The sequence below is a fragment of the Epargyreus clarus genome, unplaced genomic scaffold, assembly GCF_041222505.1.
Source record: "Epargyreus clarus isolate Ecla_fem2 unplaced genomic scaffold, WU_Ecla_fem_2.2 ptg000021l, whole genome shotgun sequence".
Taxonomy (NCBI): domain Eukaryota; kingdom Metazoa; phylum Arthropoda; class Insecta; order Lepidoptera; family Hesperiidae; genus Epargyreus; species Epargyreus clarus.
Window position 1 is genome coordinate 10,568,817 of NW_027332228.1, and position 237,249 is coordinate 10,806,065.

General features: G+C 34.8%; 8 protein-coding genes across 10 annotated transcripts; 5 read left to right on the top strand and 3 right to left on the bottom strand.

Annotated features, from left to right (window-relative positions):
- Nucleotides 1-99,030: 99,030 nt before the first annotated feature.
- On the bottom strand, nucleotides 99,031-103,054 carry LOC140750973 (GTPase Era, mitochondrial). Its single transcript, XM_073084744.1, has 5 exons — nucleotides 102,747-103,054; nucleotides 102,114-102,238; nucleotides 101,584-101,758; nucleotides 100,449-100,637; nucleotides 99,031-99,485 (listed from the first exon to the last, which is right to left on the bottom strand). Exons 1-5 carry the CDS (start codon nucleotides 102,942-102,944, stop codon nucleotides 99,114-99,116), a joined length of 1,059 nt encoding a protein of 352 aa, XP_072940845.1. The 5' UTR covers nucleotides 102,945-103,054; the 3' UTR covers nucleotides 99,031-99,113.
- An 837-nt stretch (nucleotides 103,055-103,891) lies between these two features.
- Nucleotides 103,892-124,447, top strand: LOC140750991 (uncharacterized). Its single transcript, XM_083059014.1, is given in 26 exon segments — nucleotides 103,892-104,222; nucleotides 104,294-104,536; nucleotides 105,380-105,678; nucleotides 105,886-106,437; nucleotides 106,654-107,010; nucleotides 107,334-107,475; nucleotides 110,500-110,610; nucleotides 110,613-110,812; nucleotides 111,143-111,265; nucleotides 111,816-111,993; nucleotides 112,239-112,393; nucleotides 112,895-113,050; nucleotides 113,400-113,620; nucleotides 114,194-114,365; nucleotides 117,019-117,188; nucleotides 117,392-117,674; nucleotides 117,771-117,854; nucleotides 118,002-118,091; nucleotides 118,408-118,608; nucleotides 119,437-119,633; nucleotides 120,708-120,792; nucleotides 120,897-121,079; nucleotides 121,539-121,781; nucleotides 122,582-122,666; nucleotides 122,838-123,046; nucleotides 123,276-124,447. Coding segments are annotated over 25 exon segments (5,646 nt in total). The 5' UTR covers nucleotides 103,892-104,222; nucleotides 104,294-104,295; the 3' UTR covers nucleotides 124,185-124,447.
- On the bottom strand, nucleotides 108,660-110,041 carry LOC140750990 (mpv17-like protein 2). The gene is made up of 4 exons (XM_073084772.1): nucleotides 109,885-110,041; nucleotides 109,394-109,630; nucleotides 109,071-109,309; nucleotides 108,660-108,917 (listed from the first exon to the last, which is right to left on the bottom strand). The coding sequence occupies exons 2-4, from the start codon at nucleotides 109,620-109,622 to the stop codon at nucleotides 108,771-108,773; spliced, it is 615 nt and encodes a 204-aa protein (XP_072940873.1). The 5' UTR covers nucleotides 109,623-109,630; nucleotides 109,885-110,041; the 3' UTR covers nucleotides 108,660-108,770.
- A 2,142-nt stretch (nucleotides 124,448-126,589) lies between the features above and the next one.
- On the bottom strand, nucleotides 126,590-134,513 carry DLDH (dihydrolipoamide dehydrogenase). Its single transcript, XM_073084771.1, has 12 exons — nucleotides 134,381-134,513; nucleotides 133,529-133,651; nucleotides 132,826-133,062; nucleotides 132,331-132,471; nucleotides 131,780-131,945; nucleotides 131,036-131,193; nucleotides 129,853-129,989; nucleotides 129,055-129,142; nucleotides 128,782-128,883; nucleotides 128,247-128,384; nucleotides 127,512-127,601; nucleotides 126,590-127,113 (listed from the first exon to the last, which is right to left on the bottom strand). Exons 1-12 carry the CDS (start codon nucleotides 134,420-134,422, stop codon nucleotides 127,048-127,050), a joined length of 1,488 nt encoding a protein of 495 aa, XP_072940872.1. The 5' UTR covers nucleotides 134,423-134,513; the 3' UTR covers nucleotides 126,590-127,047.
- Nucleotides 134,514-134,923: 410 nt separating this feature from the next.
- LOC140750557 (actin-associated protein FAM107A) lies at nucleotides 134,924-186,199 on the top strand. 3 transcript variants are annotated; one of them, XM_073084167.1, is made up of 4 exons: nucleotides 134,924-135,143; nucleotides 167,490-167,691; nucleotides 175,010-175,113; nucleotides 183,721-186,199. In XM_073084167.1, the coding sequence occupies exons 2-4, from the start codon at nucleotides 167,567-167,569 to the stop codon at nucleotides 183,867-183,869; spliced, it is 378 nt and encodes a 125-aa protein (XP_072940268.1). In that variant the 5' UTR covers nucleotides 134,924-135,143; nucleotides 167,490-167,566; the 3' UTR covers nucleotides 183,870-186,199. The 3 variants fall into 3 exon arrangements, with proteins under 3 accessions (XP_072940268.1, XP_072940267.1, XP_072940266.1); XM_073084166.1 differs by having other exon boundaries at nucleotides 134,925-135,143; nucleotides 167,493-167,691; XM_073084165.1 differs by lacking the exon at nucleotides 134,924-135,143 and adding an exon at nucleotides 142,009-142,137 and having other exon boundaries at nucleotides 167,493-167,691.
- A 2,556-nt stretch (nucleotides 186,200-188,755) lies between these two features.
- On the top strand, nucleotides 188,756-213,645 carry LOC140751119 (uncharacterized). Its single transcript, XM_073084982.1, has 12 exons — nucleotides 188,756-190,879; nucleotides 192,318-192,509; nucleotides 192,862-193,034; nucleotides 194,208-194,419; nucleotides 202,988-202,999; nucleotides 205,965-206,405; nucleotides 207,907-208,028; nucleotides 209,108-209,334; nucleotides 210,212-210,326; nucleotides 211,484-211,564; nucleotides 212,410-212,520; nucleotides 213,205-213,645. The coding sequence occupies exons 1-12, from the start codon at nucleotides 188,858-188,860 to the stop codon at nucleotides 213,343-213,345; spliced, it is 3,849 nt and encodes a 1,282-aa protein (XP_072941083.1). The 5' UTR covers nucleotides 188,756-188,857; the 3' UTR covers nucleotides 213,346-213,645.
- Nucleotides 213,646-215,851: 2,206 nt separating this feature from the next.
- Nucleotides 215,852-221,112, top strand: Had1 (beta Hydroxy acid dehydrogenase 1). The gene is made up of 6 exons (XM_073084539.1): nucleotides 215,852-216,003; nucleotides 217,644-217,831; nucleotides 219,098-219,288; nucleotides 219,598-219,773; nucleotides 220,212-220,376; nucleotides 220,824-221,112. The coding sequence occupies exons 1-6, from the start codon at nucleotides 215,960-215,962 to the stop codon at nucleotides 221,026-221,028; spliced, it is 969 nt and encodes a 322-aa protein (XP_072940640.1). The 5' UTR covers nucleotides 215,852-215,959; the 3' UTR covers nucleotides 221,029-221,112.
- Nucleotides 221,113-221,960: 848 nt separating this feature from the next.
- Lkb1 (Lkb1/serine/threonine kinase 11) lies at nucleotides 221,961-236,738 on the top strand. The gene is made up of 6 exons (XM_073085046.1): nucleotides 221,961-222,750; nucleotides 223,043-223,228; nucleotides 225,391-225,527; nucleotides 227,742-227,930; nucleotides 230,656-230,816; nucleotides 233,790-236,738. The coding sequence occupies exons 1-6, from the start codon at nucleotides 222,208-222,210 to the stop codon at nucleotides 233,909-233,911; spliced, it is 1,338 nt and encodes a 445-aa protein (XP_072941147.1). The 5' UTR covers nucleotides 221,961-222,207; the 3' UTR covers nucleotides 233,912-236,738.
- The last annotated feature ends 511 nt before the right edge of the window (nucleotides 236,739-237,249 follow it).

The window sequence follows — 237,249 nt, forward strand, 5'->3', positions numbered from 1 at the left end:
GCTAGCACGATGGACAATGAATAGAGCACAGTAATTAGTGGATGGTGATGATGATGAATAGGCTCATCGATTATTTGTCACTACAAATTTATTACTCATCGCGTTACAAGGTAACTAATCAAAAACTTGTAAGGAGGTTTCATTAAGGTTTTTAAAGCTTTTCTTACAAAAACAAGCATCGTTATCCACAAGCCCAATGATTTACAGGAGTATAATTAGAAAAGAGCCTCACATTGCACGCTTCTCACTATGGTATTGAAGTCAAAATATTTAATGAGTGCAGTACTAAGAACAAAGGATGTTTACCGCCACACGACTATCGCCAAAAGCGCTTTGAAACCGCCCCTTTTCGAGGTCTTACTTCGTTAGGTGCAGAACTTTTAATTAGGCAATCTGATACGACTTTAATACGATTGCAAATAAAAAGAAACTAGGGAGATAATTAAATTAATTAATCCAAAACTTTCCACACTGCCAAATATCAAAAAGAAAATATTTTTTGTAAAGTTTTAATGTACGAGTATATATTGGGCACTGGTATAATAACTTGTAGAGACGAGATTTTTTATAATAATTACTACATAAGAAGTAGAAGGCGGTAAAACCTTTTGTGGTTAAACTCCAAAGGCACAGCAGCGTTTAACACTAACACATTTCAAGTTAGTCGTCAGAGGTAGCGACGCACCCTGGCACTACTTGTCATTAGAAGGACTGCTTTTTTTATAATATAGGAGTAGCAGACGAGCATACAGTCCACCTGATGGTAAGTGGCTACTGCCGCCCATGGACATCTGTTATCAACCCCAGATAGGATTAGATATTCCTACCTGACTTCGGCCACAGATGCGCCGCTACCCTTGAGGACTAAGCTGGAATGCCTCGGAAAAGTATATCTCCCTTACCACACCCTTCAAAACGGAACACAGCAGCGCCAGATACTGCTCTTATTAGGCAGAAATAGGTGGTGGTGAACCACCGGAGTCGAACCACAAAGGGTTCTACCACCTGCTCTTTTGCTACTCCGATAAAAAAAATGAAAAGGAGCTCCAATTTAAAAATAAATAATTATGTAAGTTTTCGTTACATTCAATATGAAAATAATATTTAACGTTGGTTAACCCCACTTCATGTATAATTCACACACCACGTATACATTCTGAGATAATGAGGCTGACCCAAATACCCAAAAATATTCCAAATGCAAGAAGTGCTGCAAAAAAGGAACCTAATTAAGCCTGAAGTCGAGCATTCAAAAGATACTAGAAAGTATTTTGGCATCACGTTGCGACCGAAATGAGAGCTCTAAATACTTGCACCTACTGAATAGTTACATGTATCTAGGAAAAGACATTCCGTGGAGATCCCATTTGAATTTGTGCTATTTTCTTATTTGTTCAAATTAATTTATGATTTTTTTTTAAATCGTGCTAGAGAGGAAGTTCTTACAATTTGGGAGCGCCAAATTTCAATTTTATAGTTTTAGAACGAAAAGCCTTTCATGTAACAATGAAAAGAAATAGTGTCGTAGAGATCCTATTTCAATTTGTAGCATTTTATTCGTTGTATAAATAATCAATGTAATTTCCCCTGTAATGTAATGTAAGAATGTCTTTCAATCTGACAGCCCCGAATTTTAATTTAAAAGTTTTAATTGCAGTATCATACGTAAATAAAAGGGTATTTAAAAATATTAAAAAAAAACTATTTTTAAATGGTACGTACTAGGAATCTGTAATCTTTAAGTGTTAATTACTTCACACTTCAAACTTGAACTCAGGTCTACACTATTACCACCAATGGCGAATTATATTGAGTTCTATCACCTTTACGGTACACGAGGTTTTGCCGACTTAGTTCTATTACGTGGAATCGCTTTTAATTAAATGAACAGACATAAACCTGAATATAAATTCTAATAAAATTAATAGTGACAAAATATCATTTAACTTAAAATCACCATCATAGAAATGATATGTTAAACACATGATTGTTAACACGGAATTCATAAAATAGTTGTAAAAAACCTAGGACCTCGATTTCAATGTCCCTGTAGTTCCGGGACCAGAATAGGGCTACGGTATCCCCTGCCTGTCGTAAGAGGCGACTAAAAGGGGCTTTCGGGGTTACGGGCGGCAAGAGTGGGAGCTCGAACCGCCCGGCTAGCGACCCCGGGAAGGACGACGGTATGTGTGGTCGCATTCCGTCGTATACACCAGACGGTGTGGTGACACAAAGACACCTGGGCGGAGCCCGACGGGGCAGTGCGCCGAGAGGACTCCGGTCGCGTTCCTTTGGAGATCCCGGAGTCCTCTACGCAGCGCCGAGGACGGCCACCGGGGGGGTTTTAGTGCGGTAAAAGTCCCACATAACCCCGTGTCGCTCCCACGGCACCGGGTACCTTTTGAAGGTTTCCCCCTCGAAAAGAAAAAAAAAAAAAAAAAAAAAAAAAAGGACCTCGATTTCAAAAGATTTCTGGATTATAAAAATTACACCAAAGTACTTCCAAGTTAACTTTGGCGGACATTGCCTGTATAATATTTTTCATATTTTGTAGATCACAGAAACACTGTAAACTACATATTTAATTAACCATAAACGTAAATTTACTATAAATTAACGTAAATCTAAATATATATAACTCAAAAGTGACTGACTGACATAGTGATATATCAACGCACAGCCCAAACCACTGGACGGATCGGGCTGAAATTTGGCATGCAGGTAGATGTTATGACGTAGGCATCCGCTAAGAAAGGATTTTGATCAATTCTACCCCCAAGGGGATAAAATAGGGGATGAAAAGGTTCGTAACGCAAGCGAAGCCGCGGGCAAAAGCTCGCTTACTATAAATGACATATACTATTACCCATTGCGAACTTAAGCTATTTGACCTGTCAAATCAATTCTTGATTAAGTTTAGTTGTTACTCAGTCTATTATCTCATTATAGACCGACATCACGATCCCGAATGTGCTCTACATTTATAATGACGTTGCGGCCAATCATATCAGCATCAGTCGATAATATAATAAGGCCTTCAATTATCCCTATAGTTTAACTTAATGGACATTAAATGACAAATTACGAATTTCATTAAAATATTGATGGCCTTTTTACTACAGTGTATTGCAAATTATATGCTAGGACGAATGACGAATCAAATCATAATATGTATAGGTACGAATTTTAAAATCATATTATGAATTAAATGTTTATTGTTATTGTTATACTTGTAATAATTGTTAAACTAAGGATCTTCTCAAAGGATCACAAATTATTTTAGAAGTTGCATTAAATTAGGGATAAAAATAATTTTTGCACTTATTCCGAATATTTTTATTTACTTCCACATTTAGTAAGACTTATATAACATCAACGATGACACATTATGCTATTTTATTTGAATTAAGGCCCTGTACATTTATAATTTAATCATCGCCAGAGGTAGAGATACTAAGTGGAGTTTATTCTCATAACACGAAGGAAGTTTAAGGCATAGCCCAGCAGTATCGATGGCCAAAGAGTTCTTTTAGTTTGCAACTTTTTTGCAAACTGAAAGCATAACTTTTGCACTTCTTGACTGGCTCCAGTTAACATCACTGCACAAATATTGCTTCAAGAGACTAAGTAGGTATTATTTTCACCGTTTCATTCTTATGAAAGTTTTGTTTCTGATATAACATGAGTAGTTTTTCCAACGCTTTCTTCTTTCACGATCTAATACCGCGTTTCCCAACCTGTGGTCCGCGGACCCCTGGGGACCCGCGAGTATATGTATGGGGGTCCGCAGTGTCATTTATATGAAAAGGCATTATCTGCTCTTGTTTATACAAAAAAACAAATATAAAAACAGATCACAAGTAGAATCTGATTTGAGATTACAGCTTAGTAGCAACATCAACCCGAATATCCCTGATTTAGTTGCAAAAAAGCAAGACCAACCTTCACAAATATTTTTTAATTCATATTTTTCATAATAACCAGTTATTACCTTCAGTATTTTTTTTTTGCATCTTTTATAACTAAAATAAATATCTAATCCGTTTTTTGCTGTATATTTTATTAAGGGGGTCCGTGAAAACTGTGCTTGATTTCCTAAGGGTCCGTGGACTGAAAAGGTTGGGAAACGCTGATCTAATACAATAATTTATTTCTGTCTTACTGCTCTACTTAAAGAGTTGTAACTTTAAATTACAGAACTAGAATAAGTAAATAAACGATGAACGAATCCAATAAAACACAATAAGTTAAAATCCAAAGAATTAGATACATAAACTCATATAAGTAGCCATATACATGCATACATGCAAGTATACAAACATACATATACATACACACGCACATACGTTCAAAAAACTTTACCCACCACAGTCGGGTAAAAATATATCGCGTCCAAGCAACTCGTGACTCATAACTCTTCCCTAGTAGCGTCTAACGACCCACGGCCGGAGACAAGTTCCCCCGATTCCTGGCGTAATTTCAAAGCTTTCATATACTTTGTTCACAATTTAGACGAATCCAACTACAAGTCATATCTTAAAATATTGAAAGCTGTTTGGACTATAGTGCGTGCCAAAAATAAGGCATACATACACAAATATATATACACACACACACACACACACACACATACACAGACACACGCTCCAAAAACTTTACCCATCACAGTCGGGTAAAAATATATCGCGTCCAAAGCAACTCGTGACTCATAACTCTTCCCTAGTAGCGTCTAACGACCCACGGCCGGAGACAAGTGCCGTCGATTCCTAGCGTCTATAATTTCAAAGCTTTCAAAGACCTTGTTGCACCGAACTCAACCGCTCTAAAGTATGGAATTTAGTACGCTGCCACACTTATAAACAAAGCTTAGCTGTCATGGATTAAACGCCAGCTAAAGGAAAGATTTCGTTATTTTTATTACTAAATAATCTCGTATGGAAATGTTATAAATTTGTTTTATAGTCATTATATATCTATTTCCTACACTTTAATTTGATACTTATACAAATACTGAAAAAAGTATTTATTATAGCCATTATACTAGTATGTCTTGAAGGTGGTAGAACCCTTTGTGGTTCGACACCGGCGGCACCACCGCCACACCTATTTCTGCCTCATAACAGCAGTGTTGAGCGCTGCTGTGTTCTGGTTTTAATGGTGTGGTAAAGGAGACATACTTTACCGAGGCATTCCAGCTTAGTCCTCAGGGGAAGCGGCCCACCTGTGACTCCAAGTAGGAATACCTAATACTATCTGGGGTTGATTACGGATGTCCACGAGCGGCAGTAGCCACTTACCATATTGTGGACGGCATGCTCGTCTTCTACTCCCATATTATGAAAAAACGTTAAATACGTTAATGTTTTTTCCCATCATGGTTTAATCCAGTGTGCGGATCTGGTTCACATTCGTACCGCTTAAATTTTATGATTTAGTAGATATTTTTCCTGGCAGGTGCGCCACACGTATGCGGGTCCCTAAGGGACTGCAGTGACATGATTCATGCAAATGAGGATTCATGCATGTACTTACGCGGACACGTCGTTATACAAATAAAGCAACGGGTTGCACTCCGGAAGTACCGGCAGAAGTGACAACTTTCGTAACCTAACCTGAGTAATAAAATATAATAAATTAAAAATGAAACTGACACCCATTATCATATTTTTTCTATGCTGACCCTAGATGCTATCTTGACTTCTGCAGTTTTCTTTACCGTCTTACGAATTTTCGATCAGGTCACGTGTTACACCTGACGCGAGTTTAACATTTTTTACCCATCACAAAAAGTGCACAACGCCGCTACAGAAGTTTTCACTTCAAGAATTAAAATGTTAAACACAACTTAGATACTCGCAAACTATCCGCGAAGTAACTCGCCAAACAATGACGACTATGTCAACGATAGGCGCGTAATACTTTGATTTCCACTGAAAAACCTACATTCTGCGGAGAACAGCCGAGCGTCTTCGCGAATACACCCAACTAGGTTATACATACTCGTATACCATACTCGAGTCTATTTGTTTGCACTCGGCGAGTATCTAAGCCGTATTACATTACATGTATTACAGATATTAACATTAACTTCGACAGCTATTTCAATAAAACATCTTAATTAAAAAGTCTTTCACTTCCTGGTTATATACTGAATGCCCACGAACCAGTAGGAATCCACCGCACACTAAATATCTTTTGATTGCGCCTTCATTTTACGACGGAATGAAAAGTAAATGAGCGTTAAATCATCACGTAATATTCCATACAGTTTTTAATGAGCATCGAATTCAATAAAAGACAGAACAATGCAGTATGTGAGTGCATATTGTGACCCTTTTGTTTGTGGGACGCCGTCATTATAATTTTTACGGTAACAATGTCTAATGAGTGGAACCTATCCATACGGTATACTCAATACTGGTCAGCTTGTGTCAATGTATTGTATTATAAAGGCACTCTGCTATTATTATACAATAGCTTGACATTGTTTTATTATAAAACATCGCATTACGTATTGAGTGATGCCATAATTTTTAGAGAACATTTGACTGTCAATTTGTTTTTTCTTCTATTAAAAATATTTAAATATTTTTTATGTAAAGTGCCAGTATTAAATTGGGAGGTACTAAGTTTTGTAATCAATCCACATTTATTTTTCATTCAGACTTAAGATAAATTTCACTACTATTTCCGTATTCAAAAATCGAGTTGAAGAGTACTATAGTTCCTTATCTAAGTAGTTTATATATATAATATATGTGTATTTATATATCTATGTATAATATGTAATGTTATTTTTACATCTTTATATAAGTACACACTGTTTCTACCATTCTGCACCCCCTATCCACTCACAGATCTGCTGGAAGAAATTTCTTACAGATATAAGCAGTGCCTTTGTATATACTATTTCTTTATATCTGTTTTTTTTTCTTGTATCTGTATTGTGTGTGCATGAATAATAAATAAATCTGTCCTACACGTAGTAAAGTAATTTTAGCCCAGAGACCCGTAGACTTCACCCAGTATTATTGTACCTACTACTCACAAGGAAGTGTGGTTTACCACAATCTTGAAGCTCTGACATAACAGTACATAGAGTTTGTACTGGGTATAGCTATTACTCCTGTAAAGCACGTAATATATAGGATTAAAAGACTTAAACATACATTTTATTACGTCACACTGAATACTTATACAGTAGTATTAAGCGTTGATGTATTCTGGTTTGGAGGATGTGGTAAGGGAAAGAGACTGTTACATTTCAATTAGGGTTTTAGTGGTAATAACGCACTTAAGGGCAATCCCATTTAGTAAGTAATCTTATACTTTCTGAGGTTGATTATAGATGGCCATGGACAGCCGTGGCCACTAAACATTAGGTGGAATGCATTCATCTGCTTTGGTTTCATAAAATAAAATATTACAAAAAAACATTTGTTTGAAATTAAAAGAAAGCTTGCAGTAGTAGTAGTAGCGCTATATGTTTATAAATAAACTGACTTATGTACATACCTACATAAAAATGTAACCAGACACGTATAAACAGAATTGCTTGTGGGTAAACATCACGATATGTTCACATGGTTCGTTAAGCAACAAACACGTTTTCGTATGCACTCGTAGGAATCTGCAAAAATTTCAATTTTATACGCATACAATAACATGAGGGTTAAATGATGCTTGCAAGTAAATATACTCAGTAAGATTAGATGTATAACAATAAATATAGGGTAAATATAAGTAAAAAAGTAAGTAACCATTCTAACTTTGATTCATGATCAATTCTACGTTTTATTTGTATTTTGTTGAAGATCGTTAATCATTATGTGTGTACACCCAGTAAGTAAGGACAAAAAACATGCCCCTTCCTTAGCAGTCTGGTAAAAAAGCGCCTAGTAAGTATTGTAAAGTAGGTCTATTTGTACGCTTCAATTAAAAACCATTAAGATCTACCCTTTTGTCTGATCATAAAACTTCTACACACGCGAGCTGAAAAAGAGCTTAACAAACAGTCTACAAATATACCAACATTATTCTCTTAGTAAACTCTAAGAAAAAAGATAAAAACACACTACAAATTCTAGCGTACACACTCGGAAATAAGTTGAAGTAACGGGCGGTCCATATAGTTGAATTTGGGAGGCAGTGAGTGCCGTGCCGGCATCTCGGCCGGCGGAAATAATGACTACCGTTCTGTAATTGGAAGGGGCCGGCACATCGCAGGTATGGGGTTATTCAGTATGATGTGGACGGTTAGGTAAATATGGGTCATGCGGTATTTTATTTATCATTTAGATAAATGTATTTTGGCTAAACTTTTAAGTGCCACAATCTACTATTAGCTAAAAATCTACTATAAGGTAAAAAGGCGCCCAATAAATATTGTAAATTTGGTTTATTATTACGTTTCGATTAAAAATCATTACGTTCCCTTATCCTTTCGTCAGATCATAAAACTTCCACACACGTAAGCTGAAAAAGAGCTTAGCAAACAGTCTACAAATGTACCAACATTATCCTCTTGGTAAACTCTAAGAAAAAAGATAAAAACACTACAAATTATAGCGTACACACTCGGAAATAAGTTGAAGTAACGGGCGGTCCATATAGTTGAATTTGGGAGGCAGTGAGTGCCGCGCCGGCATCTCGGCCGGCGGAAATAATGACTACCGTCCTGTAATTGGAAAGGGGCGGCACATCGCAGGTATGGGGTTATTCAATATGTTTTGGACAGTTAGGTAAATATGGGTCATGCGGTATTTTATTTATCATTTAGATAAATATATTTTGGCTAAACTTTTAAGTGTCACAATCTACTATTAGCTTAAAATCTACTATAAGGTAAAAAGACGCCCAATAAATATTGTAAATTTGGTTTATTTGTTTCGATTAAAAATCATTACATTCCCTTATCCTTGTGTCAAATCATAAAACTTCTACACACGCTAGCTGAGAAAGAGCTTAGCAAACAGTCTACAAATGTAACATTATTCTCTTGGTAAACTCTAAGAAAAAAGATAACAAACCACACTACAAATTATAGCGTACACACTCGGAAATAAGTTGAAGTAACGGGCGGTCCATATAGTTGAATTTGGGAGGCAGTGAGTGCCGCGCCGGCATCCCGGCCGGCGGAAATAATGACTACCGTCCTGTAATTGGTAGGGGCCGGCACATCGCAGGTATGGGGTTATTCAGTATGATGTGGACGGTTAGGTAAATATGGGTCATGCGGTATTTTATTTATCATTTAGATAAATGTATTTTGGCTAAACTTTTAAGTGCCACAATCTACTATTAGCTAAAAATCTACTATAAGGTAAAAAGACGCCAAATAAATATTGTAATTTGTTTTATTCATGTTTCGATCAAAAGACATTACGTTCCCTTATCCTTTCGTCAGATCATAAAACTTTTACACACACAAGCTGAAAAAGAGCTTAGCAAATAGTCTACAAATGTACCAACATTATTCTCTTAGTAAACTCTAAGAAAAAAGATAAAAACACACTACAAATTCTAGCGTACACACTCGGAAATAAGTTGAAGTAACGGGCGGTCCATATAGTTGAATTTGGGAGGCAGTGAGTGCCGCGCCGGCATCCCGGCCGGCGGAAATAATGATTACCGTTCTGTAATTGGTAGGAGCCGGCACATCGCAGGTATGGGGTTATACACGTATGATGTGGATAGGTAAATATGGGTCATGCGGTATTTTATTTATCATTTATATTTTGATTAAAGATTTAAAAGCTAGGAAATCAACTATCAGTTAAAGAATCTACATAAGATAATTTTAGAATAGCAGCTCAACTATACCTATGGGCATATGTAAGAGTTGGGGGTTTTTAAGACCTATATTTGCCATTAAAATTAGTGATGAGTGTCCTCAGTCTTTTAAATTTGTAGCGGAGACCCATAGCCAGTACCGGGACACATGGATTTATAAAAGCTCTGTTGTTTCTATTTTGAAGAGCGTGGTAAAGTATCTAATTAAGTCGGAACACCTCTTGTAAGTATTAATACCCTTGCTCGAGACATTTCAACCGAAGAGGTAGCCACGAGTCTGCGGCCGGCCTAAAGTAGAACTCCAATATTGTTTGTCACTAATTACAGGTGTCTATGAACAACAGTAACTACTCACCCTTATATGAACTGAGCATTTATAATTTCATTTACTGTTTTATAAAAAATATCTCTACGTAACATTGTTTTATAATAATACATTTATAATCAATTAAGTGTGCATTCCGTCATATTAGTTTAAAACACTAATTTTAAATAATAGCATGGATATCCGCAAGGTAACGCCTGATACAATTAATTAAAACATTAAAGTAAATAGGTATACAAGTCAGAAATATGAAGCTGAAACTTCAGGTCCAAATTAGCACTGAACTTTTAATTATAGTTTATTTATATTAAAGTTAATTAACCCTCAGTGGAGATATGTGGCTGAAAACTCCTGCTTCGAGGAGGATCCCAAACGGAATTATTAACGACTTCGAATCTGTTACACGTGTTCGATGTTCACCACTAAAGCTGCTAAAGTATTAATATTTCACCCATTTTGTGTTCCGTAAAGACCTAATTATTTTTACAAACTATTTTAATTATATTCATAACAAATTAAACATGAAGAGTAATACTTATGAACATAAGCTAATTATATTAATTATGGTGGAGGGAATTAATTTATTTTGATAATTCGTATTAATTTTACACTAAACATTTCTTTTATAGATCCAGATTTATAACTCCAGATAAATATCAACAATTCTATAAAGTTGCATTTTTTTTACTTTACAAACTAACTTCAAAATGGGTTCTGCATTTAACAGCTATATATCGCTAGAAAACCTGCATACCTGATAGATCTTAAAAAAATGTTCTCAAAGGTATGTGACGTCTACTAAAGCGCACTTAGCCAGCGAGGTGGACTATACCTAATCCTTCGCTTTCTAAGAGGAGACCTGTGTCCGGCATTGGGACAGTGATGGTTTAACTACAACAACGACCCTCAGCATAACATTATATAGACATTTCCGTTTCTTATACCATTAGCGAAATCCTTTGAAGACCCCGCCTACAGTTACACGCTGAAATCGGCGAGGAAACGCCCGCTAAAAGATTGCACAGCACCGTCCAGCGTGTACAGGAAATAATGACGTCCGGCGAGCTGCCTCCGTAATTGAAACATACCGACCGGCACAAGTAAATTACAGCCCGGAAATGTACGTATGAAGGGTGGATTTTGCTAGGTATGTAATAGGGACAATTTTAACTAAAACTTTAAACGTTTAAAGGTTTTGAAAATACTCTAGGGTTTAACATGGCAACACTGCTACGCAAATTTCTTTTTTGTAGCAACTGTACTTACGCTGTTGTTTTGTTTTGAATAGTTTTATTGAATAAGATTACGTTCATTAAAAATCAAGTATATGAATGCATCTGCGATTGGTATGCAGTTTTGTCCTATTCGAAGTTGGTTACAACAAGGCTTAATTACGTGTGCAAAACGCGGCTTTAATTACGAGTATATTCACTATTTAATTGTTCCTAAATTTCACCATAATGCCTATAAACAGAAGCATAGGCACAACTCTCGTGCCTATATTGTCCAAGCAACGTGTAAACCAGGCGGAAAAGCGTTCCGCATACAATATCCTCCGTAGAAACAGACCGTAAATAACGCGCATATCTTCTTTGCGCCACTTAAACTTGCTCAAGTTATACCCTGAAAAATATTGCGCTTTGTTATTTCAATGCAATTTGTCAGTTGGAAAATAAACTGATTTTGTTGCAAACTGAAATTGAGAAAATGCTTGGATACTGCCATCGAAGTTTTGAGCTTGAACTGAAATAGTTTTTTGAGTGAAACGTTGCAGACAATAAAAGTTTAGATGGATATCTCAGGTATCTCCAGTATTCCACGGAACACACGGATTCTGAAGAATGTATCTCTAGGAAAGTTAAATTGTAAAAATGCGGCTTTGAAACGAAGGTTACTAAAGAATCGGTGGAATTTCGGTTCAAAATGGTAAATTTAATGACGGGAGTGATATATAAATATATATTAAAACGCCTTGTTTCATTTATGATTCCAATTTACATTAAATGAAAATAATATTTGTCATGAATTGTTGGGCAATTTTTTTAATAAATTTTCAAAGTATTACAAACCGTTTAAGACCTTATAAAATTCATAGTGACCAAATGGGCTTCAATAAACGTTACTTATGTACGTGCAATGTTGTTACACTTCAGTACTTACACTTCGTTTCATGCATGAGGTTAACGTAATATGTATGAAAACGATTCAGTTGTATGCTGTGTTTTGGTCCCAAAAGTGTACTACGGTAACATTTATACATGAGTCGTCCCAACTTACTCTTCAGTTAGAAATTCAGTCTTATTTGCGATTTTCCTAACACTTCTTAATTTGAAAATTATTTAAAAGTGCTTGTAAGCTTGACTGCGGAAGGTAATGTATATTGACCGTACATGTGTTTCATTGTCTGGCACGCCCTGCAGCTCAAATGGTTTAACGGCTTTAAACATAACATGCACTGTCTATGCTTATTCAGCATATACTGAGCTCGTCTAAATTGTAAAAATGACATGGGCTATTTTTTAACTGATAATTTTCAATTTATTACAGAAATCGGTTTTACCTTTTGCTAAAAGTTTTAAAGGTACTTGTTTCACCAAAATTTCAAATTTGCTAATAAAACACTTCTACGTTATAACGTAGTTACATAAATCGCCCCGTCTTTGACGACAAGGTTTACAGGAGTATTTCAAATAACACGGACCACAAAACCTTCAACTTAATCAATTTTCACTTAAAGGAAAAGGGAGCAAAATTCACGAAAGCTTTAAAGGCTCTCGGGGGAGAAATTGTCGATATAATTATGATAAACAATCTCGCAAAACTGTGGAAGCGAGTGAGCATGACCGCTTTTCTGAAGCAGTTAAGAAATATCATAAACGACGCTTATTATACCGTTTAATTTGAATCTTTCAAAATATAATCGAAATACTTTCAAAATAACTTTTTAAGATTTTATTTTTAGTGGGCTGCCATCGATTTAGTATAGATTAATAAAATAAAATAAAATAAAAAAAAATAAAAAAGCCTATTTATTCCGTTAATATACATATCAGTCTGTTTACATTTATAAATTGTCATTTTACATTATATATTATTGTTAGTATCAGTTATGTCACAGTCATCGATTAACTATGATATTTTTTTTTTTTTTTTTTTTTTTTTTTTTTTATACAATTTTAATATGTTATTGCTAATGTCATTTAATATTATATATATATTTTCATATTGTGTGGGTCATGTATGTTTGTTTATATTAAGGACCTCTAAATGAGTATAGGCCTCCTCCATTTTTCTCCATGTGTCTCTGTTTTTAGCTTTTTCTAACCAGTCTCTACCTGCTATTTTAAGTATTTCGTCTAACCATCGTTCTATTGGTCTTCCTCTACTTCTTTTACCCATTGGTCCAGTCCAATTGGTAATCTTTTTCGTCCATCTGTCATCATTCATACGCGCAATATGGCCAGCCCATTTCCATTTAAGTTTTCTGCAATGATCCAAAGCATCTATAACTCTTGTAGTGTTTCGTATTTCAGAGTTTCTTTTTTTGTCTGTTCTTTTTAAGTTTAAAATACTACGTTCTATGGCTCTTTGACATGTTTGTATTTTTTGTTTACTGTACTTATTAAATATCCATGTTTGAGAGGCGTATGATAGACACGGTAAAATACACGAATCCAGAACTTTTTTCTTTAGTTTTATGGAGAGATTTGATTTTAATATTTCCTTATTTGTCCAAAATTTATTCCAAGTAATATTTATACGTCGGTTTAGTTCATCGCGATGTCTGGATTTCTCAAAGGATATCTGTTTTCCTAAGTATATGTATTGTTGTACGTATTCTATGGAATTATTATTAGAATTTATAGGTATTTTCGTACTGTTGGTCATAACCTTTGTTTTTTTGGTATTTATCTGCAAGCCTACTTTGCCACTAACAATTTGTAGCTCATTTATCATGGTTTCTAACTCTGAAGCTGATCTAGAGAATAATATAATGTCGTCAGCAAACCTAAGGTTGTTTAGGAACATTCCGTTGATGTTTATACCTCTTTTTTCCCATTTTAATTTTTTCATGATGCTTTGGAGAACTGCTATAAATATCAATGCTGATAAGGGGTCACCTTGCCTTACGCCTCTACATATACTAATCTCTACCCCAGTTTTGTCTATTTTTACTTGACTTGTACTTTTGATATATATGTCTTTAATGAGTTTGATTGCTTCTGATGGTATGTTGCATTCGTTTAAAGCTGTCCATATGCTATCATGGTGGATAGAGTCGAAAGCCTTCGCGTAATCAATGAACGCTAGGTAGAGCGGTTGTCTTTGTTCTTCATATTTTTCTATAATTAAATTCAAAGTATGGATATGATCTATGGTTGAGAAGTTTCTTCTAAATCCTGCTTGCTCTACTGTTTGCTGAGATTCGATGTAAGTTGTAAGGCGATCTTTAATACATGAAGCGAATAATTTATATATATTTTGTTGAAGACTAATCGGTCGATAATTTCCAATATCCGATGGATCCCCTTTTTTATATAGTAAAATTATGTATGATTTTCCCCACTTTGTAGGGATTTTTCCTTCATCAACACACTTATTAAAAAGAGTCGTCAGATATGGGACCAGAATAGAGCTTCCTGCTTTTATTGCCTCGTTTGGTATACCATCTGGGCCAGAGCTTCTGTCATTTTTTAAGGCTGAAATTTTTTCTTCGATTTCCTGCACGGAGAATCTGTCTAACGTTTCAGAATTAGAGAGCAGAGGTGCTTCAGTCTCTCGTTGTGTTAAGATTGGCGCAGCGTAGAGATTTTTGAAGAAAGTCGTAGCAATATCTATTATATCTGATCTATTAAAACTCTTCTTATTTGTTGTAAGTTCTTTAAGGCAGGGGATCCAATGCTTATTTCTTGTTAACTCTTTTATACCTTTTTTTATGCTTCCTGATATATGTAAATGTTTTTCTAAAACTCTTATTTTATGTTTTTCATGCTCTTTTTTAATTAGCTTATGTACATTTTTATATAAATAGCAACGCTCGGCCTTTTCTTCGCTTGTCAAATGTTTTTTGTTGGTTAACTCAGATCTTCTGTTTATTAAAGTTTTTATGTATTTTGTAATAATGGTCGCCTTCTCGGTTTTGTTATTTATGATGAAGTCGAGACTTTTAATTATTACTTTTTCTAATTTGTTGTAGTAATACTCTACATTTTTGTTCGCCTCTATTTGAAAAGAATTCATATTTCTTTGTAAAGCTTCCAAAAATATTTCCTGCTGTTCTGCTGTTTGTAGTTTACTTTTATTGTTATTTTTATATTTTGCTCTACTTTTTTTAACATTCTTTAGTTGCAGTGTGCTTCTTAAAAGTCTGTGGTCACTGGGGTAGGATAATCTATTTATTATTTCGAAGTTTGTTATTTTTTCTGAAATGTTTGATAATATATAGTCTATCTGACTCTTTTTATTCTTAGGTGATTTCCAGGTCCATTGATTGTTAATTTTCTTTTTAAAAATACTATTTATTATGCGCAAATTATTTTCCCAGCAAAATTGAAGTAATCTTTTGCCCCTTTTATCTCTATTACCATAGCAATAAGTCCCTAGGATTCTTTCTTCACCATTAAGGCGTTGTCCAACTCTGGCATTGAAGTCGCCCAAAACAATAAGATGTTTGTTGCACTGCGTCAGGCATTGTTGTATTTGGTTGTAAAATTCATTGATCTCTGATTCATTTGCTTCGATAGTAGGGGCATGAACTTGAACAACAGAGATAGACGTGGTGTCCAACTTAAGGTTTAGTATACAAATTCGGTCTGATATTGCAATGAAGCTCTCTATATTTGATTTAAATTCCTTTTTTATAAGAAAACCTATACCATAATGACCTTTTATTTCCCCATAATAGCAAAATATATGCGTATTGTCCTCTGTAACATTGTAACCGGTGCGTCTTATTTCGGCTAGTCCAATAATATCATAATTAATTTTTGATATTGCTTCCTTAAATTCAAGTAACTTTTCATTTGTTGAAAGAGATCTTGCGTTGTATGTGCATATGTAGAGTTTTTGGAGTGGAGGGTTGTAGTCTTTTGCCCCCGCGGTGACCAGCCGTCTTGGGGGACATTGTTGAGAGGTCGCAGCTTTTTGTCAATATGTTTTATTCTTGTGTTGTTGCGTGAGAGTCGTGTTTGTTGTAACATCCAAAGTATCTTGGGAAGTCCGAGGATCGTTATTTGAATTTCTGATAATATATTGATGAATATTTGCATTTCTCTTTTTTGTAGGTTTTTTGTTACCGTGTTTTTTGAAGTTTAAGCTATTATTATCCACGTTAATTTCCGGTGATTCCGATAAATTTCGTTTATTGCTGTTTTGATTTTGTGTTGAATAATTCTGTTCTTTTTGTACTTCTTGCGTATTCTCTGGTAAGATTACAATTTTATTATACTTTAAATAAGCTGTCTTTCCTTTGTTTCTTTCTTCGAGTAGTTGGCCTCTTAGTTTTTTACGTTGCTCTAAAATTTCTGGCGGAAAATCTTCTTTAATATAATAAGACGTTTCGGACAAATTTCTTTTGTTTTTTAAAAGCTCGATTTTCATTCCTAATGTGTTCAGTGTTACAACCACCGGTCTTAATTTATTGGATTCTTGTTTTTTCCCTAAACGCCTTACTTCTTCTATATTTTCTTTATTGCAACTTATTTTCATTTTTTCGTTTATAATATGTAATATAGTATTCTGTAGGCTATAGTAACTTGTCTCTGTTTCTTCTATTCCGAAAAAAATTACATTCTTCTTCCTAATTGTTTTTTCAAATTGTTGTATACGTCGGCCTTGGTCTTCAACTGTTTTTTGTAATAGTCTGTATTTGTTTTCTATGGTTTCAAATTTTTGGTTTATATTATCATTTATAATTTGCGGTATGATTTGTTTCATATCTTGTATTTCGATTGCTTGTTCATCAAATTTTCTTTGTAGTATTCGAAACATCTCTGTGACTTCCTCCATTTCTTTAGATATTTCTCTGGCTATTATAATCACGACGTGTAGTTTATCGTTTTGTTAGCCCTCTAGCGGCGAACTGATAAATCACTATGTACGCTAGTTAGTGCGCACGAGTTTAATTTGCTGCAAGGATTTGATTCAAACTCGTATACAATGTAGTTCACCAGTTGTTCGCTAGATGGCGCTATTTTCAAGCAATTGTGGTTCGGTGCTTCTTTTTGAAACGCAAAGTAGACGTTTGTTGTTATAGGTTATGAAGATTTCTATAATGACTGTTAGCTCACTTGATTGGTTGTAGCACAGGTATTTTATTGCTCTCACGTTACTTTCCACTTTTCTGTAGTATCTGGACACTTATTTCCAGGTATATCACTATATTTTTTCTTTGTTGTCACTGTTTTGTTAACGTTATTGTTCTTCTTGTTCACTCGATATTTTAGCACTTTTTATAGTTTTAGGCAGTCTGTTCATAATTCACTGGATTGTTCTTATCGTATTCTTGATTTTCACATAAACTTTAGCCCACTATTCGTAATATTTCTATTTTTAAACTTATATTTTATACGGACGTGATCAGTAACGTGACACGACAGCGCCCTCTCATCAAAATAATTTCATAATTTCAATAGATTAATACTATTTGATTAATAAGAAAAAAATAACGGAAAAAAAAATTCAGCCATGAATGAATCTCAGTACTCGGCACAGACTTCCTCTCAGAATGAGAAAATTTGCGCAATAGTCAAGTGCAAATTGGTAAACCTCGTGCATCTTTGAAAATAAAATATCTATTAAAATGAATCTACTGTAATCTACTGTGTGTGTAATCTAATTCAGTCAACTTGGTAAAAATGGTGGAAGTCAGATCTCGTATTTCGTAGATAGATATCGACGAGGATTAAATTCAGGAGATGGGCAGTGTAGACTTCCTGCGAAGTCATTCACCTTCTGCGGTCAACTACGCACAGCCAAGCGCAATGATTACGGCAAGACCCCTTTTCTGCTATCCACTCCTTCCTTCTTCCACTCCACCTTCTTATAACTCCGTACCCTTACCAGGAGCTTTTACGTTTCGACAAATATGACTGTTTTGGTATTTGTTTACGTATTTGCCCATACAAATTCCATTCAGCGCCAGAACAGAACTAGGAAATCGTGTGGGCCAATACGTAAACAAATACCAAAACTGTCATATTTGTCGAAACGTAAAAACTCCTGGTAAGGGTACAATACGGACTTGAAAATTGTGAAACAATCGAATTTCAATGTGCAAAACAATAACATAACACCTCAACCACAGACAGCTAAGCGACTTGTGGCACAATCAACAATTATTCACGAATATAAACGTCATGTGAGTCATGTCACAATGGAATTAACTCTGTTGGCTCGTAAACATGTTCTGACATTGATTTATAGCATTAATTCCTGTATTCCATAATCGTTAAACAACTTTAATAAATACCCCCACGTTACAAGTCGTGTGGAGTAATCGGGTAATCCATTCTAAACTTTGTCTTGCGCTTCGAGGACTGAACCTGCAACAGCGATTACGTAACAAAATTTATATAAACAACTTCGAACAACCAAGTGTGGTAGATTTCTGGAAACGTGATTTAGACGTGTAAGAAACTGGAATCGAACTTGTGTTACCTCGTTCAATATCTAGTTTTCTATCTCGTAGCTAAGCGTAGGCGGAACTCGGGATAGCTCACCTAGGGATGCGATTCATTTCCGAAAGGATCAATTCTTGAATCGATTTGAATCGAAGTGTCATATATGAAGATATATCGGTTTACAAAAAAATCGAGGCCCACAGAATCGATTCTCCAAAAATCTATATCACATATGTTAATGTTCAATCAACTTCAAAAAGATCGACTTTCGATTTTCTAGGATAAAAAATCCGTTTATTACTGTCTCTCTTCGATCCGTTTTCCTCACTACTGAGGGTCGTGACCGCCATGATTCGTGTTGAGCACAGTTTGGATAATATCGCGCCATTAGCTGCGGTTCTCGGCTGTTTGCATAGCATCATGAACTGAGGTGTGGAGAGATGTCCGAACTTGATCGGACCAACGTATCGGGCTTCGTCCCCGAGGTCTCTTTCCTTCGATCTTACCGGTGACCATAAGTTTTTCGAGATTGTCACCGGATTTTCTGGCTATGTGACCGAAGTACTCGAGGATCCTCTGAAGGCAGATAGTAGAGAGCCTTGTTCTAATGGATAGTTGTTTAAGTATTGATACATTGGTCCTGTGCGCGTCCTGTAGATCGATTAAAATAATCATTTTTTTTTTTATTGATAAGATCGATTCTCCGATTAATCAATCTCAGATCGCAATCCCTAGTCTCACCGAGAATTTCTTTCAGTACGTTTGAGTTGTTATCTAACTTCAACGCCCCAGAGGTTGAAATTCTCCGATATTGGCACTGCGATGTTGACAACGCACCTGTCGCTAGGTCCCGAACTATTAGGATTTAGAGATTTTGTGTGCCCATGACGCACGTGCTGCATGTTCTGTGAACCGAATTTGTCATGGAATTTCATAGGTATATTTTTATGTCATTTACTGTGTGTGTTCATGTCACATGAATTCACATGTTACTTGCTCTCTGTGATAATGCTTAGTACGAGTACTTGTCAATTCAAAGAGAACAATTAAAATTCGTCATATTATTATTATAATATTATAATATGTGACAATCCGTGTGACAAAGCGGTCATCATACCCGTCTGGCACGCAATGCATTCCAGGTCCGATCCCCGGTCGAATCGATATCTAAATAATAATTTAAGACTTTTATTTAGGATTTCGGTATAAGTGTATTCGTTATTGTGCCTATAACGCTATGAAAATTAAAGTCTTCACTAAGACTTAAAAGGTGTAAAAGGTGGTAGAACCCTTTGTGGTTCGACTCCGGCGGCGCCACCGCCACACCTATTTCTGCCTAATAACAGCAGTGTTAGGCGCTGCTGTGTTCCGTTTTGAAGGATGTGGTAAGGGAGACAGACTTTTCCGAGGCGTTCCAGCTTAGTCCTCAGGGGTAGCGGCGCATTTGTGGCCGACCTCAGGTAGAAATATCAAATCCTATCTGGGGTTGATTACAGATGTCCATGGGCGGCAGTAGCCACTTACCATCAGGTGGACTGCATGCTCGTCTGCTACTTCTATATTATAAAAAAAGGTGTATCCTTCAAATCAAAACAAAAATATGAATAGCCTAAACCATACATCCTCAATATCATAGCGATATTACGTAGGCGCGTATATCACCCAAATGTTCTATTTAAAGCAGATATGAGTAGAAGCAAGGTAGAGCGCCATACATCAGTGTCGAACCGCGTCGACACCGACCCGATTTCTAATGCATCGCGTGTTGATCGATTCTAAAAGATAGATCACCGACCGACTGGTTAATATTATAAAATGATGCAATTACTTAGTATAAGTCAGTAGCGTATATAAAATCTTGTAAAGCGGTTAGAGCTTGATAGCGTTTAAAATACTGTCACAGATAAAGTATTACCTTAAAATTACTAGACAGCGATTGATTTTAAGAACGGGTAAGTAAAGTATGCAGTACAAATTTACTTATTGTACATATATACAATTATTATTATTATATAATACCATGCAATTGTACATCGCTCCGCAGATATATTTAACGAGAGATTATTTCGCTCGTATAACGTCATGAAATACTATCGTAGTTAGACTTTGATACAATTAATAATCATTGGTACTTATAGAATAATATTCAAGCCAGGCCGCATGTTAAGTTACAGCACTTGCTCAAATTCAACTAATCGGCAATTGCAGATACCAATACGGCACATCATATACACATTGGTGAATGTGAGTTAAATACAGTGATTTTTAATAAATACATTTATTTAACAAAATATTAAAATTATTTACAATATTATAATAACTTAAACTAAATTAATAAAACAAATAAAAATATTTACAGTAATCAAAAAATAACTAAAAAATTATAATAAATAGAATAAATGAGCCAGATCGCTGCCCCGCGGTAATGTACCCAAGACACTAGCAGCATTACCTCGTTGTATTGCCAAACTTATTTGTTGACCGAGGTAAGCTCCAGCTCTTGGGTCGCCAGAGGTCACCAATACAGTGATTAAATAAATAATCTTCAGTTTTAGTATTCTTACATGTAAACTAAACTACTTAATTAACAGGAAAGCAGATAGCACATCGTAACCAACATTCATCCGTTGAAGTAGATCAACATCAATTCGATTTTTAAGCATGCCCGCGTTGAAGTGTTGAACGATTTTAGAAGATAGATCGCTTCTAAATCTTACGTACATTTTATCGCGTGATGTTTTAAAAGTATTTATTCGAATCCATTAAAATAAACTGCACTATCAAAGATTCTACTGTAGTTTAATTTGGTGTACAATAAAGAGTTTTGTATTGTATTGTAGCCACAAATAATATCTATGGTGTCTATGGTACATTATGTACGGACAAATACAACGTAATATTAGTAAAATTCATAATAAAAATTGTAATCTACGATTATCATATAAAATCATTACGTTGAGAGTATTAGAGAAAGGAATAAGCTGAAAAATAAATATAATACCCGAACGTTTCGAATCCAAACAATACATATGAGAGCTAAGTAAACGACCAACCCAACAATTACAGGTTACTAAACAAACACGTAGATAATATTACTTATTACATAAAGCTATAATATTCCCCGGCTTAATTCTCGAAGACCGAAACAATCAGTAAAACAGAAAAGATAAAAGCATTGTCGCCTTGGAACGTTCACGTTTTTGCCAAGGGTCCGTCGTAAAACTTTATTAGGCGCATTAAGGTCGTGGTTGAATCCTGTTTATGTAATCGCCCCCGGGGATCTTTACCAGGAAAAATATTAAGTGAAAATAGAACATACAATGTCACCCTTACTAGGATTATTCTTGCTATAACCTACACCTTACGCGCCTATGCACAGTAATTCCGCCGGTTTTCCTGTTTGTTATACGGCATTCTACTCGTATGTGACAGTGATGACTTTCAAGCAAACTTGGATTCTAAATGTATTTCACAAGCTTTTCAACTTACCTTGTTAGTTCGTATGTATGTGACGATCAAATCTTGAATTTGATTGAGCAAACATTTTTGCATAAACGTTTGTTTTCGATGTAAATGTACGGTAATGTATGATCCAATATGGCGAACCAATTTTTTTATGCACGCCCATGATATGGATGTCAAATTTAAAAAGGGTTTTCCGAAAAAATACGAAAAACGAATACGAATGTTGTTTTAAAAACATTTTAATAGGTTTTATTATTTTCTGTTAAAAGTTAAAAATTGTTACTCCAGTTCTAAGAATTCTCTTACAATATTGTAAACAAAAATATTTATACTATTTTCTAATCACTAATACATTATGTCCAAAACGATAGAACGATTTTAAACGTTCTTCATAAACAAATTCTCCATTGGGCAAGCTTTTTCTAAATTCTTTACTAAATACTCAAGTAATTAACTTCAAATTAAAATTAGTGTCACATAAATGTGAATGCGGTCGTAAAATGTTGAGAAGAAAAGAAAGCTTTGAAACAAAAACTCAATCTTGGCAAATTAAATGTTCAAAGTGAATTTTGTCTTGAGCGGAAATTACGTTTGGAATAACAATTGAGAAACTGTCAGAGTTATATCGTCATTCCTAAACATGACATAGATACACAATTACACATACAAAGCGGGAGTTCCGAAGACGTGACTCCTTGAACGTAATTAACATAAATGAGTAAATAATATAACTAAATAGGGTTCGTTTACATCTATTTACATTGAGCGTGTCAGATGCTTTCCGTCAGATATGTGGTTGAAATTGGTAGATCCCTTTGTTGTTAGAGCCCCCGCCGTCCCTATTTCTACCTCATAACAGCGGTGTTAAACGCTGCTGTGTTCTAGTCTGAAGGGTGTGGTAAGGGAGACATAATTCTCCGAGGTGTTCCAGCTTAGTCCTCAGATGTAGCAGCGCATCTGTAGCCAATCTCAGGTAGGAATATCTAATCCTGCCTGGGGTTGATTACAGATGTCCATGGGCAGCAGTAGTCACTTACCATCAGGTGGATTGCATGCTCGTCTGCTACTCATCCTTACTAATATTATAAATCCAAAAGTAACTCTGTCTGTCTGTCTGTCTGTCTGGTTGTCTCTTCTTCACGCCTAAACAACTGAACCGATTTTAATGAAATTTTGTACAAAGATAGTCTAAAACGCGAGACAGGACATAGGATAGTTTTTATCCCGGAAATCCCACGGGAACTAAGAAGATCGATTAATCGGAGAATCGATCTTTTGGACCAAAAAGTCGATTATTTTAATCGATATTAGGATTTAATCGTAAACTATGCATTTGATCAAGTGATGATCTTTAGCAAAGTTGTTGTCTAAGAGCCCAAGAAGGTTTGGGAGTTGGTAAGACCAATTTTCGACAGATGGCGCCACTGTCATTCCAATGAAGGTACAAATTTTCTGTTTTATGTATGTCATATTAATTCTTTAAAATGCGGGCGAAGCCGCGGGCACCACTAGTATATTATAAAAATAAAATCAGACGCGGGCCGTTGTAGACAAAATAATATTTTCCTATTCAAAGTGTTAATGTATTTATGACTTGGACGCGCCTGTCCAATATATACCTATGAAAAATATGACTTTGTCTGCCACGGTCCGTGTCTGACACGTTCAATGGCTGTAACTATAAACGAGGTCTAAAACGTAGACATTTTGGAACCGGATTCGGAACTAAAATATTTATTCAAAATATAATACGTAACATCATCTTGGTGATCAAAAATGTTAAGTAGACGCAGTATATAAAACTACATGTACACAATTACACATATAAATGAAACCGAACTGTCTAGAAACTTATTTTTCTATGCAGTGCCTTTAAACTTCAAATCAAATCAAATCAAATTTTTTTATTCAAAATAGGTTCTTTACAGATAACTTTTGGAATATCAAAGCAACTACCACCACTTCACAAGGTATTTCGTTATGGAGAAGAAGCGAAGAAGAAGAAACTCCATAACACACATCATTAAAAAAAAATGTTTTTGACAATGTTAACTTAACGTAATGGTACATGTGGAGCTGGAGCTAATTCAAACCACACCGTTTTGTCAGTCAAATAATCACTTACTTTATAGTACACTAAATTTTAAATATAAGCTCTCTTTTGTATTAATTATAAACTAATACAAAAGAGAGCTTATATTAAATATAATAAGAGTAATATTTTTGTGTGCATAAATAAATAAATCTGCAATCAATACTAAAGTAAGCATTTTATCTATGACGGCGTCGCTCTTGATGACATTAGCGTGTTTACTAAGTGTGAAGCGTAGAATTAAGTACATAGATAAGCCATGTTACCCAGTACACAGTTTTCCACTAAATTTACAAATTAAATTACGTGCATGATACATATATGTGTACGCATAATGATTTATTTTGTTTACTCGAATCGTGTACAAATATTGTAAGTAAACACAGAATAATAATGAAGAAGTAAATGTAAAGTTTACTCACTCATGTTATCTCATGCAGAAATTTTGACAGCTTTTAGTTTTCGCTGGTTATTTTTTATAGAAGAAAGAATAATAAAACGTTAAGCAGTATATGAATCTGTGGTTTGAGTGGAAGTAATTAAACAGGCATATTCAAATCAAATTGGAGTAGGAAAGCAAACTTGGTAAGTGGTTACTTCAACGGGCACTTGCGCACAGATGCGATTTTATTTCAAAAACACCTGAGGACTATTGTTCACCTCACAGACCTGTATTGGGTTGGTTCCTCCATAGGAAAATCAGGCAGCCACACCCTTACACCGAAACGCATTAGTACTTTATAATATAAATGTGTGTAGCGTGAGACCACCCCAATGAAACCATTGATATAATAACAGTTTTAATATATCTTTGAGTCAAACAGTACTGGCTCTACCATCATTATTTACTAGCTGACCCGGCAAACTTTGTACCGCCTCAAAATCTATTTATTAAATATATTTCATATAAAATATAGCCTATGTTACTCGGAGATAATGTAGCTTTCGAATGGTGAAAGAATTTTAAAATCGGTCCAGTAGTTTTTGAGCCTATTCATTACAATCAAACAAACAAAGTTTTCCTCTTTATAATATTAGTGTAGATTATAAATATTCAATGCAATGGCATATCTAGAATTTAAGTGTACGGTATGAAATCTTGCGTCGGATGCAACTAGCCGAGCGTAAATTGAAAACGATGTTAAAATCACTTTTATTTGCGTAGCGTACTATTTATTTCAGTCCATTAAACTGGCGCGCCGTGATAATATAACAATCGTAAATTTTACTTAAGAACTCGATGTGATTTCTAAATGTTCGACGTAAATTGAATCTATGTTTTTTTTTATATGGGTCGATGAAATAAAAAGCGTCTCTAAAACACTATAATGGGGCTATGATTGTAAGATTTATTGTAAGTTAGTATCTACCTGCTTTTTTGTTGACGAGGGGGAAACTTTCAAAAGGTACCCGAAGCCATGGGAGTGACGCCGGGTTATGTGGGATTTTTACCGCACTAAAACCCCCCCGGTGGCCATCCTCAGCGTTTGGTGGAGAACTCCGGGATCTCCAATGGAACACAACCGGAGTCCTCCTAACGCGATGCCCTTCTATCGGGCTCTGCCCTGAAGGTAGCAATTTACGCTCCTCTCACATCCCCTAGTGATTACAGCGATATGCGACCACACAAACCGCTGTCCTTCCCGGGGTCGCTTGCTGGACGGTTTGAGCTCCCACTCTTGCCGCCCGCAACCCCGAAAGCCCCTTTTAGTCGCCTCTTACGACAGGCATGGGATACCGTAGCCCTATTCTGGTCCCGGTACTACAGGGACACCACCCATACTCACCTGTAATCAACTTTAGATAAGATTAGGACCATGAGGAAACACAGAACTGCTCCACACCAAAATAGGTCTGGCGGTGGTACCACCCCCGTCGAATTCTGTCAGTGTTTTCAATTGTGAATCACCCTTTTTCCTTTTAGTCGTTTGATCCATTCTGGAACGTAAAACGCATTGTGTTCGTGACGACCAAACATACAATTTTAACAGCGGGAAAGGATTTTGATATACGGTCAAAAAAGGTCGTTGGATTTTAGAGCAAAAAGATCGTTGTGATATCAGTGTGGTTTTCTGGTGAAAGGAGAAAAAAATCGATAAAAATTGTTCAAAAATTTCGATGTTAGATTTCAAGTGGAAAATAAATACTCGCGTTTTAAAAATCAAACATAAAGCCATAAAGGTACACTTTATGGCTTTATGTTTGATAACTATATCAAAATCCTTTCCCGCTGTTACACTTTATGTACACTTTATGGCTTTATGTTTGATTTTTAAAACGCAAATATTTATTTTCCACTTGAAATCTAACATCGAAATTTTCATAGAAATAGACGTCAGACGTAGACGTAGAATAGTCCTCATAATGTAAAATTAGTAAGTATGTTAAATTAATTTTTTGATTTTTCAGTATTTTTTTATAAACGCATTATTCTTTGTGACATTTACAAACATTTTAACAAATAGCTTATTAAGTAATAAGCTATTTGTCCCAAATTGCTTCCCTGTTTAAGTAAACAGGGAAGCAATTTGGGACCCTCCATGACATATCCATGTGACATGACATGACTTTAAGGGACCAATGTAACATGTCATTCCAACAAAACTATTAGATTAGAACCATTTCCTTAGTATGTAAACTTTGATACTTGGATGTTCATATGAATAATTTTGCGAATGTGCCTCTGTAGAATCATTCTCGTTCCCCAGTTCGTGACTTCAATAATATGAAGAGATGCAAATTTCATGCAACTGTTTAATTAGGTACAGCATGAACATTACCAGGGAATCGAGTAAGCTTTTGTTTAGGTAATGGTAACAGTTTTAATATAGCCTGCGTGCTCTTTAAATATAAATCTGTCATTGATAGTGTTATCATAATATTTACGAACGTCGAGTGCAAATGTTACTTAAAACCTTCCCTCAGTATGAATCTACGTAAAATAGGATCTTAAATGTTACTTGCATTAATTTAATTGTGAAAACATGTGATTTCACGTATATGTTTATATTATATCACTATCTCTCCAAAAGTATGTACCTTGCTGCTATTTAATGTCTTAAGTATAATCAAAAGTGAAACATGTTCAAAGTTCTACATATTCAAACATACATCCATAATAATTGTTGTATCAAAATAAGTACAAAGCGACATTGACAAGTGAGTTGTCTGAAGCCGTCTCCGCGGGCGGGACGTTGGCTTACACGGATTTGAAGAGCCGTCTCCGTCATCCCCCTTGACTGATTGTCTTGCCCAAACCCGGTTCTTTCGGGTTAGACATTATTAACAAGCATTACCGCTCGGCCTAGGACCAGCGATATGCGATAGCTAGAACGATGTGACATGTTCAAAGAACAAATATATAGAAGTGTATAATTAACATCAATTTTTCTGCACATCCCTAAGGTTCACTGGGAGAAAATGCTATTTAGCATTAAGTCCGCCTTTTGCACCACACTGTTGTTAACGTGGTCAATAAAGAGTAAATAAATAAATAAATAAATAAATCATGCCACGAGCACGAGCGAAAGGTGACAGCGGTGCGCGGTCCGAAACAAAAGAAGGGCGGCCAAAAATAGCGCCGCTTGTCGCTAAGTCCATGTCCATGGCCGAGCGATGAGTGTACACTATCGTGGAATAATTACGCAATAGCTCTTTTTTTAATTTCGAAGCTGGAAACGCTTCTTGCGTTTATCATAAAGCAGAACAAAAAATCACTACACATATTTAAACATCTATCCGTTATAAAGGTTGTCTCAAAATAAGTACAAAGCGACATTGACAAGTGAGTTGTCTGAAGCCGTCTCCGCGGGCGGGACGTTGGCTTACACGGATTTGAAGAGCCGTCTCCTTCATCCCCCTTGACTGATTGTCTTGCCCAAACACGGTTCTTTCGGGTTAGGAATTATTAACAAGCATTACCGCTCGGCTTAGGACCAGCGATAGTTAAAACGATGTGATAAGTTTAAAGAACAAATATATGAAACATACCACGCGGACAAGTGACAGGCGACAGCGGTGCGTGGTCCGAATTAAAAGAAAGGTGGCCAAAATCGGTTCTATTACAACACCGCAGTACAATGGCGCTTGCCCAAGGACTTGCCGCGACAAGCGACATCTAGAGCAACGCATCAAGTTTAAGGATAAGGATAAATATTTGAAACATGCCACAAGGACACGCGAAAGACAATAGCGAAGCGTGATCCAAAACGAAAGAAAGACGGCAAAAAATCGCGCCGCTTGTCGCATGGCTTGTCACTAAGCCATGTCCATAACAGAGCGGTTAGTGTACAGTATTACTTTACAACGGCGCTATGAGTTTTTATTAATGTGTATAAAATGCTTGATACAGTTGTTATAAGGCAGATAGGCGGTGCCTACAAAGCTGCACCGTGAAGGGCTCTACTGCGTTTTAAATGTTACACATTCAAAGTTACATAAACTTGCAAACCTTGCAAACCTTTTTATTTTCCACTTCTAGATCCATATCACTCTCTCTACTCACAACTAAGCGAGCTTTTGTACATATTTTTCCAAGTAATGTTAACATAATAATGTAGGTATACAACTAAGTAACATTGAAATTAAATTGTCTAGAATTTTCGTAATACTTTGGGCGTGCTCGGATTTGGCCGCCTGTCATCTTCCTTGATTGATTGTTATGTCCTACGTAATTATTAACGATGAGGATGTATACAGTTCGGGGACAACATTGCTCCTCTCATAAATAACGTTCGCCACCTGAGATAATAACTTTCATGGCTTTTATACTGTTACTGTGGTTTAAAATCATAATATAGTGCATATTACTACGCACTTTTACATACAAAACCATTTTGCAAATTTTTGTCTTTCAGATATGTCAACACCGAAATAATATTTTTTGTAAACTAATATTTAAAAAAAACGAAAAAATGAAAACATGATAAAATAAAATATTTTGTCTTTGGTGAGCTGAAAAGCGATAGATTGATTGTTAATTAGACATTAGTAATAATATTTGCCTAACAATTTCTATTTGTTTTAAATATTTTCATTTTTACAAACCTAACTTGTTTATTATGGAGTAGGCAACTGGTACATATATGGAGATCAACTTTCTCCACAGGATTTTAAATCAGAAAACGATCGGGTGTTGCATACATTATTTTACTAATAACGCAATAATCTCTAATGTACCACCAACTACTTAGAAATTCTACTTACAATTTCTGACACAAATGAAAGCTTCACGATACATGCTCGTAGCGACAAGAAGCTATTTTGCTAGAAACTCAATTATAAGGTTGGTAGCAAGCCAGATGTATGGCCACTGTTGGCTTGTCACCAAAATAGAATTTCGTTGACGCACAATTTTTATTTTATAATATAGGAGTAGCAGACGAGCATGCAGTCCACCTGATGCTAAGTGGCTACTGCCGCCCATGGACATCTGTAATCAACCCCAGATAGGATTAGATATTCCTACCTGAGGTCGGTCACAGATGCGCCGCTACCCCTGAGGACTAAGCTGGAACGCCTCGGAAAACTCTGTCTCCCTTACCACACCCTTCAAAACGGAACACAGCAACGCCTAACACTGCTGTTATTAGGTAGAAATAGGTGTGGCGGTGGTGCCGCCGGAGACGAACCACAAAGGGTTCTAGCACCTTCAACCCTTGGTTGGTGTTTAGTCTCTAATTTGGACTACCTATTTTATTCAATAGCTTTAGATTTAGAATTACTATAAATTATTATGTATTTAAGTCTATTTATTTTTGTATAATATGAGAGTAGCAAACCAGATGGTAAGTGGTATCCATGTATACCAGTAATCGACCTCAGATAAGATTAGAGTCCTATCCCGAGATCCACTCATGCGTGCTACTCCTGAGTGCTAAACACAGCAGTGTTTAAAACTGCTATATAAGGTAGAAATAGGTGTGGTGGTGAAGCCTCTGTAGTCGACACACAAATAGTTCTACCACCTTCAACGCGCAGCTTTACGCAATATATGTTTTATCATTTAGATAAAATAATACTTGACGTTAAGTTTCATGTTAGATTACATTATACATAGTAATTTAATGTAATTCTATTTTCTTGTATCAACGAATAAATATATTTCTTTTTTCATTTACATTGGTTTAGACGAGAACTACACATGATTATACTGCTAAAGTATTGAGTACGTTATTGCATTGCTCTGTTCTGAGTCATGAGAAGAATAAATACCGTCCTAATAATATTACAACTAGTTCGTGCAGTTTGATAGCCGTTGTTCAGAGCACGTGCCCGCCTCGGGGCACCATCGGGGCGTTAACGAACTGGGCATACAAATCGAATATAGGTAACGTAGCGTACCAGTCTATACAACTGTAATAAATAAAATTGAGGAGCGCTATTTTAGCTGAGCTAAGAGGGTTGAATGGTTACTGTAGATGCATATAAGCAGCTAGGAGAAAGTCTAATTGCAATATCATACGCTTCGCTGCCAATCAGTTCCATGCAAATGCCCAGAGGTACGAATTTGACCCCTTACAAGGATCTAGAGTTCAAACCCCAAGTAAGTTGATTTTAGGAATTTATGCACATATTGTAAGTTAATTACGTCTTACACCTACTTTAATAGTGAAGGAAAATATTGATATAACACTTACCTGAGCGTTTCTTAAAACTGATTTCGTTCATTCCGTAATAAGTCTACCATTCCTCACTTAACCAGCGTGTTTCACCATAGAATATTTTCTTTTCATTCTGAGAGGATCTGTAAAGCGGTAAATTAGAAAGTTGATGATGAGGAGTTCGCATCCAACGATGCCTATGCCAAAAATACCGAAATGCTAAATTATATTGAGATAAATATCAACTTTATGTTTGGGTTTTATGTACCTACCTGTCTTTGGGTAGGGATAGTCAGCCTCTGTACATTAATCATTATTAATTGGAAATAACTAACTTTATGACTAGCGCGATTTGAAATCCAATGTGCGAACGAGGCCGTGCTCGCCTCAGGGCGTATTACCAACTCTAGTAGGTATACCATACTTACACTGACCATTTCTATTTTATTTTTAAACGGGACAGTTTTTCTATGTGGAAATTTGGGTAAGACATAAAATTTATGTAACATTTTGTATTTCGAGTATAAGGAATTAGTTAGCAAAATAATAAAATAGAGATCATGTCTTCATGATCGCTATTTAACTAACGTCTGTTATAATAATACATTTATGTCATTTTTTCAATAATTAAATTCGACTATTTCTAGTAGGCAGAAATTGCCAAATTTCGATCTTTACTAGGCAATACATTGGATTAATTAATATTAATGGGCGTCTCTGAAATGTTTATCTCTCCAATTTGTCGACGGAAAAGTGGTTTACTGTATGTACCTACTTTTGAGTGAACTTTGGCAAAGGTAGATCTCCCGCCGGGCTAGGTGATCATGCCCGGGGAGGGGCCGTGCTCAGTCTCAGTTCGGAGCTTGTATATATGCCAGATATTTAGAAAACTTCGATAGCGTGATTCAGAATACTCGTCGCGCCATCTCTTGACGAGTAGCGGGAGGTCGCCACATCACCCCCTGCTCAGACCGGAGGTCGATATCCGATGATTGTGGTCCGTGAAATCTTCGTCCAGGATTGCAAGCGCCTCGGAACGCCCTCGTAAGTCTGCGGTGAGTCGAGATGTGAGGACGAACCGAGGCCTCGAAGTTGGGGCGAAAGGAGACGGCGAGCTGGGCTACTCGAGCCGTCTGGGCATTCGCGGAGAGCAACTGGACCAGGCACAGGAAGTGTTTTCACCATGCACTGCGATGCACCTGATGAGCTGCTGAACGGATGCTGAGGAGGTTGCAGTCCATCCAGGGAGTGAGGTTGCCACCATCGATGAGGGTCAGAACGGACGTATTTCTGTCTGGGGTCACCACTTTGGCAAAGGTAGATCTCCCGCCGTTCTAGGTGATCATGCCCGGGGAGGGGCCGTGCTCCAACAGTCTCAGTTCGGAGCTTGTATATATGCCAGATATTTAGAAAACTTCGATAACGTGATTCAGAATACTCGTGGCGCCATCTCTTGACGAGTCGCCACAGAACAATTTGGCTGAGTAATCATCGAAAACGTCAATTTTTTCCCAAAACTGTTAATTTTCCCATCCACGATTTGTTCTTCGGAACACCGGCACAGTCCCATTCTACACAGGACTTCTGGTCACGTTAACCATAGGCATATCTGCTGTACGGTTACTGTTTTCTGGTTTGACGGGCATGGATAGTGATGGCCACCTGCATACAGATTTGCAACAATTTCTTATTAATGTACGAAGTATTTTTTAAATAATGCCTTCAATTTTCGTACACATGGTAGTACAAGTATACATGGGCGTAAATTTAAATCCCTATATTTTGGGTGCTATCCATGTCAAGGTGAATAATAAAACGGCTAAAATTAGGTATCTACCTAACCAGACATCGAACCCAGAAACCTCTGTGTATCAAACCAACATCATTCCCGTGTCAGTAAATTGCCATAAAATATCAGCAATCATCAAAATCAAAATGAAAACCGTACTCAACAAAGGTACAATGTAAACTCATGCAAAAATAAAATATTGAAAGTAAACCGCAGCTCCCTGGAAATGCCGTTCAGTGGCAATTAAAACTTTAACGCTGATCAAACTTTAACAGTTACAATTTCACTGAAACTACTTTTCCAAGGGACTACGTAACGAAACGAGATCATTAAGTATACTTCAGAATTAATTATAAATCTACAAAAATAAATTTACCTGGAAATATGTCTATTTTTTGTATGAACCACGCACGAATAAATGAATGTAGGTGTGGCTTAAAATATAGTCAATTATAAAATATCAAACTATTGATGTGAAACATCTATAGCCGCACGTAAAACCGATTTCTGGCTATACGATGGTATATATATACAGTCTATATGCAGTAGTGTGTACGGTGTGGCGACGCGTCGCCATGCGCAAAAATCAATTTATCATTATGACATATTTAGTTCCTATCACAATATGTTCTTTTCTGCATATTACTTTTACAAAATAATGTCGATGTTTCACATCTGCCAGGCGTCCCGTGACGGCTCACATTGTTTTTTTTTTAAACATTTTTACTTATGAAGGTAAATCAGGAGCGTTGCGCGTCGTCCCGCGCCGACAACAACTACCGACAACAACACCTAGCGTCGACAAGTGACAACAATCTGCGACGGTCGACAACAATCCCTGACGACAGTCGCCGCCTGTGTCCGTGATAGGTTGTCGATTGTCGACATCTAGCACCAAAGTGACCGATTAGAACTGCTCTTGTATTTATAACAAAAGTATTTTAATTGAGTAAAAATAAATAAGTATTTAAAGGCAATTAAACCTTACTAATAAATAATCGATAAGTAAACCCAAAAAATGGGAAGATTTTTATTCTGAGTCTGGATGTATATATCTTTTTATGTGTCCATGGCACCCACGACACAGGGAATCCTAGTTTGGGGCTATAGCCCCACTCACAAGTGTAGAAAGTATCTAAAACAAATAATTATTGATGTAAGGTCAGATACTGTATAATTTGTAAATATAACAAACCAATATTTAGATACTTGAAAGATAAAAACTATTCATACATATATTGCACGAGGAACAATAAATCAGGTTTATTCGTACTCATTATATTTCATTTCACAATTAATATATCACAAGGGTACAACTCCTTTTCCTTGCCAGTGGCATCATGAAAATTACATTAACGTAATAAGGGAAACTTCATCCCTCATACTATCCCAAATCCTAGTGGGATGTTAAGTATACACGGGTAAATTGGGGAAAACCCTGCTCGGAATGATAAAAAGTGATTAATTGAGGTTCGTATCTCGAAATTGTAATGAAAGGGCCAACTTATACGGGCATTATTAGTTTAATGATGTTGGATTATTGCTACCTAATATTTAGTTTAACATAACGTTTGTATTTTCCGCTACTTTGGCAAGGAGAGCAGATCTTACGGACGTGTAAGATGTGGAATGAGCTTCCTCCCGAGATATTCATGGGGCTCTTCAAAAAAGGTGCAAAAAGAGCAGCCTTCAAAGCCGGCGATGCATTGGCGACTCATCTGGTGTTGCAAATGTCCATAGGCGACGTTAACTACTTTCCATCAGGTAGCACGTCTGCTTTATCGTCAGGTACAAATATAAAACATATATATATGTATATATATATATATATATATATATACCTCATACTATGAAAAATTAGAGGTTAAGTTTGTAATCCTCTCTTTCCGTTAAAAAAATTAGTTCTCACTTATTAAGTCAATAAGCTAAAATATTTTCTCATATAATAATACCCTTGAGGTGTTTATGAGTACAACCTACGTTGAGACGACAGACGATTAGTTTACGAAAGTTGAGATGAATTCCCAGATTATTTCGAATATTTTTTTAGGCCGCAAATTTATTTTAAGTATAATTATTTACGGCCTAAAAACTAACGGTCTTATTCATAAAAAATGCTTATAGAAGGTTTTAAGCACTCATTAGTTAAAGTGTTCAATAAGCTTATAAAACGTTCTATAAAATTGCTTATTCATAAACGTTCCATAAACCTTCTATAACTAATGTGTCGCTAAAGTCAACTATAAATGAAAATGTTGCCATTATAGTGAAGTTCGGCGAACAAATTGACGAATATCCATAGATAAACATCATTAAATGACATTATTTCGTACTAAAAAATATTCTGTCTTGACATTCTTGTCAATGGGTTGTCGATAAAACCAAATCACATGTCAGTGTCATTGTATTTGTAAATACCGCGAATTTAAAAATATTTTATTTGTTAAAATGGGATGTGAAGCAAAAGTTGTTAAAAGATAAAGGAGTGAAAATTGGTTGAATATTAATGTTTTATGTAATATTGATATAATTATATAAAGTTAAATTCAATTAAGTTTCGTTTTGTAAACATTCGCAATATCTTATGGCAGTAAACCCTGTATTTCAGAAGGTGTACCAGGACCTCTGCGATCTAATTTACGATCATTACGTACGAGATCAATTATAAAATTTACTGTCGATTTATTAAAGCGAAAACGCTTCCTATAGTCTAATGAAAACAGATCACTCTTTGGTGCAATGTTCTTCGAAGTGGACGGTTTTCTAGATTTTTAATAATGTAAGCTTTGTAAAATTTGCATTGTAATTTAAAATAGTGATATAATAATGTTATTTATCGGATATTAAAATAAATTATTTCAAGTTTGTATACAATGGACATTGACATAATTTATTAAAAACGTATTGTCAAATTAGGTTAGTAATCACGAATCAGCTGTTGAGAGTCGGCCATCTTTGCCTTATAGCACTGTTATAGTAGGGTTCTGGCCTCTATAAGTTATAGAAGGTTTATAGAACGGTTTAGTGCCTAAAATGCGTTTATGAATAACACTTTTTGACAATCGTACTATAGCAACGTTATAAGTGTGCTATAACTTTTTATGAATAAGACCGTAAATCGTTTCGTTTCTAATATAATTGAATATATAAATTCTTATAGTGTTTTTATTTCATAATAGGTAACATTAGTACCTACAGCTGCATTCAGTGAAATGATATCATGTCTTTATCCGTCAAACGCAATATTCGCGTTCAGTTAGAACCGTTTCGGAGAAAATCTCTTAGCTCACGTGTTAAATGGATTTTCATTTGTATTTCACCGAATTTCACGTTGCACCAAATCTGTGGGTGCAAATATTTCAATAATACGGTCCTAATATTGTTTTCGCAGAACATTTCAGGTACAGTGCAGTATTTAAATTATTCTTAATGTAAGTACGTAACTATCGTTGTAATCGTCAAGCCCTTACAAACTATCTACTGGGTCTCCTATCAAAGTAGGAGAGGTTTAGGTCGTGGACCACCGAGCTAGCCAAGTGCTAATTGGTAGACTTTAAGAAATATGTTTTTTTAAAGTCACAGATTTCCTTCACTATTTTGTTTCACCGTTATTGCATGAGATAATTAAATTGTAATAGGCATATAACTTTCGAAAATCAGAGGCGTACCTGTGATCCGAAACTTAGACCCCGATTGAGAGGCCGAGTTTCAACTACTAAGCTTTTTTTATAATATAGGAGCAGCAGGCGGGCATGCAGTCCACCTGATGGTAAGTGGCTACTGCCGCCCATGGACATCTGTAATCAACCCCAGAAAGGATTAGATATTCCTACCTGAAGTCGGCCACAGATGCGCCGCTACCCCTGAGGACTAAGCTGGAACGTCTCGCAAAAGTCTGTCTACCTTACCACATCCTTCAAACCGGAACACAGCAGCGCCTAACACTGCTGTTATTAGGTAGAAATAGGTGTGGCGGTAAGTTCTAATACTATTACTGTTTTTAAACTCCATGATTAGCATAGCTATGATTTAACTATCGTCTATAATGTATTGTAATAAGATATAGTGTTACTTGCAAAATGTATACATTGGTAAAGGACGTCTGTTAAGTGAACCCTACCGTCTTCATAAACCGTAGAGACCAGTCGTAAACGACCGAATCATACTCACGATATCAACACGACTCACGATACGATCAAACCGGAAAGCTACCAGGAGTACCCTTACCAGGAGTTTTTACGTTTAGACAAATATGACTGTTTTGGTATTTGTTTACGTATTTGCCCATACAAATTCCAATCAGCGCCCCTAGCGGATTGTGTCAGAACTAGGAAATCGTATGGGCCAATACGTAAACAAATACCAAAACAGTCATATTTGTCGAAACGTAAAATCTCCTGGTAAGGGTACTGAATCGTACAACCGCCAAATAATAATTTAATAATTAACATTTACTATTTTCTATCAAGTCCCTCTATTGTAGCAAATTCGTATGTAATAAAGTGAAAATCAAATATAACCGTAGGTTATTAAGCTAGCGTAGGATTTTGCGTAATAGGGCAGTCGGCAACCTCATTTAATTATATTAAAATATATTTTCATAGATCATTAAAAGTTTAGCAACGTTACATAATAAACTTAAGGACGTAATTACAACGATTCAATTTCAATTTATCTTACGAATATACATGTATATAGATACAAAACTATTGCTTCTTATTTATTAAACATTCAACAACAGCCAACTTAATTTAATTATGTTAAAAAACAATATAGAACATTTTAGTTACTTCTCACTACTGCTGGTCGCAAAAATCGTATTTTTTATTTCTCTTAAAATTTAGAACGTCAAGAGCAACTTTATTTACTTTTCCTAAGGCGATCATGAAGTTGACACGATTTTTAATCATACAAGTCTCGGTCGTACAACCAAGTCCGCGCGGGTCTCATAATGTCGTTTCTTCTGAAGTTTTGACCAGTCCATAGACAAGTCTTGTGAGACGTCCTTTTCAAGATTATGTTATTGGTTGTACGTCTATGTATTCTTGGCTTCCATTTGTCGCTTTTATATAAATTCATTTAGATTATAATTATAATCACTGGAAAGGCTAAAAGACTAACACGCAAAAGGGTCACTCTGTGTGATAGACTTTTAGCCTTCCCATGAAGATATATAGAGTTTTTTTGATATATAGAGTTTTTTTTGTTTTGTTTACGAGGGGAAACCTTCAAAAGGTACCCAGCGCCGTGGGAGCGACGCAGGGTTATGTAGGATCTATACCGCACTAAAACCCCCCCGGTGGCCGTCCTCGGCGCTGCGTAGAGGGCTGCGGGATATCCAAAGGAACGGAGTCCTCTTAGCGCGTTGCCCCGTCGGGCTCTGCCCAGGTGAGGTTGACGCTCTCCACACCGTCTGGTGCGTACGACTCTATGCGACTACACATACCGCCGCCCTTCCCGGGGCCGCTGGCCGGGCGGTTCGAGACCCCATTCGTGCCGCCCGTCTACCAATACAACTGTGTAGTCTACCAATACGCACTTGGCCAGCGCGGTGAACTATGGCCTACTCATTCTGAGAGGGGACCCGTGCCCAGCAGTGAGATAGTAATGGGCTGACGACGATACAGAAATAATTTTCATTACATAAGGCACTATTTACAACTATAGTGTATATTTACTGGAAATGTCGACAAGAGCTATAATTCTCATACGGAGAGTTCGTAAAATTTTATAGGCGGCTCGGTACAGTACCCTTACCATTATTGTTTACGTTTTGACAAATATGACTGTTTTGGTATTCGTTTAAGTATTGGCCGTTCGTTCAGGTATCGTATTAAGCCGCTATAAGACATTGCCTATGATAAATTTGGTTTATTTGCCAAACACCACGTGCATCAACGATTAATTTCTACAAACACGTCCTTACAATGTGTACTGTAGATGTTTGGGTAATTAGTCATGTGCTTACGTCACGCATGCATATGTATGCATATGCAAAGCCATTCAGGAATGAGATCTATGTACGACTTAATGGATGTAAAAACGTATAACTACCATTGACAGATTAGCTAAGTAAATTATATGTATGAAAATGTAATTCCATTCAATTAATTAATCTTAATGTATAATATTATAAGACTCATTTTTTTATCATATCATTTACGAGCTTTTGCACGCGGCTTCGCTCGCGTTACAATGTTATATTATTAACCAAGAACATTTATACAAACTTTCATCCCCTATTATAAAATAGGATCAATTCTACCCCTAGGATCAATTCTACCCCCAAGGGTTTATTCAAAATCCTTTCTTAGCGGATGCCTACGTCATTACACCTGCATGCCAAATTTCAGCCCGATCCGTCCAGTGGTTTGGGCTGTGGGTTGATAGATCACTATGTCAGTCAGTCACCTTTCAGTTATATATATTTAGATTGACTATGATGCTTTACTTACGAGTACAACATTGATATGTTATTACGAGACTAACGTGACCAATTATTTTTGTTACATACCAAATGTATTAAACGCGATAAATATAGACTTTTATCAGAACGAAAACAACATAAAACAACTTTTACAAATTCACTCAATGCGTAGGCAAACAGAAGATTTGGCGTGCCTATTTATATCTACAGTCTACACACCTACACATATAAGGAAACAAATATTATGTCCGTTGATACTTTATATCTCATCTTAACGGATGTCATTAACAAATACAGACAAACGGACTAAAGACAGATTTAAATTCACAAATATATCTAGTTATCACGGGTAACCATTTTTTTTGTTGACGAGGGAGAAACCTGCAAAAGGTACCCGACGCCATGCGAGTGACGCCGGGTTATGTAGGATTTTACCGCACTAAAACCCCCCCGGTGGCCGTTTTCGGCGTTTGGTGGAGAACTCCGGGATCTCCAACGGAACACAACCGGAGTCCTCCTAACGCGATTCCCTTCTATCGGGCTCTGCCCTGGGGGGAGCAATTTACGCTCCTCTCACATCCCATTACAGAGATATGCGACCATACATACCGCTGTCTTTCTCGGGGTCGCTTGCTGGACGGTTAGAGCTCCCACTCTTGCCGCCCGCAACCCACAAAGCCCCTTTTAGTCGCCTCTTATGACAGGCAGGGGATACCGTAGCCCTATTCTGATCCCGGTTCTACAGGGACAAATCACGGGTAACCAAGAAAACCAATCACTCAACCATGTAAACACGAATAAAACTTAAACCTAAACAAAATTTGTATTTTTCCTGCCAGTAACCCCAACTTAAGTTTGCTATGGCATTTTTTGCAAAATAGAACGAAACTCCCAACGTTTGTGAGAAAATTAAGGGGTTTAACCAATAAACCGCCAAGTAAATTTCATCCGCTTCGGACTTTAGTGGCTTAGCCTGGTCTTTAACTTAGGTCTACATCTGGTAATTGCTTCCCAACTTGTTTTTGAGTATAATTTTGGCTAATTGCAGCGCACTCGGCGCCGTGCCAGATATAAGCAGAAAGGCTTCCTCGATCACGCGCTGAGAGTTTTCAAAGATAATTGACAGTTCAGCTGTATGTGAACAGACTGCATAGTAAATACCAATGTGCAGACCGAGTGCAGACGAATAGCCGCGAGTAGGAGTGTGTGTATTACGTGTGGTACTTGCCACGATGCTCGTCCCTTCTTCGCAGTAGTCATCATCATCATCATCATCTTCAGCCCACGTTAGTCCACTGCTGGACATAGGCCTCTCCCAAGGTACGCCACTGAGCCCGGTCTTCGGCTCTTCTCATCCACCTAGCTCCCGCCGCCCGGCGCAGATCGTCGCGCCACCTTGCAGGAGGGCGTCCCACACTACGTTTGCCTAGACGCGGTCTCCACTCCAAGAGCCGTCTACTCCAGCGGTTGTCGGCTCTTCGACAGATGTGGCCAGCCCATTGCCACTTCAACTTGCTAGCCTTCAGAGCTATGTCGGTGACTTTGGTCCTCATGCGAATTTCATCGTTACGGATCTTGTCTCTCAAAGATACACCGAGCATAGCTCTCTCCATAGCACGTTGAGCGACTTTTAACTTATGGACTAGCCCTACTGTAAGTGTCCACGTCTCGGCTCCGTAGGTCATCACCGGTAGGACGCACTGGTCAAAGACCAGACATTGTCGAGATTTGCATACAAATTTTCATGTCGGGATGATTGACATTTGAAATATATTTAACTTATTACCAGTTATTAATTAACATTAACCGATTTCCTCCCCATATTCAGCTGTATACTCCGTACCTACCTACATAATCATTTTTGATTACTATTTATATTACGATTTCTATCCTTGTAATATCTTATATTTAAAACCTTACTATGCTTTTTAAACCAGATAAAAGTTACATTTGGGATTGCTGTTATGAGGTAGATATAGGTATAGCGAAGGTGTCTTTGGTGTCACAAAGGACTAAATTAGTAATTTAAAGTTAAATAACATTAAGATTTTAAAACATTATGCAGTTTGCGTAACGGAAAAGTTTACTTCCCGTATTCTAATTAAAAACATCCAAAGCAAACTCGTGGTGGCAGTTTCTTGCTAAATGGCTCTTAATTAATTAAGGTGCATCTGTGCTTGTTATGAGTAGGAGTAATTAAAAAAATACTCAGCGATACCTTGAGTTCTGTGGTTCAGTTTACTTTTAAAAGTCCTTCGACTTCAGTTCCGATGGAAAGGTAACGGGTGAAGTTTGATCAATGCGAAAGTTTTAATTGCCAGTAAAAGGTGTTTCCAGCCAGCCACAAGTTGTTCGGTTTTATTATTCAAAATATTATATAAAGGTAGGTTGCGAACAAATGTTAAAAATGTTGGTTTTTAAATGATGTGTTTTATAAGGTTGAAGTAGTAGGCGTAGTAACGTAATATTGTGGTAAGTGGTCACTGCCGCCCATGGATTTTTGTGACCAGTTGTTCTACCTGAAGCTGATCAAAGATACGTTGGTAACGTATCTTATATATATATATATATTTCGTATATATATATATATATATATATATATATATATATATATATATATATATATACGCGTATTCGCGTATCGCGTGCCTATCAAATCAAATTAATAAAATATAAATGTGGGAAGTGTGTAGATTACACTTCCCACGTTTATATTTAAAAATTAAATCGTTACTTGTTTAGCTATTCATGTAACTAACCCAACCTAAACTAACCTACATAATATAGAAAATAATGCAAAATATAAATATGCTCGTCGCCTACTTCAATATAAAACTTGGTACTCCCAGATGAATCATACTCTAAGATCTTACGGTGAGATAAAACGAATATTTTGCATGAATGCGCGATTTTATTCCAGTTACAAACTACGGCAGATCTAACCCACATCGACAAGAAGTCATAATGCTCATACGGCAAGCTCATAAAGTTTTATAGGCGGCTCGGTACAGTGTGTCCCGGGGGAGACACTCCGTATTAAGCCTCCTTGAGACATACTTACCTAACCGTGATTAATTTGTTTTATCTGCTATAAACGCCGCAGGCCTCAGCGATTTATTTCGCACGAACACACCCTGATGAGACAATGAGTAGGTGTTCGTGTTACTCATGCTTGTACTGTTTATGTGTGTAACGACGGCTGAATACGATTAAATACTGCCAGAAAATTTTATGGAATACGTTGTGACGAAACCTCGTTTTATATGTGAAATGTAATTGAATAGTGACATTTATGTACCTATAAGTAATTCATATAACAATGAAAATATCCTTAAAAATGTAACAAAAGTAAGTGACTTTAATAGTATTTTCATAAACTATTAGTATGAATTTTAAGCTCCTCACGATAGATGTAAACGATCCGAGTCCGCACGTGCTTATAATTTAACAATTTTAACTTTTAATCTAACTATGAGAGAAAACATCGCCTTTTATAAACATTACCTAAGAAAATTTCGTAACGTTTTCAAGATTACAACGAATACCTAATTTCAGGTAGAAGTTATTCTTTGTCAGGTTAATCTCCAAAACCGCTGAAATCATTTTGACAAGATTTTCGCGGGAAGATAGAGGCTCTGAGAGAACCTTTTGTAGGGAATAATTTAGGTTATTTTTATACGAAGGTAAGAGATGAAGCTCATCAAAATGTACCTATGAATAATTAATGATAGGATCTCATACTAAATCCCTCTCCGTGCTTGGGTATTGAAATTGGATGAATGTTGGTTTACGTGTTACGATCTAAACAGACATGCTACTTTTGGCGTCGGCGATTCGCTTTTTTGCGATTGCATCAGGCATCAATGTTGCATCACATTTTGTGGCCAACCTTCCTAAACTCTAAATTGCGACAGATGCTGAAACGTGAGCGGTATGACGCGTTTGATCGCTACATCTAACTTTTGAAAAGCAGCTAAATCATTAGTCATCATCATCATCATCATCAGCCCACAACTGTCCCACTGCTAGGCACGGGTCTCGTCTCCAAATGAGAAACCGCAATGACCCAATACGAATTCTTAAACTTTACATACATTTGAAAAAATATTTTTTTAAACTTTCTCAGGTATGCAGGTTTCCTCACGATGTTTTCCTTCACCGTTTAAGCAAGTGATAATTAAATTCTAATACGCGCATAACTTCAAAATCAGAGGTGCTTACCTGGGATTTGAATTTCGAACCGCTCGATCAAGGGGCCAAGTTTCATATCCACGGCTATCGTTGCTTTTATCGTGAATCGCTGAAGCTAAAAGTAGCAAGTCTGCTGCAAACATAGGACTTGCACGTACCCATATCTTGCAGATTGCGGCCAAACTTCCTGAACTCTAAATAGATTTCGGTCAAACTTTGTATTCATGTTTATGGTGTTAGGATATAGATCAAACAACAACAGATCAAACTGTTGAAAGCAATGCACAATGTGAATTGAATATGGTGCTGGCCAAGCTTCAACTTTACCAATATTTTATTATATACGTTACACCGACTTTTATACTAAATAAAAAATCAATGGGTTGCACTCCGGGAGCGCCAGCAGAAGTGATAACTTTCGAAACCTAACCTGAATAATAAATAAAAAATGAAACCGACAGACACCCATTGACTTTTTTTTGCAGTTTGCATTGCCATCTTACGAATTTTCGATCAGGCCATGTATCCTGACGCGAGTTTTTACTCATCAAAAAAGTACACAATGACGCTAAGGAGTTTTCACTTCAAAAATACATCTAAAAATAAATAAAATAAAAGAATCGTACAACTTAACAAGACTTACATAAATATAATAATTACAATATATGAAGCTTCAGCCGAATCACTATAATTATTGCGCGTAAGTCCCAATGGTAATAATTTCTCTAATTATACAAGTATTCTTGTAGATAAATTCATCAACCTCCCACGTAAGAGAAAACCCTACTTAGGTACTACTAGAATATACGTTAATTGGTCTGAACGAGCACACTACATCATGTGAAAAATAGAAGTAATAAATATAGTTTTCGCCATCAACCCATTATTGTTCCAGCAGAGTTCAGGTCGCCTTTCAGAGGTTTTAGGCCATAGTCCGCCGCGCTGACGATGTGCGGATTGTTTGACTTCACACACCCTTAAGATCTTTTTAAGAACTCTTAGGTATTTCTTCAGATGAACTTTCAGCAGATTTCCGCATGATCTTTTACTTATCACTGTTTAAGCAATTGACAATAAATTTCTGATACGTGCATAACGTTTAAATTATCAGAAATGCTTGCCTGCAAACCACGGAACCCTCAATCAAGAGGCCGAGTTTTAAACTGACTATCACAGCTACATATTTTTAACAAAAATCTCTTTTTTTACAATGAAAAAATTAAACAAAAAGCTAAAACCGACACCACTACACTATTTGATGTTTTACAAATCGGACTTCAACGTGGGTTAGCGTGGTCTTAAACTGTCTACATCTGCTAATTGCTCCCGAACTTGTTTTCAGCATAATTTTAGCTAATTGCACCATGTACGTCCTCGGAGCGGCGCCAAATAAGTAACAAGTATCTCAGGAAAAGGTTTCCTAAATCACGAGCTGGAAGTATTCCGAAGTAATTGGCACTTTAGCTGTGTCAAACGTGAAGTTACTATACAGCCAAGTAAGTTTAAAACTCTGGAATTCTAACACTTATTTTTAAGCAGTTAATTCCGCTGTGACGCAAAATATGAGTTACATGTTAACTTGTTGTTTGTGTAACTAAATAAAGTTGTTAGTTTGTGGAATTTAATAAAGTTGAAATTAAAAGTAGGGAAATATTTTTAATACTTACATGCTCTTTATAACATATTTTATTTAGGTCCGGAATTAAATTATTCAAAGCTCCGTTGATAGATGGTGATAAATTAATATGTATCAAGCAATTATCGGCTTAGACAAGTCAATTAATGTGACCTTATTTCAAATTTTTTGTCTAGATTAACTTGTCACCACAAAGTCTCAGAACATAAATCTAATTTGCTCCGTTTTAAGAAACTAACGATTAACTTAGCAACAGCATAAAAATAGACTAACCCAGCCCAATGATATGTAAATAAATTATAATGAAGCATGAAATCACCGAAAAGTATTTACTCATAGTTATTCCTTCAAGGAAATTACTCCGGAAAGTGATTTTCTCCTAAGCTTTGGGGCAATCAATTTGTCCACAAAATATCAAATATACACGTATTTTATGGTAAATTGGAATGGCAGATACAAAAATAATTAATAACCGAAGCTATAAGTTCTGAATCAAAAATTATTCAATAAAAAGACTAATAAAAAATGAGGTGGGAATTTTAAATAGCCTATATTTGTGTGTATTTTTACATTGATAAAAATATCAATATTTAGGTCAATTATATCTGAATTATTTGCTTAATCACTTCAACTTTTAATACATTTTTATTGATGTTTATAATTTCACTTTACTACTAAATTTATAATTATAAATCATACTAAGATACCATAAGCATAATGTTACTAACCTTTCTTGTATGACTCCGGTATAATTCAGATTACATGCGCGTAGTTCATAATCTGCTTAACATGACATTATTACCTTTAGCTGTCTCTGCAACAATAAATAACAAGGTATCCCACGATAACGCCCGCACGGGCAGACGGAAACAATATGAACACGAAACTATAGACACATTAGAACTTCGTAGAGTAACAAATGGAACGATATATTTCGGAAAGGCGAACTTTTTCATTGTGTTAACTTTTTGCCGGGGAATGCGCGGCAAAACATTGTGATCGTTTCACGGCTCATGTTTTGATAACGCTGTGACATTGTTATCTCATTTGATGAATGGACTTTTTGTTACAAATGGACGTTGTTATTTCGCTAGTGAACTCGCCGTCCTGAGTGTTTTTCGAAAGGCGTACGTTGACGAATGGAATGTTTTTGTCGTGTTCGAGCACGAAATTCTTTTCGCATTTCGTGAAACTCGCAGAAATATCTTGTTCGCAAACGGTAAGCGTGTAGCTTTGAATTTGTTCAACGAGTAAACGGTTCTAATAAAATACCTTGAATGTCGGATGGCAGAGCTTACGGGATTAGGAATGATATTGGCATGCAGAGGACTTAAGTTCAGGCAAGGATTTATACTGAGGAAATGAAAATTGTTCAGAAAGTCACAGTTACAAAGAACTCATTTAAGACAAAGTGTCAGATTCCGTTCCTTGATATCGCCTAAGAGATTCTTGATTTATAAAGAAGATGCCTGAGATATTCCTTCATCGACTTATTACATTGACTTAAGAATGTGCATTTAGCGTAAATGCTGTAATGAATATTTATGACATGCTTTGTTCTTAGGACTAATCACAACAATATTACATTGTGTGACACGTAAATGTTCCATAGTTCATAAGGATGAAACCATAACCTTCTTTTAAATGATACTATAACATCGGGTTCGATCCCCGGCAAAACAGATCCCTAAATATCGTTAGTATTCCATTCGGGATCTGGGTGCTTGTATTGTTTTTGTGTGTCACAAAAATAATGTTAGTATTACACTATTAGTGTTAGACACCACGAGTATAAAAAACATTATTTTATTATTTAACTATAAATGCAAATTCAAAAACGATTTTTGAACTTTATAAACCACATAAAGTGTCTTGATACTTGTCGCTCGGCGAATTATTCACCGCTGTAGGTAGCTACAGACCGCCGCCAGCATTCAATTCCGCATGACAAATCGCACCGTACGGCCGCTCCAATTTCCGACGACAAGACCTACATTAACCTTAAGAGCCCTCTGTCATCAACTTCCAACACAGAATAAATCCGATTCAAGAATAAATTAAGGTCTTTGTGCCCCAGAATTGTCCCCAGTTTTCAATACGGCGATCCGGCCGCGGTTTTGCCAGGTACCGCCTTTCACGTACAAATAAACATGTGATTTACGGATATGTTTGTCGATTCAAACGACATCGACAACGGTAAGATTTAGGGATAAAACATACACGCGACACGACGTCGTATCGTGCCACGTGAACCGTCGTTTCACGGCACGACGCCGTATCTTGATTTTTTTGTGATGAACGTACTTGATAATAAAATATTTCATATTTTAACGGTTCTGTCTATTTTAAGCATTACAAGCAAACAAAAGGGCATCGTTTGGAGCAGTCAATACCCCCGAATCTCTTTATGATATTAAAAAAATGTTTAAAAGAAGAACAAATATCCAAAAATACCGAATACATTATTTTAACACACGCAATCACTTAAAAAGAAAGTAACGTAAAATTGCATTACCAATTACAATCGTAAACAATCACGACACGACGTACTGTCACGGCACGACGCGAAGTCGTGAGCATGTTTTGGCCCTTACCCCTGCGTGTTAAGGGCAGGTTACGTAATTACGACTATACCTTCCATCTTACAAAAACCTTTCGAGCTCAACCCCTGTAATGGATTTCAGTATCCAATCCCTCCTACCCTTGCAATACAAATTGGGTTTTAAGAATAAAATATTATCCAAGATATGTTATAACAACCCTTGTGGCTTACACGTTACGAAGGTAGAACTCAGGTAAAGTATTGATGACTGAAGGAATATTGTTTTATATTGAAGGCTTGTAACAATTTTTATCACTTGGTTTTTGATACAGCATAATAAAGTAAGCGATTTGATCCCATTATTATTTTATAGTCATGCGACACATTAAGTAGATATTGCAATATTTCGTGGCATGAACTTTTCCATAACTGATTATTGGGAACCCACTGTTTCTGTACTGGGAACGTGTAAACTCTCAATAAAGACAAAAATCTGTAGAACTTTTATTGTTTAATAATACAATATTTCTGGACAATAGAACTCCTTACAATCTCTATAATTTAATTTTAAAGTGTTACTTATTTCATTAATTCGATAATAGACGACAAATAACACAGGATTTTGTAATTTTATCATGTGTGTATGTATACCTTACCTTATTAAATATTTGATTCCAATATAGTTTTATTTAAGTTTGTCCCTCTCTCGATATTTAAGTGTGAAACACGGAAAAGTCATTTTGGAATACAATCTTTATTGGACCGAGTTATTTATAACCTTTTACGTCATAAGTTACTACATATGTTCGGAAGAGAATGATTGCAGCTATTTCACATTTCGGTGAGATCCATATGACGATTTGCTTAGGAGGCATTTTATCCAATCATTTCATGTTCCTTCACGCTTTATGAACGCTACGTCGTAAAATTTTCGGCGCCGAGATTTTATGCCAATTTTTATAGCATTGTCTTCGTAAATGTTGTCCGAGTTTTATTAACCACTAAAAAAGAAGCGGATTCGTGTTATGATCGCGCTGTAAGGATATTCCGTAGGCCCGTTACCGGTGTACCTTGTAATTAAATACCTAACAATTAACATTATATCGTAAGGCGTCGTAATAAACAAGTTCATATTTAATACAGTTATTTTATTACTTAAATAGTGTAAAGTGTTGAGTCTGAACACAATGAAGCAATGTTGTCAACCCATTACTGTCCCATTGCTGGGCATAGGTCCTTTCAAAGTGAAAGTTGTTTAGGTCATAGGGCTCGTACACAAAACTGCGATGCGACGTCGCATCGTGAAAATCTGCGAGCTCCCTCGACGCATCGCAAGAACTTGCGAATTAATTCGCATCGCACATTTCTGCGATGTTCTGTCACACTTGTTGACGCCATTTTTAGTTCGTTCTGAGACAGCGTGTGGGGAAGACGGACAGATGTATTTGTTGGGTGGAAAGACGTATACTTTAATGTAAAAAAATGATAAAGCACGTCGTTGACTTTTTTATATTACTGATTGAGGAGCGCCCTGTACTTTGGGAAACTAAATATAAAATAACTGATATATGATAAATGGGTGAACCCAAAATTTTCTTTGTTACTCTTTCCTGTATCTCTTAAGCAATAACAAAAGTGCACACTTCTTTTTACGATCCATGTCAAGACCTAATTTTCAAAATACGATCCGTACGGTTGACGGTTGTTGAAAGAATGGTCACCCTGGGAGATGCTATGCCGCACGATATCGCATCGCAGCAATTCGTGTCGCAATTTTCTGCGTTGCGAATTAGCATCGCGTCGCGTCGCAGGCTTAACACACCTTCATATGTATAGATTTGCTCACTACATTCTCCTTTAGCATTATTTAGACTTACAATAAAACAATACTTATGACATATTTTATCACGTTTAAGCAACTCATAATGTTAAATAATTCTGTGAAATATATAAAAAAAATAGCTAGAAACAGGTCAATTTAGTTTAAAAGTATTGAAACTCAAATGAATTTTATTATTACTCGTAGTTATTATAATACGTTATTTTCTAGTACAAAAGTATTCACCAAGTTTTATCATATAAAAGAGTTCACCAATAACCACATTGTTAAATATTCCGGAAGTTGACCCGTACGACCTCAGTGAATAGAAACACGACAAAGGAGAGATATTGCTGACAAAAGGTCGTTGAAGGCGGTCGTGCCTTATTATTGATCACGGGAGACGTACTGCGGACAAAGTTACACCGAGCAACGCAATTATACTGGGACATACTCGTGATAAGTAAAATTACTAATAGTTACAACACAAATATTAGGGTGGTCGTGACTTATTGATCACAGGGGACGTGCTGCGGACAAAGTTACACTGAGCAACGCAATTATACTGGGACATACTCGTGGTAAGTAAAATTTTTAATAGTTGCAACACTAATTAGGGTTGTCGTGGCTTATTAATGATCACGAGAGACGTGCTGCGGACAAAGTTACACTGAGCAACGCAATTATACTGGGACATACTCGTGATAAGTAAAATTACTAATAGTTACAACACAAATATTAGGGTGGTCGTGACTTATTGATCACAGAAGACGTGCTGCAGATAAAGTTACATTGAGCAACGCAATTATACTGGGACATACTCGTTGTAAGTAAAATTATTAATAGTTTCAACACAAATATTAGGGTGGTCGTGACTTATTGATCACAGGGGACGTGCTGCGGACAAAGTTACACTGAGCAACGCAATTATACTGGGACATACTCGTGGTAAGTAAAATTTTTAATAGTTGCAACACTAATTAGGGTTGTCGTGGCTTATTAATGATCACGAGAGACGTGCTGCGGACAAAGTTACACTGAGCAACGCAATTATACTGGGACATACTCGTGATAAGTAAAATTACTAATAGTTACAACACAAATATTAGGGTGGTCGTAACTTATTGATCACAGGAGACGTGCTGCGGACAAAGTTACACCGAGCAACGCAATTATACTGGGACATACTCGTTGTAAGTAAAATTATTAATAGTTTCAACACAAATATTAGGGTGGTCGTGACTTATTGATCACAGGGGACGTGCTGCGGACAAAGTTACACTGAGCAACGCAATTATACTGGGACATACTCGTGGTAAGTAAAATTTTTAATAGTTGCAACACTAATTAGGGTTGTCGTGGCTTATTAATGATCACGAGAGACGTGCGGCGGACAAAGTTACACTGAGCAACGCAATTATACTGGGACATACTCGTGATAAGTAAAATTACTAATAGTTACAACACAAATATTAGGGTGGTCGTAACTTATTGATCACAGGAGACGTGCTGCGGACAAAGTTACACCGAGCAACGCAATTATACTGGGACATACTCGTGGTAAGTAAAATTATTAACAGTTGCAACACAAATATTAGGGCTGTCGTGGCTTATTAATGATCACAAGAGACGTGCTTCGGACAAAGTTACACTGAGCAACGCAATTATACTGGGACATACTCGTTGTAAGTAAAATTATTAATAGTTTCAACACAAATATTAGGGCTGTCGTGACTTATTAATGATCACGAGAGACGTGCTGCGGACAAAGTTACACCGAGTAACGCAATTATACTGGGACATATGCGTGGTAAGTAAAATGTTAATTTTATTAGTAGTTACAACACAAATATTGTTACAAAAATTACCAACATACTTAAGTTCTATAATATTAAAGTGTCGTTTGAAATACATAAATTTTCACACGCCGAGGTCGGTATAGAGTTAGTTTGAAAATTTTTAATTTAAAATTATACATATACAAATGAAAAAATATATCATAATCCACTTTATTTTACTCAACAAAGTTATTTACTGCCCATGCCAATAGGAGTAAGTGTAAAAACCTGAAAAACATCCGCTCTTTCAGGAGGTTGTCGGCGCCAATGTTTACTCAGTTTCAATATTTAACAATAACAATAACAGACTATTATGTAAGTAAGTGACTATTGAAACTATTTTATATCCAAGCGGGATTAAATGACGATAATTTGAAATATCACATTATAAATGAAAAACGTCAATTTCCAGAGAGTATTAATAAGAAGGGATGAAAACTTGCAAAATGAGATTGCATTGTAATTGTTGCGGACTATTGCAAAGGAAACTTTACGTAGTCGGTTAAAAATATCTTTTAACTATTATAATAGTAACGTAATGCCGCCGCGTGTGTCGCTAACAAGCGAATCAACTTCGAAAGCAAACACAACAAAGTTGCAACTTTGTTCCGCGCTGGACCATTCACAACACTTACTGGTAGGGCTATCAATCATTGTATAGTATTTGTATTTTATTTCGGGTCCTTGCACTAAAAAGGTCTTTTTGACGTGACAACGTCTTATAATTCGATGGAGCCGGCTGCACGCACCAAAAAACATGACTCATGCGGCGTTACCTCGCTCTGAGGCGTTCCATTTAAAGCTTGAAGTGCAAGCGATAGCGCGGAACGAGCGACAAAGATCCACAATCGGCCTCCGCGTATTTACCTCCTTCTATTTTTTTATCCATACAAAATATGTATCAAACAAATAAAATTAAAATTTTCTAAAGAAAAATGCAACCATTCCATCAGTATTTTCTTATGAGGTTGGCACGTTCAACTATCGTCAGTAAACTGACTTTATAGACAACCGATTTTTTTAATAACGTATTGTAAAACGTGTGTTTTACCCAGTGTGACGTGCACCTATTTGAGTCATGCAGCTCTTAGAAGGTTTCATGAGACGTAGGTACCGGCTAACTTACCTAAAAATCAGGAGACCATCTAACTCCTCAGGAATGGTAACGCATCTGTGATCATACATAAAATCCTATGTGGACCTGGTTACAGATTTAACGGCAGCGACCATTTATGCTTACATTATTATTTTTATTGTATAAGTACAGTAATACCCCGGACTTACACGATTGGTGGGTCCGAGTGATAACCGCGTAGGTCGAATTCGCGTAAGTCGGAGTATGCATGTACATACGAGTAACAAATACAAATGTTTATATGAATAATTATGGGGTCAGTAAGGGTTACTATGGCTCGGTTATGGATAAAAATCCATCGGTATTGTATGGATAATAATCCACAATCGAGAGTTGCGGGACGCTCAAACCAAAGAAGAATCGAGAACGAGATCGATTTGAAAATAATGTAACTCCGAATTCGCATAAGTCGGGGTAGCGTAAGTCGAGGTATTACTGTATATAAAAAGTAATACACGAATACAAAAATATAGTAAATAAAAAATAAGGAAGTAAAATAAGTTCGTTACTTTATAGTGGTTGCCCATAAAGTATTCTATTTTTAGTGCGTACTGTGTTTTGTAGCATGTTCTGAAAAATACTATAATTATCCAAAAAATACTGGCAACCCGACTTAACAGGTGCATTGTTCAACGTTTTTTGAGGCTCGCGTGCCTATATTTTTACAACAGTCGCACATTCATAGGAGCCGCTTTTTCAACATTGTTGAGCGTTCAAAATGAAAAAGTTCCACAATTTTTTTCCGTTCGTATTTTAACACTTTACTTGTTATGGCGTTTTGAACGAACAAGTACGTCTGTGAAAAACATAGTTCATCTACGATTGGTGTTCAGGTGCACACATAGGAATATTACATAGGTTCTCTTTAAACCACTACAGTAAATAACAGCTCCGTATACCAATTATTTATTTTTGTTATAATTATGGCACCAGTATTATCACCAATTTTAGCATATTTGACATTCATCTCGTTTTGAGACAATTTTTCATTTCTTAGTTCTGACGCTAAATAAGTTTAGAGATTTTGGGTATATGAACGATCATCGATATTGGGCGGCAGTAGTATTAGCTAATATTTGGTGCTCTCAAAAGTCACAAAGTGCTTTAGAAACACTTCACTGCCACACTATTTTGACGCAAATTACGATCATTAGTATTGAATGTCCGATTTTGTACATCTACTTTTGTCGTTGACTGTACACGAACAAACTCTTAAATTTTGTTCCAATTGTTATTATAGTTTTGTTAATGCAACATTGTACTGTTGCACATAACATATTGGTCATTGTAATTATACCGATTTTAGACGAAAGCATATAATAATACGTAGAACAGAGGCCAAGTTCGGTACAAACAACGTTAAAAGTTCAACGTAGCTAATAAAATAGTTGAGATTTTAACGCGTGCCAAGTTCCATAGCTGTTCCTTAAATCATAGCTATAGAAAGGAACAACGTTCTCGAATTGAAGTTAAGGAAAATTTGTTTCGTTCTTTGATATTAAATTTATAACTTGGCAACATATTTTATAATTACTTAAACGACAACAGCAACAACAACAAGTAAGTGAGTGAATCTGATGATAGGTGGTCACTGCTGCTCATGGGTATCTGTGACCAACTCTTTATCATGGTTCCATCTAAGGCCAATAACAGATATGTTGGCACTCCTGAGGACTAAGATGTTTACCTCAAATGTACCTTAGCCGACATGAGACTGCCGCAAAAACTACTTCACGCTAGAAATACGTGTGACGGTGGTACCTATTATTATAGTATTGTTTCTACCATTTTTCCAAAATATATCACCAAAATGATTCAGATCAGCCTAATTGGCTATAATGAAGAAGATCAGATATTTTAATTCTCTACAGACATACATTAGTTATGAACCATAGCAGAAAGTCTAGCCGGCGTTGATGAATGACTGTACATTAACACGGGATTAATATTACCGCCCGGGATATGAAATATGTTTTTGTACCAGACATCTCGTCTTCACTTTTATGATAGTTATCTAGTATCTAATAAATATAATTACTTATTTTTATAAGGCACAAGTAGAAAACTACCCTGCAGTCATGCCGGTAAGTGGTTACTATAAACTAATACATATAGAATAGGGGTCTAACTAAAGCCATATAATTCAGAAATGAGGACTAGGACTGAGAGACTGGTCGTGTCATTTGTAAGGTTTTCAACAAAAATATATATCCACCGAAATGCTAACAGTTTCGCACGAGAAATTAGTTTAGCGGTGGTACCTTTCAGTACATAGTGCTAATGCCAAATATATGTTTAAAGTATTAAAGCTCTGCAAAATTTCCTAAACTGATAATGATACATTTTTAAGTAAAGTCTCTACATTCACATTAATCGTGAAACCTAAAACATAGCAGGAATTCTGTCGGGCGTTGATGAACGACCTTACGGCGTACATTAACACGGGATTAATATTACCGTCCGGGATAGAAATATATTTTTATGCCAGACATCTCTCTTACCTTATGTAATAAGTAACCAATTATCGTGTATTGTCTATTAGCAAGGAATCGTTTGATACAATCATTAGTTAGTAATTGCTTATATCTATTAATATGATGATATCAGGATATCTTACGCACATTTATTAATAAATGCGTAGGTTGAATAAACATGGCTCCCCCAAAATAATTAGGATAAAATTTGAAGCACAATTCTATTCACCTGTTTGATATGACTCGAATTAATTCACAAGTTTGTTTTATTTAGTCTTTTTGTTTGTTGTTTGATTGAGGAGATGGTATTATTCTCTACATTGGTATGATTAAAGAATCATTGATCCGCAATACAGTATCTAGGTACTGCACCACTATATCACGTGACATACGAGAGTAAAAGCAAAATTCTGATATACCTCCTCCGTCCAATTGGTAAATTTGTAACAGCTCAGCATCATTTTAAACTTGTATGCAATTTAAGTTTCTTCAATACATCCATAGATTAGTGAAGATTACTCACTCCTAACAAGAAAATGTACCCAGTTTTGAGAATTGAAATAGTTGCGTAAAAAAGTTTTGCCACGTCTCCGTGCTAAAATATCTCTAAAATATTTGAAATTATTTATTTATTATGTAAATTCATGTAAATTACGCTGTACTAGTTATTTATTCGTAAATTTTATCTAAAAATGTTTTTATTTGTCAAGAATTAAAAAAAAGAACTTACGATAATAAGCCGTTTGTGGCTTCACTCAATTTCAAGGCAGCGAAGTATCTTTACTAATCTATGAATACATCATAATTTGGACACATATAATATCGTACTGGAAGCAAACAGTTCGAGCATTGTAACCCATCAACAAGAGCAGGTGATTATTAAACCGAGCAGTTGTGTAATTGCAGGCGTTTGCGTGACAAGATTATGTTCAATACAATATATAGCAATAGCATTCACAAGTAGCTATTAAGGGCACGGAGATCGATACGACAGTGTGTAGGTACGAGCATCTTGTCTGGGACAAGACAAGGCTATTTGATTTTATGTTATTTCCGTGCTATTTAACGAAATGTTAAACCAGTGTGATGTCCTGTATACCAGGAGACAATAAACGTGTCAGATATAGGCACGGCAGACAAAATCGCACTTTTCGGTACAATAATTTTATTTAACTGTGTCTGCGCTGTATTACGGTAGATATAAATACATTAATATTTATTGTACAGAAGAAAACATTTACTACTAGTGTAGTACGATAGTAAGTGGGTAGCAGCAACAGCATTGCTGGCCCTAGCGAGAGGAGAATCGCTCTAGGTTCTAGGTGCCCGTGGCAAGGGATTCCAATAAGCCAATTACCAAAAACAATTTCCAGCTATAATATTATGATTTCATAAAACCATCATACAATTTACATTATACATTTAACTACCTGGGATTTTGTTGTTTATTAGATTTTTGTGTCGTGTCGTGTCAGCATCCTAATAATAATAGCTGCCGGTGTGGTGTTCCCGCACCGGTGTCGTGCCGTGTCGTTCTCCCAATAAAAAAGCTTTTATAGCATGTTTCAAAATGAAAATGGTCAAACATTTGTATGCCGTACCGTGTATAATTCATACCAAGGTACACAGGTACAATTCGCGTGCAGTAAGCGTTTACAGCGCTTACGTAATTGCATAAATGCGCTTATGTTGCGGTGCATCCTCAATAATTCAGACTCTGTTGCCGTATTGTGCCAGATCAGAAATTACATGCCGTTCTCATGTGTGCTAACAATTCTACGAACATCATGAAATTATTTTTATTTATTTGAAGAAATATTCTTCTTTTTAGTAATGAAGTACAATCCATTGAGCCACAAAGAGGTAATTTGTAGGTGGTGAAACTTTCTTGGATAGACATCGGAGAAGCTATTGCCAAACCTATTTCTATCCGAACACAGTATTAACATGTCTAACTCGCACACTAAGGGTTCTGTATCACCAAATATAGTTTTAGTATTTATTATTATAGCGGCCATCGTTACATACTCTGTAAAAATTTGAAGTGTCTATCTATTACGGTTCAGGAGAAAGAGCCCTGTGACAGATGGAGAGACGAACAAACGGACAGACAGCGGAGGCTTTGTTACAGGGTTCCTTACACTTTGGGTACGGAACCCTAATATAGCTTCCGGTGTCGTGTTCCCGCACCGGTGTCGTGCCGTGTCGTTCTCCCAATGAAAAAGCACTGCAGTATGTTCTTGCAAAATGAAAATGGTCAAGCATTTGTATGCTGTGCCGTGTATAATTTATACCAAGGTACACAGGTACAATTCGCGTGCAGTAAGCGTTTACAGCGCTTACGTAATTGCATAAGTGCGCTTATGTTGCGGTGCATCCTCAATAATTCAGACTCTGCTGTCGTAATCTATACGAATGAGACTAAATGTGCCAGGTCAGAAATTACATGTTGTTTTCATGTGCCAACAATTCAACGGAAATTAATTTCTTTTTACTTGGGCGAAATCTCTGTTAAAGGAGTAGATCACACTTTGTAACAAGGTGGCTGTTTGAAAATTAAACGCCGGAGTCGTCAATGACACAACTGTTTTTACCCAATAACAGTGTCAAGATGCCACGTTCAGTACCCTTAGTATGAGTTCTTACATTTTTACAAAAATGACTGTTTTGTTTTTTTTTTACGTATTTGCCCATACATTTCCAATCAGCGCCCCTAGCGGACTGTATCAGAACTGATTGGAAATGTATGGGAAATACGTAAACAAATAAAAAAACTGTCATTTTTGTAAAAACTCATACTAAGAATACTGATTTGAAAGGTATGGTAAGGAAGCGACACTTGTATGAAACGTTCCAGATTAGTCCTCAGAATAGTGTCGTATTGTAACTGTATGTCAACGTGTTATAAAACTTCAACCCCACTTTAGGTTGATCGAATATCCCTAAACTCCAGGGCCAGTTGCCATTATAGCATATGCATGCTAGTGAGCTACTTTTATTTCATGGAAAAGACACGTAATCTTACCTTGCTGAATCAAATCAACAGTACTGTCTTCGTCGTACCGCATTGTAAGCGTTTTATCGCGTACCACATGCATGTGGTATGGTGGTAGCGATATCTCGTAGAAAATATGTTTTTAATATATTCACGAATTCATTCCGTCTAACCCAGAATTTCTTAGAAACCGTCTGTTAGTATATACTTTCCACTGCTTCATTGTAGTTAATAAGGATTTTGTCACTTTTCAGTTACCAATATTGTACGGTAGTATCTATCGTAGTTACTGTTTTCTATTTGTATAATAATATCGATGGATATTATTATCCATTATCAACCCCATATAAGACAAGATTCCTACCTGAGGCCGGCTACTGATACGCCGCTATCCCTGAGGACTAAGCTGGAATGTCTCAGAAAAGTATATCTCCCTCACACCCTTTAAGCTGCTGTTGCTAGGCAGAAATAAGTGTTGCGGTGGTGCTGCCGCATCGAACATCAGAGGGTTCTACCATTTTCATACAATATCATATCTCCAAAAACAATACAATAATATCTCCATAAGTATGTACATTTACTATATACCTGTCTTCGTCGTAACGTCACGTCGCCCGAATACGTTTACTATATACCTGTCTTCGTCGTCACATCACGTCGAATTGAATCTAGAACTTCATGTCTATACCTACTAATATATGAACGTGAATCCGAATTGCCTCACGTGACAACCAACGTATCTTTGTCGGACTCGACTTGGCTTAATCCCAAACTACGAAGGAAAGGTAACATATCTCTTTATTTACGTTATATTTACCGTGACAGTAACAAATGTTCCATTCACACAAACAAGGCCCCGTTCCCGCGATTCATATTGCAATGAAGAAGGAATTACGTAAGAATTGGTTGTTCTTCACGTAACTTATTGCGGGATGGGGAACATACATCTTTTTTTTATAAAAGTAATAACATTGCATGCAGCCTTTTGACTTAAATTGAATACTATAGCTTGTAGACATTTTTAATGTGACAAGAGTTCTACACGAAACCATTAAAATATCCTATTGCTAAAGATCAACGCCCGTTATTAATAATCAATCTACACAATGTTTTGCCACCCAAAGATTGATATTTGATATTTTATCTTCGGTGAGAAAACATTGGATTATTGTTTATGTTATTGATACGAGTATATCTGGCGTAAGTCAGATCACCATTTTATTTGTAAATTTAATAATCCTTACCACACTATTGGGGTTACTAAAATTTAATACATTGCAATGGACTATTAATAAAAATAAATAATATTCTCATAGCTTACAAAACATTTACAAGTTTTTTTTTAACACGCTTTTATTATTAGCTTCAGACGTATGTATGTTGGTATGTTGGTATGTTAGTATGTAACGGAATCTTTGAACATGATTTTAACCCCCTTCAAAACGTCGGATTAACTCGAAATTTGGCATACTTATTAAGGACCGATGACAATTCAATATTTTAAACATTAATAGTTTTGTACCATTGTCCTTATCAACATCCTCTGGATGAACGATTTTCGAGGCGAGATTTTTCAAACACCTTCAGCAAAGTTCATCGCAACTTTAGATTGCAAATAATAATTATTGCTATTTAGTTTCAATAGGCGTAACTTTTATAACGTGATTTTTAGTTTAGAAAATAATAATGTTATTTCCCTATAACTCAAATGTTCTGAAACATATCTATAATGCGCTCTTGTAGAATGATTTTTAGGATTCCGTACTCAAAGGTTAAAACGAAACCCTCTGCGGTCTGTTCGTCTGTCGTTGGGCTTTATCTCTTAAATCGTACTAGATAGACACTTGATTTTTTTACAAACGATGAATAATGGTGGTCGCTATAACGAGAAATACTAAAAATTAATAAATAATTATAGTTCAAAAAACTAAAAAACACGCTTTTATGATAAAATCAACTAAAAAGTAGAAAATAATTTTCAATCTAAGAATCAATTAAGGAACAGTAAATAGTATAATTGTGGAAACTTTTCGGGTGCTTTTCGAACCTGATAAATGGAGCACCCCACACTTTTTCCACAATTATACTATTTACTGTTCCTTAATTGATTCTTAGATTGAAAATTATTTTCTACTTTTTAGTTGATTTTATCATAAAAGCGTGTTTTTTAGTTTTTTGAACTATAATTATTTATAATATAGGAGTAGCAGACGAGCATGATGATAAGTGGTTACTGCCGCCCATGGACATCTGTAATCAACCCCAGATAGGATTAGATATTCTTACCTGAGGTCGGCCACAGATGCGCCGCTACCCTTGGAATGCCTCGGAAAAGTATGTCTCCCTTACCACACCCTTCAAAACGGAACACAGCGGCGCTTAACACTGCTGTTATTAGGCAGAAATATATATTTACAAGTGTGGTGGTAGAACCGCTACAGTCTAAGTAATAATATATTACTTATATTATATTTTTTCTATATCTCTACCGTATCATGTTGAAAATAAACGGAAAACCTTTTTCACTCAACATGTTAATCAATTACCAGCTAGTTAAATAAAACCGGGTTTTTGCAGCAGGTAGTCCTTTTTTACAAGACAAATTATAGCAACTTCGCGCAGAGGCAGTTCCCCTTAATTGGTGTCTAGATGACAGATTAAGGGCGGCATAGCCGTGACGTAATTGACAGCCCTATCTGAGCGCCGGTGGTTTGGTTGATGGATTCCGGCACCCAAAACACCATTGTCCATTTATTTGATGTTTTTCCCCACTACTGATTTTTTGTATTAACCTCACACTCTAATTTACAAGGAATTTGGAAGCTTTACCATTTAGGAGTGTCAGGAAAATTGAATTTATGTAATATCAAGATCATCAGTAAATAGCAAAAAGAGACATGAAGGGACAAAATTCGAATCTTCGATTTATGAGCAAGTGGTAAGTTGTTCGGAATTATATACCAAACATCAAAAAATTTCAAATTGTTATGCCCATTATTAATAACCAATCAATCAATTCATCATCATCATGAACCATCATCACTGCTGGGCACGGGTCTCCTCTCAGAATGAGAAGGATTAGGCCATAGTCCACCGCGCTCGCCAAGTCCGTATTGGTAAACTTCGCATACCTTTGAATTTTTTTTTAAGATTTCTCAGGTATTCAGGTTTCCTCACGATGTTTTCCTTCACCGTTTAAGCAAGTGAAATTGATTTCTAATACGCACATAACTTTGAAAAATCAGACGTGCGTGGCCGGGGATTTGAACCTCGGACCCCTCGATCGAGAGTCCGAATTTCTTAACCACTAGGCTATTACTGCATCAATTGTCATTCTATTGTCATTTAACAATTTTATTAGCTCATATAATTTTATGAACTTTGGTAGGCAAAAATTTAATACGTTAATTATTAATAATGCACTTTAATTTCTGATGTGGATTATTATGGAGTTACACTGTTAAAAATAGTTCCTATAAATTTATTTCTTTGTCGGAGTTAATACACTGATACATTTACAAAACCAAAAAGATTAATACAATTTTTAAAACAAAGGCCATAATCACATGTGATTATAGAAAAGTCGACCTAAAAGAAAAGAGTGCCCGTGTGACAATATACGGCTTCCTATTGTATCGTCTGTGTATATTTTCGCAGTATACGATCTGGCCGTTTACTTTTCTTGTGAAAACTACTCAAGGAGAGTTATTGCTTTAGGTATGGCGGAGTAAAGTGCGCAGTAAGTCTCTATTATCTACGCCGTTAGAGTCGCGTGAATGAAGGCGAACGAACGTGGCAAGAATCTACAAGCTAACTCAATTTTCACCGTTCTACTAATACTTTTATTAAGACGCTGTGCGATGCTTTGTGATACCTAGTGGAATGTAGTAATGGCGCTTCTTATGCTCATAGATACCAAGATGTTTGACGCGTTGAGAGTACCTTGGATGCACAAGAAAGAATGCACAAACGATTAGACTCAGAACAGAAACTTGAGCTTAGAGTGGAACTGAATCCGTTGCGTATCAAATCAATATGACACCCGCTGTGCCAAGCAGAGAGTTTCAGAATCTGTGGACCACCAGCGGTCTGCTAACTACCCAAACTAATTACTGTAATTAGTACTGTAATTTCATATATGTACTATTAATTACTTGGTGAGGTATCTCCAGAAAGTGTCCGTTACGAAAAGGTTAGGACCCCTGAATCTATAGGTTTCAAAAAATGGGTGCACAATGATCACTATTTTTTTAAATTTGAAACGAAGTTTTCGCGGTAGTCTAACACATAATTTATTTGTAGTATTTATTTTTTTATTAGTCACATGTTTTTAAAAAATGTTTCAGTGCATAAAAATATATGACGCCAAAGAACTATTAATTTTTTTATATATCTTTTGTAACGATGTAATATAAAGGTTTAGTCACAATTAATAAATCATTTACAGAATCTATATTAAACATTGATTACTCTTAGGGACTGACCAAGGACTACCAATTATATCAGCCGGAAAACAAAATACCCTTGAGACGACAATCTGATTCGACCAGTCCCTTCCTATCTTTAGTTAAGCACGTTTGAATAGAGTTTAATTTGTTCAGTCAAGGAAGAACCCCTTTGGTTAGGGTTACCAGGTAATATAAAAAACCGGATATAGTTATAATTTTTTTTCGGATGAAAGTTCATCGGAAAGTCGACCAGGACTTAGAAAAATTAATTAGCTAATTAAAAAATATAGAATTTTAACTGGAATAATTCTACATAATTTTAATTGGTTCTGGAGCTGGGCACGTATATTGTACACGAAATCTTTAAATAATTGTGTAACACATAAAATATGTCCGACTAAATTCTACACATGGCAACCCTACCTGCGAGCGCGCCAGTCACCCGTTATAACGGATTTCGCTGGACCTATTCATACCAGACATTTGATTATTATTATCTAAATTTGAAGATCTCGAGCTTACTGTAGGTACAGATTAGTAGTGGGAAACGATCACAATTATAATAGGATAATTTATGGACTTTCTGTCCCGTTTCATCTCTATGGTCTATATTCTATGGTCTGGTATGTATTCTTACCCCTTAAATATTTAATACTGAAAGGTTGTATTTGAATTTAATTTCATTTGTGTCGAAAAAAAAAAGAAATATTATACGCACACACGTTAGTACAATTTCATTGCCTATCTCATTGTGAACCCATTAATGTCCCAATGCTGGGCACAGGTCTCCTCGCAGAATAAAAGCCCTATTACACCGCATTTATTAAAAATAATGATAAATAATTTCTAATACGTACACCACTTTCAAGTGTTCTTGGGTTTCAAATCTCTGACAGTTTATCACTACTTGTTTTTATAATATAGGAGTAGCAGACGAGCATGCAGTCCACCTGATAGTAAGTGGCTACTGCCGCCCATGGACATCTGTAATCAACCCCAGATAGGATCAGATATACTCGTACCTACCTGAGGTCGGCCACAGATGCGCCGCTACACCTGAGGACTAAGCTGGAACGCTTTGGAAAAGTCTGTCTCCCTTACCACACCCTTCAAAGCGGAACACAGCAGCGTCTAACACTGCTGTTATTAGGTAGAAATAGGTGTGGCGGTGGTGCCGCCGGAGTCGAACCACAAAGGGTTCTACCACCTTCTACTACCTACTACCTTCTACTATCACTACTTACCTACCATTACCCATCTAGAAACAAATTATTATGACCACTTTGAGTTTAAACTATTTGCATCTCTATAATCGAACCTTTTCTATTTCCTTTCCGCATCATTAACAACTCTGATATCTAGAACTCTATAGTCGTACCTATTCCCACGTTTCATTCCCCAGTCGTTTGCTACTTACTGTGAAATATTACCAAGTTGCTTGGTCGAGTCGTACATTATCGATATGCCATTTCATAGTTATTTCATTTTCACGGTACGCGTTACGATTTTTAACGACTAAGCCTCTTGTTCTATCGCCATATGAATGAATAAAGTAATAAAATATTATGAAGATATGTAGAAGACGAAATTGTTTTGTCTTATTTTACACTAACTTATCATAATTATTTTAAAAAATGTTAAATTTTATGTAAAAAAATCTCTTTATTAGGATAGATAGCTATTTACAAACGATCACGGAGTAAAATCATTGACAGGAGTACTATTTATTCGATAAAAAAATCTATATATTAAAAAAAATGTTTTTTCTCAGTTATAAAAATACATTTTATACATTACTTAAAAACAAAAGACTTCCGTAAAATTACATTAAACCACAACATTTCAATATAACAGTGACAGAATAGTGGTTTGAAATTCATAATATGAACAAGCATGAAGCACGTATTTAAGAATTCACCATGTGCTATTAAAAGAATAAAAGGTAGGCAATCTTGTCCCTGTAGTACCGGGACCAGAATAGGGCTACGGTATCCCCTGCCTGTCGTAAGAGGCGACTAAAAGGGGCTTCCGGGGTTGCGGGCGGCAAGAGTGGGAGCTCAAGCCGTCCAGCAAGCGACCCCGGGAAGGACAGCGGTTTGTGTGGTCGCATATCGCTGTAATCACCAGGGGATGTGAGAGAAGCGTAAATTGCTCCCCCCACGGCAGAGCCCGATAGAAAGGCATCGCGTTAGGAGGACTCCGGTTGTGTTCCGTTGGAGATCCCGGAGTTCTCCACCAAACCCCACATAACCCGGCGTCACTCCCATGGCGTCCGGTACCTTTTGAAGGACTCCCCCTCGTCAACAAAAAAAAAAAGGTTCCAGACAATCTATATTACATAGTACCTATCAATGACACGCAAAATATTTCTCAAAGTTCTCTCATTTTGCTTTCAAAACCGTTATTTCTGTATACTGTTATGAATTACAAATACGCTTTGTTATGATAGGTTCCGTCGAGTTTAATCCTCCACCTTAATGTGATCGTAAAATTTTACGAGGAATCTTCCTGAAACGATAGAAGTGGAGAGACGTTCATGTATCGAGCCCTACGTATACACGCTATGAAAACAAAATGTATTTTTATTTTCTTAGCAACAAATCGGAATCGAAATTCTATTCTAAAATGAAGTTATATTTACAGTTGCTTTAAATATATGAAATATTCTCGTTTAAAACAAGGACTTAAACATATTAAAACATATCTAAGTACTCGTAATTTCAGCAAAAATAAATTATCATATCACTAAAATCAATTCATACATGCTTCTTTTTGTAACATATTATGCGTAATAAATGTTTATAAATTTAATATGCTTTGATCGGATAATTAGAAAATATATCGGCCGATATTTATGATCATGAGGCGAACATCTTAGTACACAAGAGTGGCAACGCATCTGGGATCGGTTCAGTGCCCTTACCACGAGTTTTTACGTTTCGACAAATATGACTGTTTTGGTGTTTGTTTACGTATTTGCCCATACAAATTCCAATCAGTGCCCCTAGCGGACTGTGTCCGAACTAGAAAATCTTATGGGCCAATACGTAAACAAATACCAAAACAGTCATATTTGTCGAAACGTAAAAACTCCTGGTAAGGGTACAGGTAGAACCTTGTTTGATATGAAATTAAGTTTACAGGTACAATTTACCATCAAATATTCGTTTTCTACCTTAATTATATAGAAACGTATTAATTTACAACCGCATTAAACATTGTCAGTAACATTTAGTAACACGTAAAGCCTACATTACGAACGTACGAGTACGTAATACAACTAAAATATGTATTTACTCCAACAATATAAAGTTCAAGAGAAGCGCGGGTAAGGAATAAATGAAACGGATTCACAAATAAAATGCTTATTAGAATGAGCGTTGTTGTAAAAGAATTTTACGGGTTATTTTCCCTCTCGCGAGTAAACAGTCTCAATAAATTCTTCACGCTGATCCTCGGATGAACCCTCGCGACGTATGAATATAGAGGATTCAGTACGTGGCATTCGAGAAAGATCCGTGATTCATTGTAACCCACGACGGCTACCGCTGCATTGCTCACTGCTACATCATAAATCACTCTCTACAGCCAATTAATGGAATAGCCAGCCCAGTTATGTAGCTTCCACTGCTAGTCTGGTTGCTATGTAAGTACTATTTGCTCGTGTTATTATTAATCAAGTAATGCAATTACTGTATCATCTTGCTGATGATCGATCAGCGATTACATTATGATATAAAAGAAGTATACACTATACATACAATCATGTATTATGCAGCATATTAAATTAACTATAACAGTAGTAGTTTCAGGCGAAATTAGCCCATATTCATTATAGAAAACTTCATGATTTTACAAGCTGTTATTTTATTTATAGTACCAACCTCGACGGTAGCTAACAAAAATAGAATTAGCAAACTAAAGTTTGTAAAAGATTGTGACCTAACGCAATGTTTTTGCATTTCTCGCTGCTACATCATAAATCACTCTCTACAGCCAATTAATGGAATAGCCAGCCAAGTTATGTAGCTTCTACCATTAGTCTTGCTACGCTTGTACTGTTTGCTCTTATTATTATTAATCAAGCAATGCAATTACTGTATCATCTTACTGAAGATCGATCGTGCATCGTGCTATTACGTAGATTAGAAACGAACAATGAAGGTACTGTCGATTAGCGATTACAATATGATGTATAGGTACATGAAGTCATGTATACCGCTACTCGGCATTTTAAGTTAAGTTATGTTCGTTTTAATCGAAATTAAGCCATAATAATTATGGAATCTTGAGGATTTTGCAAGCTTTTATTTCATTGATGGCAATAAGCTTGACGATAGCTACCCCTGAGGACTGAGCTGGAACGCCTCAGAAAAGTCTGTCTCCCTTACCACACCCTTCAAACTGGAACACAGCAGCGCCTAATACTGCTGTTATAGGTTTGGTGGTGGTGCCACCGGAGTCGAACCACAAAGGGTTCTACCACCTTCAAATAAAAAAAGGAAATCAATTGGCAATAAAAAGAAAAAAAGATTATTGATTTTTGCGTATTTATTTTCGCCTGTTAATAAGTCAGTCGTCAAATTTAACCAAAGTTCGCCAATTGATATTTTTTCTAGGCAATAATATATATATTTTCAATTTTGATAGGCAAAAATTGATGATGACTTATATTACCAACGGGCGTAAGATGAGGAAGTAAGACCCGTATGAATTGCGAATTAGCAAAATATAATACGCTTTAACATCAAATCGACTGTGATCAAACTCAACGATTTTAAGTTTATTTATACTTGTTGGTATACTTAAGTGGACTGGAAAACCTTAAGCTTTAATACAAAACATTGAACAAAGATCGAAGCGCCGTAATTTTGACTCAATGTACGAAGTTTCGAAGTTTCTGTGCATTGTTCCTTTAAAACGGTAAGTCTCTTCGTGCGACTTACTCGTAGCTCGACATTTTTATACTTATTCGAGTAAATCGAACGTTTAAATTAGTAAACTTTACAATTCTGATTGAAATAAAATGTTTGCTTGATGTTGGTATATATCGATTCCGATATCATAACCCCTGGGTTTTGAGATTCAATCTACAAAATGTTAAGCCAGCAACTGTAATTTCCAAATATCCAGAATCACAATTCTTCCCCCTCGAAATTTACATTAACATTTTTTTTATTATAATCTTACGACCCCTAACGGAATTCCTAAGTTATAAGTTTCGGGCCGGAAATCCTAACTGATAATAAACTGTTTTCTTACTATCGAAATACAGCAATAGGTCAATAACATACATATATGAATTGCATGGAAATTTATTTTCAAAAAAAATATCCTTTGAACTTGAATTTAATTTAGTTGTGTTTCTTAATGTAACAAATATTGTTCAAGTGTAAAGTAAACATAACGTCTATTATATAATATTTGCTAAAACTAACAAACATATGTCTACATGTGTATGTGCCCTAAGGTTTTGCATTAAGTCTCAAAGCAAGACTAAGATTTTATTATGTACCCGACAAGAAAGGGGAAACAAACACAGTTTTGACGAAATTCATCAAAACTTTTGATTATATTACGTACATTCCGACATAACGCTTGTTAATATTTCAACCCGTACTTTTGTTGTACAGCATAAATTGTCACAATATCTTTTGTTATTTTCATTTTTGTTATTTAATAAATTCGTTTCAGTTTTTATTTTATTTATCTAATAAATAAAACAGAGTCATTCGCTTTTATTCGTGCGGTTTCACCTGTACGAACGCTCAATTTAATTTATGAAATTTTAACCATTCCCACACGGCAACAAACAACAAAAACTGAATTTTACGATAACCGAGTAACATAAAATAGCAATCACGTTTATTTAGTAATCCATTTTATAATTAAACATTCATAATATATTAATATCGTATTAGTACATATTATTAAGTATGTCATAATGAGTTGGAGATTATAAATTGGATATAAGTCCCTTTACAAAATAAACCATAATATGTACGGGATTAAAAATAAATCCATATTAAACATACTTCACAAAAGTTCACCAATAATAAAGTATTACTTAATAATTAAGTGTACAATATCTGTGTCGTGATGAATTTTGAATTCTCAACCCGGAATCGGATTATGACGGAAAATACATAATCTGACAATATTACTTTATTATTTAAAAAAAATCTTATGAGGAAACATTCACATCTGAGAATAATATAATGTTCTGAACTCTACAAAACCTCCACATAACTAGGATTATTATATTACAAAAGCTGTGACTAGCAACATTTATCCAAATAGAAACTTTTTCACAAATTAAAAAAATCAGGGAATAATAATTGAATATAAACATTGATTAGGCTTCAACAACGACACAAGAAGTTTGTTAAAGGCTAACATGAGTACATGTGTGCGACCCGGCTGGGTGGCGGTCGGCCCAGTTTAATTAATCTGGATTTGATGAGGGATTAAGTTTGTGCGACGCGTGACGGATCGAGAGCTTACGCGTCCTGCACGGAGGCTGCGGTTTAAAACGGATTTACCTCTCATTTCGTCTCCGCGCAATTTGTACACACGTTCAAGAAATGTAATTTAACTCCGACCAACTAAATTGGTTGAGTCTATGTAAAGTTTTTGATACGCTGCGGTCTGTCTTGGTGTTCAGTTTATCAAAACAATGTATTAAACTTCGGTGTAATATGATTTTGATTGTTGAAGTTATGTTGTATATTAGAAACTGGTGTTAGTGTGTATGTGTGAGAATTAATAAATTGAATATTAAAACTTGAAATAAATTTTGAACTTGATAAGTTGCTTGTTAAAATGTTCGCATTGTTATTGACTCTACGATATATAGACGCTATGCTATATAACTTGCATTTTGGCCTAGTTATCTACGAATATTCTAAATCCGATATAAACAACCATGATTTTGATTAATTTATAAACTATAGTAACTTTTAATTATTCAAATAATTCAGTAACGTATCAAAAACCGTAATTAATTAATATTAACCACGAAAAATTTCATAATAAAAATAGTGCAATAATATTTTCAGTTATAAGGGATGTTTATTAAATATTTTCTACATTCTTGACGTTCATTACGCTCGTTATTCATGTTTTGCAGGTAAATTCCTTACGTGTACGCTTCATTTAGTATCGTAGCGGTATTGGAAATTGTATTGGAAAATAATTACATAACAGGTGTTTTTTTCGAAAAAAATGGACTCTATGTCCTTTTATGAATCCCTGACGTGTGTACAACATTTGATGACAATCGGCTGAGTTAAGACATGAAAATGTTATAACACACATTTCCATTTATAATATTAGTGAGGATACATATATAGTAACAAATCAGGCTACTACAGGTATAGTACTAATACAGCTTAGTATTTATCGTTCACCATGGATATATGCAATACGAAAAGATTTGTCTGTAAGCAAGTGAATTTACATGTATTTTTAAACTAAGTACTGGTCCGTCGATTATACTTTCACATTACATTAGTTTATTAACCATAATTTGTAAATATACCAAGCACTACACTATTTATGAAGAATTTCAGACGATATGGCGTTAGCAAACACATTCAACATTTATAGTTCTAAGAATATTCCGTTGCCAGATTCTAGATTGCTGGTTTAGCTTTCGCTTGAACACAAAATAAAAGACTTAAAATGTATGTAGATCAAGTAACAAATACGTATTTTATGTGTGTGCCAATATACTATTGGCACAATGTTGAAGTGACTTCTCAGTTGTTTTTAGGTGATGTTGTAGAGGTATAAAATTATTTGTAATGTGAAAGTTTGGAAGTTTGTTATTCAAACACAAAATCAGCTAAACGGATATGTATGTAATTTGTTCGATAAATAGTTTAAGTCCTGGATTAAGACATAGTCTTATTAGTATTATCTCTAAGTACCTATACTGTTAAAATCCACATGAACTAAAGCAGCGGGTATTCACTAGTATTGTCTAAAATTAACGGTTTTTTAACTTTTCACGCTGCCTTCTTATTCCTTATCCTTATTTCTTATCATACTACATGTTCGTCAAAAACTTACATCCCTGTTGATTTCTTAAGCAATGCGCGATTTTAGGTATTTTTTTTTATAAGAAGTTAAGAGATTTATAACTGTACATAATATACATTAAGCTGTCAATACCTTAATCGAATACCAGCGTAATATCAAGAAACATAACATTGTTGTTTAACTCATTAATTTAGCCACGTCTAATTATTTTTGAAGTAAATTACCTTACATTCACGCGGAATCCGTTATAATTGCGGCTAATTGAGAAAATTAAATTAAACGGATGAAAATTCCATGGATGGAGGGAGTCTGCGGCTCTGTGCAATACATCTCGTGAAATATGCGATAACTTCCGGAACATGAAACAAAATCCATTACGTTAATGTTAAAGAAGAGCGACAATACGTCACTGTCACGAGGGAGCGGGAAGTGATTTCGGCGGAATGCCCGCGACGTGACGCGACTGCCGATGTCGTCACGTCAACTACATTCATATTTGGAACAATTAGGACACGTGACTTTTTTATTGTCGCAAATGACCGTTGGAGTTCATGCCACTGCGGACTGACCGTAAAAGTTAAGAGCGACGGTACTTGACTATTTCTACGCTCGTAACGTGAACTACAATTCCTAACGTGAACTAGAATAGAAGTGCAATGGACACGTACAACGATGAGAACCCAAAGAACTCAAAACAATTTTTAACTGAAATTTAAATTTAGATATTTCAGATCTCTACCTAACCGGCGATCGAACCCGAAGCCTATCGCTTATTCTAACGATAATGTCATTACACTATTTTTTAATATAAGAGTAGCAGACGAGCATGCAGCACCTGATGATAAGTGGCTACTGCTGCCCATGGACATCTGTAATCAACCCCAGATAGGATTAGATATTCTTACCTGAGGTCGGCCACATATGCGCCACTACCCCTAAGGAGTAAGCTGAAACCCCTCGGATAAGTATGTCTCCCTTACGACCCTTCAAACCAGAACACAGTATCACTTAACACTGTTGTTATGAGGCAGAAATAGGTGTAGCGGTGGTGCCGCTTCAAAACTTTACACTGATACAGGTCCCAAAATTGAGAGTGCTGTAGTTAATAAAATAGGCCAACAGTAAATTTCTTAGGTACACAACTACATACGTTTGTCTACCTTCCTCCTGGGTTTTCGCAAACATAAAATTCATATATTTTCTCTACATGGCAGACCAATGCTAGCTACCCACTACCACTTCCAGTAACTATTATAGATAACTCAACAACTGGACTGGTTTATTACTCGAGCTCTCTTCGTGCACCTCAGGTCAGACTTCTCTATGTAATCATTAGGGAAATCCAGTGCTTTCTGCCGGCAGCGTAATACATTAACCTAGGATTGTTTTCCGTCGTATATAAAATGTTTAAAAATAAAGTTTATTCGTTCACAATCTATTTGTACAATAACATAACTTTTAGACTTTCACACTTTCGTTTAAAAAAATCTCATCTCAATATGATGTGATATTTTATAACGCAAAATAAGACTGATTATTCCAAAAAAATAAAAGTAGAAAAAGTATAATAAACTTCGATCACTAATAGGAACATAATAAGCGATGTAAATGATCTATATTTGGCGAATTATATGATAGGTATAATGATGTGACGTAATCAAACACGCACTTCAATATATTTCCAAGATAACTGATTAAAACACATTTAAAGAAAGAAGAAAAATAAATAATTTATTCACAATGTATATGACACTCATGCTTTATAACATTAAGTCCAGCTGCTTAAATAATATGAGCAACCCATTACGTTAAATATATAAATAAAAATCTTCTTGCAAAGAAAACACACTTTTATTAATATTAAATGCGTAACATTCATAAAAACATTCTAAATACAAACACGAATTCTAAAATTAAGCTTTATTCAAAATCTAATATATTAGTAAGATACGCTATAATGAACTGCAAATTTGAGCTTCGCAGGGCCTTAGTGTTAATGAGACCTTTGCACTGGTTGGGAATAACGACTGTCACCTTCATAGTCACCTTTTTTGACATCAATTTTCATCAATTTTCACAAATTTATTACCATCGAAAATTGGCAATGTGCACAGAAAAAAATATAATGGCAATTGTTCGAAATTTGTCAATTGTTGCATACAGATATCCATAAATTTCGACCTTTAGTAAGCATAAAAGTAAATTGAAATATTCAAATTGTTTAATATTTTTGAAATTGTGCTTTCTGGTTTTATAAGAAACCTGCTGAACATTTCATGGAAATGGAACCACTTCAGAAATTAGCCGCATACGAGCCTTTAAAATCATCTCAATCGGTTAAACATCGTGATCGGTTAAAAATCAGTGAACATAAATAAAAATACGAGTACATTACCCGAAGTTAAGATTGATTTATTAATTAAGGACGTGTGCTATATTTTTTGTGAACCAATAACTAGTTAGTATAGTTCTAATTGTAAGAGTACGGTCTTGTGCAAAACGATACTAGTCGATGAAGCTTGGCGCAAAATATGATCTTAGGATAAAGTCGAAACTCATAGAAAATCCTTTTTCGTTGCGATTTCTTGCATTTAGAGACGCGGAGTAAGTGGAATAACAAACACATTACGTATAGCCTGCTTATACGAACCTCCTGCATTATAGCATACCAATTTCCTAATTCATGACCTATTTCAACAATCCCCAATTCCATATTGAGTGTAATAATTCTTGACAATATGGAAAATAAAAATAAATCTATAGTATCTGATACCAGAAGAAATTATATCCTGTACCGTTACCAGGAGTTTTTACGTTTCGATAGATATGACTGTTTTGGTATTTGTTTACGTATTGGCCCATACAATTTCCAAGTTCTGATATAATCCGCTAGGGGCGCTGATTGGAAATAGTATGGGCAAATACGTAAAACAATACCAAAACAGTCATATTTGTCAAAACGTAAAAACTCATGGTAAGGGTACTGTACGGCGTCTCTATGTTACCTTGGTCGGTAAAATTTGGCAAGGATAAAATTAGCTCAACGAAAGAAAAAATCGATTATACGTTTATTTATTACTTCATACCTCAGCAGATGGTATACGATTGACATGAAATTTCCCGTAGCAGCGCGGGAAGTTGGTCGCATTACGCGCTAAGTTATTCCGCGGCACGTGCACGAGATCGCGCAGTTCACGCAAAGTGGCCGTTTCGTTTCACGCGACTGGGTACGTGTAGTAAGTCACGAGTGCACGTCAATTTCATTCGTCGTGAGTTATAGATATACATGTGGAGGTTTGCTACGTTATGCAATAATGCTCACGCAAGCGTTTAAACTTGTAAAGCTTTGTTTCCAATCACGTTACATCTGTTTAGTCACATAAGTAGGACGCGCCCTCGACGAATGGAACTTATTTATTTATTTAAGAAGGCATACCAACTAAGTACATAAAATGAATCTAATATTAATATGACAATAAGAAGTTTTAAAACGTTTTAAAATATGCACTTAAATTACAGGTTTGCACAACATTACAATTAAGTTAATTCTGTTGTAAAACTTAATGTATGATTATTAAACGAATTATTTATTTTTTTATTAATTCTGTTTAAAATTGTTCACGGAATATTTATTTATAATTTTAATAAGCTTTCGTAACGGTATATACGACTTAAAGCAGATTACCTATAACATGTACACATCGCTGCTTTGCAAGAATAATGACACAAGTAAAAAAGGTAATTTTCCAGGAGAGCCAGTTTAAAATTAAATAATGTTTTTGTTTCGAAATCTTTTATTTAAATGAGAATTAAAATAATGATAAATACAATTATAAGTAGTTATCTATATAACCACAGTACTGTTAGGACACATTAAAATAGGAAATATTTGTGATTAAATTGTATCTTTAACGTTACATATACACTTACAGGACTAAAAACTTTGAAAAAACAAATCAAATGAGGTATCAGCTAACACAGAATACGTATTTTGGATGTGAGTAGTTATTATACGCGACAGAAAAATCTTGTACAAGTAACACTCGGAAATTCATTACATTACTCTCTGAGTTACTCCGTTACACGTTCACGGGATCGTGCGCAGTGCGATGAAAGAAATCGTGTTGCCGCACGCAACCGAATGACTGCACCATCGCCACCAACTCAGGCAACGTGTCAGTACCCATACCATGAGTTTTTACGTTTTGACAAATATGACTGTTTTGGTATTTGTTTACGTATTGGCCCGTACATATTTCCAAGTGCTGATATAATCCGCTAGGGGCGCTGATTGGAAATTGTATGGACAAATACGTAAACAAATACCAAGGCAGTCATATTTGTCAAAACGTAAAAACTCATGGTACGGGTATTTTACACTAGTTTTTCACATATTAATAAGTGTTATTCTTTTATTATGCATCTGTATTAGAAATAAGAAATGAGATTAAAGATGGGGCACGATTTTAGAATATTTATTTCATCTTACATTTAATATTACTGTATGAAACAGATAATTGTTTTAAAATAATGAAACTGGAGACAAGAACGTGCAAAAACTAAGTGGTGTTAAAGTCGTTTGATGATATTATAAAAATACAATATTATCGCACTTCAAAGTTCGATCATCTTTGAAAGATTACATTACGTGTAATCCCATTGATAGCATTGTTAGGATAATTGCATTAATTAATTTTTAATGTTATTTTTTACGCATTCATTAATTTTATTTGGGGTAACCCACTAGAGTCGTGAATCAAGATGATTACGATAAAAATACCTTAAATATATTCCTTACATTAGAATCAATATAATAAAACTAAGACTCGACTATTCTAGAAATGCTTTTAAAAAAATTGTGAATACAAATATATTTACGCAAATACATTAAATGGGTAAGAGTCATATATCACAAAACATCAATAACTTTAATAGGTTCAATAACAATGTACGAGCATTATGCCTCAGAGTTTCTATAGTACTTTGCAGTTTATTATAACTCACCTTTGCTACGTCTCTGCTACACGATGCTACGGCAGTGCTACGCAGGCATTTCCCTGTGAAATGTTATACCTTTGACTTCGGAATAAAACAAACATATTGTTATATAACTTTGTAATGATCACATAAAATTTGCTACAGCTACATGTAATTAAATTTTATAGCAAACGAGTTGATGATAAGTTACTACCGACGCCCGTGCACATGAGTGATCAATATGTTTATATGTTTTGGTTATATATTTTAGTCTGTTCAGTAAATTGTTGTCGCAACCGAGTTTTTTTTTTGTTTTTGTAAACCTTTATTATTATGTGTATTAACTGTAATTATTATACAGTTACCTAATAATACTAAATCAATGTGAGCTACATAAGAACGCAATTCAATCAAGATGCCGCCCCAGGACCGTCTACTTCCTGACGTGTCCCGGACAATGACATATGGCATTCCACTACGCTTCCGTGCTTTGCTTGGAAATTATATGCAGCTGAAAAATATTTATTGTATGTAAGCTGGTTTATCTCGTTATTATATATTAAATTAGCTTCTGTGCGCGATTTCTTAATAAATCCTTAATAATAATACTTTTACCCCCTTAGGAGTTATTTCCCAAAAATAATGAAATTGTTTTACCCTTTTTCTAGCAAGAGACAAGATCGCTAAGTAAAATAATTTATTTACAAATTTTATTTATTGAAGTAGTGATGTGTACTAATTAAAGAAATTTTCTAACATACTTAAACACACGAACACTCCTCTTTAATAAATCAGAATAAATAAGAAACTTCATTAACTCATTTTTTATAAAACAGTATAAGGTCACGTACTATTATAGTACTTATTGGATGCCACAGATACACAGCAATAATAATAATTAGATTAAAATCTAAGCCAGTGTGAGAGCATTAATATTCAAAACACGATTCCACCACCAGCTGTTTGATTATCTCCGATGGAGCGCACGAGAAAAATTTAAATTCACCCGGCGTCGCTGCAAAATGACAGCTAAAACTAGAAATACGGGGCGGCCTTTGATTATAGAAATGTCGATACTAGTTCCTTCTGTGACATGACAAGGGTAAATTCAAAAATCTCAATTACATCTCTTCAGAGTGTATTTTTGAAGTCAATACTGTAATGCCGTCAGGGAAAAATGTTGATGAAACTATTTATGTTACGGGAAAGGTTAATATTAAATTACCACGTTGTCATATTAGTCATTTAATTACGCCAAAGAAACGTGACTTTTTACGCACACAAAATAACTTCACACTCGCTTTAAGTTAGGTTAAATATTACGAATTTTTCAGCTTTAAGATTTCTTACCAGAAATCTACATACATGACAATGTTAAAATGACAATTTTACCTACGTCTTAAGAATATTCCTACATCACTTAAGAATAAAGCCCGATCGAAGCACTTAGCCTACTTAACTTAAAGGAATGTCAAAAATGTATATGCAATATGCAAATTGGAACGGTAAACAAGATGCGGTAAATATGAGCGCGGGCCTGTTTGTGGCACCGACATAAATATTCGGCGTTACTTATGCGCTGTCCCGTGCCGTTCCCGGGACAAAAACCTCCGTAACCGGGCTGCTTTGATTTTAAATTCTAATTTTATGATTCATCTTGTTTGCATATCACAATCACTATATTTGGCGGCTACTAGAGTATTCGGTTACCGGCGTTGTCAAGATTTACCTATTTAAAATTTATTTTGCCACACACACTTAAAATGATAAAAATATAAGTAAATTGTGTTGTGTAAATGAGAGGTTCAGTGGCTACTGCAGCTCATGGTCGTCTTTAACTAAGAAATCACTCAGTTAGGATAGAAACCCTTCCTACTCGTAACAAACGCAAAACTACAAAAAGTTTAACCAAGCTGTAGACATTTTTTAATACTTTGGTTTACCTATATACAAATACGAAATTATACACTTTATATTCCAGAAACTATTTATATACTACTTCTACTCCAATAAGCCGTTTTATTACTTTTTAACGAATATAGCCTACGTTTCTAGAAATCAGTGAAGAAAAGGACATTTTGATTTTTTTTAATAATTACTATTAAACCCAAAGTCTCCAAGTTAGCCTCCGTATTCAAATTTTATAAAAATATTCAAGAAATCAACTCAAGTAAATAAAAAAGCAAAATAAGTAAATGAAGTTTCGCAAGTCTGCAAAATTCTATTTCATTTTAGGGACAAAAAAGTGAGAACGTCACAATAATTTTAGTAATTCTTGTCGTACAAAACGTAATTCTCGAAGATTACTTTTAGCAAGTTGCGTAACTAATGAAGCAACTTGTGACACGGGTCGGCCTGGGATCGACGTAATCAAATTAATGAGAAAACTTCACTTCAATTTAGGCTTTCCTGCTCAATCTTTAGCTTATTTGGCAGCGGTCAAGTCTGTGAGCAATGTTATTGTGGTTTAAATTGGAACAATCACATCAACAACATTGTTGTAACGTACATTTTGGTTGTATTTTAAAATATTTCATTCTAATAATATGATAATACATTTCTGGATGGGTGTTGTTCAGAAATTAGATGTATTTATTGAATAAACTTCTTTATATTTTTATTAAACAGTTAAGTTCAAACAATAATACAAATATTAAAAATAATAAATAATTTATTTAATAATCTAATCTATCTATTCTAATGTGATATTATATGTTAATTCATATTTATCTAAAATATTCGTCTTAAAAATATATAGTGTATTTTTTTAATAATTTTTAATGGCAATAAGTAAGTATATTATTATTTAAAATTACAAGTTTGAAACAGAAAATTTAAAATTTATGACACAATGATATGCTGTTCTATAATGCTAAACACATTTATGTTCCTTACGACACTTGCTTACACAATTGAGCGCCCCCCGTTTGAAGTAGTGAAGTGTAAAATTCAAAAATCAACTACCATTTTCTAGCCCAGTGAGTGACTCACCCCTGTAATCTTGCCGAGCCGTGTTCGTATCCTCCAAAAGATCCCTTCAGATAATCTCAGCATGATAATTCAACATTGTTTACACTGGAATCCTTTTAGGTGCGTTTGAAGTTTTATTTGTGCTATTTCTTTTTGCATTTAATTTACGGTTTCATAGCCTGGGGTAACGCAATGTAGATACATAACTCCGTTTAAAAATTCTAATTATGAAATATTTTACGCCGCGGTCTTCGTATTATATTACGGTATAAGAATCGTTAAAATGTTTAATACGTTGAAGGTATTTGTGAATTTTTAACTAAATTTGAATTGTCAAACATTGCGCATAATTATGTAAACCGAATTGTTGATATTACCACCATAATTGTAATATATTTGTACGTTACTAATAATTAAGTTACTTTAATTAACTAATAATTTAATCATAACGAATTGATTAAAAGGAATAGGTGGCATAAGTGCCAGTTTTAAGTCCATAAAAATCTTAAAATTTCACGTCCAATTACCGTATAATTATATTTGATTACTGTAATATATGTTTTATTAATTTATAGTTAATTAATAAAAAGAAAACTTTTTAACTATTCAATCAATATATAGAATATTCAAACCTATATAATAATACTAATTATTCCATATTAATATTTAAGTAATAATCTACCAATTTTGACATTGTATTCTTTATTATTTTATTGCTTTTGACATTGTATTCTTTATGACTTTAATGCATTTGAAATTGTAACTAAAACCAGGTATCATCATACGAAAATGTAAACTGACTGACTGACTGATTAACGGATCCTAATTGAAAATTTTAAATTATTGTTACATTAGCTTAGTATGTTTACTCATAATTAATTTAAATTGCTACACCCTTACAGGGTTTCATGCCACTGTATCGAAATTCGTATGTGATAACTGCCTAATACCTTTATATGTATGTGATAACTGCATGATGCAATAAAGATTATGATTATGATTATTTAATAGCTAATGAAATATTGATGTTCATGCGAGAAGAATGAGCCATATGGCTATGGTATCTCTTCCATTATTATTATTTATGGTCATGAATATTGACATCCACAGACCTATATCTAAATAGATCCCGCATGTGTACGTATTAGCGTGGTTAAAATTCGGGTTAAAGGAGGTGGATTCAACTCACTTCGATGAAATGTCATTTAGTCCGAAAGTAACATTTGTTGTCATCGGATGTCAATTGACAGCAATAAACATGCCGAATTGCGCTATAGTAAATTGTGTAAATTCTACAAGTAAAAGTAGCCGCGATAAAGAAAATATTTCCTTTCATACGTAAGTAACGTTTTTCTTAAAATATGTATTATTTATTTTATAATTAATTATTTAAAATTTGTTGTGGTTTCACAATGACAATTAGTTACTGAGTGTGTTTTATCAAATTTTTAATCCATTGCAAATTTTGGTTACAAAGTTGTAAAGCTTCTGTATTAAAACACGCAATGAAAAGTAAAACGATCGATATTTCATCTTGTTGCTTAAAGATGATTGTCATTGGTTATTTCAAAATCAGTACCTGGGGTTGTACATGCCAGTTTCTTGTTCTCGATTATTTAATCGATTTTTGAAATGGATGAATAATAATGTTGTCTTAATAATTATTTTGTAACATATTTTTTTTATTCTAATCATGTTAATGTTTTTTGTTCTTTTTTTAATATTTACCATTAAATTTACAGGTTTCCATTGCGATTGCGAGTGCGCCTACGCACCATCGCCATAATCAAATAACGATATGTTTACAACTTTCTATGAGAACTATGTATATAAAACAGTGTAAGCTACCTTAATGTAGCAAGTGTTTTTATTTATCATTTTATGTATTTGTTCTTATGTTAAAAAATGAAGCAATATAAGTTTTTCTAGGTCTTTTATCCATTTAAAATACGGCATATACATGGGGTCTACTGAAGTCGAAGGACTTCAGTTGGCCCCATGCTGAGACTATTTTAACACCAGAATTTAATAAATGTTTAAGCAATATTTATTTTGTATTAAATCTTTTTTCCGTAGACATCTTGTTTTATTTTGTTGACTAAATTTATGGACCACACGGTAGATTTTGATAATGATGATTCGGCGACTTTTTTACCAAAACATTCGCAGAGCACTAGTAAAATAAATCTAGACGATCGATTTCTCGAAAATCTATCTTCGATTTTTCGATTTCAAAATCGATTTTTATAGCAGAACCGAATCGACTTTTGAAACGATTTTCTCTCTGACGGAGAATTAACAATGCACATCTCTAAATCTTTCTTGACAAGTGTCAGTCGATCGGATAAAAGTGGCACGCTTGGTTTTCATACAAATGAAGGTACATGTGTCATCTATTTAGATATAGGTCTGTGTTGACATCACTTGGCATATAAATTCATGGGTAAACTATTTGTCAAATTATCACTGATAATGCGATGAAAACAAATTTCTTGAAATACATTTTATTATAAAATAAAAACTTGCCGGTAGACAAGTGGATAAATATAAATTATGTGAAATATCTAGTACAAGTTTTTTCACCATTTCTCTTATAAATTGTGTAAGAGTTTCCTAGCAAATACTTAATACATGTATATACCTACCTTATGGTATGGCCATCAATCCTAATTTATAAATATTAATTTCGCCTTTTGTACTATTTACTTCATTACCTTACTAAACGTAGCTCACAACACGTGTACATAAACAATGACTGTAATCGTACCACTCATTAATCGCTTTACACCCCTTCTCCTCAAGTGCGGAGTGAAACACAAGACGCCTTACTATAAACCGCCTTAGTATAAGTACATTATACCGGCATAAACGATATGGATTTTGAGTAACTACATGCAGTATGTAAAACTAAGTGAAATTCGGGCACATGTGCGGAGGCACGCTTGTCAACTTAGGCTCTACTTAAGGAGGTGTTTAAGCGCTCATATCGCTCCTAAATAGATGAATCCTTGAGAGTATGTGTACAACTAGGTATACTTTGCAAGCTTGTACACAATCTACTCTTGTGCCTATGACTTAGTTCACATCGGCAGTTATTTAACTTATGATATAAGAACTCCTACATTTTATGTCTGAAGGTAGATTGTAGAATAATTAAATAAAAAATACCCCTAAATACTTCCGCGATAAGTGCACCTTCATAGCTATAACTTTATAAATAAACCACCTGCCTTATTATGCCTCGTGTCATCATGCAATCTTTCATTTTGATATAAAAACGAGCTTTCGCCCGCGACTTTGCTCGCGTTACGAAGTAATATTTTCAACCCCTATTTTATCCCCTTGTGGGTTGAATTGATCAAAATCCTTTTTTAGCGGATGCCTACGTAATAACATCTACCTGCATGCTAAATTTCAGCCCGATCCGTCCAGTGGTTTGGGCTGTGCGTTGATAGATCACTATGTCAGTCAGTCACATTTGAGTTATATATATTTAGAATATTAGAATATAAGATATGTTACAAAAGCTGTTAGTTGAACGTTCTGTAATTACTCAAAAGAACTTTAAGGCGTGTAGTTTTCCTCGTGATGTTATTTTCTTCCTTAATACTAGGGATAATCAGAGTTGCATCCCTGGGGTTTGAACCTGGGATCCCTGACTGAGAGGCCGAATTTTAAACCACTAGGATATCATTAGTTTTTACTTTTGAAGGTGGTAGAACCATTTGTGGTTCGACTCCGGCGGCACCACCACACTTATTTCTGCCTTATAAAAGCAGTGTTAGGCGCTGCTGTGTTCCGGTTTGAAGGATGTGGTAAGGGAGACATACTTTTCCTAGGCGTTCCAGCTTAGTCCTAAGATGTAGCGGCGCAACTGTGGCTGACCTCAGGTAGGAATATCCAATCCTGTCTGGGGTTGATTACAGACGTCCAAGGGCGGCAGTAGTTACTTACTATCAGGTGGATTGCATGCTCGTCTGCTACTCCTATATTATAAAAAAAAAATACCCTAAGACAATTATAAATATCATCTACATATACGTGAATAGCGTTCCCATAACTACATAGTGAAACTTTATCCAACTTACCTCAAATTCGGTGGTGTAACTTTTGAGATTCGCAAATAAATTGCAACTGAAGAGCTTAAAAGCTTTACTTTGGAACGGTTTTAACGTATCCAGAATACCGGAAGAACAAAGACACTTGAACACCCAATTAAAACCTGAAAGGTATTTAACCATCTTTCTAGTAAAACATATTGAAAGTAGAGCATACAACAATTGTATAGAGCTTTGTAAACCGATTTGATACATTGATATATTGCTTTATATAATTAAAATTGTGAGCGTGTTAGAAGATTATTCGATTTAAAGGCGGTAGAACCAACTACTGGTTCGTCTCCAGGATCACTACCACCAAACCTTTTCGTGTCTAATAACAGCAGCTTTCAGTTGAAGTTACCACTTTCGACTACTAACGAGCATTCAATCCACCTAAAGGTAAATCGTTAACCGCCATGATCACCAGCAAACAATTTCATATGAAACAGAGGTTCTATTTGACGCCCCGCGTGGCGGAGCGGTCACCATACCGGTCTGACGCGCAAACGGTCCCGGGTTCGATTCCCGGCCAGACGGATATCTAAATGATGAATTTAGATTTCTGTTTCTGGGTCTGGGTGTTTTTATATTTGTCTATGTGTGTGTCCATGGCACCCACAACACAGGGAATCCTAGTGTGGGGCTGTGAGTGTGGAATGCGTTTTTTTTTATTCTACCTGAAATTGATCACCAATGCGTTGTCACTTCTGAAGACTAAGATTTTCGCCAAATATTTAAGTTAGCCGTCATAGATTAGTAAAGATTACTCACTCCTAACAAGAAAATGTACCCAGTTTTGAGAATTGAAATAGTTGCGTAAAAAGTTTTGCCACGTCTCCGTGCTAAAATGTCCCTAAAATATTTGAAGTTATTATTATAAATTGTTTATTTAGTATGTAAATTACGCAGTATTAGTTATTTATTTGTAAATTTTGTCTAAAAATGTTTTTATTTGTCAAGAATTCAAAAAAAGAACTTACTATAATAAGCCATTTGCGGCTTCATTCAATTTCAAGGCGGCGAAGTATCTTTACTAATCTATGTTAGCCGTATTATATACGTATTTAGATTTGTATCTTTCTTAAATCAAAAAGTAAAACACTTGGATGTAAATGTAAGTTATTACATTTGAATAGTCTTAATCAAAATAACTATCTTAACAAGTTCTTCAGTAAGTCTTCAGTTCTTAACTTCCAAATAAACTGAGACTAACAATTCCTAAATTGTGTGGTTAAGTTGTGCCCTGAGTGCGCCTTTAAACTTGTTCAATACTAGTTGTATTTCAGCTACCAATTCAAATTATATTAATGCACCTTTCTCATATTATATTCTCAATTTTTTGCTCTAATGTTTGATATTCTCTAGTTAGAATGAACGAGTTATTATATTCAATATATAGATTTAAATATATAATATATATTTAGTAGTTCCATATAATCTTTGGAATAAAAGTAAATTATACAGATGTCTTTCCGGAGGCACCACGGCCAAACCTACTTCGGCCTTGTAACAGTGTTCAGCGCTGTTGTGTTCGGGTTTGAAGGGAGTACACGAAAAGTTGTAAGGGGATACTTAAACGGGGAGTTCAAAGTTTGTCTTTAAAGGGAAACAACGCATCTGTGGCCGACCTTAAGTAAAACTCTAATGAACTGCATGCCCTCATAATATAAAAAGTACACGAGTTTGACATCCCGTCATTTGCCAGAACTCTAATCCTATCTGGGTTAGGTTATAGATATGCGGCAGTTGCCACTTTGCTCCATAACTGCATGTCCGCTTACTACCTCCGTAATATAAGAAAATATACCCGTTTTACAGCCCGTCATTTGCCGTAATGATCATAAATTACGTATACAGTCTATTTCCAATCCCGATTGTACAGGCCATTCATAATTCAAATCTGATTTCAGATTAATTAATATTAAATCAATGAGGGTTTATCATGCTGGCAGATCAACATTACGTTACCTGTAACAATTGCCAATCGAAATTAGCTGACTATAATTGGACAACCATTTGAATCATAGATGGCGTACTAATCGGGCCGAAAATCGGTATTATCTTCTATTCATATAATGATTTATGCATTTTCTAGCGATAAATATTTCTAATTTAAAAAGTGCCTTTTGTTAATATTTGTTGAACATAAAATTAGACAACTCATTGCATTTTTGACGCCAGAACATATTCAAAAGTATTTTATGAGTGTTGTAAGATTGTAAAAGCGACGTGCGCTAATTTATGACAATGTAAAGTAAAACTTGCATTACCTATTTATCAACTAACCCTAACAAAATTACCTCCACAAGTTTATAGTTAGGTGCTTAATACTTACTTACCGCAAAATGAATTTCCGCAAGATGTTTATAATTTATATTTCCACGGGGAACTGCAAAGAGATTTAAATTCCAGACTTATTTTTGTGCTAAAATTATACACTGCACTTGGTAAGTAAGTTTTAAAACTTTCTAAGTATGAAGTTCCGTTAAAACTCAGTGTAATAAAACTACTCGCGTTAACATTTTGGTTAAAGATTTGGTCTCTACATTAGGTATATTCCGAGTAAAACTGCTAGTCCGCTTTAAGTATAGAAATGAATTGCGTCGCCATAGCAAATTGTATGACTACACCTGGGGGCCTACCACCATCTTTTAAAAACAATCATAGTTCAGGAAAGTTTTATTTTCTCCTTAAAACAGTAAAATATAGTTATACAAACTTATAGTTTTTTCGCTTATCCATTGTTTAAAACCAACTGAAATTGTCATATTTTGCTTAAAAAGTTAAATTTCCCGCAAAAAAAGTAAAAGTATGATTAAAATAATATTGTGTTAAGAGATGGTAGTAACCCCCCTGCTCGCAACAACTTCAGAGCGGACTAGCAATTTGGTTCAAAGACCTTAAAGAGATTAACGAGAGGACGAAGTAAGGTAAGCGTTGATTCATTTAAAGGTGGTAGAAACCCTCGTGGTTCGAATCTGGAAGCACCACCGCCACACCTACATCAGGCTTTTAACAACAGCGTGTAGCGCTGCTGTGTTTTAGCTTGAAGGGTAAGGGATAAACACTTTTACGACGCCTCCTAACTTAGTCCTCAGGCGAAGCACCACATTTTTTTTTTATAATATAGGAGTAGCAGACGAGCATGCAGTCCACCTGATGGTAAGTGGCTACTGCCGCCCATGGACATTTGTAATCAAACCCAGATAGGATTAGAAATTCCTACCTGAGGTCGGCCACAGATGCGCCGCTACCCCTGAGGACTAAGCTGGAACGCCTCCGACAAGTCTGTCTCCCTTACAACCGGAACACAGCAGAGCCTAACACTGCTGTTATTAGGTAGAAATAGGTGTGGCGGTGGTGCCGCCGGAGTCGAACCGCAAAGGGTTCTACCACCTTTAAATGTACCTATGACCGAAAGCATATGGAACCCTAATGACTAATGTATTTTTTATACATTTGTAAATAATGTGCTATTGATGCAGTTTTCTTAGTATATTGTTATTAGGTATAATATCGACAGATTTTTTAAACATTGCTAAATGAATATTATATAAAAGAAATATTTCAAACTTTTCTCATTGCGAGATAAAAATACGCAATACCTACGCATTATATGTAGGAAAGAAATCTCCTGTGAAATCTATCTCAGTTTATCTGTTTCTCATCTGTCGGAATCAATACGTACTAATCTCGTGAAACCAAACAGAAAGTAATTAGATTTTCAACAGTACGAAGGGATTCATTCTAATTACAAGTCGGTTATTTATCTCTTTAAGATAACATAAAACCATGTAGTGAAGTAAATTATCGCAGATATAGATATTCTACGCATCCAAAGTCGCGGGAATAAGCTAGTACACATTTTCGTTATTTATTTATTTAAAATTGTATTATACCATAGAAATATACAAAAGGCGGACTACTCGTAAATGCTAGAAGCATTCTCTACCCGTCTACCTTTGGGTTAAGCAGAAAAATATGCAAGGCGGCATTCATATGTGTTCAGAAACGATAATACTGGCGCCATCTAGTGAGTGTCAGCCTACATAATGAAAGATGCCTTGAAAGAAGTCGATGCGCGCGCCGTTGTCACTTTAAATTATTTTCTTCGCTACCGACAGTACCGATTCGATTTTATAGTAGTAATACATGCAGAAAAGTCGAAAATTCGTTTCTATTGAGTTACCTGAAGATCCGCGTACTGAACAATATGTAAAATAATAATTAAGCCGAGCCTGTAATGAACTTAAAAGGCTTATGTACGATCGACCCTGTATATGTAAAGTGAGAATATTTAATGGCTGAAGTGTGTCTGCAAGACAATATACGTCAAATATGTACACACACGACACATTATGATGTAGATGCTTAGTAAAGTGTTAAGACATTTATGTCGCTATAAAATGAGATAATTTTGTGAGTAAACAGCTATGCACGCCAGCTATGTCGCAGCCAACTTAGAAAATACAAAATGTACTCGCATATGCGAAAAGCTTTTTGGAGCATTCAAGTACACATTTTGGTTTAAAACATGGTAAAATAATTTTAAGTAGGTATAGGCCTGTGGCAAAGGTAAATCTAAATATTATGAACTTATACAGGTAAATTTATACATTAGTCTTATTTTAAAATATTATATTTTTAGTGACTTGTACATTTTCCTAAAATATGACGTAGGTAAGTAATATTTCGAAAGAATAAAAATACGCTTTAAACATTAATTTTTTTTATATATATAGTATGAAAAGTATATATATTATATTATATGTATTTTATAGTATAAAACATCATATTATGATATTCTTAATCAAAGCATATGAATATCTGCCCATTGATTGTAATAAATTCTCAGTACTTGTACAAATAGTTCCAATAAACAAATAAAATATAAGGTATATTGACAACCCTGGATAAATTGAACTGAATTCGACAAACGTGATTAAATAGCGATCATATTTTGCATCCTTCATTTCTGCGTACTGCATTTTGTGTAATGGGTAAATATTCTGATTTATTTTCCAAGAACTGATGACTGATCGAAAACAAGACGGGACGCGAATAAAATTAATTATATTTTCTGTAAATGTCGCATGATGTTTGTCCAAAAAATAAGTATTATTTTAAAATATATTTATAGCACAAAAAACTTACGATTTATTTTATGTAGGCCATGCGATGCATCCCATCTAGCCATAGTACGAGTAGATATTTTTAAAACGTTTTTCGACCGTATAGTTGTTTGGGACGCAGTTGAGGGGCGCTGGTATGAACGTGATTGAATTGCAATTGCACTATGCTCCTGTAGCGCTGCATGATAGCCTGTTCGAGTAATGGGGACGTAGCGGGACAAAGAGCTCTTTTGAGTAACTTAGCCATTCACTTAGGGCTTATTGTAAATAAAAAACCCATAAATGCTCTTCTTAGAGAGTCCTATTACGTCTGTTTTAGACCTCGCATTGATTTTGGGAAGCAGTTACCTGGTCTAGTATGCAACATAATCGAATTGCGACATCAATGTATTCCCGTGTAGCGTGTCGCATGATAGCCTTTTACTTCATCGTAGATAAAAGGAATTATTTTCGTAAAGTACCATTTTGTCTGTTTTCGATCACACACCGTTATTTGTACGTAACTGTTCTTGTATGGAATTGCGTCATCAATGTATTGCGGTGCAGTGCGCTGCATGATAGCCTATTCGAATAATACTTTGAATTCATCGTAAATAAAACATAACAAGAATTATTTCCGTAAAGTGCCATTTTGTCTATTTTCGTTCACGCACGGTTATTTGGAACGCAGTTGAGAGGCGCTGGTATGAAGTTGAACGTGATTGAATTGCAATTGCACTATGCTCCTGTAGCGCTGCATGATAGCCTGTTCGCGTAATAGGGCCGTAGCAGACAAAGAGCTCTTTTGAGTAACTTAGCTAGTCACTTAGGATTTATCGTGAATAAAAAACCCATAAATGCTCTTCTTAGAGAGTCCTATTACGTCTGTTTTAGACCTCGCATTGCTTTTGGGATGCAGTTATCTGCTCTAGTATGCAACATGATCGAATTGTGACATCAATGTATTACTATATATAGATAGCCTTTAACTTCATCGTAAATAAAAGGAATTATTTTTGTAAACTGTCATTTTGCCTGTTTTCGATCACGCACCGTTATTTGTACCTGTTCTATGTATGTAATGCGTATCTGTATGGAATTGCGACATCAATGTATTACGGTGCAGTGCGCTGCATGATAGCCTATTCGAATAATACTTTGAATTCATCGGAAATAAAACATAACAGGAACTATTTCCGTAAAGTGCCATTTTGTCTATTTTCGTTCACGCACGGTTATTTGGAACGCAGTTGAGAGGCGCTGGCATGAACATGATTGAATTGCGATTGCACTATGCTCCTGTAGCGCTGCATGATAGCCTGTTGGTATAATAGGGCCGTAGCGGGACAAAGATCTTAAGGTGGTAGAACCCTTTGTGGTTCGACTCTGGCGGCACCACCGCCACACCTATTTCTACCTAATAACAGCAGTGTTAGGCGCTGCTGTGTTCCGGTTTGAAGGGTGTGGTAAGGGAGACAGACTTTTCCGAGGCGTTCCAGCTTAGTCCTCAGGGGTAGCGGCGCATCTGTGGCCGACCTCAGGTAGGAATTTCTAATCCTATCTGGGTTTGATTACAAATGTCCATGGGCGGCAGTAGCCACTTACCATCAGGTGGACTGCATGCTCGTCTGCTACTCTAAAAAAAAGAGCACTTTTGAGTAACTTAGCCATGCACTTAGGGCTTATCGTGAATAAAACCACCCAAACCCATAAATGCTCTTCTTAGAGAGTCCTATTACGTCTGTGTTCGACCTCGCATTGCTTTTGGAATTCAGTTACCTGTTCTTGTAGGGAACATTATAGAATTGCGACATCAATGTATTCCCGTGTAGCGCGTCGTGTGATAGCCTATTTGAATAAAACTTTTGCTTCATCGTAAATAAACCATACCACGAATTATTTTCGTAAAATGCCATTTGCCTGTTTGGAAACACGCACTATCGTTTAGAATGTAGCTGGGAGGCGCTGGCATGAAAGTGATTGAATTCCAATTGCACTATGCTCCTGTAGCGCTGCATGATAGCCTGTTCGCGTAATAGGTTCATAGCGGGACAAAGAGCTCTTTAGAGTAGCTTAGCCAGTCACAGGGTTTATCGTAAATAAAACAACCCATAAATGCTCTTCATAAAGAGTCCTATTACGGCTATTTTAGACCATGCATTTGGAATGCAGTTACATGCTCTTGTATAAGACATGATCGAATCCGGCAGCTCGCTTTATGATAGTCATAGGGTTTGCTGTGATTAAAAAACCCTCAATGATTTTCATAAAGAGTTCGTTAGACTACGTATTGTATTTAGAATCCAGTTATCTGCTGTAGTACGGAACATGATTGAATTGGGATGTCACTGTATTCCTGTGTAGCGCGTTGCAATAAGGTCATAACGGGACAAAGGGCTCTTTTGAGTAACTAAGCCAGTTACTTAGGGTTTATCGCGAATAAAACAACCCGTAAATGCTTATCATAAAGAATCCTCTAGACCATGCGTTGTATTTGGAATCCAGTTATCTGATCTAGTATGGAACATGATTGAATTGCGATGTCACTGTATTCCTGTGTAGCGCGCTGCATGATAGCCTATTCCAATAATAAGGTCATAACAGGACAGAGCTCTTTTGAGCAACTACACCAGTCACTTTGACTTCATCATAAATAAAACATGTCAGGAATTATTTTCTTTAAGATTTATCGCAAATAAGACAATGCATAAACGCATTTTTTATAATATAGGAGTAGCAGACGAGCATGCAGTCCACCTGACGGTAAGTGGCTACTGCCGCTTATGGAAATCTGTAATCGACCCCAGATAGGATTAGATATTTCTACCTGAGGTCGGCCGCAGATGCGCCATTACCCTGAGGGTTAATCTGGAACGCCTCGGAAAATTATGTCTCCTGAGGTGTGGTAAGCCTCAATATCAAACCAGCAATCAGCCCTAATGTTCAAACCTGAACACAGCAGCGCTAGACGCTGCTGTTATGGAGCAGAAACAGGTGGTGGTGGTGCCGGAGTCGAACTACAAAAGCCTCTACCACCTTCTCATTTCATAAAGAGTAATTTTCAGCCTATTCTAGACTTCTTGTTGTTATTGGAAATACAATTATCAAGAAGCCCAAGCATGAACGTGAATAAATTTCGATTGCAGTATGCTCCCGTAAGTTGCATGATAACTTGTTAGCGTAATGAGTTAATAGCTGTATAAACAGATTATTTGGGTAACTTCGCCAGCTATTAAAGATTTATCGTAAGTGAAATAATCTATAAATGTATTTCATAAAGTTCTTGTTAGCCTATTCTAGATTTCTCGTTGTTATTGGAAATACAATTACCTAGAAGCCCTAGCTTGAACGTGATTGAATTGCGATTGCAGCGTGCTCCCGTACGCTGCATGATAGTTTATTTACTTTTAGTAACTATGCCAGTCATTTAAAATTTACCGTAAGTAAAATAATCCAAAAAAATATTTTATACGGCTCTTTTTAGCCTATTCTAGATTTCTAGTTGTTATTGGAAATACAATTACCTAGAAACCCTAGCTTGAACGTGATTGAATTGCTATTGCAGAGTATCCCCGTGTACCCTGCATGATAGCTTGTCTTCTCAATAAGGTCATAGACAAATAACTCTTTTTAGTAACTACACCAGTTACTTCATATCTATAATTATGTATATCTTAAAAAATGGTCACTAGAGCAAAAAATATTTTATCATCAAAATGTATTATCACTCCTTATGATCCCTAAATATCCTGCGTTATAATTAAGTTTTAGAAGGTGGTAGAACCCTGTGTTATTCGACTTCGAAAACACCATCGCCACACCTGCTTGTGACTAATCAGGCTTCTGTATTCTGGTTGAAGGGATGCGGTAACGAAGACATACTTATTCGAAGCGTATCAACTTTGTGATGACAGATGTCCATGGGCGGTGGCAGCCACTTACCATGAAGTTACTATGATACCATGACTTCTATATTATCAAAAAAATATACATATCCAAAAAACAAACCAAGAACATTCTCAACAGAATTTAGTCAAACTTAAATATTTACAACGAAATTTTAATTAGCTCCGACCATGGTGGAATTCCGTCGATTTTGTTATGTTTATAGTCGCTAATTAAGTCGCAACAACGACACAACTCCCGTGGCTTAAAAGCCTACAAAACACAAAGTATTACACAACGCCATGGATAATATCCTGCTATGTAATATAGCTTTTTAGTTGATGATGATCCGCGCACGAAGTTTATTATCCTGGATCATCCATATTCCCAGGTTCGATTCTCAGCTTGACAAATCATGTTGATCTATTTAAATGCAATTTTCGAGTCAGAGTGTTTTTGTATTGATAGTCAATCTGTCGATCGGAGCGATCAGGTAATAGCGGCATGGCAATGACAAAATTGGCGACCTCTTCCTTCCTTGTCAACAGCCAGAGATACAATTAAAAGAGGCGACCGACCGAAAATCCTAGCAAAATTTGCAATTGGTAGATCGCACTAGTATATAATAGTACCTACTGTTATAAGTCTCGCTGTACAATTCAATTCGTAATATAATTATTGTTTATCTTACATAGAAATAAATAAACAAGTCAATAAATTTCAACATTTTTCATATGATATTTGATTATGCACGGTAAAATGCCTATAAAACCGGGTAAATGATCAATAGGGCGCTTCTTCATCCGGACAGTTTTTCCGGGCGGCGAGACTGATCCTGACAACTGCTTTATTTGATGGATGAGAAGACGACAGAGAGGAATACCTGGGTCCATAGTGTGTAGGATAACTAATAAGAAATATATAATAAAAAAAATAAAACCTCTATGAAAACTATTTCGCCAATTTTTAACCAGGCTTTCAGTAACGTGCTTAGCTGGGTATTTAACGGAAACTTTGAACTCGATTTTCTCTTCATCAGTACTTTTACTGTAATTTAATATATTCGATCTGATAGTTAATGTTCACTTCTTATAGTCACCTGTAACCAACGCCAGATAAGATAGTACTTCTACCTGAGGTCGCTTACAAATCCGTCCCTACCTCTCATGGTACAAGTATTAGGCAGAAATAGAATTAATCTCCTTCTGAAATAATTAAACCTATTAAAATGGAATCATACGTATTTTTGTCTTTAAATACTTAAGATAGATAAGATAGTTATTTATTTAATAAAAGTTTTAATTTAAGCTGCATATAATAGAATACACTATCTGCCTGTTAACAAAATAACTGCCAGTATCTAATCTCGGAAAAAAAGTAATACGATTATTTTCAGCGCAAAATTGAAAAATCTACATGATAAATTCATGTACGAGCACCTTACTATGAGTTACAACTGTCGGAGCCATTCTGGGCTCCACGCCATTTAGAATCACTAAAGCAAAGCTGATAGAAAAGGCAAAAAATATAAAAAAACTCTGTAACAGAACAGCGATTTTCTGTTTACGTCGAGAGGTGTCTCCGGCGCTGTTACGATCATTATACCGCTCAAATCAATTAAGCGCTAGTGAGGCCACTTCTGGAACAAAATCTGTCTCAGTTTTACGCTGGAATCTGAACAATGGGGATTTTTAAATTTTTGTTCCAAATACTGCGGCTTTTGACCTACTTTAGTGCGATAATTCCGGCTGCAAATACCTACAATTTTAAAATAGTACCTTTATAATGTCACTAATTATTAAGAACATAATCTTAATAAATTTCTATTCTTGACATAATCTCTTTATAATTTAGTTCCCTTCAATAACAAGTCAGATATAAATTGAGAAAACGTTTGAACGTAATCGCCAATACTAATGTAATCATATTTACCTTTATTACAGATTTAACTTTCTATTACACAGTAAAAGTCTTTATTGATATAGATTTCTTACGTCTTTACGGCTTAAAGATTCAATATTAGCATGTGTAGAACAGTGACGTCACTCCACTAATAATATATTACGTACCTACTTAGGTGCCAATCACTCAACCTGTAAATCCTTACAAACAATATGAATGATACGAAACGTATGGAAATGAGTAGTTTCGTAAACAAGATGGTAAATATGAGCCTGTGGGTGGCACCGACATAAATATTCGCCGTTACTTATGCGCTGTCCCGTCCGCGAGGTTACAAAAACACCTCTGAAACCGAGCTGCTTTAATTTCAAATGCTAATTTTATGATTCACCTTGTTTGCATATCACAACCACTCTATTTGGTCCCGGATTGAGCTAGCACTAAAACTGAGGAGTGGCAAGAGCAGTAATAAAGTAGTCGCGAACTTATAACTAAGTAATATTTTGATGTTAAGAGAGTAAGCACTATAATTATAACGCTTCCTACACTTACAGCCCCACACTGGCATCTTTTTGTGTTGTGGGTAGTATGCAAGCACCCAAGCCTGGGACAGATTTCTAAATTTATTATTTAGATATCGGTCTGAACGGAGATCGAACACCGAACCCACTCAGTCTCACCAACTCTTCTATTTCTTCGATTTCTAATGACTACAGTTATTGCTTATTACTAACAAATAAAAGAAAGCAGTTTAAATTTGATTTTATTTATTTGTAGAGTTAAAACCTTGATAACTTAAAAAATAGCTATTCCGAAAGAATAAAAGCTGCTCCATGAATTCTCACTCTAATACCTACAGACTGCGCAGTTTTTAACATAAAAACGTCAATTACATCCAAATTAAAATACGTAAGAAACGTTACAATGATTTCCGTAATTCGTGTCGTACATCGCGTAATTTCCGAAGATTACGCAAGTTGAGTAACTAATGAAGCAACTTGTGACACGGGTCGGTCTGGGATAGACGTACCTAATCAAATTAATGAGAAAACTTCACTTCAATTCAGGCTTTCCCGCCTCAATCTTTACCTTATTTGGCAGTCAAGATTATATATTATGAAGCCACAATTGATGGTATTAAAATGAAGCTATTGGCTTCGCCCGCGGCTTCGTACGTATCGTATTCGTTTGAATTGATCTATGTAGGTACTCGTAGTATCCGTAAAACATCTTATTAGATAAATCGCCTACGTGATTTTTTCTTAGACTGTAATCAAAATAATCTTATCTCCATTACAAGAACATTTACGCAATTATATAGATTTTTTTATATGCCTACGCGTTCCAGCTAGACATCAGAGGTAGCGGCACATCCGTGGCCGACTTCTGGTAGGTTGATTACAGGTGTCCTTAGGTGGCAGTAGCGGCTTACCATCCTATTAAAAAAAGCTTACAAACAATTAAAAATGTTCGATCTTTGGTAGACAAAAATTGGATATAAAGATTTTATAAGTAACGCGTGTAATTAATTTTATTTTACATTATATGTTGGGATCAACATGGCTTGTTTACAATTTTAGTAACATAAGTAAACCTTGTTTACGGTCAGAGCTATCGGTTCTTATTATTCAGTAACTTGTAGAAAGCTACATTATCCCAAGCAAACATTGTATGTATTTTGTTTCCAATGTAGGGAAGTTTAACTATAAAATTAAATGTCACAGTTTATCAATCACTTAGGGTACGTAGGGTGACATGGGGTCGTACTGATCTAAGTTTAATCAATTAACAACATGATATTCTAACGAGATATGATCCATTGACAGCCCTATTATACCCATTAGATACCTACATAGATTAATTAATTGGGAAATAACTACCTATGTATGTTATCAATGTTTCTGTGTTATACGAGTAACAGTGTTTAATGTTGATGTTTAGGTAGGAGTACAAAAGGTGTAGTAGAAAGAAAACGTAGCTCATTCCAATGTGGTCCCTGTCTTTACCCTAACCTTCCAACCGTCCCTATCTTCCCTCAAACCGACTTGACGGCAGTAGAATCATCTGTTTCGACTCAACCAGACCTATTTCTACCACATAACAACAGTGTAGCGTAACTGTTTTCTAGTTCGAAAGATGTGGTAATGAAAACGTACCTATCCGAGGCGTTACACCTTAGCCCTCAAGGTTAACAACACACCTGTGGCCGTCAACCAGATGTCTTTATCACCATCAGATACCATCATGTGGCTACATGCGTATTTGCTATTAGAACACTATAAAATAAAAACCCCTTTGGTAGAGTAGACTTCAGGTAGACAATATTATTCCGTTATTTTAGATATCTAGAGACGAAACTGACTATTTACCAATAGAAAAACTGTTGTCCCACCACGAATGGTTCCACCAATTTATTTAAGAAACGCCTTCAAATATTATGTACAGCTCTAAGAAAAGCGACTTTCCTCAAGATACTGTTTTACGATATTGCCTGCATTTAAAAAGCCATGATATTTTAACTAGCTATAAACATTTAACAAGGTTGGCTGTCATCTACAGAAATTGGCTTTCCGTTCTCCTTTTTTAAATGCTCAATAACAAGTTGTCAAACAGTTCCGGCTTATAACGTAATTTCATTTTCTCTTAAGTAGAAAGAAAAACCTAACCGGCTTTTTTGTTTTGTTGCAAATCCTAGGTCTGATTTTTCTGCATAAAATTTCTAGACAATTCTATTGTTTGCTATTAATGATCGCATTTCAAAACAAAAGCTCGCCGCTACTCATTTTTCGATCACAGTCCTAATTGCTTAGGAGTTCAGCGCTTTATAATTGTCTTAATCAATATTTAATTTAATTCTTCATTAATTCAATTGAAAGTTCTAGTTAATATAAACGTATAGAGGATACAGACACTATTTATAAAGTATTTGCTTGTTTTTTAAGCTAGACCTATTTAGGCAATTTATTCGCAACCATATTTTCTTTAATCTACCCGAAAATGGTAACAATCTAAAATAAATTTAACCCAAAATACAACACACACTATTAATAATTTTCTACAAGAATTGAGCAGCTACTATCTCCTTTATGTTTATGATAGCGCTGGAGTGTGAAATTCAAAAATCAACTAACATTTTCTAGCCCACTGAGCCATTCACCCTAGTAGACCTTTGCTCGAAACATGTTTGTTTTACGCCTTAGGGATTCCGCGCTATATATGTTCAAGTTCATTTAACATTGTGCATTCAGTTCTTCTTTCAAAAATCGTCAAAGTAGTAAGTAAATATACGAGTACCTACGAGTAGAGCTATTACAGCGGTTTTAAAAAAATGTAGGTACGTAGAACGTAGATACTACTAGATACTAGTCAAATTTTATCGGTTTGTAGTTTAAGATCAAAACAATTAAATATATTTTCAATTAATTTATGTTTTTAAGAATTAAATGATAAGGAACTATTTTACTTTTAAAACTAAATTTATATTAAAAACAGATTTTACAAAGAAGATTTTATTTGTATTAAAATATAAATAATACTTTTATGCAATTAATAATAAATAAATATTTATAATCATAATATTCTGTTAAAATAAATGATATTAAAAGCTTGTAGTTAGCGCATATAAATTGAGTATGTTGCGCGCTACCAATATAAGATTCATATATCTCAATATTACCTTCGTTTCACCTTTATGAAAAACATAACATACTTTACGGACGGCAATATTTATTATATGGAACTCTTTGATGACAGTCATTTATCTATGTTTATGCATAATGAAGGGTAGTTTACGACTTACGACGATAGTTTCATTCGTAGCATTACGTCCATTATGTTATTGGAATGCGAAAAAGTTGAAGCATAGAAAATTAAAATAGATATTGTAATTACCTACATTTAAACACAACGTTAAACATTCTTAATGATTTTGAAAATATATAGAGATGCATTAGGAGTAATATTACCTATGTATTTTATGTTATTTTTATAATTTTGATATTGAAATTCAGAGATGTGTTCAAAGTAATAATGAAAAAGTCAATCTTTTAAGTCCCATTAAAGCCTCGACTCATTTATCACGTCACTGTTGTCCTACTCTATTAAGCCGTAAATCATAAGACCGATTAAAATTAAGCCGAAGTGTTCTAACAGGTATTAAAGCAGACATTGTTTCATAGAAGACTTATAATACTCTAAAGGAATCATTGACGCGTTAACAGTATGTGCCTACGCGATATACACGTACCTACCTGTATTCTTACACGCCTTGGACTCAAGTTTTTATATTTTTCACTCGTATGCTAAAGGAAAAGAGGTCCGTCCATTTATAGTACCTTTGCTAAAAACTTACTTATTTACATGCTACATGTACCAACATATATAGAATGTACCTACGTCTGTAAGTTCCACTAAACGAACAGCATCCATACTACAGATATCCGTTTACCTTTAAGATAAATCTCCTTGATAGAGATAGAGTCCTCGCGAGCACATTATGTGAAAATATCGAGGGGTGATGGTAAAATGAACTCGTGTGTTCAGTTGGGAACGTAATTTATTGCCAATAAGATATCAATCGTCATCCGTGGGGCGAATGAGCCAAATTGCTATCATAACTCCTCAAATGGTTATGTTTAGGAAAATATGTAGTTGTCGCATGTTTTTATAGGAACAAAACATTTATTTTCAGATAAGTAGGTAGATATATAAGTGAAGTATGTTCGACTTTTTAGTCCAAAGTTTTCAGTCCAAAGTTCGGATCAAAACCTTGTATAAATGGTTTTCTATTTTTTATTAATAAAATTAATAGATATATAAGAATAAGTCGGGTGCTTCTGAGATGCTCTCTGTCAAATGTACACAGTATATGAGTTGTACTAAAGTACCTACTTACATTTAAAGTTGAAATAATTGTATGTCTATCATTACCATACTTAGTAAAAAGCAGCAAGATGTGAAATTATATACAAAACTCACAATAAAGCGTTTATAATAAATATATGTGAGTAGGTATATACGCCTTTACTTAGTTTCTTTTAGAAAGACACTTTTGCACTCAAAATTATAATGTATTTCACAGGGAAAGTTTTAAAACTCTCAAAGTAAAAACGAAAAGTTCATCTTTTTAAAAGCTGTTTTAAAAAGTTTAAAAACAAGTTTTCTTATTAAGCAAGTGCTTGTAGCAGCGTGTTTGGGAAAATCTTAGCACAATATAGTATATACCTGCTCGTAAAGTCCGCGCCGAAGTGCTAGTCCGCTCTGAAGTTGTTGCGAGCAAGTGTAGTCATACAATTTTCTGTGGCGACGCGATTCATTTTTATATTAAGAGCGGACTAGCAGTTATACGCGGACTATACGTATTTAAAAGCTTGTAAAAGCTTAAATAATCGATTGTATAGGCGCACATATAGGTACACATCTAATTTAATTTAAAACTGTTGATGAACATCCATAGTAATAGTCTAACTTGCCAATTTTTACTACCGTCAAAGGCAAAGGCCGGGAAATTATAAATTGGGCAGCTGATATATGTAACTAGTTTTTGGAAGTTTTAGTATTTGTAAGGGGAAGAATTGTCCCTTTAAGCGACGTCATACAGAAGAAATCCAATGAATATGTCGATTTTTTAATCCTGCCTGTTCTCATGGTTTATTTGTCATTTTTTTTCCTAACTAAAAATCTTTGTCTACCCAAGTTGGGACAATTTGTGTACATGCAGTCTGCTTCAGTCTTTATCTGTATTGTCCGATTAATTTAAAACGAAAGACATAAGCCTTAGTTATAAATTCAAGGTACTAGTGCTTTTTGTATTGATAAAGTAGGTAGGTTTAAAATTATTTAAAAAACAAAATTCTATTTAATTAAAATATATTTATTACATTGTTTCATACAAAGTACACAAGATATTTACAAGAACACTTATAATTAGCCGATTTAATCTGTTGATGGTTTATTTCTAACTTTTAATTTAATATCTATTTCTACAGTCTTCTTAAACATATCTATTAGATCATTTCTAACGTGGGATTTTATTTGTTGCAGTCTACCCCCACCTGCCCCTCTAATAAGCATCATCAATCTCTCGGATGGACATTCTACTATAACCGAACATAGAATTTTATTGCCTCCTTCTAATTCTTCATAATATTCTAATTGACTAATCAAATTATATGGGATCTCCTGTGCAAGAAAATCTAAGAATTTCGCTCGAACCGCTTCTTCTATTAACGTTTCTGGGGTTTGGTCTGTCCACTCCTCTGGAGTATATTGTAGGTTCGCTGGTTTTGCATTCTTTATAAGGTATTCCTGGAAAAATAATAATTACATAATTCATTCATAGCAATTGTTATGATAATATAGAATTATGATTATCAACTGTGACTTCACAGCATTAACTTGGTAAGAAAGTAAATAAACAAAATAAAAATAATCCTGTAAGATTAACTCAGTAAATAATATAAAATGTATATGTAAAATTCTAAAATAAAATTTGGCAATATCTATAAATTGCTAATCTATTTAATATTAATGTTACGGTAAATGTAAGCAATCGGTAATTATCTATAATTACCGGTAATTATAGATAATTTCCAACGCACATGGTAAATGTAGTGAATTATCCACATTTGCCGGTAATTATATAAAACTTCTGCGCGACCTTGGTAAATGTTGACATAAGCTTTGGAATGGAGAGCGAACAACAATTATCGTAATCAAGCGATCAGAGATAATCGTTCGTAACAATTATCTCTGATCGCTTATAAATATTTTAAGTACATTATTGACTTTACATGATTTGGACCCATCCGCTCGCAGATCCTAAAGAATTTCATACCGATTTGGTATTGGTTAGGTTAGGTAGAAACATATAAGAAAATGGAAAACTAAGCGAGCAGGGCGCGGCAGCGCCCTGCGAGCGGTAAGTCCAATTTACGATAATTCGGACCTAAACTGTATGATTCATAGTTACTGTAATACAAACAACCAAGGTACAACATAATTCATCATTAATATAATGAATAATAGTAAGGAAGTAGTAAGACTATTTTGAGTCTTATTTTAATAAACATTTGATTCCGATGTTTGATTTCATTATTTACTACATTTACTAAAGGGGTATGGTAATTTTATAAAATTGCCGGTAAATGTGATTAATTCGAAAGTTTTTACAACTTTTACCACAAGCACTGGTAATTATGCATAGTTCCCGGTAATTGTACATAATAACCGCACTATCCACATTTACCCTAACATTAATCTATTTATTACCTTAACATCTTTCACCCCATCTCCATTTAAAGCAGACACCAGAAATACATCAGAGAAATGGCTGTATCCCTGTAATGGTTTCTTCCCGTCATGTTTGTCAGCATTTGGCACTGACTTACCCGCAATAACTCCATTTGTAAGGTTTCTTATAACTGCCAATAATTGCTTCTTTGATTTTAACCTGTCTATCTGGAATTATAAAAAACTTATGTTAAATTTCCGAATTGATTTGATGAACTTTATTTGATTGGCACAGCATAATGGAGTATATTTCATGCTTCCCCCAATTATAGCGAGCTACAGTTGAGCTATGATTGCTTGGTAATCAATTTATCATTGGTAATTCTGAAGAATACACAATTGTATATATAGGCCCATCGTTTCGTATCAATTACATTTATAATTTTAATACAGTGTAAACTCTATATAACGGCACTGAAGGGACTGTGCATTTTATGGCGTTATAGAGAGTGGTCGTTAAATGGAGAGAAGAAAAATCAGAATTAGAAAAAGAAAAAGTTTATTTCAGTCTAGTGTTAGTAGTTATGTACATAAAAAAGAATCTTATTTGAACGCTATTGCGAGTAGTTTGTTATTTTTGTCTGACGTCTTTTGCTGCACCAGTAATTTTGTTGTATTTTTTAATTATTTTATTTTATTTTTAATTTATTTTATTTTATTTTTTATTCATATCTTCTGATATTGAGGCATCTTGGTGACAAAGGAAGTAATTTTCCAATAATTTTGTGCAAGCAATCCAATTTGTAAACAAAAGAACGAATTTCTTAGAAAGTTTCGTATGCATGATGCCGACAGACGAGTTTATTGCGGGCTAAGATAATAAAGCGACAAAAGAACGTACACAGGTGCGCAGTTTTTACTAATTTTAGCAACTTAAAAGGTACTTTTTGTTTAATTGTGGTCGTTATTGAGAGTGGGTGTAATGCTATGTAGAGTGTATCATTGTATGGAATACAAGCTAAACCAACTACGCCAATTGTTTTCGACGCATTAGAGGGTTTGTCGTTAAATATAAGTGACGTTACATGGAGTTTACACTGTATTTCAAAGAACTTTCAGTTTGTAATTAATTATATACAAATAAATACATAACAATAGTAAACAATGATCATACTTTGTTTATAATGAGGAAGCTGGGAACATTATGAGCCATATGCAACATGTCTATCACATAGGAGTGCAGGCTTTCCTTTGTCCAACGGTTAGATATGTCGTGTACAACGCCTACGACGTTAGCACACCGTAAACTTTTTTCACATGCCTTAATCATTGTATCTGGCAGTTTATATCTGAAATAACAATAATAAAGTTATGAGTTAATAAATTTCGATTATATTTTTTTCATCTTAAGACCATATTATATTGTAATATATTGTAAAGATTTGCCATAATATTTTAAAGATAACATAAAAAATATTCTTTTAATGACTAATATATAAAAAATCTTTATTCTTAATTAGTTATATACTATAGTGTGATATATTGTGGAAAGTGAAAATGCAATTATATTATAAAATGCAATTTTACTCGAAACAATTGAATAACTCGGACAATTGAGACATATATAGAACTACTGATACAAATTATTTAAAGGTACTTCCAGTGCATGTGCATCATACACAAATGAAAGATGTGAAAACTTACTTTTTTTGCTCTTTGTCCGTGACAACACCTGGTGTGTCCAAAAATATAATTTGGGTATCATTTTCAAAACACATAGCTCTTGTCAATTTTGTTGTTGTGTGTACTTTGTTTGAAGCAGGACAAATCTGAAATAATATTTAAAGTCAAGCAGTGTCCTAAATTCTGGAATAAAAAAAATATGTTACATATTTAAATTAGTAAGAAATGCTGTTGAATATGTGATATGGATAAAATGCTTCATTATATGTGCTAACCATTGTTGGTTACTTTCAGAATTTTCATAAATTTATGAAAATTCTGCCCATTAGTTTGTCCGGCCCGTCTCTCCAACGACCCTAGTCCGCCACTGCTTCCATTCAGCTTTTCATGGACCAAGCCACTAAATTACCTACTTCATGTTTTATTGAATACTAGCTGACCCGGTAGACGTTGTGTTGCCATATAAATAAAAAAATGTTAAGGGTGAACAACCCTTATCACTTAGGGGTATAAGAATAGATAGTAGTCAATTCTCAGATCTACTAATACGCATATAAAATTTGGTGAAAATCGGTAAAGCCATTTCGGAGGAGTACGAAACTAATATTGTGACACGAGAATTTTATATATAAGATTACTGATTGCATTTCATACCTTCCTTTCCAAGATTTTATTTATTAATGTACTTTTTCCAGAATTGGGTGCTCCTATAATTGCTACATTCACGACTTTGCCTGTATTTGTTTTGCTTGCATGTTGCGGTAATGAAGAATAATACGACTGTAAAACTTTGAAAGAAGTTACACGCCTAGAACTGTATATAAATATTGACATTGTAAATATATTAAACATTTTCACAATTTAAACATTATCTACTATGAAAGATTTAACTAAATCATTGATAAGGTTTATATTATAACCTAAAACCTTTACAAATTAAATCACATATGACTTTGACAACGTCAACTTGACATTGATGTTTTAGTATATTATGACGTTAATGTTTTTAATGCATTGTTTTATTGCCTTGGAATACATTCTTTCAACCCAACATTATTATATAGTTTGTATACGAAGGTTTGAGTTTTTAGAGGTAAAGTGTGAGAGGCAGATAACCCCGATGATATTATTAATATTATTTAATAATAATATAATATTTATTATATCAAAAAAAATGTGAGCCGTCACGGGACGCCTGGCAGATGTGAAACATCGACATTATTTTGTAAAAGTAATATTCAGAAAAGAACATATTGTGATAGGAACTAAATATGTCATAATGATAAAATAAAATATTACGATCGATTGCGTATGGCGACGCGTCGCCACACTGTACACACTACTGCATATAGACTGTATATATATACCATCGTATAGCGTGGCGACGCGTGGCGACCAGAAATCGGTTTTACGTGCGGCTATAGATGTTTCACATCAAAAGATTACTATCTTAGCCGCTCAAGTCCGTCTTAAAAGCTCTCGTAAAAGCGGTATGCTTGTGCCTCAAACGGGGATTTTATAAGAGAGCGAAATATCTTTAAATCAATCACCGCTACAAATGCAACCCAGGCAGATTACAACAATAATAGATTGCTTAAAACTACTAACTATATAGGTACATAAAAACGTGAAAGATTGGATTTTACAAGGACTTTAAATATATTATAACTTTAAATAATAAAATTCACATTTAATTAAACCTTATAAATTAAATAAGAACGATTTGACAGTTCCATAGACTATAAATTTAAAAATAGAACATACTTACTATTATATTGCATGTGTGCGGTGTATAAGTACATGTACATGTACTAGTTACGCATGTGTTTATTTCTATTTGTATTTTTACTGTAGATGTAAGTTATATACAATTGTGCCTCTGTGTGGGTAATGTTATCTATAGCGCAGGGTGAGTGGTGTGTGGTTAACTAAAAGATACTATTCTATATTTTTGGGAGTGTGTAACAAATAGATGAATAGGTGGTGAGTGCGAATATAATAAAATACTTTTTATAAGTTAAATTATTAAATATTTTTCGAATTGTAGCATTTTACTATATATATCCATAAAGTTATTATTGTTAAATGAAGGCTCTAGAAGATTAAATTCTTCGGCATGATTGACTTCAGGTAACGTCTAACAACTTGTTTAATTTTTGCTGTAACCATAGAATGTTTTACAAACTGAATATTTATTTCAGAAATGTCAGAAATAAAGTATAAAAATCAAATTCTGGCAGCTATAGACCATTTGCGTTCCCGTAAATCCCGTCCTGACGTAAACAGGATTTGCAAGTTTATGTTAAAGTGTTACAAAGTATCTCCTAAAGACACGAAAGCTGATTTAAGACGCTGCCTGAAAGAAAAAAGTATAGTCAAAGTTGACTATAAAGATAATGTGAGCTATAGAAACGCTGCAAAGTTTAGAAAAAAACATTCTCACAGTAAGTATATAGTACTATAATATTCTCTATTTATTTAATTTATGATGTTACACGGTATTTTTCCTATTGGATTGCTTGTGCATACATTTTACAATATGTAAACTTTTATATGCCTTAGTATCATCTACTAACAATCTATAATTTTATTATCTAACTATATACAATGTAAAAGGAAAACAAAAAGTCTAAAATTAACTGTAAGGTTAAATAGTCTAGTCTTGCTTCATCCCCAGTAGTTTAAAGTTAGATATCAAAAGTAATGATTGTTAATAAAGAAATTGAATTTCAAAAACTATGTGGCTGACGAGTACTTTTTGAGAAAGTTGCTATTTTAAGATTTTTTATGAAAGTGTTGTTTTTTCTAAAATGACATTAAAGAAAAAACTAAATTATTAGTAAATTCCAGGTAACATTCTTAAATTTTTGATGTTGTTAAATTAGATATATTTAACCAGAGGTGTCCTATAACCTAATAATTGACAAACATTTCTAGTTTAAATTAAAAAAGCTAACTAAAAGTAATGATAGTGGAACTTAAATATATTATAATAATGAGATGTATTTATTTGTGCATTAAATTAGTAATAAGATGTATTTATATATTCTATAGCATCTTGTAACTATAATTATATACTACAAATATAACTAAAAAATATAATATAGTGCATGACAACAGTTATAAAAATGCTTACATTTTTTTTCAGAAGCCAGTTTTTATTACAAGTAATGCATGATTAATCTTGAAATTGATGATAATGAAAAAGAGGTGTGTTTATTTATTGTGCGCTTTTAGGCACTTTGTTACAAAATTTTCGACATAATATACGTACATTTTTATTTTAGAAATGGCTTCGACAATCGGTACAAGTGAAAGACGAATAATAACATCAGCTATAGCTACTCTTATATACCAAGATCAAAGTTACCTTGAGAATGGTATTGCATTCGAGGATCTTGTGAGAGCAGCTGCTTCCCAGGAGTCTAGGTATTCCAAAAAACAACTGGAGAATATTATCAACAAGGAGTTATCATCTGGAAGTCTTGTGAAGCTACCGAATGGTACTCTAGCCTTGGGACCTGCGGATCATGATGCAGATAGTTCTGATAGTTTCAGATTTGAATATACTGACAGTAATGCAAAGGTCAGTTTTTGTATTAATCTTAGATATTTCATATGGTATTACATTTATAATTACGACAATTCATATTTATAACAATTAAATAGCAGGTAGTGTTTCGATCCGGTAGTAGTTTAAGAAAAATATTGTAACTGACAATTTGTAAGTGCCGCCGTTGGCCTATACAAAAATAAATATATTTCATTTAACAATTCAAGTGTAATATTTTAGATGCCGTCATCAGCAAATTCTTCATGCCGATCATCTCCGCAGCGTACAAGAGGAAGACCTAAGAAGAATGCTAGTGTATCCTCAAAGAATAGTTTAAGTAGTAAGGCCATACAGAATGCTGGAGTGCGAGTTGGGGAACGACGGAAGATGGCGAAAAAAGTTTTTGACCCATCTGATAATAATGTCCCTAGTAAGAGAAAGAGAGGTCGACCAGTTGGATCTCTAAATAAAAATACAATCAAGAGACGAATGATGAAAGACTTGGAAGGTACTCCACTATCTGAAGGCCAACTGTCTTTAGATGGAAGTGGGGATGATTTAGAGCATGAAGAACCCATTCCTCATGAGACGTCGGGAGGAGTGTGCTCCGTGTGCCTGATACAAAAGCCTAGAGGCTCTAACGATAGGCTAGTGGAATGTAGAGATTGCAATAACAAGGCCCATTTGAGTTGCCTTCAGTCTGGTTCTGGTATTTTGAAGCCCCGACCAGACAACACATGGCAATGTCCACATTGTAAAACATGTGTAATTTGCTGTGAAACCAATGATGCTGTGAGTAAAATATTAACCTAACTTGAAAAGTTGCCAAAGTGTTTAGTTACATTTTTGATATTGTTATTTCAATACGGTATCCTACAAATCTTTAATTGTATTCTCTTTATACTGGCTTGTAGTTTTACTGTTGTTTTTAAAATTGGCTATAACGACTTTCCAATTTCCAAACGACTACCATCAAATTTAAATGACAAATATCTATTTTTGTTTCAGGGTGTATTGACAGTGTGTAGTATTTGTTCAGATTCATATCACGCGTTATGCCACACGCCTCGCATACCTGAAAGACTGAAATCTTGGGATCAGTGGGAATGTAACAATTGTCTTGAATCTCGTCCCACTGTCATGGGATCACCAGCAATAATACCAAGCATTGAGTATCAGTCACAAAACTCGCCTATAGTTGATCCATTTTTGAAACCACATGAGATAGATAGAGCACAAACTAAGCTCTCAGACGATGTGCCAGTAGATCCAAATATACCAGATATATCACATTGGAATTCAGATGATGTATACCAATACTTTAAGGAGCATTTTCCTGAAGCTGCACCTATTTTAAGAGAACAGGTAAATTATCATTTTATAGTATATAAAAGTTATCATGTAGCCTGCGGGCCATATGTAGCCCATACCCCTTGCAGCCCGAGGATCTTCCAAGAACCTCCTGGTGCTGACATTTGTAGAACTAAATTTCCTACGTACTTGTAATTTCAATATTAGAGACAACCTATTCTTAAAGACCATTTTCTTCGCCGATCAATTGCAGAGATTGCTTCTCGATGTGGCAGTGATTTCCCAAAAAAATTTCCAAATCAATAATGTAAAACTGAAAGTGATTAGCTATTCTAGATGATTATTTTAATATTAAGAATTAAAACCTTCTATTTCAGGAATTTGATGGACAAGCCCTAAGCATGGCAAGAAGAGCAGATATTGTGAGAGGTTTGGGTCTACCACTCGGACCTGCCCTAGCTTTATATCGAATAGTTGTCAAGTTACAGACAAGAAAAGATGACTGGACTATGTGTTGGGGTTAATGTATATACACTGTTATGTTGATACAAATCTTTATTTTTATGACAGAGAATTGGGTTCTTGATAACTTGTGGTAAAGAAAATCTATATAAGTAGTAAATTCAAAATTATGCTCTCGATTTTTTCTAAAACAATTTTCTATAAAAGTATACATAATATATGTATCAGGGTAAATATTACTAATTATTCAGTAAGTACAAATATTTTTTTCTTGGTAATAATTGAACAACTTTGAAAATTCAAGAAACAAAGTGATGAAATAACATTTATACATAATGACGCCATACTGATTGTGTTTATCAGATTTTGGTATTTCTTCATGAAGTTGAAATTTCATTTTAAAAATAAACTTATTAATATACCCTGAATTAATAAATGTTTTGAAATCTAATGTTTCAAGTACCCAATTCTCTTCTGTCTTAGCAATAATACATAAGAAGTAATTAGGAATTAAGAAGACTGAACAGTTGATGTATTAGGATAATGGATTTCTTTTACCCTATTATATAATTCAGTATTGTTACGGTTTAGTTATTTTTATATAAATACTGTTTTGATATACTGCTATGCTTTCAGTCATATATTTTTGTTCAAAACTACTGGCGATTCATAAAATAATAACGGAAATGAAATATTTTTCTACCTGTTGTTTATAGAACAATATTCCTTATTACCTTGTCACATGTTCAGTTAATATTTCATGCATTGCCACGTATAAGCAAAAAAAAATAGCTATGTAATTTTTGTATTAATAGATTGATATACCACTTTGTTCAAAGGATGGATGTTCAAAGGATTATTAGGGTTTTAACTGCAGCAGCAAATGTACTACCAATTCCTATGTTATTGCAGGATTTTTATGTTATGTTAACAAGGATGTAGAAGATGATAGCAAGGCTCTATTTAGAGTTGGTTACTGATGTCCATGAGGGGCACTAACTACTTAACATCAAGTGGACTGCATAGATGCCTGCTATTACTTTAACAAGTAAAATATATACCCAAATATAATTTAAAGAGAATAATTGTATATATAAGCCCACTTTGTTTATTTGTTGCATCATTAAAATATACTTTTTATATGATAATTTTATTTATTGCCTTGCGCCACCATTTATATAATTGGTAATCATTTTGTTGAAGGTAAAAGTGAAGAAACCTTGACATTAAATAATAGATATTTAAACAGACAGCTTATTTTAATTAAGTTTTAAATTAATAGCATTTAATTATATATACAGTCAATAAATAATAATACTATACATTATGTACAAGCTAATATCACAAAATAATTACTTTTTATGCTGATCATAATGTTTCATGTAAGATAAGAATATGTTAAATATCATAGTTGCAAAATTTATGTAGAATACCCTGTAGTGTGTTGGTAAAAAATAAAAGTTTAAAAACTGCACTGGTGGCCAGAATAGACAATCACCCTGGAAGAGAAACAATTATTGAATTATTTGCAAGTAATATATAGTAAAAGATAGATAACATAACTATTAAAAGATAAGTTAAGCAGGTAAATATTATAAATACAATCAGCAAATTTGGTAAAAATGTGTATTTGTGTAATTCTTGGTACTTACTAAGTATACATATTTGAATTTTTCCTTTATCTCATTTGTGCTTTCTTGCAATGTTTTCCTCTCTAAATATGCCATTCCATAGAAGAAACAGATTATTGTTCCAGGTGATGCAAACAGTTGGTCGCTCATTATCTTTTTTAATACTGTTTTAATGTCGGCCAAAGGAAGCATCTTGTCTAAATACAGGTAGTAATAATGGTGTAATGGCCCCATGAAAGTGCCTACGATAAACATTCGTGCTGGAATAATAATTTTTTTGTGTTGAAGACATATTTAAAAAATGAAACATATAACTTAAAAAAATCTAAAAAATTTCTCAGTACCCACTCTTGCCCAATCGTATCTATGCTTTGATATTTTAGATTGGTATTCAATTTCTTGCTGCACCAAGTCTCCAATGGCCATGAATCCACCTGAGGTCACACTATTTATTAGCAACAGGTTATTCTTAAAGAAGAAATTTACACCTCGATAGAAGGACGACTTCGGTCGACTCTGTGACCTTAGTGGAATAATTACTCGTGTTATCCTAAGCGACCGTATCGTGAACATGGTGAAATCTGTAAAGAAACCAGAAATTATAATCAAGGTTATTATCAAACTATTTAAAGAACCATAGGATTCATACAACATGTTTCACATCACGCAATGAATATATTTAAAGCAGCAACAGTTTAATTAACATGATTTTGTTAAAAATATTTGGACAATATTGCATAATTACTTTAAATGTAATAATTTAAGAGGTATAAAAAACATTACAACCACATTCTATATACAAATGACTAGCGATTGATATCGCTTGTTAACTTACCAGAACAATTTATTAATAAATGTAATTTTAATGAAATTATTTAAAAAATTGCGCCTAAATGAGCGTATCCTTTACATTATCATCACCATCATAAATCATTACTGTCTATGTGATATGACATTTCTACCACATGTCAATTGTGATTATTTGTGATATTAAAAAAATTATAACCTTGAATTACTTTCGTTGTGCTTTCTTGTCTATTATTATAAAAAAATATTTCACAAACTTTATGTTTATTTTTTTAACGTTATCTATTTTAATTATTATTTAATAATGGTAAATTGAAATTATTATTATAGTTATTTTGGCTGATATAAAATATTACTTTTGCTTTATTATTCAGGTTACTAAGCAGAATCTAAATAGACTATAGAGTGCTGCCAAAAGTGTCAAACCGGAGTAATGAAAATGATAGCTCGAAGCAAAGTGTGTTCTGTCATTTTGTGTAATGTCTAAATAAAATTTGAGTCGGAATCAAAATAAAAAAATGGCTCTACAAAATGAAAGTCTAGATTTTTCGGGATTATTTAAATTAGATGTCTTAGTGCACCTTGATATTGTGAATCATAGTTTCTACGAGGTCGGCCTAAAGAAGTTTTTGTCTTTAGCAAGTGACAGAGAATTAGTATTTTTGTATATCAATCCACAGTCGGAACGTTTTGATCATGTTTATGATTGGGATTTTGTGGACAATCCTGTCTACTGTATGTGCTTTGAGCCTAGCGGTACCTGGGTTTTAATTGTTAGTGATCAGAAGGTATTGTTGGTTCCGTTCCTACCCCTGTTCATCCCCCAGAATACCTTTGACCACAAATGGTCTCTATCGAGTGTGACTGTGCTACCTCTGGGCGAAATACCACAGCCTACGTCGGTTGTATGGTGGCTCACGAAGGAATCCGAAAACATCATTATAATTGGCTCTAAGGTAAGAACATGTTACTAAGTAGATGGACATATATTAGTCATAAAGATCATTAGTTAATTCAATTGCGAAAACCAGTTATAATTATATTGATGGAACCATGTAAAGAAGGTATTGAAGAATGACATTAAACTATGGCCTAAACAACTCATTCTGAGAAGAGAACCATGCCCATTAATGGGAGACTGACAACATTATAATGGTTATGGGTGGAATGAAAACATTTCTTACTTATAATATAATATATGAAAGCCGTGCTTATCCACCATACTTGAAATATCTATTACCACAACTTATACATATTAATGTTATTTATATCCATGTTTTTTTTAGACAGGAGTAATCACATTCTACTCCATGGAATCTCAAACTATTGTAGGCGAAACAAAAGTAACAGGGGAAATCGTTGATTTGCAAATATGTTTTGATGATTCCCTCGATTTATTAGCTCTTCTGGTAAGTTGAATGGAATTTTAAAGTAATTTAATTAATTCTAAATTTATTATATTATACTACACATATCTATTTTTCTATGTTATCCATATAATTGGGCTGTAAGAGCTTATGTTTATAAATATGATGATGATCATTGAATATTCTTAAGTATAGAATAATCTTTATTTGCAAAAATAAGGTACAATTTTATTTTTTACCTGTATATTTGGAATTTATCTTTCATCATCAAGATGGAAGATAAAGATATTAATAAATGTGGGATCCTGTCTTCCCTCTTTACATATATAAATGAACAATGTATATAATTTTTATATAAATGCAATATTTCTACACATAGAGAGCTATTCAACCAACAAATTAAACAATTGTGATAATCCCATTCCATAAATATTTACTAATAATAATAATTATTATTTATTTTAATTTAATTAGTGATTAATTAGTTGTTTTATTTGTATATTGTACATAAATAAAAATAGTATACTTATTTAATTACCTTACATACATGATTATATACAGTATTTATAATTTGTTATGTTATTGTATTAAGGTATCTAGAGGACAATCTCAGCAATGGAAGCTAGTTCTAGAACACAGATCATTTGGCTATAACTGGCTTCAACAAATAAGGTCACAGACTGACAAAGAAAAGAAAGATGGCTTCATGTCGTATATCAGGCAGTTGTCTAAGGATAAAATCACATTTTTTATCCAGGGTGGATCAAAAGGTATTTATAATATTATTGTGAAAGATTGTAACCAATTATACAAAAAAATATATAAATAATGTTTTTACCTTATTATAGTAATTGAATATTCACCACACAATATACATTAATATGTCCACATACATTATGAAATAACATCTATATTTAATTCAGAATTTTCATATCAGTGTATTAGTTAAAGAACTGGTATTGTATCTAATACACAGGCTTTTTTCAATATAATTACTTGTCTAAACTTATTACAGATGATAACAAGTCACAAACTGTGGAGTATGTGCTCAAACCAGCGGAATATCTTCCAGTGTTCCGTAAGGGCTCAAATAAATGGGCTTTGACTGCACAGTATGTGAATGGGAGGCATTTTCTAACAGCGTTTGAGCTTAATGAAGGCACATTAATAGTAAGTAATACACTTTCTTACCAATTTGTGTATCTAGATGTAGACCTTAAATTGCTACATTTTATTATGTAACGGGTACTCACGATATGCGTTTTTTATTGCCGATATTTCGACCCAGTTGCATGGATCGTGGTCACGGCGAAACTAATACATATAATACATAATAAAATGTCTCAATTCCGCGATAATTTTAGTTTAAATTGCTATTTCTCAACATAAAGTCATTCCTAAAAAATGGGGGTGGGTGATATATTTACTGCATGAAATTTACCAGTAGTGATCATATTAGATAGATAACATTGCAAAAAGATGCTAGTACTAGTCTTCTAAAATAAATTTTCAGTGTACTAGGCTGACATAACTATTTTAATTTGAGGTAAACAATACATGTACCTAAATGTATTAACACAAAAGAAAAGTACTGTAAATGTGCAGCAGTAAACATGTAAGGGTTAATAAATGGTTGTACTGCAATTTGAGTTTTCTTTTTATTTATTTAAGCTTGAAAGTCCAGAAGAAGTTACCCCATCCAGAACTTTGCGGCCAGTAATTAAGAAAGATGGCCTTTATATTCAAGGGCTCTGGTCACAGAAGTTGATCTACTTACTGAGGAAGAATGAGCTGGAAATACATAGTGCTAATTTCTCAGTGGTGCAGGTAACTAAAATAGTATTATAATTTTGACCCAATTTTTTTTGGCAAATACTTAAACATTTTTTAGCGTCGCAGATTGCGATGGCATGACGTATGACATAAGTGTCGTGACTTTTTACGGTGCTTGTTCTGTGGCACGGCATCATATTTTGTAATAAAATATTACTTTTTGTTTGTTACCCTTTAGTATCCAATTGTTAGTTTTATTAGTATTGAGGTTTGCTAGATTCACAGCCAGCTTTCTTGGAAGTCTGCCTGTTTGAAGATAGGATGACTGCTTTCCCATCTGAACTAAAAAGCAACATACATTATCTTCAAATCCTACTATGGTTGTATTAATGTTTCCTTTCAGGGAGAAGCTATGCTAGGTACAAAGCGAGACTTCTCAGAGCTGTGGTCAGCTGAGCTCATAGGCGATGTACACAAGGCGTACCTGATGACCGCCAAAGAGCCCCCGCCTGTAGCGCCCGGCTGGCAGGAGCCCACCTTCATGTGCGACTTGCAACTGCCGCGCTTCAATCTGGAGCCATGTCTTGTGATTACAAACTGTGGTGCTTATATTTTGAATACGGTGTAAGTTTAAATCATATAGATTAAGATTACTTATTATTTACTAGTTAAGGAGCGATTGATATATTAATATTGAGGTCTTTTTCCAAAAACGAAACTCAAATTCAGGACCATGCTTTATAAGGTTAAGTTATAAGGTTTTGGGGTAAATTTTTAATTATTGTATTAAATTTATCGTCGTTCGATTGCACGTTTCGTTATAACTATAACATACAAGTAATAATAGTTCTTTATTTGAGAAGGAAAACATTGTGAAGAATTTTTTTATGCAAGTGAGTTCATATTAAAAAGTGCTTCCTAAGGAGTGTGTTTTCCTAAATTTTATTTCTTAGCTTGGGTGTTGGATAAAGTAAAGATAATCCATATTGGTTTTTAAAGTTACTTCTTTTGGTGCACTTGGGAAAAATGAAAAGAGTAAATTTTTCACGATATCTAAAATCGGTAATAACGTAGACGAGGAATAATATAGGTTTTTTTTTTGTGCTGGCATTTCATTTCTTGAGCGTGTTCGTGAAATATTTTAAAATTAAGAGTCACCTTTATGCTGTGAATGCATTTCTTTCTGTCTCCCCGCAGTTGTTCGCCGTGCGAGTGGCTGGTGGGCGGCATAGCTCGCGGCGGCGCGGGCGCGGAGCAGGCGGCGGCGGCGCTGGGCGCGCCCGTGCCCGCGCTGCTGCGCGCCGCCGCCGACCTGCTGCTCTCGCGCGGGAAGCTCGCGCCCGCACACTACCTCTTCTCGCTCTCGCAGGTGACGTACAGGCACAATTCTAGGAGCGGGTGATTACGCCACGAGTACTACTATTACGCCACGGGTGCTACCCGTGCTAGTGGCGTACGGGATCGTGAAGTTCGCTCCCGCGCACTACCTCTTCTCGCTCTCGCAGGTGACGTACAGGCACAGGTGATGCTCTAAGTACGGGTGGCGACGTCACGAGTATCAGGTGCTCCCCGTACTAGTGGTGGACGGGATCGGCGAACGCGCGCCCGCCTCTTCTCGCTTTCGCAGGTGACGTCACATGGACCGGTGATGGTCTAGGTGCGGGCGGTGACGTCACGAGCATCGGGTGCTCTTCGGGCTAGTGGTCAACGGGATCAGGGAGCGCGCGCCCGCGCACTACCTTTCTTGCTTTCGCAGGTGACGTCACATGGACCGGTGATGGTCTAGGTGCGGGCGGTGACGTCACGAGCATCGGGTGCTCTTCGGGCTAGTGGTCAACGGGATCAGGGAGCGCGCGCCCGCGCACTACCTTTCTTGCTTTCGCAGGTGACGTCACATGGACCGGTGATGGTCTAGGTGCGGGCGGTGACGTCACGAGCATCGGGTGCTCTTCGGGCTAGTGGTCAACGGGATCAGGGAGCGCGCGCCCGCGCACTACCTTTCTTGCTTTCGCAGGTGACGTCACATGGACCGGTGATGGTCTAGGTGCGGGCGGTGACGTCACGAGCATCGGGTGCTCTTCGGGCTAGTGGTCAACGGGATCAGGGAGCGCGCGCCCGCGCACTACCTTTCTTGCTTTCGCAGGTGACGTCACATGGACCGGTGATGGTCTAGGTGCGGGCGGTGACGTCACGAGCATCGGGTGCTCTTCGGGCTAGTGGTCAACGGGATCAGGGAGCGCGCGCCCGCGCACTACCTTTCTTGCTTTCGCAGGTGACGTCACATGGACCGGTGATGGTCTAGGTGCGGGCGGTGACGTCACGAGCATCGGGTGCTCTTCGGGCTAGTGGTCAACGGGATCAGGGAGCGCGCGCCCGCGCACTACCTTTCTTGCTTTCGCAGGTGACGTCACATGGACCGGTGATGGTCTAGGTGCGGGCGGTGACATCACGAGCATCGGGTGCTCTTCGGGCTAGTGGTCAACGGGATCAGGGAGCGCGCGCCCGCGCACTACCTTTCTTGCTTTCGCAGGTGACGTCACATGGACCGGTGATGGTCTAGGTGCGGGCGGTGACGTCACGAGCATCGGGTGCTCTTCGGGCTAGTGGTCAACGGGATCAGGGAGCGCGCGCCCGCGCACTACCTTTCTTGCTTTCGCAGGTGACGTCACATGGACCGGTGATGGTCTAGGTGCGGGCGGTGACGTCACGAGCATCGGGTGCTCTTCGGGCTAGTGGTCAACGGGATCAGGGAGCGCGCGCCCGCGCACTACCTTTCTTGCTTTCGCAGGTGACGTCACATGGACCGGTGATGGTCTAGGTGCGGGCGGTGACATCACGAGCATCGGGTGCTCTTCGGGCTAGTGGTCAACGGGATCAGGGAGCGCGCGCCCGCGCACTACCTTTCTTGCTTTCGCAGGTGACGTCACATGGACCGGTGATGGTCTAGGTGCGGGCGGTGACATCACGAGCATCGGGTGCTCTTCGGGCTAGTGGTCAACGGGATCAGGGAGCGCGCGCCCGCGCACTACCTTTCTTGCTTTCGCAGGTGACGTCACATGGACCGGTGATGGTCTAGGTGCGGGCGGTGACGTCACGAGCATCGGGTGCTCTTCGGGCTAGTGGTCAACGGGATCAGGGAGCGCGCGCCCGCGCACTACCTTTCTTGCTTTCGCAGGTGACGTCACATGGACCGGTGATGGTCTAGGTGCGGGCGGTGACATCACGAGCATCGGGTGCTCTTCGGGCTAGTGGTCAACGGGATCAGGGAGCGCGCGCCCGCGCACTACCTTTCTTGCTTTCGCAGGTGACGTCACATGGACCGGTGATGGTCTAGGTGCGGGCGGTGACATCACGAGCATCGGGTGCTCTTCGGGCTAGTGGTCAACGGGATCGAGGAATGCGCGCCCAAGCCCTACCTCTTTTCGCTCTCGCCGGTGACGTGCACTTGTAGGTGTTCTGATTAGGTGCAAGTGATGACATCACACGTAACAGGTGTTCCTCGCGAGTCAATGGCACCATCTCTCGCTCTCGCAGATGGCACAAACGTTTACACGTATAGTCCGCGTAAAACTGCTAGTCCGCTTGGAATATAGAAATGAATCGCGTCGCCATAGCTAATTGTATGACTACACCTGTTCGCAACAACTTCAGAGCGGACTAGCAGTTTGGCGCGGTCTATACATGATATGGTAAAGTGTGAGTGTTTACGTGACAACAGATAAAGCTCGCGCCCTCGCAGGTACGTCAACTGCACTATACTATAACGTACCTCTAACGAATTATGACGTCACACGTGTCCTGCTTTGTACTATCAAAGATTCCTAAACGTCGAATCGGTACGCATCATCAGTAATCAAAGAGATGCAAATTATAGACGTCGCTTTAAGATTCCATATTTCAAATAATAGGCTCAAAAAACATCAGAGGAAATGAAACTCTTACTTTTATTGTCTTATCAGACTCCTATTAGTTTGTGAACGTATACAGGACTAGCTTTTAAAATAAAAATTGTTATCTTTCAGAGTCAACCGGACGGTTGGATAGCGCGACTGGGAGTATTCGGGCGACTACATGAACTGTCGATGTACAAACAAAACGGAAACTTGGGCAGCCTCGGGAACGCGGCGCTTACAGTGAAGCTGCTAGCTTCCCTGCTAAAAGTTGGCAGTAATAGTGAAGAAAAGTTTGATACGTAAGTAATCCCAAAATGTATACATGTGTGCTCAGAGCCATAGACAACACCATAGCCATAGATAGTACGAACATAAACAAGAACAGCAATAGTTGCAACTATAGTCCGACAAAGGTTTCTATGCATGATGCTGCTAGAGGCAAGGCACAGAGGACTCTACCACTTTACAAATTACATAATAAGTTTGTGAATTTTTTTTTCAGCGATGTGAAACTTCAAAGTCTGACACCGCTTGAACTATCCGAACTGACATCCATAGCAGCTGCCATAGGCCTATGGGACCTAGTACCAGTGTTCAGTATACACCACGGCTACCCCAACTTAATGCTAACAGCCATAAAATCGAAGAGCGAAATTTGTCGTGGGGCTCTAGTATGTCTGCTGCGACAAAGTTGTTTGGTGCCAATATTACTGGAGGAAAATGGACAGTGGCTCTTTGATTTTATAACCGAAAAGTGCAATAAGTTAGACACGGTTATTCTGAAGGTATGTACATGATTCTATGATTGATTCAAGCAATCAATTCATTCGTTCTTTTCGTTTTTTGTGTTCTTATTTTTATTTATGTGTTTTATATTTTAGTGCCTTTGTCTGTGGTTAAATCCAATGCAAGATCAACTACGCCCTATAATGCGAGATCTAAAGCAAGGAATCACTTCGATTTACGTATGTATATTCAACACCAATAATCATGAGTTTTTGTATTTGTGCTAATTTATAAAAGAACATCAGTTTCTTTTGTTTGTATAATTTGATTTCGTTAATTTATTTTATTTTTGCGGTAATTTAAATCATGCTCTTATTTTATAACAGGCGACAAGAATGCTGCAATTGATATCTACTTTCATGCAAATTGCGAGTGTCATTGAAGGACGACATCCCTGCCCGGACATACATCTTCAGGTTATACAAGTTTAATAAAGATTAACATTAATACTTGACAATACTTTGCGTCTTGTTAGGAAATAAGTGAATTTTAAATATAAAAAAGCCCTACCCTCAAATTAATTTACCATTACCCACAAATGGGATTACACCTAGTGCTTCATGGTCAGGCTAGTGTTTTTGCAGTCAGTTATTCATTTTGGAATCTATGAAATATTATCTTACTTTGCACTATACAACTGTATTGTACGGTCAAATGACAAATTTAACCTCCCTTAAGTAATTAAGAAATAATTTTATTTTTATATGAATTCATGTTTTTATGCAAACCCAGGTGACTCAAGAGCCAGAGACATGGAAGAGTCAGTTCACGCCCAAACGGGCGATATCCTGTGGCCTCGCGCACTGGGCCGTCGTGGACGACAGCAACGCTAAAGTCATGATGACGTCCACGCCGGTGAACACTGAGTTGATAGGAAGAGTTATCGATGTCGCGTGTGGTAGACATCATACACTTGTGTTGACGGAGAATGGGGTAAGTTTGAATTGTTTTAATTGTATAGTTTAGTTGATTATTTATGTAATAGAACTAAATTAGTAATTCGTAAAAGATGATATTTTGTAATAAAACATTATTTAAATACGAATATTATATTGTTTACATAATATATTATGTTTATTGTTGCCGGTCGTAGATTACACTTGTGAAAAAGTATTTTGTGTGGAATGATTTATTATTATTAAAAATGTTCATTAGGTTTATTCTCGTCATTTATTTCATTAATTAAGTTATATTACTTTATTGATATAAATTATAGATGTTTTTAATAGATAATACTATATCATCTATTAAAAACATCTATAATTTACAAGGTAATATCGATATTTTACCTTGTACTTTATCATCTATTAAAAATTAGGAATAACCGCAAAGATTGGCGCGAATTCGAAAAATAATAAGAATACCCCTACAGGTTCATTCGCGTGCGATGCAATATTAGCCACGCCGTGGGCGACGAGGGAACACGCATGAGTTTTACCCATAGATTAGTAAAGATTACTCACTCCTAACAAGAAAATGTACTCAGTTTTGAGAATTGAAATAGTTGCGTAAAAAAGTTTTGCCACGTCTCCGTGCTAAAACGTCCCTAAAATATTTGAAATAATTACTTATTTATTATGTAAATTAAGCAGTATTAGTTATTTATTCGTAAATTTTCTCTAAAAATGTATTTATTAGTCAAGAATTCTCAAAAAGAACTTACTAATAAGCCGTTTGTGGCTTGATTCAATTTCAAGGCGGCGAAGTATCTTTACTAATCAATGATATCACCTTATGTTCATTTTATGTAATGTGTGTCAGATCTACGCGGCGGGCGACAACCGCTACGGGCAGCTGGGTGTGGGCGCGCGCTGGGCGGGCGCGGCGGGCGAGGCGGCGCGCGCGGCGGGCGCGCTGCTGCCCGTGCGCCGCGCCGCCCGCGCGCCCGTCGTGCACATCGCCGCCGGGCACTACCACTCCGCGGCGCTCGACCGCGGCGGACGACTATACACCTGGGGGTAATTGTGATGCACGGACTGTGTATTTATTCGTATAAAGCTCCACTTTGCTGCGCTTAATCGCGGCGGTCGCACTACCACTCCGCGGCGCTCGACCGCGGCGCACGACTCTATACTTGGGGGTAATTGTGATTCTATTTTTTATAATATAGGAGTACCAGACGAGGTTCGTACCTGAGGTCTAAGCTGGGAATGCCTCGGAAAAGTATTTAAGTAAGTAAGTATGTATTACAAGGTCTACTCTGCTGCCCTAGATCACGGCGATCGGCTTTATACTTAGGGATAACTGGATTGCACTAATTGCGTGTTTATCGGTATAAAAACTCCATTCTGATGAGCTTGATCGCGACGGACAGATCTACATCTGACGCTGCAACTAGCGCGCCGCAGCGCTGTATCGCGACGGGCGGCTTTATTATACTTGGGGGTAAGAATGAAAAAACAATTGAATGTCACGGCGCCGCGTCGCGCTGTAGTTTTGTAAGGTGCTGTAAACGGTGAATGGCACACCGCTACGCGGGCGCGGGACGCGGGCGCGCGCTGGGCGGGCGCGGCGGGCCATGGCCAAATATGAGCGGGCATGACGGGCGTTTCTATACATGACGATGACTACTATTAACTCCTCGCCAACTTCAATAGATTCTAATGTTCCATCTAGTTCTTAAGCATAGATTATTAAAGATACTTCGCCGCCTTGAAATTGAATGAAGCCACAAACGGCTTATTTTAGTAAGTTCTTTTTTCGAATTCTTGACAAATAAAAACATTTTTAGAGAAAATTTACGAATAAATAACTAATACTGCGTAATTTACATAATAAATAAATAATTTATAATAACAATTTCAAATATTTTAGGGACATTTTAGCACGGAGACGTGGCAAAACTTTTTTACGCAACTATTTCAATTCTCAAAACTAGGTACATTTTCTTGTTAGGAGTAAGTAATCTTTACTAATGTATGTTCTTAAGCCAAAATATAAAATTAATAATTAAAAAAAAATGTTATTGCTTCTTAATTCTACTACAAATTTGTTCTTAATACAAATGCATAATGGTTTTATTATATTTTCAGGTGGGGTGTTCACGGACAGCTGTGTTTAGGCACTATCGATGATCATTGTATTCCTCAACTTGTAACCAAATTTCAAGGCAGGAAGGTAATATTTTATTTCATACCTTGTTTTACTAGAGGGATGGCGTGAATCTCTTAAGCCGCCCCTTATATGTTATAAACCTATAGTACATGTATGTGTGTGTACAGGTGCAGAGCGTGGGCTGCGGCGCGTGTCACACAGTGGTCGCGATGAAGAACGGCGAGGTGTGGGCGAGCGGCGCGGGCGTGTTCGGGCAGCTGGGCGGCGGCGCGCGGCACAAGGCGGCGTGGCCGGTGCGCGTGGCGCTGCCCGACCCCGCCGCGGCGCTCGCCGTCGGCTACTTCCACAACGTACGTGACGCGGGTGTGTTGTTCGGGCAGCTGGGCGCCGCGGGGTGTGGGCGGGCGGCGCGGCGTGTTCGGGCAGCTGGTGACTCGGGCAGATTCTCTTTCTAGAAACGTTTTTATTTTACAGTGCTTCTTCGGACTTATAGCTGGATATAGGAGTAATAATAACTCGTCGTCCACGCTAGGTGTCCAATTAATGAATCAAAATAATTAAGAGTAAGGATAGCTAAGGATAGATAAATTTTAAATTCTGTGTTTTATTATAGCTAAGTTTAGGTATATAGTAATAGCATAAGGTGAAAAATATGAGCTAGGACTTCTAATCCTAGCCTTTGATTTTTTTACTTGTACCCATTAAAATTGTTTAATTATGCAGTGGTCATTGTATTTTTTTTATTTGTTCAACTTTTATTGATGAAGTCGTGAACCAATGTAAACATAAAACTGTTTTTACATCCCCAGTTGGCGCTAACAGTGAAAGGGCAGCTCTGGTGTTGGGGCGCGAGTCCGCAGCAGGTCCGCGCGGCGCACGCCCGACGAGCGTCCGAGCCGTCCCCGATCCCGAGCCCCGCCCCCAGCTCGCCTGTCTCACCGGCCCCGCCTACTGACCCCGCCCCCGCGCAGGCACCGCCCACACCGCAACCAGACCCGCATCTGCTCCCGCAGCTCGTCAATACGAAGAACGTGAAGGGGACTATTGTGCAGGTAAGAAACTGTGTCAATAGTGAGAGGGTAGTTCGGGTATTGGAATATATGGCTGCAGAAGTTCCGCGTGAATGTGAGTTCGACGCGCATCCGAGCCGCCGCCGGTAATAATATACCGGCCGGTAGTCATATTAAATACATAAGGAGTCCATTAATACTTTTTGTAATTGCCATTAATTGTATGTGAATTATATTTTATTATTATTGCAATTTTACAATGCACTTTAATCTGCGGAGGGACATAGGTTCCCTTTGCGTGTTCTACCGGCTTTATAATGGTGAGTGTTCCGAGGAACTATTTGACCTGGTGCCTACGTCACCATTCCTCCATCGCACCACTCGCCGAAGGATAAGGTTCCATCCACACCAGCTGGATTCGTAGCGGTCCTCCACAGTTCGGTTTGCACGGACGATCTTGCCACGGACGTGTGGACGCGAAGATGTGGAATGAGCTTCTTCCCGAGGTATTCCCGGAGCGCTATGACATGGGGCTCTTCAAAAAAGGTGCAAAAAGCTCTCCTTCAAAGCCGGCGATGCATTGGCGACTCCTCTGGTGTTGCAAATGTCCATAGGCGACGTTAATTACTTTCCATCAGGTAGCACGTCTGCTTTATCGTCAGGTTCAAATATATAAAAAAAAAACTCGATATTTCAGTAGGCGTTTCATTTTTTCAATAAGGTAAAGTATGATTAAAAATGAAGTATAAAGAATTATCAGAAATAAAAAAGGTGTTCTATATAGTAATTGTGTGTGCATTTTTCTGTACTTTCCTATCTAAAAAAATATATCTCTATTTCAGTTGGCAGCGGGTTGGCATCATTCTTGCATTCTAAGCAGTACTGGACAGATCTATACTTGGGGGCTTAACTTTGACGGACAGCTTGGTAAGAAATCGACTAGATCTAAAATTACATTTATTATTTATACATTTTTTTATCAGTATTATTTAGACTGCATTGTAATCTTCGAAAAAACATTATACTACTCATTTGATTCATTGCAACACCCTATATCCAATAACCAACTATTTAGTAATTAAATTGTGTTACTTACAGGTAGTGGAGATAGAAAGCAAGTACACATCCCAACCGAAGTGAAATTCCGTCAAGACTCACAATCTGAAGGTAGTAAGGAGGCCAAAAAGTCACCAGAAGCCGAGAAACCAGACGTGAAGACTAAAGCTCTGATAGCTTGTGGAGGAGACTTCACTATCTATGTTGATGATGATGGGCGGATTTATGCGACTGGCAATATGCATGTCCAAGTAAGGCATTATTATTTATTAACTAATATAATTAATACTTTATTCAGTCATTTTTATATTTTATTTAATCAGTTTGTTTGGGTAATTATTTTTTTCTTTATGTAATGTAATTAATCTAATGTTAAATACTTTTAAGTGGTTACAACCGCTTATGTGTAACAAACTTAAGAATTAAGAAATGTCGTAAGATTAAAATTATTTTTGTACAAACATATTTAATACTTTTTAGACTAACAACGACAAAGAGAAGACGCAGAACCGGGTGATAATGATGAAAACGACGAAACGCGTTATAAAAATACCAGCAAGTCGCAGCGGCAACAAGTTCCTATTCCAACCGATTGACAGGATCGATATCATGTTCCCCTTCGATATCGACGACTTGCAACGGAAACCTATCGAACCCAGCCTGAACCCGCTGGTTTCTATTCATGACTTCGAGAAAAAGTCCTGGGCGGATGACGTCATTCTACTACTCAAACCCTGGATCAATGCGGAAATGTTATCGGGTAATTTGAACATGGCGGCGAAATTAGCTTTCCACAACCAGTCATACTCGGATTGTTTGGACTTATTGTTAAAGAGTCTCAAGTGCAGCCCTCAATGTGACCAGCTCTACCTCACTCACCACGATGTGGACGACGAACATCGGTCACGCAAACAAGATGAGCGCAAAATAATCATCGCGAATATCATGTCTAAACGCATTAAGGACATCTCTCTGTCGATTCTAAACGAAGCACCCTTCCCCGTTATCGACTCCAGCCTGTTCCAAACTTTACCCTGTTGTTGCAATGAAATCAAGTATTTGAGGAGACAATTAGATCATACAAAAAACCAAGAGGATGACCGAAATCTTTCTCTGAAAGCGGCCATCGTGATCGACAAATGCATCAGTAACTTTCCCATTGACTCGAATCTGTGGGAGACATGCTTTCGCCTCTCGAAGAACTTTTATTTAGATAACAATCTGTCTATCGATAAATTGGAGGCGGTTTTGACCAAGTATATGGAGTCTAATGCCAGCACCATGGCTGCGGCTATAATGTACTCAAATGACTGCGCTGAATATATTGAGATTCTTTCCCCCAAGTTTTATCTTAACGTTTGCAGCGAAATCATGGATACTTGGGGTTGAAATGTAACTACTTTTCGGGGGTTATAAAAATTTCATACGCAATGTATGGTTCTATGTCCTAAATTTGTTAGGATTTCTCTAATAATGTCAACATTTGCCAAACGTAACAATTCATAGATTGTTGTTTGCAGTATAAACAATTATATTATTGTAGCAGAATTGTAGAATAATGTATCGCTTGTTAATAACATTGTTATTAATAATTTTAACTAGTTTCTTGTTTTCAAATGTGTTGTAATTATTATATATGTGAGTGTAATTTACGTGTCGTTTTGTCTGTTTTTATTGATTTTATTTTAGATAATTTATTATTCATGTTTTTGTTTTTATATATTATATACTCTTCACTGTCTTTATAGTTCTATACTTTGTATTCTATGGTGACTATCTTTGTCTGTTCGCGCAATTAAAGTTCCTTTTTCGAATTGATATCTTACTACGTGAGTGTACGTGTATTTTTGTGCTAATATTATTATATATTTTTTATTAATTTATTCTAGTCATTATAGTAGGGAAACTTAACAATGTAAACAACGAATTTCTTATTATTCTTGTATATTTTGTAGTTCACATTGAGGTGAACTATTCTTATGGTAACATGTTCTATCATGTCGTATGTAAAAACTGTATAACTTTTCGGAATCTGTAGGATTTCGGAAGTATGTCCTGCTTCGTAACAGCAGTGTTTTGGTGTGATAATGTGGAGTTCAAACTTAATCTTCAGGGTTAGCAACCTATCTGTGGCCGGCCTCAGGCAGAATTGTCATCTTATCTGGGGTTGGTTGAATGTATATGGGCGGCAGTTTCCACGTGACATGAGGTGGACTGTATGTTTGTTTGCAACTCCTATAGGTGTTCTAACTTAACCTATCACATCTCTGGAGGTAGCAAGACCCCTATGGTATTTAAATGCCCAACAATTATTTAATATCAAGTAAACTATTATAAAATTTGTGTAACGCGCAGTAGCGCGTTTTGATTATTATCCTGTCCAAACGTAGTTATTACATATATTTTTGTATGTCATGTTTTATTAGTTAAACATGTTTTAGTGTGAAGTCCTACGTTATGTTGAGTTCAAATATTGATATTTTTATTATTTTTAAATCGTTTTTAAGTATCGGTTATTATTTAATAGTTAATAGATTTATATTTTTTCTTGCCATATAATGTAGATTTTAATAGCCGAATTGTCGTTGATTTTGATTTGATTGTGCAGCTATTAAAGTAATTTGGATGTAATAAAAATGGATATATCTTTTGTAACTATTCTAAGTATTCTTGAATGTATTTTTGTCACTTCAATGTATTATCCAATCTCAATATTAAAATTAAGATGTAGTTTGAAAATAATTTGTAACTGTCAGTATTTTTCTACTTATTAACGTACTTACGATATTAATCATAATCAAAATTCATGTTTAGGGTTATATAATGGACATGGATGTTGTATGTGGCAGAATAAATAACACTTCAAATATAGTTCGATTAGTTAAAAGTGTATGTATAATCTCTTATGGTGATGCTTCACTCGGATATTAGTTTACGTATAACTATATCTCAGCTTGCCAAAACAGTTTATGTAATCACTAATATCACGAACAAGACCGATCATATTTTGAGAGAATATTCAAACATGCTAAATTGTGCTTAAAATTGTATGTTAACGTACACCGTGTTAGCGTAAAACTTGTTTCCAAATGCTATTTATATACACCAGCACATACTGATAAGACCAATCAACATAAATATTTGGCTTATTTGAGTACTTTGATGTGCTTAGAAAGTAGAAACGCTCTTAATACTAATATATTCCGTGTGCATGCATACTACTGATATACAAAACAAGTACAAATTAATCATTTAGCTTTGCAAAATTAGTAAAGTGTGAACCCTAGCTAAACGCTGACTTCATTATAGTTTCGCAATGTCCATGCCATATCCGTCTCTTTGTAGTTTCCTCTCATTAGGGACATGCGTTTATAAAGTTATTTGTACTTATAATATTTCTGATAAAGTTAAAACTATTTTAATCTATTTTTATGTTACAAGCATTATACATACGTCATTGTACATACGTCATTGTGTGATAAAGTTATGGTTGTTAAAAAAATAGCCTGTTTTATGTGAAAGCTTTAACATAATTTGCAATGTTATTCAGATACTCTTTTCCATTTTTACCAATAGCAAATTGGAATTTATTTTAGTATTGATATTTGTATTTCAAATAATTTTATCTTTAATACTCACGACTATAATTATGATATTTCTAATAAAATAATCACTTAATCGTATTACTTAAAATGGGTGTTATTGTCAAAAATGACATTTTCAGAAAAGCGGCAGCTGCAGGATATATCTGTATGTGTTTCCTATTTATGATGTAAATTAAATAAAATACACCGTCATAATTAAAAATTCTTTCATTCTTTGATTGCATCCAAAAATATGAACAAAACAAAAAAAATAATAATTTGTACAGAACTGTATTTTGGTAAAACTATTTACAAAAGAAAAAATTACACCAATATACATGACATTTACTTGGAGTAAATGCTTATACAATCGTTAATGGCAGTCCGGAACAAATCGGAATGAATAGAAACAATAGACAAAGTTGCTACAAATATTGCATTATATGCAGCAGTGATAAATATACTTAACAAATAAATAATGATCTCGAATAAAAGTTCAAAAGATTTACAAGCACAGTGACGAGATAACACAACATAAAATTACTTTTATTACCCATTTCGATCACATTAGATTCATACAAGATCCTTAGCGCGGGAACGCGACATAGCCTATAACTACTGTCGGGTGAAGTGGATTCGCAAGATTTATACAATGCTACAAGTTAAAATTAGAAGTTGATAGGCTTTCCGATGTATGCTGCCATGTTTGCTTCGCGCAAAGCTTCTGCGCATGTCTGTAATAAAAATACAAAATTTGAGACATAAAATAAAAGGACATATTTTTAATTATAACACCAAAAAACCTATACTATGTAAAGTTGTAAACATTATTTTTATAGGTTAGTCGAGAACAATTTAAACATGTGTGATACAGCTTTTCTTATTTTTTAAACTGTATATTTTTTGTACTCCAATGAATTTCACTAGAGGAAGAACAGGACTTAAATGTTAAAATAAGTATAGTTCGCGTAAAACTGCTAGTCCGCTCTGAATATAGAAATGAATCGCGTCGCCGTAGCAAATCGTATGACTGCACCTTTTGACAACAACTTCAAAGCAAACTAGCAGTTTGGCGCGGACTATATCATGGTTTAAAATCCCTCTTTTCGATGGAAATAAGAGTAAAACTCACAGGATGTGCGTGGCAAACACGCGCTACGTCTTCCGCGGACGCGCCGTACTCCTGCGCCAGCACCGCCTCGTTGATCAGCTCGCCGCCACCCTGCACACAACAACCATTGTACATACATATCATTATTTTTAAAACTTTACGATAAGGTAGATAAACACTTCGTGGGAAGTGATTACAGTCACCTATGGACTTCCTGCCTATGAATGCCTGATCTACATTGTAGGAGCTGTTGATTAATATTATGTTGTATATATATGTAAAAAGTTTATTTTAATTTATTCTTTTTTTTTATGAAGTATTTTACTATTGTGTGTTTATTTGTGACGTTTAATTCAATGTCACATAAATTTAAATATAAAAATGTTTTAGTGGAATAAAAAACGTTCAAATTAAATGTCGTTTCTGTATTTACAGAACAACAACATTCGTTTTTTTACCACAAGAAAGATCACTATTATGTATATATTTTAATTGAAATTAAAAATCGCGAGAAAACCTCTTTGTTCATGAACCCATCGTAAAGTTTTCAAACGAAATTAAAACGCAAAAAAAATTGATATAGATTGGCTAGTTCAAATAACAAAATATCCACTAAATTCTACTAGCAAACACTTACAGTTACATAATTCACACCCAGTGTGACAGTTTACCCAAATTATCAAAAGTAGAAATCTAACAAAAAACAAATTCGTTAAAAGGCTAAAATACACAGTATAATGAAATATATGATCATACGGGTCCAATGATGTGTGTGCCGAGGATGATGTCAGTGGCCTTGTCCGCGAGCACCTTCACGAAGCCGTCGGGCTCGCCGTTCGTCTTCGCGCGTGAGTTCGCCAGGAACGGGAACTTGCCCACTTTGTATGCTTTGCCCTGTTACCAGGAAAAAAAAATGTTTTATATTTATAAAAAAAAAAAAATATATTATAGGAATAGCAGACGAGCATGCAGTCCACCTGATGGTAAATGGCTACTGCTGTCCATGGACATCTGTAATAAACCCAAGATAGGATTAAATATTCCTACCTGAGGTCGGTCACAGAGCCGCCGCTTCCCCTGAGGACTAAGCTGGAACGCTTCTGAAAAGTATGCCTCCCTTACTACACCCTCCAAACCAGAACACAGCAGCGCTTAACACTGCTGTTATGAGGCAGCAATTGTTGTGGTGCAGCAGTCGACCCACAAAGGGTTATACAAATTCAATTGTTATCATGCAAATGGTACCCACAAAAGCATAGTTTCAGACGACAAGAATTTTGCAATAATAAACCTCTTTCTTAAGATCCTCTTCAGACTTTCCAACCCAGCCCACTTCAGGTGAGGTGTAAATAACGGATGGGATAGCATCATAGTTGAAGTGAACTGGCATACCCTGAAATAACAAATATTATACTATTATTTTTATTTATATGAATTTTTTTTTTAAACAACATGTGGATAAATAAAAAAATGTGGTCCATTTATCAAAATTGCCCTTAAGGCTTGTTTATACTGTAAGGTGGTAATAATTATAATAAACAATTTATTTATATAGTTTGATTACCTTGATACCTTCTACGCAAACAATGCCTTCATCTTCAGCCTTGTGCGCCAACATGGGCCCATGAATGACGTCACCGATAGCGTAAATTCTGTAACAAAATTAATCTCAAAGTTGCCTCCTCCGAAAATACGGCAAAATATGGTGTTCTCCAGAATGCCCCTCTAATATGGATTAAACATCTTATTAATCAACCTTAAAGGTCTACATAAATCCGTCACAGCTGTCAAAATTAATGCCGCTTTATTGCAACAGTGTTTATTGCTGCTATGATTAGTAGGTTGGTGTATGATTGACACTAATACGAAACATTCCCACTATGTCCGCAGGGGTACAAATGCATCTGCGGTCGATGTTAGGCAGTATATCTGGGGTTGTTTGCAGTACCCTTAGTATGAGTTTTTACGTATACTCGAAAACGTCCACCGATAACGTATTCGCTCATACAGCGCCACGTGGACCATAATGGAACTAAAGTTCCGCATTATATATTTAATAAACGGATCTATAACGCAATCAAAATTAAATTAAAAATATAAAATTAATGCATTGCATCTATGTTTGTAAAATTAAATGTCGTTACATCTGACTATGCAGTTTTTTATAAATCATAATGCGACATTTTTGTTTCCATATGGTCCTCGGGGCCGCTTATGAGTGAATACGTAAACGGTGAACATTTTCGAGCAAACGTAAAAACTAATACTAAGGGTACAGTTGTCTATTGGGTGCAGTAGCCACTTACCATAGATAGCACTGCACGATCTTTCACTACTTCTGTAATAAAAACAGCCCACTCACCCAGGCACCGTAGTCTGGAACTTGTTGTTGACGGGCACGCGGCCGCGGTCGTCGAGCGCGATGCCCACCTTGTCCAGCCCGAGGTCCTTGGTGTACGGCCGGCGACCGATCGATATTAGCACTACGTCGCAGTCCAACTGGGAAAAATACATTTTTCAAGCTTCAAGTTCTATAAATTGTTGTAGTAACGAGATTTGAAACTCCTCCTCTCAATTCGGGGGTCCAAGGTTAGAATCTTAGGCAACTGTGACTTTTTAAGTTTGTAATTTGTTTGTATAAACGCAACACGAAATAACGATGAGAAAAAAACAACATGAAACAAAAAAAAACATACAGCAAAAGGTCAATAAGCATGTTATAAATTAATTTTCACTTGCTGAAATGGTGAAAAAAAAAACTGTGAGTTAATCTATACTTATACTTCTTCAGTATAAAGAAATGTCTCAAAGGTGTATAATATCAATCCGCATTTGGTCAACATAGAGAACTATATTGATAATCCCTCTCACTCTGAAAGGAGTTGTTAGCAGTGTGACAGTAATTGGTCAACAAGAACAAATTGTTATCTTATTATGCAATAATCTCCATTAATCATTAAACTTTTATGATAGTATTAATGCTATTGATAACATTTTTAGTAATCTACTACTAATATAATCCTCAAATCACGTTTTATTATTCAAATCTGCTGATAAAATACTTTCATTTACTTATGTACATTTACATTTAGTTTCTAGGATAAACTTGCAAGAACTGATTAGTAACCGGTTTTAGTATTTCATCATGATGCAAATAAGTAAAAAGCAGATACATTCTATATACACATATTTTGTTATCGTTAATCAACCGCAGCTAATATTCTGACTAATGTTTTATATTGCTTTTGAATATTTCTAATGTTAGATATATAATTATCTTAACTGTGTTTTGAGCGTATAATAATAATAAATAATCTACGAAATTTCTCCACTGATTTCAATAAAATTTTGTTAGTTTATTAGATCAAGGAAGATGGTGTTGTCAAGATCTCTTTTCTTGGCAACATGTTTACTTGAGCTCAGTATACTAATAAACCCTGATAATGCTATACTAGTACCGGCTAAAATGTAAATAGCTATGAAATAGAGGTCACTTTAATAAATTAAACAATGTATGGAGAATGCTAGTTCTACAAAGTTATTACCGTTTCCTTGTTGCCTCCCTTGGCTGCCTCAACCTCCACTTTGACGACTCCACCTTCCTTCTTCACACCCATCACCTTGGTACCCAACTTGAACTTCATGCCTTGCTTCAGGAGGATCTTTTGTAGTGTCTTCGACACTTCGCCGTCAATGCCAACACCTGTAACCAAATGTATTAATTCATCATTACCATCATTAACACATCATTAATATTTACTAGTACCTTCTTCCTAGTTCATGTCAAATAATAACTATTCACTGCATTAATAACCGGACAACTCAAAAGTTATTATTTTGTTAAGGGCATAGTTTATTCCAAAATAGTTCCTATTTTACTATGTCTTATTTTCACTATACTGTGGTAATATAAATACTTTTATATTTTATTTAAAGATGTTGAAACAAAAACATTATTAAATTTTAAAGTGGCTCTCCTGTACAATTAATTGTTATGAGTTGTGCGGTTATTCAATGCAAGACAGCATATTGTTGTAAAAATTAATTGAAATAATGTGTTTCAAAATAAAAAGTTCTCACATTTAATATTGCAAAATTATATATATTCAACTATCATCTTTATTTTCTTTATATATATATTATATATATTATTATATCAACATTCACTATTATCAGTGATTTATTTTAAGTTTTAATCTTATCTCATTTAGCAATCACAGACTAAGGAATTTTCACATTGCACACATTTTTATCCACAGATTTTTTTTATCTTCATAGAGAAATCATACCTCCAATAGAGTCAAGGAACTCAATAGCGGTGACATCAGCACCTAGCCTCTGGTAGACCGAGCCCAACTCCAGACCAATTACTCCCGCTCCAATAACTAACATCTTCTTGGGCACTTTCGACAGTGAGAGTGCACCCGTTGATGTAATGATTTGCTGCTCATCAAACTGCAATAAAAGATTATGGATAATTCCAACACTAGTCCATTTTAGAATACACTGTACTATTATGGGTATTACAAACATTAATTTGAAACAAATACACACTAAGGCACACAGTTACCTGTATTAACTAAAACATTTTTTACTCTTTCTGGGCATTAATTCTTGGCCCTTATTCCAAAGTATTGTCTATATACCATTTCATTAGCAGTATTCAAGAAATCATAATTTTAATATCATTCTTCACATGTTGTATGGCAAAGAAATAATAAATTTAACAAAAATAATTTTATTCTTCCCTATATTATTAAGCAGTTACTTATGGATAGCTAGCCATTTACCATCACAACGAATTTGCATTAATGAATATTCACTATTATGTATTACTTACAGTGACACCAGGGAATGGTGTGACCTCAGAGCCAGTAGCGATAAGGATGTTCTTGGTGTTGACAACTTCCAAACCCTTCTCACCCTTAACTTCCACTCTGTTTGGTGCGACAATGGTTCCCACACCTCGGACAAGTTTGACCTGCAATCACAAATTTAGCAATAATTGTATATCACATATTTTTGTACAACACTGATGGCACATTGTAACAAATAAACATGTATCTAGGATAGACACATCATATATCACATAAAACCATAACCACTCTGTCAAGACTAAAGAGAGATAGTTTTTAGACAATGAAAATAAAAGGATTTTGGTTTTATCCTGCCACCATTGTAATTGTTTCAATTTTCAACCCTCTAGTGCAGATTCCTATCTTGAATTTTCTTCAATACACAATTGTGACAAATACACATTTTAATTTAACACTTCTTGGTATATTGAGCTTTAAGTTGACAATTAAGTCGAAATATTATATTTCACAATGATTACCTTATTCTTCTGGAAAAGCATAGCAATGCCGCCAGTGAGGGCTTTTACTGCATTTGCTTTGTACGTCATCATAGCTTCGAAGTTAAAGTTGACATTGCCAACTTCTATGCCTCGGTGCTTGAAGTCATGCTTGGCCATATGGTACAAGTGGGAGTTGTGGAGGAGGGCCTTTGATGGGATGCAGCCAACGTTTAAACACGTACCACCGAGGGTTGGGTCTTTCTCAACTGAAACAGTCTGCAAAAAAGTTATGAATTGTAGGTTTTTATAAGGTCTTTTTGTATAGAGATGATATAGTAGAGCAATCATGTTACAAATGTTATATAAGTTACTTAATATAGCATGACCCACTTTATTGAACATTAAGTGTTGCAATGATGATATAGTGTACCATATTATTGTACTATATTAAGGTATATATTTCTGTTTTTCTTAGCTTGTTGATGCAATATACATTAATATAATTGAATATCAATGTGCCAATATCAATGTATGCCGTTCGTAATAACAAATCTTTATCAATATTAGCTAATCACAATTCAAAAATAGATATAATATTATATATTAAAAATATGACAAATTTTAAAGTTTTCTAGACCAAAAATGGCAAAGATTGATAATTACGAATGCACATGTTAGACAAATGAACTGGGTGAAGTATGGTTATTGTTATGTGGATATAGATTGAGAACAAAATGATTACCTTCATACCCATCTGAGCAGCTTTGATGGCAGCCACATACCCGCCAGGGCCCGAACCAATGACAACAATGTCAGCATCATGTGTGGTAGCGTACTGTCTAATCCCAACTCTTAAGTTGCCATTCTACAATTAAAATATTATAGTTGTAAATAAAGTTCTTATTATTAAAAAAAAAGGTTTTTGTGTCATACCAAGATTCAATTTTAAATAATGATGTATCTAAAATAATGTCCACTTGCTTTATTTAATACATCTTCATTACTGGAATCAAAATTAAAAAAGAGTTCCATTTTTATACTTCAAACAAATGGATGAACTGTGTTTTAAAATGGTACATTTTTTATATAGGTTTAAATGAAAGTTCACTTACGTATTTCCCATGTATAACATTATAGTTTTAATATAATTATACATCATACTTAATTTCATAACTCATATAACCAAACTAATGAATGACATGAAAATATTTGATAATACAACGAAATATGTAGGCCATATTTAAGTGTGATCACTACATGCCTAATGTTTTAGATAATAAAATTGTTACAATTTATTATTGTTACAACATATGATCGATTTGGTATTCAGTTATGATAAGAACCACTTTGACAGACGGTCACATGCCTGAAGGTCAAGTATGGATGGTGGTATGATTAACAGCATTCCAGTAACGAATACAGCACTTTTCTTACATTTTTTTACATATCCTCAAATTCTGAAGGAAACTAAATCTATTTACTGTACAAATAAATAATAAATCTCGTCTATCATTCGTTGCATAACGAATTTGGGTTGACAGATTTATCTTATAATACCTTAACTTATATGTGAAAAACCGCACAAAAAACTCACCCTAAAAGGCGTAGAGGCAAGTTTTAGAAACTTATAGCCCATTTTTATTGTTTAAGTGTACTTTTCTATTGATTTGAGAATAAAATATCCGGAACCCTGGCGACCATCAAAAGAGTAATTGTCAAATGTCAAGATTGTCAAGTTTTTGGTCATACTTTTATTTCTCTATTTTTTAATTCAAGTTCATGGCTTTTGATTATACAAATTAGTCAGGACCATAAATAATAAGTTTGGATCTAAAAGCTTAAAATATGTTAGTATAAGCTTTTATTAAATAATAATGATCATTAATAAAAGTTTACAATAATCAGTTACCATGTTTGTAACATTATATCTTGTATTATTATATTTTAATAATACATCAAAGTACAAAACGTTGTATAAATGTCGTGGTAGTAATGTGGAAAGTAATGGCAATTATTATATGTACCCACATTTGTTTCAAAAATATATAGGAAGTTAGAAAAAAATTGACAGGTGAGCCAGATGCTCATAAAAGTACAAAGGTACTTGCATACTGGCAACACACAATTGCGCGCGCTTCCAAAACGGAAGTTTTGTTTATCAATCAAGTAAAGCGGAGTAGCGCGGTAAGCGCGGAATATCGCGGTGGCGGTAGGCGCGACTGCATGTGCTGTTTTTGCGCGAGCCGATGTGAAGAAATATTTTTATACATTCGTTTTCACGTGGGTTTGAAAACAATTTTGTGATTATACATTCTATCGAGTATTATTTCGTGCGGCGATATTTTTACAATTCATCGGTAAGTTATGTTTGTTTATTTATCTCCAGCTTTATCTATCACTAGGTCATATAATGATGAAAATTATTCTTTGTTGACATTTTCGACTTGATGTATTTTCTGTTCAATACAAATATATAACTAGATAAAATAATATTAATATTCAATTGTTATAGGATATGAGTTATTCAATACCTGTTTCATTTGATGAAAACAGTCAAATACTTTGGGTTTTAACACATGAGTGAGAAGCAAAGTAAATACGTAAATAAAATATGTACCTAAATGAAATATCAATCTGTATATATCGGCATTTTATTATGTAGATAACAAAGTACATGATTTCCGAAAATCGCTTTTTTTAATTTCTTAACAATGCATTAATTTTTCATAATGCCTAATATCAGCACATACCATATTATATGGAATAAAAAAGATAATTGAAATTATTATCTACATGTATTAAATTACGTCTTAATTTATTATTTATTTATATTCCTTAACATTCATATTATACTTACATGAATGTCATCCAAAATGAATATACAGGTCTGTCTAGATTAAGAAAACTCAATAATGCTAGAAATACTTCAGATACCTTTATTTATTACTATAGATTAATAGGATTGTAAAATATATTTGTAACTCCGGCACGTATGTTATTGTATTGCCAGCTGCTGGCTATAATGTATTCCATTATCACATTTTTACCGGATGGCTTTTTAATGGGGAATTCCCATAGACCCATAACAGTAAAACGAAGCAAATTTGGCACATTACTATTTTTATTATTCGAAAGTGCTCACAATCGGGTAAAAAGTATTTTTACGTGTCATATCAGCTATTAAATAAAGGACCATTGAAACTGTGGTAGGATCTGTCGCAATTAATGCCGCAAAACACGTGTTGTGTTAACGTTGTATTATTGGTAATATCTACGCATTAACACGTACTTCCAAATATTAAAAAATAAAAAAACAAAAAGACTTATTTTTATTTGGACGTAATGATATCCTGAAAATGTAATGTTAACATTTGGCATCCTTGGTGCACACCCGTTGCAGCCCCTGATCAAAAAGTACCTATATGTTAGTATACACGACTTATTTTATTAGCAGGTTCTGTAGTAACTGGGAGCGACATATTCTCATTTAACCATGCACAGTTTTATAATATCCTGGTACGTTTGGATCGGTCCAAGTTTCACTGTAAATGGGACGCGCAGGTCGACAAGCGTGGATAATCCCACGGGATTAAAGGTACCTGCGACGATCCACGTTTTTATTAACTTGTGCCGTACAGAATTGAAATGGATAGAATTTTGAAAATATAGATGGCGCTCTTTTTCAAATATGGGTAAAAGAAAACAAAGGCAGTATGAAGTACTAGTTTCAAGACCTGATTCCAACTTTAACTTTAAAGTTCGGTAGTTACAAAGATGAAGTAGGCTTGGTATATATTACAGCTCGTATCGTCGTTACCATTAGTAAGATATCATTAACACTCGTTAATACCACTGCTACTGTCATTCGTAGCCAATTTTTCTATCAAAATTCGTAATTCGACAAATTATTACCTAAAAAATGTTAGATTCGAACTTGGTGAAACTATTGATTATGATTGATTACTACCAACGGGCGGTAATCAATTACAAACCTCTAATAAATATTTTAATATTATAAATATCAAAACAACGCTACGCCACTACGTATAACTTACCTGTGTATTTCGGATTGATAACAGATGTCTATGGATTGTCGTGAGCACTTAACATACATTATGTATGGGTACGGTGGACTAAATAACCCTTAACTACTTCAGTAACATAAAAGCATTAACATTTCTGTATACATTATGTCGATAAGAAACTGGTTCTCAAAATACGGTTTCTTAATATCCATACAAATTCCAGTCTCTAGAGAATACGAGTCATTTAACTAATACTTATCATAACAACACGTCGAGGTTGTTTACTTTTTGTGCATCTTGCGTTACTCGTATTAATTATGAATCTAGTAAGTTCCATTACTTCTCACAGTAATTAATTTGTTATTGTTTTGCGTTGAATCATCTTTGGTTAATTTATTTCTTAAATTGCAGGTGACACACTTTTATAGCATGTTTGACACCTGCATTCTCTATCTTTACTAGAAAGATTGAGAGCTGCTTTACATTCTTGAGTATAATATCTATCTGTAAATATGAAAGATCTTTTCTTTGCACTGAAACGGCGGCACTGAAACTTATAAGTCTTTCGGCTTATATGAATTCAGGGTTTGCTATTCTGTTCAGGGGTAGCATTGCATAATATGGCTTAACTTCTATACTAAGTATTTGATGTTTTTCAGGAAACTTTGAATACATTTAGGAACAGGTACTCGTGAGTTTACTATAAAAAAATTAGGATCATTTTTCATTTAAGTCGCTCTACATTAGGAGAGTTCGTAAATACCGATACAGGTGAACTAATTTCGTAGTCCATACAAGTATGCATAATTGTATACAAACCTGTTAGTGTTACACTGGTTAAAACAAGTATAAGATACGGGCTACTCAATAAAAAACCTTCACAGGAATTTATTTTCAAAGTCTCATTACCACAAGCTCTATTATTTACACGTCAATGATAGCAATGTAGATTACTCTTGTGTGAAGGTTACCTGATGTACTATCTCCATGTACTGTTATCTACACTAATATTATAAAGAGGAAAACTTTGTTTGTTTGTTTGGTTGTAATGAATAGGCTCAAAAACTACTGGACCGATTTTAAAAATTCTTTCACCATTCGAAAGCTACATTATCCACGAGTAACATAGGCTATATTTTATATGAAATATATTTGATAAATAGTTTTTGAGGCGGTACAAAGTTTGCCGGGTCAGCTAGTAAATAAATAAAGGAATAAATATTTCTGCATTAAACATCGTGACTAAGATGGACCAAGGAGGAACTGTTGCAGTAGCCATAATTATTTTATGAGGTTACTAATTACTGACGTCAATTGCATAACGAACGTGCAAATATTGCTTTTCGTCTGTTTATCTGTGTGCACTTTGTAACAGCGAGTCTTAAATAAACGAAACCATTTTATGTCTTTAAGTTACATAATTATACAGGGTGTCCCGTAAGTACCACGACAAACGTAAAGAGAACATAGGTAAGGGTCTGACCTCTCTGGGAAAAAAAAATTACCTTAGTAAAAGTGTCACCGTTTTTGCACTATCAATTGTTTTAGATTTTTTGAGAAATTCAGCCCTCTTCATCTTCTTTCGTTAACTGCGTGTACAAATTTGGTGATGCAGTGTTAATTTTTTCTGTTAAATACTATCAGATAGTTGGTCTATCATATTGAAAAGTAAATTGGTTAAAAGATGTAAAGGAACCATGAAAAAAATAGGGATATTTTTAGATTTTAATTTTTTTACTATTTTTTCCTCAACTTTGACTCGTCGCGGTGAAAAAAAAATGTACTGGACTATAAGTGTACGTTGCGCCAAAAAATATGTCCAGTTAATAAAGATTTCAAAAAGGTACCACACTTACTATTTAAAGTTGAAAAAAAAAATTAAGGCCGTTTTTGCATGAAAGGGACTGAAACCAACTAAAACGTAATGATCGAGTTTTTATTTAAATTACGGTTTCTACCGACTCACAACGTGTCAGGCAGTACTAAATCACATTATTACCTAGTTACACACTTAAAAATATCATTCTTCATTTGTAAAAAAACAATTTAGTAACTAACTAGCAAACAAAGTATTACAATTTATTAAGTCAATTTTTACCTACTTTGAACTGTCGTTTCGAAGTAAAACTTCGTACATGTATGTAATTTGAATTTCAATACCATAATTTGACATCTTGGAACAGATCTGATGATGGAGCCAGGATATGGATGGTAGATTTCTTACCAATTTAGCCTAAATTCGAGGGATTTACTAAGAAATGAACCATGCACCTGCTGGCTCCATCATCAGATCTGTTCCAAGATGTCAAATTATGGTATTGTCATTCAAATTACATACATGTACGAAGTTTTACTTCGAAACGACAGTTCAAAGTAGGTAAAAATTGACTTAATAAATTGTAATACTTTGTTTGCTAGTTAGTTACTACGCAACGTACACTTATAGTCCAGTACATTTTTTTTTCACCGCGACGACTCAAAGTTGAGGGAAAAATAGTAAAAAAATTAAAATCTAAAAATATCCATATTTTTTTCATGGTTCCTTTACATCTTTTAACCAATTTACTTTTCAATATGATAGACCAACTATCTGATAGTATTTAACAGAAAAAATAAACACTGCATCACCAAATTTGTACACGCAGTTAACGAAAGAAGATGAAGAGGGCTGAATTTCTCAAAAAATCTAAAACAATTGATAGTGCAAAAACGGTGACACTTTTACTAAGGTAATTTTTTTTTCCCAGAGAGGTCAGACCCTCACCTATGTTCTCCCCAAGTTTGTCGTGGTACTTACGGGACACCCTGTATATTGATTTAAACTCATTTGACTATTTGGAGCATGAAGAGAGTAATGAGAACACAAAACTCGTTTTTCTAATTATAAAATCATGTTCGTTACTTAATAAAAAAGACGTTTAAGAACCGAAAGGTCTAATTTACTTTCTTCTTCATAATGATCTTATTATACTTATTACAATCACGTGTTACTATGCTCATACACGCCAATCTAAAAAGCCACTCAACTGATTTCAATGAAATTTTATGAATGTCTATAGTTTGTTCCAGTAGTTGTTTGGTAGTTTATGGACGTAAAGATGGTTTTGATATCAAGTTATTCTGACAAGACAACGTGTGCTAGTAAGAACTATTGAAAAAAAAATTAAAAGTATTTTTCTTAATTCCGTTCTTTAACGAGACAGCTTAATAGGCAGACTGTTGTTGTTATCGGATAACAAGCTAGGAATACGGTTCTATGCTTTAACAACTGCTGTAAAATGACTACGACGTGCTAACTGCCGGGATTTCCCTTTGATGTGGTGCCATCTTTTCATGTTTTATGGCGTTGATGAGACGAACTGTAAGTGTAAATTGTGTTGTGGTCTACTTAAGATAGAAATAACACGCTTACTTATTCGTTATGTACATATACCTATGTGAATTAAAATACATTACTATTGGCTTTTTCATGTCTTCAAATTTCTTTACTTATTCTGTTGAAAAATGTCTAACTGATATTATTTATTACTGATATTAATTACCTGCTGTATTTAATTTCATCGTTATTGCATTATTAGTGATGCCACTCATGTATCCTAACGGAAGTATTATTTATATTACCCCGCATTAGTCTTTCATATATTTGATACGTTATGGACATATTATTAAATTCTGATAGAATAGAATAAAAACTTGATATCCTCACCCCCAGAATTTATCACTTTAAATACACTATATTGTCAGTACATAATTATAAACATGACAACGAAAACACCGAAAGTGATTAAATATACAGGGTTTTAGAGTGAATATTGACAAGATCTACATCCTGCTTCTCACTGACACCTTCTCCGGTTGATTGACGGATGGCCTATATTTCAGATTATTACCAATTGGCAACAATTTTGTGGGTGACACTTTTTCTCCTCATATCCAATCTTTGGCTATTATCGTTGAATGACTTTGCCTATATCTAATGCATAGTTCTGCCTGGTTTCATATCGAAATCGGGACCAGATGCTCTGCACATCCGCAGCATGGTAATCATTCCGCTTTGCAGTTTATTTAATTTATATCTCGATAGCATTCTTTGCATTGTTAATTGTGTACACACTTTCGTACTACCATAAACATCAACCATTCGAACACCTATCTATTAGCAATCAATATTGTTATACGGTATAATGCTAGCGAATCATCGCTCCATTTGTAATCAAAATGTTATGAATAGGAAACTGACGCATTGTGTAGCAAGATAGAAATTTCTTCGCAGTAAACACGCAATGTTTTAAGAAATAATTTTTTACAAATAATGACGTAACCGTGAATCAATCTGCACACACAGCATGCACATTGAAATTCAAATAATTTGACTTCAATGTATTTGAAATGTCGTCAATATTTGCACGCAAATAAACTATTAAATGGACAATATTTGTACAAATATTTGTCAATAATGTCGTGTTTACTCGCCCAATGTTTGTCAACTAAAGAAAGTCTGTTGTCAAACATACTTCCGCTTTGTGACGTGACTCGGTAGTGTTGAGTACTTTAAGGCTTTGCATCAAATTTAGTGACAGCTTCAAACGCAGTTTCGAACACGATTATGCTGCGATAAAATCTCATATCTGCTGGCTCCCTTTGTCTCTCGTGGAACGCATACGGATAATGATGACGTGTGATGCCATGGCAAACATTTTGTCATCATCCAAGTTGTACAAAAAAGTTAAAGTTAGCACATATTCAAATCGATACGTCTATATGTGTATATGGAAAATTAATACCTAGAATTCTACAATTAAAACGTTGAAAACGAATCTTATATATAAAAAAATCAAAATATATTTCTGACGTCTTGATTTTTACTGATTATAAAGTTCATAGCAAGTAATGATTATGACGAAAAAACGTTACTTGCCTACATGATTTCTAACTAAGTGGTTAACTTAAATAAATAAATATAGGTAACTTAATAAATGCAAAAAATATTCCAAACATTTTTGACAGTAATATTAGAAATGTTTCGGAAGTACAGCCGTGATTTCGTAATTCGATACCAAGCTGCTTTAAAGGTTGGAGCGGGGCGATGCTCAAGTCTGTTAATCCTGACGATATTATAAGCCGGTAAGTGGCGTCGTGGCCCATATGTGGTAGAGTTACCTGCGCAGTAGAACAGGTAATCCTGTTAGATGGCCGTGACACGATGCCCGGCTTCTACGTAGCTTAGTCAGTGTAGTTCGACACGCATCCGTACTCGCGATGTGCGACGCAAGACATCGTAAACCAGCCCCTGCCATTCTTCAAAAACTGGCCATCTATGAAGGCGGTACTCGTTATCTCTTACTACGAAAGAAAATGTTAATCAATTTTACTTAAGTGTGATTTTTATTTTTTGAGTATTATGTGTACTATTGCCAATAGCACATTTATGTTACCATGGGATTTGATTAACGTTATCTTCGTTAATTCATGCGTTATCTCATTAGACATTCATTCCCGAATAAGCTAACGCACTTTACGATCGAAAGTGTAGTAACGTGGCCTATTTGTTTAAATATGGTGTGTTCGGTTATACGTGTTTTCACTAGCTAGTTGTCATTTAGCACACGTGCTAATGCGGTTAAATAAAAGCGAGTATGTCCAGGTGCTTTCACGCTCCGTGATTGCGATATCCGATCACTTTGACACACTGCACTGTGTCCACAGTCACTTGATATCCTTTGTTACGTCCTTTCTGCGGAATGGGCAAGTTCCCACTTTCATTGTTTCGCAATTTATCTCCGAATAACGAGTGCGCATTGAGTACCAGATATCATCTTCCTTTTGAAATAGATATTTCAGAATTTCATTATTTGCGCTCTACTGTTTGTGCAAGCTTGTGTTGTGTGGGTTTTATACTACGTTTGTTCTTCGTTCTATTACATATAGTATTTTACACAATTCTGTGATTCTCTAGCGGTGTGTAGGTAAAGTTTAATGCTCTGCGGTTTAAACAGTAATTACTCATGTTACTACAATATTATATATTATTGTCTTATATCTGTGTCTACGTGGGTCTAATGATGTAATGTATTATTAATTTTCATAATTTACGTCTTGTATTGAGAAATTAGTAACAAATATTGTAATACGTTTTAGTCGTCAAATTGTCACTGAATTTTGAGAATGCAGTGAAGCGAGCGTTCACGTAGGCTATATTCACAAGGATGTCAAATATTTCAATAATGCAACCTATTGCGTACTAAGATTATAATTTCATTGTGCGTCTCAAAATAACAGTGGCAGTAGGCGTTATAAATGATTTAAGCCTATTATGCCAAGACACGACGGTGCTGCGTACATTACGTTATCGATTCGTCGATTCGTGTTACTGTCCTCGAAACGTTGGCTTGATAGAAATGAGAATGAGCTACTGTTTTACAAAAAAAGTCGGACAAGCGCGAGTATGACTCACATGAAGGGTTCAGTACCGCCGTTAGACATTTGTATTAAGATTGAGCTAAAACAGCTGAAAATGACAAAAAACTTACCTTTTATTAAAGACCCTTTAATTTCAATTTTATTTTTATTATTTGTAGATGAGGGATGACACTTATGATAATACACATTTTATGAAAATATCAAGTATCCACCTATTACTGTTAAAGAAACGCGGGAGTACAGGGATCTTGTTTCTAATATTGGGTTTGGGAACCCATTATTTTTTTTACTTTTTTCACGTCTATTTTTTTATATTTTACTTGTACAAATGTCAAGTGCCTATCGTTTACGATTCAAGATACACAGCTCTGTAGTAACCGGATAGTGTAAGCTTAGTATAGGGTTCTTTACGCACGGAACGCTAAAAACGTTATTATGCAGTTCATATGAACGTGGAAGTCGGCATCTCATTAGCTTTGTTGTTATCGTCCGACCACAATGACGAGTTGTTCTCACGTCCGCGTCGTTATGACTAGAACTCCAGTTTCACCATCCAGGCCCAATTCTTTGTTTTAATATAGTAAAGTCTGCATTCGTAATGGTTCTACAATGTGCAGTTTTGTGTCTACAGTATTTACACAAGATAGGTAGAAATAAGATGTAGAAAGAAGAAATCGTTTGAATTTTAATATTTATAGGCGATACAGCACGAGCCTCAGAGCGATGTCACGGTGATTTCTATGACGTCCCATCTTATTTTTTGAAACTTGATTCTGTACAAAGAAAACATTAAGTCAATTCGGGTGTTTACAAACACATATATCACTTATCCTATAGTAATTTAAGACTAGTAGGTATATGTAATACATCACATAAAAAAGAAACTAACCAAACAATACTTAGAAAATATTTTTACCTGCTGTATTAACAAATTTCCTTTATAAACAAACATACATCGTATAGTTAAACTGGCATATATTCTGAACCTCACCTTGCGTTGAAATAAATTACGTTTCACGTTGATAATTGGCTCACGAAAGAAGGATGTATATAATCATCTGTATTTTGAAATTTGAAGTAATTAATGTTTCAGTTTTTATTAGATGCATTCTGTAACATTTACGAAACTGACCTCAAGGTATTACGCCTCAGTAAAGGTAAAATAGTAATATGCGGCGTAGCTCCAACGATTGAAAAAAATAGTATGAGTATTACAACAACACAATTTTGTGCAGCAGTTTTTTGACGTATGTAATTAACCCTGGATAGGAATGGAGGTACCTGAAGTCCGCAATAGAGGCTACCCTTGAGGACTAAATTGGAATGTTTCGTAGAAGTACTCGTACCTACTTCTCTACCACAGCTTTCAAACCAGAACAGAACATCGCTTGACATTCTTGTTATAAAGCAGAAAAAGATGTGATGGTGCCTCCAGTGTTGTAATACCATTGGTTTTGCTACTTACCATAAAATTAAAGTTATATTCAAGTTAAATTCAATATAGGTACCTATCTGAATGTGTGCTGTTTGCAACGGATTTGCAGTAACTTCCCCTATTTTTAGCTATTTCGGGTAAACTTCTGCAATTCATAATAACCTTGTTCAGCTGGTCGTTAGTTAAAATGCCAATCAGCCTGTTGAATATCTAATTTATTACAATACGGTTCTTGAGAAACTTTTAGCTTAAAATTATCCAAAATCTGTTCAATCAGGTATAAGAATGTTACGTAAAAATGAGGAGCCTTTCTAATTAACTAATTAACAATGCAATACAAGGTATTGCATTGTAACTAGGTTTTGCCCACGGTTTTGCACATCTTACAGAATGCAATTTTGTAATTGCAAATTTTAAAATTAGTTATTTGGATATAATAAATAAGATTTCGTGTTCCATAATATTATTATGAATATCACTTAACCATATGTGAAGTTCTGTCCGAAGCGGCGCTTTACAAACCTGGAATCTGGCGTCAGTTCGAAAATATAATTGTTGATTGATTGGGTCATTAAATTACAAAAAGGCTATGCGATCTGTATAATAATAGTCAATCATTTGTAATGCAGCCACTGGGCATTCGTGACCGTGCCAAGTTTCGTATGCGGCGCGGCACTTGGCACGGCAGGACAAAGGGATCGCAGGATAAGCTGCCAACGCTTTGGGTGGCTAGTGGCACGCTCCTTTTCTAGTCCAACCACCCGTATCTATGCATCTCTTTCATCTGCATACTAATGTCCACTCATCAATATGCACCGCAACTGAACACGCATGCGATTTTTTAACCCCTTTAATTGGTGATAGTGAACGTGATTTAAATTTGAAAGTATTATGAGAAAATGTTTCATTCAGTGCATCTATACAGTTATCCTGATAACTACATAACGGATTATGCAAGATTTGTTGCAATTTAAAAAACTGTTATTTGTATAAAATCGCTAAGACCGGAATAAGTCGAACACCATAAAACATTTGAATTGTAATTGATACAACCTTTTGTTTGATGTTAAGGATATTAATAAAATACTTCCTACTGTTGAGAAACATGCAATATTATATTTTATTCATAAAATAGCATAATTATGTAAGACTACAAATGTATTTATTGTTGGAGCAGTAAAAAAAAACAGTAAGTATAATAAAATACAATATACAATTGATCAATGTGTACCTATTCGACCACACGATCGTGGGTAATTTACATACATTTTAATCACATGTTAAATTGCCTAAAGGTCCCATTATCTTACTATTTGTCATAACAACTGGAACCGTGTGTGTTAAGTGCTTTCCAAAGCACGAAGAGGTCCATTAAGTTTTTTCTTAAATAAACGGTGACCCATCCAAGGATTGACTGAGCACGTTGTTGTTTAACTTGTTAGATCACTTGCGATTCCCACAGAGCGGTATCATTAAATTTACATAAGAAAATAAAAAGAAAGCAATAATGATTACGGTAGAGTATCACGCAGCGAAGAATTTTTTATTTTTTATGTTTTATTCTTTTAAGTTTTATTAACATAATAATTAAAATGTATCGATAATCCCGATCAGCTATAAACCATAAAAATGTATGGTTACTTATTTGACGCACACACTTGTACGGTTACGTCGTAAATATTTTGAGCGCATGCCGTTGTCATAAACAGATATCTATTCAACGCTTTATACGGTGGACCGGGAAACAACTAAAACAATACAGCCATTTACATTTAAAATTTTAATTGCACATGTAGTAGTAATGTTCGAAAGTTGTCCGCGTTAGAAGAGACAATATCCGTCAACGGCGAGTTGGTAAGAAAGTGGTGGATTGTCGTCTTACGCCACGGTCATTACGCATTTGTCGTAATTCCTTACGAGAGCGCAGCAAACCTGCTATCGAGATAATCGCGTTACTCGCTCAAACCGCTTCTTATTTTGTTGATAAAACGAGCAAACTGTCACTTTTGTTGCTTTAAATGGCTTATTGTAGCAACATTCAATTTGAGTGACTTATTGCTGCATTGAGAAAATACTACACTTGGGAATAGCATTTATCGTCTAATCACAGTACCTGCGATTTTAACGGGTACTTATAAACACGTGTAATATAGGAGTTTTTATTATATTTAAAAGTTTTATGGAATAGTAGCTTTCGTAATCATTTAGTTTGTTCATCAATAGGTATTCCTCCTTCTAAATGATAATCATCTACCTTATTATTGCCATCCTCTTAAAACGGTTATAAATGAGCGGGATCCAAGTTTGATCAAACTAGATTTCTACGCAAGAAATTTCTTTAAATATCTGTATAAATAAATGATTTTTGTGCGAGCATTTTATGTTACTTTAACGTGGTGGAATTTCTCTGATTGTGACAGGTTGATTGATGGATCTCTCTCTGATTTTTGAAAGCTTTCGTACCGTTGAAGATATTTAAATCACACTGGTATTATTTAAAGGTTAGGTTATTTGCTATCTGATTTTATATTCCACTATGGCTAAGCTAGGCTATCGAGTTATTATGAAGTATGACACAACCAAGTCATAAAATAGCATTGATGGCAGTACCCACGTCGCTCTAGTGATATAATTCTATAAGTATATAGTTCCTTCCTTGTTGGAATACAAACCGCGACGCAACCGCGGGTGCGGACATTTGTGGGCGATGCGTTGAAAGCGAAAGTGCAATCAAGTGTGCGCTACACCGACAGGGCTGTCGCGGAGGGGGATGCCTATGTGTAATATGATAGGAGATTATGACGAAATTCACATTGTTTTTCTTTCGTGATGGCTGTCTGAATTTAATGTAGGGGAGAAAATGTTGCGTGAAAAAGTGTTGATGCGTTATAGCAAGAGTTTACAAGCTGGGGACCACCACCATCACCTGAGGTTTATAATTATGAATTTATTATTTGACACATGCACATTTTTACTAAAAATAATTTTACTTACTTAAAACGAATTTTACTTAAGTCTTAACTCTTAGCTGTTTTATGAATTATCACATAAGTTTCTAAAAGTTTTTCGGGGGTAAAATAGTCTATTTTATTAGAGCTATTGACAAGATAAGCTCGCATAATGTAAGTAAACGTTTCATTTGACTTTCACATTGTGCAAATAAATAAGCATATACATATTTCGAAGAAACGTCAACGTAATTTATTGTGTGAATAAACGTGTGCCGCACATTTATCAACCCTACGCCGCCGGTTCGACGTTTTGATCCGACGGGGCGTGATTTTTGATAGTTGCTAGCCATTTCACGTACGGTATTCAGGAAATGAGAACATAATAATTCTATTCCCGTTTATCGGTCATGAAATATAGTGACGTGAAATTGAAACAAATCGATCTGGATATGCAATTTGAGTGCACCTCGAATTCACTTTAGCGGTTAGTGCTCAACCTAGAATGGTTTCAGAATACCTGATTATTTCCGTGTGACTTGTTCCAAGGAAGAGCTTTGTAGGTAGCAATAAAAGGAAAATGTCCTGGCGTAGCAAGTTATACTAGCATGTGACGTTAACCATTGAATTTGGTATAATTTTAGTTCATAGGCCTCAATAATTTTATATATAATTTAATTTTTAATATATATAAATATTTTAAGAGGTCGCGTTCCGATCCGGTATTAGTTTAAGAAAATTATTGTAACTGACAATTTGTAAGTGCCGTCGTTGGCCTATACAAAATTCATTTCATTTCATTTCATAAAATTAAGTACCTAAGTATATAAAGGGCCTCTTTGTTATTTGCCATGAATTATTTATTACTTTCAATAAAGAGAAAAACAATTTTAAATAAATCAATAAATTTAAAATGTCAAAGTAATAAACGGTAGATATTTCAGAAACGAATACTAAAACTGAGGGCGTTTCGTTTAAAAATTCTTTCTGTAAAAAACAAATACTCACTATAATAAAATAAGGTACATTTAATTAGCACTTAAAAAGGCGTAAATTACTTCCACTCGCCCCATATGCTACGAATATGCTGAGACATTCTTACAGTAGACAGCATGTTTTAGTAAAAGACCGTTACGGCGTACTCGCAACAAAAGCAACTGCTGTGAAATAAAAATTCTACGTTTTTTGTGCTGTCAGGGAAAAAGAATAAAGTACTTACCGTGAGCGTCTCTTCATAACAAGGGTGTGTTCCGCCATGAGAAAGTCCTTGAGCACGAATTTTTGGCAGCTCGGAGAAGTGATACAATTACCATAGCAATTTGTTACCTTGAGTAGATACGTCCTTTAAGTAAGTATGGGGGTCGTAATTATTTAATACTTCATGTTCAAAAGTGGGTACTTATGTTATGAACGTATTATATGTCACGGTTTATTCTAAAGATGTTAAAGGTGATAGAAAAGTTACATACAGTCTAAACGTATTACAGCTGTATATAAGCACTCTCCCTTAGCAGTCTGGAACTTGTGCATCACATGACGTACACGAAGAGTTCCGACTTAGTCCTCTGGGGTTAAGAACGAAACTGTGACTAACTCTAACTAGACTTAACAACTATCGTATTGCACACGCATTCTATTTCCGTCATATATATAAATTTATTGTTGACTCTACATTACATTATATTTGTTAAAATATATTTTTAACTCTACAAATAAAATGGATTTGTTATTACTATTATTGATCACGGAATTAGGCAACATTACAAACTTAAATGCCTATAATTTAATAAGGCTTCGCTGTCCCACATGTACGGAGAAATTTATTAACGCGACAGTAGCATATCGCTTTGATGTAGTCCAATTATTTCTACATTTCCGACTTTCCAAAAGATATACCCACAACCATATTTTCAACATACGATCGAGTTTACGAGGAATGTGTCGCATTTCTCCATATGATAGCCTAGGACAAGAAATTACGTATATTTATGCGTTAGGCGGGCGGCAAGTAGGGCGAGACGCGAAAAGCTCCGTCTGCCAAGGGGTCATCGCTCCCGAGCCCTGCCCGTGAACGCCGAGGGATGCGACCACGTGCTATCGATATCACACACCATTGCCAAAATAAAGGTGTACCTTTTTATTCAATCAAGCGAGTAATCGTACCATATCAGGTAATGTTTGCATTGGTTACCTCATATACGTTTCGAATACGTATAGGTTGATTAATTACAAACGAATTTGAAAACGTCTTATTGAATAATAAATGTGCGTCGTACTTTGTTCTATTTTTATCGTCAAACATTCTATCAAAATCATTAATCTTCAAAAATAATTGAAAAGACAAGTTAAAATTATTAATCAATTTATCAAGATAGAAATAAAATTATCGTCGATGAAATATCAAGTGTAATATTTTAATGAGATATGCATGTGTTCAACACGTAATAAAAATGTAAACATCTAGAATGTTTGTCTATCGAGTGCTTTGAAGATTTTATACCTATTTATGTCACATAACGTACAAAGGTACACAGAATCGGCAAAGAGCCCATGAACGTCGGCGTGCTCTGTATGTTCCATATTTATTAGAATGTCACATTTTGCTTCGTCAGTGTGTCACAACGGAAAAACTTGTTCATTGTGCGACACTGATGTGGGTGCACAAAGTACTGGCGAAAGAATACAATTTCATACGCGGGAAGTGAGCTCCCATATTAAAATGCACGTTTTTCACAACAAATGTACGCTGTTTACTCAGCTGATGGGGATATTAATATAAATTGAGAATTTGTTGAGAATTTAAATAGAGATGTCTATACGGCAATTAACGTAACGATTTTTAACGCTAATGATATTTTTGTCTCTATAGAAGTAACAATATAAAAAATCGAAAAGTCAAAAAATCTTGTAACATTTTTTAATACCAAAACAGGGTTATGTTCAATATGGTTCAACAGTTAAATTTCACTGACGTCCGTATTATTCTTATAAGCTTCTAGTTTGCTTTCTTTTGTATCATAATCGGGATGACTTATAGTTCATATTTTATCGACTGCTCGACGCAACTGACTTATTCAATTTGCTAAATACGAGCGAGCCTTGAAATGAGCAACGCTAATTTGCAAATGGAAAATGCTTTGCTTTATTATATTTAATTGCGAAATTCATCGTTTAACGGAGCGGATAACTACGTACATTAAGCGTTACTAGTGAAAATGAAAACACTTGTCTATAGTCGCAACTCGCAATTGTTCCGGTTATTTTATCGGTCGTTAATAACCGGCGAAAGAATTGTTTTTATTTGTACAAGTGCGGCAATTAAAGCGGAGTTTATTTGACGTGTTTATTTGCGGTCGGAAAACATACATAATTTACTCTTTAAGTCTATGTTGTTTGAAGTGCAAATAACGTCGTACATTTACGGATCTGGAACTATCCAGCCATTACTATAAATATGGTTATATTAACTCGCTGGAGCTATGTTTGAACTATTGAGGCCAACAACAATAACTACTTCGGTAACTACCCAGAAGGCGTTTAGGATATTATTCAGATCTGAATAGTTATTTGTGTTTGAAGCGCTAATAAGTGTTCGTCTTTAGTGAACCTTTGCTTGAAGTGATTGATAGGTGTCAGTCAGTTTGCGTGGCTATACTTGCTGATGACCACAGTGTGTTATAAAAAACATTTTTATGTAAATTGTCCATCTGTTTATGCTACTCTGGTTTCTTAGATACCTCATACAATTGTCACGATAGGGGACAGAGTGGTAGCTTCGAATTTCTTTATGATAATAATAATAATTTAATTATTTATTTATAGTTACAAAGACTCTTTTACATTTGATACTTAAAAAAATTAAATGTATAAAGCTGCAATGAGACATAAACTACAGTCTACTCTATTGCTTATCATCTTCAGGATGCTCTTGGAGCTATCCCACGGTACATCAGGGAGCTGCATCTTTTTCGCATTATGGTATAAAAAGAGTTTACATGAGCTTCTGCAAACATCCCTGATGCACTACAGTACCTTGGTAGTCCCATCAGTATCCTGAAACCATTATTATATTGAACTCGAAGAGCATTGTAAGATTTTTGGGTCTAATCATTTTAATTAATTCAATTTTATTTATTTTATTCAATTTTAAATTAAACCACCAAGCAAATAGTTGAATGCAACATGCGAACAATTCAAGGCGAACCGTTCACGTAACACTTTAGCTTGTTCATTGATATGGCTTAAGCCCGTTACATACCATCCATGGTACCTGTTATATCCTATATGATTTTTATCAAGTGTGCAGTACTAATTGGTACACGTTGCCTAAAATCATCATTAATTAAATAAGGTTGAATCATAATAAAAATCAAATATTGATTTGTAGAAGTAATGGACGGGATAAATTCACGAAGGGAACATGAAACGATGGTAGCTTATATATAACCTAAACAAAAAAATATCAGATACTTAGGCTGCTATTCTGGACATTACATAAATTATGTAGTACCTAAGTAATATAAATATTATCATTGTTCATATTACGTTGTACCATGTTGTACCGACTTATACAAAGTTGACTTAGACTTTTATTCAATTTCCTTTTAATTGAAACAGCTTACGAAACTGTGGTAATATCGTAACCAAATAAAAAATAAGTTTTATTAATCTCATTGGTGCACTTTTAATAATAACTGAAAGGATAATATGACTAGAATGGATAGTCTGCATGCCTTCTACGAGTGTACCGCATACATTATCTTGCCTTCTGTTTCAATGACTCGCTCACAATAGGTACGAGTCGAGTATAGCTGTTTGTTTTCGTACATACCGAAATATACTCAAGGACGACGACAATTAAGTGTTAACTCTACCTACGTCATATAATTTGAATGTAAGGAAAAATGCATGGGGCCACTTGTCTTTATTTTTTGGATATTTAAGTACCTACACCTGCCTAATTTAAGTTGTAACAAAAACCTTTGAGACTAACTTTGCATTATTTATCTGGAAATGATAAGATTATTTTGTGTTAAGAAAAATAATTATGATATCCACATACATATTATTATCAACAAATCACATGTTATTGTGGTCATAGAAATCTCCGGACTCTCTCAAGTAATTTTAATGAAATTTTCTTCATGGTTGTTTTTTGTTAAAATATAAAGACTTTGGCTTTAAAGACCCTAAAGATGGTGCTATTGTTGTTATCTGCTTTCCCTGAACGGAGTTTAGTATTATTGTTTTAAACATCCAACGCTTTAGTTACTTCCAGAATTGTTAGTAGGGAGCCCACATCGTGTTGTGGACTACATTGTATAACACAAACCTACTTACGACTTGTTTAGCACTTTACGACCCTCGATACTGAAAATAGACCGCTCTTGGTTGAATACCACATCCTCTATCGGTACTTGAATCTGTTGAACTTTTAATTCTCTCAACACTTGACTCGGCAACATTTTTGCACTCGTTCATGTAAATTGTAGAAGAATATACTTTTACTAAAGACTTAAATCTGATTACGAATAAATAATACCTTCTACAGAAGTACTGTTTTAAATACAAAACTTACAAATAACATCACAGTAGCCTAGAGGCTTCAAATTAGGCCTCAATCTGAGTGTCCCGGATACAAATCCTAAACCTCTATTTTAAGAATGTGCGTATTAAAAGTAATGATATTTTACTTCGGAAGGAATACGTAAACTTTCTTTAAAAGAAGTTCCTAAAAACGTTTGAAGTCTATTAACCCATACTTGACTATGGCCTAAACCTTTGTCAGCTTTAGAAGAGCTCCATGCCCAGTAATGGGACCGTAAAACACACACACACATACACACACATAAAATATCAGGAATATATTTTACACACACACACACACATAAAATATCACACAAAACATGGGACACATAAAATATCAGGAATATATTTTATCTAATTTTTATACTGAGTAAGTGCATATACCACCTGAACAATTCTGTATACTGTTAATACCAAACATACACACCGTATACACTTTGAAGAGCTTAGCTTATCTGTCCAAAGGGGCTAGGGGCTTATTATCAGGCTCGCTAACTAATAGCAGCGTGCATGTTAAATGCGGGGACCTACCCCAAATCGCTTACAACCCTTCCCATTCACACCCCACTTACTTCAACCTGACAACTATCTGCACTGTCACGGTAAATATTTTCCGTTTTGCAAAATTGTCGCTTTGTTGTTGTATTATTTCATTTTTGTAACAGGGCGTAGTGTTGTCATGCGAATTTTTAACACTAATTAGGGTCCTTTAACATGTACAACAGATGTGTAAATGTACTTTAAAAGAAGGAAGAAGGAACAAATGAACTGTAAAAAGATTTATTGTAATACAATTCATTGAAACCAGTTATAAGGTAATTAGGAAAGTACTTGCATACTGTATACTGTTAATACTTATTTATCAAATTTTAGTTAAAGGTTATTTAAAATTAAAGTTTAATAACAATCTGAAATAAGCAAGTGCGTATAATTATAATTAATGTTAGACTGGTAATCAAAATAGGATGCTATCGCATACCAATTACCAAAACTTCACTCGACACGAATGGTGCAACAAGTCTAATTAGGCAGCTGGTGCGGTGCGCTAGAAAAGAAATTGGGTTGCCACTGAATATATGAGTTATAATTTAAAGCAATGAAGTTCTATTAGTTAGATTGGTTTCATTAAGTGACACACAAGTGCGCTTCCATCTCCGTTGGTCGGATTAGTTGACCTCTCCATTGGAGCCCACGGGAATATTTTCCCGTATTGTATTGAAGCCATAACTGTCATTAAGTCTAATAAGCGATTCGTGCTCGCCCGCATACGGAAGTGGCTTATTGATTGAGTGACGTATCAACGAGGGATTCGTTTAAACGCAGATTGCGCCCCGTCATCACCTGTTCAGTTATTCTTTCCTAGTAGCTAATAAGGATGTTTTTATGGCGTGAAAGATTTGTGGCCTTAAGACCATAAACCTATCACGTTATAAAATTCGAAGAACGAATGTTTTGAATGTTGGAATGTTGTTTGTTTGTTTGTTTTGTAATATAAGACATTATGTTAAACAAAGGGTAAAGATTTACATATTTTAGTATTTAGTCCTATTAGCAATGAAATTATACGAATGTTTTTATTGGTATAAAAGATATGTGAACTTAAGTCTATAAAGCTTTCATGTTATAAAATTGGACGAACAAATGAAATGTATGTTTGTGTAGTAACCACAACCCTTTACGTTAGGTATGCAAAGGAATAGATTTACATATTTCGGTACTTAGTTCTCTAGTTAGTCTTGCAGTTCAGATATAGAATTCTCGCTAACGAAGCCAGATTTATTACAAACAAACGAGCAAGAATATCCAGTGGTAATATATGTAATAGGATACAGCATTCCGTTAAGTGCCTAGTCTTTACGCTCCCTATCCATTTCAAATTTATGGGTTGTAAACTGTATTCCATTCCCGCACGTGTCTGGGGTATTCTATTAATCTCCAGCGCAATATTTCATACATTTTGGCTCAGTATGAAAACCGCGCAAGTGCGAAGCGAGCTTGCACATAAAGGGTTCTGTACTATTAGCAACTGCACCAGCTGTATTCCACAGTGTAAGTAGTTTAAAAAATAGTTAACTAGGCGAAATACGTCAAAACAATTGTTGCATGGGATTATTTCCCTTGGATTTTTGAATTTATTTTACTGTTATTGATGTACCAACTTTGTGAGAACTTCTAGCGTCTGCCTGCTACGAATTCAAGAGATACCGTTCTGTCTCCGCTGGCAGATTTTGGGTGCGGAACCCTAAAACCTTGTTATATCGTTGGATACTCTCGCCTATTTCATCATGATCACACGAATCGTAGACTACGAATTCCCATTAACATTACGAAACAAAGCGGATTTGACCTGATTCAAACATACACGAATTGACCTGATTTGAATCTGTTCTAGCGTTAATTTGGAGCTTCCAACGAATTTGTATTTGTAATCGTTATGAATGTTTAGAGTTATGTTTAACTACTCATGTTTATTGAAAAAATCTTCGGTTATAAATATATTTAGGTATATGGCAACTGGCTTCCTCACAGACGAAAAGTGTCCAATGTTAAGTTAGATCATGGTATGAAGAGTTCCATATTCAGCGTTATAGCATTCAAGAAATGCCTCAGAAAGAAGTTCAAAGAATTGACGTTCTAAATTGCAAATTCATTCCATGGCAAAGACAGGATTTTCCATAATATCATCTCACAGGATGAATTTGAGATGACGAGATTTTTCTTTTCTCTGTTTTAGCTTTTTTCTGTTTTTTTTTAATTTCCTGTTTTGTATTCGAAAATAACGTCCATAATATAGATATTTTAGTAAAATAGACGAATGATTATTGAAATAGGATTTTTAAAAACAATATTTTTTTACCTATTACGTCTACTTAATTGTTACAAATTCTATAATCCGTATTGATTAGTTGACGTACTTTACGAGTAGCAAGTAGGTTAATGAAACGCTAACATACGGCTTAGCCAACATAGAAAATATCGTATAAACATAAAATATACGAGTACATTACGCAATATATAAGAAATCTAATAGTTACATTACGTACCTAATATATTACCTAACACTTTCAATTAAACTTATTTGCTTTATCGCAACCGGTTCTTAAATATGTCATGTTGTTTTTATTGATAGATAATGCTTTATAGACTATGGCTTATGTCCTCGTTATGAAGGTAGTTTAAAACAATTCAACAAAAGGCTCACCGCTAAACAATGGCATTGCAATGCAACGCAACAGCTTTTTATGTTCGCAACAAAGGCAATTTTTCTGAGCTTTATAGAGGCGGAGGCAGGTAGTTGGTTAATGGAGTTTGCGCTGTTTGACCGCTATTTTGCTATCTCTGGCCGTTGCTTCACGAATACTGGTCATTTCAAAGGATTAAATACGTAGAGGTGTAGAGCTGTAGAGTGGACATTGTCAAGATTTTCATACAAAAGCTTTCCTGCCCTTATTAGATCTATTATTATGGATAAAGCTAAATAACTCAATTATGATGATGTAATAGAAAGCTGCGCGGCTAGTCTTTCAAGAGAAGTTTTGTGTTTAGTTTAATATTGTTTTAAGGACCATCACATAAATAACGGCAAGTGCAATATGAAACGTATAGACACGTTACTCAATGAAAGAAAATATCGTCAGAAATCCTACGTTTGTGACAGTTCTTTATTTTGTTCTTAATTTTATGTGAATTAAAATTCTATCAACGTAGCTACTTTACTCTATCTTTCGGAGTGCAGACGTGCCCAATTGTGGGACAGGAATAAATTGACAACCGAAAACGTTAGGTAGAGTAAGTACCTTATTCTGGGTCATCATAGCGTTTATCTCGGGATATTGCTTAGCTAAAGCTAGACGTAACTTTGATCAGAAGCTCGCAAATTGCTTAATATCGTTAGGTGCAAGCCAGGCAAGCAATGTCATTGGGGACAGTAATATGATTTATCGACTAAAACTATGAAGCATCAATCTCCCTGTCGTTATCAACTTGCAATTTATTAGATACCTGATGGATGCAGGTTAATGTTGTAGTGTTTGCTTTCGTAGATATTTACTAAGGTAGGTAACATACGAACGACAGTGAGGTACATGAGCGACGCGTGACGGCGACATTGTTCGACGGTCTTTATTATAATATAGGAGTGGCAGACGAGCATGCAGTCCACATAAGTAGCTACTGCCGCCTATGGACATCTGTAATCAACCCCAGATAAGATTAGTTTTCTACCTGAGTACGGCTACAGATGCGCATGAGGACTAAGCTGGAATGCCTTGGAAAAATTGCCTCCCTTATCACACCCTTCAAACCAGACCACTGTTTGGAACAAAACAGAACACTTTTATTAAGTAGAACTAGTTGCTGCTAATAGGCAACGGCAGCGAACGACGATCACGGGTGATGGTCGGTACCGGTTGTCGGCGTGGTGTCGCTCGTGTATTACCTCCCTAAGGAAACTCAGCACAATATAATGTTCAAGCTTTGCCAGCGATTTAGTTCATGAGAATGGCAATTTTCACACGGTGTTTACTGAGGTTTTTATTACAAAATTTGTGAATTGTGGCGATGTTTTTCTCAGAACAAGCAGTTATTAGGAGTTATTTACTTTAATAGTAGACTATAATATACTATTAGTTGGTGCATAGTAGGTACTTATAAAACAAAACTTTCCCGAATACTTCCGCTATCTCAAAGCGTTAATCTTGATAAAAATACACAGATTTTATGGATTACATATCTTTATTATCTGGTTCATTCTGTACAAAATGTACATATTTCTTTCTTTAAATAACAGATGAATAGCACAGGATGGCCAATAGGTCTTCAGATTTTCAACAAAATGCAAATAAAAACTCAGATTTTTTCGTATCCAATTACAAACAAAATGAAATTTTACACTTTAAAATTCACTTCACTTAAATAGGATTTTGTTGATGGATTTAAAAAACTACAGACTTAATTTATATTTATGTATGCAGATATATGAGGCAGGGTAATTATACTAGGTTCTATAGAAAATTGAACTTTGTGTCGATGCATTATAGTGAACAAATCTGTGAACATTTCTAGTGTTGACCATAAAGGGGTAGCAACTATTAATCCCCTTTGGTCAAAGTGATACGGGAGATCCAATTTTTATTACGACGTCTGGCACTGAATGATGGGATTAATTCCCCTATTTGTCCCTTTCCTTTGATATCGACCGACATGCATGAGGCCCTTGTATTTTAATTAGTTGATTTTTTAGAGGAGTTATATAAGAATAGTAATCATGTTGACGGCTCCTGTGGCGAAGCGGTCACCATACTGGTCTGAAGCGAATAGCATTCTAGGCTCGAACCAGAAACTTAATGATGAATTTCTTTTCTGGGTCAGGATGTTTGTGTATTTGTCATTATGTGTGCAAATGGTACTCATATTTACGCCACAGGGATTCCTTGTGTGGGGCTAAGAGTGTAGAAACCGTACTTTTGTTAATCGTGATTTAGTATATTACTCGTATTTGTAATACTCGTATATATAAAATATATGAAATTTTATATTTAGTTACCAAAATATAATAGAAAGTAAAACACGTGTTTAATAATTAGGTTACTTAGTTACATAGTTATAATTTATTTAAAAAACATTATTCCGTCGGTAAGAATTCTTTCAACAGTTTTCGTGCTATTTCATAGATATAGTTTTTGTAATGTAGAGCCGGTTTTATTATATATACGAGAAAATATTTCAACCATGTGGAACTATATACATTATTCATACATTTATTACTCGTGACCATGAAACTGTTTCTGTGAAATATGCTATCCAGAGAGATTTTTTCGCATAAAATGGCTAAGCTTGCATGTAGGCATAAACTGTATAATGAAAAGACCTCGTGAAATTCAGGCAACCGAATAAAAAGAACATTTCATGCAGCTGTTTTAAGAGAAAATCTAAATAAGTAAGGTGGTAGAACTCAACGTTTGCTGCCTACTTCTGTTTGATAAAAGGAAGTAAGAGAGACTTGTGGGCAAAGTATTTGGTGCAAGCCCATCTAGACTGCTCTACATTATGTTCTGTATTTTCCGTTTGCCAAAGAATAAATAAAAATCTGGAGCTAACATTTGTATGAAAGAAATTGTGAATAATAACACTGTATCGTAGTGGTAATTATAGAAGTGCTTAGTGAACGGTTATTCATTTAATCTGCTGATAACTGGTCACTGGAATCTATGAGCTGGTAAGATTGCGATAGAGACTAAGTTATAGTTGAGGTTATTTTAATAGGTTGACTGTGACGTAATGACGTCGATACACTGCCTTGTGGAAGTTTAAATATGGCGTGTTAGACCTGTTCTATTAGAGGTCATATGTACGGGAGATCATCGTCAACTCATTACTGTCCCACTGCTGGGCATGGGCCTCCTCTCTTAGAAGGATTGCTTTCGACTATAGCCCACCGCATTGAACCAGTGCGAATTGGAATACGGGTATTGGTCAGTTTTCGGTCTCTTTTCGACGAACTCTTAGATGTGCAAACTTCCTTACGTACCTTTGAAAAATCAAATGTGCGCTTGGACTTTGAACGACGGACCCCCCTTTGCCAGACCGAGTTTCAACCAATTGATTTCAACAACCTGAATAGGAGATACAATAAGCAGACCGTTGGAAGTTCGCAGACAAAATAAAACATCTTCGTTTGCTCACTCGTTACAGTCGTTACATTATCATACTGATTGGCCGTCAATTATTTTATTGGAGTAGGTATAATTCTCCCCCAGCCGTACCCATTGTTACGTACCTAGCGCCGTTGTTTACAAGATTAACGATCTGGCCTTCAGACGCTGTGACGTCAATTGTTTCAGCAAATGAGCACCGGAACGGCCTTGCTGAAGTAAGCTGGATGGGGTTCTAAAAATACCTGCAATTCGTAGGTCAGGGGTCAGTAAATGGCAGAACATTTATCGTTGAAACTGCCATTATGAATATTGGCGTGCGATATTGGAATCGATTTTGCTACGTCTGATGACATTGCTTTTTACAACCGCTATTCGGTCGCAATACCAATATCAATACTTAATGTGAGTGTAACACTTTTTTGCGATATCGCAATGATACACGGAATATAAAAGAGTAATAATCGAGTAAGTACCTACCTACTGATATATGTTTCGTTGAAAAAACATACGAGTACTTCCAGTTTTAAAAATCTACATGAGCAAGTCGCTGAACCTTTGAGCTTTTGAAAATCAACGGTTTTGTTGAATTTGTGAACCAAAGTCAGTCTTTTTGTTGCTTTAAATGTTTTATGGATTCCGCAATAAAAGCTAAGAGAAAGGTTTGGTATTATGTTTTTTTGTGGCAAAGCGGGTTACAGATTCCAACACCTGCCCGCGACTCCGCGACCTTCGACGTCTCGTCTGGTTCAATAAACGCGCCCCAAGTTTGAACAGCGCTTCGTAAATATCCTTTCAAGGGCACTCCTCCGAACTGTTTGCCTTCGTATAGATTAAAAAAACAGTATTCCATCGGAATTTAGGTGCTATCTCATCGATGTTTGCTGAGTAATTGTAATAGCTTGCGATGTGCACTTGAGCAAACATTCTTAGATAGTCAAATAGTGATTAAAGTGTATAATTCCTATTGCCTTACCTAATGTATTTATAACCAGTAGATGTTTGTCGTGATGGTATCAAGAAAGAACAAGTATTAATGTATGGTTGAAAACGGATAATTATGCATCGCATAACGCATGTATCTGTAAAGTATGTAGTTAAGTATCTGTATGTGTGTAGTTGTGTTTTGAATGTGGTAGAACCCTTTGTGGTTCGACTCCGGCGGCACCACCGCCACACCTATTTCTGCCTAATAACAGCAGTATTAGGCGCTGCTGTGTTCCGTTTTGAAGGGTGTGGTAAGGGAGACATACTTTTCCGAGGCGTTCCAGCTTAGTCCTCAGGGGTAGCGGCGCATTTATGGCCGACCTCAGGTAGGAATATCTAATCCTATCTGGGGTTGATTGCAGATGTACATGGGAGGCAGTAGCCACTTACCATCAGGTGGACTGCATGCTCGTCTGCTACTCCTATATTATATAAAAAAAAAGTTAAAAATCGATGTAGATACTTGTCTGAAATAGATCACATATTATTTGCCACCCATGTGGCCTTACTAATTTTAGTTTAACTATATACAGGACTGGAAGAGACGCAATGCTAATGTCATTGGACATCGGCAGCAATGCGGATGGTTTCCTCATCCAATTATCATAGATTAAAAATTGAATGTACTGGTATACTGGAGAAACATAGATTTCCTGGAGCAATTGCTGTCTAGACAAAGTTTGAATTTGTACCTCGATAACACTGCAAACTACAAAATAAGTAATTAAGTACAACGGTGTGAATTTTATGTAGGTGTCTATTATCCTGTGCGATTATAGAAATCTTTACATGCGAAACAACGTTTTTTGAAGTAGAATAGATAATACATAAAAGACGTAGTGTAAAGTGAGCAATGAACTCTCTGTCTGCCCTCCAGCGGTTATTGTAACCACTTTGACTTTTCAAAGATATAGAGAAACCAAATACTGATCACTGAGCGCATTACACTGATCGATCTAGTATTTCTCATTTCCTGTTTACTTGTTTCTAGTTATGTTGTATAATACGATATGATTTATCTTACCAAACTCATTTTATATTTCTTTCAAACAAACATAAAGTCAGTCCATTAAAACTTTATTATCTTGTGGCCGGTATAACCGCTTGCGTAAGTAATGCGTATAACATTTTTGCCTTGAATACCATTTTTATTTCATGTTTTAATTATTTTTCGACACAGAGATTTTTCATATTACAGAAATGATTGAAAAGGACTTTGGCCTATAAAATATTTCGCTTCCATAACTTCAATGAAAAGTATATTGGAATAGCAATTAGGACTATTGGGAATGCGGATCGAACTACTGACATTTATTCCTCCGAAGTTTATCCTAGTTATGACAATCCGCCCGGAGCTTGTCGGAATAATAGTTCGCAATTTGGAAAATTGCAGGATCAAAGTTATCGCGAAGCGAGCCTTTATTAAAAGTAGGGTAAACAATTTTAAATAACGCAGTTTTTTGTAATAATGTTTTTTAAGATCATGATTAAAAAATCTCCCTTTAACATAAAAGTTAACAGATATCATTACAATACAGGTAGGCATACTCGTATATTTAATACATGTATGGGAGTGTACGTTAAAAATAAGAAATCAATTCTCAAGTTGATATTATACAACCGTGGTAGAATTATTTTTTTTGGTAATTTTAGACCGATTACGAAGTTTTACATTTACACATACATTAATGTCGCATAAAATATGTATATCAAGTGTGAATAGTGGTTGACAACTTGATTCCGAATGACAGGAAAAAATCGAGAATAAATTTTAATTAAATATGAAAGGAGATGTTTCATTTTCGGCCATCTCATGTACACTATATCTAAAAACACGAATAATTTGTATAATTGAAGAAAAATACACATATATTTTGATAACCTAAAGTACTCCTGTTTAAAAATATTTAAAATAAGCATTCCTCATTGAAATATTAAATATGGCGGAATACTGTCAATGTCAAGTTTTCAAAACTGTCGATGTCGGTCAGGGAACCTATGTGTATACCACACATAGGTTACTATACTCTTTGGATGTCGGTAATTCTGTATTTCGCTGTTTTTGTCGTAAAGTTATTGTTACCTTAGTACTTTACAACCTGGCTTTTGTTTTGGGTATTCCGTCATTATTACTGAATTTAATTAATTATTTATAATAATAATAATAACAAAACCACCTTTTAAATAGTATCTGGTTTTATAGATGTAAGTGACATGTCAAATTAAAAAAGAAGAAGTTGTCAATTTGATATGTGTAAAAGTGGATATATACATATTATATAATAGTGGACACCAATGTAAACGTTGAATAAATATGTACTGATGAGAAGATTCAATTTTAATCCTGAATATGTTTCTGCTCTGTGCTGCTTACGATTTTGGAGTGATTCTACCTTACTTGTTTACCCAACTTATGTTTTATGGACTCTTGTGATTTTCGTGCGATCGCTGTGGATTGTGTTGACAAGGATTCAATATCATCAGGTAAAATATACATCAGTTAGTTGTATTAATCGTGAAATAATCGTTAATAATTTTAAACTAGAGAAGCTAATCTTTTTACATTTCTCTTTTTTTAGATAATTACATTAACAAGACAAGGACATTCTTGGGATGACAAAATAATCAGTTATTATTGCAACTGCATCGCTGGGCAACGAACCGTACTCGTAGGTAGTTGCGCTCACATTATGACCATTGTTTGATGTTTGGGCTGAGCTCGTCACAGGATATTACAGAACCTGCTACATGATTGGATGAAAATATTGATAAGGGAATATATTTAAAATGAATAAATATCTAAGTGAATAATAAGTAAAATATTATCAAATGTGTACTTAAAGTTGTTTTATTTACACAATTAAATGTTTTAACTAAAATAAATTGGTATAGAAGTACATATTTTGGTATGTTTGTTTTAAGTCAAGATTTATGAAAGTAAATGTAATTAATTTTTATAAAATATAGGCATTGTTTCTCAATACATACAATACAATATTTATATATCTACGCCCATTCGCGTAAAAAATATATTAAAAAGTATATAATGTATATAGTAAGTTAAAATAGGATGACAGATGGCATTATTACGGTAATCACTACCGCCATGATGTTTTTCCACTGTTGTGTTGCAAGTTTAAGTGTAAATTATTGTTTTTTAACAATGAAACGAATATGATTTGAAGAGAATGAACCCCTACGAATTGTTCTTTGCAAGTTTTCTTAGTTTTTAGTATAGTGTACAAAAGGTGGCCGGGAGCCCATACATTTTGAAACATCTCCTTTAGATAAAACACGATATCATTGCTTACTGAGAATACTTCTCATCGTCGGAATACGTTATACATGTGTCTAGAAATTAATTAAATGTTTTTATTTCGTGATATGTGAAGAAACCGGATGTGGGAGAGATTTAGCAACAGATATTGTATTGTTTATGTTTCCACTGGTTTTATCGGTTCATCAAAATTTAAAATGAATACTAAATACTATTTTATTATAAGCTAATCAATTATGAAGGACATTTGTTTATAAATACAAAATTATGAAGTGAAAAGTTTCCGCGAAATACTGAATTAACATAAAAAATATACTCCAGTTCAGTAGAAGTGAATGAACTAGCTATAAATATGTATTTTAATTAACCAATGTTAATCTGCTGTGTGTTACAATACAAGTTTCTAAATATTTCGCCTTGTAAATCTGGCGTATTGTTCAAATTTCAAAATCTATCGTGACACGGCTTTTGTACAACAGCGTGACTGGTGGCATGGCGACATATTTTATCTAAACGCAAGTATAACCACAATTGTAGCTACATTTGGGGTTAATATTAAAATAAGTTGTGTTTTCATAACAAGATTGTGTTTTATATTAGTTTACGATGAGCTGATATATCTACTTCGTTATTTTATGGCACCTAAATCTAAAGTTAATTTCCGATATATCAAAAATGTCTTAAGTTTTTTTTCTTTATTTAGTAGTTAGGTTAAGTATCTTAAATACCGTAACTTTATTCACCGATCCAGTACCTACTTCCTAATAGATTTATGATTAGTATAGTTTATGTCTGTTCTTATTACTTACTTATTGAATTTAAATTATTACTTGATTATTTAGTCGACCGTCGATAATTTATCTTTATCATGTAATTCGCCTCTATATAAGTAAAGTGTCAAGCAAATTTTCGCACAGAATGTTATCAAATGTATCGTAAGTAGTTTAAAATATGATAACTGACATAAAAAATGTGATGCTATGTTCAAGTTCATAAAACCCAGATAGCAGATTCCATGTTCTAACAACTATATCTCAATGACAATTGTTTTATCAAACCGTATCATTTACGAAACGCCGAAAATTCATTGTTTTAGTAGCAGTCGGAACTATATCTAGCTATCTGTTAATCTTTATGGTCATTACAAATGTCGGCATTGCTACACTGTTTCCACACACATCTTTTTACCGGACTGTATGTATTATTTATTGAACATAATTATTAACAAATATATAAATGTTGGTCATAAATTTTGCAACTCTGTTGCATTACACAGGAACATTTTATTTGCCCCCCGAAACTCGTATTTATTCAAAACTTTATTTAAATTATTCTTAGATGTAGTTTTAATCCTAAGTAGATATTTGTAGTTCTGGTTAAAAACTTTCGCTGCAACACTGTATTTTTAAATATAACTTATTAGTATTTTTTAATTCTTTTACGTATTTAGTACCATGCGATTTAAGTATGGAATTTTTTCTTACTAAATATTAATTCAAAAATCTACCACGGCTATTTATGACAGGTGAGCTATGTTTTTGCATTTGCGCGAGAATATTAGCAAGTGAAATTAATGTTTTAAAAGTTCATAATTCCGTCGTTTCCGTTTGTCCTGAGTGGTAGAAACGAGGTCGTGGCGTGCGATAACGAGCAGGAGCGAGTGGTGGAATATAGCACGAGTCTCAGTTGGATGCTGGGTTTCATCACGTAACGGTTATTGTCCTGAGATGAGGGAAAAAACGGCATCTCGTTGCAATAATTAACCTGAGATCGGTACTTCGTCACAATCTCGCCGCTCGCAAGAAATGGGGTCGAGAAACAATACCTTTATAAACAAAACCCTACTATTTATAGCGAATGCCAGCGAACAAGACCAATATGCAAGAAGAAACTATTAATGCACATGCAATTTGTGCGCTGGAGCAATGCACGCACCTCACGTATAAAGTTATATTTGCGTTCAGCACGAGTATTTATATTTTACGTAACGTGTATTCCAGGAAGCTGTGCATATTAAAAACATTTATACTTCAAATTGAAATTAACTAAATAAGTATGTTGTTAGTTTACTCACCCGTGCGTAATTTAGCAAAAATCCTGCAGATTTTAAACGGACTCAATTTACTAATTAAGTACCTACAATCTACACCCATGTGCGAGTAGGTCATCATTAATTACCGAACATGTTTTAATGTTAGGTATAACTCACAGTACTTGTAAATGTGTCAAGATTTTTGGTGAGGTAAATTAACTCTAAAATGTTCATTTAATTTGATACCAAATATGTAATAGATAGGGTTGCTACCTTCTTTTAAAGAAAAATGATATTTATTACAAAACACTACAACGACTACTTTAGGAAAGAAAGTACCTACGTACCTACATACATTTCTCTTAAGACTTTATTTTACGGAGTTATTAGAAACCTCTGCTTATGAAGCGGATACGAAAAAAAGCCCAACGGTGTCTAAATCATCAATAAAAATATACCCGTACCATAATACACCTATTATGGTACGGGTGGCAACCCTACTAATAGATGGTATGTTATTTAACAATTATAAAACAATTAGGTGTCAGAATCTGGTGCAATCGATCATTAACGATGCTCCACACGTAACCAGTGGTGATATCACCAGTGATTCATAGTCTTCATAGATTCTTAAGTTACTGATTGTATCACGGTTAAGGTGGTGACCGTATCGAAAAGATTTGGGTAATGCTTAGCGTATACAATGAACCGTGTAATTTAACTATGAGTTACAGTTTTTATGGTTAGGTTGTAAGTTATGAAATTCAATTAAAGTTGAAATAATGAAAATAAAGAATGGAAGACTTCGCGCGCGATTGAGATCTGAACGTGATGACGTCACGGCAAAACGTTTTTAAAATATGACACAAAAACTGTTAACAGATGGTTGATAGACTTTGAAAGGATTGTTAATAACGGTATAACTATATTTATATTAAATTTAAAATATGATGATTTTGTATAAGGAATGAACTTACTATAAAGTGAAGTACAGACGAGGGTTATATCTATAGGTATATAATTTTTCTTTAACTATAATTCACATACTTAATTATTTTCATAGCAAATTAAAAAGACAATCAAAATGAAGTGCAAAATATTTAAGCTAAATCTTTCAGTACAGAACATAAATCTACTTATAACACATCACACACCATTTTCATCTGATTTTTTTCGCCGGAAGAAATTTCTGAATCTCTAACATAAAATAGTCTTATAAATTGTAATATTAGGTTAAATTAGGTTAGCCTACATATATTTTAATGGAGGAGAAGCAAGATTTTTAGTATTAAGTTCAGAAGCAAAAAAAAAAAACAATCCATATATTTTTGTATTGTCATCAGTGTTGTCCACGGGCGCGTTGAACGCGGGCGGCGTGGGGCTTAGCACCCTGGTGTCGGAACCGGAGCTGTGCGCGATGGTGCAGGAGGGCGAGGCCGGGGGCGGCGACGGCCTGATCGCCCCGCGCCGGCTACCCAACCCTTGTCTAGAGAGCCCACAGAGAATGGATCTGCACCGAGAACTGCTCTTCAATCAGAGGATGTAAGTATCTGTGATTATGATTCATCCTTATATAAAAAAATACATGCAGCCAAACTTAATACCTTTTTCTTTACCAAAACTATTATCGAAATAGTACTAAATTCGAATGGATGAAATGCGAAAGTTCTTTGAAACAATTTTTTTTTATACTCATAATTCCGTATTGATATTCTCTATATTTTAGATGCCATGCCATAAAAATATCTATACAAATTATCAGTTCCTCAATAATGCTAAATTTATCATATAGATACTTGAGTGGTCGAGAATAAATTTTGTAACCCCCAGCAAGGCAAACCGGTATTATACCTGATGTACCACGTAGGTCTTCAAAACCAAGGTTCGAGAATACTAAAGTGCTCTCTGAAAGTGCACTAACAGTTTTAGTTTTAATTATTTTGTGGACTATACTTTAATTCTCATAAATGACTTTTTAAGCAATGTGTAATGTATTCTTCAGATTTAATAAGCTAGCAATGTTTTAACGTGTAAAATTTAAAACTTGTAAAAAAACCTTAATTACATCTAACAAGTATCTAATTGCCAAAGAAAACTAGCGGGAATCGATACGATAAAACGCAGATGTGGTCACGAGTGAGATCATTGACATTACCAAGCTGTAACCTTGTCTTGGAATATAATATGTATCAACACATGAGGATATAGCGGAAGTAGTGAAAGTGTATCTCAACATTTGATATGTTGACATAGAACAAAAAGTGTGTATTATTTATTGTTAGGCCCAGCAGACATGCTACTTTTAGCATCGACGATAAACGATTTTGCTGGTTTTCGGAAGCTAGATTCAGCAATCAAAAGTTACAACCCGTAAATGTTCGAACGCCGAACGCAGCTGCTTTTGAACTCTCTACAGAACAATAAAACAAAGAAGAAGCAGCGTATACCGTCAGTAAATCGTGCGTTTTCAATACTGCGACCGAACTCAGCTAGTCGCCAAAACGTGATGTAGCATCGACGCTATCACAAAAACGCGAATCGCTGATGCTAAAAGTAGCATGTCTGTTAGGGTAGCAACTCTTTACTAACTTAAATCTTTTTTGAATACCCAGTATACCGTTACGTCAATAAGGATGTGAGAGGACATGAGTAATGTGTTAGATAACGATTTTCTAAAACTGATACTGTTCAGTAACGGTTACACATTTTTGTATAACATTTGTCACCATACTACGTTAATCACCAAGTAGTTAATAATTATCATGTCGCATGACTATAATTTTTGTTATCGGTTACTCGTAGTATAACTGTTTTAATTTTAAACGCCAAAAACTAGTAACTGTTAAAATTCAATAAAAACATAATGATAGTTAATTGGAAATAATTTTTACACGTGAAATCGGACAACTTTCTTCAAACATCTAAAATGTGTATGATCAATGCATTGATACCAGACTCTCATTTTTGAATTATTTTTATACGGAATTGAAGCGAAAACGTTTATTACTCCATATTTCAAACGGCTAAAGTATGATGGTATTTTAAATTTTACATACTTTGCGGGTCACACATAGTGACAGAAGTTTTAATTAATTTAAATTTTTAGTTAATTTTAAGTTTAGTTACTTTTAATTTTTAGTTACTTTTGGTTCATGTTAATTTAGCCTCAAGATTAATAAATATTGTAGTCGTTCCAACAGTTACATCACTTTTGGCATAAAAATAATAACGGTTTCTGTGTTATTAGTATAATCCTTTCTGATATTAGTATAATCTATGATAATTGTATTGCGTCGGTTTCGTTTGTGTGTCACAGTGACTGTCAAACAACACTACCTAATCTGATTATGTCAAACGAGACAAGAAGTGTGAAAACGTTTTTATTACCAAGTTACGTGTCTTGAGAGCGGAATGGTGTTGTTATGATCATTACTTGTAACCTTTGGCTTTTGGGTACAACGTGGTGTGAAACAGCGTTTTTCTAATTTTATCACGTCGGGACCCCCTTTACCCACGATTGTTTCTAACCTGTATTTTACTATGTTATAAATTTCAAAGGTATTTTCATAATTAGGTTTTAGTTAGTACAAAACTAGGTCAACTACAAATCAAACAAGATACGAATTTATATTCTGTTTTAAAATCTCTTGGCAAAAACTAAAAATGTATTTTTAAAGTTTATGTTATTTTTTGAGGCTTTGTGAACTTTATAGAGGTATTGTCCGGGGGATCGTTAACCACACTTTGAAAAACACTGACGTAAACAATACGAACGAGGTACTTGTACCTGTGGCCTACTTTTAAAATTCATTTTTTGAGTATTTTAAGTATTCTGTCAGGCGCAGGTGTCTTTGTGCATTGTGGAGGAGGGTCCTTGTAAGCACTTCGGGCCTCTCACAAAAAACTTCTCTCGATAAGCTTTGTCACAGTGAACGACGTGTTGGTATTTTCTTTTATGAACGCTACCTGGTTATTTCCATATATTTGAAGAGCCGCTTTGAGGTAACACTTTACGGCGTTTCAATTACTTACTAGGCTGAGTTACTTTAGCGTTTGAATTAGATCCTTAGTGTTTACTATTTCAAAGACTTGAAAATAATATTTTCGTACTATTAGAAAAGTGTCGTGATATTTGTATACTATATGGCGCAATTTCCATATTACTTCCATGTACAATTCACAAAAGTTAGTATTAATTGTGGCGATTAGTCTGAGATTTCAAGTTCTAACATAATTTTAATTCAAGAACAAGCAAGTAGCTACTTAATAAATATAAGCGATAATAAAGTAGTATTTCATGATTCGAAAGTGATTAGCTTTATGAATTTTGCCGATGTGGCTCTATATTGTGTCATATTTATACTTAAGTAATCATTCAGGATTAAGATAGGACCATCCATTATCCAATACGTAGATAATTATATGAAATACTTAAATTTTGAAACACTTTGCCATTGACACTGTTAGTCAGCGTCAACAAAGAATTCCATTATCTTAGTAATCGTCTTAGTACTACCATATATAAACATTTCAAACTGGCAAATTTGCTTACTTAGGGATATGGTCGAAGTCTCCGTTTAAGAGCCATATACCTAGCATAATTATAATTAGCACATTATGGCTTGTTCTTATAGCTTAGGAGCATTGAAAAGTCAAGGTAAGGTAGAAATTATTGTAACGTAAATATTAAACTAATTTACCTAAAAAAACAAGGATTACCGTGATAACGTTTTATCATCAATTTTAATAAAAGCAATCAAAATAAGTTAAGACAGTAATTAAAATAAAAATTGCAGGACTAAACGGCTAAAAATAGGTATACCCGTAAACCTAACGTAATACAAAACCGTATAAATAATTACAATTTACGGATATGGTAACATAAACGTGAAGTAATCATCAAACATAAAGAAAAATTCACGACGAAATGGAACCTCTACTTTGTGACGTTGGTTAAAAATAGAAGACAGCATGCACTACTTTTTAGCTTGAAAATACCGTGGTATATTTCAATTCTGGAATTATCCAAATACATGTAGAGCTTAGAAAGAGGATACAGTTCTCTATCGCATGTTATTAATACATAATAATCAATCGTATCTAATTTTTGCCTATCAAAAGCCTAAATTTGACAATTCCTTTTGTGCAAAAATTTACAGTTTCTCATCGGTAGACATAACATTGGGTACTGATTGGTCCAAACGGGCGTACATAAATATAGAATAGTTATGTGTTGCAGTTCGCTTTACAATATTAGTAAGAACGTTTTGTTTGAGTTTTTGCAAGCATTCGGTGCATTGCCGTCGCAGGTGTGCGACATCCTGCGCCAGTCTATGAACTCGCTATAATTATTGAACATCTGTCGTCCCATCCGCACTTGATACTCGCTCCATACCACAAATTCCGTAAGCAAATTCTTAGTTAAAAGCGTACGTCAAACGCGTTTCGTACGAAGCTTGTAGTTGGGTATAATTGTACGAAGTGTTTTAATGGTAGAAATTGTGAAAGTCGTTTGTTTTATTATTACTTTTCTGTCCCACTACTGGGTAAACATCTTGTAAATTAAGTAGGGTTTGGCCATAGTCAATTACGCTTGGCAGGACTCCACACATCTTTAAGACCTTTTTTTATAAAGCCTCTTAATTCTTAAGGAGTTCTATTTAAAGCTAGAACTGTAAGCTTCACGCTATTGCTTTAAAACGGAAATTTACAACCAAACAGAGAGCGATAGTTGAAGCCACCACGGATCTTGCAACCTGCTTTAGTCTTCCAGGAAAAATACCAAATATAAATACGAAAGCTACATTATGCGAAGCGTCGTTCCCGGCAGGTAAATCATTTTGCCCGAGACGCGTTGACCTGTTGATTCAGTCCATTTCCCTGTTATTTGTGCCTATCGGAGCCTCCTGGTCCCTCATTTCCGCGACGGCTGCGAGTACTGACGGAAGGAAGCAATTCCCAGCCCGTGAGCGGGAATTCAATTCTATATACACCCAGAATATACAGCAAATATGGTTTATTGTTTACCTAAAAATATGTTTTGAGGGTTAGTAGTTATGACAATTTTTTTCTTTCAAAGTTCTTCTTTACTTACTATGGTATGTTTTGAAAATGTAACATGCTTAGGTATGCTATACTTATTTCATTCTTCTTAGTTCGTCTGTTTTATGCCGCGTTTATGTGTTTTGTTTGAAGGCAGACTTTCGCGTGAATTTCAATCTCTAATAGAACTAAAGTCTTATCTGGGGTTAATTACAGATGTCCATGGGTGATAGTGGCAATATATCAGCAGATGCACTGCATGCTTGTTAGATAATTCTATATTGAAAAAAACTCGTTATATTTTTAAAGAGCCTCAATAAGCGTAAGTCGACAAAGTTTTAATTAATTTTTAATTGAATATTCGCGAGGTCACGTGAATCCATCGATCTCATTTGAAATCGATAGGTTCGTATCGCGCAACCACTTATCTAGTTTACAATCAGCGTCGTGGAAATTGTGACGATATCGATTACAAAATTGCAAGAACCATGTAGGTGACCGATCGAGATTTCCTGATATGTAAGCTGGCTGAGCCAGATATCGCAAATCGCAAAAATACTCGCCTCTCCGCCTCAAAGAGTTCGTTGATTAAATGCGATTTAGTATGAAATGAGTTCAAATTCAAATTCAAATCTCATTTATTCAAAATTGATTCATATAGAATACTTTTTGAAAGTCAACAAACTACCACCGCTTCGGAAGGTATTTCGCTATGGAGAAGAAGCGGCGCAAGAAACTCCATACGTGTGCATATTTGCATCTTTTAAAGAGTACTGCTTGTTCTCTATATGGCAACCTACATTGGATATGAAAATAGAACATTTGTACAAGCCAGGCTGTAATACAAGCGGCAATGTGCCGTGAACTCGACAGTAATTAGCTGAAATTAAATCGGGCTGACGTTGTTTTTTTTTTTTTTTTTTTTTTTTTTTATAATATAAGAGTAGCAGACGAGCATGCAGTCCACCTGATGGGAAATGGCTACTGCCGCCCATGGACATCTGTAATCAACCCCAGATAGGATTAGATATTCCTACCTGAGGTCGGCCACAGATGCGCCGCTACCCCTGAGGACTAAGCTGGAACGCCTCGGAAAAGTCTGTCTCCCTTACCACACCCTTCAAACCGGAACACAGCAGCGCTTAACACTGCTGTTATTAGGCAGAAATAGGTGTGGCGGTGGTGCCGCCGGAGTCGAACCACAAAGGGTTCTACCACCTTCAACCTGTTATGGCGGCAATCACACTCCAGTTAAAATTATAACTACTTTGCTATGTTCATAAATATGCTACAGGAATTTATTATTAAACGCTCAAATAATTGATTTCAAATATATTATAATAATAATTTAATTAAAATATTTTTTAGCGAAAAGCAGTTTTTACGTTTTTGTGGAAGGGTGTGGATGCCCGCTGATTATCATAATTATGACGCGATCATCTTTGTTTAGCAACGCATCTGTAATGGGCTTCAGGCAAAACCTATGGTATACATAATGTTTTTACGGATTATCTATGGGTAGCAGTGACCTTACTATTGATTGACAGCACGTTCATATGCTACTTGAATTAAAAAAACATAAGCCCCTGTTCTAGAATGTTCAATTTGAGAACGTAACCAATTGTATCGATTTCTTACGTCACGATTCATTCTGCGTACGGGAGCACTCGTAAACTTAAAGATTGCAAATAAACAACACTAGCCGCAATTTGGCATTGAATTTAATAGCATTCTCCAGAGAGGATATATTATTACTCATTGGTTTAGAACTATCCGGTGTTAGTGAATCACTCGAACTTCAGATACTATTTTTATTAAACACCAGATGTTCCTCGTGTGACGCGGAAGGCGTAGTACTGTAACGCAATATGTAACATTTATATTTATTGTAATACATCTTGCTGCTTATTGCGTAACAATAGGCATGAAATATGCTTAGAGTATTAATGACAGCTGCATAATAAAACAACCGCATTTGACGTCAACGATAGTCCACACGTGAAAGTTTATGCGTGAGAAAGCTTATTAAGCTCTGAATTAACTGAACATACTAAATCTTGTAGGTACTATTTTCGTCTTGATAGATGAAGATTGATCCATTATTGAAGCCCATTTATTCATTATGCCTTTAATCGTAATTGACGTATCTAATTGCCTGATAGTTGCTAGTCTTTGTGGTTATTATTAACTTTTTGTATTGATTCTTTGTGGGAGCATTTTAATGTGATGTGTAAGTTATAAATGGGTCTGCCCATCTGACATTGAATAGCCACTGACAATAACCGACATCTGCAACAAATCCTATTTCTATAGATTTCTACCTGAATCAATCGCAGATGCGTTGCTGCTGTGAACTAAGTCAAAATTCCTCAAGTTATTTTTCTTACATCCTAGCAGACGTGGACAAGTAGAACAGATTAATGTAAAGATAAAAATTAAGGAGTAAGTTTAAGGTATTTTATGGCTACTAATACTCGTCTATTACTGCAATTAGAAGGTACTAAAAAAATCAATCAACTCAAACATTTGTAATCGGAAAGCGTAATTTTTGTCACGCTCTTTCCACCTATGAAAAACATGCTAAGCTGTAAATTCAATTGTTTTAGATAACAGCGCTATTTGAATAATTATTATCAGTAAAAGCAGACATTGCCTTATATGGTAGCGCAAAATTTCATGATAAGATGCGTAGGTAGCCTTATCACTTACAGTACATATACTAAATTATATTGTATCTTAATTAAATAAAATATCTGATAAGATTATTCAATTTATCATGTCAATGTACGTTTTAACGGATGTCGATTATATGTTTCAGAGGGAAGAATGTCCTCAATCAGAAGAGTGAACTGCAAAAGGCACTTTCGAAACACAAAGAGAAGCAGCTAATGAACCAAATAAAGGAGCACAGAGAAACACCAGGTAACTCAATATTTTAGGTGCATTTTAAATGTATTCTTTTCTCGTTATAATACGGAAAATATACGTAAGGTGGTAGGTAAAACAAGAATGTTTCGACCCTATGGTTCGACAAAAAACGTGCCATCACCACACTTAAGGCAAAAAGGGCTGTTGATTTACATATGAGAGGACTATCTTAACAGTCAAGATTCCAATGCATCGATGATCGGCTTCAGGTAAAACCACTGTTATAGAACGAGTAGAGTCTGCTTGCTTGCTTGTTTTCTACTTGAATATTATAGAAAAAAATACATGGAAACAGTAGTTATCATAATAATATTGATATTAAAAATAATGAACACAAACAAGTCTCTATATGATATGGTTAATTGGAATCGCGGGTTCACTCACCTCATTAATTTAACCAACACGCGTAATACGAAATATAAAACAAAAGTATGCGATAATAAATTAATTATACAGTTTAGAGATACTGAATAAGAAATAAATAAATACGACGGAAGTAAGAATTTATTTTCTATGCTTTAAAACCAATCAATTATTATATGCGCAATACTCGTACGCTATACAATATTGATTATGAGCAAATATTCAAATGTTGTAACTTGTAACGGCCAGGGACGTAACCGCAACCTTTGACACGTTTTCGTAACCGTTCGGAATGTCTAATGGTCCTAGCAGACATGCTACTAGCATGGCGACTTTCCGCGTAGTCGTGGTTTTGATTTTGCGTTTCAGCGACTGCCCTAATGTTACATCACGTATTTGCGTTTAACTGGTATGTCGAACGTTAAGGTCTTGGTTGCGTTTGCTCGCTACCTCTACCTTTCAAAAAGCAGTAAAATCGTCGGTAACTGGTTCTATAAGTAGCACGTCTGTAAGGGCCCTAATTACATGAATGAGATAAATTTATGCCACCTGTACAACACATAACATGCATACAGTGACGCAATGTAGTTTGCACATACTCGGGGTATGTCGCGTATATTATGTTGAACAAATTTTGTTATCTCTACCGTATGTAATCTTCGCGAACGTCGTAAATCTGTGGTGGATGTATAGGTATACATATGTAGTGTTAAACAGTAGATATCAACATTTAATCTCGTTTAAAATTATCTTGCGGACTGTTTTGTTAAAATGTCTGAAGAGTTAAATAGGAGGAATAAATAAAATGGAAATTTAAAATAAAAGTAGAGCACTTTTTTACTTACGTGTCATAAGCAGTTTTAAAGTATTATAAAACTGCTTATGACAGTGTAGTATTTTTGGTATTGCGCTTATGAATTTTTGAGGTTATTGTTAAAGATGAAAATATATATTATAATACACTCTAGTATGTTTACAATGAGGTCAGTCAATGACCTCTACTAAACTAGCTAACAAAACGTACAGATTAAAATTAAAATGTTATTCTGAAAATATGGTATATTAATACCAGTATATACGAATACGTACTTAAATATCTAGACAGCAGTAACAACGCAGCTAGACCTAAGCGTTTTGTGCTCTTTACGACACAAAAAGTCATCGAGTCGCGCCGTTCCGTATCCGATACAATTGCAATGGAGTCGTCGACTGAATGGCCGAGTTCGCCATGCACCACGTCCGGTGCACTACCTCATTATATTTCGTACGTTATGATGTTATCGCGATATATTCCGATATTTTCATATTATGCACACTTTGCATGCATATTCGATAATATGTATGCACACGACGTGTAAGATTTTACATAATATGTGTATGATTGCGTTAGCCTAATTTTCGCTTATTTATCACCATATTCATTAACGCATCTATGTCATGCTGGAAACGGATCTCATAATTAAAATGGTTTGAGCCACAATCTATTACAATGGCCAAGTGCGGATTAGTAGATTTTAAAAACGCACCTTTAAGAACTTTGTGTTTGTGTAGATCAGGCAGGAAACAAATGTTTCCTCAGCACGTTTTCCTTCACCGTAAAGCATGTGATAATTCATTTGTTAGATTCACATAAGTTAAAAATGGTATTCAGAAATAGGCGTGTATGCCAATGTAACCACTACATTGTCATTAAACTCGATTAAAAATCATTTTCACATAGTTTTTTTCGTATTATACGTATAATGAGAACATTGAGAACGATATGGGTGATGTTTCATAGTTAATTGGATACTAAGTATGCCAAGTTAGTTATTGCTCACGCAACCTTGTTTGAAGGACGACCAGTTACAAACATAAGGCCAGCGTGTAAGTCCGACCTTCAGAGATAGCGCTTCTCAAGGAAGGCTCTTAATAAAACGACTACTTATTATTCATTGCTTATTTTACCTTAGACAATGATACATATAACGTCGTTAATCAACAAGACAAACTTTCACCTGCTACTTCATTCGCGGAAAATTAAGATTACCTAAAATATAATTACAACAAAATGTGTTGTATTAAAACACTTTCCGCGGAAAAACATTTAGATATGCCATATGTCATGGGATCGGTCAAATAGTATTGCAATTTTACGATCTCTCATATACACTACCATAATTTTAATCAATGTGACTATTTGTACAGGTACTGGACTAATAAATTATATTTATTCGTACATTTATTCAATTTTTTTTTTAATATATTTATTCGTACATTTATTCAATTGGTTAGGTTAGGTTTTTTTTTTTTAATATATTTATTCGTACATTTATTCAATTGGTTAGGTTAGGTTAGGTTTTTTTTTTTTTTTAAATATATTTATTCGTACATTTATTCAATTGGTTAGGTTAGGTTAGGTTTTTTTTTTTTAAATATATTTATTTGTACATTTATTCAATTGGTTAGCTTAGGTTTTTTTTTTTAAATTGAATTCGAACGGGCTGATGGCGATCGACGTCATTTTTTGATGTTAAGAGCTTAGTTTCTAAAATCGATCGGTAGAGCCGTTTAAAAGTTATTAAAAAAAAAACATTTCAAAAAAAATTTTTTTTTTTGTTTTTTTGAGATTTCTCAAAATCTACCGGTTCGAATCGGATAATAATAAATTGTTTGTCCAGTACCCGTATTAATAATTATAAATTATTCGTACGGTAACCGTATTAATAGACTCAGCCAATTTTAATATACATACACATTATACATGTTATATATTAAACTGGTAACTATTTAAACTCACTTCCTTTTATTTTAAAATTAGACTCAAATCTCTTGTATTTCTAAAGAGTTTTCACATTGAGGATTCAAAAGATATTTTTATACATCATCATCGAACTGTTTATCATTTACGTACATTATTCATACCTATACCTACTTTGTATTGTATGGAGGTCTAAGGTCATGACTCACAAGAAATATACCTTCAGCAATAATTAATTATGAGAAGCTAAAAGTCACGGACAACAATATTATTTTGCTGTCGTATAATAATTGTGTCCTTTTTTGCCACTTCAATATTATTTTAATTTGGAAAAAAATATATAATGAAGGAAAAATAAAGGATGTTTATATATAAAATACACCCAAACTAGAATTAGCACCCTACAAATTAGCACTCTCCTACGAATGCTGTAGTATGACACACATATTATATCGTATAAGGAATTCATTCTAATAAGCATAATATAGGTATGTGATGAAAATTAACGAATATATAATTATTGAAATATTGATTCAAGTACACCACTGCTGGGCACAAGTCTCTTAGAAAGTAGGGAGTCGATACTCCACAACCCTGTCGGTGTGCGGATTGGTTGACTTCATGCACTTTTGAAAACGTTTTTAGAAAGTTTTCAGGCTATGTAGAGGCCCTAACGATGTTTTCTTACTTTGTTTTTTTTTTTATTGTTAAAGGATGTTATAATTCCTTTTCAGAGTACTGTACCCTTGGTATGAGTTTTTACGTTTTGCATTGGTATTTGTTTATATATTTGCCCATACATATCCAATCAGCGCTCCTAGCGGGTTGTATCAGAATTGATTGGAAATATATGGGAAATACGTAAACAAAAACAAAAAGCAAAACTCTGATATTCCTGCTATAACAATAAAACAAACAAACAACCCGTGAACAATAAAAACACAAGTGTATCTCAATTGTAATACATTTACGAATCGTCAAACAAGTGGTTGGAATCTCGTCAGACCCGAAGCACCCCGAAGCATCTGACTTCGGGATATCGTATTTAATCGCGGGTCTGCGTTTTGGTTTTTTCCTCGCATATTTGGACGGGAACTTTATCCGGTCGTACAGTTGCAGGTGCACTCACGGCCGTTCACCTCACTGCCACTAATTAGAATTGGTACCTGTTTTTATACAAATTCTTCTGCGTTTATCGTTGTTTCTTTGTTTAGATTTTTAAGATGTTTTGTTACAATGAGTATGTCATTCTTGCAATTAATGTCATGCGGCTTCTCAATCAGAAAAAACTTAATCTTATATAACCTTTTTGTAATAGAATATTTCAATCCTTTCTGTCCGTCTTATCATCCATTGATGAGGGGTTCGAGTCCTTTCCGAATCCGGAATAATCTACTAAACCCCATCCATGGCCTTTTAGGTGACAGCAATAGATATCACAAAAAAGTAAGTCTATTCTCCGAAAGTTCTTAAAATAAAATTATCAATCACCATTGCATAATGCAAGAAAGGGGGTCTTTCTTTATAATTCATGTAGCAATATATTCATTATTGATTACCAAAATATCTTACCTATTCAGACTTACGTAGCAACATTTATTAATAACGGGACTTCTTGACTCGTACTTATGAGTTAATCTGTGAATGACATTATGTAACTTGTTTACCTTCCGTTAATTAAACATTCCATTGTTATTTCTGTTATGATTATTTATTACTAGAACCTTACTCAAAATATCTACTTATTTAAATTTGTTTATGTGTAAATAAAATAGGTAGGTACATAATGGTTCAAGGCCCATTAGATAGTCATTAAGATCTGTCTGATAAGTTAACAAATGAGTAGCTTTATTGGAACAAAACATTCTTAAATGATTTTTAATAGGGGATTTAATAATCATACTGAGCACCACCAGAATCATTAATCTTAATGTCTAAGAGACGATGATGATTAAATATAATAATCATGATATCTAAGTATATTTATTGTTCAACAGCCCTAAGTGGAATGATTACCCCTTGTCTGTGGACGTCAATGACCAACTGGATGAAAGTGAAATTGCATATTCGTTTCCCTTTCTGAAAGGCGATCGTTGTATAAAATTACTTTGAATAATAAGCAATAACTATCGTTCAAAGAAGGTGGAATGTATGTAGGCATTGTTAATTCCAATAAATATGTAAACGGAATTGCATATTAATTAGGCAAAACCGAGAGTGGTTATTGCCCCTTACTCGGTGGGCGGTAGAGCCTATTCAGGCGAGCCCAGGGGAGTTTGCTCGAAGCCAAACAGAATATCAACACTGTATCGTAGCCTAATAAACTTAAGGAAAGATCCGTGACCAATACTGATATATTTATAAATCAAATTAATTATTTTGTTTTTAAAATATCAGTAAATATAGATAATACCGGCGATAATAATATTCCTTCATGTTTTGCTTCACTTGGCGTGTCATTCAAAGTCAAATGGATATTAGCATAACGAATACATTAGCACTCGATCTACATATTTTAAAATATTGTGAAATGACATGGTTTTAGTAGAACGGCTCTAACAATAAATTTTTAACAACAAGAGGTATTTGTTAGTCGTAAATCGGCAAGAATCTATAGGTTCTCACTATATCTTATCAGAAATTGTTGCACTTGACTGCTTAGGAATGTATTCATTCATGTTTCAACATTGTGTTATTTTGTTTAGTGCGTAGTATAAAATAATAATGTTGAACAAGTAATTAATTAAAAAATCAAAAAACCCGACTGCACTATAAAGCTAAAGTCGAATTTCCAAAAACTGTGAAATAGGCGTTTTATTATTTTTATCCAGAAAGCCAAATACATAGTTTTATAGAAGGTATCTGCTTAAAAATCAAAAGATCTTCAAACAATATTATCCTGTTTTATCCTCGTAGAGCTCATTTACGCTATATAAATACCCTATGAGTAAATTTCGAGCACTCTAAAGTACAGCGGTTTTCCTTTGCGTTTATCTTTATCACAGCAGCACTACTCATTTAGTCAGACAGTCATCTCAATATGTTTTATATATGTATATATTATATAATGTATGTGTAATATCTTTTAAGTTCCTTTATTTTGATACCCTACTCGATAGGTTTGGATATTTTTTTTAAAACGTGTTACTATTTCGCAAAAAAATATCCACCATTTACGATCTATAAAAGATCTATCCGGTGGTTATTACCTCGTTGGGGTAGAATTTCATTATTTTTATCGAACAAGCCTGATACAACATTGTAAGTGTTTGCTTCAAAATTGACGGTTGTTCAAATGAACTTTTAACCCTTATTTTACCCTCTACGGGGTTGATTTTTCGGGAGGGGATGGGGAGGTGTGTTCTTGTTCCTACCCAGAAAGCCAAATACTAAATTTTATAGTAGTTGCTTCAAAATTAAAGGATTTCAAAAAAACTGTTTTTCCCTATTTTACCCTCTTAGGGGCGGAATTTCCAAAAAGCTTTTCTTAGTATTTATTTACGCTATATAGCAAACTCATGTGCAAAATTTCAGAACTCTAAGTTGAGCGATTTTGGCTGTACGTTGATTTTTGAAAAATGAAAAAGTCATTTAATTAGTCAGTCAGTCAGCCATCTTGCTGTTTTATACATATACAAATATATTTTTATAATCTACGTTTAATTTACTTTCATTTCATATCCCACTCGATAGGTTCGGTTAACTTTTTTTTTTAAATTTGTTACTATTTCGCGCCAAAAATTCACCCTTTTGATTTTTTTTTCTAACACCTATCTAAGGACACTCGGGTCATTGAGATGAATGTAATGACACATTAACTGTCGAAATTTATCCAGCCGTTTGTTAGATCGGATCAAATAAAGAAAGACAAACATACAAGATACGCGCGAAAAACATAACCCTTCCTTGGCAGTCGGGTAAAAAAGATTAAATACATAGGTCTATAATATAGTGGACAGCGACAAAACTTTCATAAGAAGACTTCAGAACCATCTTGGGTTGATTGACGGATCAAATACAAGACTACTACTAATTGGGAATAACTATGAAACTTTTCCTTCGCACGTCCGGCGTATTGCTACCATTTATAGTTGAATGTTTTCGTAACTACTGACGGTGGCATTTGTCTGTGAAAGCGTTTTACTCACAATTTTACAATTAAGAAGCATGTGGTTAGTCTCCGGCGGCATTAATGCCACTCCTATTTCTGCCTAATAACAGCAAATTTGGCGCTGCTGTGTTCTGGTTTAAAGGGTGTGGTAAGGGAGAGAAGAGGGAGGATATTTTTCCGAGGCGTTCTAGCTTAATCCTCAGGGGTAGCGGCGCATCTGTGGCTCACCTCAGGTAGGAATATCTCATCCTATCTGGGGTTGTTTACAGATGTCTATAGGTGGCAGTAGCTACTTACCATCAAGTTGATTGCTCGTTTGCTACTCCTATATTATAAAAAAAGACATAATTTAAAATTACATACGACTATTTATAATTAATTTAATCTTGGCATTACGGGGTTATTATGCTGATTTATTGTAGAAATATTCATAATTTTAATATGGCTTAGGTGCTTAATATTAAATTTGCATTGAATTATTAAAATTTAATTTTAATGCATCAAAAGTGTTACATGGACAACAAAATTCTTAATTCGATTATATTATTGCAATAATTGATCCAAATTTGCATCTCAAATTGTGTTTTTACGTTAAGTTGATGATTATAATATGCAACGAGTATTGACTAAACAGTTTTCGAGTCAATATATTAGTATGTTAAAATATTAAATGGAAAAATCGTTTGAAGAAAGTTAGGGAATTAAAAGGGTTGCAAATTAATGCCAATTATGTTATTTTATTCTCTAAGTTGTAAGTAGCTTACGATTATGCAGCTCGGGTGGGTATTGGTTATTACTGCCTGGAGAAATAAATTATCCTAATTTATCCCAAATTAAATCAGAGTTCTCGCTAAGATTGATTACTGACACTTTGCTTATTTTTTCTACTTTCAACCCGTATATTTAGCGTTTGATACTGCCGTTATTAGGTAGAAAAAGGAGTGGGGGTGATTCGTTCGGGTTGTAATGTAATGTTCTACTACATTTTAAATTGAAAAAAAATATATAATAAAACTAGCTGACCCGGCAAACGTCGTGTTGCCATATAAAAAAAATGTTAAGGGTGTGCAACCCTTATCACTCAGACGTATGAAAAATAGATCGTAGCCGATTCTCAGACCTACTGAATATGCATATATAATTTGGTGAATATCGCTAAAGCCGTTTCGGAGGAGTACGGTAATTAACATTGTGACACGAGAATTTTATATACATATAAGAACCTTTTCCCATAGACAAAATTATGAATCTAAACCATTCTCAAGTCCTCTTGAACACACAACAAATTTCATCAAAATCAGTCCAGTCGTTTAGGAGGAGTTCAGTGACATACACACGCACATAAGAAATATATATAAAGATTAACGTATATATTTTCAAATTGCAGAGCTAGAGCGCGCCATAGCGGAGCGCGCGCGGCGTTTGGAGGCAGCGGAGCCGGTGGCGGAGAGCGACCCCGCCACCAACCCCACGCTGCAGGAGGTGCGCGCGCGCTTGCGTCACGCCGCGCCCTCCGCCGCCGCCTCCGCGCACTGAGCCTCTCCACACTTGGACCATACGTGACGTCACTCCAGTCTCCCTCGCACCATAGCGACTTCCAGCCCTCAGCTCTGCTTCATCATCATCATCATTACTGTCCCACTGCTGGGAACGGGTCTCCTCTCAGAATGAGAAATCATAATTCTCAGCTCTGCTTATCATCTAGCAAAAGATCCCAGAAGTTTCACCGTTTACCCATTGTACCTACTCGCATCTAGAGGTACCTATGAGTTACTGTTTTTATTTGAGATTCAAAGTGAAGTCTCATTCAGAAATGGTCTAAATGAGACTTCACTTTTAAGATCTTCGTCTTCAAGTATACCTAATTCTACTTTAAAGTTCCAAAATATGATTTCTATTACTCACACTTTTGCAGTATGCGATGTTCAAATGAAATCATTTCTGTAGAAAAAACTTAAGAAGTCAAATATGATAAATGAAACTAAATATTAATCTCATATGTATGGGCTATTGGAGAAACCTACTTACTTGTTTAAGATCAATGAAGCTTCTAGGTTTATATTTTTGGTTGGGTAAACTCAGTTGGGTGGGGTTTCTTTGCATATAATGGATAAGGTCGAAGGAACAATGTACTGGATGACTGAGAATGTATACATCTGTCTTGGGTATATAATATACACATGTTTAATATATCAATGACTTCAATACGGTGGTTAAGGCAGCAAGATTTTCTAGTCGGAATATTCCGAAATAACTTAAGTTATTGATGTATTAAATGTACGTAACTTCTTATTATTTAGTCATCTGTTATTCTTATTCTGAATTTGAATCTAAGAAAACTGTTCACATTTTTTCTTTTTCTTGGTATGCCAAAGGCAAAGGCAATGTATGTCTGTTATGAAAACGCAGATTTAGATATTTAAACTTTTTTTTAATTAGCATGTTACTTTTTAAAGGAAAATAAAACATTGACGTTAAAATATGAACGGTGTAGCACCATCTATTGTCATCGTGTGGTACTATGCGATGTGTTCGTATGAAACTAGATGTCGCTGTTTACATTAATAAAGATGTAACATAAAAACTTTGAAACGCATTTAAAACGAAAAAAATGTTTGAGTTGAAATTATAAATCTTTGTAATATGCTTTGATCGCAATGTTGTTGTGTCTAATTATTATTGGTTATTTTTAATATTAAGTGGTAAGAGCCGGTTTATTCTGTAATTTATCATCGATACTAAGTCACTATAAGTGTCACAAAATATCAAGTTTTAAGTCATAATGTATAGTGTAGGTATTGTTTTAAGTTATTATTTTAGCACATCGTTTTATAGATCGACAACTTTTGTTGTGTTCCATAGGCGCTTATTCGGAATAAGGGCGCTTTCAGTATAGACGATTTTAAGTAAAGTAATATCGCACGACAATCAACCGGTTGTCGTACAAGTTAGTTTGTTTATTGATTTATTCCTACAAAATAACTTGACATTAGATATACGGGAGCAGTCCGTCGTACATCCGTTAGCAGGACGACAGCATTGTGATTACAATGTCTTTCAATTTTATAACAAAAATCTTATTGGATACTAACTACGTGTTGCTGGCAACACAAAACAGCAACAACTTTATTTTATTGCCTAATTATCACTTTCATTTTACTTTTCATAATACGGCAAAAAAAATATAACTTGAAAAAGACGACAGCCGTCTTGTTGTCGCGCGACAGCCAGACTTTAATGGTCTAATGTGAAAACGCCCTAATAGTAAAAAATTTTTGTTACCATATAACATTGGATTGTGATTAGTTATTGTATCACTGACTGAGGAATCGACTGTGTGAGCTAATGATAAGGGTAATGTCGACTTCAACAAGAGAACTATTTTTTTAAACTTTTTAACATTGTGTGTTTCGTGGTAGAGTTCATTTGTGTGCACTTAGAGCGGGCCTGCCTCGGGTACTAAATTTTGAAAATTGCTTTAATATTTAAATGAATTAATCGTTTTTTTTCGTGAAAATATTATATACAAATACACTGACTTTTTCTTCATACACGATAAAAATATTTTTACAATTATTTAACCTGTATTTAGTCAGAATTTTCTCTCTTTATTCTATCGTTTGAATCTTAAAAATGTTTAATAAATTAATGTTAAAGTAGTTTCAGTGTTTAATAAATTATATTTATATACCCATGTAATCGAAGTCAAAAAGTATCGTGACTTTTCAAATAGAAATGAAAATATTAGCGCCTGATGCGTGCCTGCACTCACTATTCTTGTTAAGCTCCTTGTAGAGTCCGTGCCAAACTGCTAGTCCGCTCTGAATATAGGAACGAGTCGCGTCGCAACAGTAAATTGCAGATATTAACGGACGAAGACACCGGCCGCGGGTACCCTTACGTTGCTACGGAGTATATGCTTGTAGTTGTGTTCGACCTCATTGGCTCTCTGACTGACACCTGCGCGCATTAACTTCAAAGCGGACTTGAAGATTGGCGCGGACTTTACCTACTAATCACGTAGATATATTATTAATAGGAGTTATTCATGTAAAGTAGAAGATATTAAACCTTTATTATTATAGCAACTAGTTCGATGTTGAAAATTACAAAACGTATGAACGCCGCGAGCGACATACGTTTATATTTTATAAAGAGTGTAGAAATCTTATGAATGTTAGAGTTTACAGAAATATTCCCACAGTATAACTATTTACATAATAATATTTAGCGCGAAATGCTCTTATTCTCCCAAATACCAAAAATAGTTGACCACTAGGTGATGTTTGATCGAAGTGTTCATGAAAGTGATAGAAAAAATATTTTTTATATTTACCTATATGTGAAACCTATAGAGAACCTATTGTCTTTGAACGTTCTTATAAGTATTAGAATTAAATTATCTAGTACCTAGACCTCACACTATTGTAGCTAACCCAAATCGCTGCGAGTGCAAATAGCTCTATATTTTTTTAATATTTCCGTCATGATTTTACATTTCGTATTATTTCCCTTGATATTAATTCTTCATATCTTCTTGACTCCACCCTATACTCTTTCTTTCTCTGTGGTTATATGCAAATTAAAATTTAACAAAATTATTTTTACTAAAAATATATATTTTCTAATAATGTTCCTTCCACGAATCATAATATAACCCTTGTGTTCTAATGTTATAAAAATTGTGTTATGTTAAATTTTATAGACTTATTCCCAAATATCTATATGATATTATACAAACGAGTGAATTTCTTAATTCATTAAAATGAATAGATTAAAAATATCTATGTATTTAATTTAATATTATAGAGCGCCTAGAGTCAATGAAGAGTCTTTTTTTTGAAAAGAACATTTTGCTATCATGAAATAGAGCATTTAGCACGCACAGCGACAATAGTGGATTTAATAATAAAATAAATAATTAATATAGAATCGACAGGAATTTCATAAACTTTAATCACATCACATCCCTTTTATTGACATAATTAGCGTGAAGTTTTTTCGTAGCGTTTGATGTTTATAGATACAATGTTTATGATAGTTCTTTTAAGGATTATAATTATTTTACAATATGATTCGTATAAAGACTTTCGGGTTAACAACGTTAATTAAGAATATGACGTCACAAGTCTAGCTAAGATTTAACGAAATATTTTTTTACTAACCGACTCCCCAAAGGAAAGAGGTTATCTATTCGTCTTGTATATTTTTCCTAGGTCTGGTTGAAATATGACATGCCGTATCAAAAATCGTGATTATAACGAAAAATCAATTTTTGAAACCTTTCATTTGGTTTATCTGGAAATATAACAAAGTCAAAGTTTATAGTCAATACAATGGCAGCTGTTAAATCACGATATATTCTTAGATTCTTTATGTTTTTTGTAAATGAATGAAATGAATGTGTATTACTTTCTTACGTTGTTTCTAGAAAGTGTTTATATGGTTATATTATTCTAAAATTACACAAAATAGAATCTCTAATTTTCATATTAAAAAATATAGTATAGACATACCTACTATTAAATTTTATATCCGGCTGTTATTGGATTGGTAAATAGAAGTAATTTTACATTCTAAAATTGTATTCTATATTTTCCTTCTAGTCCCACGTACGGAAACTATATGGTCTAACATTACACTTACTAAACTTACATGTTAGGTTACACGAATTCTTAAGTTATATGTATTTAGATAGGTAATAATTTCTACATAATATTTTATTTTCTCCATTGTGCCTCTTGTTAGTAATTTTCAAATGATTAGCTATTAGTGATTATAAATTATATCTACGTAGGATGATGATTCTCAGTAAATTTCAAAAGATCATTCCACTTGTTATTCTTTCACTGATTTCAATTTCTTTGTCTATTACTTCTTACTTTATGTTATTTTATTGTATTGTAGATATTTAGTACAAAGTGGCGTTTTATTACATGAAGCGTCTGGCTTGGTTAGCTTGCGAAGCGTCGGTATCGTGGCCATTTAGGTTTGATATTATGTAACTAAATATTAGCTTTTAAGTGATTATTCTTTTAAAGTTGACCATCAAATGTATCAAAGATCGATAATTTGCATAGACCAATAAAAGTGTTTTAGCAACTTCGTGTTTAATTTATTACATCCAATGACATTCAAATCTAATTTAATTTGCACGCACAATAACTTTCGTGCTAAAAAAATATCTCACGCCAATAAAGGAAAATGCCAATTAATACCAAATATGCATATATTACCGAGAGTTGATGACGGAACTAGAAACGCACGAAGAAAAAGTAGGCATTTGATTACTATGACATGAATTATTAGGATACAATGAACTCGCTATTAGTAAGTAGCGATAATGATCGGTGGAAAATTGTCGGTTTCGCGAAGCGTGAACGCTTTCGTTTTCGTAGGATCGTAGGAGTGGCCACCCCCGGGCACCACTCCGCGGTCTAGGCAACAGTCGCTTCTCGGACACCGACTATTACCCACGCTCTCGAACAATGTAAATAGTGGTACATAAATCATTAGTGAACATCATGTTGAACAACAAAGTTATATTCGTCGCTCTATCAGTGTTATTGGTTTTCCCCGACGCTATTGATGGAAAGAAAGTTAGGAGGAAACGACCTAAGGCTGAAGAGGAGACCTCGTACCCTCAACCCAATGTGCTTACATACTCGAATTTTGGTTTTAACGATGTCGGCTCGTATGATGGCTTCGTCCCGAGCTCCCCGGATTACGCCACGTTCCTCAGCACTAACAGAGGTAAGGAAGAATCTACAACGAGGCTTTATGGCCCAGCATTTCCAACTGCCATGGAATCTTCTGGCTTTAGTAACGGCTTTGGATCTCACTTACGAGATGAACAATCATTTAATACAGGCAATGACGGCCAGCTAGGGTTGTTTCACCTCGAACCGAATAGTATGAACTCATTTAGTTTTACGAATGTCGATTCTACCAGTGAAAATAAATTCAGTGGACCCGATTCGAGTAGTGTTCAAAACATCGAAAAGTATAAAATGCCAGTTTATGGTGCGAAAATAAATATGAAAGGTAAAACTAAACCATATGATGATTTTAACGATGCTAATTTTAAAGCATATACCACTGAACAGACTACAACTTTCTCGAATGAAAGAAATCATGAAAAATACTATAAAACGAAAAAGAGACACCATTCGTCTTATAATAAGCAAACCACTACTGAAGCCAGTAGCCAACAAAACGTGTTTAATAATTTACCTAATTATCCGAACGTGGAACCATTTATGAAAACATCATTCAATAATTCTTCAAATCTGCTGAATTTTCCTAGAGTTGTAGACTTTACAAACATGAAACAATATTATCCAAATGAATTAGAAGGTAATTATCCATCAGTAAATACAAAACCAGTGAATAATGCTAATCCAATAACAGCTAATGGCAATGATATGACACGTGGTAATAGCTATGCTAATCAAGGAGATAAGTTTTTCAAGGTGTCATCTTCTATTAAAAACAACTTCGAATATAAAAATGAAGATGATAAGAAAGGGTCCAAATTTCATCCAAACTCAAATGATGATGGCTTTTCTAATCAATCTTATAACAAGTTTAAGGGAACAGTATCCAATGTTGAATACAAAGACAAGTTGAAAGAAAAGCCGTGGAAAACTAGCAACAATGATTTACCAGTCACTACCAATAATGATATACCCGTGTCGAGCTCTAAATTCTTTAGTAGCACTAATGATGATTTCAACTCATCCAAAAATTCTATGAAAGGATATCAGTACTCTACTAACCATAGTAGTACAAGTTTTAAATACGATATTGAAGAACCAAAGAAACATTTTAACAACAACGTTGACGAAATAGTCCCAGCGAGTAGTAACATCGGAGCATTAGATTATCAATTCCCTAGTTCAGATTTTAGCAGCTTCAATAAAATACCAAATGTGAAATCACACGAAGAAGATAAACCAGATTTGTCTTTCAATAATCAAAATCAGTATAAGCCATCAGAAGAATACTTAAACAGATTTAAAAATTTGTATACTACGACACCAACATCATCATCAAATTGGGGCAATATTTTTAAAAGTACTGAATATTCCTTTAATAAAAATCACAAAAAAAGACCTCAATACGGCGACGAAAATATTAACGATGAAATAGTCCATATACCGAAACGGCCACTGCCTCCTAATTATGGAAAAGATGCCATTAAATCTGATGATAAGCCAAGTGATTTTCCATTCTACAATTACAACTACCGACCGTATAGACCGCATAGACCTCAATACGACTGGAATAAAGAAGTAACTAGTAACAGATTCAAGTCCGAAGAGGATCTTCTGGGACTTCGAACTCGAGACACTCTACGTCCTTCTTACCTGCCTACATTTAGTTCTATACCAAACGAAGTTTCCGACGTGAATAACTATAAAAAGCTCATTGAGAAGTGGAGAACAGATTACTTAAAATCGAAACAGAAGGAGGCATACCATGATTATGAATCGTACGCTTCTGACGCGAAGCCTATTCATGTGCCTCTACCGAAACCGTATCCGGTAAGTGTATTGAATGTTATCTTGTTTTGTAAAGACACTTGTGTGGAGAAGATTGGAAATGGTCGCTTTTATGTAATTAGTGAGCAAAAAATTGATGACGGAATGCGGATCGAAGTATCGGCGCACGTCGCGCACTAATTTTCTCGCTTGGTCTTGGTCAGTAAGATGAATGCGCATGCTTCACGCCTTGCGGTCAGTGGGGTGAAATCATGTAACATTACACTTTAGTTTCATTATATCCAATTCCCTTTCAATTCTCAATTAATCATAGTTAGTTTAAAAAGATCTCATTGGAATTTAACTTCTAAACTTCTTAAGAGAAAGGTATAGGTAGGTATATAAATAGGCACCTTTATAAAAATAATGTATTTATCTTTTAAGTGATAGGTATCTATATTCGATGGTTATAACAACAGTATGTTTAATTTTTCATCTGTAGGTACTGTACCTACTACCTGCAGTGCAGCTTAATGCGATCGCAGTATTGATATCAGTAGATCTTATGAAAGAGAAAACCGACCGTACTTCAAAATAATAGGTTTGGATTGTTGGCCGGTAACTCAATGAGCTCAACGACCCATAGTCACGATACGGATTATTACTTGGGATAATTGTCTCAGTAACAGCTATCCAGGAAAAATATTTTATTCTTTGAACATTGTCTTGCTATCTTGAATAAATTCAAATGCACAAGCATGCTCGTGCATTTGAAATTTTATGAGTTCTAAATGGCTTTTGTCAATCACTGTCAGATATATTTTTTCCATTATTACCTTAATTATGTCAATTTATTAGAGCTAACAATTCGTAATTGAAGTGTTTAGGGATTAACCCTCATGCATAAATTCCTTGATCGTAAAGAACTACGACGAGGTAAAATTTTAATAAATACTTAATTTCTTGTGTTCGTGTTTAAAGTCAAAATAAATAATTAATGTGTGAACATTAACATTAATAATGCACGCATCGTACGCAATTAGTTTGCATGTAACTCGATGCGGACAATTAAAGTTCAAGTGTAGATAATAGTTTCCTCTATTCAAGAAAGGAATGTGCGTTTCAATTGCATTCTTCCTACAATCACTTGGTGCTTTTAGGCATGAATCATGATTCTTTGGGGTTGGTTTTCACTTGCACACTTCTTTTTTATATATTAGAAGTAGCAAAGGAGCATGAAGCAACTTAACTAAGTAGCAACTGCCACCCACGGACATTTATAATCAATCAAGATAAGATTAGTGTACTACCTGAGGTCGGCCACAGACGCGTTTTTTTTGTTGAGGACTAAGTTGGAATTCCTTATATAAGTGTATCTTTTACCTCACCGCTCAGATCAGATATAGCAGCACATTATTAGGCAGAAATAGGCGTGTCGGTATTGCCTCCGGAACGAACCACGAAGGTTTCTACCGCCTTCGATGGATGAATTGATTTCCAGATAGAAGTGCCTCATCCGGTGATAGTGCCTGTGCCGCAGCCGTATCCCGTGCGCGTCCCGGTCCCCAAGCCGGTGGCCGTGCCCGTCATCCAAGAGTTAATGGTCCCCATTGAGAAGCCTGTGCCATACCCTGTCATCAAAAAGGTCCCATATCCTATAGAGAAGCCAGTACCGGTGCCTGTTGAAAAACAGGTAGTAAACATCAAAAATTATCAGCCAAATAATAATTATAGTACATTTTAACATTTTCATTTTAGTTTTAAAACAGGTGCTACGTATTTTACGGTTCCACCGACTGGTATGTAATTTTAGCTTTTTCTATGTTTTTCTAAGAACTACGCGCGCTCTTCTGCTACTCTACAATTACCTAATTGTCCATTCAATTCTTATGTACATTTTGTATGTATTGTCATGTATAATTATGGTCTCATGTTTAGTGTAGTATACATTACGCACTTCAATCGCATGCTTTGAACTGTACACCATAGTTTTTACACAAGTCTTTCTTTTTACTTAAGTTAACCTTTTTATTATATTTTTAAAGGTTCCAGTGCCCGTAGTAAAACCGTATCCAGTACCGGTGCCTCAAATAAGGCCTGTGTTCCACCACTCGAAACATCGCGATGAATACAATAACTTGGACCACGAAGACGACGCAGATTATATCCCCCGACCAGAGAGCAGCAAGAGAGTACCTTACGCCAAAAGACCGAGAAGGTTAGCAAATTACATTATAACAATTTTCTACCACATGGAATCAATAACATCGTCATCATTTTTATAGTATTCTGTCATTTTGTTATTTGCCATAATAATAGCAAATGATCGTGCATTCAGGGTAATATGCAGCGGATCCAACACATGGATTAAATAAAAATGAAGCCAGAGTTTTGCTTAAATCTAGTTACATATGCGTCATATGCTCAGAGAAATATGTTGGAATGTATATGCTTACCGTGCCCTTCAAACGAGAAAGACACTCTCTTTATAGCAAATCTCAGGTGACCACTACCACGCAAATCTTCAATATTCTTTAAAGTTGTCAGGTTATCTACGTTGTCAGGGGCGACAATATCCATTCGCGTATTAACAGTCGGACTGCGTGTTTCGTTTGCTACTTCAGTTTTGTGAGAAAAAATCCCGTAATATCTATTCACGCTTAAAATAATGTAACTGACCGGTAAAAAACTAAACATGCGCCAAGGCCAAGGTATAAAAAATCATTTAGCATTCAAAACTTTCCACTTGCGTGCAAACTATGTATGCACATCAACACGGCGTTATGTCACACCAATTAGAATTGTATAAACTGAGTGTAATGCTTTAAATTCAAGTACTGTGTGTTTAATTAAGGAAGCGTTTAGTACATTCCAATGTAATCCCTGAAATACCTCAGTAACACGCGATGGTCTTGAAGAGATTATATTACGTGTAGGGTTACATACTATATAAAGTAACGGTAATAGTAAGTAGTACCTACTTAACTTCGTAATTTATTATTATTGAAGGCGTTGATGAATAATTTAATGATAATTAAATTAATATGATTTTTACGAAGGAAGAAATACTTGATGAATTAATTAGACTTTAATTAAGAAGCTACATTTCTCCAATTCATTTTGAGAAGTTTAATTCTAGTTTAATTTTTCTATGATAAAATTTAAGAAATACTTTTTAGTATTGATATTATATGCTAGCATATTATGAACATTTTGTAATTTAAAAAGAATCATATCGCATCATCGAGACGATGATAAAAAATATTCTACTAACTATTTATAATTGACTGTTCCTGTCATTGCCCTGGTTCCTTCTAAATCAGTCAATCAATCAGTGTCTATGACTAAACAGTATTAATAAAAACTTATCTAAAAGCATATGTTATTCCAGTTCGCGTAATCGCCAGCGCAGACCTTCACGTACGACATATCCCGAACGCAGCAGACGGCGGTGGCCACAGCACCAAGCCGCAGAAACCAAAGATCGGAGGTACTCGAAACGACCCCCGCCCTCGCCTATGGAGTCCCCATACCCCCGCTATAGACATCGTGATAGGGAATTTGAAGACTTTGAAAATGAAGACAGAGATTACTCGTCTTATTGCAGAAAAACTGGCAATTGTTAATTATTTCTAAAACAGTGATAGATAAGATATTCCTACGTGCATGAAACAAAACTATTTTGTAGTAAATGTTTCCGTAAACACTCGTTATAAAAGATACAGCCAGTTTCACGCAAATTGCATTTTTGAATTGTATTTCTTAATTTTAATTTATTTAGTTACAAATGTCTTAAAATATTTTATATAGTATCTGCAACAAGTGGTAGGTATACGAATAGAATAAGATTGTGCCAGTCTTTGTATTTTCTAGATTTTTTACTTTCATAAAACGTAATATTTATCTAATAAAGACGAATTTTTGCTAGGTCTTATTTGTTAGTTGTTTGATAAGTTTTTAATAATAATGTATTATTAGTACTTACTTATAAATTGTTGTAAATAAATTTATTACCATAAATATTAACATATCTTTTAATTCAAATTGATTTAAATGGACCAATGTATCTGCGGACGCCATCTTGTTTGCTTTCAATTTATCCGTATTTAATAAGCTTCATTCACATTTACGTATTTTTCTACTATTAAATATACGAAAGCATCACGACAACTTAAATATCAGTCTCAGTTAAACATAATTCTGAACAATACAAATAACACGTTGTCTTGAATGTTGCGTACGCACGCGCGGGAGATCTTGCCGCGCTTGGATGAACGCTTTTCCCAACGCTCTGCTTAGCAATGCGTGTTACTTATTCCGAGATGCATGCCACTGCTATCAGTTTCCGTAGGATTAAAAAACGGTCATATACGCATTCCTGATTGATAAGACTTATTGGACGGATTTAGATTTAAGTGTGCATGATTGGTGCATCTTCCTGTATTGTCTGCTTTAGTACAACTTTGTTGAGTTGGTCAGCTGCCTGTAATGATAAAAATATTAGATGAACCATATTAAATACTTAACTATTTTAGAACGTAGGCATGCAGTGTTAATATAACACAACACTTGAATTCTCTAGGTAGGTATAGTTCAACTTTCAAAATACTGGACTGGATCTGGTAAATGAATTTGTAATAATAATTGTGATTTTTTATATTTTACTGGAATCGACCTATTGTCCAACAAGCACCAGGTTCGAATTCTAAGCATGTAACTTACCTCTCTTTTTACGAAGTTATGATCCTATTAGAAATTAATTAACACTTGTTTTAACGACTAAGAAAAACATTGTGAGGAAACCTATACCTACCGACGCCTGAGCTTTTTATGGTCCTACAGATGGATGAAGATCAATGTTCACTTTATACGTTGAACCATCATTATCGAGTTTTACAAAAACATAGATTGTAGGTTGTAGATCTCCTGCGGATGTTTTTCTTCAAAATACTATTTTTATTACTGATTTCCAAGAATCTACGATGTTAACGACTTAGAAATAGCATAGATGGAATAATTTTATGTAACTGCGTTCTGACAGTCTTAAAATAATAACGGTGACTCAAAAATAAATATCGCTCATCTAAATAAATAAGTTGGTTAGAAAGCTCATCTAAATAAATAAGTAAATATTTTAATGGCATTAATTGCACGGGTCACGGCCAGCGGTTCTTAGTCACGAAGTATTGCAGGCTGGCAGGGTGGTAGACCTTTCCCACAAAATGCAAGGTTGAGTTGCATTAGGTACAATGGCTAAACAATGATCTGGATAGATCTCGTGTAACTAACAATGGGATAATAAAGATCTGGTGTTTTACAATGTATTAGTGTTGTGATTGATAGGTGAATATCGATAGATTATCGACTATCGATAAGTCTATTGATAGGATCAAATTTAACGACACTTTTGATAGCATAGTGGTTAAATGTTGGCCTTTAAATCTAGGGGGGCTGAGGTTCGAATCCCAGGTACGCACCGCCGCCTTTAAGAGTTAGAATTAAAATAAACTATTTGTTATAATGGTGAAGAAACACGTCGTGAGGAAACCAACAAGCTTGAGAAATCTAAACAAAGTTCTGAATGGTGTGTGAACTTTACCATTTCGCACTCGACCAACACAGTTGACTATGGTCTAAACTCCTCTCATTGCAAGAGGAATCCCGTTCTCTGCAGTGGGGTAGTAATGAGACACAATACTAAACAGTATCAATGCTAGCCCACTATTTTCCCATCAATAATAGGGTGCATTTGAAATAGAACCATCAATAGTATTTTTATTGATATTGTGCCTTCACTACTACGTATCTATGAGTGTGATTTACTAGACACCTATCAAATGGTTTACATAATGGCCTTTTGTATTAAAATTCTCATAGCAAACTATATCATGCTTTAATTAAGCGTTTCGAGTGTAACATTTTCTTACATGTGTTTTTATAACAGGCGCTCAAAGTAGACGTACGTACGGAAAAAATGCGAAAATATACTTTTTTAGAAAGTGTGTCATGTTACTCAAGTGCCTACAGATTTCTTGTTGCTACAATTGAACCCGAAATCCAAATTAAAGATGTCAATATTTGTATGTAATACCTAATAATTAATAAATTATGTATTTCCTATATGTAATTTTAATTAGCACTTAAATATTATATCAATAACCTCCCTAATAGGTATATGTTAAAATCATATACTTACTTTTATTCGCTGTGCTGTTCGTGTTGTTCTTTCATTGTTTTCGTCTATGGTTAAGCTTTTCAGATACAATAGATTGATAGATATTTGTTTGAATTTCAATTTTCACTAATATCCCCATTCGTGTTTTGTCAAAAATTTGTCTACAAGATACGTATCTAAAATTAAGGGTTTTTCTTCACAAAGTGCAATACTTACTTATCTATTGTAGAATTCAGAGAATGTGCGGAAACCAAAGGTTACGCCGGTGATAACATAACACACGCCTGTAAATGCCCACGACATATTCGAATTTCCGAATATTTATTCACATTTAACCTAAGAGATAATTATATCTTCTTGTTCGCTTATCCTTTTTTTTTTTTAAGACGTATGTTATAGAGTTACTTTCAACGCTTCTTATCCATAACGAAAAACAACTTGTGAACTGGCGGTAGATATATGGATGTTTAAAAAAGTTCTTTAAAAATCTACTTTTAATTCTTGGTTTGATTTATTGTCCCCGATTTAGGCCATTTAGTCTACTAATTCGCACTCGTCCGCTGCGTTGGCCAAGTGCGAATTGGCAAAGTAAACTTCACACACTATGCAAAACATGTTTTAAACTCTCTGGCGTATAGGTTTCGTTACGATGTTTTCCTCTGTGAAAGCATGTGGTATTTCCGAAAAATCAAAATGCTGTAATTTAAACTTCAGACCCCCTGTGTGAGAAATTGACTCTTAACTATCACTATCACTGCCGCAAATACATATTTTTATAAATAGTAAACTTAATTAACTTAGTAAAAGATATCTAAATATTTCTCGTCAGGTAGGTATTTAGTTAATAGATGTTTCATATTTTTGTTAACTTTATAATATATGGTATATAATGAAGCAGTTTTTATATTTTTCAAATCAGTTTCAATCCCATCATCTCAATATACATCGAACACAAATTCCCAGCGACATTATTTATGGAGCTTATCACGCTTATCAGTTACTAGCTAACCAGGCTTTGGGTTTATGAGAAAACGTAATAGGGTTATCGTTTATTTATTGTGAATTAAATTTGCTGCATAAAATTACCCAGTTTTTGTATGCGTAAGCACAAGTAACCCTAAAGCTATTCGTACAAATATTATTATCCCCGACTTTCCGAAGTTATTTATCTAATAAAAATAAACATAATTATTATAAACACAAGAATGCCGACTGCTTAAAAATATAAGTTAATTCCCTATGTCATACCCAAAATGTTTTGGGAGTTTTTATTCCTCCATAAATCTATAAGAATCTGACCGTGGAGCTAAGTTTTGGGCGTTCCCATCCCAAAATAACAGTAGGGAATCTTTTGCTATAGGAATTAAATAGATCTGTGGAAATAAACTATACCATTTAAATCAGAATGCAGTTATAAAGCAGATATGTGACTGTGGGATCACTGCAATCGAACCATGAAGGGTTCTACCACCTTGAAACATTAAACCTACATAGGCAAGTAGGTACCTACATATACATGTAGCAGGTACCAACTCTTAAAGTTCATGCCATAAATATGGTACGCATTTATATCCAGTTTACTGCAATAAAATTACTGTCAAGTTTGTCTATATTGTACAGCGAAGTTTTTTCAACTAATAACACAAAATTACCACATTGACAGACACACAATTTGGTCGTATGAATGGGCAGCGGATGCTTCGGTCACGAGGATGAGCCTTGAATCACCTGAATCGAATTCACAACAGCGGTCGCGCAATCGGCTGATTTAAATCTTGACGGGGTAAAGCTGAATGCACAATAGAGTTGTGATTAACGATGTTGGTCGTGGAAATAGCTGATTGTAGATATATTGTTTTATTTGAAATAAATAGTAAATAAGATGTCAAGTGACAGTAGTGATAGCCTAGTTGTTAAGAAACTCGGCCTCTCGATCGAGGGATCCGAGGTTCAAATCCCAGGCACGCAAACATCGTGAGGAAACCTGCATACCTGAGAGATTTAAAAAAATCTCAAATGTATGTGAAGCCTACCAATACGCACTTGGCCAGCGCGGTGGACTATGGCCTAATCCTTCTCATTATGAGAGAAGACCCGTGCCCAGCAGTGGGACAGTAATGGGTTGATGATGAACACGTCAAGTGCTCATATTGCCGCGAAGTTAAAATATTGCTCTCCCACTGTTGGGAGCATGGGTATCCTACAAGAATGAGAGGGATTAGAGATAATCCACTACAGTAACCAAAGGGCGGATAGGTATCCTTCAAACAAATCATAAAAGCTTTTCTGGAATTTGAATATCAGCTGATCCCTGTGGATTCAACAGGTTGAAGAGACTGTACTTCAAGACATAGCGAAACACCTTCAGAAGCGGTGGTATATTCAATCACAAATAGGCCTTTGAGATTTCGATTACTAAATTTACACTACTACACCATATTCTCATATACATTTATGTGAATACGTCCTAAGTAGTATTAAATGACACTAGAACATGTCTGTAAGTTATTATGAAATAATTAACTTCCAGCGTAAATACGCTTTAAGAAACTTGAACTATAAATGCACAGTTTAAATACTACTAGATCATGTATGACTCAAGCAGAGTTTTACAAAGTGTGGGTCGCTACCCCTAGAGCGACGCAAGAGTCGCAAGACTATAAGGGGTTCACATAGCATCAGTAAAAATGAAAAAAAAAACAGTATATGCAAAAATATGGTCGGAAAAAATGATAATTAAAAGAGTTTTTTATACGTAATTACAAATATAACCAGCCTCTATTTATGAAAATAAATAAAAGTGTAGTATAGTTTTGATATTTGTTATAAAGTCAGATGAAGTTACAAATAGCAGTAGGGTAGTGGGTCTCGATTATTTGACACACTAAGGGGTTCATGCTATAAGAAGTTTGAAAAACGCTGCTCTGAAGTATCGTTGTACTAACTTAGATTAAATGAGAAGTTACTTATAAGGATATCTTGGATGAGGCCGTACCAAATTCGTAACTGTGTAATTTTCATCATCCATTGACATCTGTATTCAATCCCAAATAGGACAGTAATCGTATATGAGGTCGCCGGCAGATGCATTGCTGTATATCAATACTAAGTTAAATTGCTTTACTACATTCTTTAAACCAGAGCTAAATGCGTTTTTTCCTGTCGCGCGTAACCATTTCACGCGTCCCACCGTGCCGTATAGACAAAGACTTAATGCCCTGAGCAATTCACGTGCCCTATCCATAAGTAAATAGTATTGGCCTTCAATAAAAACGCGCAGATTTTCAAACAGCCTTGTCTTTCGTATAACCAAATCATCAGAAACCATCACTCCCAAAAATGGATGATCTAAGCAAACTCTAAATTTGCTTATGAGCCAATCCGGCTCCTGGTCCCACCTACACACATAAGTTTGCTTGTTGCAGTCCCTTCGCAACAAGTGTACGTATGTGTATAAAATGATAGAAAAAAGTGGAACGCGCGACAGAAAAAGCGCGCTAAGGTAGTAAGTACAAATGTACCCCAAATCAAAATCAAACAAATAATAAACAATAACTCAGCTTCACTGTATTTCATAAAAAAATATGAAATATCCACCATAAAGCTTTTAATAATTATTATGCGTAGAAAAATATATTAGATATACTTATATTTTTTCATTAACTCACGCAAATGCAGTAAAATGAACGGAGCATTTTAATGTTAACTCATATTATGCTGCACCCTTGTCGAATCTTCGAGTAACTCATTTTTCCTTTAATTAAATTCAGTTGCCTCAGTCAACATTTATGCCAATGATGACCACAGGCGGCTAAATATTAAACAAGATATTATGGTTAGTCAAATGATAGCTTATATGTCTTATGTATATCAATATAGAATACCTACTCAATAATGATTTTATTGATAATAAATGTAGTCGTAGTAGTCGTAGTAGTAGTAGTAGTAATAATGTATGTATATTCGAATTATTGTACATATTTTTCTTTATTACTATCTGAATAGTTCCAAGAAAAATGTTTTTTTTAATTTTCCGTGTCATCTGATTAAATCCTTTTAATATGTACCTATTTATATTATCATAGAAGTAACAAACGAATATACATTATACCCTCTTATACCGTCCACCTTACAGCAAGTGAGCTTTGTACCATGTGTGGTAAGGGAGACAGACTTTTCCGAGGCGTTCTAGCTTAGTCCTCAGGGGTAGCGGCGCATCTGTGGCCGACCTTACAGATATCCATGGGCGGCAGTGGCCATTTACCATCAGGTGGACTGCATGCTCGTCTGCTACTCTTATATTATAAAAAAATGTAAACATTTATAATCATCCCGAATAGAATTAGACTTCTACTTGAGCATAGTCACAGATGCGTTGCCGTGAAGATTAAGATTGAACTCCTAATATAAGTGTATATCCATAACACACTTTTCAAACCGGAATACAGTAGCGCTTATAACTGATATTATTAGGCAACATTAGGTGCAGCGATGGCGCCTGCTGACTCGAACTACGACGAATTCCACTAACTTTAAAAAATACATTTTATATTCACATGTAAAAAAAATAACTAAAATTCGTAAATTCATTTGAACTAATAATTAAAATGTTTTATAGATCCTTGGATCCATTGTAACTATGATTAAATCGTATGCAAAAACCAGGTGAAAGATTTATATGGCTATTAGGTACTTCCTACCTGACTGGTTTGATCTGAAATGTTTATAAACCCAATGTCAGTGGATAATGAATGGTCGCGTTAGTACTTTCACACCAAAGAAAAGAGGGGGTCGGCGTGGTAAATATTTAATGTTTGCGGCTCACAATCTAGCTAGAACTCAAGCCAATATTATCATGTCACTGAACAATTCTGCTATATATTAAACATTTCATTGAATTGCAAGTAATGTACAGAGTTACAGATGTCGTAAATGTAATATTGACAGACTATTCAAACTTCACACAGGAAAACCGATAATAAAATAAGCTGAAATGCTTAATGATTTTGCTTTTACCATAACCTGTTTTTATATTTGTTTTGTATATATTGCGCTTAATCACAATTTGCAAGGAATAATAGGCATTTAAATCAATTTTATTGGTCTATTTTTGTTGTTACAAATAAAAATGGCGTGAACCGTAAACATGCAAATCGTATTGTGAGAAAAATAACGTTTTTCTCTAAAACGTGTTCAGAATAGACATAGGTTTTTGCCGATAAATTTTGATTGAGTTCGTTCTAGTGTCCACATTGAAAATCCTAGAAATAGTCAATTTAAAATAAATCTACAATGCGTATTGTATTGAGAAGTTGTGTTGAATATAAAAGCAAGTAAGGCCTCGAACTGTTTAGTCTGTCTTCGCGGGCCCGTTGAACCGGTCGCGAGCTGACCTCACGTCATACGTTCATCATAAATCTACTTCACACGTAAGTTACCACTACTTGTATTCAAATCAACCAGTGAAAATCTTTTTTTCCATTTAATTGGCACTGACTTATAAAATTGAGAACAGTTTTCAAAAAGTAAGGACGCTTTGGTCAAAGTTCCTCTAAAAATAATGGATACCTTCATGTTAGGTATATTGAATATTTGCATTCATTTAAAAAAAAAATAGAATTTTAAAGTGTAGTGTCAGTAAAATGTGAATACCTAAGCTTAAAGTTTAATAACCTCTATTAAAAAAGCGCTTTATCAAACAATATTCTTATCAAACATTTCTCGTTAGAAAGCTTTAGTTGCATTTGCACCATATGTAGTTATTCCGATTACTAATAATTCATATGACTATTTATAAAAAGAACTAAAGCACAGTATAAGGATCTAAAGTTTGCCTTTACTTAATGTACGGTTAACCGATAGAGCTTATTAGCATTTGTTCCGATTCCGGTTTGCAAGCATAGGTTTTCTCAGAATTGTGTTATTTATTTGCCATTCTTTTCGTCGAAGGTAAATATTCCTTCCAATGGAAAGGATATGTGACTTTGATGACGTAGTTGCATATTTTCGTCGTTATCCTGTTTGAGATAGGTATATCAAAAACTGAGTTAATATTTATGCTTATTTGTTCTACCGATTGGTATTTCCTTCAGTGGTATTTCCTTCTTTCATACGACGTTTTAATGTCAACGTGGTAACATTTGTTTACACAGCTATTTTAAGCTGAATAGTAGTTATAAATAAATAATTAGTAGCATTTATTTTTATACGTACCTTGCAAAGTAAGCAATTACGGCATTGACACAATTACTTACTTGAAGTTATATTTAGTATAGTATTTATATAAAAATATACGAATATTTCAATCAAAGTAGCATGAAATCAACATATATTTAACATATAGAATATGTGAGATGGTGTGACTAAGTTATAAGTCATAATTTATATTATTTACATAAATAAACATAAATAATGAGATAACATAATAAATATAGAAATGGATAATTATCCAATCTTATGACTATAAAAGATATACTTAGATATTATAAGGAAGTCAGAGATACCTAACCCCGCGATTTATCCATATAGCAACCGATAAACAAAGTTAATAAATGTCAAGTGCGGTCAGGAGGTGGATTGGTGAGCATTAGTGGTTATAATAATCCATATGAACGGTGTTTTTCCTAATGTCAATTCACAAGTTCATTATTCACTTATTAAGTAATAGCAAAAAATGTAGACAAAAAAATAAAAAAAATATGTCAAAAACGTTCATAAAAAGCTGTGTATAAAAAAATGTCAAACCTATGATTTTTCGAGGTCAGTCAAAACTTAAATGACTGAGAGTTGGGCGTAATGTTTTAAAAGATATCTAACCATGTGAAGTCTTACTGTCACATGACCGGAGAGTTTATAACTATAATACAATTATTAATTCATCTTTTAGCTTGTCATTTAAGAGGTGGTAGACGATGGCAGCCACATCTTCTCTTTTACTTTTGCCTTACACCTGCGATGTAAGGTTGTTGTATTTTTGTTTAAGAAGTGTGGTAAGGTAGATATATTAATATCAGACTTTTAAGTTAGTATTATAAAAGATAAATCGTTGTTGATAAATCTGTTGATCGTAGATACACGTAATCAACTTCTTCTTCTTGGAGACTATGTAGAACAACTTAGCCTCTTCTATATGACTGCCTTACTACCTTCAAAGCAGAACGAAGTCGGAAAGAATATTGCCACCTCAGTCGAGCCAAAATGTTCTGTCACTTTTAAAATTTAGTGTGCGGTTATGTTATTTAAATAGATTTTGTTTAATGTAATATTAGAATTAGAAGAATTAGAATTAGAACCTAGGGCGAAGTTAGGTAGGTAACACACAGGCAAGAGTGAGCTAATCACGAGCGACAATACAGTGTCGGTGGCGGTAAGCGGCAAGCGACCATCAGCGACCGTCGGCGTGGGCTGTCGGCTATTGCTCGTGATCTGTCCCTCAAAAGTTTAAAAATCCTTAATTTTTGATTTTTGATTTCATGATTTCATTTATGTTTATAAATTAGGGGCTGACTCAAGGTTTCAATCCAAAAGACCAATCATCTCAAGTGAATGGCTTTAATTACATCTAGACCACCTTTCTAAAGGAAGCACATGTCCGATAATGGACTAATAAGAGCTAATAGATAAACGGATAGACGCAGTTTCAAATGATTACATTCAGGATATTCATTTTCCAAGCAATTACCGGAAGTAAAACTATCACTTGTTATACGAAAGTAAAAAACACAGGTACTGTTTAGGTATAAGTCATGATATCTACTCTATTGATATAAATAATTACTTATGTTATTAGAGGAGTCATAAATATGAATTAAACCATGTGAGTTAATTAAAATTCATCATAACATAATGTCATTCAGATTTAATCAATGTGCAAATAACAAACACCTTACGGCGTACAGGAATGTAAATATTCTAGAAGTTGTCATAGAAACAAACTGTACGTAGTTTAGTGAACTTGTCACTAAACGGTTACGCTATATAAGGATCTCTACATCGCACATTTGCTCCGTTTGATTTAGTTCAGTTCACAGCAACACCTGCAGGCCTTGAGTACGTTGCGGCAAAAACTCAAACTTGCTGACGTTCTCTTCCCTTGCCGATCGTTCGGCAAGACGCAAATGTGTACGATGATTCACAATTAATAATTGTGAATTAGTAGTCTAATGACTCTTGCCCCATCTACTACAGAGAAGACAATGGTTATTATTGTTACCGATTTTGTATGGCGTCGACGAGACCTTATTGCGACCTACTCAGTTGTGCAATCTATCGTCACAGTTCTCATGCCATAAGAATGCATAACAAGGCAGATCTTCTGCAGATAAGGAAGCACTTGATTAACCCAAGTCTTTTCCCAATAATAAGATCATCCACAAAAACGTGAGCCAGCTTTATTGCATGGTAGCAAGCGCCTCACAATACTGTCATTACCAAGTTACGACATCGCGGAGCATAAGGGTAATTGTAAGTTGTTGGTGCTTAAGTAATGTCTTTATTATTGAAGTTTATCTTATTTACGAATGAGATATGAATGTGTGTAAAAATGCGACAATTGCAGTTTAATTTCCTCTAATAATAGTAGTTTAATTTTAATTTTAATTTTTAAATTTAATTTAATTTAATAATAAGTAACTTAACTAGGTATAAAAACTCTTAAGTAATAAACACTAAAATATCAATGCTCCAGACATTATCATTTTCTTTCAATCTTTAAAAATGCTAAGATTTCCTGTAGATAACCTGTTAAAAACATACCTACATAAGAAAGAATATTGAAATGACTTGCGGCTTCAAATATTAAATCAGAAACAAGCTTGATTCAATTTATTTTTTCGTTTTGTGATATAATGCAACAAATGGGTCCATTATTTTTATCTGATATTCACACGTGACAATTTTATAGAGTGAAATCTTAAAGTTAATACCTAATTATGCTTTGTTAGATAAAACAATAATTATGCTTTTTATTTTTAGAAACGGCAAAAATGAGGGCGTTTGGTGTATTAATTGGCCTCGCAGTGGTCATAGCTGCGGAGGCTGCTACACCTCAGCTGAGGTTTGCTTGGAAAGAGATGGACTATATCTGGGATTCACCTGCTCAACGTGAAAACGCTATCAAAGATGGCATATATGTACCTGAACATAACCTACCCTTAGGTTTAGCAAGATGGAAGAACAAACTCTTTGTGACAGTCCCAAGATGGAAGAATGGGGTAGCGTCCTCGTTGAATTACGTCGATGTTGATGGACCACAAGATCAACCTTTGAAACCCTATCCTTCACTAAAAGATAACTTTGTCGCAGACTCCGCCAAGGCGCTGCCCTCAAACAGTTCCATTATATCTGTTTTTCGTGTTTACGTCGATGCCTGCGACAGACTTTGGGTAATGGACTCTGGATTAGCTGATATTTTGGGTAAGTAAATTAAGGAATAGGTAAATATGCTGCTATTTCACAGAATTATATATTTGTGCCCTTCGCAGTTGAGACGATGGGACCGTGGGGACCAGAAGCGAAGCAATTTTATAAAGAACTGTCTTCGCGCTTGATTGAGACCTCTGGTGACCCAAGAGCTGGAGCTTACCTCGGTCAACAAATAAGTTTGGCTATACAACGAGGTAATGCTGCTAGTGTCTTGGGTACACTACCGCGGGGCAGCGATCTGGCTCATTTATTTTATTTATTATAGTTTTAGTTATTTTTTGATTACTGTAAATATTTTTATTTCTATTTGTTTTAAATTTAGTTTAAGTATAGTTCAGGTTATATTGAGTTTTAGATATACCTATTTAAATTGTAATGAAATGAATAAGCATTAAAAGGAATAGGTTTTAATATATTTATATGTTTTATATATTTAATGTTTCAATTTATGGAGATGTTGCTAAATTATGAACTGCTCTTCGGTTTCCTATATCTTGCCTGAAACTTGCAATAGATATAGTATCAATGTATGTGTTATTTTCTTCATATACATATATCAATAGGAAAAATGTAGGTACTTTAGGTATGCTATCCTATTTTAACATCGGGTACCACCAATTTAGTTAGCTATTCCTAGAAAAATATGTTTCTCCGTTAATTCTTGACGTAATAGTTCTTAAATTTCATAGTTCAGTGAAATTGTAGATAAGCAAAACCGACAAGAATTTATGAGTTTGTTGAGGAGAAAGTTTAAGTTACGTTTTGGCATGTGAGTACCGATATTACATCCTCGTACGTGTTATTAAATTATCTTCAAAGTATAATCTTGCAGAGCTTAACATCATGTCTAAATTGTAGTCATAATAGCTACATGTCATGATTTTAAAATTTTAATTTTCAGTCAACAGTGGTATGCATAGTAATGAAAGTACTGATTTTAGCAATGCTTTTTCACATTAATTGTTATATTTTTATAATTAATTAGCCAGACTATTGTACCGAATTTATAAAAATATATATATATTAATAATGAATAAACAATTTATAGTACTTTTACGAACCTAATTCATATTGCATTTTAATTTTCTGATAGGAAATCTAATTTTACTTCGTAAATCAATGAACGCTGCAGTAGCGCCTATATTGGCTACATTATAATTAAGTGGAAGGCGCAACTATCTTTTAACGTAATTCCATTAATTTTATAACTAGATAAATTTAATTTAATATATAATCTCGGATTTTATGTGCCTTTCTGCTAATAATCTCTTAAACATTTTTTGAAATAAAATGTGCAAATGAGCATGCATTAATGAATCTGTTTACTACAAATTAAATAGTTTAACTTTCTTACGTGATCGGCAAAAACAGTTACTATGATTGGCAAAATGGCGCCCCTGATCGTTGTGGTATCATTCTATCAGGCCAGCCCCTAGCCACGGTGTAGATTTCCATTAGTAATCGTAATATTGATTGAATGATTTGTCTTTAGGAAATCCAAATCAAGTCGCTGGACCATCCTTAGTTATCTTTGACCTGAAAACTGACCAGCTTCTCCATAGATACTACTTCAAGGTGGACGACATGAAGGAAGACTCTTTCTTCGCGAATGTTGTAAGTATTTTTTTATAAAAATACAAGGTAACATTAAATACAAATATTTGCGACTTACATTTTATTACTTGTTTAGAAAGCAAAATATTTTATTTACCTTACATTTTAATCGATAATCTGATAAGTAATCTTACTTGCGCTTGTATATATATCTCATAAGTAATAATCTAATAAGTAATATAACTTAATACAATTAAGAAACATTTAGAAATCATTATGTAGATTGATCAATAATAATCTAATTATAACGAACACTAGTATTAAAATGTTATATTTAACTCGACAAAACCGAGTGCAAAAACCAATTATAACTGTTTCTAATAATATACCTAAACGAGATTTTGTAATTGGTTTGATAGAAACCAATTCATTCAGATTCCGATCAGTTGGCAATATACCTACCGTCCATTCAAATATCCCGCTAAGCAATCGACTCTAGAACTTTGAACGTGACAATTTTATCTACGTGTTATTTAAGGCTTGTTGCCTCTTTAGTACTTAGTTGGAACAACTAGTTGAACGATTAAGTGGTTTAGTTTAGTTAAGATAGTGGTTAACGCGACTGTCAAAAGTTGCTCGGCGACTATTTAGCTTATGCATCTATACAAACGCGTAGATAATCGTCAATTGGACGCCTACTAATGGTAGCACTAATGCCACTTTTCAGTAGCTCAAGCGACATGATAATTGGTGATCAGCATAAATAAGAGCAAAATTCATCATCAACAACTCATTACTGTCCCACTGCTGGGAACGGGTCTCCTCTCATAATGAGAAGGATTAGGTCGTAGTCCACCGCGCTGGCCAAGTGCGTATTGGTAGACTTTACATACCTTTAGAGTTTTTTTTTATAAATTTCTCAGGTATGCAGGTTTCCTCACGGTGTTTTCCTTCACCGTTTAGCAAGTGATAATTAATTTCTAATACGCACATAACCTTAAAAAAACCAGAGGTGCGTGCCTGGGATTTGAACCTCGGACCCCTCGATCGAGAGGCCGAGTTTCTTAATCACTAGGCTATGACACCACTAGGTTATCACAACCGAGGAAACTTAAATGTGCGAAAATCTATTATTTCAGATAGTAGACGTAGACCAGAATACTTGTGACAACGCATTTGCATACGTCCCGGATCTCGGAGGCTACGGTGTGGTCGTGTACAGCTTGAAGCAGGACGACTCCTGGCGCGTGGCTCATCACTACTTCCACTTCGAGCCCTTGGCCGGGGCCTACAACGTCGGCGGCGTGCAGTTCCAATGGACCGACGGAGTGTTCGGCCTAGCGCTCTCCGAGCCCAGAGAGAATGGGTAAGTGGGTCACGTTCACACGTATACCTAGGCCTTGATTAAGGTTTATTGAATTCAATTGAAACGTGCTACCGTTACGCATGACAATATGTGTCATTGTTAACAATACCTACCACTTAATTTGCAAATTATTTCCTAATAATATCTATATGACATAACCAAAGCAACCATCTTTGGTTATCAACGTCTTATGTAAACAGTTACTGGTTAGTTTGACAATGACCTGAAAAAATGAATCGCTTGACCAAGACCAAGGTCGTTTTGTTGAGAAGTATTTTGACCAAGCTGTGTTTACTTCTACTTATACAAAAAATATAAGTGATTGTGATTTCAAATAACTGGATTTCAAAGACGGCAAGCGAGTACTGCCGCTAATGGACGTCCGTAATCAATACCAGATCAGCTAGCTGAGGTCAGCCATAGATGCGACTATAGCCCTGAGGACTATGGTGAAATGTCTCGGAAAACTATGTCTCACTATCATGAGGTATTCGTTTTAAAAGCAACTATCTATATAAACGAATACCTCATGTATTCGTTTTTAAAGCATCGTCTGCCCACAGTAAAAATATATGCTTACCTACTTGGGATTAATGACAGATGGAAGTAGAGTAGAGTAGTAGAGAGTATGAAGTAGAGCCCACTTACCATCAGTTGCACTATTGGAATTTTGCTTCAATTACATACAAAATTGATATAACTGTTTAAACCGAAGTAATAAGGTAAAATTTGAGAGGAAATTGCCTATTTATTAGTAGGAAAAAAGTCTAGATAACCTACTCGTAAATTCCTAGAAAATTTTGCGCTGGCTTTCACGTGAGCAGAATTGTAAGCGGGGTCTGAATATAAATGTAATTTTATGAGTTTTTTGTTTAAGGTTCCGGACCATGTTCTTCCACGCGTTCTCCAGTACAAAAGAGTTCTGTGTGTCCACCGAGTTACTACGCAATTACACACACATCGACAAGAACGAAGCATTCCACGACTTCAAGGTTCGAATACTAATACATTTATACCGTTGAGCTTATGAAACTTGCATAAAGAAACCAATCAAAAGTCATACAGTGGTAGCAACACGCTCTATGATTGCAAATATGTACCTTATATATTATACTTAGATATCCTTACTAATATTATAAATCCGAAAGTAACTCTGTCTGTCTGTCTGGTTGTCTCTTCTTCACGCCTGTACCACTGAACCGATTTTAATGAAATTTTGTACAAAGATAGTCTGAGACCCGAAAAAGGACCTAGGATAGTTTTTATCCCGGAAATCCCATGGGAACTAGGGATGGCGATCTAAGATCGATTAATCGACCAAATTTTTAATCGATCGATTAATTGGACCAAAAATATCGATTATTTCAATCGATATTAGTAAGGATTGAATCGTAAACTATGCATTTGATCAAGTGATGATCTTTAGCAAAGTTGTTGTCCATGAGCCCACGAAGGTTCTAGATTTGGTTCGACCAATTTTCGCCAGATGGCGCCACTGTCGTTCCAATGAAGGTACGGGAAGGTGCAGTTTTGTGTATGTTAGTATGACATATTATTTTCTTTTAAACGCGAGCGAGCGAGCCGCGGGCAAAAACTAGTGTCTATATATGCTTCTATACCGTTTAACGATTTTCAATACAAGGAAATTACCTATCGATAGGTACGTTTCTTCCCCACTTACTTCTATTTAACAACTTACAGTAAACAATACATGTAAACACTTAGAGATCAACAATTAGAGAAGAATAAGAGAAGTAATATCTACTATGTTGTAGGTACTATTTTCAGGGATTGGGATTCAGTTTTTACAGCAGTGTTCATAAATATGTAGTAATAAAATAATTAGATACCTACTTGAAATTGTTTATAATAAGAATGTTGAGTCATTTTAATAATCATTTATATGTTCTGTAATTTTAATAATCATTTATATGTATATTAAGTAGGTAGTAGATACCTTCAGGATATTAAGGCTTGCGTGACCGTTTACAACTATTATAGAGCTATTAAGAAACGATCGCTCTGAGAGATACAGGTCCATCTATTGTTTACTTTTCTTGTGTTATTATTAGATTATCCTTCAGTTTTTGCTCAATAATGTTTGTATCGTATTGCATAATAATTAGATTTTTACTGTTTTTATTTCCAGTTGTTGGGAGACAGAGGCGAGCGGACACAGGCTTCTGCGAGTTTCTACGATCCTAAGACCCATGTTCTCTTCTACACTCAGGTAATCTTCTAATCTTCTTTATGATGTATGATTTAAGATTATGGAAATGTTGTGAAAGAAAAATCCTTTATTGATTCGATTAAGTGTCAAAAGCCGACATCTTTGTAATGTTTTACCGTAAAAAAAACTCAGTCGTTATAACGACAGCCATTATATACGAATACAACACAAAAAACATTAAACGCATCAAATCCCGCCTTAATCTCCTAGCATAGGCAATTATACTGTAATCATAAAATCATATAATCAAACTTCCATGGTATTGTTAATCGAAAATATAAAAGAAGTAAATCTCATACCGGAGACGTGGTGGCTTAAAATGGTATCTAAAAATGTATAGCTTTTAGAAATAATGGTGAATAATAATAAATTTATTAAATAATAATAAGCCCCTAGTTATATCTTTGTTTAATATAGTTTTGAAATCCTTATTTTTTCTTGTTGGTTGTAGAAGAAAAAGTATATATTAAAACATATCTGTTAAGTTTTACGGGAGCTTATGAATACATCTACAATCTACATCTATACTAATATTATAAAGAGGAAAACTTTAATTGTTTGATTGTAATGAATAGGCTCAAAAACTACTGGACCGATTCTAAAAATTCTTTCACCATTCGAAAGCTACATTCTCCACGAGTAACATAGTAACATATTTTATATGAAATATATTTGATAAATAGATTTTGAGGCCGTACAAAGTTTGCCGGATCAGCTAGTCTTTTATAAGGAGGTACAATAAGATTATGTCAAAATTGGAAAGGGTATCTATACTTAATAAACACAAAAATATAAATATGTTACTTATTTGTTACTTAATACTTTATGTGTGTCTTACATTCTAGGTGAACCGAGATGGTGTGGGATGCTGGAACTCAAAAAAGGCGTACACGCCAGAAAACAATCCACTGATTTTCAGTGACCCCACTCTTTTCGAATTCCCCAATGATTTGAAGGTAAGAGAATATTGTGACATGTAATATTTTTTACTTAAACTTAGGTGGACAGGCTACCTGATGGAAAGCAGTCACTGTTGGTCATGGTTTTTTAAAATGTGCTCTTTTTGCACCTTTCTTGAATCATAGTCAGCTCACCGAGAAACCCTCCGGAAGAAATCCATTACATATCTTGCATGTTCGTGGCAAAAAAGAAAGTCCAAGTCGAACAGCTATGAATCCAGTTGATTCAGGTGAACCTCATCGTTCGTCGAGTAATGCTATAGAGGCAGGGTTGTTACCCTTCGCATAAACACCACGCATGCAGTGTTAGGCGCTGCTGTGTTTCGGTTTGAAGGGTGTGGTAAGGGAGACAGACTTTTCCGAGGCGTTCCAGCTTAGTCCTCAGGGGTAGCGGCGCATCTGTGGCCGACCTCAGGTAGGAATATCTAATCCTATCTGGAGTTGATTACAGATGTCCATGGGTGGAAGTAGCTACTTATCATCAGGTGGACTGCATGCTCGTCTGTTACTCCTATATTATAAAAAAATGGATATTTATAATCAACCACAAATTCCAATGCTTATTGGAATTTTATCCATGTTAATTTCATTCATCTAGAAAACTGGAATTCCTATTTCTAGACTACGCACTTTTTAGCGGGTTAAACTATCTCTCTTGACATAAAACTTATTTTTTTTCAGGTGGACAGTGAAGACCTGCTATGGGTGCTTAGTGACAAGTTACCAAGATTCGTATACAAATCTCTCGACCCCAACGAGGTCAACTACAGGATATTCAGCATAAAGGTTGCTGACGCCATTGCTGGAACTGCTTGCCAGTGAAGTAACTCATGTAACACATAGTGAACGTAAAAACTAAAGGAACCATTATAATCATCCATGAGAGTTACCGATAAGAACGTGATGACTAACACTGTGTTATTATTAGAGTAAATACGCTATTGTGCATTTTTATGTACCGCACAGGAATATTTTTATAGGTGCAATAATTGCTACGATTCTTTGCAATGCATTTATAAATTACTTGATGTGTATTAATCCTCGTGCCTACAGTAAAACCAGCATATTTTACAATGTAGGTGAATAGTGTATAAAGAGATTACATTAAAAGATTAAGGATTACGTGCATGTGTAGTGTTACTTAGTGCCTATTCAAATAAACGTTACATAGATTAGTTGAAGTATTACAATTAATTAGACACAGATCATTTCTTCAACTTCAACTGATGAAATAAATTATTTCTTGAACTATGACTTAAAGATAGAGAACATTTTTTTTTTGTCAAAAAGTTTACTAGTACTTTTGCTTACAAATTTGTAATTAATTAGTAAGGGCTTCTTCTATTATATAATTCAAGAAAAAATACCCTTTATTTTTAAGACTTCTTAATTACAATGTTTACAAGTGAACTATATTTAGTTATTAAACTAAAATTTAAAATTAGGTATATTAATTAAATATTATTTACTTGTAAAGTATAGTAGTAGGTAGGTAAATAGTTGTGCATACTACGAGTACATACTCGTAATATACCTACTCGTTAAAATAATACTAAACCTACATGTGTTTAGTATTATTTTAAATTCATATGACAAAGTCCTTATAATTACTTAATTGTACCTTTCTATTATATAACATCTTCTAAAAAGTTACTCTTAAATATTAAAAAGATGTCTATATGTAGTTCAATTATGATATTTACGTATTTTTATCAATATTGTTTTGATGTTCTTTACTTGTAAAATACAATGAGTATATAGAGATAACTTGTATGGTCCAATTTAAAGGTTATCAAAGATAAGTTATATATCTCAAAATAAATGACATCTATAAGACTAAATGGACATGTTTCTATTTTTTATACATCTACCTATATAATTCTTATTTTTGTTTATAGAAATTATGAAGCATCTATTTAAATATAAGTGATCGATATATAATTTTGTTTTCGTAAATTTAGAAATCAATATGTCCATTTCTAAGTATGTTTACCAACAAGAGTGCAATGTTTACATATTATATTAACCCATAAGTGTTTACAGTAGGTACTCGTGCAAGCTAATTTTATCTCCCTTTATCTCCCCTACTGATAAGTACCTGGTATTGTTATCTAGCTTTGTAATCTTTTGTAGTATTAAAATCATGTCTAACATCTATTAAAACTACAAACGAAAGGTACAAAATACTACATACCAGTGTTATATATGTTTTTACATACCTATTAAGATTAATGTTTGTATAAATTAAAGTTTTTACAAAGAGCCCGTGTTTTTATGGAGTGTGTGCGGTTTTCATCTGAACATGAGACGGTAGGACCTTAAGTGGTTTCTGAGAACACTGTTTGGTTCGAAATATAAGTATTTCAAATGTATACTATCACTTATAAAATGCCTTGGATTCCGATATAATAAAAAATAAATTACACAATTTTATCATAATTTAAACTTACTAATAAGTAGTGATAGCTTAGTGGCGAGAAGTTCTGTCTATCACACTGTGGTTCCGGGGTTTTAAATTCCCGGTTTGCAACTATGATTTTTTTGAAGTTATGCAAGTTTTAGAAATAATAATTATCACAAGTTTTAACGATGAGGAGACGTACCTACCTACATTTTGACATAAATTAAAAAATATAATAATCTTATATAAAATTGTCGTGTCACAATGTTAGTTACCGTACTCCTCCGAAACGGCTTTACCGATTTTCATTAATTTTATATGCATATTCGGTAGGTCTGAGAATCAGATATTATCTATTTTTCATACCCCTAAGTGATAAGGGGTGTTCACCCTTAAGATTGTTTTATTTATATGGCAACACAACGTTTGCCTGGTAAGTTAGTATAATATAAATATGCTTGATGATACAGGTGTCCAGGTTCAATTCCAGGCGATTAATTGACGATTTTTTTTATTTCTTTCCCAAATCTCTGTGAGAGGCTGTATCTTGCTGTCATGCATAAATCGGACAGAAATGTCTTTTTCTGTCCGATCAGTTTTAATCCAATTTTTTCCCTAACTTTTTGGAACTACCTACCTATCAACCTAACGACATTTGGTCTATAAGGAAGTATAATGACGGTGTTTCCTTGTGAAAAAAACTGCAATCAGAAGGTTACTTTATAGGTACAAACTTTTTTTGCGACCGGAAGAGGCCTTTTATATTTCGTACGAAATCTAATTAGAAATAACAGCTTCGTTATACTATAACAACTAGTATTGGCAACGTTATAAGTACAATTTTATTTTATTGTCGTTACGTATTTTTCCGCAAACAATAACACAGCATATTAGTTTTCCTACTATGAATGTCTTTAATGATACTGATGCCGATAACTAGTTTGGCGTCAGTTTTATTAAGACGCGTACGTTCAACGAACACCATTCACCTTCAGTCATTCGGCAGCTGAGTACGGTCGGAATTGCAACTGCGACATGGCGCCAAAATACAAGACAGAAAAAGTGGGTATCGTTGGAAGGTAAGAAACTTAAATTAATTTATATACAGTAAACACAAACTTATAGTGTAGTAATTAGTGAACTTTATTAATTGCTTATGATTTTTATTTTATTACATACGAAGGAATACATGACTGAATCACACATGAAGATAGTAAAAAGCGTATTTATTTTACTCTTGCAGCGAATAAACATGTAAATAGGTTTCCGAGTGACCTCCACCCACATTGCTCGTCACTTATTGAATACCGCCGCGTCGTAGACGTGTATTAATTTCGCAAATTGCGAAGAGGCAGTCTTCTAGTTGTGGGCATAGTACGGCCAATATTAGGTTTAAATATTGCAATTTTTTTAGAATTAAATGTTAATTAGATAATTTAATTTTTAATGATTCCTTAAAAATTGCTAATAAATTATAAATTAAAAAAAACTTTAGGTCCTACTTAAATAGTGATAGGGTAAAATGTTATTCTTTCCTTACTCATTCAGGAAAATCTAGTATTTACCTCAATACAGTAAACCCATTTACTGTATTGAGGCATGTAATGCATTTCTAGTAGGTTACCTACCCACCAATGTTATTATTTTGTTATTCATTCTTTGTTTTATAAGACCTATGTCTGTAGTCTACCAATAGGTATTTAGTTACATACCATTGGAAAGAGTGTCGTAACACTTAATTCATACAGTGTTTACCTTGTAAGTAGGTACGAACATTCATGAACAGTTGCGAATGCAAATATCACAATTCGCAATTAAAAAAACTTTCTATCGTTTATATCTTTGTGACCTACGTTAAATAAAACCCAAGTAACATAACGTAACGTAGAGTAAACGTATATAAGTACAAGTTTCTGGATAAATATATCAGGCAAATAAAGTGCTTAACTCAAAGGCACTTGAACGTAAAGAGTATGTACATAGGTATCTAAATTGGAACTATACATAAGAAAAAAAATTTGGTCTAAAAGATAAATATGACATGCTTCATGTAAAACCGCCTTCAAATACTCGCAAGTAACGTTTTCAAATATCGCAGGAATTTAAGTACATGCATTATTTCGTAATTAGGTATTAGTTTTATTAGCATCGATAATATTTATGCGTGTGTATTCATTAATATTATGTGAAAAAAATTACAACATATTACATACTCTACATCTCATGATAACACTAGAGTCAGAAAGGTTAATTTGATAAATTGATATGAAAACATATGTTGTAAACATTTAAATGTCTTATCTAGACGAAAGAAAGACAGCCCGAAACTGAAGAGTAAATGCTACAGACAACTTAAAATGCTAATTTATGACGTATAACGTTTTCCCATAGTAGGAAAAAAAGTCCAAATTAATATTACCTAAACAATGTCGTTATTTCGCGCTATAAAAATTCGCTTCTTTGATACACTGGTAGATATCTATTATTAATAATTCTATTGCTTACAATAAAATAATGACACAGTATTTATAGGAAATTATGAAATCCATAGGTAATTGAATAACTCTTAATCAATTGAAATTTAACACTTAAGATACTTTACACTTAAGATGTAACTAACATATTGGCCGTATAGGAAGAACTGTAAAAATTTATAATAGAAAAACAGATTAGTTTCTATGTCTGTATTTTAATTTATTGTTTTTTCCGAAATTTGCAGTGGCTTAATAGGCCGTTCCTGGGCAATGCTGTTCGCGTCCGTCGGCTACCAAGTGACCATATTTGATATAATACCAAAGCAAGTATCTGATGCCCTAACAGACATCAAAGAACAGCTCAAAACTTTGGAGAAAGACGGTCTCCTACGAGGAACTCTCAATGCTGATGAGCAGTTTAAGTGTATTAAAGGTAATTTTAATTTAATGAAAAATTAACGCGAACTGAAAAAGCCTTCATTAAGATAAAATACCAAAATACACAATTACAAATAGGTAAGACCGAAATAATTCACAAAAAAGTTGCGTTTGTCATAGAAATATCATCCATAGAAAATAGATTTCTTCGTAGTAGGTAATTGCATTAGGCCGTGCGTATTGTACCTGACAGTAAATACCCGTAGATAAGCTAAATTAAATCCGTTAAAGCCATTAATAGAATCATAACATATAGCGCAAATAGTGACATAATGAGGCAAATTTTCAAATTAGCATATCATTTCTTCGTTACATAACTGGGGCAGAAAATTCTACAATTCGTCATTCCAATGGATATCAGCTATAATTAAACAAACAGGTGTACGAGATACCTAAATTATTTACATGTGTATTACAAATTATCTTTTTTATAACAAACAGTAGCCTGAAATTACACATTGTGTAGATAAGAATGGAAAGCGTTTTTATTAACTGAATACATACCTAATTATATTTTGATAAAACCGTATTGTCAATAGATACCAAAGTTCTTATTTATGTTCTTATTCTTATTTACTTTAAAATGTTGTTTTTATCTAAAGTTTATATAATTTACTAATATTGTACAAATCATATATTATAGTAGATAGGGTAGGTACACGAGGTTTTTATAAGTAAAAAATTCAGAAAATTCTAACTTGACTTGAGTACCTATAAGTAGTATCTTCAAAAGATTTGTTCACACCATCAGAAATTAACACACCATTTTAATATTAATTTAAATAAAAAATGTACTTGTTACAAATAAAAAATGTACTTGTAAATGTAATTTTGTACTTGGCATTTTTGTCTTTTAGGCCACTGAATCTAATAGGTCTAATAGTCTAGTGCAATTAATACAGATTCTTATCACTAAACATTTGCAGCGATAACAATCACGCGTAATCCTTGACTGCAACAAGTGTTTCAGTACGATGTAGTTAACCTATTTAATATGATTTTAATTATGAGTATTAAAGTGATATTTTAATTTTTACCACGCTTTTATTAGCTTGACCTGTATGTATGTAACGGAATGTTTGAACTCGATTTTACCTACTTTGAACGGTCTGATTAATTGAAAATTTAACACTTAGAAACCGATGATTGCACGTAAATAGAAAACGTTACTATTATAGCTAATACGTTTGCATACTACTACCTAAATATCTAAATTAAATCCTATCAGTTTTTTTTTCCTAATATTTTTTCATACTTTCAGGTTCCTCGGATTTGGCTTCTGCTGTGAAAGGAGCTGTTTTTGTACAGGAGTGTGTCCCTGAAAGTCTGGAACTGAAGAAAAAAGTCTTCCAAGATTTAGATAAAGTTGTAGACGATATAACAATCTTGTCTAGTTCGACGAGTACTACTCTGCCGTCATTATTCTCAGATGGCCTGAAACATAAATCTCAGGTACCTATATAAAAATTGATACATAACAACTTAAGAAAACATATAAATATATCAAGAATTATAATATGTAGGTACTCGTATGTATAGATACAAGTAAATAACATGTACCTATGCATATTAAAACATGTGTACCGTGCATGTTTTGCTTACTTAATTAGAAAAATATTAAATCAATTCAACTAGTTAGTTACATACATATAAAGTAAAATAAAACTAAACAAACTAAAGGACATAGTTAACAATGCTAATTTTAACCTGAAAATGCATTTACATAAAATACTCATTCATATATTTTACCATAATCTACAGGTCATAGTGTCCCACCCAGTCAATCCACCATACTACGTGCCATTAGTAGAAGTTGTTCCCGCCCCGTGGACGAAGCCCGAAGTCGCGAAAAAAACCAGAGAAATCATGATAGAGATCGGTCAAGAACCCGTGTCGTTGTCGCGAGAAATCGATGGTTTTGTGCTGAACCGCATTCAGTAAGCACTTATTCTAAACAAACAAACTTTCAATGAAATTGAGCGTGATAATATTATTTTTATTTTTACTGCTGAAGCACTCGTGGTGTAAACTTTTCTTGCTATATGCATTAGCACATTAGCAGTTCGCTCTTTAATTTTGTGCTTAAAAATTAAAGCAGGCATTGTATGTAGATACTTACATGTGTGTATGTTTTAGATCACTGAAAGTCAAAGAATTAATCAATTAATTAAACTATACAAAAAATATATATTTCAATACAAATCAGTTATTAAATCAGTTTTAATAACTTAAATATATGAGTATAACATACTTATAAATTTAAGTTATTAAAACTGATAAAATAAAATGGCTGACAGAATTGTCAGCCGTTTAAGCCATTTAATGGCTTACTTCAATTACAAAGCTTCAATACTTATACTTATTCAATGCTTCAGATATGCTATCCTGAACGAAGTTTGGCGCTTGGTGGCAGACGGAGTCGTGAATGTGGAGGACATTGACAAGGTCATATCGGAAGGTCTGGGCATGCGATATGCGTTCCTGGGATCTTTGGAAACTGCGCACCTGAATGCTGAAGGAATGAAAAGCTATATCGAACGGTATTACCTATTTTTTACCTTGCCGATTTTTGAAATAAAAAGTTTAGTGTTCAAGATCAATAATACGAATGCTGCTAGAACTAACGATTCGAATCCCAGGCAAATGATGAATTTTTGCCTCTAGCGGTCTCCCATCCAACTAATGACCGCGTCTGATGTTGCTTAACTTGGAAAATGGGTTAAAATTCACACTATTAGGCGACGAGTGCTACGAAAGGGAATTTAGCCAACTAGGTGAAATCCATTTTCATTTTAGATAAATAGTGTTTCCTAATGGACCATTAATAGGCTTGTTTAGTGCATTTATAGACATCTTAAAGTAAATAATTACAGAAAATCAGCATGTAATAGAGTACATTATAATATTAGAACGACAAAGCACAATATTCTATAATTCAAGATAGCATTAATACATACCTTTTAATATAATTCTTATTACAATCACAGATATGGAGAAACAATCTACAGCGTCAGCAATACAATGGGTGCAATACCCCGCATGACACAAAGCACTAGTGCGGACACAATCTGTAACCAGCTGAACAACATGGTGCCGCTCGACCGCCTGCAGGAGCGGCGCGCCTGGCGGGACGCTTGCCTCACCCGCCTCTCGCTGCTCAAGAAGGAAATGAACACGAAGTACAAAAAGTAAACCGAAGACTATAATAACACATCATGAAGAATTGTACACATATCAAAATATATATTTAAATCAATAAAAAGTATTTTAACTGAATATACTGAAGTCTACACTGTTAATCTATATTCTCATTATTTCCCGCACATTAAAGTAGCATAATTATTTATTATTAAACTAATTCCTTTTTACGTATCAGTAAGTACTAAGAATATTGTTCTACAATTCTAAATTTTACTGTAATCTTTATCACCAACGTTGTTTCATAAGAAATTATACAAGTATTATTTTTATCATAATTTGAAAAAAATGTTTGTAATTTGGCGCGTAATTTAGGAAGCATAAACAACAACAAACTTCACATTTTGTCATCTTTGATGTTGCCAGAAAATGAACTTTGCGCATTATCAGCCAAATTTAATATTTTTCGAGTGGAATATGTTGAAAACGTCTATATTAATATTTTACCGTATAGTCGAATAAAAAATTATAATAATTAACACAATTAATGATCATTACACTTGTGTAAAATTAAAATTAATAGGCTCAACTTTTAATTTTTTTCCCTATCGTGTACTATACATACATACTATAATGCATACATGTATTATAAGTTTAGTTCCATTATATTTCTTTTGGTATTTCTACATTTGAATAAAATCTTAACAAATATTAATCTTATAAATGGGTAAAAAGTTTATATAACATGACAATATTGACATTGGCCATTGACGTTTTACGATATAGACTATGGGCTAATATACTCTTTGATATAGACATCGCAAAGACCCACGGAACCTAATACGGTGTTAATATTTAATAGTCACGGCAGAGACATATTAATATAATTCGTCTTTGCTATATCGGCAAGTTCGACAAGAAGATAATAAAAAATATTCTGCCCTATAAGGTTTTTAGAACAGCTGTGGATTTATGATCTGTTATTCTGTTCATCTGCTGTCTGTGGTTTCATTGCGATGTTTCGGTTTTCACGGGTTCATAATTTATTTACCTTCATTCATCGCAAATAAAAAGTTAATTTTTATAGAAATCTTTTGTCCAATATGTACGGACGGTAAATATTTTGAGAAATGTGTAGATTACTTTTATAATTGTCTATTTATCGAAGGGCAAAAGCCTTGTAAGAAGCATAGATTTATGGACAGTTTTCCAAATGTGTTGTTTTGATAGATAATGGATCCAAGAATGTGTAGGAAAATCAGTAGTAGTGAAAGTCTTCCAGATGAAAATGTGGAGTTTGAGGTATCAAACATCATTGCACCGCAAGAGAGCGATGATAATTTTCAATTGGAGGGCAGCCCCGAGCCGCAATCGGTGACCTGGCTGGACGACGACCAGATTGATGAATTAGATCTTAATTTAGACCAGACTAACCTATTTTTTCATAGAGTCGATAGTGCAGAAATAATTTATAGGAACAAAAAGAAAAAATGTAAAATGGTAGGCAAGTATGTGATGGGTGACGTCCTCGGGGAGGGATCCTATGGCAAGGTGAAGGAAATGTTGGACTCTGAATCCTTGTGTAGGCGAGCTGTCAAAATTTTGAAAAAACGAAAATTAAGAAGAATACCGAATGGAGAACAAAATGTACAGAGAGAGATCCAACTGCTGCGAATACTTAGGCATAAAAATGTGATAGAACTAGTCGATGTTATGTATAATGACGAAAAACAAAAAATGTATCTAGTTATGGAATTTTGTGTTGGTGTCCTTCAGGTAACTATAGTTCAACCATATGGTATTTTCAAAATTTCTTCTCATATTGTTTTAGTTACAAAACTTGCACTTTAAATACTTAAATCAAGTTTAATGCATAAAATATACCTTTATGCTTTAATTTCCTATATTTTAGCAGCTAAAAAAGCTACTTATACTGTACCAGATGCACTGAATGCCTTTGCCAAAACTATGAAAAAACAAAAATGCAATAATGTTTGAATAAAAGAAAACAATAGTATTTCCATTTGAAACTTCATTATAACCATAATATATATGTACAATTTTGCAGGATATGTTAGAATCTAGCCCCGGTAAGAAGTTCCCTCTGCGTCAAGCACATAATTACTTCACCCAGCTGCTGGACGGCTTAGAATACTTACATGGACAAGGTGTTATTCATAAAGACATTAAGCCCGGAAACTTACTTTTAACATTAGATCAAACACTGAAAATAACTGATTTTGGTGTTGCCGAAGTAAGTATATTTTTCTTTATTATTTACATAATAAAAAAAAGTTAACTTAGAATTAAATGCATCAAAAGCAATGTTACTTATAGTAGACGCTATTTGGCAGCTTTTGTTGTCATTATAGGAATGGATCAAAAATAATCCTATATCAATCTCCTACTTAGTCAGCTAACTAATGTTGTAATTTAGTTTCCATTTTAGAATTAGTAATGAATGTTATTTTTGTAGTAGTAGAAGATCCCGATATAAGACAACCTTTACCGAGCTGGTTAATGGATGAAACATTTTTTATATCAAATTAAATATGTCAAAAGGTATATGGCAAATGGGTTGGCTAAAAAATTTCAGTCCAGAATACAGTTGTTTTTTTTCTTAAACATTTCACTGCTTTTGATAATAGAAAGTTTACATTTTAATTGAAAGTATGAAGCCTATATTATAATATGCAAACATTTGGTTGTCTATTTTTTCCTGTCACAGTCCTTGAGTTGGCCAACTTGTTTACCTGTCTATACCTGCTTACCCAAGGGTTGTGACAGGGAAAGAATATTCAACCCAACATTTGCATATTCTATAGGCTTCATACTTTCGATTGGTACGTAATTTGTCCATAAACCAGACCAGCGAAATGTTTAAGAAAACATTTTTTTTTGTAGAAAAAATCATACTCTGGACTGAAATTTTTTAGACAACCCATTTGCAATTAATGACATATTTGATTCGACTTAAAATACTTTTTATCCATTAAACAACTCGGTGATGGTTGATATTGGGATCTTAGATAGTAAGAGATTACTTGAATCCTGATTGCAAGGCTGAGATTCAACTTCTAAACTCAGCCTTGCAATCAGGGTCCAAGTTTCACATAGTGGATGAACTTCCCAGGGTATCTAGACCATCAAAGTTATGGTGAATTAGAATATTAATATTTTATCACTTGCTTTATCCATGAAGGAAACCCGCATGTCTACAGTTCTTTATAAACATGTTCACAAAAGTGTTCTGTAAGCCAAATCACAATTGACCAGTGTGCTATGGCCTAAACCCATCTCTGTTAAAGACCTGTGGCCAGCTGTGGAACAATAATTGAGAGAGAACAATTGACAATAATTTGATGTTACTTAAATTACTCTTTATAAATATTATTTTTAGTATCGTAGAATAATGTCATCATAGGACTAATAGTAATGATTTATTATAGAAGTTTATGAAGGCAGCGTAAATGAATATAATTAGCATTATTTTGTATGGACAGTAATATGTTCATATTTCTTAATTCTTTGAAAACTCCATGGTCAACTTCAGTCATGCTTATCATGCAAAAACTTAGTGGTTTATATGTACGCCATCAGACTAAGATATTTTCTAGAATCAAATAATTTAGTAGGTAAAAATATGGAATATAAATGAGTAATTAGTAATATGTGGATATAGTATAGTCCACGTAAAACTGCTAGTCAGGTCTGAATATAGAAATGAATTGTGTTGCCATTGTAAATTGTATGACTACACCTGCTCGCAACAACTTCAGAGTGGACTAGCAGTTTGGTGCTGACTTTATCTACTATTATATTTTTACGTATTGAAAAACCACAATAGCAAAATTTTAAGCTTTATATGTCAAATCTCAGTGTAATATCTGCATATATTTACATTACAATGGGTACTTAAGATTTTATCTTATTTGAAGAACTTTACCACTCGCTGTCACATTTTAATATTATTTATTATAGTAGAAATATTATCTATAATAATACTTATTATATTTGTAAGTGGCTACTTCATATTCAGTAGTTAATATTGGATTATTTTTGATATCATGGTTATTATAGTAATACCGTTGAATTACTAGGTCTTGAAATGTACTTGTGATTGAAAGGTGTAATATGTTAGGTAGGTTAGTTATTAATTCGGTTGGAGAGGTACCACTATACTTGTTTCTAATGTGATGCATTTCTTGCATTACGCTGGAATTCCTGTAGTTCTCAGGAGGGGTAACAACCTCTGGTAGAATGTCTGTTCTTCCAAATAGTAGTGAACACTATACCATGTTGTGGGCTGCATGAATGTTTGCTATATTGATCTAAAAAAAAAACTTTATTAGGTATGTAAATAACTAAAATAAGTAATAATCAATTGTTTTTGTTACATTTTCTTGTTATTTTCAGGCATTAGACATGTTTTCACCAGAAGACACTTGTTATACAGGGCAGGGTTCCCCTGCTTTTCAACCCCCTGAGATCGCAAATGGAGCTGAACAATTCTCTGGCATTAAAGTAGATATATGGAGCAGCGGAGTCACATTGTAAGTAGATAACATCTTATTCATATTACAATGTCAAGGTAGGACAAAGATGAATAATTCAGCATTCAAAAGATCACAGGATCAACTGGAAATTTCTTATTATGCTGTATGACTCGCGAAATTGAATGTAAAATGTATTAATGTTTCTGACTCATATGCGAGGTAAGGATAACAAAAGTCAGTTTAAATCGGTCAATACTTAATCATGTTAAGTATGTTTCGCATATTTGTTGTTTTGAAATTACTATGTTATGGGCATGAACTTTTGTAATCAGCAAACATATTGTGTAACAATAAAGAAAACAAGGTAAATATTATTATCAATAATGTAACATACTAGGCTGAATTATTATTATTAAATATTACATTTCGTAATTTCTGATTAATAGTAATGATTTTATTTGTATAGGAAGTGTGATATTTAAAAAAACTGTTCTTTTCAAAATGACATTTTCACTACGTATGCATTTAAAAACTGTTTTTTTTTATGTCTCGCTGTGTCTCCTTCATATTTGAGACTTTAGTATTGGTATAGTCCGCGTAAAACTGCTATAAGTTCGCTCTGAACATAGAAATGAATTGCGTCGCCATAGCAAATTGTATGACTATACCTGCTCGCAACAACTCCAGAGCGGACTAGCAGTTTGGCGCGGACTATACTTATAAATATTGACACATTTTTTCCAATTTTTTTAATACTTAATCGTAAAATAGCATAAATAAGCTATTTTTTTTTTTATAATATGAGAGTAGCAGACGAGCATGCAGTCCACCTGATGGTAAGTGGCTACTGCCGCCCATGGACATCTGTAATCAACCCCAGCTAGGATTAGATATTCCTACCTGAGGTCGGCCACAGATGCGCCGCTACCCCTGAGGACTAAGCTGGAACGCCTCGGAAAAGTCTATCTCCCTTACCACACCCTTCAAACCAGAACACAGCAGCGCCTAACACTGCTGTTATTAGGTAGAAATAGGTGTGGCGGTGGTGCCGCCGGAGTCGAACCACAAAGGGTTTTACCACCTTCACCACTAATGTGAGTCGTTTGATTTAGTTAGAGGTGGTACAATCTATCGATTACGCGATACATTGGTCACTCCCACGTTCTCAAGAATGTTCTACCACTTAACAGTGGTGTAGTGAAAAGTATAATATAAACAAATGTATTTTATGTACTAACAATATCTATAAATATGATGGCTTGTAAACGTCTAAATACGGATCAACAACATCCGCATTATTATGTAATCGATAGATTCAATTCGTTCCCTTGGTAGCGATCGCATCTAGATTTAGGCTTATTTGTAATGTTGAGTATTTGTAATTAAATAAATTGTTTTTCTTTAGTATAATATCAGGATAAAAAGTAATGTCCAGAAAAAATACAAAATTAAATTATTAAAAAAAGTCGTACTAACTACTAAGTAATCCTATTCAGGACAATTGCTTGGCAATTGCAATTACCAATTTCTTTTTGTAGTACCTATTAGTGCATCGTTAGTAAGATAATTTGAAATGTTTCGTCGTCCGATACCGTATTCATGCCCGGTCGGACAGATTGTGCCAACGATTAGTGCAATATTAAAGTTCAAACCATTTCAAAACAAAAATGTTTCACATTGCGCTATTCCATCCGTATATTATTAGTGATGTTTAGCATTTATAAACTTTATCTAAGAAACTTAAAAATATTGTTGAAGTATTCAATTGGAGACAGTTTTATGGACGTCTATTATTACTCGTACATAATATTGTCACATAGTGCATGCAGTCCACCTGATGGTAATTGTCTTAAGCCCGCCCATGGATATCAGAAATCGACCCAAATAGGATTAGATATTCCTTGAGGTCGGTCACTGACGCGCAGCTACCCCTAAGGACTAAGCTAGAACGCCTCGGAAAAGTATGTCTCCCTTACTTATCACACTATTTAAACCAGAACACACCAGCGCTAAACACTGCTATTATTAGGCAAGAATAGGAGTGGCGGTGGTGCCGCCGGAGTCGAACCACAAAGGGTTCTACCAAAGATCCTTATAGAATCAAAAAATACATGTAGGTACAAAATTTCCTATATTAGCTTATAGAAGATGCTACGAAGACAAGCTTTTGTTTTGCTAGCGTGCAAGCTATATTAATAAAATAACCGTGCGTTTTATTCGATGGTGACTCGTGCACGTCCACGTTGAAGATGTAACGTGAACTTGGTCCAGATACAACATGACGACGGGCCGTTACCCGTTCGAGGGTGACAACGTGTACCGGCTGCTGGAGGCGATCGGGCGCGGGGAGCCGGCGCCGCCGCCCGCGTGGCTCAGCGCCGCGCTGCAAGCGCTGCTCAGCCACATGCTGAAGCGGGACCCGGCGCTCCGCCCCACCGTGCAGGATATCAGGCGGCACGCGTGAGTATACCTACTTTTCGATTTGTAGGGATAGTTGAAACTCGGTTTTTTAATAGGACTGAAGAGCCCTGAAGTTGGATTCCCGGATACAGACCTCTGACTTTTTTTATTATGCCTGTTAGGATTTTATTATAACTTGCTATAATATTGTGCGAAAATGTTTGAAAATGTCTTAAATCTAACTTAAGCCCTTTCGCCCTGAGAGGAGACCTGTGCTCAGCAGTGGGGTGTTGATAGCGACTACGTTGCGCCCAAGAGTTGGCGTTACTGTATCCTGAATAACGTTATTGAAGATTTCAGAACAACTTCTATAAAATCTATAAACTACTATAAAATTATATGTCGTTTATGACTAACTATCCTATCCTATCTTGTGCACCTCGTTATGTATGATTTTATTTTACCTAGCTAAAGATTTTCCTGTTTCAAATAGCTGAAGCGCCGAGGGTAGCAAGCGTAGAATAGTGGAACTTCCGACATTCTTTCAATGTCTCCGTCTTTGTCAATGGAAAACAAAACACGACATTCCATCAAAATATACGCGAAATACGCTGGATTAGACTCAATTGAATGTTTACGGTGCATTAAAATTCTACAATGACGGCGAATTAAACTCGAGGACGTTTGTACTAGTAAACAAATATTATCGTATGGATACCATTAGCTGCAGTGTTTACTGAATCATGTGTTTATTCTGGTCAAACTTTATAAGCCACTTGCCTTAACCTTATCCTGTTTGTAATTCTAAATTCAATATGGACTTTGCAAAGTACGTCAGCAGTTCTAAAAATAACTTGGTTTATATTCATTTTAGACGTGTTGTTATGAAGTTTTTTACTGAACTGATATTAGATACAAAACCTAGTAAAGTATATGTAAATAACGTTATTGTTTTGTGGATTAGGGCGATGTCTACGTCAATATACATAAATACATTAAATAAAAACTTGTTGTTTGTTCCGTAAGGACTTGTATTCAAAAATTAGGTTCAAAACTGGATGTACCTAATAATTAAATTTAAATTATCGCCAACACGATTTAAATAAAAAATTAAAAGTAAAAAAATCATTCATTTCATAGGTTTCTTGATAAATTTAGTAGTACAAATGGTCGGCATTGATAAAGGCCAAATATGAATATTTGCAACAATGAAGAGCACACGACCTCCACCGCAAACAGTGTGTTGATAAAGCTTTTCTTTCTGCATCGTTACTTGTTGAAAGTATGTCAATCTGTAAGAATTTTCCACATGCTCTTTAAGTACTTTCGCCCTCGACACCAATCGATATTAACCGACTTTATCGATAAAACGTGTATTCGCGATCAGTGAGACAATACTTTCATATTACGATTAGAGCTTACACCCACAGTGTTTTTCAAAGGTTTCCTCAATTTCAAGCAAAAATGTTAATTATTTTAGGTGTACAATTATGCCTATATGACTCTATGCAAAGTCTATCTAGTAGTCTATCTAGTAAATTGAATCCTTTCAAAATTGATTCAACCGATTCAAGAATAAAAATGAAATAAAAAAGCTTGTTCTGTTTTGTCCTGAAAAGGATCTTGTAATGCAAAAATAGAAATAAAAAATTTTTCCCTCAAAATATTGAATTATTATTAGAGATACGCCGAATAGTTGTTTCACCGAATAACCGAATACCGAATAATATTCGGGTTAACCTTTTTCCGAACCGAATATTCGGCCGAATTATTCGGTTTACCATTTCTTTATTGTCAATTTGCCACTTATGTGTATTCATTCAAACTTTACAATGTTTATTTTGAGTTTTAAAAATGAATACTGATTTAAGGTTTAAAATAAATGTTGACTACTAACTATAGATTAAGTAATAAATGTGTTGACTTGAGGTTACAAAATAAATGTTGATTTGCAAACATATTCTTCATAGGATTTGAGTTTGCCTTATAATATAACATAAATCTTATATAAGAAGTATTGTGTTTTAATCCTCGAACCGAATATATTTGGCACTAAAACCGAATAATTCGGCCGAATACAAATAGCAAAAAAGATGCCGAATACGCCGAATACCGAATACCAAACGAATATTCGGCGCATCTCTAATCATAATTAACATTTAAATATGTAGATTGCATCGTTTTTGTTCCTCGTTAATTCGGACGTAGTAAAATTCAGTTGATTTCAAAAGTGCATTGTATATTTTACGAGTACTTAGATATCAAAGGTATCTGTTTATTCCGCAGTCAGCATTGTACCCACGAGTATATCATTTCCTTCACTAGAAACTTACCGGCGCCACGGTTTCGCTTCTACGTCAAAGACGGATAATTAAATGTTTTATCGCACTACATTATGTATGAATTAATGTCCGCATAGGTATCGCTAACTTTAGTAAGTTACCTATCCGGACATTAAGGTTTATTAGTAAGCTTTATTGATTATGATTCTTTTGATTTTACTTTTGTAGTTGTACAAAATGAGTGAATTCATTATTAACATTTTGATCTCTTCGAAGACAAAAGTGACAATAGGACCACGCTCTTCGAATTTGTCGAAAAATATAAATAAATACAGCTAGCTTTTTAAGCTCGCATTCATATATAAAGAGATAACATAATATGAGTAAAGTTTTTTGCCTTTTTTGGTTTATGTTGGAAATGGCCATTTTGACGATGTTATTTCTCCTTCAGTTCGCAAATTTCAAGAAAAAGTAATGGTAATGTTATACATGTTATCCTTCAGTTGGGTGCGAGCCCAGCCGCCCTTGGAGCCCGGTGAGCGGCTAGTGAGCCCCCGGTCGCGGCGCTCCGACGAGCTCCACAACTCCACCGTCATCCCCTACCTCGTGGAGCGACACTACGCCTCCGCGCAGGAGTACTTCACCGAGAGGGACTTGAGACATGGTACGTAAGCAAACAAACTGTTATTTGATAACAATTTACGTCGATAGGACAGTTAAAGGGTTCTGTATCGTGATACAAAATATTCTAGACCATTTGAATGTGGTGCTCATTAGGGCGTGCTAGACTCTAACCGCCTAAATTGTCATCGGGTGACTCTAAAAAAAGGGATGATAACAAAGTTTATAATCCGAGTGGCGTTATTAAAGTTACCTTAACTCAATTTTAATAACGCCAAAAAAACATTTCTTTATACGTATAAATATTTTTTTTATCATCTATATTCTATAAAATAAAGGGAAGAGGTTTTTCTGGAAATAAAACCTTTCATTCTGATTGTGCATGCTGATTTGTACATCAAACTGCAGCTATAAAGGTTCTGTCGTACTATCATTTAGTAATGGGCCGCTAGATAAAAATCTACATTAATAGTTTGGTCGACATTAATCCAATTAAGTAAGGCATTGCTCATTCAATTATTTCATAAAAAGTATGTGACTACTATTTATAGCACTTTTACTTCGGATTTTCTCAGTAGGTGACCATGATGTATTATCAGAGTATGAGCGGCCGAGACTGGATAATAGTGCGATTGAGCGCCTAACAACATCATTCAAAATATATATTATAATTTTGTATGAAGCATTGTATTAAATCTATGTGTGTATGGAAAATTGTACATAGGCATTTTTTTCATTTTATTAATTATTTATATCAAATGAACTACAATGTCTAATAAATACAGATAATACTCATTTTTCAATAAATATCAGTATTGCATTAATATTGAAATCAATTTAATATAAATAGTATACAAGATATTATAAAAAAATATGTTTTTAGTTATACTGTTTATTATTTGTAAGTGAATGAATGGACCTCCTGAAGTGATTGATCAATGATTGAACTTTTTGACGGTATATAAATTTTATTAGTCCAGTGTAATGTAAATAGACTAACATGGACTAATGAAACGTAGATAATATATTAATGTCATTCAATAAAAAATAATTGCCGCCGCAAAATTATTGTTTCTCAATAATTTCTCGAATCATTTTAATTAATTTAATTATTTTATTTTCTACAACATATACCTACTTAATGTTCATTTTTTATTAAGAGCGAATAATTAATAATTATGTTACAAAATTCAGTTTGTTACTTTATTTCTGTGTTTGAACTGAACCTCAATTGCAGAGACCGATGAAACTCATGCGTCCGGCCAAGTGCGAGCTCGCATTTGTTCGTTAAGTTAGGTTTGTAGCATGCGAGTGATATGCAGTTATTACCTACTTGACCAATGCTTCAGTAAACATGTTCATAAATACCTTTTAACCTTTTTTTACCTAAACGGATGACGTCTTATTCCGTTCTATGTTAATCTTTATAGTAACATGGTTTTCTATAATACCTACTAAAAGTAATTAAATAAGTAAATAATAGAATAAACAAATAAAAATAAATAAATATATTTTTATCTATTGTGTAGCGAATATTTTTAAGCGTATACACCTTTTTCTACACTAATTTATTTCTGATTTATACTCAATTTCCACATGTTTTAAATTGATACATTATTTCTATCATTGCGTGCAGGGGAATACTTTAAATATATTTTGAATAAATAATCCATAATATATAACGTAGGTAATAATTCCAATTCGTGAGACGGAATATCACGTCATTCGCACGGGAAGGGTTAAGAATTGAACGGCGCAGTTCCAATTTCCTCATAGTCGCTAATACGCTAGAACTAATTGTCCCGTAGTCATGTAAGGCCTCGCTACTACTGTGCGTTCACTAACATTTACCGTAATCGAAGTGTTGACTTTTAAGAGAGTTATTATTGCATTCCATTTAAGCACTGCTAATGTAATGTTTTGTAGACTAAAGTAAATCTACGTTCCTGTCTCTATTCATACGAAAAATATCACTTAAAATAGAAATAGATTGTCCAATGTTTTTGTGTGATAGTACATATTATTAAGGTAATTTCGTCGACAAAATATGCCAATGTATTTATAGCCAAGTATATTTTGACGGAATATCACGCAAAGAAAAGAAAGGACATGCAAAGAAAATAAGAAGAGAATAATTTATTAACTATGTAGGACGTTAATATCAAATTCATGGTCCATATTTTTTAATTGTATACACGTTGCACGAAGTAGGTTATCTCTAGTATTCTCTTTTATCAAACAGTGTACTCATGTCGCAAACAGAAAAATAATAATTTAATAAATATATCACGTACGTTATAAAAGACATTTATTTGCTATTGTTTGCTGCGCTATGACTTAATAAGTTAATTTAATTGTTAATCGGTTTATTATAAGTCGACATTCATTTAGTTATTATATTCAATGTGCATATTAATCTGCAAAAATGATAGGTTATTGTAGTAAGACGGATAAATGACTGCATGTCTACGACCGATTAATGTCGCATTGCTATGTGGCCAATATATGGCAAGGTAAGCCTTGTCATGCTAGGTTTTTAATAATTCAAATTATGTATGTTTATGACCGGCCCGAAAGCATTTGAGAAGGTTAAATATTTTTTTCATGTCAAAAAACAATAGACCCAGGGGTATAAGTGTTCATTCACATCTACATACATAGAGCTGGAGTGTATCAGATTATAGAAAAATATTATTTTGTCAGCCACAGCCCATGTGTGACACTTCAATGTATATAGATATGAAGAGAACCTAACGTCCCGACATAATGTGATATTATTTGAATTTTCTTCATGTGTTTAAACTAAATTGCGTGTATTTTTAGACGAAACCCTTGGGAACTTCAAATGTCTACAAGTTGCTTTGTAGACATTTGTAAAAGGTTGTAAAATTAGATCAACTCCTTAGACTTGGGGCCTCATTTTACAATTTCGCCCAGCCCTCCGATAAACATAGTTCGCCACTATCTAAATTACACAACTAAAAAATCGTTAAAAAATTATTTTCAAAAATTCCAGAATTGGGTGATGGCGGTTCCCGGACGATGTCGACTGCGGAGTTGTCTGACGCGGAATCGAACCAGTGCAAGCGGCGCTGGCACTCCGCTTGCGGCCGATTGCCCGCCTGCCGCCTCACGTGATGCCCGCCCCCTGTATGTTAGAGATGGAACGGATACCGCTCGCCGGATAGCGTCGGATGGACGGTTACTGGTCACGTGACGTCACTACCGGATAAGTCAGTGCAGGTAGTGGTCCGCTTGCCGGATGGACGGTTACTGGTGGTCACGTGATGTCACAAGTCTCAACCGGAGTGAGTCAGTGCAGGTTGTGGTCTGCTTGCCGGATAGCGTCGCCGGATGGACGGTTACTGGTGGTCACGTGACGTCACAACCGGATTAGTGCAGGTTGGAGTGGAGTGGTTGCGAGACATGCTTTTTAAGTTAAGAATCGGAGCTACTCCATTCTTAATGCTGTTGGGAGTACGGATCTCTTAGAGCGGCGGTAATATCGGAGCCGGTTATCCGGTTATACTAAAACGGTCCATTCTCAAAGACGTTGCGACTGAAGTTCGGGCCTCTTAGACCGAAGTTAATATCGGAGCCGGTCATCCGGCTATACCAATACGGCAAACGGATTACATGTAACCGGCTAGGCTTTTACGGCCGGATCGATAAAGCTGTCCGATATTCAAGTGTGCGTTCCGTAGTCCGGTTATTCGGGAGTGTTCGTTTTTGCTGGTTGAGCGTGCCACGACATTCGTTAGTTATTCTGGATGCAACACAGAAATTTGTTTTTAATTATAATTTACCTTTAATCCACTTGAGTACATAATAATTATATGTTATGAAATTTGTAAAATCTTTAAAAATAAACTCTTTGTGATTCAGACGCCGAAAGTTTGCATAATTATTTTTATTAGTATCCGGAATATCGGTTCCTAATAAGAATCGGATATCGTATGACAACGGATATTCGTTGCATCTCTAGTATATGTAATGTAAATTGTGTTATATGTTAGTTTGTGGCAAGGAGACTGATTCTCCATGAAAAGTGTCAGTTTTTAAATAATGTATTGAGATGGCTTGTGCGCAAGTAATGAATGTTTAACACTACACCGAAAAAAATGTATTCGGTTGTAAAATGAAAAATTTTATAGTCATGTTCCGGTCTTCTAAATTAAATACAGGATATATTTAGTTGATTTTAATGTTAATGCATCTAAATCAGGGGATATCACGTTTTGTCGATTGCAAGATGCTATAAAATTTACATGAACGTTTACATATGGCTAATAGCAGTTGCTTTGTTTTTTGGTTAAACAAAACAAAGTGAAGGGTATTCTATAGGTAAATATTTTTCATGTATAGTCCGCGCAAAACTGCTAGTCCGCTCTGAAGTTGTTGCGAGCAGGAGTAGTCATACAATTTGTTATTGCGACGTGAATCATTTTTAGTTTTCAGAGCGGATTAGCAGTTTGACGCGGTCTATATCTCTGTACTGATCTCAATTATTTAGCCAACGATTGATTTGATAAAGTGCCTTTGAATGCTTAAAATATTTACTATGTTCAAACATTTTTACAACTAAGTAAAAAATAGCAGTAGCACATGGAACATTATTTACGGACTAGGTCCCGTTTACATCTACAGGCAATAAACGTGTCAGGCACGTGCCAGATAGTCGCAGACATATTTTTCTATACAATATTTAGACAAACAGGGGCTGTGTGGCCGCGGTCATGATACGCTATATAGTATATAAAAATACTTTGTATGCCACGGCACGTGTCTGACACGCTCTATGTCTGTAGAGATAAATGAACTCTTACATAACTCAGTAATTGTGTTTACATACCAAATGCAAATTTTATTTTATGTTGGATAAAAGAAATCAAAATTCCAATCGGAATAGGTGGGATTAAGTTGGTAAGCTATTAGTAGTATAGTCCTCGCCAAACTGCTAGTCCGCTCTGAAGTTGTTGCGAGCAGGTGTAGTCATACAATATGCTATGGCGATCCGACTCATTTCTATATTCAGAGCAGACTACGAGTTTCGCGCGGACTATACCTAATACTTTTTTTATGGTATTAAAATCATGGGTCAAAATCTTAATATCGCATAAATTATATCCAATAAAATCGGATAAAATCTTAGCAATTCGCATTATTGATAAGGATGCAAATTACATTTCAATATAAACAACTGCTAGTAGCTACATTGAACTGAATTGTAATTAGCTACATTTCAAAAAGTGTACCAAAAATTATAAGCTTGGTTAAATACCCACTTTAATTCACTGTTTGAATAGATTTTGAATAGAGAAGTTGCATTTCGCTGCCTGCGTTTCAACTCTTTCGGTCTAATTACCCACCGTTTCGTATTGTTATCCCACCGATATGTTGTATAGTTCCCGGCAAATTATTTGAACTTATAAAACTTAATAAATCTTAACTTAAGGCTAGGCGCTTTTACTTGTTACTATCGGTTGAAGAACTGGTAACTTTAGCGGTCATTTGGTTAACGAAACTGACAAAAACAACATTAGCAACTACCTCTTAAGTGATTTTAGCCAATGGGCGTTTAGCCTTACAATTTAGAAAAATATCGATTGATTTCGTAGATCACAGATGGCACATGAACGCAAATATCTCAGATACAAAAAATATATGACAACACCAAGTACAAGTATTATATAAACCGACTCGGTCCGTCCATAGTAGTCCACTGACTGCCAAAATTTATCAAAATGGCGACATCCTACTCCATCGTGTTGTATAATGGTGTTAAGACGTCTCAAATTGTGTAATACAAAAAATTTTACGAATTATTCTTAGTAAACAGTGTCAATGGTGTTTTAGAATGGGTGTTAACCAAGTGATATGCCGGGGACTTTTAGACAACAGAATCTCGCTTTGTAGATCTAACTCTGTTATCACTCAGCAATTTTCTCTTTCACTCAAATGTAAATTACAATTCTAATACTTCTGTTTCGTTGAAACTTTAGAAAATTACTTCTCGAGAGCATATAAATATCTTAAGTTTATAAATATTTTGTGATGATTCATGAGATTTATGCGTCCGTGCAGATTTAATACTTTAAATTATATAGATGGTAAAGATTGGTTTACATAAGACTAAAATCACGATCGACCGCCCAATAAGATTTTGGCCCGCAAAATTGAAGCGATGACCAGAATAATTTAAGCAACGAAACTAATATTATTCATTTACTTCAAATGTGAATACTTCTTAAACATACAAGTAATGCTCGCGTTCAAGAAATTTACTGTAAAACAAATATGATGCAACTGACTCTGGGAAATGCGACTTCACACATAAACAGAACAATGTAAAAGATTAGCTTTCGACACGAAATCGTTAATATTAATAGATGTTTTATGAGTCTCTCTGTGTTGTTGTGCGAAATGTCGGTGTCCTTAAACGGTTTTGAATGAATTGTGCTATGAAACATTGTGAT

Coding starts and splice junctions, on each gene's coding strand:
- LOC140750973 (XM_073084744.1), bottom strand. CDS start 102,944: ATGTTTAATATATTTACAATGTCAATATTTATATACAGTTCTAGGCGT. Junction 101,759..102,113: donor ACGGACAAAGAGCAAAAAAA/GTAAGTTTTCAC, acceptor TTGTTATTTCAG/ATATAAACTGCCAGATACAA. Junction 100,638..101,583: donor GCTTCCTCATTATAAACAAA/GTATGATCATTG, acceptor TTATAATTCCAG/ATAGACAGGTTAAAATCAAA.
- LOC140750990 (XM_073084772.1), bottom strand. CDS start 109,622: ATGTTCACGATACGGTCGCTTAGGATAACACGAGTAATTATTCCACTA. Junction 109,310..109,393: donor ATACGATTGGGCAAGAGTGG/GTACTGAGAAAT, acceptor TTATTATTCCAG/CACGAATGTTTATCGTAGGC. Junction 108,918..109,070: donor AATTCAAATATGTATACTTA/GTAAGTACCAAG, acceptor TTTCTCTTCCAG/GGTGATTGTCTATTCTGGCC.
- Lkb1 (XM_073085046.1), top strand. CDS start 222,208: ATGGATCCAAGAATGTGTAGGAAAATCAGTAGTAGTGAAAGTCTTCCA. Junction 225,528..227,741: donor TGGAGCAGCGGAGTCACATT/GTAAGTAGATAA, acceptor AACTTGGTCCAG/ATACAACATGACGACGGGCC. Junction 227,931..230,655: donor CAGGATATCAGGCGGCACGC/GTGAGTATACCT, acceptor GTTATCCTTCAG/TTGGGTGCGAGCCCAGCCGC.
- LOC140750557 (XM_073084165.1), top strand. CDS start 142,071: ATGTGCGACGCAAGACATCGTAAACCAGCCCCTGCCATTCTTCAAAAA. Junction 142,138..167,492: donor ACTGGCCATCTATGAAGGCG/GTACTCGTTATC, acceptor TATTGTCATCAG/TGTTGTCCACGGGCGCGTTG. Junction 175,114..183,720: donor GGAGCACAGAGAAACACCAG/GTAACTCAATAT, acceptor TTCAAATTGCAG/AGCTAGAGCGCGCCATAGCG.
- LOC140751119 (XM_073084982.1), top strand. CDS start 188,858: ATGTTGAACAACAAAGTTATATTCGTCGCTCTATCAGTGTTATTGGTT. Junction 193,035..194,207: donor TACGCCAAAAGACCGAGAAG/GTTAGCAAATTA, acceptor ATGTTATTCCAG/TTCGCGTAATCGCCAGCGCA. Junction 209,335..210,211: donor TCCGAGCCCAGAGAGAATGG/GTAAGTGGGTCA, acceptor TTTTTGTTTAAG/GTTCCGGACCATGTTCTTCC.
- Had1 (XM_073084539.1), top strand. CDS start 215,960: ATGGCGCCAAAATACAAGACAGAAAAAGTGGGTATCGTTGGAAG. Junction 219,289..219,597: donor GCCTGAAACATAAATCTCAG/GTACCTATATAA, acceptor CATAATCTACAG/GTCATAGTGTCCCACCCAGT. Junction 219,774..220,211: donor TTTGTGCTGAACCGCATTCA/GTAAGCACTTAT, acceptor TCAATGCTTCAG/ATATGCTATCCTGAACGAAG.
- DLDH (XM_073084771.1), bottom strand. CDS start 134,422: ATGGGCTATAAGTTTCTAAAACTTGCCTCTACGCCTTTTAGG. Junction 129,143..129,852: donor TTCCAGACTACGGTGCCTGG/GTGAGTGGGCTG, acceptor ATTTTGTTACAG/AATTTACGCTATCGGTGACG. Junction 127,114..127,511: donor GTGTTTGCCACGCACATCCT/GTGAGTTTTACT, acceptor TTTTTATTACAG/ACATGCGCAGAAGCTTTGCG.